Source organism: Drosophila virilis, unplaced genomic scaffold, assembly GCF_030788295.1.
Source record: "Drosophila virilis strain 15010-1051.87 unplaced genomic scaffold, Dvir_AGI_RSII-ME tig00001317, whole genome shotgun sequence".
Taxonomy (NCBI): Eukaryota; Metazoa; Arthropoda; class Insecta; order Diptera; family Drosophilidae; genus Drosophila; species Drosophila virilis.
The window spans coordinates 189133-445000 of record NW_027212833.1 but is presented as its reverse complement, the minus strand read 5'-3'; the positions used below and the strand labels follow the sequence as shown (position 1 = coordinate 445000).

At 41.7% G+C, this 255868-nt stretch overlaps 2 protein-coding genes across 7 annotated transcripts; both read right to left on the bottom strand.

The window, feature by feature from the left end:
- Positions 1–12503: 12503 nt before the first annotated feature.
- LOC138911529 (lachesin-like) lies at positions 12504–215415 on the bottom strand. 6 transcript variants are annotated; one of them, XM_070210854.1, is made up of 8 exons: positions 215315–215415; positions 213078–213235; positions 136789–136918; positions 127347–127555; positions 56290–56400; positions 35978–36184; positions 23933–24084; positions 12504–13290 (listed from the first exon to the last, which is right to left on the bottom strand). In XM_070210854.1, the coding sequence occupies exons 2-8, from the start codon at positions 213142–213144 to the stop codon at positions 13138–13140; spliced, it is 1029 nt and encodes a 342-aa protein (XP_070066955.1). In that variant the 5' UTR covers positions 213145–213235; positions 215315–215415; the 3' UTR covers positions 12504–13137. The 6 variants fall into 6 exon arrangements, with proteins under 6 accessions (XP_070066955.1, XP_070066956.1, XP_070066958.1 ...); XM_070210855.1 differs by having other exon boundaries at positions 213078–213307; positions 215315–215400; XM_070210857.1 differs by having other exon boundaries at positions 215328–215374.
- Positions 215416–215795: 380 nt separating this feature from the next.
- On the bottom strand, positions 215796–222678 carry LOC138911530 (uncharacterized). The gene is made up of 2 exons (XM_070210859.1): positions 217111–222678; positions 215796–215816 (listed from the first exon to the last, which is right to left on the bottom strand). Exons 1-2 carry the CDS (start codon positions 222676–222678, stop codon positions 215796–215798), a joined length of 5589 nt encoding a protein of 1862 aa, XP_070066960.1.
- Positions 222679–255868: the final 33190 nt, after the last annotated feature.

Here is a 255868-nt window from a genome sequence, read left to right as displayed (position 1 = left end):
AACATGGAGACAAACTCTGAAAACATTACTATTGCTTTCTTGTATCTTCCACCTAAGAAAGTATGTGCCAGGGAGGACTTTGAATATATATTGAACAGCAATTCAGTGAAGGTGGAGAGTTCAACGCTAGACACGCTTACAGGAAGCCATAGGGCAGCCGCTGAAATCAAGTCCTGGCCACCAGCAAACCAACATTTTGTTCGTACAACACCCACCTCACCCCTTCTGAGCTCGACTTTTTCGTAACCAATCACAATATGAACTCTTCTCGGATAACTTGCCCATATTGGTAACAATACATCACACATCTTAATTCAAGTATCTTAAGCAACGACTGCTCCCACCTGGATCCTCTGTTGAAACGTTTTTAGCGAAAGAAGAAACCTCAACATGGATTGAAGTGTTCCGGAAACATTGATGTTGCAATCTTCGTGTTCATGGAAAACAAAAGGCAAGCAGCAATTTGCGCTTCGCTTAAGACGCTGCGACAACCGAATCAACGATGGGAAGTGCAGCTGCCGACAACAGTTAGTGCTCTGCCCTGCCTAAAAAGAAGAGTAAGAGGGAAATATGATGAGCTATGAACGGGTTCATCAAATCCGTCTACAAAAGGGTGCTAAATAGGTACAAGCAGTTCCAAATGTATGGGCGTCGCAGGAACAGATGCATCCGCAAATTATTCAGTATGAGAACTGATAAGCCACTCTAGGAGACAATTAGTCCCGAATTCTCTAATCGAGGATCTCTCAATTGGCTGGTACTATAGTAGTCAGCAGAATTCTGCAACCTTCGCAAATAGTAGTCTGGAGAGCCGATTTTAGTCATTTAACTTCTCATCCGAACGCAGACGATTAAGATCATCAAATAGATCAAGAAATCGCCGGAAACTCAATTCCAAATGTCTCTGCACTCTAACCCAATTACTAAGTCAGAGGTTTTCATGCAGATGAGAAACTTAAAGGTTAAAAAACCTTACGCCATGACCTGTTGGATAAAAGGACTATAAAACAAACGTGACACAGGCGATTCAAAAGTGGTAGTTTGGCTTTGAAAACCGTCACGGAACCCCGGAACAACTTAACCGTCTGGTCAATTTTGCACTGGAGGCCATGACAGACCAAAAATATGTTGTGGCAGTGTTCGTGGGTATACAACAAGCCATTAATAGGGTATAGCAGCCTGGACTTCTCAGCAAATTTAAGAGCCAGTTAGTGCGCAGCTTCTTAAATGATAGAACATTTTGTGTACTTTTCGATGGTGAAAAGTCGACAAATCGATCCATATGCGCTGGAATCCTATAAGGCAGCGTCCTTGGTCCCATTCTCTACACAATTTACGCAGCTGACATGCAACCAGTTCAGTTACATTAGTGAACAGGGAGGATGTTCAGGCCAGGAGTTCTCCAATAGGAACTGTCACAGAGGTGTTAGAGGAATACCTGGGTAGCTCCGAATCATGGGTCTTAGAATGGAACATAAGCATCAATATTAAGAAATGTGCAAATCCCACATATTCTAGTATGAGTGACCCAGCCCAGGGGTAATGTTGCTCGGCTCCACTTAAAAATATGAACCCGCACACAAATACATCGAATTCATTTAGGACATGAAGCCCACGTTTAGTAAATATTAAACCATTGAGACGGTTTAAAAAACAGTCTTTTCTGAAGCTAAAAGATGGCATGGCTGCGTTCTTCTAAAAACAAGATTTCTCTTACAAGCAAAGTGGAGTTATATAAATCAATACTGACTCCCATGACAGCTGTGGTATGGTTTTAGAGTAGACGCGATGCCAAGTGGTCCGGTCGGTACTGGTTCTATTCCTTTTAGAGGAACTTTTTTTTTTTTTCTATGTAAAGTATTTCAAGAATATTGGGTTGACACGTTCAGGGTATCCGCAAGTCGGGAACTCCCGACGAGAGCCTTCTACTTCTTTTGTTGGCCAATATTGTCCAGTCTATTTTTTTCGAATTATAAAAGCACTTATACACTCATAAAAAACACTTATAATAGTCATTTTTATGAAGGAATGGAAAGTGTAATTGTATTCGAATATGAATCTATCTGTGAGTTCTTCAAAAGTTCTATGAATTTTGACCTGTTTAATAAATCTAATTATTTCAGAAAATGTGGAAAATTTCTGTACTCTTATAGGGGGCGCTGAGAAAATCTCCATTTTGACTTGATCTATCAGCATACATTTTATTGAAGCTGAGTTTGACGATTGTTCTTTATCCATAATATATAAAATAAGAACTCTTAATGGGGCTCTGGTGACTTCATTTGATTTTATAGCTTTCCTTAAACAAGTTTAGAGGACTGATCGATGGCTGTTAGCACTAACTTTCCCCTTGTTGACCATATATCTTTATGGATTATTTGACCGGAATATTCTGTATATTCTGGTTTGGTGTTGGGTTTTGTGTTTTAAGGCATTACGGTGGGCGTTTTACAAATGTCTTCTTCCTGTTTTATTTCGTCATTCGTGTTCTATTCTCTGTGTTAATGTGACTGTGTAGTTACTGCAAATTGTGGAAATTGACTGAATCTTTCCCATGCCCCCATGTCTTCTGTTGTATAGATTCCGTAAATAGAGTTCTTTAAATTCTTCGTTAGTTCGTCGGCGTCATATATTTATCTGTGTATGTAGTGTCTGTAGAATGTCGGAATAAGTATTCTAAATTTGTATTCAAAGCAGTCAGACATGTAGATAAATATTTGGTTGTTAAAGACGCTAACTGGGACATCCATTGATCGTGGCTAGAGCTTTTGACATAATACTTGAGTGCTAACTGAATTTAGCTCGCTTGGATTTACCATTCGGGACAGGGCATCTGATACAATATTTTGCTTTCCTCGTTTATATTACAATGCTTAATCAGCTTACCATTCCAGTCACGCAGTGAATGATTGAGAGGCTGCTCGCCGCTGAAGATTTAGAAAGTGTCCAGATATGAAAGATATTGGCTGGTAATTATGTGATAAAACAGCATATATTGCTAAGTTAGACGCGTTTTTGATGAGGCGAAGTTCATTACTGTAATGAGGGCATTTAAGGATTATAATGACCTCTCAAAATTGTTTTTGTCACAGTAGTTTTATATTATCAACATGTCCGTCTACGAATTTTAATATAGACGTTAAGGGTTTGACAAGTTTTGAATTATCATAAACAAATCGTCTTTGATAACTTAGAGACCTCGGAAAGCTCTCTATGTAGTGGCAAGCATTTTCGCAACTGAATTAATCCCATATAAAACTATCAACGATATGTAAAGCGAAAGAAATGTTACAACGAAAACCGGTTGCCGATCAGCGAGTGAGCGTTGGGAAGCAAGGGCTTTTAACATCATCCTTTTTAGGCAGCAAACACAGCCTTCTTAAAGATCTGCGTTTAACTCCAGTCGGAGGTGAAAGCACAGTGACTCTGCATACCCAATCAGATCCCGCCATCAGTTCTACTTTAGAAGGACGACATCATTAATGGCCGAGGATGAAGAATACTTGTTTGAGATGTTTGATGGGCTGAGAATAGTATATTAAAGTTTAGCTGACTAAGATCAGGCTCAATGCATGACGAAGATGACTCTGACCCAGAAAGACGTTGAGATCACCTGGATTGACATTAATGGTCTAGAATTAATAATTGACGTCATGTGGTAGACGATAAGGGTAGACGATATTGGCTGCGTGCGCAGCCAATCGAAATCCAAAATGGAAGGTGGGTTCCCATAGTCCGCCAAAGTGCAGAGAGCAAGTCGGATAGGCATAGCTCGAAGGCATTTAAGCATCGTTTATATAACTTAATTATGATTGTTTGCGTCACAGGACTCTGACGGGGCAGTATAATCGGCTGTCACGATGACAAGTCCAACGACGAGTTTTGCAGCCGTCCACCAACGCGTTAAGGCATGCCGCAAGAGATGCATTGAGCTAGCCGATTGACATACCTTCCTTCCCTCCCTGCAGAAGCTATTTGAACTGACCGCAACAACAAATATGATCCATGGTGTCCGTGGTCCAGCCAGTTGTTCGTACATATAAGCAAAAACTGGGTGCATTTTGGAGAACGAGTGGATGAACTTGCACCCAATCGGGAGATCAAGTTGCGCTGCAGTTCTGAATAGTAGCTTATGTCGAAGCTCTGGCAACGTATCGACGGGCACACAGGAGGCAGGCCACACTTCCTTTCCCTTGCTGAGAATACTTGGGCTATTGGTCTACAATGCAGACTGGAAGAGCTGACAAGGCAGCGTCCTCGTGAAATGGTATCCGCCGGGCTTAATTTATTGGAAACTTGACCCGATTGGCAACGAAAACATTTTGAAGCATCGTTGCGAATTCAAGCCAAAACCACGGCAAAGTTTGATCAACTGTAATACCGACAGACCAACACTTCCATTTGGTATATTACGCTGAATAGTTGACCCAATAATGCAGCCCCGCAGAGTTCCAACCTTAGTAGAGTGATGGTTTTCACGGGCAGAGGTACGCTGGTGTTGCCATGGTAAAACTGTATAGACGCATGCTCAATAAGCGCTCAGGCTGGCATCCCAAAAATCCGCCCCACTGCCTGATGAAAATGCACGACAGGGATACTAGAACTGCAGAGTATGTTCAAAATCAGTTTACCAGGCTGTACTTAAATATACAGGTAGGCTTCAGTCCAGTTTTTGTCTCCAGGGATGCAATTGTGCATGAAAATTTTAGATTTTGTTATTATAGCACCAATAAGAGTAAGGGTATAAAAAACGAATAATTTTATTTAGCCTGAGGGCAGCTTCAGAAGAGAGAAGGAAAATAAGAAACAGTCCCACAAATGAAGACTAACGTTCTCGTGATGCCGGTACCATCGTCAAGTTTAAGCAACGATTCTCTATCCTCTACTTCTTTGCACTAAAATTGTGTGTCGCTAGAACACCATTTTCACGCCACAGGGTGCATTGAAAGTAGTTTGTAGGTGCAAATCGTACGCAACAATACATTTAGAAGATGCCGCCCGTATGGACGACTGCGTATGTTCGAAACCACATTAATATCGAAAAAAGCTGCGTTTGGATGGTAGGACTTGTCATTAGGGCATCATTCAACCAGTGTCTAGAGATAGTAGCTGCCGAGCTATCAAACACGACCCTTAGCTTAGTTTTGGTGCTGTGGCAGATAGAACTTACACTGGCCCAGTGCAGCCAAGCCAACAAGTAAAATATGATCCAAGTCAAGACGTTCCTTAATAAATGCTGTATTCTGAGTCCTCAACATTCCATTGTGGTCTAGTTTTCTAGTTGTCTTAAGAAATCGACGAAGCGCCATTTGATAGAAATCGTCTAGCTGATCTTTGCCTTGTTGGAGCGGTAAATGAACCTAATACTCGCCAGTGGAAAGACGCTTAAAATTAGCCAGAAAATGAACCTAGCAATTGCGCTCTTCCTAGTTTAGGATTAAGGGTCGGTGAAGCATTCCAGTTCCCAAAAACGACGGATTAATTCATCAATCTGTACATTCGGCTGCAGATGTTAGTCCACTATCAGATTTGGATTACGAATGAGCTATGACCCAAGCTACGATTTGGGATGAGCAAGAAGTTTGTATGGTGCCACCTGGGAACCAGCCGCTAACGGTCACATGATGGTTGCATTGTGTGTACTATGATTCAACTGCTATCTGTATCACACTGTCTATCGATTTTACCGCATGTAGATGAGAGTTGCCCTTATCTAAGAATTCGCGCACATTTGTTAAACCCTCAAACTCAAGGACGTGTTCCTGAAAAATAACACGGTTGTATTCAAACGCTTATCAAGCAGTTTTAAAGCGGCAACATAATTAGCATTCGAAATTTCAAATGCGCAATATATCCAATGCTGTTCCTCTGAGGCATGATCGTAGATGTTGGAATTTTTCAATGTTGGTGAAATACCGATCCTTGTCTATGACCGTGGTAAACATGTGCGAAAAGTCGGCCCATCTGTGTAGCCTCCACTTAGCCCCGGCAATTTATGTTGGGGCAATCGAGAGTGAATGCAATACAAAAGTAGAACGCGAATCAATGACTACGGTTGAATGAAAGAGCAACAATGCGGAATCTGCTGAGCTTTCATTCGATTTTCGAACTTGCGTTGAAGGAATGCCCAAAGCTGCCTATTAATTGATTTAAAACGTGACTTGAGGTCCTCTTTAATGCTGGCATGACTCACATCTAACAATTTTTCAAATTTCACCTCCAAGTCAGATGTCATGACATGTAATCTTGAAGTTCGTTGTTAGAGGAAGTCTATCCCTTACATTTTCAATATTTATTTTAAGGACAGCAGCCTAAGTTCCAACCGCCACTTGATTAGCTTATGTTGCCTCACCATTTCCATTTGCACTTGCACTTTCAAAAAAAATATTATGGATGTTGCGCACAACTCGGTTCACACAGTCAAACAACAACACATACTTGCGCGCACAAGAGCACTATAAAGAATAAATAAGCTCATAATTAATACTTGGCAGCCAGTTTGGACTATTTAAGGCAGGATTGCGATCAAACAAAAAAGCAATGATCCATATGGAAAACGAACGGTTTTAGTCGTGAACTCCCGACTAGGTGATACCCTGAGATTCGTATTTCAACACCAAGTGCAGCTCTAAAGAGAGAAAAAAGTCACCTTCACAGGGTTCGAACTTGCAACTATTATTGCATTACTTGCTGCCGCCTCTACTCAACAGTCACATTAGCCAAAGCAAATAATAATAGTTTCCTCGGTAGGGTTCGAACTCGCAATAGACCGCACTACTTGTCGCCGGCCATACCCAAAAGCCACACCAATTATTAATTCTTATACAGAATAAAAAACAGAAATTAAATAGCATCACAGAAAACTATACAATCACATTTGCAATACTGTTGGTAGAGTTGGACGCATATGAATGGAATTTACGCTAGCTGCCGCAAACACGTGGGCCGATTTTGGTGTATTCGTGTATTATCAAAAAGACAATTGCATTTTAAGTGTGGTTTATACCGGATATGCTGAGTAGAGGGGAGGTAGTGATAGCAATAAAATTAAAGATACTTGATATACATATATATACTATTCAAGATGCTACATGTCAAGTTTAGTGACTCTAGCTTTTATTATTTACCAAAATTGCTAAAAAAAACAGGATTGCGATATCGATTTTCATCAATTACTTGGAAACAGGGTAAGTTACTGAATATCGTAAACAAACTTGATTTGCGTGGGCACTAGGAGGACCTACAGATTTACTTTAAAGTCTCTAGCTCTTATAGGTTCTAAGATCCTTGTGTTCATACATATAAACACACACAGACGAACAGACGGACGAACAGACGGACAAGGCTAGATCGAATCGGCTATTGGTGCTGATCAAGAATATATATTCTTTATGGGGTCTGAGATGCTTCCTTCTGCCTGTTACATAGATGTAGGTGCTCCTAGTGCCTGCGCAGATCGAGTTTGTTTCCGATAATCAATAACTTACTCCGTTTCCAAGCAATCGATAAGAATCGATATCGATAGCCTGTTTCTTGGGCAATTTTGGTAAATAATAAGAGCTAGAGTCACCAAGCTTGACATATAGCTTATTAAATAGAATATATATATGCATTTGATGTTGAAAGAATAGGGTTCAGGGTATCCCCTAGTCGGGAGCTCCCGACTAGAACCTCTTACTTGTTCAGTAATAAAAATAAGAAACTAATTTCGTCTTCTTATTCCAACACCAAATAAATTTTAAAAAAAGATTCCTTGGTAGGGCTCACTGTACAAACATTATTTGCTTTTCGGCTGTAATTGTGATTGTCATATTCTGCTGTTGGATACTGTACGCTTCCGACGATTTCGTTTTTTGTTGGTTTCTTAACCAAACATATACTATATCAGGTCGAAGATGACTCTATTTATGACTTATTTACATTAAAGAGAAAAATATTATTATATATTCTATAAAGGTATAAATAAATAATAACTTTGACTTAGTAGCATTTCTACAAGTCAGTCTCTGTCATCTGTCAATTAAGACCAGCTCACTTGAATTTACTTCATTGGTAAAATGCAAGCTAATGTAACATATCGACTTTAGAAAGGTAATAAGCTCTGTTCATCTAAATATTTTACTTTTTAAACTTAGCTGCTTAGTTTTCAGTCCCTCTTTTTTTCTTTGGATCCCAACCAAATTAAATGGAACTGACCAAAGGGACTTGTTTGATTTGACAAGGTAGTCATCTTACCCATTTACCGTTTACTTTTATATAAATAATGTGAAATGTATTTTCATTTCCTAGTTGCTTAAATTACTTTCGTCTACACAAGAAATAAAATTCTTTGCACCCCTTTTCTGGGATATATCCCACCCGCAACACTTGAGGAGCAGCTATTGTTAGTTACCAATACCCCACAAGTATATAGGCAAACTGATATTTTTCCCTTCTTTACAAAATTTGGACCAATTTAATTAATCGTATGACAACAAAGGCGGCAACAACCTTGTCATTGCCTCATTGCAATTGGAATCATATTTGAGCGCAATTTAGCGTTATGATGCTAAAGAGGCTGTCAACTTTTCTAACAATCGTTCGTTGCCCACCGCATAAGTGAGCTTCGAGTCGTCCAAGGCAAACAGCTGATATAATCAGAATACCCACTGACCATCGTTAAAATATGCAATCACAAAAACTTTAAGCCAGAAAACATTGACAAGTTCTTTAAGACGCACGCCCATTTTCGGCTTTGTTACTAACAAAAATGCCTAGCAGTCCGAAAAGGTACTTAAGCGGTTAAATGGCAACACTGTCGGAAATCTGGAAATTAAAATGAAATCATTCCATCTTTTCATTATTCTGGTCTTAAGTTTTAAGCTTAAAAAGTACACATAGCACAATGCAAAAACAAACAGTGCATTGATTTCACTTTTAAAAGCTGTAAATATGTGTCTGCGCCTGTTTAAGAATTGCATATGCATATGTTAATATAAAAACCTGAGTATAACTAACTCTTAACATTTGTTGGCAAGCACGCTATTACTTAACTTGACTTGTTGCAGTTTCTTTCAGCTGCTTATTTTATGCAAAATCACTTGGGAATAAATATTGAATGTCTTTTTATAATTACCGTGTTAATGGTCGATAGATTTAAATCAATAAAAATTATTAATTGTCGGTTAAATCTATATCTAGTATATATTAACTGTGGCAGACATTTGTTTTATCTTATCGTTGAAAAAACTATTCCAACTAATTAAAAAAAAAATGTAAGTAAGTAAAGTATCTTTGTGGTTCGAATCTTTTGACAGCTTTGATTCTTCAGGTTATTCCTATTATTACGAACTTTTTATAATGAAAGTCTCTTTAATATAAAAAAATATGAAAATGTTTATATATTCTCATTTAAACTTTATCCTTCAAAATAATTAAGTTCTAGTTATACCAGTTACACCCATTATAATGAACTTATTCTTCTGTGGATTCAATATAAAATATATACAAATTTGTTCCCAGCTTTCCATCTATGCTACTTAATTTATTTATTTATTTATTAATGGTCGAAAAAACGACTGTCTTCCTCATTATTCAAAAGATTGTACAATAGAATTATATGCTAAAAGCCTAGTTAAAGGATACAATTTTCCAAATAGCATCACCGACCGATGGAGGTGTTTTATTTGCCTGTCCGGCCAGCTGTGCCCCTTTTCACAGCTAATTTTGTCAGTGACGCTATTAGAGCCTACATCTAAGCAGAAGGTTGTAAGTAGGAAAAAAGTGATCTCAAGTGAAATTAAAATAATCTTAATTTGCTATATTAATAAAGAAAATACAATAAATAGGAAAAAAGAAAGTAAGAAAATTGTTAATAAAGTAAAGCAATGTAATTTAGATAAAGAGTGTTAAGTGGATAGGACAAAGAGAAAAGTAATGGGAAATCACCGACACGGTGGGGGAAAATTTTTCAGCCTGTCTGGCAAGCTATTCCCCTGCTCATAGCTGGGAATGGTCAGCAACTTCCTGAAGGTATCCTAAAAGCAAAGATTTTATTAGGGGTAGGGACAGTTCGGTAGAGAAAACGTGATGCAAACTATTATAATATTTACATAGCACGCGAAAAGAATTGTGCATAGCGTAATCTGTTGTGCACGTAGATAGTAATAAGGGGCGATAATTTCTGGTTGGTCTAGCCGGAACAGAGAATTGAAGACGCCCTAGCAGAAAAGGAGAATCTATGTCGCCAATAATCAACTTATGTAGAAGGACAACACCGAGAATTGTCCTACGGTTGGTTAACGACGGAAGGTTGAGAAGAAGCAGTCTGCTGGAGTAGGACGGCAACCGCTGATTAAGGTCCCAATTTAAACCTCGTAAGGCAAAAAGCAGAAATTGCTTCTGAACAGATTCAATACGATCCTGGCTGTTGTTATACTGTGGAGACCAGATGCAAGATCAGTATTCAGGGATAGGGCGAACAAGAGAGATGTACAGAAGTTTTGTTATAAAAGGATCGTTAAACTCTTGAGACCATCGTTTAATGAATCCAAGTACACCTTTTGCCTCATTAACAATGGTATCTATGTGAAGATTGAAACAGAGTTTAGAATCAAAAATAACGCATAGATCCTTAACTGTTAGTACACGTTGCAAAGGGATAAGGTAAGGTGTAGTACGATTAAAAGTCATAAACATACACTTTGAGCAATTTAGATGCAATTGATTGGCTGAACATCAAAGTTGTATAGCTTCAAATCGTCTTGTAGACGAGAATGATGTAGGGGGTTAGTGTATGATAGAAAAAGTTTGACATCGTCCGCAAACATGAGTACACGGGCAGGTGATATAACAGAGGGAAGATCATTTATAAAAAGAGTAAAGAGTAAAGGTCCAAGATGAGGAACACCAGAAGTAACGTGAACCCTTTTAGAGGTAGTCAACCTCAGTATTACTATTTGGGTCCTACCTTTTAAATAAGAATTAATCCAAAGTAAAAGGGACAGAGGGAAACCAATTCGGTCAAGTTTAAAAAGTAAAATGTCATGGTGCACTGAGTCAAACGCCTTACTGAAGTCAGTGTAAATGACATCAGTTTTCATTTTCGAAAGGAAAGCATCATTTACCAAGGAAGTAAACACAAGCAGATTGCTCGTAGTTGACCGATTCTTTACGAATCCATGCCGAACAAGGGAAACAACTGATTTGCAGAAAAGCTGCAAATTCGAAGTGATTATTTTTTCAAATAATTTAGGAATAGCGGACAGTTTTGCAATGCCCCTGTAATTTTGTATATCAGGCTTCCCACCTTTCTTGTGAAGAGGAATGATATAAGATTCTTTCCAAAGAGATGGAAAGACAGAAGTTTCAAGGGATAGATTAAAAAGCTTTAGCAATGGATAAAAAAGGAAAGAACTACACTCCTTGAGTAGACAACTAGAAATATTGTCCGGCCCAGGAGAGTAAGAAGATTTTAGAGAGTTTATAGCTAATAGGAGAGAGGAGTGTGAAATAATTAGCAAAGAGGTTAGCAGAATCAGTGTCATTGCTAGCTTTATCCAACCCAAAGAAAAAAAGAAGATTGTAAACTTGAAGATTTACGCTTCAAGTTTACAAAATTATAAAACTGTCTCGGATTTCGGGCGAATTGCCTTTTACAACGAATTAGATAATTCTCATAGCATTGAGAATTAAGAAGAAAGAAGTTCGACTTGGCTATGGAATATTTAGCCAAGTCTGTACACGAACCAGACTTTTTAAACTTTTTAAAATATTTGGATTTTACATTTTTTAGATGTGATAATCTGGGAGTAAGCCAGGGTGGTTTTGAAAAAGTAGTCGAAGGAATTGACTTAGGAATACACACATTTAAGAGGAAGTTTAGGGTGATATAAAAAAAATTAATGGCTGTATTCATATCAACTGAGTCATATAAGAAAGACCAGTCGGTTGAATAAATAAGCTCATTCAGCAAAGAATAATTTCCTTTGCGAAAGCAATAGCGGGGCTTATTGGCTGATGAGCACGAAATGAAAGGATTATAATTTAGCATTGTAATCTCTAAAGTTGGATGATAGACATCCTCAGGAAGAGATAAAGGAGGGGACCTAGACACATTAGAAATAAGTTAGTCGTTAACAAATAAAAGGCCAAGTGTTCTATTCATATGATTAGAAATTGAATTGATTTGAAACAACGAAAGATCAAGCATGCAGTCTATAAAATCGTGCTGTGCTGAGGGCACTAGAAAATTGTCAGCAGTGAATAATGACCAAGAGATGTTCGGCAAATTAAAATCACCCAACACCATTAATAGGTCATTATCCCGCACGTGTGAAGAAACTTCTTTAATACAAGTAATATGATTCATATAAACTTGAATATCAGAAGAAGGTGGGATACATTAAAGTTAAACTAAAAGTCTTTAAAATGTTATGTCGGGGACTAAAGATTGTTTCATATACTATAGAAATGTACAAAAAAAAAGTATAATAATTATAGTTGAAATTAAAAATTTGTTTGAGTCTGATAAGATGGTAACCAAAAAGTTTGGTACAACTGTTATTAGATTATTCCAAGCCTTCGGATGGTATTTCCTACAAGTTCATTTTAAAGTTAACATAAATGCTGTTCCATCTTCTCATATTTAGAACTCTCTCATAAAACTCACTACCTTGGAGAATGTACGCATGATGTTCCGAATTGTTTCGAATCCTTAATCTGCTTTTCACCCGCTTTTTACATGCTCTTAACAGATGAAGGCTGATTGTCGTCTCAAATAATTAAATTACACTTAAAATGCCTTTAACAAAATGGAGTGTGAAATACAAATTGCTCCTTTTTGAGTTGCTCCAGTATCTCCCACACCTAACATCGCGTATTTGCTGATTTAGTTGCGTTAAATAAAATGTGCTGTTCGGCAGAAAATTGGTTTTTTGGTAAAGCAATAACTTGAATTTGCTAACGGAAAGTAGTTTCATCCTTTGCGGTGAACGAATGTAATTGTATGAAATTGAAATTAATGATAAGCTTCAGCAACAACAACGTCAAAGATAGTTTATAAATAGTATATCTGTCTATAAATTCGCGATAATTTCGATCTCCTAGTCAAGTGAAAGAAGCCGAATCTGCCTGCAAATATCGCCGACAACAATAAATTTACTTACATTGAATATCCAATTTCCAACCATCTTCTAGAGGATCAGAATTAATAGCATGATTGTATGCCTTACATGATAAAAACGTTCCAGCATCGGCTTTGCTTAAGTTTATTGAGAGTGTGCTGGTAGTTTGATTTCCATCACTCGAAGTCTGAAATTAGTAATGACAACAATAATTATACTGTGTGATTAAAATAATAATTTGTGTGTAACATTGACTTTGTGTGTAATTTTGACATTCTGATAAATTCATTCTTGCTGCAAAGACGGGAACTTCCGACTAGGTGGAGCTTACGCTTCAGCAGCTTGCGCTTCAGCATTAATAACAAGAAAGAGACGCTAGTGGGAAGTTTCCGACTGAGGGAAACCCTGAGCCCTCTTCTACCAACACCAAATACAGCTTGCGTTACGTACGCGTTTAATGTAATAAAGTAATAAAGATAAATAAAAACAAGAGGTCTAGTCGGGAGCTCCCGACTAGGGAATACCCTGAACCCTCTTATTCCAACATCAAATAAATTAAAAAAAAAAAAGTTCACTTGACAGGGTTCGAACTCGCAACTGACAGCAGTACTTGCTGTCGACTCTACTCAACAGCCACACCAAGAAAAACCAAAAAATTCTTTCCCCGGTGGGGCTCACACTCGCGACAGACTGCACCACTTGCTATGCCTCTACTCAGAAGCCACACCAGTAATTAAGAACTTATGATAAAAAAGGAATAAAAAAGGAAAAAGTCGCAATTACCATGCTGTTAGCATGCGAAGCAGACGCGCATGAATGTGTGTGTGTACATGTATACAGAAATTCTTAAAGCTGCTGCCCATTCAATTGCGCAGTTGCATATAACTTTGGTTTTTTCTTAACCGATCTTTATGAAATTTTCTACAGTATATCTTATTGTACCATAGAATATTTGTGTATTTTGAAAAGGTCAATTGCGTTTAAATTATGACTTAAATTGGTTGGCAATAAAAGTTGGGTTATTAACATGATTTATAGTTGTTGAGCGGTAGCGGGGAGGTGGCAATAGGTACAAAATGAAAAATACTTGATATATATTTAATATTTTAGAAGCAACATATCATGTTTGGTGGCTCTAGCTCTTATTATTTACCCAATTTGCTCAAGAAGCAAGATTTCCAGTTCAGTTTTTACCGATTGCTTGGAAACGGAGTAGGTTATCGATTATCGGAAACAAACTCGATCTGCTAGGAGCATTTACATCTAAAATTTCAAGTCTCTAGTTCTTATAGGTTTTGAGATCCTTGCATTCATACATACGGACGGACGGATGGACGGACGGACGGACGGACGGGCGGATGGACAGACAGACGGACATGGCTAGATCGACCCGGCTATTGATGCTGATCAAGAATATATACTTTATGGGGTCGCAGATGCTTCCTTCTGCCTGTTACATACATTTAGATTTCGCACAAATACAATATACCCTTATACCCATTTTTAATGGGTTCAGGATATAAAAATTGGCAAGAGTCATTGTATAGGAAAATGGGGGTAAACAATTAAAGGCAGATGATGACACTGGCAATGTAGTTAATGTGGTAGAATTTGTAGACACCACTCCCTATGTGCAGTTAACAAGCTCCCGTCAACATCCTTCTGTAGATTTATCTTCTCCATAAAAAATCTCTGAAAAATCGTTATGAGTCGAGCCAACAACTTAGACAAGTTCTAAGCCGCTGCTTCAATTGCAAAAATCAATAATTAATAAACACCCAATATTAGGCAGAACATTAGATTTTGTAGCATTCCAAAATAAACAAAACAATAAGAACAATCAATTTGAGGACCCACTGACATCATTATTGTGTTTTGTACAGATAAATTAAAAATGTCTACAAATGGAATGGACGCAAATCGTTACCATTCTTAGGGAAAAACGTGAGAAGTTTAATTGCCTCTGTCCACTAAACACTTTTCTCACACATTGCTGAAAATGTCACATTTTTGCAAAATGTGTGAATTGCGCCCTGTGCGTTTCCCCATAAGAAAGCACATTTCACACATTTTTCATAAAAGGCAAATTTTTGAAAAATGTGTAAATTCGGCCCGGATATTTCGGGTTTTGTGCAATGATTAATCGAGATTTTTATCAATGTTTTGAAATATAGTAAAGTATCATAACCATAAACAGCTGATATATCAACGAAGGCAACCGGCAACTTAAGACAAGAAATTTAATAATAACATAATCCTACAGTTGTTAGAAATTAAACATGGCGAAAAGAGTACCTAAAATGGAGCCCTTACTTCGAGAGCGCAATTTTTGAGTTTTGGAATAAAAACTTTACGGTGCTTATGTAAATTAAAGAAACTCGGTCGGCTGTTTATTTAAAAAAGCGATAATTTTGCCACTCACATATTTACGTAAACTCCTAAGCCTACAGCAAAAGAGCAAAGCTGCCAACACGTAATCACAAGAAGTTGTACAACTGGCAAAAGCTCTAATATGTGATTGTATTAATGATTGGCTAAATTCAGATTTAGCCACACAATATACGACAGTCCACGCTGTAAAGGCCATGACCAAGAACTGCGCTATAGATAAGGTAAAACTTATCATGCAGCCAGGCACATTCCATAATATGAATCATGTCATATCCAAATTTGTCGATAATTGCACAGAACAGCCACCAGACAATCTAATTCTGTCCTTAATACCAAAATTACTCTCCTCGTAGTGGAAACATACAACAGAGGCGACTACAATAATAACAATACTGGAGCAGGTCAAAATAGCGGTAATTATAGAGGCCGTGGCAACTCAAATCAAGGCCACAACAATAACAAAAACAATATAAGGGTAGCCCAAAGTAACTCGGAAACCGGGATGCATATTCTTTATCTCAGCAAAAATACAGGCAGCAAGCCCACCTTTTTAATCACTACAGGTGCAGATATTTCCATTTTAAAATCAAGTTCAGATACTTATAATAACATAGACCAATACCGCAGCACACAAATAACAGGACTTGGTAAAGGTACCATAAATTCTATTGGACTTGCTTATGTCGAAATTAGGTCAGACAACTACATTATACGTCATAATTTTCATAGCGTGGATGATAAATTTCCTATATTATGGGATGGTGGTATCGACATGGATTGCCTCACGAAATCCAAATGTCTGTTAGAACAAATATTAAAGCGTACATCCATATACCAATCACGCATATATGCGAAACCAATTCCACTCTATTACCAGCCCGATATGAAGTATTTGGACGAATTAAAAGAAAGTCAATTGACCAACAAGTTATCATACCAAATCAAGAAATAAAATGGTATATTTATTGGAGCGTGTATTACAGATTCAACAACCACTTACGTTCGACTATTAAACACCTAATATACCGATGAAATAGTAGACTTTGAAAATAATTCCTATCAACCTATTCAGCTATGAGCAGGGGCATAGCTAGCCGGACAGGCTGAAAAATTTTCCCCCACCGTGTCGGTGATTTCCCATTACTTTTCTCTTTGTCCTATTCACTTAACACTCTTTATCTAACTTACATTGCTTTACTTTATTAACAATTTTCTTACTTTCTTCTTTCCTATTTATTGTATTTTCTTTATTAATATAGCAAATTAAGATTATTTTTAATTTCACTTGAGATCACTTTTTTCCTACTTACAACCTTCTGCTTAGATGTAGGCTCTAATAGCGTCACTGACAAAATTAGCTGTGAAAAGGGGCACAGCTGGCCGGAATGGCAAATAAAACACCTCCATCGGTCGGTGATGCTATTTAGAAAATTGTATCCTTTAACTAGGCTTTTAGCATATAATTCTATTGTACAATCTTTAGAATAATGAGGAAGACACTCGTTCTGTCGACCATTAATAAATAAATAAACAAATAAATAAATAAATCAGTAGATACAAGATTCTACACCCACCTACTGTGGAAATTTGCTAAGCTATTAAATCAACTTTGCACTGAATACAGTGACATTTTCGGACTGGAAATAATCTCTACAAATAACTTTAAAAAAAGTTGAGATTAAAAGACAAGGAGCCTGTATACATAAAAAATTATAGAATTGAACATACAGATAAAGAAGAAATTAAATCTCAAGTAGATAAATTAATCCGCGAAAAATTCGTTGAACCATCTGTATAACAGCCCACTCTTACTGATACCTAATTGGTTGTTCCGAAAAACACATGATTAAAAACCTAACAAATGTGTTTGAGGTTTGTCGGAAATACAACCTTAAGCTACATCCAGAGAAATGCTCATTTTTCATGCACGAAGTAACTTTTCTGGGTGACAAGTGCACTTACATGGGTATCCTACAAGATGACAAAAAATACGATGTCGTTGATAAATATCCAGTACCAACGGACGCAGATAGCGCTAGAAGGTTTGTTGCATTTTGCAATTATTATAGACGTTTCATTAAAAACTTCTCGTATTATTCTCCCCACATAGCATGTTTATGCAAAAAGAATGTAAAATTTGAATGGTCAGCTTTTTAATATCTAAAATCAGAAATAATTAGACCATCCTTGCTACAATACCCCGATTACAGCAAAGAACTTGCATTACTACCAACGCAAGTAAACAAGCGTGCGCTGCAGTTCTTACACAAGAACACAATGGTACACATCTACCAGTAGCATACGCCTCAAGAACCTTCACAAAAGGTGAGAGCGCAAAATCGATAACAGAGCACGGGTTAGCAGCAATCCACTGGCAAATTAAACATTAAGCATAGTAAAAACAGATCATAGAACGTTAACTTATTTAGTCTCAATGGTAAGCCCAAGCTCAAAACTAACACGAATGAGATTATAACTAGAGGAATATGAAGTATTTTGATATTATATGATATTTAATCATGTAGCGGATGCGTTATCAAGAATAACCATGCAAGAACTCAAAGTCTTACCAGTTAATGTCCTGAAAGTCACTACCAGGCACCAAAGTAAACAGAAAAACTCCTGCGCAGGAAAAGATCAAGTAGATTTGCCTAAGCACGTACGTAGGTGCTTCTAGTGCCCGCGAAGATCGAGTTTGTTTCCGATAATCGATAACTTACTCCGTTCCAAAGCAATCGATAAAAATCGATATGGATATCCTGTTTTTTGGCCAATTTCGGTAAATAATAAAAGGAAGAGTCACCAAACTTGACATAAGGCTTCCTTATCGATTGCTTGGAAACGGAGTAAGTTATCGATTATCGGAAATAAACTCGATCTGCGCGGGAACTGGGAGCATATACATCTAAAATTTCAAGTCTCTAGCTCTTATACGTACTGAGATCCTTGCGTTCATACATACGGACGGACGGAGAGACAGACGGACATGGCTAGATCGGTTAGATCGGCCCATTTTCAATGGGTTCAGGGTATAAAAAGTAACTAAAATAGCATTACAGAAAAAAGTCGCAATTACCATGCTGTTAGAATGCGAAGCAGACGCGCATGAATGTGTATGTGTACAGTTGCGCAGTTGCACATAACTTTGGTTTCTTCTTAACCGATCTTTATTAAATTTTCTACAGTAGATATTATTGTACCATAGAATATTTGTGTATACTGAAAAATTCAATTACATTCAAATTGTGGCTTAAATTGGTTGCCAATACAAGTTCGGTTATTAACTTGATTTATAGCTCTTTGGTGAGAGCGAGGAGGTGGCCAAAGATATAAAATGAAAGATACTTGACATATATAAAATATTGTAGAAGCAACATATCATGTTTGATGACTTCTTTTAATTATAATAATGCCTTGCCTATGTATAATATGATAATTTCTTATAATTTACCCAATTTGCTCAAAAAACAGGATGTCGATATCGATTTTTATCGATTGCTTGCAAACGGAGTAAGTTATCAATTATCAGAAACAAACCCGATCTGCGCAGGCACTAAGAGCACCTACGTCTAATATTTCAAGTCTATAGCTCTTAAAGGCTCTGAGATCCTTGCGTTTATACATACGGACGGATGGACACGGCCAGATCGACTCGGCTATTGATGCTGATCAAGAATATATATACTTTATGGGGTCGGAGATGCTTCCTTCTGCCTGTTACACACATTTGCATTTTGCACAAATACAATAAAGTCTATTAACACAGTTTTAATTGGTTGAGGGTATAAAAAGAATAATAATAATAAAAATAATTATAAAGCCTAAGAAAATCTTCCGATCAAATGTGATATAATTGGCCACTTGTCGTTTGCCCATTATCGATGCCCTATATACATAAAGTATATCGTTGCACGCGCAACATATTTGTACATACTCATTTATGTCCATAAGTACGCTCCACTTCTGAATACAAGCTGTCCCTAAACACAATTCAGTTAAGCAAGAAAATTAAGCTTCTAAACTGGGAATAAATCAATCCTAAGCCGACCGCTCATAAGGAGGGACAGCTACCATCACGTCTACATAACTAGCGAATGATTAATGCAATAAAATTATTCAAGTGCAAACTCATTTACATGCGGTCGCACCACAACATACCATACATGAGGTACTATAGCTAAAAGTAAATACCATATAACGAGAAAGAAAGGCTTTCTTCGGCACGACGAAGATCTAATAACCTTGTAAACCCAACCTTTTCATAATGCTTATAGTGCTTTGTAAGTTTCTAAGAAACACAGAGAAAATAGTATATGGCGAGTTTAATCAAGATATCTTGATATACAAAAAAAGTTTTTAATCAAAAAACCGACCGATCGTTTTTATGGCAGATATATGATATAGTAGTCCGATGTAAATAAGATTTTGCAAAAATGAAGCGAGCATAGTGAAATCTTTAAATGCCGTGCTTAATCAAAATATCTAGAAGATATCTTGATCAACAAAATTTGTTTTCATACAACTTAATCTTCGACCGATCGTTCCTATGGCAGCTATAAGATATACTGTTCTGATGTTAATAGGATTTTGCATTTTTATGAGGAGTATAGTAAACGTAATAAATGCCGAGTTTGGTCAAGATATCTTGATAAAGAAAAATGTTTTTCATACAACAACTTAATTTTCGACCGATCGTTCCTATGGCAGCTACAAGATATAGTGATCTGATCTATATAGGATTTTGCATATATATGAGAGGCAAAGTAAATCTAATAAATGCCGAGTTTGGTCAAGATATCTTGATAAACAAATTGTCATATATTTCATATAACTTAATTTCGATCGATCGTTTCTATGGCAGCTATATGATATAATGGTCCGATATGTGCTGCGTGCAACAGAAAAATGTACTTCTGCAAAGATTCATAAAGATAGCTTTAAAACTGAGAGACTAGTTCGCATAGAAACAGACAGACGGTCATGGCTATATCGACTCGGCTGTTGATGCTGATCAAGAATGTATATACTTTATGGGGTCGGAGATGTCTCCTTCTATCTTTACAAGTGAGCGCAATTTTCTGTGTCTTTCTGATAGTTTAATCGTTTTTTGGTGGGTGTGTTAATAATAATATGTAGCATTTCCAATATGTGTGGTTTGTTGTAGTGTTGTTCTTATTGTAAGATTGTTGTTTTATCAAATTTTCGTGTCTGATTGCCTTATATACAGCGGGTGAATAGTGCTGTTTTCTGTATATTATTTTGATGTCTTAATTTGAAGTCTGACTTATGTTGTACTTGTACTTGTACTTTTTTTTAATTTCTATTTTGTTGGACCTAAGTATGTTAACACTATTGCACTTATTGTTGTTTCCCCGCCAAATTAAACATACATACATGCTTTAATACAGCATGCACCTAAGCACAGCTCTTGCAATCATAAACATTCCCATAGACAAACGGAAATAATTTAAACATAAGCGCAAGTCAGTAATACCATCAAATATAATATGATAGGCCATTTGAGGACTAACTTCTTACGCCGTCTTACGGTATAAGCGCTGACCACTCATCCCATAGGCAAATGCGCGGAAGCGCTATGTACGGGAAGTTCACAGCTGCACGCGCACTAATTCTCTAATGAAACCATTTAACATAATTATGCAAAGTTTGAATTATAAACTGCCAAAAGCTATTTGAACTAAGTACAAATAAATATATAAACTGACGCCATAACGTCGTGTACTCTACATGGCGACCCGAGTAAAATGATGAACAAGCGGCCTGAAAAATCGCAATAATTAGATTGACTTAGAGCTAGAATTTTTTAGGAATTGGTCAAGAGATGATCAGCCCTGATGCAACCAAACTAAATAATAATATAAACAAATAAGAGGCCCTAGTCGGGAGTTCTCGACTAGGGGATACCCTGAACCCTCTTCTATCAATACCAAACGCTCGTTTGCTTAGCAGCAATAAAAATAAATTAAAGTATAATATAGTTTCCTCGGTAGGGTTCGAACTCGTAACAACCCAAACCATTTGCAACTGCCTCTACAAAGCAGCCACACCAAACATAGACTCCTAATGAGAAAAAAAAAGATTAAATAGCAGCACAATATAATTGAAATGCCAATGCTGTTGATAGAACTCAAAGAAGATGCGCATGAATATATGTGTGCGCTTGCTGCCAGTGGCCAGACAAAACAAGCTTTCTTTTATAGCTTCTTTGTTTTTAACCAATGTTGATGAAATTTTCAACAGTAGTTCTTATTTCTTATACAAGTTGATTTACAATCTTCATTTCTAGCTATGTGCGGATATCGGGGAGGTGGCGATAAAATGAAAGATACATTATATATACACTGTTTCTAGCTATAAAAACCTAAGGGATTTTCTCAAAAAGCAGGATTTCGATATCTATTTGTATCAATTACTTCGAAACGGGGTAAGCTATCAGCTTTCGGAAACAAATTTGTAATGCGCGGGCACTAGGAGAGCCTGTGTTCAAAATTTTAAAATTGCTATCATTTGAACAGACGATTGAACGGTCAGACAGTTTTAACCTCCACGTCAAAGAGTGTAAACATGTAAAATTATGTTTGTCTTAAAATGGTTTAATTCGATTTACTTTAATCTTTAGAAATATAGGTATATGGTGTTTACTTTATATATATTTCTACAAAAGGAGTATGACCAAGCCTAGCGCATGGCACGTATAAAATTAATTATTCAAGACCTGGTCGGACGCTAAACAAACACAAACCACTTGCAAATCTTTTCCGCCAATTTACCACTGTTGCGGGTAGAAATTCCCAAATCGCTAAAACAGGTAATCCTAAAGTTCCTATTCAGAGCTTTGAAAGCAAGTTTAAAGCAGCGTGAAAACTTTGATTTTAACAAAACTGTGAAACACGTCTTAAACGATTTTTATACCCTGAACCCATTGAAAATGGGTATAAGGGTATATTGTAGTTTTGCAAAATAAAATGTATGTAACAGGCAGAAGGAAGCATCTCCGACCCCATAAAGTATATATATTCTTGACCAGCATCAATAGCCGAGTCGATCTAGCCATGCCCGTCTATCTCTCAGAGTCTATAAGAGCTAGAGACTCGAAATTGATTGAGGTTGTTTCCGATAATCGACACCTTACTCTGTTTTTAAGCAATCGATAAAAATCGATATATATCCTGGATTTTGAGCAAATTGGGTAAATATTAAGAGCTAAAGTCACCAAACATAATATATTGCTTCTAGAATATTATATATATGATAAGTATCTTTAATTTTTATCTTTTGCCACCTCCCCGCTACCACCACAGAGCTATAAATCAAGTTAATAACCCAACTTGTATTGGCAACCAATTTAAGCCACAATATAAATGCAATTGAATTTTTTAGAATACACAAATATTCTATGGGTACAATTAGATATACTGTAGAAAATTTCATAAAGATCGATTAAAAAAAAACCAAAGCTATATGTTACAACGCAATTGGATGGGGCAGCTAGCTAATGTAAGGATTTCTGTATACATGTACACACACACATTCATGCGCGTCTGCTTCGCATTCTAACAGCATGATAATTGCGATTTTTTTCTGTATTGTTCTTTTAGTTCCATTTTTATCATAAGTCCTTAATTATTGATGTGGCTGCTGAGAAGAGGCATAGCAAGTGGTGCGGTCTGTCGCGAGTTCGAGACCTACCCAGGAAAGTATTTTTTTGCTGATGTGGCTGTTAAGTAGTGTCGATAGCAAGTAATTCGGTCAGTTCTTTTATAATGGTCTATATAAAAAATCATTTGAGACGCATTTCACACTTTTCGCAGAATCCATGATTCCTCGATAGAAAAGCGATTAAAAGATTTTTTGGGGTCAGTTCTAAGAAAGATTCTTCCTTGCCATTTAAACTCATTTGTTCAAATTATTTTAAGGGGCGTTTCACACTTTTTGTGAAACACGTTCCGCTTTGGTAGAATTGGTGTTCAAAGATTTTGACTTTTCGTGTTCAATTTGATTTCCAAAGATCTATACGAAAAATCATTTGAAATGTGCTACACACGTTTCGCAGAATCCAAGCTTTCTTCGTGGAAAATCCGATTCTTAAACTTTATTGGAGAAGTTACAAGTTTTGTCCAAATGTCACCCGCAACAAACTCATTTTTAATGATATTTGAGAGAATTCATTTAATACGGGCCACGGACGAGGTTGGGCAATACCCACCTGCTTTATATATAATCTATTGATTATTTGGCACTTTTCGAGCTAGTATATAAATATTTAAATTCTTAAAATTTTTTTTTTTAATTTACAAGACAATAAAATAAATAAATATAGTATTTCGGTTTCTCTAGATAAAGAAGTTACAGCCTAGTGATACTTATCTGTGTCTAGGCTGTAACTAATTTAAAAATAACGAATAAATATGACTTACTGTTTCGGTGGTTTTTTCCAATCTAACACCATTTTGCCACCATGTTATAACAGCAGGAGGCCTGGATCCAGCACTTTGGCATAAAAGATCATATCTGCGTCCAGCTGACAACGGTTGATATGCGCCAAGCAATCTTATATTCAATGGGGCAACTGAAATATATTTAATACCAACAAAAACACGTCAACTCTACTTTTATTTAGATTTTTTTCTGCCACCTTATATAGCAATATATCCCTAGTCAGGAGCTCCCGACTAGTGGATACCCTCTTCTCCCAACACCAAATGCAGCTCGAGCTAAGCGCTCGCTTGTTATGAAGTAATATAAATAAATTTAAAAACAGAATAGTTGCCTCATTAGGGTTCGAGGTCGCAGCAGAACGCACTGTTTGCTGCTACCTCTTCTCAACAGCCATACAAATAATTGATTCTTAATCAGAAAAAAAAGAATTAAAATAGCAGGACAGAATACAATACAATCGCAATTGCAATGCTGTTGATAAAACTAAAGAAGTCTCGCATGAATGTATGTGTATATACAGAAATTTTTGCAGTTTGCGCCAGCTGACGAACAGGAGACTAGCCAAAACACATTTTCTTAAATAACGTTTGTGTTTCCTAACCGATCTTGATCAAATTTTTAGCAGTACATCTTAATGTACTACAAAATATTGACGTATTATAAAAATGACAATTGCATTTAAATTGTGGCTTATATTGTTGGGCAGTATAAATTGGTTTATTTATTTGATGTACATCTATGAGGTAGTACCGTGGAGGTTTGATAGCTGTTAAATGTATTATACTTACTTGATATACGTATACTATTCTAGAAGCTACATTTCAAGTTTGGTGACTCTAGCTCTTATTATCTAGCAAATTTGTTCAAAAGAAGTACGACATCGATTTGTATCGAAATCGGAAACAAACTCGTTCTTCGCGGGCACTAAAAGGACCTACAGCTAAATTTCGAGTCTCTCGCTTTTATAGGTTCAGAGATCCAGGTAATTTTTTGAATTACATTATAAAAATCGAAATCAGTGCTCAGTGCAGCCAGCACCACATGCCTATTTAGGGTTTTTTATTTTGCATGACCGGGCGGGTATAGAGAAAAGCTCTTTAACAGCTTATAGCCTCTGTCCACTGGCTTAAGAAATGTCACATTTTCAAATGTCACATATTGGTGTTCCACCGGTTGGCAGTAACATGTGAGTGGCGACAGTTTCGCTTCTCTAAATAAGCAGCTGATCGAGTTTCTTAAATTTACATAAGCGCCGTAAAGTTTTTCTTCCAAAACTCAAAAATTGCGCTCTCGAAGTAAGGGCTCCATTTTAGGTACTCTTTTCGACATTTCGCCATGTTTAATTTCTAAAAACTGTAGGATTATGTTATTATTAAATTTCTTGTTTTAAGTTTCCGCTTGCCTTCGTTGATATATCAGCTGTTTATGGTTATGATACTTTAACATATTTCACATGTGCCTTTTTGAAAGATGTGTGAAATCTATTTTCTTATGGGGAAACGCACAGGGCGCATTTCACACATTTTGCTAAAATATGACATTTTCAGAAATGTGTGAAAAATGTGTTCAGTGGACAAAGGCTATCAGTTCTTCTTCAACTTCTGAATTACAAGTTCATTTTATATTTGGGCTAATATATTCCTGTCCCGTTCTCTATTTAAACTTTATTTAGTAACGACTGTTTCAGGAAGAGGACAACAATACATCCGCTTGCCCTGCGCTAGGCCGGACCCCTTTTTAGACAGAATGTGCTCTGTAAAGCTTACTTGTGTTCGTTACATAACAAATGGCTCCCAATGTAGGCACGAATAGTCATATTTGCCTATTCATTTATAGCCCTAAGAATAATGATAGAACTGGGTAAAACAGAAAAGCTGTATATAAGCGAATTTCACGGTTTTATGTATGCTGTCGCGAGAAGCTCTTAATCTTACCTTTCAAACCATCGTCTATCCATTATAATTTTGATAAGCCTCTGATCATATAATCTATGGCCCTAGGAATTCCTGGATTTCAGATGTAGGTTGGATTGTATGCAAACGTTGTCTGTGAATACTCTCGTTGAACGCTCAACGCAGTCATCAGTATAGTACTGCTAAGACATCGGTGCTATACCAGATAATGACTTTAAAAGTCTTACTACATCGGCTTATGAAAATCGAGACTGTGCATGCACACCCCAATTAAATATTGATTCCTTATGTAATTTCAATTTAGAAATTTGTGAATTACAGTATCTTTCAAACATGCTTTGTGTGTTATGCTAAAAGGATAAAACCCCTATTAATAATAATTGTTGCAACTGCCATATTAATGACCGATTGATTTCCGTTATAATTATTGAAAATGCTTATCAACTGGGTGTTAGACGTAGCGTTGAAGACTGAGTCGAGACCATAGATACGGTGCGATCTATTTGCAATGACACGAGGGTTGAAACGGAGTTCACGAAAACAACATGCAAGCACAAATTTCATAGGTGATGTTTAACTTGGACTGATAATAACGAAACCTGTCGAAATAAGAGAGAATATTCTTGAAATACACCAAATGTATTAAATGTTCGTTGGAACCAAAATACTCAACAAATGGTCGCTTCAGAGGCTCCTCCGATTCTATTGGTTTGTCAGAAGAAAAAATGTATCCGAATTTTTCAAAATCCCTAAAAAGTTTCAAATCTTCAATCAATGAGACTGTGACAGATAATATTAGCGCGAGTTTAGGAAATTTGAGTTTATTCTGTCGAGAAGTCCGAGATCCTCAACTTGAATGGGAAAATGATATACCCAATATGCATCCGCACTCAAATAATGTGCGCGATAGTTTTCCGAGAAAAAGAAACTCTGTTGATAAAGCCAATGTAAGTGACTTCACAGTCAATCGATCCGATAGAATCTTAAGTGTGATTTCGAACTGCTACCTAAAATCTGGCGGCTCAGTGAAGGATATAAATATTGTAGATTTTATTTATAGGGTGAACAGTTTAACTTCGCAGTATATCAATGCGCAAATCTTTTATTTCGGGTTCTGCTTTAGGCTTCTATTGGCAAGTCAATCGGGGCTCAGTGAATATGGTGCACCCTATGTAATCGTTTTAAGGAAAGATATCAAGACCAGCGCACTCATCGCGTTATCAAGAATGCTTTGCGACATTGTAAGCAAGTTTGCAATGCATCCTTTCACAATTTTTTTAGCCGCAATGCTAAACATAGCTGATACATTAAGAGAGCCTATGTCTGAGAGCGATATGGTAATAGAAAAATATCACATAAAGTCTGTATATACTCCAACCCCATCAATTCTATAAAGCGAATGTCAAACCAAAATGCTGGAATTGCAGCGAGCTAGGTAATAAATATGATGATTGCCCAATGGCTCGTCGGGGGTAATTTTATAGGTGTGGTGCTCGGAAAACTCGGCAGCGGATGTCCGTCGGCCTCGAGAGGGGATGTCCATCATTAATCTCGGAATCAAAATTAAATAACCCCATTATATCTAATATTCAACTATATATGCTCTCCCTTTTCAGACTATGCTAGCTTTAGCTTATTTGAATTTAATAAGGAATACTCATAAAACTACAACCGTGACCGTGACAGGACAATGGAAAGAAACCCGCAAGCCGATGCTTAAAAAAATGAACATAAGCCAAGCAGAAAGGCGCAGCCACAGTACAAATTAACATGTAAGCCACTGATAAGCTCTTACATGCGCTGCGTGTGGATGTAAATAACAATAGCAGAATCAAAAGGACACTGGAATGAAACTGAGAAATATGAGTTAGTTGGGAGTTGTTCAATTTGGAGTGTACAATTTTTTGAAATGAGTTTCGAGGAAAGCAGTTTAGGGACCCAAAATCGGCCAACGGCAGTAAGCAAGGGCACTGCCGAAGCCGTGGCATACAGCGTCGAATCAAAAGCCGCCAGGCTAAATTAAAAGCACTGTCGCGCGACAAACCCAAGTCCCCCAATTGGAACGCAAACGTGGCAATTATCTCTGATATTGAGCTCAGACACTCATTCAATTCCCAAAGTGTGCGCAAGACTAATATATTCTCAAATCCAAAAGCAGACACCCAGAGCCATGAAAACAAACAAAAAATATTTATTTAAACTGATAGAAATATTGTAAGGGCGGAGCGCTTCTGGTGCTTGCTTGTTTGCGCTACATTTTTAGTTTCTGTGCCAAAAAAGAAAATAACAACATGTAAGGTAATTTTCGTCATCAATTTAAATTTACTTAAGTTAACTTCAAATAGAAAGTTATGTATATATAAAACAAGGAAGAAACAATTAGAATGCGTTTTAAGTACAGTAAAAACACAAATAACAAAAGTTAAGAGGGCGAGGTGAAATTTGTGGAACTGCACGTCTGACAGCTTCTGTTAATTCTACTGCCAGGTGGTCAACGTAGCTCTCCAGTTCGCATGCCGTGTTTATTGCGTCATTGAGCTCTAAGGTGTCCTCGAGGCAGGTCCGGTAGACGTCCAAGTTTGAGCACGGCGGGAGCACTCTATAATGGCTTTTATCTTCGATTTCAATGGCAGAGAATAGTTTCCCCACCAGCGATGTTGGGGGTTCCAGTTACCCCTACCAGGAATTTTGGGCCGAGCTGGTCGAAAAGCGTTTGAAAGTGTGCATTAGTCACTCTCAAAGCGGGAGGGCAGTATACAGAAGGGAGATTGAAGTCGCCTTTGCCGGATCCGAATCCGATAACAGCGGCTTGCATATGACAGTGGCAGGACGACTCAAGTGGATGGTGGGACAAGGACGATCCGATCAGCATTGCTCCTGGATGGTTGAAGTAGGGTCTTTACGAGAGATGTAATTTTATCAAATCTCGCGAACTGTTGCTCCAACCTGATTACGAGGACTGAGTTGGGATTGCTGTCAGCTACTGGATGGAATTGACTGGGAATGCTGTCTGTGTTTCTTCTGCGAGACGATGGGCAAGCTCTGTGCTCGGCTGGCCTTGTGCTGCCTTGTGCTGATTTTTTTTTGCTGAAAGGAGTATTGCAGGTACGTCTTGCAGCCCCTGAAGTTTGCTGCGTGTGATTCGCCACAATTTTAGCAACTCATCCTTGCCAAGTGTATTGAGTGTCTCGGTATGACTATGCTACGCAGGGTGTATATGCGGGAAACGTGATTATTTATCAATAGAAGCAACAACAAGTTAGCTAGTAAACCACAGCAGTGCGCATGAAACCCCTTTTTTTCTCATCGTCTGTTTTGATCGCTGAAAAGTTAAAACAGATTTTGAAGAAATAAAAAACTCAGTGCAAACAAAGGCGAAGGCGACTCTTATAACTTAATGCCATTATATGGAAGTGGAAGAAATCGCAATTTCCGTGACGCTTGCTCGGTTGGCTCATGCTGATAGCAGATTGCAGGCTTTGACCTTTAATTCCAATGTGCGCACCAGAAGCGGATTGCAGACGGAGCTAAAGGCATTCACATTCAACAAAAGAAAGAATGCCCTACACGGATAAACAGATACATCGGACATAATACGTCAGAGGCTTTCAACAATGAGATGTCATTCTTGTGGAAAATTGGGCCACAAGATGGCCGAATGCAGAGCTAATCAGCAACAAAATCCTTCTGCTCATGGTATAGAACGTAACGGCAGGATCACAAACAGGCAATATCAAGGATCATCTAATGTAACCTACTTAATATGTGGAGAGCTTGGACATATTTCAACACGTTGCGCGAATCCCAAAATGAACAATGGCAAGGTTTCGCATCAGATGAAAAGAGTAGAGCTCTGCAATGTAATGGAACCTAAAGGAAAGATGGCACATCACAACTTCTTTCGACTCTGGAGCGAAATGTTCATTACTAAAAGAATAGATGTCATAAATTAGTTGGTAAAAGAATTAATATTGTAGTGATGATTATTGGCAATTAAAAGCGTTTGTAGTACATTGTAAATACGCAATAACGTTTAATAAACATTTTTTGTATCGAAATATTTTTTCATGTTTAAGACAACAAAGATTTGAGAAACGATATCGTTATTGGTCGAGAATTACTATCCAACGGGATTTTTTAAATCTATGAGCAATTTAATGATCTGAACACTGATCTTGTTGGGGAAGAGAAAGAAGAGAAAGAAAGAGAAAGATAAATTGAGCAGTCTAGTAAAAACATATTCAAAATCTTTTATAAAGGGGATTCCGCATTCTAAAGTTAGTGTGGGTGAAATGAAAATAAAATTAATATACCCAAGATCGATTGTTCGATGATGAGCATAAAGACTTAGCCCAAATGAAAGAGAATTGATACGAGACAAGATTACTGAACGAACAGAATGTTATGTCATAAAACCTAGTTGCTCACCTTATGCTGCCTAATAAAAAAGATGGTTCCCATCGCCTGTGTGTTGACTATCGCGAACTAAATTCAAACACAGTTTCTGATAGATACCCATTGTACATGACATCGGATCAAATAGCAAGACTGGACGGAGCAATGTATTTTTTTTTCATGTTTAGACATGGCGAGCTGGTATTATCCAATTCCTCTGCATGAAGATTCGATAGAGTGTACAGCTTTTGTCATCCCAGATGGCCAGTATGAATTTTGATGCCTGCCGTTTGGGCTCCAAAACACGTCTTCAGTTTTCCAACGTACAGCGATGTAAGGCCTCGGAGATCTTGCAAATAAATTTGTGGTTGTGTATATGGATAACGTACTGATAGTAGCTCCAACGAAGGGTGAGGCCTTGGAAAGGTTAAAGATTACTCTTGACGTTCTCACAAAGCTGGATTTTCATTTAATCTAAGTATCTATCAGTAAGGCTGTTTCACCTGTTGAGTCACGATACCATTTATATGAATTGGAGACTCTTGCTGTTGCCATGGCAATTAAACATTTTCCCCACTATTTGTTGGGCAGCGAATTAATTTGGCAATAATTTTCTAGCAATTAGCGTGTGGCTAAACAATGTAATTATTCTGATATTTTTAATATTATGTATAAATTAAAAGGAAATTTTCTTGCCGATGACTTCGGCTGTATCTTTTTTTTGCATACCAATAATAATAGTGGATCAGGGAAGGTGTACAGTAAAAATGTTTCAACTACGGTAGCATATAATTAAACGAGGATTGATAAAACAAGGAGAACTTGTATTATTACAAAAAATGAATGAAGAATGAAATTGTAGTAGACTTGAGAGATTGTGAGTGTGACAATGTTGAAGACATTTGTCATGACACTGTGGTTGCGGTTGGGCTCATACATGATGTCTAAGACCGCACCACAATAGCCACGCCATGCATAAGTGCTCGATCATGGCGTGCTGAAGCGGGTGATATTGTGGCACGGGTCATAGCTTGAAAGACCTGTATGGATCCGCCCCATGTTATCGTTGCTGGGCAGCAAAAGCATATAGAAACAAAAAAAAGTAAGATAAAAAGATAAAAAAATCTACAATGACCGATGATACTGTTGTATGAGACAGTTAAGAGAACACCAGAGAGGGTGAAGCTGTCGAAAGAGACAGCTCTGCTGCCTTAGGGGCTGATAAAGAAACCATTTTGATTGACTTAAAAAGGAAGGCTATCTTCGGCACGCTGAAGATCTAATACTCTTGCATAACCAACCTTTTCAGAATAAGTAGTTAATGCCGAGTTCGGTCAAGATATACATATCTTGATAAACAAAAAAGGTTTTTAATCAACTACCTAGTTTTCGACCGATCGTTCCTAAGTCCAATGTTCATAAAATGTTGCAAAAATGAAGGGATATCTTGATAAACAAAATTTTTTTTCATACAATAATTTAATTTAACACCGATCATTCCTACGGCAGCTATATGTTATAGTGGTCCGATCCAGTTGGTTTTGACATATGTGTTGCGTGCAACAGAAAAAGGTACTTCTGCAAAAAGATAGTTTTAAAACTGAGGGACTAGTTCGCATAGAAACAGACAGACGGACAGACGGACATGGCTATATCGACTTGGCTGTTGATGCTGATCAAGAATATATATACTTTTTGGGGTCGGAGATGTCTCCTACTATGCGTTACACATCTCACGACAAAAATATTATACCCTCTGCAAAATTATAAAAAAAATAATCTAAACAGAAAGGTGAAGATTATGTTAAAGTATGATTTGAGGATTGTAAAATTGTTAAAATGATAAGTCTTTATGAATTATGGTCCTTTGTACAAGAGGTCGTTTTAGAGTTATAATGGCCGTGTCAGCGCATGAGGAATGTCTGTCTGGTTGCACGTCATGTCAGTATATTTGGTAGTTCACAATGATTGGAAATGGCAAAAGAGGTTGTAGGTTGCGACTTTTCTAAAAGCATAATTGTCGCTTTGCTTGAAACTGTCAGTGCGAAGCGACAATGTCGCCGAGTGTGGTTCGATGGGATACAAAGGGAAAAGGAAAAACTTTTAGTTCTGTTGGAGACGCCTAGCGTACCCATCGAAACACGCTGCGCTCTGAAGCCTTATAGAATGGAGAATAATTCGCAGACTTCGACATATTTACATATGCACTAAGTTATTGTACGCAACGATCGCACACATTAATCTTTCAACAGAACGTTGCACTCTTGTTAAATTCATATATGTACTTCCCTTGAATGGGAGACACACATACATGCAGATTTTCACCAAAATGTGTGAGTTGAGACACACAACCAACAACTATTTGGCGCGTCGCGGCATTCAAGCCCTTATAGTAATAGGATAAGATCATCATTGGTAGCCCTAGCTATGTTATCAAAGTGTCGCAAAGTATAAGTATGAGGAAATCAGTGTTATATCGATAAAAAGCTAAGCTGCTTAGAGATTGTGAGGCAGTCTGTCTACAGTGCTATAAGAAAGAAGACGTTTTAATAAAATATAGACAAACCAGCAATAAGTTCAATAAATAATTAAATACTTCTACAATGTCAGAAGTGGGATAAACTCAAGAAATGGAAAAATAAATATATATGGGACGTGTCAATAACAGCATTAAAAAATTGGTTGGCATTATTAAATTTGCCTGCAGAGTGTAGCTGATGAAGTAGGGTCTGATAGCGAGACTAAATCAAGTACCAGTGGATTTGTGAGACGTTGCTGCAAAGGAACTTGGAATACAAATAAATCAGGAGTAGACAATTGAGGCCCAAAATGCGCTGAAAATCACAATGCAACAGCAGCAGAAATCGATGCGTCTCGAAAATTCAAGTAACGATGAACAACAACCGTTAAATCTACGGGAGCGACGGGGGGAGCAGGAAAGTAAAGTTGGCGATTTTTTGCAGCTTGAAGATAAAGAACGCTATCGGAGACGCCCTAAATGCCTGTATTCAAACTGGAGCGATGAATTTAGCCAAGGAAATCATGTTAGCATTTACTGAAGAGAGTGAGGTGCGTAAATACCCATTTACCAATGCAACTCTGCAATGTAGCCAAAACCTGCTGGCTAAATAAGTAGCAATAGTACTTGTGTTGTATTAGCCAATTAAAGGGTGGTACTTTGAAGTGGTTGCATGCACACTATGCGCATCATTGCTCCGATTGACCAGATGCTAAATCAATTAGTTTTGGCGTTCGGTGGAGGGTTTTCGAAGTCGGAACTACACAGTTTGGGGGTCGGTATTGGAAACCAGGTGAAGTTATCGCCACATACTTTAGCGAGAAAAACATGTTGGCACAGGACATCAATATTGAAATAGCGGAGCTAATGGAGGCATTAGTCGATGCATACCTTGCGAAAACTGGCGAATTCAAGCTGGTATGCATCGTTTTATCAATCCGGTTAAAATTTTACGTTCGTTTGCAATTATAAATCTGCCAATTAAAAGAGCACGAAGCAATGCACAGGAAGCACAGGCGGACAAGAAACAACGTTGCTCCAATTGCAATGTCAAGGGCCACTGGGCCATAGACTGTTTAAAGTTTAAACGAGAGCCATGATCTTTTTATGCGTGCGGATCAGAGGATCATCTAAAATCAGGATGTCCAAATAAAATGTCTGCTATGGAAAACAAATATATAAGATTCTTAAGAATTTATTTTAGTAACTCATTTAACAAATCAATAAATGCAGAATGCAGAATGGCAGCCCTATTTCAATTTTGCATTAAGTGTATGGCAGATGCAAATTCGTATTTATATGAAAAAAGTTAATAAATATTTTTTATACCCTGTGCAAAATGCAATTGTATATAACAGGTAAAAGGAAGCATCGGGTACGAGATCCGATCACTATATATATATATATTCGGTATATATATTCTTAATCAGCATAAATAGCCGAGTCGATCTAGCCATATCCGTCTGACTGTCTGTCTGTCTGTCCGTCTGTCCGTATGTATGAACGCAACGATCTCAGAACCTCTAAGAGCTAGAGACTTCTAGTGCCTGCGCAGATCGAGATTGTTTCCGATAATCGATAACTTACTCCGTTTCCAAGCAATCGATAAAAATCGATATCGATATCCTGTTTTTGAGCAATTTTGGTAAATAATAAGAGCTAAAGCCATCAAACTAGACATATAGCTTCTAAAATAGAATATATATATGTATTTGATGTTGGAAGAAGAGGGTTCATGGTATCCCCTAGTTGAGAGCTCTCGACTAGAATCAACTGCATTTTTTATACCCTGAGCCCTATAAAAATGGGTATAAGGGTATATTGTATTTGTGCAAAATCCAAATGTATGTAACAGGCAGAAGGAAGCATCTCCGACCCCATAAAGTATATATATTCTTGATCAGCACCAATAGCCGCGTCAATCTAGCCATGTCCGTCTGTCTGTCCGTCCGTCCGTCAGTTCGTATGTATGAACGCAAGGATCTCAGAACCTATAAAAGCCAGACTTGAAATTTTAGATGTAGGTGCTCCTAGTTCCCGCGTAGATCGAGTTTGTTTCCGATAATCGATAACTTACTCCGTTTCCAAGCACACGATAAAAATTGATATCGATATCCTGTTTTTTGGGCAATTTTGGTAAATAATAACGTTTTTTTATTAATTTATTTGGTACTGGAATAAGAGGGTTCAGGGTATCCCCTAGTCGGGTGCTCCCGACTAGAACCTCTTACTTGTTTTTAGGTTTCTTAGTGGTAATAATTTTATTGTGAGCCTGCGTCACAACCTTTTTCTTCTGGCAGCTAAAAATTCTTTATTGAGTCGAACTTTTAAACTTAAGTTGAGGCTGATAATCGATATCACAACTTATACATACTTTTAATTAGGCAGTTGCAGTAAATAACAGTGACAACTATGTCCTCTTAAATGCTCATTTCTTAGCAGCGAATCATAGGTGTTCACCTTCCGGAACTTCCGGAACTTAATTTTTCATTAGGCTCGTAATTTCTCTTAACAAATTTTTGAGACCTACATTCGTGCTTCGCACGCTCTTCAGTCCTCTTCTACTCCCATTTACTGCACAAATGAATGTGTCTGTGTTAGTGCACAGAGAAATTCTTGCATTCGTATTAGATGCCACAAACACGAAGCCAGCCAAAACACGTTTTCTCTAATAATTTGTGTTTCTTAAAATATATTGATGAAAGTTATTAAAATTGTTGTTTAAATTTGTGCGAAATATAAACTGAAACATACTTGATATATATACTATCTTACAAACTACATTGATGGTAATCAAGATTATATATACTTTATGGGGCAGAGATGCTTTCTTCTGCCTATTACATACATTTGCACAATTGCATTATTCCACTTTTACCCATTTTTAATGGGTTCAGGGTAATAAAAGTAAAAGTACTCAATTTTATAGCGTTCAACTAAGAAATACCATATGTTTCTTATTCGATATTCGCTGATTTGTAACAAAATTATTAAGGTCAGCCATCCGACATCTAGATGAACTACACTTTTAACGCACTGTTCTAGGCAATTTGAATTTATTTCAACAAAAACGGTGTGCAAAGTAGCAAACACTGCGGTTGTGCACCTAAGCCAGTTGAATAATGTAATTAAACATATATAATTTAATGTGATAACCCAAATTAATTACGTCACGCGACAATATGTTATCAACTTACAATTCATGTCAACCTGAACTACAGCCTCTACTACAGAAGCTCGGGGATGGTTCACTGCCCTGCAAACAAGTTTGGAATTGAGGTCACTCCGTCTAAGAGGTCCAAGTTCAATTTCATTTTGAAGAATTTTTCCTCCTGATAAACTGGTAGTGCCGCTCAGTATTTCAACTTCATCCCGATACCATGTAATCGTTGGTGTTGGATAACCTAGGTATATAAAGAAATTACTATAATATATAAGAAGCTTACGCTCAGTAATTTATTTGCGAGGTGTAAGTTATATCTAGTTTAATAAATTTATGCATGCACATTGAAATATTCTATTGCAATTATACATATTTTCATTGTGGACAATTGATATATTAACAAGTAAGAGGTTCTAATCGGGAGCTCCCAACAAGGGAATACATTGAACCCTCTTATGCCAACACCAAATAAATTACGAAAAAAAAAAGTTCCCTTGGTAGGGTTCGAACTCGCAACTGACCGTATTACTTGCTTACTAAGCCGACCGCCCATAAGGAGGGACAGCTACCATCACGACTACATAACTAATGATAAACGAATGATTAATGCAATAAAATTATTCAAGTGCAAACTCATTTACATGCGGTCGCACCACAACATACCATACATGAGATACTATAGCAAAGAGGTAATACCATATAACGAAAAAGTAGGGTTATCTTGGGCACGCCGAAGATTTAATACAATTGTAGACCCAGTATCATAATACTCATAATGCTGTGCTTGTATCTGAGAAACACATGGGAAATAGCTAATGTCGAGTTTGCTCAATATATCTTGATAAACAAAAAAGTTTTTTATACAAGAACCTAGTTTTCGACCGATCGTTCCTATGGCAGCTATGATATAGTGGTCCGACGATAATAGGATAATATATATATATGAGAAGCATGATAATAGCCTAAGTCCACTAATTTAAGAAATGTCACATATTCAAATTTCACATATTGGTGTTTCACCGGTTGGCAGTAACTTTTGTGTGGCAAAAGTACCGCTTTTTAAAACAAACAGCTGATCGAGTTTTTTTAATTTACATAAGCGCCGTGAGGGTTTTCTTCCAAAACTCAGAAATTGCGCTCGCGAAGTAAGGGCTCCATTTTAGGGATGTGGGATTAATTTAATACTAAATTTCTTGTTTTAAGTTGCCGCTTGCCTTCGTTGATATATCAGCTGTTTATGGTTATGATACTTTACCATTTTTCACAACATCGATAGAAATATCGATTAATCAACGCAAAAAAAAACACGAAATGCGATGCGAATTTACACATTTTTCAAAATGTGCCTTTTTTGAAAAATATGTGAAATGTGTTTTCTTATGGAGAAACGCACAGGGCGCCTTTCACACATTTTTCAAAATGTAACATTTTCAGATATGTGTGAGACAGTTGACTGAGCTAAATAAAAAATATGTTTATAAGTTAACAACTAAACATATAAGATAAACTCTCACGGTCATACATTGCTATTTCTAAGTACGCAATACACAATCATAAGTATTTGGTTGCCCTCAGCAACAGAGTAGTATTCTTGTAAACAATGCTGACCCGCTGCCAAGAGTTCTGCGCACAGCAACTGAAAACGGACACCCGTGCTGCTTGCGCAAGAATGCTGAGTCGGCATGCCGATTCTAGCGTATGGCGTGATGCATTGGCTTCACAGGGCAAACTTAAGCTTGAACATTTCTGTAGTCTTTAGTCTCAATCTAGATCGCAACATTATAAGACGAGTGATTGATTAAACTCCGGCATTGCCGTCAATAAACATTATTTGTGTTATCAATCATAGTTGACCACGTCCAAGACGGGCAACCTAATCACATCGTTCTAATAGTTACCTGTTGGACTCATCACCACCTCACAAGGATGAGAATCACCTGTTGGATTCATCACCACCTCACAAGGAGAAGAATCACCTGTTGAATTCATCACCACCTCACAAAGAGAAGAAGTCACTACCGTCCGACCAACCACACTTCGTCGCCAGACAACGAAGTTACGACGGAAGACTTAATTGGCGCCCAACCAATAAATAGGAACCCATACCATGTAAGTTCATAAGTGATTTCAGTTTTGAAGAAATTATTCACGAACGCCACGTACCGATACGTGTGATTTATATAAAAAAAAAAAAAAAAAAAAAAAAAGTGTAAAGTAAAGTAAATATTGCTGATTTCTTTTGCCAGCACTTCATTCCTTTAAATCATTGCATACTTTTATAAAATTGTTGCATACTTTTACTAAAAATTGTTGCACACTTTTACCAGCGTTCCTTGTCAATAAAGCACTGCATACCTTAAACGGAATTATAGGGAGGTAAAAGTTGAATATAATAGTGACGATAGCTGGGAGGGGGAAATCAATTGCTCAGTAGATCCTACTCCTGCAGATACCGTTGTAACTGAAGAAATGGAGCCGGCTCAAGTTCAGACTCTCATTGAGGGTGCCATCAGGCAAGCTTTAGCGCAACAACAAAATCAGTTTCATTGTAACCAAAAACGGAGCAACTTCCGATCCCAAAAATCTTAAAGCCATTCAGGAATTCCCTGAACCAAAGAGTGTCTACAGCGTTAGGTCCTTCTTGGGGTTAGCCAACTACTATAGGGTCTTTATTAAGGACTCTGCCGCTATAGCGCGTCCGATATCGGACATATTCAAAGGGGAAAATGGTTCAGTTAGTAGGCACGTATCAAAGAAAATCCCTGTTGAATTTAATGAAGTTCAACGCGATGTATTTCACCGTCTGCGGAGTATTTTGGCATCAGAAGATGTCATGTTAATGTATCCAGACTTCCAGACACCGTTCGATTTAACCACTGATGCTTCGGCCAGTGGAGTTAGCGCGGTTCTTTCCCAAGGCAATAGGCCAATAACAATGATTTCTCGCGCCTTAAAACAGGCCGAACAAAACTATGCCACTAACAAAAGAGAATTGCTGGCCATTGTGTGGGCTTTAGGCAGACTGCAGAACTTTCTGTACGGTTCTAGGGAAATTAACATTTTCACGGACCACTAGCCGCTCACGTTCGCTGTGACGGACAAGAACACGAATTCCAAGATTAAAAGATGGAAATCTTACATTGACCAGCACAATGCCAAAATGTTTTATAAACCGGGCAAAGAGAATCTGGTGGCGGACGCCCTTTCAAGGCAAGACATTAATGCTTTGCAAGATAGGCCCCGTTCGGACGCTGCAACCGTTCACAGCGAACTTTCCCTGACCTACACGGTCGAGACAACAGACAAACCTGTGAATTGCTTTAGGAACCAGATTGTCCTAGAGGAATCGCGTTTTCCGCTAAAGCGAAACTTGTTGCTGTTTCGCAGCAAAGCACGCCACTTGATCAGTTACACTGACAAGAACACAATTCTCAAAACTCTCAAAGAAGTTGTGAATTCTGGAGTCGTTAATGCAACACATTGCGATCTTCCCACGTTGGCAAGTTTCCAACACGACCTGATCTTGCATTTTTCTGCCACCCAATTCTGGCATTGCAAAAATCTTGTGCAAGATATAACGGACAAAAACGAGCAGTTAGAAATCATCACTGCCGAGCACAATCGAGCGCACAGAGCAGCTCAGGAAAACATTAAACAAGTACTTCGTGACTATTATTTTCCCAATATGGCCAGTTTGGCCAAAGAAGTGGTTGCAAACTGCAGGGTCTGCACTAAAGCCAAGTACGATAGGCACCCGAAGAAACAAGAACTCGGGGAAACGCCTATACCAAGTTATACTGGCGAAATGTTGCATATTGACATTTTCTCGACAAACAAGAAACAGTTCTTGACCTGCATAGACAAATTCTCCAAATTTGCAGTCGTCCAACCGATACTATCCAGAACGATAATCGATGTCACAAGCCCTCTACTGCAAATTGTTAACCTTTTCCCCGCAACCAAGACAATTTATTGCGATAACGAGGCGGCCTTCAATTCCGAGACCATCACTTCGATGCTCCGAAACGCCTACGGCATTTGCATTGTGATTGCGGCTCCGCTTCACAGCACCTCAAACGGCCAGGTGGAGCGCTTTCATAGCACCCTGACCGAAATTGCGAGATGCCTTAAGTTAGACAAGAAAATCAGCGACACTACAGAATTAATCTTAAAGGCTACGATAGAGTACAACAAAAGTTTGCACTCAGTAACCCGCGAGAAACCAATGGAGGTCGTCCATGCCGCAGCTTATGATCGTAGCGAGAACGTCAAAGACAGGCTAATTAAGGCACAGCAAGACAATATCAAAAGGTACAATGGTAGGTAGGAGAAAAGGTGTTCCAGAAGAACAACAAGAGGCTAGGGAACAAGTTAACTCCCTTATGCTCAGAACAAAAGGTCGAAGCAGACCTGGGAACGTCTGTCCTCATTAAGGGGAGGGTGGTCCATAAGGACAGCCTGAAATAAGTTTCCCTCCACAATTAGCTAGTAAGCCAACTTAGAGTTAGAACATCGTCTTATATTGTTCGCCCATTTCAGGTTTGCATTCACTTTGCTTGTGGCACTAGCAGCGGTAAATGCTCGGATCACCGACTTCTCGCATGCCAACTACATTCCGGTCTTAGACGGGGAAGTACTGGTGTTCGATCAACGTAGCTACTTGAGGCACTCAAGTACCATTTCCGAATTTGTTAGTATGATAGACGAGACGGAAAGACTGTCCGATTCCTTTCCACAGTCGCATATGCGCAAACTACTAGACGTAGATACAGATCACCTTAGAACATTGTTGTCCGTTCTTCAAGTGCATCACAGATTTGCACGAAGCCTCGATTTCTTAGGCACTGCCTTGAAGGTTGTTGCTGGCACCCCTGATGCTTCAGATTTTTTAAGGATCCGCGTTACAGAGACGCAGTTGGTGGAGGCTAACTCCAAACAGATACTAATAAACTCCGAAACTCAAAAACAAATAAACAGACTAACGGACACTATCAATAAAATTATCAGTTCCCGCAAAGGCGATTTGGTTGACACTACTCATTTATTCGAGACACTGTTGGCAAGAAATAGAATACTGAACACAGAAATTCAAAATTTAATACTCACCATAACGTTGGCAAAAGCAAACATAGTAAATCCTACAATCCTTGATCATACCGATCTGAAATCACTTATCGAACAAGATACCCCAATAGTGAGCTTAATAGAAGCTTCTAAGATCAAGGTCCTTCAGTCCGAGAATATTATCCACATATTAATAGCCTACCCTAAAGTTGAGTTTAGGTGCCAAAGGTCTCCGTCTACCCCGTTTCACACCAACAAACCATACCTTTGCAGTTACAGGATGCACCGTAACTACGCATAACACCTTCTGCGAACGAGCACGGCGCGAAACCTGTGCTAGCTCCCTTCACGCGGGAAACATCGCCAACTGCCACACTCAACCTAGCCACCTGAAAGCGATAACGCCTGTGGATGACGGCGTCGTGGTTATCAACGAAGCGACAGCGCGCGTCCGAACAGATGATGACGCAGAGGTAACCGTCTCAGGAACCTTCCTGATAACTTTCGAACGGTCTGCAACTATCAATGGCACAGAATTTGCAAACCTGCGCAAATCACTAAGCAAGCAGCCTGGCATCGTGAGGTCACCGCTCCTAAGCATCATCGGACATGACCCGGCACTAAGCATACCACTCCTGCATCGTATGAACATCAACAACTTGCTATCAATTCGAGATTTCAAGGAGGAGGTAGTTGCGGCTGGCTCGCCTAAATTCTGGTTCGCGATTGGTGCGGTCCTGAATGTCGGACTAATTGGCTCATTCTTCCTTTTTCTGGTGCTAAGGAAAAGACGAGCCTCCATGCAGATGCAGAAGGCGATTGACAAATACGACATGCCCGAGGACGGCCATCATCCTGAGGGGGGGTAGTTAACAACTTAGCATAAATATATTGCCCTAGCAACTAAGTAGCTTCGTATTAACAATGCTGACGCGCCAGAACTGAGTTCAGCGCTCTGCGCTAAGAACGGCCAGCAGCGGTAAGCTGACACTGCATGGAATGCTGAGTCGGCTTGCCGACCATGCTTTGATGGCGTGATGCATTGAGGCTTAGGGTATTGTTGGATTCATCACAGCCTCACAAGGAGAAGAATCACCTGTTGAATTCATCACCACCTCACAAAGAGAAGAAGTCACTACCGTCCGACCAACCACACATCGTCGCCAGACAACGAAGTTACGACGGAAGACTTAATTTATACAATAACATATTTTTTGACCGATCATTCTAAATATCGATTGATATGAAAAAGGTTTAACATAAATGTAGGGAGTATAGTAGTTTTCCAAATGCCGAGTTTGGTAAAAATATATAGGGAAAAACAAAACGTTTTTCATTCAACAACTTAATTTTCGATCGATGGAAGCTATATGATATAGCGGTCCAATGTTGATGCGCTTTTTCATATACGTATATCAGACTCATAGTCAAAGCAAAGACAATATATCCAATATCGAAATTTAGCTCGTACTGGGTCGGGACTAGAAGGAACTACATTCCAAATTTCTTTCTGGCTCTTATAGGTACTGAGATCCTTGCCTTTATACATACTGAAGGACAAATCGACTAGGGGATACCCTGAACCCTCTTAGTCCAACACCAAATGCTGCTCGAGCTACACGCTCAATTGTATTAATAAAGATAAATTTGAAAGAAACGTCCATTGGCAGGGTTCGAGCTCACAACTAACCGCATTACAGCTTCAACAGCCACGTCATTCGCGGCTGACCGTAGCATCACAGAAAACAATAAAATCGAAATTGCAATGATGCTGATAGAATTCGAAGTAGGCACGCATTAATTTTTGTGTGTACATGTATACAGAAATTCTTGGAATTCGCGCTAGCTTCCGCAAACTCGAGGCCAGTAAAAACATGTTTTATTTAATAACTTCTGTGTCTTAAGCGATCATGGTGAAATTTTCTACATCTTCTTGCACTCTAAACTATTCTTTCATTATCAAAAAGTCAATTGCATTTAAATTGTGGCTTACATCAATATGTAGCAATTATTGGTTTATTTGCCTCATTTATACCGTATACATACGGACAGACGTACAATATACCTTTTTACATATTTTCAATGGATGCAGGGTATAAAAAAGAAAGGTTCCCTTGGCAGGGTTTTAACCCGTAATTGACCACATTACTTGCTGCTGACTTTACGGCAAAAAAAGTAGTTGTTTTTTCCCTAGGGCCCGAACTCGCAACAGACCGCTCCACAACCCGCCGCCGCTGCTTATCAACAGCCACGCCAATAATTAAATCTTATTGAGAAAACAACGAGTTAAAATAGCAGCAGAGAAACAGTTTAATCGCAATTGCAATGCAGTTGATAGTGTGATATGCGCACATATAGAGAGTCACACTGAAACACTTTAACGCAGTCTTTACATAAAGAATTATGAAGCACACTTCGAGTGCATATGTAATATGTCTGCGTAACATCGCACCGTCAGCGTTTCCTACGCAAGCCGTCTGCGAAATTCTCTTTCTCTCTTTCTAAGTGCAGCTTTTAACGCTGCGTACACATGAAAAAGTGTAGTAGTAATCGCTCCGTTGCTGGCGTTTCTGGCAACGCAGTTCGCTGGGTAATAGCTAAATAGTCGCTTGAAGATGGCCAAGGCCAACAGGCTGATAAGCCCCAACAGCCTATTGCCACTTCGCTGCAAACGGGCAATTTGCAACGTCGTGCTGGCGCCAACTTGGAAATACTATATCCAGGTTTTGTGCTTTGCATCTCGGACAAATCGAAAACGGATTCAAAAACTCCAATACTCGGCCTTGCGTCGAATGATCGGTGCCGACTGGTTCTTAAGAAATTCTACCTTGCACTGAGACCCTTTAAAATTGACTGTATAGACAGCCAAGACGAAGCATTCGCCAACCGATACAACGAACGCTTGCAGCGTTGGGTAGTGTGTAGTCAGGATGCTCAAGAGAATATTCTTTAAGGACCTCCTCCAAACTGGACGCATGACGCCCCAGAGCCTACCGACTAAAAGAAGTCGCCTTTGACGTTTGTCCACGATAAAGCCTGATTACCCAACCAGTCTTGACGAAATATCACCTAGGCTAACTATGTTGCAATAAAAATGTTTGCTACTTTTGATTTAATACAATTAACAACAAAAAATAAAAATTAAATTAAATAAATAAAATCAACGTTGCAATAAACAATAGTTTCGAGCAGCAGAATGGAATTGACCTGTGCGAAACCGCACAGCCTGAGCCCATAGGCGCTGGAAAACTGCAGCAGAAAAAAAAGAACAACTTTAAACCAACAAAGTGGATGTCGTCAACCTCGAGATAATGCTCCTGTTGAGTAAAGACATAGGCTTTAGAGGTGTATCCAAACAATAGACCCCGCCCCTCACACTAGCTGAGTAAAAGGCAAGGCAACAGAAGAGACTACCCAAAAGGAAAAAGCGTGGTGGATGCATAAGGAAACTTTTCAAGCAAAGAAACCCACACCAATGAGGAAGACCGACAACGCTGCCAAAAGCGTATCAAGGATTTAAGAAAACCATTCTAGTGCGAAGTGACGTAAAAGGTCTGCAGAAAAGCGAATTAATTTAAATTTTCACCCTTAAGTTGTAGCATCTTTAGACTGTATGCTAAAACCATACGATTTACATAGATTTATACAACGAACACCTTGTAAGTCAATCGTATGTAAAACTAACAAAACTTTTCCTTTGTGCCGCACGAATATAGCATTGCATGTAGGTAGCACATAAATTTCCAGTTCCAAGAATAGATGATGTTCTTGATCAATAAGGCTGAGCAAAATATTTATCGCGTCTAGATCTAATGTCTGGATTCCATCAGATAGAACTTGAAGACAATTCAAGAAATATAACTTATTCTTCTAAGAGTAATGGCTCTTATCGTTTTACACGATAGTCATCTCAAGCATTCCCTCACATGCCTGACTTAATTGTTATTGCATATTCTAAAAAGCAAATGACCAAAAATCTTATAAATGTTTTCGAACTATGCAGAAAAAATAATATCAAATTGCTTTCAGATAAGTGCTCATTCTTCATGAAGGAAGTCACTCTCCTCGACGACACCATATATGATGTTTTTAGGAAATACCCAGTCCCTAAGGACGGAGACAGTGCTCATAGATTTGTTGAACTTCATAACTATTAAAGACGTTTCATTACGAATTTTGCCGATTATTTTCGTCACAATAAAACACAGCTGATTGCCAGCATGCCAATGAGCATCTTAACACGGCATTAATGAATCCAACTTTACTACAATTCCCTTATTTAATCAAAGAATTTTGCGTAATCTCAGATGCTAGCAAAGAGGCAGTTTTAACTCAAAAATGCAATGGTCTTCAATTACCTGCAGCATGTGCATCTCGCAGTTTCATTAATGGTGAAACTAATAAGTCAACCACAGACCAAGAGCTATCAGCAATTCATTGAAGAAGAAGAAGGAGAAGAGACATAAATAAAAGTCCTGAAAGTGACTTTCAGTGATAGTAACATCAGGCACCAACGTAAACAGAAAAACTCCTTCGCTATGAAAGATCAAGTAGATTTGCCTATGCAAACTCTTGAGAAAGCTTCTATGCCCAACGTATATGAAGTCATTTGTAATGATGAAATACGAAAAGTAGAGGCCACGCTGATATTGAAAAATAAATATATAAAAATGATAGCAAGAATTGATGTTAGCGTTGAATCCACTTGCGACGAAAGAGGCCATACACTGCCGGATCCCCGAGCAGAAAGTCCAGCCCGAGCCTGACCCCGTTAAATAGGATTGGCGGTCAAAATCCGAATCGGATTCCGTCCCACGTCTGAGCCCTCCTCGTCTACTCGAATTCCCAGTGAAGCCGAGCTGTAAGGCTCGTGATGCGGGCGATCATCAACACCAACTCGCCTACCATTCGAGTTAAGGGAACACTGCATCGTACCCGAACAAGTCAGTAAGTGGGGTATAAGAATCGATGGACAGACTGATCCATTGTCCTTCGTGGAGGATCAGGCCTTGTCCTATGACATCGACCCAGATAGCTTACCTAGGGTCATGATCGGCGAAGTCGCTCGCTGGTTCATGACGAGTGGGCTAATAGATGTGTTATAGAATGAATTCAAGGAGAAATGTTTAGATTTCTTTTTACTCCCGCGGTACTTTGAATTGTTAGAAGACAAAATCCGTATTCGTCGTCAACAAGATGGCGAAGGATTCAAACTACCACGCTCGATACAGCCCTGAGAGAGAACTTAGTAGGATATATGACAACGCACCCCTAGAGTATAAATTGTACGTGCGCAGACAAGGTTTCTCGTCGCTGTGGAAACTCATACAGTTAGCCGTCGAGTACGAAGGAATAAGGCACCATCTAGTTTAGGGAATAGTATGGGCACGTATCTAGTCGAGCGGTAAGCGCAGACAACAATCGGCATAAATAACCTTTCCAGGTTACCTTCACCACCAGTCGGCGGAGTGGCTCTCAGCAAGGCTGTTCCAGGGGCAGAACCCATACCGAGAGAAGAGGCTGCCAACAGGATGATTGGCCAAGAATCGGGGTAAACGACCAGACGACCATTCCCGCCGATTAGTGGAGCCCCGGTCGGAAAGCAATGTGTCCAGAGTGCCATTAGATGCGCGGTCAGATAACGCAAATTTGTTTAAAGGACCAATAAAGGAGTGGAAACGGGGCCTGAAGGATAACTCGATAAGGTTTTGGTGAAAGGGCAGGCGACGACGGAGGTTAGCAAAGGCGGGGATTCGGGGGCTAAGCATGGATAAACACCTAAAACCACGAAGCTGGGAAGGGTGGCTGGATCCAATGGGCAAGCGTCTGGAGAGGGGCATCCTAACAGTGCAACGAGCCTATCAAGCAGAGGAACTACCCGGGGAACCCGGTGAAGCAGCAAGTCATCGACGATTAGGTGGAGGAATTGCTCCGGACGGGAGCCAACGAGCCGTCCTGAAGCCCGTACAGGGCGCCGATTGTGTTTGTGAAATAGAAGCCCGGAGAATGGCGAATATGCATCGAATTACGGCAGCTAAGTGGTAATTCGATTCCGGACGCATATCCAGTACCCCAGATAAATTATATTTTATAGCTCCTTCGGCACGCGCGCACCGTCTCGACGCTGGATTTGAAGCAAGGATTTTGGAAGATTCCCTTCGAAGATGGGAGCACGCAGTATACCGCGGTCACGGTCCAGGGGGAAGCGATGGCATTAGGTCTGCACTCGGCATGCAACACGTTCCAAAGGGCATTGGATTCAGTGATAGGGCCGGGAATGGAGCCCCACTCTTTCGTCTATCTGGACGACATCATCGTCAAAGGTGCGACAAAGGACTCAAAGCACTCAAAGGGCTCAACTCAATAGAGAGTCCATCTGGAAGGATCGCTCGGCGGGCCTTAGAGTTACAGCAATACCAGTTTGATGCGCAATACCGGCAAGGGAAATTTAACCCATTAGCTGAAGCGCTATCCCGATAGCCATTAGAGGCATGCCCTCAGGCCGTGGAAGAACAGCATCCCTTCGGATAAGCCGCCTGCATGCTTTAAAAACTCACTTAGAAGCCAGAGAAGTACCTGTACTACGCTGTCGAGATCGGCTAAATTTACCGCCACCTATCGCCGGCAATTAGAGGCAGAGAATCCTGCAGGAGTGTCACAACGCCCCGACGGCGGGTCATCAAGGAGTGAGGAATACGATAGTTCGAGATACTATTAGCTAAGCCAGCACCAGCTGTGAAAAGCTGCTGACGGGATCTCGGCAAAGTAAGTGCCGAAGTTTGACGGCCCCTACCGGGTTGTCAGGTACATGTCGCCCAATATGGTGCGTTTGGCGCACAATGGCGAACAGGAGAAGCGGGTAGGTAACGTTGCCCAACTAAAGATCTACCACGGACCACAAGAAGAAGACCCCAATTAGAAAGAAGGGTGAGGATAGGTTAAGAAAGTTGTAACAACTAGTAGGATAAATAGTTATAATGATGGTCGTTTGAAAGCTGCACCTTAGGAGGTGGGGGATGAATCCAGTGGGAATCCAGCGGGATGAATCCAGTGGCTCTAAGTGCAGCAATGGAAGGAAATGCGTTTCAGTGGTCGTCACAGTTATGTTACCCTGACATAATTTAGGCTGAATAAAAGGAACTTTTTGTTCAGCGTTTTTTCAGTACGAAAACACCAGCGGCTATGTTTTTGGCAACGCTAGCAAGTCCTTCGACCGACGGTGAAGGTCTTTCTAATTATGCTAGTCACATGGTGGCGACTCTTATAACTTAATGCCATAATATGGAAGTGGAAGTAATCGCAGTTTCTGTGCCGCTTGCTCAGTTGGCTCATGCTGATTGCAGATTGCAGCGTTTGACCTTTACTTCCAATGTGCGCACCAGAAGCGAATTGCAGACCAAGCTTAGGGTATTCACATTCAACAAAAGAAACAAAAAGCTTTTTCTGAGATAAAAGGTCAGAGGGTTTCAACAATGAGATGCCCTTTTTGTAGCAAATTAGGCCACAAGATGGCCGTCTGCGCATGGTATAGAACGTAACGGCAGGATCACAAACAGGCAAGGATCATTCAATATAATTTGCTTAAATTGTGAAGAGCTTGGACTTGTTTTACACATGCGCGATGATGAAAGGTATTGGCAATGATAGCGTTGGTAGTACTTTGCAAAAATAGTTTCGATACAATTAACAATTTTTGTATCGAAATATAGTTTCATGTCAGAGAAAACAAACATTTGAGAAACGATATCGTTATTGGTCGGTAAGTACTATCCAACTGATAGAATGTAAAATCATAAAAGCTATTTGCTAACCTTATGCAAGTTTAAATTTCAAAGCAGTTTCTGATAAATACTCATTGCCCCTTTTATCGGATCAAATAGCTAGACTTGATGGAGTATTTTTCATGCTTAGACATGGCAAGCAGGTATTTTCAAATTCCTCTGCATGAAGATTCGATAGAGTGAACAGGCTTTGTCACTCCAGATGGCCAGTATGAATTTTTATGCATGTCGTTTGGGCTTAAAAACATTCCAACGTAGAGTGACGCAAGCCCTCAGAGATCTTGCAAATAAATTTGAGGTTCTTTATATGGATGACGTACTGATAGTAGTTTCAACGAAAATTGAGGCCTGGGAAAGGTTAAGCGCCTGGGAAAGGTTAGCGTCTTATTTCCAGCATTTTATGAAACCAATATATCTTTTAGCATCAGAAAAGAATGAATTTAGTTGGAAGCCAGAATATGAAGAAATACGGAAAAAAATGGTTTCTTTTCTTAATAATTTTTGATCCGCAGAATCCGATCAAGTTGCATACCGATGCAAGCGCTCGTGGATATAGTGCCATTTCATAACATAAAATTCAAAACGAGCTCCATGTGGTTGAATATCATAGTAAGGCTGCTTCACCCGCTGAGTCACGATACCATTCGTATGAGTTTGAGACCCTTGCTGTTGTCATGGCAATAAAACATTTTCGCCATTATTTGTTAGGCAGAAATTTTGTTGTTTTTACTGATTGCAACTCACTTAAGCCATCAAAGACTACTTCCAAGTGCACAAAGGTGGTGGGCCTATTTTCAGTCGTTCACATTTGATATTCAATGTAAGGAAGGCAAACGTATGGCTCACTTTGATTTTTTCTCAAGAAATCTTCCTCCGGCCGATTAGACTATTGTAACTTGTAAAATTTTTGAAAAACGAATTAATTTGGTAGAAATTTCTAGCAATTGGCTTATGGCTGAACAACTTTAAGATTCTGATATTATTAATATTGTGAATAAATTAAAAGAAAATTCTCTGGCCCATGACATCACAAAAACCTATGAGTTGAGAGCACGAATAGCTTGTCAAAAAATACAGCCAAATGGCGGAACTCGGTCCTATCAACTATTCATCGAGCTTTAAGATGGCAATAAATCAAATCCATGAGTCAATTATGCACCTAGGATTGAGAAATTTTAAATATTGGTCAAAATGGGTGTACTAGTGCAAAACATAAGTTTTGATCATGGTGGCGCAAAATAAATATTTACGAGTTTGGTAAGAATGAAACAGGCATTTGAATATTAAATATATTAAATGAATTTATGCACAAGAAAGTTAAGCGAAAAAATATTAAATTATATTGATTTAAATTTTATATTTCTTAATACAATGATCTGTATAGCAAAACGCTTTAGTAATGTTGACGAGGTCGTGTTATGGTCAGGATAGCCGTATCGGCGCATACGGTACGTGATTGCACGTGAAAGGTCACAATAATGATTGGGAATGTCAAAATATTTGGTAGTTCATAATGATTGGGAATGTCAAATTAAGCTGCATGCTGCGACTGTTATAGAAGCATTATTGTCGCATTGCTTGGAACTGCCACGCCGAGGCGACTACACTTTTACAAAAATGTATTCCTCCTTGGTAAAAATGGGGGTCAAAGATTTGGTTGATGACGTTTCGCCCTCAAATTCATTTTGGAAAATCATTTAGACGTGTTTCACATTTTTTGCATAATGAGAGAATCTTCGGTAAAAAGTGCATTTCAAGGAGTTTTTGGTGACGTTTAAATTTTTTCCGATTTGCTAAGCTATACATAAAAACTTAATAAATACGTGTTTTACCGATTTTGCAAATTCGACCCGTAGTTATAAATTGGCGGAAAACGTTTGTATGAAAGTTGTTTATTTACCGTCCGATCAGTTTCAAAATCAGTTTTAAATCATTTAAGAACATTTAATTTATATAATATTCTAGAAGCAACCAATTAAGTTAGGTGACTCTAGCTCTTAATACTTACACAATTTGGTCGAAAAGCAGGTTAACGATATCGATTTTAATTTATTGCTTGGAAATGGGGTAAGTTGTCGATCATCGGAAACCAATTCGATATGCACTGGCACTAGGAATTCCTACAGCTAAATTGCAAGTCTCTAGTTCTTATAGGTTCTGATATCCTAGCGTTCATACATTATAAAACGCGGCGTCAGTTCCGTGTTTGTTGTTATTGCCTGTTTTGATTCTTTTGCCTTGGTGCTCCCCTGTGCATACTCTTGTTTGTGCGTGTGTTCGCTGCATACTTTCTGCTTGTGCATCGCGCTCTCGCAAAATTTTTTTCTATTGCTTTTCGCAACAACCAATTTGTTTGTGTACGAATAATTGTTTTTTGAGTGTTTACTTGCTCTATCTTGTGCACCGTTTTCGTTTTGCTCTGCGCTCTCGCAAGTTGCTTACGCATTTAATAATTATGTCGTGCTGTAAGAAAGCGTGCACGTTCAAGCAGGCTGACGATTCTGCACTACCGCAATTTGTTAATTGCTGGCTGTGTGGGAATATGATGCATGCTAAATGTGCAGGTCTCACTGGGGGTGATTGCGACAAGATCGCTGCTATTGCCAAGTAGGGCTGCGGTGGCTTGCGTTGGTCGTGCCCAGAATGCATCGACAAGCAAATTGATTTCTCCAGAATGTATAATTCTGTGAGAAGTCAATTCTTAAAATTAAATAATGTGGCTAAGCAGCTCTCGAGTAATTTTGACTCGAGTTTCGAGTTGCTTGGCAAATATAAATTTGAGTCCCCAACTAATCGCCGGTTGGAGCCTCAACTTTTGCAATTGCCCTCTACGTCTGTTCAGACACCAACGACTTTCTTGTCCCTTCCTAGCAACTTGGAGGTATCTCCAATGTTGTCTTTGTCGCCTTCTCCAAGCGACTGTCCAATTACCCCTGTTTCAACCCCTGTACTAGTCCCAGTAGAGCCCGTACCTGATCCCGTCCCAATTAATCACACTGCCTCAGCCCCGTCAGCTCCTAGCCGCAAAGGTAGACCTGCGCGCAATCTTGCCCAGATTGTTAAAAACAATCATTGTGCCTCGATAGCTTCTCCAACTCCTGTATTACCTACAGCCCCATCAGCGCCTACTTTAACGGTAATTGCCCCTCGTAGGCAAGTTTTTGTGTCTCGACTTCCGTCGGACACCACTTCTGAGTCATTGGCAGCCTATATTGCTAGCAAATCTTCTGCTAGCGTGTCTATAACCAAATTTAATTACTCCACCCCTCGTGAAATATCATCATTCAAAATAAATGTTTCACATGATATGTTCCCAATCATTTGTGATACCAAATTTTGGCCACCACACATGATTGTTCATGAGTTCAAGCCTAAAAAGCGTAACCAGCCTGTCACCCTTCCAGTCCCTTCAATACAGGGTACCATTTCTGCCCCAAAAAACTAGCTTCATCTTCACCAAAGCTTTATTCATTATCAGAATGTCAGAGGTCTCATTTCAAAGCTTAAAAATCTATTCATGGCCAGCACTTCCTTTGATTCGGATATAATAGCATTTTCAGAAATATGGATAAACTCAACCATATCTGATTTTGAGATTTTACCGAATAACTTTATTTTGTTTAGAAATGATCGGCCGACTCGAGGTGGTGGGGTGTTAATTGCCGTTAAAGCCACTCTCCAGTCTGAACTATTCTGTTTTAGTACGCCTACTGACGCTGAGATTGTCTCAGTTAAGGTGTCTTTTCCTACACGGAATATCTATGTAACATGCTCTTATGTCCCACCTTCTTCTGATATTCAAGTTTATATGAATCATATTACTTGTATTAAAGAGGTTTCTTCACACGTGCGTGATAATGACCTATTAATGGTGTTGGGTGATTTTAACTTGCCGAACATCTCTTGGTCATTACTCACTGGTGAAAATTATCTAGTGCCCTCAGCACAGCACGATTTTATAGACTGCATGCTTGATCTTTCGTTGTTTCAAATCAATTCAATTTCTAATCATATGAATAGAACACTTGACCTTGTATTTGTTAACGACTACCTTATTTCTAATGTGTCTAGGTCCCCTCCTTTATCTCTTCCTGAGGATGTCTATCATCCAACTTTAGAGATTACAATGCTTAATTATAATCCTTTCATTTCGTGCTCATCAGCCAATAAGCCCCGCTATTGCTTTCGCAAAGGTAATTATTCTTTGCTGAATGAGCTTATTTATTCAACCGATTGGTCTTTTTTATATGACTCAGTTGATATGAATACATCCATTAATTTTTTTTATATCACCCTAAGCTCCCTCTTAGATGTGTGTATTCCTAAGTCAATTCCTTCGACTACTTTTTCAAAACCACCCTGGCTTACTCCCAGATTATCACATCTAAAAAATGTAAAATCCAAATATTTTAAAAAGTTTAAAAAGTCTGGTTCGTGTACAGACTTGGCTAAATATTCCATAGCCAAGTCGAACTTCTTTCTTCTTAATTCTCAATGCTATGAGAATTATCTAATTCGTTGTAAAAGGCAATTCGCCCGAAATCCGAGACAGTTTTATAATTTTGTAAACTTGAAGCGTAAATCTTCAAGTTTACAATCTTCTTTTTTTCTTTGGGTTGGATAAAGCTAGCAATGACACTGATTCTGCTAACCTCTTTGCTAATTATTTCACACTCCTCTCTCCTATTAGCTATAAACTCTTTAAAATCTTCTTACTCTCCTGGGCCGGACAATATTCCTAGTTGTCTACTCAAGCAGTGTAGTTCTTCCCTTTTTTATCCATTGCTAAAGCTTTTTAATCTATCCCTTGAAACTTCTGTCTTTCCATCTCTTTGGAAAGAATCTTATATCATTCCTCTTCACAAGAAAGGTAGGAAGTCTGATATACAAAATTACAGGGGCTTTGCAAAACTGTCCGCTATTCCTAAATTATTTGAAAAAATAATCACTTCGAATTTGCATCATTTCTGCAAATCAGTTGTTTCATCTGTTCAACATGGATTCGTAAAGAATCGGTCAACCACGACCAACCTGCTTGAGTTTAGTTCCTTGGTAAATGATGCTTTCCTTTCGAAAATGCAAACTGATGTCATTTACACTGACTTCAGTAAGGCTTTGCTAAGACTCAGTGCACCATGACATTTTACTTTTTAAACTTGACCGAATAGGTTCCCCTCTGTCCCTTTTACGTTGGATTAATTCTTATTTAAAAGGTAGGACCCAAAGAGTAATACTGAGGTTGACTACCTCTAAAAGGGTTCACGTTACTTCTGGTGTTCCTCAAGGTAGTCTTCTTGGACCTTTACTCTTTACTCTTTTTATAAATGATCTTCCCTCTGTTATATCACATGCCCGTGTACTCATGTATGCGGACGATGTCAAACTTTTTCTATCATACACTAACCCCCTACATCATTCTCGTCTACAAGACGATTTGAAGCTATGCAACTTTGATGTTCGGCCAATCAATTGCATCTAAATTGTTCATGTTTATGACTTTTAATCGTACTACACCTTATCTTGTCAGTTATACAATCGACAATATCCCTTTTCAACGTATACTAACAATTAAGGATCTAGGCGTTATTTTTGATTCTAAACTCTGTTTCAATCTTCACATAGATACCATTGTTAATGAGGCAAAAGGTGTACTTGGATTCATTAAACGATGGTCTAAAGAGTTTAACGATCCTTTTATAACAAAACTTCTGTACATCTCTTTTGTTCGCCCTATCCTTGAATACTGCTCTTGCATCTGGTCTCCACAGTATAACAACAGCCAGGATCGTATTGAATCTGTTCAGAAGCAATTTCTGCTTTTTGCCTTACGAGGTTTTAATTGGGACCCTAATCTTCGGTTGCCATCCTACTCCAGCAGACTGCTTCTTCTCAACCTTCCGTCGTTAACCAACCGTAGGACAATTCTCGGTGTTGTCCTTCTACATAAGTTGATTATTGGCGACATAGATTCTCCTTTTCTGCTAGGGCGTTTTCAATTCTCTGTTCCGGCTAGACCAACCAGAAATTATCGCCCCTTATAGCTATCTACGTGCACAACAGATTACGCTATGCACAATTCTTTTCGCGTGCTATGTAAATATTATAATAGTTTGCATCACGTTTTCTCTACCGAACTGTCTCTACCCCTAATAAAATCTTTGCTTTTAGGATACCTTCGGGAAGTCGCTGACCATTCCCAGCTATGAGCAGGGGCATAGCTTGCCGGACAGGCTGAAAAATTTTCCCCCACCGGGTCGGTGATTTCCCATTACTTTCTTCTTTGTCCTATCTACTTAACACTCTTTATCTAACTTACACTGCTTTACTTTATTAACAATCTTCTGACTTTCTTTTTTCCTATTTATTGTATTTTCTTTATTAATATAGCAAATTAAGATTATTTTTAATTTTACTTGAGATTACTTTTTTCCTACTTACAACCTTCTGCTTAGATGTAGACTCTAATAGCGTCACTGACAAAATTAGCTGTGAAAAGAGGCACAGCTGGCCGGAGTGGCAAATAAAACACCTCCATCGGTCGGTGATGCTATTTAGAAAATTGTATCCTTTAACTAGACTTTTAGCATATAATTCTATTGTACAATCTTTTGAATAATGAGGAAGACACTCGTTTTGTCGACCATTAATAAATAAAATAAATAAATAATCTTAGCTTCTGCAGCATTCCAACTCATTGTTGTGTCTTCTAAGCACTGCTATGCCTATCATAAGCAAAGTCATGTCTTCGTCTTCTTCACTCGCTTTCAACTTTCATTTTTTGACCAGCCTTTTCAAAATAAGGTATTTTACCTATATGAAGTGGTGTAACAAAATACCACTTACCTTCATATATACACACTTTTATCCAATGTTTATGAACAATATAATTTCGTAGTTATGTTTGGTAGAATTATTAATAATTGTTTTCTTGAACCATTTTAACCCATTTCTATAAATAAAGATATCAATGTTGCGACGCTCCAAATAGTTGTTGTATGTGTGTAAGGGTATCTAATAAACTTCTTTCTCTCTTGCTTCTGCCGAATCTGTTACGTTTTGCCAGCGTAGTTTGGATAGACAATGATAAAAAACTTGAAAAAGATAGAATCGTTGACGTTTGCTATTCAGGAACGAATTTATATTTATTTTTGCATCAATAAAATTGTATTTGCAGACCGGAAAACTCTTCGGTTGAATATATAATTGCAATTTTAACCACAAGCGTGTAGTATTCAAGGAATGACTTGAAATATTTATCGTTGCCCTTCCAAAGAAAATTTGGTTTTTGATACATTGGACAAGCTACATATGTATGTTTAACATAACCTTTGGAAATTTAGCTAACTTCGTGTTCTTGCTTTCCTAGCAGCTCTATTATTCACTATAAATATTTAATGCTATCGAGTTTTTAAATATAAATCTGCGGTAAATTCATCATGCATTTAATTCATGCGATCTTAAATTTTATACAACAACATAACTTATGAGATAAAGAACTTACCACCAAAAACTTGACACTTCAATGCCACAACGTCACCTTCGCTGTAGGGGCCAACAACTGTTGAACGTTCAACATTAGCACTGTCACGAATGACAACTTGCTTGGGAGGTGCTATAATTAAAATGTTCAAGAGTTAATTTTGATAGATGTTTCAAATAGATATTATGTTGCAGTCGCAAACTGCCAAATGTTAATTCCCTGAACCCATTAAAGATGGGTAAAAGGATCTCAGAACCTATAAGAGCTAAAAATTTTTGACATTTTTTCTGATAGTGCCCGCAAAGTATGAGCTTGGCCGATAATCATAGCTTGCCACACCAGCAAAAAAAAAATACTCTCTCCGGTAGGGCTCGAACTCGCGACAGACCGCACCACCTGCTATGCCTCTACTCAACAGCCACACCAATAAATAAGTATTATTAGATTAGCAGCACAGAAAAGATTCGAAAATGCAATGCTGTTGATAGAATTCGAAGCAATTTCGCTTGAATGTGTATGTTTACATGTGTACAGAAATTATTGGAATATGCACTAGCTGCCCTATCCAATTGCGCAGTTACATATAACTATCTTTATAACTTATCTTTTTTCTTAACTGACATTAATGAAATTTTCTACAGTATATCTTATTGTCAAGTCTGTAGCTCTTATAGCTTCTAAGATCCTTTCATACATACGGACAGACGGACGGACATGGCTAGATAGACTTGGCTATTGATGCTGATCAAGAATTTATATACTTTATGAGGTCGGAAATACAATATGCCCTTTTAACCATTTTCAATGGGATCAGGGTATAAAAAGGATCTCCTTCTAATCGGAGTTGAATCCGTTCCGACTACACTCGCTGAATAAGTTCACACGTTCATTTTCTGGTTGAGCGCTACCAGACCCTCGTTACTACTTCTGGATGGTCACTCAGCGCGCGCATGTGTGACCGGCAGTAATGCCAAGTCAACGATTATTAGCGCTATTCTGTCTCTTGGCGGGGTCGGCAGACGTTGGTTTGGTTAGTCTGTTTTTGCAATCAAATTTTTTCCAATATTGCTTTAAGTAAATGAGCGCTATTACTCTTTCTAGTCCCAGAAGATGTAATTGTGTTTAAGTGTTAATTTCTATCTGTATATTTAATGAATTTATAAGTTGGCGCTGTTTACACTTGATTTGCTACCAGTAGAAAAGTATAACATAATATTAATTGAAAAACTGTCTTTGATTCCTCCCAATATGATTTGTTAGATCTGTTCTTGTTTTCATGTTCCATTGCCTTTTGCTGGGCTTCTTAAATACTGCAAGGACAGACGGGGTGGACGGACGGACAGACAGGCAGACTTGGCTAGTTCACCTTGGCTATTGATGCTGATCATATATATACGTTATTAGGTCGGAGATGCTTTTTGCTGCCTGCTACATACATTTGTACATATACATAATACACTTTTTAACCATTTTCAACGGGTTCGGGCTATAAAAACAATGCACACTTCTCAATTCCAAGGTTGTTTGTTCTGTAAATGAATGCCAAGAAGTCAATTATAATAATTTTTTTTTTTTTAATTTATCTCTATTACTTCAAACGGGCATTTGGTGTTCGAAGAAGAGGGTTCGAGGTATTCCCTATTCGACTAGTGCATCTTACTTGTTAAAATAATTATAATTTTTTTTAGAAAACTATGAGTATTATTTACACTGCTGGTGAATAGCAAAAAATAAATCGCTAGCGTCTTTGCTGTAATTTAAGTCTACTAACAAAAACGTCAACCATTTTGCACCGGGTAAATCGCTAGGTCAGCGTTATGCAACGTCGTACCGCTCGGCACGCGGAAATGACATCCCCATTTTAAATTCGTCTAACAAATCGGTGTTTCCACGATTCAGAGAGAGAGAGTACCCATCCGTAAGAAACAGCAAAACTACCAAACTACTGGCAGCTAGCGCGAGTTGACAGAATTTCTATATACATGTACACACATATTTATGCGCGACAATGCGCGAATACTACCAACAGCATTGATGCTGTTTTAATTTTTTTTTTTAATTATGAATATTCGGAAACTCCCGACTAGGTCATTTTACTCATTATAATGATATAAATCAAGAGGTCATCTTTGAATGTTAAAAACTGGGATTATTCCAATTTCAAATAATAATTTAAATTTGCCGCTTGTTTTTCTTGCTATTTCAGCAGTTTATAGTAATAATACTTTCACATCTTTTACAACATCGATAAAAAAAACTTGATAAGCTACCGCAAAAAACACGATCTGTTTATGGTGAATTTACACATGAAAATGTGTATTACTATGGGAAAACGTACAGACGGCATTTAACATATTTTGCAAACATGTGAAATTCAAATATGTCTAAGAAATGTGGTTAGTAAACAAAGGCTATCAGATGACTGGCATTTGTGGTAAAGCTTGAATTTGGTTAGTTCGAGAAATAAATGTCTGTTGAATTAGAGCCAATGGTTAAGTAATTAGGTATTTGGTCTAGGGGAATTTGTTGTAAGCTAATTTCACAATTATTCCGGCTGCATATAAATTTTAACAATGTGAGGCGGCTACTAGAATTAGCCTTCCCACAGTTTTAAACTCACGGCAAGGAGCCGGCGTTTGCATCGCCAAGGTTATGGCAAGGAGCCATTGGCAGTATTATTTGATAGTTCCTATGGTTTATAAGCATCAAGTGTATTATTATCATAATTAAGTTAAAGTCGATATTATAATTAAGTTAAAGTAGCATTATAAGGGAGAGGAGCCGTTAATCGCATAGCCTGTGTATTATTGGGATGAGTGCGTATATATGGGCAAGTAGCCTTTCATAATTTGAATTTAACCGCCGGCTGCCGCTGCGCCCGTACGTTGCTGATCGGTTGCCCAACACTGCCTTCGAGAGCGCAGCTTCAATTCGGCGGCGAAGAGCGAAAGCTCCGAAGCCAGGCTGTGAAAGCTCGCGGCGAAGTTGAGTGGCTGAGGCTAGCGCTAGCGAGCGAGCCGGCACTTTTGGACAACGATCAGGGTGAGTGGACGTGTCGAGCAAGGAGCGCGAGTGATAACGAAGAAGTGTACAGCGGAGCGCTAGGGCTCCGAAGCAGTGTGGCAGGGTCCCAGTTTATCAAACTCAGTAGGTTAGATGTGAATAACATTAATGAATAAAGTGAATGTAATTAAAGTAACGAAGAGAAAATGCTGACTTTCATATCCTCGGGCGGTCACAGTGTAGTTGGTGCGAGGCCAAGGTCCGATAGTGTAGCTAGTGTGTGGCTACTGCCCGCTAAAATAGGTAGTACGGGGATGTGACCTAGTGGAGTAATTAATGTAGACATAGAGAGAGAGGTAGGATTTGGTCGGTACGTTCAGGCGACCAGAATGTGAGCAGAATCGAGTACACAGAGTAAACATCGAGAAAATAACGGCGATCGAAAAAGTACAGCGCGCGCGTGGCAGGCGGGAGACAGCGAGACCACGCTTGCACACGTGTGCACAGACGCGCGCCGCAGTCGACGTCGGTGTCGAAGGGCCGTTAAGGCGTCGCGACAGAGGCTGTACAGTAGGAGAACAGTACAGCCAACGCAAGCAATGAGAACGAGAGTGTTTAAAACTGAACAAAAACGAAGTGAATTATAAAATAATGAAGTATGAGACAAGTTAAAGGAGCGATAAGTCAGCGTTAAGGAAACCAAAAGTGACTGATTTTGTTTTATTTTATTTTTGGTGGCGTGACCAAAGGGTGAAAAAAAATTAATAATATCATTAATAAGATATATATTAATATATATACATCGGGGAAAATAAAATCTATGAAGAAACAGAACTCTAAAATAATAACGATTGTCAATAATTGGTGGAGCTTAAAAAAAAAAAAAAAAACAAAATTGATAATAAGTATTATTGACAATAATCAGTGAACTATTTGGTTTTATTTTTTTGGTGGAGTGACCAACGGCGTAGGCGGTTATCCACCTACTTGCAGGAGGGTGGCTATTCGCCTGAGATCTGGGCTCATCTTGCCGAGATGAAGTCTCAGTTCGCGAAAACGTTAGAACCGCTAACCTGGGGTGTTCCATCTGACGTGACGTGACCGCGCCAAAAGTCAGAGCCTGACCTTAGGAGCTCGCACCTTTCCCTGGTGTGGCCGTCACGGGGTTGGAAGAGGCTTACGATCCCAGGAAAAACAGGGATCGCTGCCACCACGACCAACGGGGGTATGGGGCAGAACCCGACCGACAATAATAACGTTCCCTACGCTCCCTAACCATATTCTCGGCCGGAGGTTAAGCCTTTCTCAAACGTTCCGGAACAAGTTCGGAAGTGGGGCATAAGATACGATGGCCGCTCCGACCCCTTCAGGTTCTTGGAGGACCTAGAGGAACAAGCCATTACGTATGGTATCGCCCTCGACAGATTGCACCGGGTAATGAGCGAGGTGTTCTGCGACAGAGCCACTAGGTGGTTCCTGAGCAGCGGGCTTAAAGATGTGCTATGGTCGATGTTCAGGAGGGGCTTCTTGCAGTTCTTCCTGCCCCACGCTATTTCGAAAGGCTTGAGGAGGAAGGGAAGGAGTTCAAGGCGTACCTTATAGAGCTGAGAGATCTGATGCATCACGCCATGTATGGACCGGCACAGGAGTTGTACCGGATTTACGAAAACGCCGCTCCCTAATACAAGCTCTACGTGCGTCGGCAAGATTTCTCCACGCTGGCACAGCTTACCCAGCTGGCAGTGGAGTACGAAACGGTGATGAGACAGCGAACGGAATACTCCGGAAGCACGGCAGAGAGTCAGGTGGTTGCGAGCTCAAGTAGCGCGGAGTGAGAAAGGAAGGTACAGCCCCCGAGGCGACACCTTAACCCATCCCGGTCTACTCCTATCGATGCCGAAGCGATCGTTGTGGATAGACAAGCCTCCACCCCGCAGGCAACAGCCCGTGCGGAAGTGGCCCACCGAATGAAGAACCAAGAGGAAGGAGCCGGGTATGATCGGCGACGAGCATGTCGCAGGTACGCACAGGAGGGGCACTTTGCCAGGGAATGTCCCAATGCGCCCGTTTTGTTTTCTTGGGAATGTGCGCACCGGGGCAGAAGTAACCAGGATTGTTGTCGCCGCATGGAGGCGGGAAACGGGCAATGGCGTCGCCCATGTCAGGGTCGGGTCGACGCCAACACACACAGGACTCGGTAGTAGCACACCCGCTTAAGCTGGAGAGTGGCCGAATCGGCGCCACGGTGGAGATTGGCGGGCGGCCTGCTACCATCGACACAGGGGCCACTTGCAGCTTTATGAGTGAAGACTGCGTAAGAAAGTGGGCGATTCGGGGGAGGGAGAACGAACAGGCGCGCATTCGTCTGGCAGATGGTTCCACGCTCGAAGTAGGGAAGGCCTTGAGGATAGACGTCGGCCTAGCGGGGAAGACAGTCAGCATGTTAATTCTTACCATGCCCGCATCCTGGGGATGGACTTTTTGGGTGCGATAAGCACTACGATACGCTGCGGCAAGGCGAAGCTGGTCATAGAGGCTAAGACGTCTCCGGCCGCAGGGCCTGGAATCAAGGAAGAGCCGAAAGAAAGCCTCTCGCAAGAACCAAGAACCACGAATGCCTGCTCGGCAACCGACGACAGAAGAGACGAAGAAGGAACCGAAGGAAGGCCTCCCAGGTCAGGGAAAGGGACCACCTGCTCTGCACTGACGCAGGATTGGACCAAACGCTTAAAGTGTCCAAAAGGTGGCGGGTAGACTTTCAGAGACAGGTCTACGCTGGTCATGGAGGCGGCACGGAAAGGTGCCAGACAACGGAGGGACTTGGAGCAATGGCTAGAATCCATGCGGAACTAGGTGATCAGGAGCGACTGCCAGAGGTGTGAGTGGTGCCTGGAGGAGGCGAGACGTGTAGCAAGCCCAGCACCGAAGAGGCTGAGTGGCCAGCGAATCTGGATCCGGAACTTAGGGAGTTCCTGGAGTCGGAACTGGCACTCTTCGAGGGGCTGCAGAGGCTGCGTCTCGCATATCGCGGAACACAGGATAGGGATTAAGGACGACATGCCATAAAAACAGCGATATTATCCGAAGAATCCGGGCATGCAGAGGGTGATTGACGAACAGATAGATGAGCTGATCAGGGCAGGTGCCATCGAGCCGTCGCGTAGTCCGCACAGCGGCCCAATCATCTTAGTCCAAAAGGAGACTGGCGAATGGCGCATGTGCATCGACTACCGGCAATTCAACGCGTATTCAATCCCAGATACTTATCCTGTTCCCAGGATTAATCACATCCTTGACCGGTTGCGTCACGCTCGGTTCATTTCCACTCTGGATTTGAAGCACGGATACTGGCATATACCGATGGCAGCCGATAGTCGGGAGTGTGCGGCTTTCACGGTCCCAGGAAGAGGTCTTTTCCAATGGCGGGTGAGGCCATTCGGTTTACACTCGGCGTGTGCGACCTTCTTGAACTTGAAGGAGGTGTTCCGCCGTTTAAGGGCGGCTAATCTCAGGCTAAATAGGAAGAAGTGCAGTTTCTTCCGGGAGAGGTTGGTCTACCTAGGACACGTAATTTGCGGGGAAGGAATATGTACCGATCCAGAGAAGGTGGAGGCGATACGTAACCTGAGGGCCCCGACAAATTGTAAGAAGTTACGGCAGTGCCTCGGGATGGCGTCATGGTACAGGCGCTTCGTTCCCAACTTCGCAACTCAGGTACAGCGGCTAACAGCGCCCTTAAAGAAGGGGTGGAAATGGGTATGGGATCAAGAACAGGAGAAGGCACTGCGCCAATTGAAGGACAGCTTGACGACTGCCCCTGTGTTGGCTTGTCCAGACTTTTCCGCCTGATTCGTCCTACAGACTGACGCGAGCGAGACGATAGAAGGGCAGGAGCGGGTTATAGCGTACGTGCGTAGAAAGTTGCTGAAGGCCGAAGTGAACTATTCCGCCCCCGAGAAAGAGCCTGGCAATCGCTTGGTCGAAGCTGCGTTGCCACCTAGAAGGGTACCGTTTCGACGTGGTATCGGATCACTTAGCACTTAAGTGGCTCAACTCGATCAAGAGCCCTTCAGGCAGGATCGCGCGATGGGCGAGGGAAGCTCAACGTCGTGGCCGAAACACTATCAAGACATCCTCTAGGGACCTGTCAACAAGCAGTGGTAGCCGAGTCGCCTTCAAGTGGGTCGCGAGTATGCGTGCAAGAATCGCCGAGGAGCCGGCCAAGTTCCCGAACTACAAAGAAGAGAATGGGCAGCTATATAGGCAATGGGCCACCGGACGGATGACGAAGACTACATTCCCTGGAAGCTATGTGTGACCAGTGGTCAACGCCAGAGGGTATTGGCGGAATGCCATGATGCTCCCACGGCCGGTCATCGAAGCTTGACGAAAACAGTGTCGAGGCTAGCTCAAAGGTACTGTTGGCCGGGTATGATCCGTGACGCCGCCAAGTACGTGAAGTGTTGCGAAACCTGCCAAAAGTTCAAGAGCGAGCAACTCAAACCGACTGGACATATGCTGATGAGGCAAGTGGCAGAACCGATGGCAGTACTTTGCGCGGATTTCGTCGGGCCCCTTCCACGGTCGGAACATGGCAACACCATGTTATTGGTGTTCCATGACGCTTTCTCGAAATGGGTGGAGCTGGTCCCTCTCAGGAGAGCCGCGGCGGCGCACTTGCAAACCTCGTTCCGAGAGAGGATTTTGAGCCAATTCGAAATGCCCAAAAAGTTCGTGTGTGACAATGGGGTACAATTTACAAACCGGAGTTTCAAGGCTTTTCTGGAATCCCTAGGTGTAGAGGTCCTATATACTGCCCCGTACTGTCCGCAAGAGAATCCTACTGAGAGGACAAGCCGGACTGTGAAGACCATGACAGCACAATTCATCGAAGACCATCAGAGCTCGTGCGACAAGCTCTTGGCGGAGATATCGCTAGCGGTCAACACAAGCGTGGCGGACTCAACAGGATTCAGTCCCTCTTTCCTGATACAGAGGAGGGAGCCATGGCTGCCCGCCGCTCTGTACGATCAGGTGACTCCGGGGTCCACAACTAGTGCGTTTGACCCTAGGATGAAGGCGGATAGGTTAAAAGAAATCTTTTATATCGTCCACAGCAATCTCCATCGCACAGCGGGTGGCCAAGATCTTCCATCTGAAGCTACTCCACCGAGAGACGACGGAGGACGAAGGGGAAGACCCAGGGCACGGGGATGCCCACGAGCAGGCGCCGGGTGAGAACGACACCCGTCGCCAACGTAACTAACATACTAACGTAGATTAGTTTAATCCTAATAGCGTAACCAGAATAGGCATAGTAGGATGTGAACCGCACTGTGAGGATAGGGCATTACAAAAACAAAATATATATATATATATATACATGACCAATAAATTACCAAACAAGTAGAATTTACAGATGGAACACGAAATAATAACGATCTCGTTGGATGCGGACGCCAGCAGCGGAGATACCGAACCCTTCCCTGGGCCTGGTGCCGGAGGTCGTCCGCGTGACCCCCGTCAGGGTCGCGAGTTCTACAGGAGAGGAAGGCAAGAGGAAAGTCTTCGCCAGTTCCGTCACACCCTCTACTCGCGGCGTACCCCTCCCTTTGCCACTCGTCAGAAGGATATAGGTGAAGCATGGTGTAGGAACGAGGACACAACGACAACGCCCCCACTACCCGAGCCGAGTAGTGCGACTGAGGGTCCTTCCCCAAGTGTCCCGTAGACCCCAACCGGGGTCAGGGTATAAAAAGCGTTACCAGCCTGTCACCCTTCCAGTCCCTTCAATACAGGATATCATTTCTGCCCCAAAAAAACTAACTTCGTCTTCTTATCAAGTCTCTTAAAAACCTTTTCATGGCCAGCATTTCCTTCGATTCGGATATAATCGCACTTTCAGAAACATGGAAAAATTCAACCATATCTGATTTTAAGGTTTTTTCGAACAGTTTTATTTTGTATAGAAATGATCGGCAGCGTTGAGGCGGTCGAACTTTTCTGATTTAGTACGCTAACTAACGCTGAGATTGTCTCAGTTAAGGTATCTTTTCCTACACGGAATATGTATATAACATACTATTATGTTCCTCCTTCTTTTGATATTAAAGTTTATGTGAAAAATACTACTTATTGGGTGATTTAAATTTGCCGAACATCACTTGGTCACTATTCCCTGCCGAAAATTATCTAGTGCCTTTAGCACAGTATAGATTGCGTGCTAGATCTTAAGTTGATTCAAATCAACTTAATTTCTAAGTTGTAGGAACAGTCAGTAAAATGTTGCCATTATCGAAAATAAACTCGATCTGTGCAGGCACTAGGAGGACCTACAGCTAAACTGTTAAGTCTGTGGCTCTTATGTACATACGAAGAAAATTATTCACTGCTGAATAAACATCCTATACTCCCTCTTCTACAAAGTCTTATTAAGAAATGTTAAGGACTGAGAGATTAGTTCTCATAGAAACAGACAGACGGACAAGCAGACAGACGGACAGACGGAAATGGCTATATCTACTCGGCTGTTGACGCTGATCAAGAATATATATACTTTATGGGGTCGGAGATGTTTCCTTCTATGCGTTACACATTCCACGCCAAAATTGGAATAAACTCTGCAAGGGTATAAAAACACATACACATACACATACACATACACATACACATACACATACACATACACATACACATACACATACACATACACATACACATACACATACACATACACATACACATACACATACACATACACATACACATACACATACACATACACATACACATACACATACACATACACATACACATACATACACATACACATACACATACACATACACATACACATACACATACACATACACATACACATACACATACACATACACATACACATACACATACACATACACATACACATACACATACACATACACATACACATACACATACACATACACATACACATACACATACACATACACATACACATACACATACACATACACATACACATACACATACACATACACATACACATACACATACACATACACATACACATACACATACACCTACACCTACACATACACATACACATACACATACACATACACATACACATACACATACACATACACATACACATACACATACACATACACATACACATACACATACACATACACATACACATACACATACACATACACATACACATACACATACACATACACATACACATACACATACACATACACATACACATACACATACACATACACATACACATACACATACACATACACATACACATACACATACACATACACATACACATACACATATACAGCCGTGTGACAAGCGGCCCAAAGAATACTACCACAGCTTGTCATTGCTTGTCGTACGACTGAAATGATACGGGGATGTAATTGCTCGGAGAGGTCCCTCTAGTAGGCGAAAAGATTCTGACAACCATTAGCCTGGCAATGACCAGATCGATTCCGTTCCTGGGCAATTAAAGCAACTCGTGACCTCCGGCAGTGGCCATGAATCCCCTGGGTAGGCGCTGCACACCCGTGACGCGCCTAGCTAATACGAGAAGGCGACTAAGACTGAGACCAGTAACGTCTTAGGTTGCAAACTCTGGACAACCCTACACGACAAGATGACCTCTGGGCTGACGGCTGACAGTATTCTAGCATCTCAGTAAGTGGAGTGAAATCTGACTTAACTGACTGCTAGGTTAATGCTGTTAACGCCCCCGTCCCGTTAAAATATGGCAAATCTCCTAGCACGCTCCTCGAATCGTCGCCATTTAATTGGCAGTATAGGTTCAGATGTGATATTCCTGATTAACGCCGATCTGGCTCTGAACACCCGACCCCATGAAGGCGGTTGTCAACCCTCGCATGGCCTCACTGCTTGCAAAGACAACCATGAGATCTAAACGCGACTGTACAATGACCAAGGACAGCGGCCAAGGAGTTGGGACCCAATAAAATGAGTACCAATGAAATCCCACAAATGAAGGAGAGCTGTGATGCTTTTGCAAAGAGCAGCAGAATGGCGAGATCACCACTAGGTGTTCCAACAGCCGCCCCGATAGAGACGAACTCAGGACGGGAGCCAACGACGGTAAACCAGAGCAGCTCATCACTACGAGAACTCGGGCAGGAGATCTCACAGCTGGTAGTCATGCTCAAAGATGGCAAGCGACGTTCCATCCACCAGCCAATGCGAGACTCGATAGAGAGCTTCAGAGTGCTCTACGAGCTGGCGGCAATCTAGCTGCACGACGAAGGAGCCAAGGAGATCATCAGGACACACCAGTCATCCCAAACATCGCCATTGTTCAGGACGACGATAGACGTCAAGCGGAAGCAAGCCACAGCACAGACACTACAAGCAAAACGAATCCGAGGACCAGCCGGTAGCCAGGCTACCGTATTAACGGCGCAGGAGACACTGAGCCCCAAGCGGATGGCGACAAGTGGAAAGAGGTCACATACAAGAAAAGGATGGAGGTCATCAGGAAAAACAGCAAGGGATTGCTCAAGGAAAAGGCGCGACGGGATGCTATAGTCATCTCGGCAAAAGGCGAAGCGAACTACTCAGAGATACTGAGAAAAGTTAAAGCGGACGAAAAGCTGGGCGAGCTCGGAAATGCGGTGACAAGGATAAAAAAAAGGATAAAAGGCCCTTTCAGTAGGTTTCCTTAGAGTAGGCGTGGCCAACTCGAGAATCCGCGAACGGATTAACAGCAAGACACTGTAAAAGTGATGTAGGCAGATCGAATCTGGCTAAGAACTGCAAACAAGAGCCACAATGCATGCTCTGTAAGGAAAGGAATGCCGACATCAAACACATTGTCGGCAGCGGCAGATGCCCCGTGTTTAGGAGCGCCCTGGCCAACAGAAAATGAAGTGGACACAGCTGAACCTCAACCACCGCGAGGCTGCTCAGGGCCAGAAATACGGACGTCGCAATAATCTGCGAGCCATGCAAGCCTATCGCTGGAAGTGGCTGGGTGGCAAGTAAATATGGAAAAGCGGCCATTTGGTATCTCAAATTCCGGGTCCACGAGGTCAGAGCAGCAAACGACGGATTCGTGAGAGAAAAAATTAATGGAATCACCGTTTACAGTTGCTACGCACCCCCAAGCTTGGAACTGCGGCAATTTCAGACCATGCTGGAAGAAATATTAGAAGACGGAGACTTTAACGCCTGGGCCGTGGAATGGGGAAGCAAGGAAACTAACCCGAGAGGGACCACCCTGCTAGAAGAGTTCGCGGCCCTCGACTTGGGGCTTGCAAACGACGGGCAGGAGCTCACGTACTGCAAGGCCGGTAGAGGCTCTATTATACATATTACCCTGCTCAGCAGCTCACTTTATAGGCTAACTAAATGGAAAGTCAGTAACGAGGTGCTCAGAGTGCAATTGCTCCAATGATGCAGAATCATAGGATTCGCAGATGACCTAGCTCTAGTAGTGGTGGGCAAAGAAATAGAAGACGTGGAAGCGGCTGCGAATGCAGCCATTGGATCGTGGCCAGCTAGATGCGTGGTGCTAGCTTGGAGCTGACAGGGCATAAAACAGAGGACATAAAACAAGCCGCAAAATAGTCGAGTTTGCTAGATTTCAGGTAGACAGCGTTAGTATTGAGTCAAAGGCTTCCATTAAGTATCTGGGGGTCATGTTAGACAACAGGCTTAGCTTTAGCCAGAAAGCAGCCAAAATGCAGGCGGCCCTTTCGAGGATGTTACACAACATAGGAGGACCTAAAGCAGGTAGGCGTCTCGCCCCTCGCGAGAGTTGTAGCCTCCGTGCTGCTCTATGCTGCACCGATATGGGCTTCAGCGGTTGCAAGCCAGATAGGCCTCCGAAGGAAGATGTCTATCCCGCTCAATGCTCTGCGCACCACTTCTGGATTTCGGACGGTGTCGGACGAGGTAGCCACAATATTGGCAGGAATGCTGCCAGTAGTTATACTGGCCCAGGAAATGGAGAAAATTTACATGGCCCGAAGAGACACGGGAGTCGCCGTCTCAATGGAGGTCATCCGGTCGGAGAGAGTAACATCAATGGCAACGTGGCTGGAGAGATGGAACACGGCGAACAAGGGGAGATGGACACATAAACTGATCAACAATCTGGAGCAATGGATTAGGAGACGGAATGGCGAAATGAACTTCCACTTAACACAGTTTTTCACTGGACACGGCGGGTATAGGTATATAGTATCTCCATAGGTTCAGGCATGAGGATTCTTCAGAGTGCCCGAACTGCCCAAATCTGGACGAAGACCCGGAACACGTGCTGTACCAATGCTCGAGGTACAGAGAGGTAGTGGGCTCTGCGCCTCCACCGGAGGGACTGGTAGCGTTCATGCTGGAAGGAGAGGACAAGTGGAGAAATATAAGCCAGCTCATAATAAGCATTCAGAGGGATCTGAGACGATACGAAAAGTAGCGACGACTAATGGATACTGCCTAAAATAGGCAACCCATCCCCGCGAAGTAATACTTTGCGGTGATCCCGCGGGGAATGTGGTGTGTGAGTGGGGTGTGAGTTTAGTACGTAGGTGCTGACGGAGTCAGCAAATCGTGCATACGGTTGGCCCGGGCCTTCAGTATCTTACGATGATTTTCACCTCCGTGCTGTAAGCAAAAAAAATAAAAATAAAAACACATACAAATTAACATCCTTCAGTCCTGTAGTGGCTGAAGATTAGGTTGAGAGGCGAATGTGCCTCTTATTGCTGGCCTCGGGCTCAGACCATAAAACAAATTATTTAACGGCTAAGTGCCGGAGTGAATATTTATTTAAGCGACTTATTGGAAGAGCGCTGAATTCAAAACTAAAGAAAATTAATGCACAGAAAGTTTTACTTAAGCTAAGCCAAAACTCGCATCACGCCACAATGTCATGGTCGGCAAGCCGACTCAGCAAATTCTTAGGCAATAACGGAAACTCTTGCAGCAAAACAAAAGTGTCCGGTTACCGCCGCTGACCATTGCAGCTATTGCGCGCTGATACAAAGTATGCAATGTCGCAATTGCGGGGGCTGTTCTTTAACTTATGAAGCACACGATAGCGAGGGTTGATTATAACTTATGATAAGTGTTATGTGTTAACTACTCCCCCTTCAATTATAAGGCCGTCCTCGGCCGACCCAATCCCAGCGACGACTTCTCGTAACTGCTTCGCAGACTTCTTTGCGTTGATGATTCGCCAAAGAGTGAGGCCAATGCAGATTAAAGCACAGCATATGGCTCCAATGATGAATGCCACACGATAAGCTTGATCAGTTCCGGCGTCTTTCTTGAATTGCTGTACCACCTTCAAATTACGTTCACTCAAACGATGAAGGTAAGGGAGGCTGAGGACATCTTGGCTGGCAGTGATGTTCAGCAAGGGAGAGTTGGCAATACCCGGGACTCTATTGCGTACGTTATTGTGATTATAAAACAGAGTCCCGTTAATTGCGACTCGGTCTCAGAACGTGATGAGATGCGTGTCTTGTACCTGGATCTCAGTGCCGTTGTCCACCTGAATCCTTGCGGACCCGTCGTTGAGGATGATGATTCCGTCATCTACATGGGTGATTATTTCCAGGTTGCTCGACTGGATCTCGCAGTGTGCCGTGCCACCTGCATGGAGCTCTTTGGCACATGAACTCTCTAATGCCAGACGACAAAATGTGGCTCCAGGTGAAGCGGCGCGACTCTGCAGTGTGTGGGTTTCTCCATCGCATTCGGCTATGACGTTGTCAAACAATCGCAATATGAAGTTCTTGTGGACGACAGGATAAATCGTAATTTTTCTGCAAGCTTTTTTAATCTTTTGGAATTTAATTATAAAATGTATAGTGTTAATGGATTGAAGAACTTTTACGGACGCAACGGACATAAGATCTCCTTTGGGAGTGTTGGTGGGTTCCTCTAGCCAAATTGATTTCAAATCTGAATGGTCCAAAATGTTTGGGCTAACAATGTTAGCCTTCGCAAGAGTAATAGCAAGCATTAAATTTTGTAACTCCATCATCAGCATTCTGTTTCTAGTCAGTAGTGTTTCAAATAAATGGCTAGTGTCAACTGTGAGTTTTTGGTTATCTTGAGAATTTTATTGACAGTGATTGTTAACTTGTTGTTGTTGTTAAGCTGGTCTTGAACTCTAGTGTTTATTTCTATTTGTCTATTGTTGGCATTTATTAGTTACCTTTCAGTGAAAAAACTATGCCAACTGGCTAAAAAAAAATTGTGAGAAAACAAAGGAGTCACCATAGGTTGTCCTTGTGGACCACCCTCCCTCTAATGAGGACCTCGGTCCCCAGGTCTGCTTCCACGGCCTTCTTATCACATAAAGAAGTGAGTTTGTTTCCGAGCCTTCGGTTGGACTTGACAAAAACTTTGTCACCAACGTCGAAGACCCTATTCTGCCGATTTGCGTTCTCCCTAGCTCTGAGCGTCGTCTGAGCGTTTCTGATCTTTTCTTATGGCTCATCAGGGTGCGCCTGAACCACATCGACTGGTCTCTGGTCGATGACCGAATGGATTGACTTATTGTACTCAGCTGTAGCCAGTAAAATGACTTCTACGGTGTCACTTATGCCTTTATCGATCTTTAGGCAACTGGCTAGTTCTAACAGAGTGCTGTGAAAGCGCTCAACCTGTCCATTCGAGATGCTATGCAATGGTGGTGCATTTGAAATGCTGACCCCATAGCTGTTTGCGAGCAAAGTCACGATGGTCTCTGAATTCAATGACGGTTCATTGTCCGAGTAAATGGATCTGGCTTTTGGAAAAAAATTCATTAGTTGCATTAAAGCTGGCTTCAGATCCACAATGGTTCTTGAAGGGACCGGTTGGACAATAGCAAACTTAGAGAACTTGTCGATGCAAGTGAGAAAGTATTTCCTGTCAGTGGAGAAAATGTCTATGTGTAACATCTCTCCTACATGTGAGGGGATCGGTGTCTCCCCAAGCTCTTGTTTTTTGGGGTGTCTATCATATTAAGCCGTAGCACATGTTTTGCAATTTTGTACTATTTCATTGGCTATTTTTGCCATCTTTGGAAATTAGTACTCTGAGAGTACCTGCTTAAAATTTTCCTGTGCAGACCTATGGGCCCTATTATGCTCGGCTGTGAGGATTTCCCTTCTTTCTCCAACCGCAAATACGTCCACTACGCGATTTTTGCAGTGCCAGAATTTTGTGGCCGGGTATCTTCGAACTAATGCATCTTGTATCATTGCATGCGTGTGTAAATTACAGTGGAGAGCACTTACGCATTTGGGTGAAACTACATTTTCGAGCTCTTCTAGCAGCGATTCGACGCAAGTATAGCTGATCAAGTAGCGTTTCTTATTTCCAAAAAGAATAAAACTTCGTTTTAAGGGGAAACGCGCCTCTTCTAGCACTATTTGGTTTTGAAAACAATTCAAGGGTTTGTCTGTTGTCTCAATGGTGTTGGTGAGAGATACCTCACTATGGATCGTTGCTGCGCAGGACTCAGCTTCTTGTTCATTTACAGCGTTGAGCTGCTGACAAGGCATCTTGACAAGGCATCCTCAACCAGATTGTCCTTGCCAGGCTTATAGAAGATACGTGCAATAGACTCGTCAATGCGCGCTTTCCAGCTTTTAATCTTCGCATTTGGATTGTATTCCGAAACTGCGAAGGTCAAGGGTTGATGGTCAGTGAAGATATAAATGTCTTTCACCCCATACAAATAGTGCCTTAACTTGGCAAGTGACCATACGATGGCCAATAACTCTCTCTCATTTGTTGCATATTTAACCTCGCTGTCCTTCAATGTTCTTGAAATCATTGTTATAGGACGACCCTCTTGAGACAAAACTGCACCTATGCCGTGAGCCGAAGCATCGGTTGTTAGATCGAATGGCTTCTTAAAATCGGGGTACCTGAGCATTACATTCTCGGATGACAAAATATCGCGCAACTTCTGAAACGCCCTTTGCTGCACTTCAGAGAATTGAACCCTTATATTTCTGGACCTATGCTTACTGACTGTTCCGTTTTCACCCTTCAAGATATTCGAGATGGGTCTTGCTATTGCGGCGAAGTCCCTAATGAAACATCTGTAATAACTTGCGAGGCCTAGAAATGATCTGACCTCGAACAGTGTTTTAGGTTCTGGATACTCCTGTATAGCCCTAACCTTTTTAGGATCCGTCGTGGCGCCAGTGCTGGTGACTATGAGACCAAGAAAGTTCACGCTTTTCTTAAAAAAACGTGACTTTTCGACGGAGACCCTCATGTTTGCTTCGTGTAAGCTTTTTAGGACCCAATCCACGAGTTTAATGTGGGATTCCTCATCTTCTGAAAAGATGATTACGTCATCGACATAAACATAGCAAGATTTGCCAATCTGCTCTCGCAGTATGTCGTCGATGGTTCTTTGTAAGGTGCTTGCTGCATTCTTTAATCAAAAGGGGAGTCTTTTGAACTCGTATTTCCCCCCGTTCACAGAGAAAGAGGTTTTTCACGGTCGCGTTCAGCGAGTATGATCTGGTGATAACCAGACTTGAGGTCTAATGTTGAAAAGAATTTGGCTCTCCCCAAATTCCCCAATATCATTGATATATTTGGCATAGGGTATTTGTCAGGCACGGTTCTTTCGTTCAGTTTGCGAAAGTCCATTACCAACCTCATTTTCCTACTGCCTGCTTCATCAGTGCCCTTCTTGTCTACTACCCATATTGGGCTATTGTAGGGAGAGACGGACTTTTGAATTATATCATTTTTTAGCAGATCCTTGATTTCTTTGTTAACGAAATCAGCTGCTCCCATTGGATATGGGTAAAGCTTGGCATAGATCGGTTGCTCATCTGTGGTCCTAATGGTAGCCACGACTGATGTGTTATATGACAACGCCTCGTCTGGGTCTGCAAAGGCCCTTTGTCTGGTCTTTAGCATTTTCAAAAAAGAACTTCTAGCTAATGGGGATGCGTCTGCACAGTCTACATTTGTAAAATTTACATTTTTGCACGTGTGGAAGGTGATTTGTTCGACCTTCGTACCCCACTTAAGTTGTCCTGAAGCTAGACAAAGCGAAGCAGCTGCATGCTTTAGCAGGTCAAGGCCTACAATCCCATCAAAAGTTGACAAGTCCGGTAGAATAAAAAAGGTTGCCTTTAACCCAAACATTGAAACAAAGCATTTATGTGTAGTTTGTGTCTCGTCGTGAATGGAATGCATTTTGAAGGGGGACTCTACCGAGCGGACGGTCAACCCTTCATGTGGCCGAATGAAATTCTTGGCCGCGCCCGTGTCTATGAGGAATCGCATGTGAGTCCCTACTACTCTTCGTCTGATGACGGGTAGCAGGGATTTGCTCCTAAAAAATTGAGGGCATCAGAGTCTTAACATCGTCATTGCTTTGTGCCGCTGCGCTGGAGGCGGCATCAGCATACGCCTCTGCCCCCTGTCCCACGTCTTGCGTGACGTGATTCAACCTCTGCTGATTTCTCTGACCGCCTGTGCGGTCAGATGCGGGGTGCTTCCTATTCGCGTAGGCAGGGGCCTGAGTGGGCTGCAAGACCCTTGAGAAGGAAAGATCGACCTCTATGGGCACCGGTGCGCCATTATTATTGTGCTGCCTGCTGCTTCGTTGGTCAGTCTGCACTGGGGCCTTGCTTTGCTTTCTAAAGAGCGGATTCTTTGTACCGCTAGCTTGTGCTTCGGCTTGTTGCGAATGCCTCTCCTGTTGGTGACCCTGCGCTTTTGCATGCGACCTGCGCTCTTTGTCTGCTAGACTTCTTGCGAAATTAGCCGCGAATGCGTACCTTTCATGATTTGACTCGACTTCTTGCGCGAGAGCTAGCGCTGAAAGAGCACATCTGTAAGACTGCGCTTGAGACCCGATATGAACACACGCAACGCATTGTCGCGGAATTTTTCACATAGGCCCTTTGCTAAAGCCGGCTCGTATGACATGTTAACTTTGTTAGTGAGAAGAGTGAGTTTCTTCTCTACCTCATCGTAATATTGAAGCAGGGACAGGCCACCTTGCCTCAAGGTACCTAATTGCTGTTCAATGACATGAATTGGTCTCTTGTCACTGTATGTGAAATATACGCATTTTATTATCGCATCAAAATTCAATACAGTACCAATTGAGGCCAGTACCGCGTCTGCGGGGCCCCTAATCTTGCTTCTTATGATGATAACAGCCTGATAATGACGAGAACTGCCATTATGTGGTCTGAAGATCTCGTAAGCGGCTAATGCTGCCTGCCTCCAAGATACATAAGATTCCTGAACTCCTGCAAACTTGACGGCATCTAGCGGCTCGTCACAGCGAATGTCGTTTCTAATTCCTATAGCAGCATATGCTACTACTTGTGGGGCGGCAACGTTTGCTGCTGCTATTTGTTCAGCTAACTCATTAATTCTTTGAGTCAACGCTTGCTCCCTCTGCTGGTTTGCAGCGGCCTGTTTGGCTAAAGCATTGCTGATAGCCGTCCTTACTATTTCCCTAAGCTGATCTGGATCCATTTTACCTGATGGTGGGGGAACTGGAGGGAGAAGTCTTGTAGCCGGGACTCTGATGCGAATGTCACAGTCGGAATCTGAGTCGCTAGACTGCTTGCGAGGGTTTCTATATTGGCTGAACCGTGACATGCACAGGCCAGTGACCGCGGAAAATAAAACGGGCCGTCAAAAGATGGGTCGAATTACGTCGCAGCTCTGTACCACGAGAACTGTATGTATTGTTATAGCACAATTTTAGACACATAGAAAGTAACACAAAGTAATTTTATTAACGATCTGGATGATAAATTGTTTCAACTAAAATTCTCAAAGCAGTCAGTCTCACGTGATTCAGAAACTTGGTTCTGATTATTATTATTTAAAAAAAATTTTTGATTGATCTGTTGCAATATAAAATACTCACTAGTACTAACTAAAATAAAAAAATTTTTGTGTTTGAAGAAAAGTTTTGGCTAGAGTATCCACTTACATGATTCAATTAACACAAAAAAAAATTTCCTTTATAAAATTGGTCACTCGCAGCTCCCGCGCTGCTGTCTTAATTGTTGTTGGTTGTTGCAGCTCCCGCGCTGCTGTCTTAATTGTTGTTAGTTGTTGCAGCTCCTGTGCTGCTGTTTTACTTGTTTTGGTTGTGGAGTCTGACCACTAGTTGGGCGCCAATTAACATCCTTCAGTCCTGTAGTGGTTGAAGATTAGGTTGAGAGGCGAATGTGCCTCTTATTGCTGGCCTCGGGCTCAGACAATAAAACAAATTATTTAACGGCTAAGTGCCGGAGTGAATATTTATTTAAGCGACTTATTGGAAGAGCGCTGAATTCAAAACTAAAGAAACTTAATGCACAGAAAGTTTTACTTAAGCTAAGCCAAAACTCGCATCACGCCACAATGTCATGGTCGGCAAAGCCGACTCAGCAAATTCTTAGGCAATAGCGGAAACTCTTGCAGCAAAACAAAAGTGTCCGGTTACCGCCGCTGACCATTTCAGCTATTGCGCGCTGAGACAAAGTATGCAATGTCGCAATTGCGGGGGCTGTTCTTTAACTTATGAAGCACGCGATAGCGAGGGTTGATTATAACTTATGATAAGTGTTATGTGTTAACTTACACATGCACATACACATACACATACACATACACATACACATACACATACACATACACATACACATACAAATACGAATACACATACACATACACATACACATACACATACACATACACATACACATACACATACACATACACATACACATACACATACACATACACATACACATACACATACACATACACATACACATACACATACACATACACATACACATACACATACACATACACATACACATACACATACACATACACATACACATACACATACACATACACATACACATACACATACACATACACATACACATACACATACACATACACATACACATACACATACACATACACATACACATACACATACACATACACATACACATACACATACACATACACATACACATACACATACAGGGTGGGACGAGATTGTTTTCATAGAGTGCGGACGCGATTTGTAACTGCTCCGTGAAAATAAACAAATAAACCTGTGAAATTAAAGTGAAGTTAGTGCACGTGTGCAGGGAACCGAGACAGGCCTAAGACACCAAAAGGTGCGTGGTGGTACTCACTGCGGAGCCCGTGCAGATCATTCCTGGGGTGGCGTCTACAGTTCCACGATCCAGGCGAGGGGAGTGGAGGCGTCTACTTGACGTGTTTGTGCGCTTTGTGAGTTTTACCACTCAATAGTATTAGACGTCTCGCAAAGCTATTTGTGCAGTTGGTTGCATTCATTCTAACAGCTGTTATTAGTGTTGGCTAGCGCAGTTCACAACCAGCTGATCTGCACTATAGAGGCAGCTGCCAAACTGCGTAGCGGAGATACCAACCAGGCGATAAGCGGTAACTGGCAGAAAGTACAGCATACTTTCGGGCTTACGCTGTTCTTGCTAAGCATTTAAGCTTTGGAGAAAGAACAGGCAAAGAAGCCGATATCGGTGCTCAACACAGGCTCCAGGGCAAAAAAGGAGCAAAAGGTCGCGGAACAGACCAATTTCCAACCCCCCCGCCGCGGCGGTGCCCATAAAAACGGGGCTCTGGTGACCGAGTCGGAGCGGTATAACTCCCAGCGGTTAATAGCCAGAGGGAAACCGTTGGCCACCGAGGGACTTTCCTGTAGAGCCCTGATAGTTAGAGCAGGTGCCCACAGTAAAAATGGAGGATGAGCTGCATGCCATTGCGCGCCGCTCTGCACTACAGCGATCACCGTCACACCAGGCGGTCACGCCAGTGCAGCAAAGAGTGGCTGCGTCGTCGCCGGCAAAAGCGAGTGAGGAGCTGCCAAGAACGCTAAGAGGCACGATCGAGAAGATGGGCTTAGTCCTAAACGGCTTAACGGCGCTGTTCAACGGACAACGCCACATTAGCGGGCTGATGCGAGAGGAACTCGCGAGAGTAGAAAGCCTGCAGAAGGTGGCGCTCAAGCTCTGTGCGCCGGAAACGAAGTGCGACGAGGCGCAAACGACGCCGTCATTAGTCAGACGTATGGAGCCGAACGTGCTAAAGACGCGGCCAACGAAGCTCGGGGGCCAAAAAGAGGCAAGCACGCCCAAACGGCCGAGGGATGGCGTGCCAGAGCAGCGCAGAACCCCCTCCAAGAAGGCTAAACGCCAAGGTCAAAACCCAGCGAAGCAGGCGCTGCTCACGCATCAAAAGACAGCCCCTGCAAACTCCATAAACCTTAACCACTGCATAGCTGCTCAAGCCATCTTGGAGCAGACTGTTAGGGAGATGCGCATTGATATTGCCATTATCAGCGAACCCCACCACCGAGAAACCAACTGCCCGAGAATATGGACCGAGGATCAGGATGGAAAAGCTGCGCTCTGGGTATGTGGCGACCCATCGACATCGCTGACAAAAACAAAGTCCTTCACTGGGTTTGTACGCGCACAATACGGCAGCCTGTGGATATACAGCTGCTAACTGGCCCCAAGCATGCAGCTCTGCGAATTTACATCTGCATTAGATGCATTAGTAGATGACGCAAGGGGCGGAAGGTCATTATTGCTGGTGACTTCAACGCCTGGGCAGTGGAATGGGGCAGCCAAGCAAGAGGTCGTGCCCTGTTGGAAAGCTTCGCAGCCCTAGATATAGCCCTGCTAAACTTCGTCTCGGAAAATACCTTCACTCGAGGTGGTATCGGATCCATAGTCGATCTCACCTTCGCAAGCTCGTCACTTTTTAGCGCAACAAAATGGCAACTAAGCGACTTATACACCGCAAGCGACCACTCCGCAATAATATGCACGATTGGTGAAGGAACTGCAGCCAGCACTAGAAGCCTAAGTCGGAAAGCTTACCGCCTGGATACTTTCGACCCCGTGGCCTTTTCGAATGCAGTCCACTCGCTTGTCACTGCCGGCAACGCAGAGAGAAGAGCCTCCCAAATGGCATGCCAGCTATCGCGTGCCTGTGACGAGAGCATGCAAACCCGGAAAACGTTTCGGCGCCACCATGTACCCACGTACTGGTGGAACGAAAATATTGCAAAAGCACGGCGGAACTGCATCCAAGCCAGGAGGAGATACCAGCGAGCCCGAGGTAGACCCAACTATGCCGAACAGCAGCTAAGGTATCAGAGTGCCAGAAAAATGCTAAAAAAGTCCATAAGAGATAGCAAACGAGAATGTTTCCTGGAGCTATGCGACTTAGCCGAATATGATCCTTGGGGCAAGGCGTACAAAACTGTCGTTAAAACACTCTACGCCGGCAAACAAGCGCAGCCTTCTGACCAGTAAGGCACCGGGTCCGGACGGAATCCCCAACCGAGCACTGAAACTAGCCATGTCCTTGCGGCCCGCGCAGTTCGTGCAGCTTTTTAACATGTGCCTAATGGAGAGAACTTTCCCCACAATATGGAAACTCCAAACCCTAGTTTTATTACCGAAGCCTGGTAAGCCGCCTGACGACCCATCGTCATACAGGCCGATTTGCCTCCTGGACACGTTAGGCAAAGTGCTGGAGAAGCTAATCTGCAACAGGCTTCAGGTAGCTGTCGACAACAATGGTGAGCTGTCCCAAAGCCAATTTGGTTTCACCAAGGCAAAGTCTACAATAGACGCTCTGGAGAAAGTGGTCGGCATAGCAACAAACGCCATCCAAGGATCGAGATGGAAAAGCGGCACAAAAAAGTACTGCCTCATCGTCACGCTGGATGTTAAAAACGCCTTTAACACAGCCAGGTGGGACAAAATATTGGATGCATTGTCAACGTTCCGCGTCCCATATTATCTTCAGGAGACGATACGCAGCTACTTCACTGGAAGACTGCTGCAATACGACACCGCAGACGGCCCCACTACACATCAAGTGTCCGCTGGAGTGCCCCAAGGCTCAGTTCTAGGACCCCTCCTCTGGAACATCATGTACGATGGCATCCTCCGACTGGAACTCCCGATCGATACAAGTATCATCGGCTTCGCGGACGACGTGGCCCTAGTAGTCGTCGGCAAGGAATTGAAGGACGTAGAGGAATCGTGCAACCACAGTATTGACCGTGTGCACCAATGGCTGGCAGCAGCTGGACTCGAGCTGGCTGCTCACAAAACAGAAGCGGTGTTAGTCAGCAGTCGAAAAAGAGTGGAAACAGCGCACATAAGAGTCGGCAGTGCGACAATAGAATCAGCAGGGCGGTAAAGTACCTGGGTGTCATGCTAGACACAAGAATGTCGTTCAAAGAGCACTTGGAGTACGTGCACAAGAAAGCAGCAGAGTCCTGTCGAGCGCTATCCAGGATTATGCTGAACACACGGGGACCGAAACAGCAGAGACGCCGTCTCCCTATGACCGTAAACCGAGCGGTAATAATGTACGCGTCCCCCATCTGAAGCAGAGCTATGGCTGTTCCCAGCTACAGCCGGGGCGTGCACTCTATATATCGCCTAAGCGCTCTACGGGTCAGCTGCGCATTCCGGACGGTATCGGTAGAAGCGGCGCTGGTTATCGCAGGAATGGTCCCGCTAAGCGAACTGGCAACAGAAGCTGTAGTTTGCTATAGAGCCCACGATGGAAGCAACACAGCAAACTCGACTCGCACTGAGGCAAGGATGCAGAGCGTAGCACGATGGCAAGCACGTTGGGATCGCGCATCTAAAGGACGCTGGACGCATAGGCTTATCCCAAACTTGGAAGCCTGGACAAATCGCAAGTATGGCAATACTAATTTTTATTTAACGCAGCTCCTTTCAGGCCACGGATGCTTCAGGAGCTACTTAAAGCGATTCGGCCACGACAACACAGACGAGTGTTCTTGGTGCGGCAGAGGAATCATAGAGGACGCCAATCACGTCATATTCGTGTGTGGACGTTTCGCAGCGAACAGACAGGAACTGAAGGATATCATGGGCAGACCTATCACGGTGGAAAACCTGGTCACGAGCATGATAGAGACCGCACAAAAGTGGGACGCTGCCAGCACCTTCGCAGCAGAAGTAATGCGAGAACTCAGGAGAGTTGAGCGCAGCAGACGGAGAACCGCGGATATTTAGGTAGCAAGAACATGCCTGTGAAGCAATGCTTCGCGGCCGTTCCGCAGGCAATCCACGCTACCTAAACAATACCCCACCTATAACCTAAGATAAATAACTAAGGATAAATTAATAAACTGAATACAAAAAAAAACACATACTCATACACATACACATACACATACACATACACATACACATACACATACACATACACATACACATACACATACACATACACATACACATACACATACACATACACATACACATACACATACACATACACATACACATACACATACACATACACATACACATACACATACACATACACATACACATACACATACACATACACATACACAGCCGTGTGGCAAGCGGTCCACAGAATACTACCACAGCTTGTCATTGCTTGTCGTACGAGGCGACTGAAATGATACAGGGATGTAATTGCTCAGAGGGGTCCCTCTAGTAGGCGAAAAGATTCTGACTACCATTAACCTGGCAATGACCAGATCGATTCCGTTCCTGGGCAATTAAAGCAACTCGTGACCTCCGGCAGTGGCCAGGAATCCCCTGGGTAGGCGCTGCACACCCGTGACGCGCCTAGCTAATACGAGAAGGCGACTAAGACTGAGACCAGTAAGATCTTAGGTTGCAAACTCTGGACAACCCTACACGACAAGACGACCTCTGGGCTGACGGCTGACAGTATTCTAGCATCTCAGCAAGTGGAGTGAAATCTGACCTAAATGACTGCTAGGTTAATGCTGTTACCGCCCCCGTCCCGTTAAAATATGGCAAATCTCCTAGCACGCTCCTCGAATCGTCGCCATTTAGTTGGCAGTATAGGTTCAGATGTGATATTCCTGATTAACGCGGATCTGGCTCTGAACACCCGACCCCATGAAGGCGGGTGTCAATCCTCGCATGGCCTCACTGCTTGCAAAGACAACCATGAGATCTAAACGCGACTGTACGACCAACGACCAACGTACAAAGACAACGGCCAAGGAGTTGGGACCCAATAAAATGAGTACCAATGCAACTCCACGAATGAAGGAGAGCTGTGATGCTTTTGCAAGAGCAGCAGAATGGCGAGATCACCACTAGGTGTTCCAACAGCCGCCCCGATAGAGACGAACTCAGGACGGGAGCCAACGACGGTAAACCAGAGCAGATCAGCACTACGAGAACTCGGGCAGGAGATCTCACTGCTGGTAGTCATGCTCGAAGATGGCAAGCGACGCTCCATCCACCAGCCAATGCAAGACTCGATAGAGAGCTTCAGAGTGCTCTACGAGCTGGCGGCAATCCAGCTGCACGACGAAGGAGCCAAGGAGATCATCAGGACGCACCAGTCATCCCAAACATCGCCATTGTTCAGGACGATGATAGACGTCAAGCGGAAGCAAGCCACAGCACGGACACCGCAAACAAAACGAATCCGAGGACCAACCGGTAGCCAGGCTACCGTATTAACGGCGCAGGAGACACCGACCCCAAAGCGGATGGCGACAAGTGGAAGGAGGTCACATACAAGAAAAGGAAGGAAGTCATCAGGAAAAACAGCAAGGGATTGCTCAAGGAAAAGGCGCGACCGGATGCTATAGTCATCTCAGCAAAAGGCGAAGCGAGCTACTCAGAGATACTGAGAAAAGTTAAAGCGGACGAAAAGCTGGGCGAGCTCGGAAAAGCGGTGACAAGGATAAGGAGGACACAAAAAGGAGACCTACTTCTCCAGCTTAACCAATCGGGAGAGAATACCATAGCGTTTGGAAACTTAGTAGGCGAAACGTTAGGCGAAAAGGCAGAGGGCCGGACGTTGTCCCACCGAGTGACCGTTGAGTGCAAGGACCTGGACGAGATCACGCCCAGAGAGGATATCTGAGAAGCGCTGAGGGGTCAAATCCAAATACTGGACATAGCCCCTGAGAATATCAGCCTCCAGAAGGCATACGGCCAAAAACAGACGGCGACGATAAGACTGTCAGCGGGAAGTGCGAAAAAGGCCCTCTCAGTAGGGTTCCTGAAAGTAGGCTTGGTTAACTCGAGAATCCGCGAACGGATTAACATGTTACAGATGCCTCGAGTTTGGACATTTGGCAAGACAGTGCAAAAGTGATCTAGACAGATTGAATCTGTGCTGACGATGCGGAGGAAAGCACCATCTGGCTAAGGACTCCAAACAAGAGCCACAGTGCATGCTCTGTAAGGAAAGGAATGCCGACTGCAAACACATTGCCGGCAGTGGCAGATGCCCCGTGCTTAGGAGCACCCTGGCCAACAGAAAATGAAGTGGACACAGCTGAACCTCAACCACTGCGAGGCTGCTCAGGCCCTGCTGACACAATCAATACGGGAGAAAAACACGGAGGTCGTACTAATCTGCGAGCCATACAAGCGTATCACTGGGTGGCAAGTAAATGTGGAAAAGCGGCCATTTGGTCTCTCAAACCCCCGGTCCAGGAGGTCAGAACCGCAAACGACGGATTCGTGAGAGCAAAAATTAATGGAATCATCGTTTACAGTTGCTACGCACCCCCAAGGGGACCACCCTGCTAGAAGAGTTCGCGGCGCTCGACTTGGGCCTTGCAAACGACGGGCTTGAGCTCACGTACTGCAAGGCCGGTAGAGGCTCTATTATACACCTTACCTTGCTCAGCAGCTCACTTAATAGGCTAACTACATGGAAAATCAGTAATGAATTCACATTCAGCGACCACCGAGGAGTGCATTTCGAGACCCACGGGAGAGGACGGAGAAAACAGCAGCCCAAAACAACAGGCCCCAAATAGAAGGACAACAGCCCAGACGAGGAAACCTACACGAAGAAGATCCGCAGCCAGGGAACAACCCAGGTGAACTGCCCTACCGCACTTGCCACTATAGTTGAGACACATTTCCCCCAACACCCACGACTGGAACTAGCCAACCGCTCACTGAGCACGGAGCTAGTACAGCAGGTGTCGGCAGACGACGTGTTAGCGGCAAAACAAAAAACTAGGCGACAAAAAGGCGCCAGGACCAGATGGGGTGCCAAACAAGGCGCTAAAGTTAGCAATGCTAACAAAACCAGACGCCTTCTCCGAGACATATACTAGATGTCTACAGGACGGTGTATTCCCTAAGAGATGGAAGCGACAGAAACTAATCCTTCTACCGAAAGGGGACAAGCCAATAGAAGAACCCTCGGGATACAGGCCAATCTGCTGGACACGGCGGGAAAGGTACTGGAAAAGATTGTGTATGACCGACTACTTAGTGTCATCGAAGTGAAAGAGTCCCTGTCAAAACAGCAATATGGATTTCACAAGGCAAGGTGCAATTAAGGCGGTAGGTAAGGTGGTAGATATTGTCTTTAAAGCAGTAGAGGGAACCAGATGGAGGTGGGAGACATGGAGGCATTGCGCGGTGATTACGTTGGCCATCCGCAATGTCTTTAACTCAGCAAGCTGGTCTCGTATACTGGAAGTCTTATACCGAATAGGGATACCGTCCTCCATTTTCCGTATAATATCCAACTACCTGTCCGATCGGGTATTGAGTTATGATACGGATGACGGTGCTAGGAGTTACACGGTCTCAGCAGGGGTCCCACAGGGTTCGGTCCTGGGACCACTCCTGTGGAACATAATGTACATAATGCATCTCCAGGGATGCAGAATCATAGGATTCGCGGATGACCTAGCTCTAATAGTGGTGTGGAAAGAAATAGAAGAAATTTCTAGATTTCGGTCGGTGTCGGACGAGGCAACCACAGTATTGGCAGGAATGCTGCCAGTAGATATACTGGCCAAGGAAATAGAGAAATTTACACGACCCGAATAGCCACGGGAGACGCCGTCTCAATGGACGTCATCCGGTCGGAGAGAGCAACATCAATGGCAACTTGGCAGGAGAGATGGAACACGGCGAACAAGGGGAGATGGACACATAAACTGATCCCCAACCTGGAGCAATGGATTAGGAGACGGAATGGCGAAATGAACTAACACAGTTTTTCACTGGACACGGTGGGTATAGGAAGTATCTCCATAGGTTCAGGCATGAGGACTCTCCAGAGTGCCTGAACTGCCCAAATCTGGACGACCCAGAACACGTGCTGTACCAATGCTCGAGGTACAGAGAGGTAGTGGGCTCTGAACCTCCACCGGAGGGATTGGTAGCGGTCATACTGGAAGAAGACGACAAGTGGAGAAATATAAGCCATCCAGAGGGATCTGAGACGATGCGAAAAGTAGCCACGACTAATGGATACTGCCTAAAATAGGCAACCCATCCCCGCGAAGTAATACTTTGCGGTGATCCCGCGGGGAATGTGGTGTGTGAGTGGGGGGTGAGTTTAGTACGTAGGTGCTGACGGAGTCAGCAAATCGTGCATACGGTTGGCCCGGGCCATCAGTATCTTATGAAGATTTTCACCTCCGTGCCGCAAGCAGAAAAAAAAGAAAAAAAAAACACATACACATAGGTGCCACAGATTTTTTATCCTAGAGTGCGGACGCGTTTTTAACTGATCCGTATGTCAATAAGCAAACCAGTGGTTTTCGTGCAAAAATTGTTGTTGAAATTGTTTTTAGTGCACGTGCGCAGTGAACTGCGGCATAGGCCAAATTCACCAAAAGGTGCGCGGCGGCAACCACTGCGAAGCCCGTGCAGAACGTTTTTCGCAGAGGCGGCGTCTATAGCTCCACGATCCCGGCGAGGGGAACGGAGGCGTCTCCTTGGTGTGTTTTGCGGTTGGTCGGCAAGGCAACTGCCAGGGCTGGACGGCAGTCAATAGACGCAACAGAGCGCTAAGGCTTACCAAAACTGACTCCGTCAGCAAATCGTGCATACGGTTGGCCCGGGTCATCAGTATCTTACGAAGATTTTCACCTCCGTGCCGTAAGCAAAAAAAAAAAAAAAAAAAAAACACATACACATAGGTGCCACAGATTTGTTATCCTAGAGTGCGGACGCGTTTTTAATTGATCCGTATGTAAATAAGCACGCCAGTGGTTTTCGTGCAAAAATTGTTGTTTTAATTGTTGTTAGTGCACGTGCACAGTGAACTGTGGCATAAGACAAATTCACCAAAAGGTGCGCGGCGGTACTCACTGCGAGGCCCGGGCAGAACGTTTTTCTCATGAGCGGCGTCTATAGCTCCACGATCCCGGCGAGGGGAGTGGAAGCGTCTCCTTGGTGTGTTTTGCGGCTGGTCGGCAAGGCAACTGCCAGGGTGGACAGCAGTCAATAGACTCAATAGAGCGCTTAGGCTTACCAGAGCCGACGCCATTCTAGTGCACGGAGTGGGTGACTGTACGTATGCGGATATGCTCAGGTTCGTGAAGGGCGACCCGACCCTCAAGCACCTAAGTGGTGATGTGCAGGCAATTCGCAAGACCCCGAAGGACAATCTTTTGCTGCGCCTCAATAGAATGCCAGAGAACTTCACAAATGAGGTAGGAGAAGCTGTTGGAAAGGCCTTGGGTGACCGGGCAATGGTGAGAACGCTGACTGAGACGTAGGTTGAAATCAGCGACCTGGATGAGCTGGCGACTAAGGAAGAAGTGCTCGAAGCAGTTAAAGATGCCCTAAAGGTCGAATCCCTGTCGATTGAAGCGACCAAATAGTTGCGACCAGCATTTGGCGGCCAGCAAAATGCCACAATTACGGTGACGATCGTGTGGATGGGCTGCGGAATACGTGCCAGGAGACGATCTAAAAGGCGCATGCTTCAGATGCGGGGACACAGACCACGAAGCAAAGAGCTGCAGTACGAAGAATGAAATGCTGCTCAAGCCGTCTTAGAGCAGACTATTGGAGAAATGCGCATCGGCATTGCCATTATAAGCGAACCCCACCATAGAGAGACCAACTGTCCGAGATTATGGACCGCAAATAAAGACGGAAAAGCTACGCTCTGGATATGTGGCGAGCTTTCGGCGTCACAAAGCGCTTAACTGGGTTTGTACGCGCACAATATGGTAGCCTTTAGCATATAAATCTGCTATCTAGCCCCGAGCATGCAGCTTAGCGAGACGACGCAAGGGGCGGAAGTTCATTATTGCTGGTGTCTTTAAGGTCTGGGTTGTGGAATGGGGCAGCCAAGCAACTAACGCATGAGGTCGTGCCCTGTTGGAAAGCTTAGCAGCTCGGGATATTGCCTTGTTAAACTCCGTGTCGGAAAACACCTTAGTCGGGGTGGTATCGGATAATCGATCTCACCATCACAAGCTCGTCACTTTTCGTGACGACGAAATATGAATTAAGCGACGTATATACGACAAGCGACCACTCCGCTATAATATGCACGTTTGGTGAAAGAACAGCAGAGAACAATGGAGGTTTGTCACAAAGCCAAATTGGCTTCAACAAGGCAAAGTCGACAGTAGACGCTTTGGAAAAAGTCGTCATCATAGCAACAACGCCATCCAAGGATCGAGATGGAAAAACGGCTCATAGAAATACTGCCTCATTGTCACTCTAGATGTGAAAAACGCTTTGAACACAGCCAGGTGGGACAATATATTGGATGCGCTGTCAACCTTCCGCGTCCAATATTACCTTCAGAAGACGATACGCAGCTATTTTAGAGGATGACTGCTGCAATACGACACCGCAGATGGCCCCGCTGCGCACCAAGTGTCAATGCTCAGTTCTAGGACCCCTCCTCTGGAATATCATGTACGATGGCATCCTCTGACTGGAACTTCCGATCAATACAAGTATCGTCGCCTTCGCGATTGAAGTGACCCTTGTAGTCATCGGCAAAGAATTGAAGGACGCAGAGGGTTCATGCAACCACAGCATTGGCCGTGTACACCAATGGCTGGCAGCAGCTGGACTTGAGCTGGCTGCCCATAAAACAGAAGCGGTGTTAGTGAGCAGCCGGAAGAAGGTGGAAACAGCGTACATTAGAGTCGGCAGTGCTGTAATAAATTCAGCGAGGGCGCTAAAGTACCTGGGCGTAATGCTAAGCACAAGGCTGTCGTCAAGAAATCATTTGCAGTATTTGCACAAAAAAGCAGCGGCATCCTGTCGAGCGCTATCCAGGTGATCTTTTGATGACCGTAAACAGATCGGTAATAATGTACGCGTCCCCCATCTGGAGCAGAGCTATGGCTGTTCCTAGCTACAGACGGGGCGTAAATTCTATATATCGCCTAAGAGCTCTACGGGTCAGATGCGTATTTCGGACGGTGTCAGATGGAGTAGCGCTGGTTATCGCAGGGTTGGACCCGCTTAGCGATCCGGCAACAGAAGCGGTAGTTTGCTACAGAGCTCTTAATGGAAACAGCACAGAAAACTCCGTTCGCACTGCAGCAAGGATGCAAAGCATGGAACGATACCAAGAACGATGGGATCACTCACCTTAAGGACGCTGGACACATAGGCTTATCCCAAACTTGGAAGCCTGGGTAGACCGCACGTAATGAAGCACTAATTTATATGTAACGCAGCTCCTATCACAGAAGTGTGTTCAGGGTGCGGCAAGGAAATCGCGAGAGGACGCGAACCACATCATCCCTGAGTGTAGACGGTTATCAGCGAACAGACAGGAGCTGGAGGACAGCATGGGCAGACCTATCACGGTGGAAAACCTTGTCAGAAACATGCTGGAGACCGCAAAAATGTTGGACGGAGCCAGCACCTACGCAGCAGAAGTAATGCTGGAGCTCAGGAGAGTTGAGCTCAACAGACGGAGAGTGGAGTAGGTTTAGACTGAGCAACTATAAGCTCTGCACAAAGCATTCAGCACTCAGCACGCGGAGCTCTATGCCAGCTCCTACAAGGAAGCCGACGCCAGCAGCTAAGAGCAAACCACACCGGCTAAATGCGGAAAAACGCGAGATCGCAGAAAATATGAGCCCACAGAAAACAACAGAGGACCCGGAAAGTGAGTCCAAAGAGGAAGAAAATGACCATCAAGACAAGCAGACCCGATGCCCTACAAGAACCCGGAAAAATACCCAAACGTGCTCAAAACTGTGCAAACAATAATGATCTACAGCAGTATAGAGAATGTGTTAGCGGCATCATCCACAGCAATGCAACAGAAGGCCGTCAAGGAAGCCGTAGGAAATTCTGCAGATGTTAAAACGAGATCGGATAGAGAACTCATTGAGATACGGGTCATACGCTAGTGGTGGAGTGGTTGGAGTGGTCTTCGCAAAAATGGAAGAGGAAGTAAGCTCGTCGCGTCGAAACTGTGCTTCAACTGTGAAGAAACCAACCACTCGGCGAAGGAGTGCACACTCAAGCCAAAATGCATAATCTGTACAAGGCACGAGACCGTGAACACGGCACACAAAACCCTTAGCAGGGCCCACCCGTGGATCCATATTGCGTCGCAGCTAAAAAATCAAGTTAATCTACTGCAGAGCGGCCCAGGAGCTACTCTACCAAACACTACGGAAGGAGATGGCTGATCTCGCCATTGTCAGTGAGCCATAACAGTCCAAATACGATGACATTTGGACCCAGTGCAATGACGGTGGTGCAGCAATTTGGAGCTGAGGTAGCCCACCAGCACAAATTACCTGCAGGAAAGCAGCAACCGGATACACTAGAGCCAAGTGTAGAGGAGTTTATGTGTATAGCTGCTATATTTCTCCAAGTGTAGAAATCAGCAAGTTCGCCAATATACTGGATATTATCACGCACAATGCAAGAACCTGCTCACCCGTAATCATAGCGGGCGACTTTAATGAGTGGGTAGTTAAATAGGGAAACAGCAAGACAAGTCAACGTGAGCGTTTTCTGCTAGTCGCGTGTGCAGCCCTCAAATTAACACTTCTCAACTTTGGCAATAGGCAAACATTCAACAAAGCAGGCAGAGGATCTATTATCAACTTGACCTTTGCAAGCCTATGCCTGTGAGACCACCAGACGATAATAAGCCACTTCGCCGTCCAGCCCAAAGAACAATACCGACAGCTCGGAACATGGAGCCATGACGGTCTGCCCAGAAGCGCTGTTGATAATGGTCGAGAACATGCAACTCCCGTCTAGTGGAGATAACGACCACTGTACAAACCGTATAGGTAAAACAGTAGAGGAGGCATACAACGCAGCCATGCTTAAAAAGAGAAGGCGGATAAACGGGCGCAGACCCGTTCACTGGTAGAACCAGGAATTAGAGAGGGCCAGAAGATAATGAAAGAACAGACAATTAAACTAATAAGCAGCTTCGGGAGCAGCAACAACAAAACATAATGAGAAGATATTCAACGCGATCGCACAACAGCTAAAAAAAAGGTTGTTCTGGTAACAGGGCCGCGAGCCTAATCGGAGCTGGCGGATTTATTTCCTTTTATAGTTTTCAATGCGGTCATTGGCAATTAGTTCGTTCGGTTGATGGGGGCGTGATCGCAAACAATGGAATTAATTTTTCATATATTTTTAATGCGTTCTATCATATTAGCCACTTTTCGAAACCCGGGTCGTCAATTTGACAAAAAAAGGATCGCACTTCCTAGTTTCAAGAAACTCAGTAGAACATTAATCTCGGCTCTGGTATTGATACTGATCAAGAATATAAATATTTTATGAGGTCGGAGATGCTGCCTTCTACCTGTTACATATGGGTTCAGGGTATAAAAAGGGTTACCAGCCGGTCACCCTTCCAGTCCCTTCAATACAGGGTACCATTTCTGCCCCAAAAAACTAACTTCGTCTTCTTATCAAGTCTCTAAAAAACCTTTTCATGGCCAACATTTCCCTTGATTCGGATATAATCGCACTTTCAGAAACTTCCATAAATTCAACCATATCTGATTTTGGTGTTTTTTAGAACAGTTTTATTTTGCATAGAAATAATCGTCCGCGTTAAGGCGGTCGAACTCTTCTGTTTTAGTACGCTAACTGACGCTGAGATTGTCTCAGTAAAAGTATCTTTTCCTACACGGAATATGTATATTACATGTTCTTATGTTCCGCCATCTTCTTATATTTAAGTTTATATGAAAAATATTACTTGTATTAATGTTTCTGCACACGTGCGTGATAATTGCCTATTTATGGCTGTTGGGCTAACAAGCATTTTTGTTTGCACTTAAAAGCGTGAAGTTAAGGATGTTATAAAAACTCCACTTTTTCTTATAAGTTCATGCAAACTTGTTGATTTATTTAAGTGCTTGCAGCAAGCGCATTAACAATATGCGAAAATGTACAACTTTTAGCCAAGCGATCGATAAGAGGTCCGATATAGCGAACATACGAGATAAGAATGTATTGCGGCGTCCCTAGCATTGATGCGCTAGCCGTTTAAGACAAATTGCAAAAGGTAAAAAAGCGCGATAAAAGAAACTACGATGAGCGCAAAGCGATAAGCGCTAGATACTTAACAGCAAATAATATTGAGCTATTTTATGACTTGCGAGAAGCGCCAAAGAAAACAAAATAGTGACATTGCTTGCCTCGCATGGCAATATGTAACTGAAATGTTATGCTAACATAATACAAGTTTAATTTTTTGCTGCTGAGCCGAACATACTCCCCCCGTTGAACGATTGAGCTTCAAAAGGATCGTTAAGGGGAAGCAGGCACAGCTTTTTAGTTCCTCGCTTTATGATTCCATTAGCAGTCTTGAGAACTGCAACGCGTGTGATGTCATCAGTTCCTTTGACCAATTCAACCACTCTAGCTAGTGGCCATTTCAAAAGAGGTAAGTTCTCATCTTTGAATAGAACCATGTCATTGAGAGCCACACCTGGCTTGGGAGTCCGCCATTTTGAACGCTGTTGCAGAAGATTTAAATATTCTTCTCGGCAGCGAGACCAAAAGATTTGGTGCATGTAGGACACTCTCTGCCAGCGATCTAGACGATTGAAATTGAGCCGTGTCACATCTCGTTCTGTAAGCGTGGCTTGTGGGCCACCAATCAAAAAAAAACTGGAGCACAGCCTCTTGATGACAGCTACCGAGGAAGAGATTTTTTAGCTCCAACAGCTCGTTTTTGGCGCCGACAAAGTTGGTGGCATTGTCAGACCAAATCTGACCTGGCTTGCCACGAGTGGATATAAAGCGCTTTAGAGCATTGGGAAATGCACACGTAGATAGATCCTTGACCAACTCCAAATGAATGGCTTTTGTGGCGGTGCAAATAAATACACTGATGTAGCATTTTATAGGAGCTTTGTTTCGATTTTCAGGCTTGTAGAAAAATGGTCCGCAAAAGTCTACACCAGTTATATCAAACGCTCGAGTTTCAACAAATCGCTCCTTTGGAAGATTAGCCAAGATCCACCAAGCGGGGCTTGTTCCAGAAACATCTGATGCATTTGTTTACAATGCTGGAAACTGTTTTGCGGCCACCAATCGGCCAATATTGCAGACGAATTGCTCACAACAAGGCTCGTGGTCCAGCATGGAGATTCCGCTCATGAAAGTGAGTGACAATGGCGATGGTAACCGGATGTTGTCTGGGCAGTATAATAGGATGACGGGCATCATAAGGAAGGGTTGACTTTTCGAGGCGCCCACCAACTCGAAGGATACCAAAATCATCCTGAAAGGGCAATAATGATGAGAGTATACTAGAACGAGCGACTACGCACTTTGATTGCACGTTCTTCCTAAAGGGAACCCTTTTAAACGTTACGTAAAGGTATGAATGATCCAAAACGTATGTCGGAGATCAACAGTACGGGGCGCCGAATTCGATGGATAAACTTGTACACATAGGCAAATACTTGTTGAATAGCAGAAAAGGAATTCACATATTTGCGCCTTAATATGGCATCATCTGCAGGGTCTGTGATGAGCAACACTCTTTTGCGTAACTCCAGTATTGGTTTTTCAAGCAGACAAGTCGCAGGCCAGCACCTTTGTGGACCAGTCAAAAATTCAGGACCACATGACCAAAGTTTTGACTGTATAAGCTCGTCAGGAGTGGCCCCTCTGGAGAGAATGTCAGCTGGATTACTGGCTGTTGAAACATAATGTCACTGGAAGCCCGCTGTCAGTTCCTGGATGGTGGCTATCCGATTTGCAACGAATACAATGAACTTCGACGATTCATCTCGGATCTATGATAGACATATTGATGAATCTGACCAACAATGGAATGTACCGGTAAATAATTTCATTTCAGCCACTTCCTGCATCAATTGCGCTAACAAAAGTGCGCCACAAAGCTCGAGTTTTGGTACCGTAAGAGTTTTAAGTGGAGCCACTCGTGATTTAGAACAGAATAGGCGTGAGCTCGAATGATGTCCCTTTGAAACCAGATCACAGCAAGCTCCGTACGCGGTAATGCTAGCGTCACAGAAACCGTGAACCTCTACACCGCACATTGTATTGCAAACCAACCGGGGAAAGATGGATAATTGGACATTCCTCAAAGTTTGGCAAGGTTCCTGCCAGGAAGTATTTAGAGAAGTTGGAAGACTCTCATCCCAATCCAAGTTTACGTTCCAAAGAAGCTGCATAAAGATTTTGGCCTTAACGATGACTGGTCCAATTTATACTAGTGGATCGTAAAATCGAGCTATGGTGGGCAGAACAGATCTCTTGCAAGGTCTGATTGGCAGTAGTGAGAGATAATAATAATTTATAAGTTGAAGGATCCCACGCAAGGCCCAAGGTTTTGGTAATGTCGTTTCCATCGCTAAATTTTAAAAACGAGTCCTTATCCTTGTTAGGAATGCCTTTAAGCACTGCAGAGTGACTCGAGCACCATTTTCTGAGTTCAAACAAACCTTTAGATAGGATGCCCTTTGTTTGATTAAATACATCGATCGCCTCTTGGACCGAGCCACCGCCAGATATAAGGTCATCTACATAGAAATCGCGTCGAAGAATTTTCGCACTAATTGGAAATGAATGATGCTCGTCGACTGCCAATTGCTGCATTGGTCGAACGGCACGAAAGGAAGCTGGTTTTGTGCCATACGTAACCAAATTGTCCAAATTGAAGACAATTATTTCAGAATCAGTAGAGTTTCGACACAAGATGCATTGTAGGTAGTTATCTGGGACCGCAACTCTGACACAGCGATACATCTTGTCATGTTGAACGTGCGAAATCGCATCAAAATGTTAAACAGCTTCGGTTGTATGACGGGCCCAGCCATCAACACTTCATTCAGCGAACATCCAGTGCTGGTGATAGCTGAACCACCAAACATGAAACGAAGTTTGGTGCTCGTGCTTTGTTCCTTCAGCACGCAATGATGAGGGAGAAAATATTTGCATAAACGTAACGACTCTGGACGGACAAAAGTCATATGTCCGATCTCCATATACTCTTGAATGAACGCGCAATACTGGAATTTAAGGTTGGGATGACGATGCAACTTTTTCTCAAGCCATATAAATCTGCAAAATGCCTGTTAATAAGATTCACCTAATCATCCAGCGTGAGTTTGAGAGGGAGTCGCACGGAATATGCTCCTGTTGGCAACCTTTGGATATTCTTAACAAAATGCTTCTCGCAGTCAAGCTGTTCCTTTGTTGCTTTAGCAACAGGGTCTGGAAAACTTTCTACTTCCCAAGATCGTTGAATTAATTCATCGGTTCGATACAGGATTGGCGAAAAGAGAGGTACCGCCTTGCTGGGAGCCGCCACCTGCAACTATCCATCCAAAGCGTGTCTTCTGCACAAGACGCAATCACGGTAGCAGTTTTATTTGGCCGACACACATAAGCTCGTAGAAAAGACCAGCTTCGATTAATAAGTCAACTCGCTGCGGCTTGTAAAAGCAAGAATCAGCGAGGCGAATATTTCCAGGCACATTCCAATTAGCTGTATTAAGGCCGATGCTTGGCTGGAGATCTGCTATAGTGGAAGCTACGATGGCTGTGATGATTGCAGAGTACTCTGACGTTTGAGATTGTAGATTGACGGTCACAGTGCATCCATCAGTAGCGAAAGGGGCGTTTCCCAGGCCAGCAACTAAGGATGAAGATGGACTTTTCTTTAACTGATGCAGAGCGAATCGGGATGTAATTTAATGTAGCCGTGACCCACTATCCAATACAGCACGACACGGAACTAGAGTTCCAGACCGATTTTTAACTAGTACAATAGCAGTGGCCAGGAACACAACATCGCTGCTGAGGTTGTGGGCAACAAGAGAGGTAGAGACGGGGGCTGAACAAGCTGTAGTAGGAGTGACAGAATGATGAACCGAATGCAAAACGTCGAAGTGCAGAAGTGTGTGGTGTTTGGAGCCAAATCTTGGAAATGGCCATATAATATGCTCTTCACCATTACAAAATACGCAATCAGCAGCCATTAAGTTAGTAGCAATGAGTGACGTCGTACTGGGGTTAGTCTGTTTGTTCTTGCCCACCTGAGAGCTCGGCGTATAGCTTGCCATAGCATAATCCACACTCTCTAGGGTTCTGCAACGTTGCTCCGAAAATGTAGAAATTTGTGCCCATAATGGAATAAAATTTGCAAAGGCGGGATCCTCCAGCTTCTCTGCCCACTTCGCCTGCGAAGCAGGATCCAGTTTTTGCAGTAGCACCTGAACAAGGATGCAATCAGCAATTTGTCCCTTGCTAACCAAACTGGTAAGAGCACGAATATGGGCATTAAACTTATCTGACAATTCACCCTGACCACCCTGTATAACCTCCAGAAAACGTTGGCTATTTGATTGGCGGTAAGGTCGGTAACGCTCTGGATCTAGTCATTGACGCAGTAGCAATAGGCTCATTTACAAATGTGGAGCTGGACGGCTATGCTCTGCTGCGCTTAGAAATTTCAAGCCGCACCGAAGTCTCCAAAGTTACTGAAAGCTCATCAAAAGCCTCGCGTAACTTATTGCCGATTTCGTCAAAATCTAGTTCTTCCAATTTGTTTTGAGCGTCTTCGAATGCAGATTCAATTTTTTCAATCCGCTTGAGCAGCATCGACAATCCAATTTTATCATTATTGGCAAGGGGCGTTTGGTTGAGGCTAGATTGAAGCACCTGCAACCGCTCATACGAGGACGCCACCTTGCGCTTTAAAAATTACACCCTATTTGCAGACTGAGCTAGCGATTCAGCACTAGAACTTTCCATGGCCACCGAAGCAAACGAAAAAAGGTCAAAGAAATCCGAATTAAAACTGCACACGAAATATCGTTGACCGTTGACTTATTGTCAGCACTGTACTCTTAAGCGCGCGCAACAGTTGGTCGAATAAAAACACAAGTAAAATGCAGATAGCGAGAGCCTACGCGTCTGTATGTAGCTGTATATATGCTTATGTGTACAGACTCCTCTCTACTGCAATTTACCGCATAAAACTTGCTCGTACATATGTATGAATCAATGAGCGGTTTTTAATTGCTGCCGAAACAAGTAACAACTAGCTCAATTTTAATTTAAATTATTTTATGCAACACTATAATGGTCAATAAAAGAAATCACGTCGGGGTTACCAAAATGTTTGGCTAACAAGCTTTTTTGTTAGCACTTTATAGCGAGAAGTTAAGGATGTTATAAAAACTCCACTTTTTCTTATAAGTTCATGCAAACTTGTTGATTTATTTATATGCTTATAGCAAACGTATTGACAATATGCGAAAATGTACCATTTTTAGAGAAGCGATCGATAAAAGGTCCGATATAGCGAACATACGAGACAAGAATGCATTGCGGCGTCCCTAGCATTGATGCGCTTGCCGTTTAAGACAAAGTGCAAAAGGTAAAAAAGCGCGATAAAAGAAACTACGATGAGCGCAAAGCGATAAGCGCTAGAAAGTTAACAGCAAATAATATTGAGCTATTTTATGACTTGCGAGAAGCGCCAAAGAAAACAAAATAGTGACATTGCTTGCCTCGCATGGCAATATGTAACTGAAATGTTATGCTAACATAATACAAGTTTTATTATTTGCTGATGAGCCGAACAATGGTGTTGGGTGACTTTAGTTTGCTGAACATCTTTTGGTCATTATTCACTGCCGAACATTATCTAGTGCCCTTAGAACAGTATAGATTGCATTCTAGATCTTTTGTTGTTTCAAATCAACCTTATTTCTGATCATTTAAATAGAACAATTCGCTTTGTATTCATTAACGAATAACTGAATTCTAATGTGTCAAGGTCCTCTCCTTTATCTCTTCCTGAGGATGCCTATCATCCTACTTTAGAGGTTGCAATGTTCAATTGTTATCCTCTCTTTGTGCACAGTTTAATTAAGAAAGCTTCAATACTCAGAGACTAGTTCGCATAGAAACAGACAGACGGACAGGCGGACGGACGGACATGGATACATACACATACACATACACATACACATACACATACACATACACATACACATACACATACACATACACATACTCATACACATACACATACACATACACATACACATACACATACACATACACATACACATACACATACACATACACATACACATACACATACACATACACATACACATACACATACACATACACATACACATACACATACACATACACATACACATACACATACACATACACATACACATACACATACACATATACATACACATACACATACACATACACATACACATACACATACACATACACATACACATACACATACACATACACATACACATACACATACACATACACATACACATACACATACACATACACATACACATACACATACACATACACATACACATACACATACACATACACATACACATACACATACACATACACATACACATAAACATACAGATACACATACACATACACATACACATATACATACACATACATACACATACACATACACATACACATACACATACACATACACATACACATACACATACACATACACATACACATACACATACACATACACATACACATACACATACACATACACATACACATACACATACACATACACATACACATACACATACACATACACATACACATACACATACACATACACATACACATACACATACACATACACATACACATACACATACACATACACATACACATACACATACACATACACATACACATACACATACACATACACATACACATACACATACACATACACATACACATACACATACACATACACATACATACACATACACATACACATACACATACACATACACATACACATACACATACACATACACATACACATACACATACACATACACATACACATACACATACACATACACATACACATACACATACACATACACATACACATACACATACACATACACATACACATACACATACCATACATACACATACACATACACATACACATACACATACACATACACATACACATACACATACACATACACATACACATACACATACACATACACATACACATACACATACACATACACATACACATACACATACACATACACATACACATACACATACACATACACATACACATACACATACACATACACATACACATACACTACACATACACATACACATACACAAACACAAACACAAACACATACACATACACATACACATACACATACACATACACATACACATACACATACACATACACATACATACACATACACATACACATACACATACACATACACATACACACATACACATACACATACACATACACATACACATACACATACACATACACATACACATACTCATACACATACAAATACACATACACATACACATACACATACACATACACATACACATACACATACACATACACATACACATACACATACACATACACATACACATACACATACACATACACATACACATACACATACACATACACATACACATACACATACACAGACACATACACATACACATACTCATACACATACACATACACATACACATACAGTAAACCACCGACAGCGGCGCAAAAACCGACGAACGAGGTTACAGGAAAAAATCAGATCTTGGCCCCAAGCAACTCCAAGCCGGCACCAACTCGCAAGCAGCAACGTTCACAGCCGGCAGAGGGCAAGGTACCGACCCAAGCGCGAGAGGCAAAAACACCGGTCAAAAATACCCGAGAGGTAAAAAATAAATGGATTGAGGTGAAGGGCAAGCTCACCAGGCGGAAACAGCCCAACCGACCGGATGCGATCCTGATCACGTGTACAGAGAGCATGCCATACGCAGATGTGCTCAAAATGGTGAAAACAGCTCCTGCACTGCAGGCGCTCAAAAATAATGTACAGGGCATCCGCAAATCAGCAGCAGGAGAACTGATCCTCAGGCTCCAGAAGCCATCGGACCCAGCTACCGACCAGTTGCGTGTGGCAATCAGCAGCGCACTGGCTGGAAAAGCTGCCGTTAGAACCTTGCAGGAAACGGTGCAAATGGAGGTTCTAGATATCGATGAGTCCACGACAGCAGATGAGGTCCTCACAGCTCTCTCTGCCTCGGTGGAAGGAGACATACCAGTAGAAGCGACGCCCACTATGAGGGCGGCCTACGGAGGAACACAGATCGCATCGCTGGCCCTGCAACCGAGGCTAGCCACGAAACTGCTCGAAACCGGCAAGGTCCGCATAGGGTGGGTTATATGCCGAATACGCCAAAAGATCGAGCCAAAGAGATGCTTCAGATGCATGGGATTCGGCCATACATCCACCAGGTGCAAGAGCCAGCATCCGGTTGGAAAGGAGACATGCTTTAAATGCGCAGGTACTGGGCACAAGTCTGGACAGTGCACGCATGAGGCAAAGTGCATCCTCTGCACAAGAATGGGCACGGGCACTAACCAAGCCGCGCACTCAACTCTGAGCAGGAACTGCCCGGAGTATAAGAAGGCCTACAAAGCGCTTAGAAATGGTTAAGTTCCTGCAACTTAACCTAAACCACTGCAGAGCAGCCCAGGATCTGCTCGCACAAACGACCCGGGAGACGAGAATTGATGTAGCCATCATTAGTGAACCGTATACACCCAAACATATCGGAGTGTGGCACGAAAGCCTAGACGCTGGAGCAGCACTATGGAGCTGCGGACAGGCACCATACCAGCTCACTCAACGGATGGCTCGCAAAGGGTTTGCTAGGGCAAAATGTGGTCGCATATACGTTTATAGCTGCTACATACCACCAAGCATACCCCTGGCAGAGTACACAGCCATTATTGAAGACATCGCACAGGACGCGCACGGAAAATCTCCAGTGATAATCGCCGGAGACTTCAACGCGTGGGCCACAGAATGGGGCAGCAGCAGAACGACACCAAGGGGAACCATCCTGCTGGACATATTTGCTTCGCTAAATGTCTGTCTGCTGAACATCGGCACAAGAAGCACTTACAGCAAAGCGGGTCGCGAGTCGATCATAGACCTGACGTTTGCCAGCCCAGACGTTGCCCGAGACGCCAAATGGCATGTATCGGATGTATACACCCACAGCGACCACTTTGCGGTGATAACGGACACCTATCAACTTGGAAGCAGAGGCGCCAGTAGAAGGCTCCAACACACGGGATACAAGATGAACACTATGGACCTGGAAAGACTCCTCCCTATGGTAGAAGGACTTGGCATAAGAGGCGACGCCAACAGCTCTGCTGACGCGATAGCAGAGACTATCACCAACGCATGTGACGCTATACTGACAAAAGTTCGTAAGGGTGGTAACGCACATAGACCGGTAGCCTGGTGGAACGAGGACATAGCCAAAGCGCGCAAAGAGTGCCTCGCAGCTAGGCGGAAGAGCCAACGGTCAAGACCGTCCCCCAATTTTGAGCACCATCTGCAGAACTTCAGAGCCAAGCGGAAAGTACTCAAGGAAGCTATCAGACGCAGCAAATCCCGATACTTTCAGAAGCTCTGCGACGCTGCGGACGCGGAGCCCTTTGGACTGGCTTACAAGCTAGTCATGGGAAGGCTATGCAGGCAACCAATGCCAACAAACCCGGAACAGCTCAAACAAATAGTCCTAACGCTCTTTCCTCGACAGACACCTGGAATTGCACCGCAACTACCAGCAAACGGAATAAACGACTGTGCACCCACCGACGACAATGAGGTACTGAGCATTGCTGCGAAGCTAAAGGCGGACAAATCTCCTGGACCAGACGGAATACCGAACGGGGTAATAAAAGCTGTCATTACTGCACAGCCCAGAAGTTTCGTGGAGTTGTACAATCAATGTATAGCGGAATGCACAGTACCACGAAGATGGAAACTCCAGCGACTTGTGCTCATCCCGAAGCCCGGCAAGGAACTAGATGATCCCTCCTCATACCGCCCCCTGTGTATGCTGGACACGATGGGAAAAATATTTGAGCGGATAATATGCAATCGCCTAGAATGCAAGCTTGCTGAAGTGCGCGGTCTGTCTGAACGACAATTCGGCTTCAGGAAACACAGGAGCACCACGGATGCCATCAGGGCCGTGGCTGAACTAGCAGAAGACGCTATCCAAGGCACAAGATGGACAGGTGGCACCAAACAGTACTGCCTAGTCTGTACGTTGGATGTCAGGAACGCGTTCAACTCAGCCAATTGGACAAAAATACTAGAAGCGCTAACGGCCAGACACATCCCGAGCCAACTAATAAAGTTAGTGACCAGCTACTTCCAGGACAGAGTGCTAAATTATGACACAGAAGACGGCCAACGACAGTACAGGGTAACTGGAGGCTTTCCTCAGGGCTCTGTTCTCGGGCCGCTACTGTGGAACGTCATGTACGACGGAGTACTGCGCCTTTGCCTACCAGAGGGCAACACAATCATTGGTTTCGCCGATGACATCGCTGTTGTTACTGTGGCGAAGAAACTCGATGAGGTCACTCTTAGGAGCAGTGCGGCCATCGACAGGATAATTGACTGGCTATCCCAGAACGGACTCACGCTAGCGGAGCAGAAGTCGGAGGCAGTCTTAATAAGCAGCAGAAAGATAGTTGAGACGACATCGTTGCGCGTTGGCAGTGCTATCATTAAGTCCAAGCCCGCCATCAAATACCTGGGCGTCATGATAGACCACAGACTGTCGTATAAACAGCACCTGGAGTATATTAGCCACAAAGCGGCCAGTGTTACAACAGCCATTAGCCGAATGTTGGCGAACACCAAAGGACCAAGGCAGAGGAGCAGAAGGCTAATCGCTGGAGTGGTGACGTCCACAATCCTCTACGGATCCAACATATGGGCCCCCGCAATGGAGGTTGCATCTTACAGCCGAGGATGCAATGCTGCATACCGACGATGTGCATTGCGTGTAGCCACCTGCTTCCGCACTGTATCGGAAGACGCGGCCTTAGTACTGGCAGGCATGATCCCACTCGGCCTGATGGCTGCCGAAAGGCAAAGTGGGGCAACCACCAACAGGCAACTGAGGGATAACACCATCGATCAATGGCAAAGCAAATGGGATGCGAGCTCAAGTGGCAGATGGACCCACAGACTAATCCCAAACCTGAAGCTTTGGCTACAGCGGCGACACGGCGATGTAGACCACTACCTGGCACAAATATTTACTGGGCATGGCTGCTTTAAAGCGTACCTGCACAGGTTTAATCATGAGGACAACCCCTTTTGCGAGCACTGTGGGTACGGTGTGATTGAGGACGCGGAGCACGCATTGTTCTACTGCCCACTCTATAGTCGCGAGCGAGACAAAGCGACGGCGGGCAGAAATGATTTGTCTCCGGAGAATCTCGTGACGCGAATGGTGGCCACTGAAAATGGATGGACAGCCGTTGCTAACATGGCATCGGCTATAATGAAGGAGCTGCGACGACAGGAGAGGATCCGACGCGGCATCGACTGATGAGCGGCTGATATACAGCCGTACCCCGCCCTGCGAAGTAGTACTTTGCGGTTGTCCCGCAGGAGCGGGTTACAACTTTCTACTCCCCACAAAATACCCTTTCCTTCTTTGTTTGTCTTAGTTCCCCCTTGTAAAATGTTAAGCCGTTATTTTCTTTTCTTCCAAAATAAAAAAAAAAAAAAAAAAAAAAAACACATACACATACACATACACATACACATACACATACACATACACATACACATACACATACACATACACATACACATACACATACACATACACATACACATACACATACACATACACATACACATACACATACACATACACATACACATACACATACACATACACATACACATACACATACACATACACATACACATACACATACACATACACATACACATACACAATACATACACATACACATACACATACACATACACATACACATACACATACACATACACATACCATACACATACACATACACATACACATACACATACACATACACATACACATACACATACACATACACATACACATACACATACACATACACATACACATACACATACACATACACATACACATACACATACACATACACATACACATACACATACACATACACATACCATACACATACACATACACATACACATACACATACACATACACATACACATACACATACACATACACATACACATACACATACACATACACATACACATACACATACACATACACATACACATACACATACACATACACATACACATACACATACACATACACATACACATACACATACACATACACATACACATACACATACACATACACATACACATACACATACACATACACATACACATACACATACACATACACATACACATACACATACACATACACATACACATACACATACACATACACATACACATACACATACACATACACATACACATACACATACACATACACATACACATACACATACACATACACATACACATACACATACACATACACATACACATACACATACACATACACATACACATACACATACACATACACATACACATACACATACACATACACATACACATACACATACACATACACATACACATACACATACACATACACATACACATACACATACACATACACATACACATCACATACACATACACATACACATACACATACACATACACATACACATACACATACACATACACATACAGGGTGGGACGAGATTGTTTTCATAGAGTGCGGACGCGATTTGTAACTGCTCCGTGAAAATAAACAAATAAACCTGTGAAATTAAAGTGAAGTTAGTGCACGTGTGCAGGGAACCGAGACAGGCCTAAAACACCAAAAGGTGCGTGGTGGTAGTCACTGCGAAGCCCGTGCAGACCATTCCTGGGGTGGCGTCTACAGTTCCACGATCCAGGCGAGGGGAGTGGAGGCGTCTACTTGGCGTGTTTGTGCGCTTTGTGAGTTTTACCACTCAATAGTATTAGCCGTCTCGCAAAGCTATTTGTGCAGCTGGTTGCATTCACTCTAACAGCTGTTAGTAGTGTTGGCTAGCGCAGTTCACAACCAGCTGATCTGCACTATAGAGCCAGCTGCCAAACTGCGTAGCGGAGATACCAACCAGGCGATAAGCGGTAACTGGCAGAAAGTACAGCATACTTTCGGGCTTACTTGCTAAGCATTTAAGCTTTGGAAAAAGAACAGGCAAAGAAGCCGATATCGGTGCTCACTACAGGCTCCAGGGCAAAAAAGGAGCAAAAGGTCGCGGAACAGACCAATTTCCAACCCCCCCGCCGCGGCGGTGCCCATAAAAACGGGGCTCTGGTGACCGAGTCGGAGCGGTATAACTCCCAGCGGTTAATAGCCAGAGGGAAACCGTTGGCCACCGAGGGACTTTCCTGTAGAGCCCTGATAGTTAGAGCAGGTGCCCACAGTAAAAATGGAGGATGAGCTGCATGCCATTGCGCGCCGCTCTGCACTACAGCGATCACCGTCACACCAGACGGTCACGCCAGTGCAGCAAAGAGTGGCTGCGTCGTCGCCGGCAAAAGCGAGTGAGGAGCTGCCAAGAACGCTAAGAGGCACGATCGAGAAGATGGGCTTAGTCCTAAACGGCTTAACGGCGCTGTTCAACGGACAACGCCACACTAGCTGGCTGATGCGAGAGGAACTCGCGAGAGTAGAAAGCCTGCAGAAGGTGGCGCTCAAGCTCTGTGCGCCGGAAACGAAGTGCGACGAGGCGCAAACGTGCTAAAGACGCGCCCAACGAAGCTCGGGGGCCAAAAAGAGGCAAGCACGCCCAAACGGCCGAGGGATGGCGTGCCAGAGCAGCGCAGAACCCCCTCCAAGAAGGCTATCACCAAGGTCAAAACCCAGCGAAGCAGGCGCTGCTCACGCATCAAAAGACAGCCCCTGCAAACTCCAACTTAGCTGGTCATAATGGCAACCCAGAGAGCTGGACAGCAGTGAACGGACGTAAGCGAACGCAGAAGCGTCCCAGAGCCGAGGCCATTACAGTCCACGGAGTGGGTGACTGCACATATGCCGATATGCTCAGGCTCGTGAACAGCGACCCGGCCCTCAAGCCAAAAAGCCAGGACGCTTGTCGAGAAGGCCAAGATGAGGATCGGATGGGTTGTCTGCCGTATTCGTGCAATAGAGCAACCAAAGCGATGCTTTAAATGCCAGGGTTTTGGGCACATTGCAGCGAACTGCACCAGCGGAGACGATATGAAAGGCGCATGCTTCAGATGCGGGGACACAGGTCACGAAGCAAAGAGCTGCTCCAAGCCACCAAAATGTAGCCTTTGCATACGGAAAGGAGAAAAATCAACGGACCACGCTACAGGAAGCTTTAAATGTCCGGCGTATCGCGAGGCAGTACGCAAAATGAAATGTTAAGGTTACTCCAAATAAACCTTAACCACTGCATAGCTGCTCAAGCCATCTTGGAGCAGACTGTTAGGGAGATGCGCATTGATATTGCTATTATCAGCGAACCCCACCACCGAGAAACCAACTGCCCGAGAATATGGACCGAGGATCAGGATTGGAAAGCTGCGCTCTGGGTATGTGGCGACCCATCGACATGGCTGACAAAAACAAAGTCCTTCACTGGGTTTGTACGCGCACAATACGGCAGCCTGTGGAACGGACGTAAGCGAACGCAGAAGCGTCCCAGAGCCGACGCCATTACAGTCCACGGAGTGGGTGACTGCACATATGCCGATATGCTCAGGCTCGTGAACAGCGACCCGGCCCTCAAGCCAAAAAGCCAGGACGCTTGTCGAGAAGGCCAAGATGAGGATCGGATGGGTTGTCTGCCGTATTCGTACAATAGAGCAACCAAAGCGATGCTTTAAATGCCAGGGTTTTGGGCACATTGCAGCGAACTGCACCAGCGGAGACGATATGAAAGGCGCATGCTTCAGATGCGGGGACACAGGTCACGAAGCAAAGAGCTGCTCCAAGCCACCAAAATGTAGCCTTTGCATACGGAAAGGAGAAAAATCAACGGACCACGCTACAGGAAGCTTTAAATGTCCGGCGTATCGCGAGGCAGTACGCAAAATGAAATGTTAAGGTTACTCCAAATAAACCTTTACCACTGCATAGCTGCTCAAGCCATCTTGGAGCAGACTGTTAGGGAGATGCGCATTGATATTGCTATTATCAGCGAACCCCACCACCGAGAAACCAATTGCCCGAGAATATGGACCGAGGATCAGGATTGGAAAGCTGCGCTCTGGGTATGTGGCGACCCATCGACATCGCTGACAAAAACAAAGTCCTTCACTGGGTTTGTACGCGCACAATACGGCAGCCTGTGGATATACAACTGCTACCAAGCATGCAGCTCTGCGAATTTACATCTGCATTAGATGCATTAGTAGATGACGCAAGGGGGCGGAAGGTCATTATTGCTGGTGACTTCAACGCCTGGGCAGTGGAATGGGGCAGCCAAGCAAGAGGTCGTGCCCTGTTGGAAAGCTTCGCAGCCCTAGATATAGCCCTGCTAAACTTCGGCTCGGAAAATACCTTCACTCGAGGTGGTATCGGATCCATAATCGATATTACCTTCACAAGCTCGTCACTTTTTAGCGCAACAAAATGGCAACTAAGCGACTTATACACCGCAAGCGACCACTCCGCAATAATATGCACGATTGGTGAAGGAACTGCAGCCAGCTCTAGAAGCCTAAGTCGGGAAGCTTACCGCCTGGGTACTTTCGACCCCGTGGCCTTTTCGATTGCAGTCCACTCGCTTGTCACTGCCGGCAACGCAGAGAGAAGAGCCTCCCAAATGGCATGCCAGCTATCGCGTGCCTGTGACGAGAGCATGCAAACCCGGAAAACGTTTCGGCGCCACCATGTACCCACGTACTGGTGGAACGAAAATATTGCCGAAGCACGGCGGAACTACATCCAAGCCAGGAGGAGATACCAGCGAGCCCGAGGTAGACCCAACTATGCCGAAGAGCAGCTAAGGTATCAGAGTGCCAGAGAAATGCTAAAAAAGTCCATAAGAGATAGCAAACGAGAATGTTTCCTGGAGCTATGCGACTCAGCCGAATATGATCCTTGGGGCAAGGCGTACAAAACTGTCGTTAAAACACTCTACGCCGGCAAACAAGCGCAGCCTTCTGACCCAAGTGAGCTGAAGTTGATTGTGGAAACGCTATTCACAATCAGACCCGACGTATTACACACGCAAGCCATACCATCGAGCCACGTAGCAGCCATGCCGTCTCTCATCGACGAAGTCTCAGTCGAAGAGGTGCTGACGATCGCCAGAAGCCTAAAGCCCAGTAAGGCACCGGGTCCGGACGGAATCCCCAACCGAGCACTGAAACTAGCCATGTCCTTGCGGCCCGCGCAGTTCGTGTAGCTTTTTAACATGTGCCTAATGGAGAGAACTTTCCCCACAATATGGAAACTCCAAACGCTAGTTTTATTACCGAAGCCTGGTAAGCCGCCCGACGACCCATCGTCATACAGGCCGATTTGCCTCCTGGACACGTTAGGCAAAGTGCTGGAAAAGTCAATCTGCAACAGGCTTCAGGTAGCTGTCGACAACAATGGTGGCCTGTCACAAAACCAATTTGGTTTCACCAAGGCAAAGTCTTCAATAGACGCTCTGTAGAAAGTGGTCGGGATAGCAACAAACGCCATCCAAGGATCAAGATGGAAAAGCGGCACAAAAAAGTACTGCCTCATCGTCACGCTGGATGTTAAAAACGCCTTTAACACAGCCAGGTGGGACAAAATATTGGATGCATTGTCAACGTTCCGCGTCCCATATTATCTTCAGGAGACGATACGCAGCTACTTCACTGGAAGACTGCTGCAATACGACACCGCAGACGGCCCCACTACACATCAAGTGTCCGCTGGAGTGCCGCAAGGCTCAGTTCTAGGACCCCTCCTCTGGAACATCATGTACGATGGCATCCTCCGACTGGAACTCCCATATCAAGTATCATCGGCTTCGCGGACGACGTGGCCCTTGTAGTCGTCGGCAAGGAATTGAAGGACGTAGAGGAATCGTGCAACCACAGTATTGACCGTGTGCACCAATGGCTGGCAGCAGCTGGACTCGAGCTGGCTGCTCACAAAACAGAAGCGGTGTTAGTCAGCAGTCGAAAAAGAGTGGAAACAGCGCACATAAGAGTCGGCAGAATCGGCAAGGGCGCTAAAGTACCTGGGTGTCATGCTAGACACAAGAATGTCGTTCAAAGAGCACTTGGAGTACGTGCACAAGAAAGCAGCAGAGTCCTGTCGATTGCTATCCAGGATTATGCTGAACACACGGGGACCGAAACAGCAGAGACGCCGTCTCCTTATGACCGTAAACCGAGCGGTAATAATGTACGCGTCCCCCATCTGGAGCAGAGCTATGGCTGTTCCCAGCTACAGCCGGGGCGTACACTCTATATATCGCCTAAGCGCTCTACGGGTCAGCTGTGCATTCCGGACGGTATCGGACGAAGCGGCGCTGGTTATCGCAGGAATGGTCCCGCTAAGCGAACTGGCAACATAAGCTGTAGTTTGCTATAGAGCCCACGATGGAAGCAACACACCAAACTCGACTCGCACTGAGGCAAGGATGCAGAGCGTAGCACGATGGCAAGCACGCTGGGATCGCGCATCTAAAGGACGCTGGACGCATAGGCTTATCCCAAACTTGGAAGCCTGGACAAATCGCAAGTATGGCAATACTAATTTTTATTTAACGCAGCTCCTATCAGGCCACGGATGCTTCAGGAGCTACTTAAAGCGATTCGGCCACGACAACACAGACGAGTGTTCTTGGTGCGGCAGAGGGATCATAGAGGACGCCAATCACGTCATATTCGAGTGTGGACGTTTCGCAGCGAACAGACAGGAACTGGAGGACATCATGGACAGACCTATCACGGTGGACAACCTGGTCACGAGCATGATAGAGACCGCACAATAGTGGGACGCTGCCAGCACCTTCGCAGCAGAAGTAATGCGAGAACTCAGGAGAGTTGAGCGCAGCAGACGGAGAACCGCGGATATTTAGGTAGAAAGAACATGCCTGTGAAGCAATGCTTCGCGGCCGTTCCGCAGGCAATCCACGCTACCTAAACAATACCCCAACTATAACCTAAGCTAAATAACTAAGCAAAATAAACTGAATACAAAAAAAAAAAATACACATACACATACACATACACACACACATACACATACACATACACATACACATACACATACACATACACATACACATACACATACACATACACATACACATACACATACACATACACATACACATACACATACACATACACATACACATACACATACACATACACATACACATACACATACACATACACATACACATACACATACACATACACATACACATACACATACACATACACATACACATACACATACACATACACATACACATACACATACACATACACATACACATACACTTACACTTACTCATACAATTACACTTACACTTACACATACACATACACATACACATACACATACACATACACATACACATACACATACACATACACATACACATACACATACACATACACATACACAAACACATACACATACAGGGTGGGACGAGATTGTTTTCATAGAGTGCGGACGCGATTTGTTACTGCTCCGTGAAACTAAACAAATAAACCTGTGAAATTAAAGTGAAGTTAGTGCACGTGTGCAGGGAACCGAGACAGGCCTAAAACACCAAAAGGTGCGTGGTGGTAGTCACTGTGAAGCCCGTGCAGATCATTCCTGGGGTGGCGTCTACAGTTCCACGATCCAGGCGAGGGGAGTGTAGGCGTCTACTTGGCGTGTTTGTGCGCTTTTGTGAGTTTTACCACTCAATTGTATTAGCCATCTCGCAAAGGTATTTGTGCAGTTGGTTGCATTCACTCTAACAGCTGTTAGTAGTGTTGGCTAGCGCAGTTCACAACCAGCTGATCTGCACTATAGAGCCAGCTGCCAAACTGCGTAGCGGAGATACCAACAAGGTGATAAGCTGTAACTGGGAGAAAGTACAGCATACTTTCGGGCTTACGCTGTTCTCGCTAAGCATTTAAGCTTTGGAGAATGAACAGGCAAAGAACCCGATATCGGTGCTCACTACAGGCCCAGTGCAAAAAGGAGCAAAAGGTCGCGGAACAGAGCAAGGGCGATCTTCTGCTGCGCCCCAATAGGAAGCCGGAGCACTCCGCGGATGAGCTTCAAGAAGCTGTGGGAAAGGCGTTGGGTGACCGTGACCGATGACGTCCCAGGTTGAGATCACGGACCTGGATAAGCTGGCGACTAAGGAATTGATATTGCCATTATCAGCGAACCCCACCACCGAGAAACCAACTGCCCGAGAATATGGACCGAGGATCGGGATGGAGCTGCTCCAAGTCACCAAAATGAAGCCTTTGCATACGGAAAGGAGAAAAATCAACGGACCACGCTACCGGAAGCTTTAAATGTCCGGCGTATCGCGAGGCAGTACGCAAAATGAAATGTTAAGGTTACTTCAAATAAACCTTAACCACTGCATAGCTGCTCAAGCCATCTTGGAGCAGACTGTTAGGGAGATGCGCATTGATATTGTCATTATCAGCGAACCCCACCACTGAGATACCAACTGCCCGAGAATATGGACCGAGGATCAGGATGGAAAAGCTGCGCTCTGGGTATGTGGCGATCCATCGACATCGCTAACAAAAACAAAGTCCTTTACTGGGTTTGCTCGCGCACAATACGGCAGCCTGTGGATATACAACTGCTACCAAGCATGCAGCTCTGCGAATTTACAGCTGCATTAAATGCATTAGTATATGACGCAAGGGGGCGGAGGGTCATTATTGCTGGTGACTTCAACGCTTGGGCAGTGGAATGGGGCAGCCAAGCAACTAACGCAAGAGGTCGTGCCCTGTTGGAAAGCTTCGGAGCCCTAGATATAGCCCTGCTAAACTTCGTCTCGGAAAATACCTTCACTCGAGGTGGTGTCGGATCCATAATCGATCTTACTTTCGTAAGCTCGTCACTTTTTAGCGCAACAAAATGGCAACTAAGCGACTTATACACCGCAAGCGACCATCCGCAATAATATGCACGATTGGTGAAGGAACTGCAGCCACCACTAGAAGCCTAAGTCGGAAAGCTTACCGCCTGGGTACTTTCGACCCCGTGGCCTTTTCGAATTCAGTCCACTCACTTGTCACTGCCGGCAACGCAGAGAGAAGAGCCTCCCAAATGGCATGCCAGCTATCGCGTGCCTGTGACGAGAGCATGCAAACCCGGAAAACGTTTCGGAGCCACCATGTACCCACGTACTGGTGGAACGAAAATATTGTCGAAGCACGGCGGAACTGCATCCAAGCCAGGAGGAGATACCAGCGAGCCCGAGGTAGACCCAACTATCCCGAAGAGCAGCTAAGGTATCAGAGTGCCAGAAAAATGCTAAAAATGTCCATAAGAGATAGCAAACGAGAATGTTTCCTGGAGCTATGCGACTTAGCCGAATATGATCCTTGGGGCAAGGCGTACAAAACTGTCGTTAAAACACTCTACGCCGGCAAACAAGCGCAGCCTTCTGACCAGTAAGGCACCGGGTCCGGACGGAATCCCCAACCGAGCACTGAAACTAGCCATGTCCTTGCAGCCCGCGCAGTTCGTGCAGCTTTTTAACATGTGCCTAATGGAGAGAACTTTCCCCACAATATGGAAACTTCAAACGCTAGTTTTATTACCGAAGCCTGGTAAGCCGCCCGACGACCCATCGTCATACAGGCCGATTTGCCTCCTGGACACGTTAGGCAAAGTGCTGGAGAAGCTAATCTGCAACAGGCTTCAGGTAGCTGTCGACAACAATGGTGGCCTGTCCCAAAGCCAAGTTGGTTTCACCAAGGCAAAGTCTACAATAGACGCTCTGGAGAAAGTGGTCGGCATAGCAACAAACGCCATCCAAGGATCGAGATGGAAAAGCGGCACAAAAAAGTACTGTCTCATCGTCACGCTGGATGTTAAAAACGCCTTTAACACAGCCAGGTGGGACAAAATATTGGATGCATTGTCAACGTTCCGCGTCCCATATTATCTTCAAGAGACGATACGCAGCTACTTCACTGGAAGACTGCTGCAATACGACACCGCAGACGGCCCCACTACACATCAAGTGTCCGCTGGAGTGCCCCAAGGCTCAGTTCTAGGACCCCTCCTCTGGAACATCATGTACGATGGCATCCTCCGACTGGAACTCCCGATCGATACAAGTATCATCGGCTTCGCGGACGACGTGGCCCTTGTAGTCGTCGGCAAGGAATTGAAGGACGTAGAGGAATCGTGCAACCACAGTATTGACCGTGTGCACCAATGGCTGGCAGCAGCTGGACTCAAGCTGGCTGCTCACAAAAGAAGAAGCGGTGTTAGTCAGCAGTCGAAAAAGAGTGGAAAAAGCGCACATAAGAGTCGGCAGTGGACCATAGAACCTTATGACCGTAAACCGAGCGGTAATAATGTGCGCGTCCCCCATCTGGAGCAGAGCTATGGCTGCTCCCAGCTACAACCGGGGCGTACACTCTATATATCGCCTAAGCGCTCTACGGGTCAGCTTTGCATTCCGGACGGTATCGGATGAAGCGGCGCTGGTTATCGCAGGAATGGTCCCGCTAAGCGAACTGGCAACAGAAGCTGTAGTTTGCTATAGAGCCCACGATGGAAGCAACACACCAAACTCGACTCGCACTGAGGCAAGGATGCAGAGCGTAGCACGATGGCAAGCACGCTGGGATCGCGCATCTAAAGGACGCTGGACGCATAGGCTTATCCCAAACTTGGAAGCCTGGACAAATCGCAAGTATGGCAATACTAATTTTTATTTAACGCAGCTCCTATCAGGCCACGGATGCTTCAGGAGCTACTTAAAGCGATTCGGCCACGACAACACAGACGAGTGTTCTTGGTGCGGCAGAGGGATCATAGAGGACGCCAATCACGTCATATTCGAGTGTGGACGTTTCGCAGCGAACAGACAGGAACTGGAGGATATCATGGGCAGACCTATCACGGTGGACAACCTGGTCACGAGCATGATAGCGACCGCACATAAGTGGGACGCTGCCACCACCTTCGCAGCAGAAGTAATGCGAGAACTCAGGAGAGTTGAGCGCAGCAGACGGAGAACCGCGGATATTTAGGTAGCAAGAACATGCCTGTGAAGCAATGCTTCGCGGCCGTTCCGCAGGCAATCCACGCTACCTAAACAATACCCCAACTATAACCTAAGCTAAATAACTAAGCAAAATAAACTGAATACAAAAAAAAAAATACACATACACATACACATACACATACACATACACATACACATACACATACACATACACATACACATACACATACACATACACATACACATACACATACACATACACATACACATACACATACACATACACATACACATACACATACACATACACATACAGTGACAAAGGTTTTCATAGAGTGCGGACGCGATTTGTTACTGCTCCGTGAAACTAAACAAATAAACCTGTGAAATTAAAGTGAAGTTAGTGCACGTGTGCAGGGAACCGAGACAGGCCTAAAACACCAAAAGGTGCGTGGTGGTAGTCACTGCGAAGCCCGTGCAGACCATTCCTGGGGTGGCGTCTACAGTTCCACGATCCAGGCGAGGGGAGTGGAGGCGTCTACTTGGGGTGTTTGTGCGCTTTTGTGAGTTTTACCACTCAATTGTATTAGCCATCTCGCAAAGGTATTTGTGCAGTTGGTTGCATTCACTCTAACAGCTGTTAGTAGTGTTGGCTAGCGCAGTTCACAACCATCTGATCTGCACTATAGAGCCAGCTGTAGATATAGTAGTGTTGGATAGCGCAGTTCACAACCAGCTGATCTGCACTATAGAGCCAGCTGCCAAACTGCGTAGCGGAGATACCAACAAGGTGATAAGCTGTAACTGGGAGAAAGTACAGCATACTTTCGGGCTTACGCTGTTCTCGCTAAGCATTTAAGCTTTGGAGAATGAACAGGCAAAGAACCCGATATCGGTGCTCACTACAGGCCCAGTGCAAAAAGGAGCAAAAGGTCGCGGAACAGAGCAAGGGCGATCTTCTGCTGCGCCCCAATAGGAAGCCGGAGCACTCCGCGGATGAGCTTCAAGAAGCTGTGGGAAAGGCGTTGGGTGACCGTGACCGATGACGTCCCAGGTTGAGATCACGGACCTGGATAAGCTGGCGACTAAGGAATTGATATTGCCATTATCAGCGAACCCCACCACCGAGAAACCAACTGCCCGAGAATATGGACCGAGGATCAGGATGGAAAAGCTGCGCTCTGGGTATGTGGCGATCCATCGACATCGCTAACAAAAACAAAGTCCTTTACTGGGTTTGCTCGCGCACAATACGGCAGCCTGTGGATATACAACTGCTACCAAGCATGCAGCTCTGCGAATTTACAGCTGCATTAGATGCATTAGTATATGACGCAAGGGGGCGGAAGGTCATTATTGCTGGTGACTTCAACGCCTCGGCAGTGGAATGGGGCAGCCAAGCAGGAGGTCGTGCCCTGTTGGAAAGCTTCGCAGCCCTAGATATAGCCCTGCTAAACTTCGTCTCGGAAAATACCTTCACTCGAGGTGGTATCGGATCCATAATCGATCTTACTTTCGTAAACTCGTCACTTTTTAGCGCAACAAAATGGCAACTAAGCGACTTATACACCGCAAGCGACCATCCGCAATAATATGCACGATTGGTGAAGGAACTGCAGCCACCACTAGAAGCCTAAGTCGGAAAGCTTACCGCCTGGGTACTTTCGACCCCGTGGCCTTTTCGAATGCAGTCCACTCGCTTGTCACTGCCGGCAACGCAGAGAGAAGAGCCTCCCAAATGGCATGCCAGCTATCGCGTGCCTGTGACGAGAGCATGCAAACCCGGAAAACGTTTCGGCGCCACCATGTACCCACGTACTGGTGGAACGAAAATATTGCCGAAGCACGGCGGAACTGCATCCAAGCCAGGAGGAGATACCAGCGAGCCCGAGGTAGACCCAACTATGCCGAAGAGCAGCTAAGGTATCAGAGTGCCAGAAAAATGCTAAAAAAGTCCATAAGAGATAGCAAACGAGAATGTTTCCTGGAGCTATGCGACTTAGCCGAATATGATCCTTGGGGCAAGGCGTACAAAACTGTCGTTAAAACACTCTACGCCGGCAAACAAGCGCAGCCTTCTGACCCAAGTGAGCTGAAGTTGATTGTGGAAACGCTATTCACAATCAGACCCGACGTATTACACACGCAAGCCATACCATCGAGCCACGTAGCAGCCATGCCGTCTCTCATCGACGAAGTCTCAGTCGAAGAGGTGCTGACGATCGCCAGAAGCCTAAAGCCCAGTAAGGCACCGGGTCCGGACGGAATCCCCAACCTAGCACTGAAACTAGCCATGTCCTTGCAGCCCGCGCAGCTCGTGCAGCTTTTTAACATGTGCCTAATGGAGAGAACTTTCCCCACAATATGGAAACTCCAAATGCTAGTTTTATTACCGAAGCCTGGTAAGCCGCCCGACGACCCATCGTCATACAGGCCGATTTGCCTCCTGGACACGTTAGGCAAAGTGCTGGAAAAGTCAATCTGCAACAGGCTTCAGGTAGCTGTCGACAACAATGGTGGCCTGTCCCAAAACCAATTTGGTTTCACCAAGGCAAAGTCTTCAATAGACGCTCTGGAGAAAGTGGTCGGGATAGCAACAAACGCCATCCAAGGATCGAGATGGAAAAGCGGCACAAAAAAGTACTGCCTCATCGTCACGCTGGATGTTAAAAACGCCTTTAACAAGGCCAGGTGGGACAGAATGTTGGATGCATTGTCAACGTTCCGCGTCCCATATTATCTTCAGGAGACGATACGCAGCTACTTCACTGGAAGACTGCTGCAATACGACACCGCAGACGGCCCCACTACACATCAAGTTTCCGCTAGAGTGCCCCAAGGCTCAGTTCTAGGACCCCTCCTCTGGAACATCATGTACGATGGCATCCTCCGACTGGAACTCCCGATCGATACAAGTATCATCGGCTTCGCGGACGACGTGGCCCTTGTAGTCGTCGGCAAGGAATTGAAGGACGTAGAGGAATCGTGCAACCACAGTATTGACCGTGTGCACCAATGGCTGGCAGCAGCTGGACTCAAGCTGGCTGCTCACAAAAGAAGAAGCGGTGTTAGTCAGCAGTCGAAAAAGAGTGGAAAAAGCGCACATAAGAGTCGGCAGTGCGACCATAGAATCAGCAAGGGCGCTAAAGTACCTGGGTGTCATGCTAGACACAAGAATGTCGTTCAAAGAGCAATTGGAGCACGTGCACAAGAAAGCAGCAGAGTCCTGTCGAGCGCTATCCAGGATTATGCTGAACACACGGGGACCGAAACAGCAGAGGCGCCGTCTCCTTATGACCGTAAACCGAGCGGTAATAATGTACGCGTCCCCCATCTGGAGCAGAGCTATGGCTGCTCCCAGCTACAACCGGGGCGTACACTCTATATATCGCCTAAGCACTCTACGGGTCAGCTGCGCATTCCGGACGGTATCGGACGAAGCGGCGCTGGTTATCGCAGCAATGGTCCCGCTAAACGATCTGGCAACAGAAGCTATAGTTTGCTATAGAGCCCACGATGGAAGCAACACAGCAAACTCGATTCGCACTGAGGCAAGGATGCAGAGCGTAGCACGATGGCAAGCACGCTGGGATCGCGCATCTAAAGGACGCTGGACGCATAGGCTTATCCCAAACTTGGAAGCCTGGACAAATCGCAAGTATGGCAATACTAATTTATATTTAACGCAGCTCCTATCAGGCCACGGATGCTTCAGGAGCTACTTAAAGCGATTCGGCCACGACAACACAGACGAGTGTTCTTGGTGCGGCAGAGGGATCATAGAGGACGCCAATCACGTCATATTCGAGTGTGGACGTTTCGCAGCGAACAGACAGGAACTGGAGGACATCATGGACAGACCTATCACGGTGGACAACCTGGTCACGAGCATGATAGAGACCGCACAATAGTGGGACGCTGCCAGCACCTTCGCAGCAGAAGTAATGCGAAAACTAAGGAGAGTTGAACGCAGCAGACGGAGAACCACGGATATTTAGGTAGCAAGAACATGCCTGTGAAGCAATGCTTCGCGGCTGTTCCGCAGGCAATCCACGCTACCTAAACAATACCCCAACTATAACCTAATATAAATAACCAAGCATAAATAAGCTGAATACAAAAAAAAATACACATACACATACACATACACATACACATACACATACACATACACATACACATACACATACACAGGCAACCAATGCCAACAAACCCGGAACAGCTCAAACAAATAGTCCTAACGCTCTTTCCTCGACAGACACCTGGAATTGCACCGCAACTACCAGCAAACGGAATAAACGACTGTGCACCCACCGACCAATGAGGTACTGAGCATTGCTGCGAAGCTAAAGGCGGACAAATCTCCTGGACCAGACGGAATACCGAACGGGGTAATAAAAGCTGTCATTACTGCACAGCCCAGAAGCTTCGTGGAGTTGTACAATCAATGTATAGCGGAATGCACAGTACCACGAAGATGGAAACTCCAGCGACTTGTGCTCATCCCGAAGCCCGGCAAGGAACTAGATGATCCCTCCTCATACCACCCCCTGTGTATGCTGGACACGATGGGAAAAATATTTGAGCGGATAATATGCAATCGCCTAGAATGCAAGCTTGCTGAAGTGCGCGGTCTGTCTGAACGACAATTCGGCTTCAGGAAACACAGGAGCACCACGGATGCCATCAGGGCCGTGGCTGAACTAGCAGAAGACGCTATCCAAGGCACAAGATGGACAGGTGGCACCAAACAGTACTGCCTAGTCTGTACGTTGGATGTCAGGAACGCGTTCAACTCAGCCAATTGGACAAAAATACTAGAAGCGCTAACGGCCAGACACATCCCGAGCCAACTAATAAAGTTAGTGACCAGCTACTTCCAGGACAGAGTGCTAAATTACGACACAGAAGACGGCCAACGACAGTACAGGGTAACTGGAGGCGTTCCTCAGGGCTCTGTTCTCGGGCCGCTACTGTGGAACGTCATGTACGACGGAGTACTGCGCCTTTGCCTACCAGAGGGCAACACAATCATTGGTTTCGCCGATGACATCGCTGTTGTTACTGTGGCGAAGAAACTCGATGAGGTCACTCTTAGGAGCAGTGCAGCCATCGACAGGATAATTGACTGGCTATCCCAGAACGGACTCACGCTAGCGGAGCAGAAGTCGGAGGCAGTCTTAATAAGCAGCAGAAAGATAGTTGAGACGACATCGTTGCGCGTTGGCAGTGCTATCATTAAGTCCAAGCCCGCCATCAAATACCTGGGCGTCATGATAGACCACAGACTGTCGTATAAACAGCACCTGGAGTATATTAGCCACAAAGCGGCCAGTGTTACAACAGCCATTAGCCGAATGTTGGCGAACACCAAAGGACCAAGGCAGAGGAGCAGAAGGCTAATCGCTGGAGTGGTGACGTCCACACTCCTCTACGGATCCAACATATGGGCCCCCGCAATGGAGGTTGCATCTTACAGCCGAGGATGCAATGCTGCATACCGACGATGTGCATTGCGTGTAGCCACCTGCTTCCGCACTGTATCGGAAGACGCGGCCTTAGTACTGGCAGGCATGATCCCACTCGGCCTGATGGCTGCCGAAAGGCAAAGTGGGGCAACCACCAACAGGCAACTGAGGGATAACACCATCGATCAATGGCAAAGCAAATGGGATGCGAGCTCAAGTGGCAGATGGACCCACAGACTAATCCCAAACCTGAAGCTTTGGCTACAGCGGCGACACGGCGACGTAGACCACTACCTGGCACAAATATTTACTGGGCATGGCTGCTTTAAAGCGTACCTGCACAGGTTTAATCATGAGGACGACCCCTTTTGCGAGCACTGTGGGTACGGTGTGATTGAGGACGCGGAGCACGCATTGTTCTACTGCCCACTCTATAGTCGCGAGCGAGACAAAGCGACGGCGGGCAGAAATGATTTGTCTCCGGAGAATCTCGTGACGCGAATGGTGGCCACTGAAAATGGATGGACAGCCGTTGCTAACATGGCATCGGCTATAATGAAGGAGCTGCGACGACAGGAGAGGATCCGACGCGGCATCGACTGATGAGCGGCTGATATACAGCCGTACCCCGCCCTGCGAAGTAGTACTTTGCGGTTGTCCCGCAGGAGCGGGTTACAACTTTCTACTCCCCACAAAATACCCTTTCCTTCTTTGTTAGTCTTAGTTCCCCCTTGTAAAATGTTAAGCCGTTATTTTCTTTTCTTCCAAAATAAAAAAAAAAAAAAAAAAACAAAAAAAACAAAAAAAAAAAAACACATACACATACACATACACATACACATACACATACACATTCACATACACATACACATACACATACACATACACATGCACATACACATACACATACACATACACATACACATACACATACACATACACATACACATACACATACACATACACATACACATACACATACACATACACATACACATACACATACACATACACATACACATACACATACACATACACATACACATACACATACACATACACATACACATACACATACACATACACATACACATACACATACACATACACATACACATACACACACATATACACATACACATACCCAGGCGGCTAAGACTGGAACCAGTAACGTCTTACGTTGCAAACTCTGGACAACCCTACACGACAAAACGACCCCTGGGCTGACGGCTGACAGTATTGTAGCATCTTATTAAGCGGAGTGAAATCTGGCCAAAATGACTGGTAAATTAATGATGTTACCGCCCCCGTCCCGTGATAACATATCAAATCTTCTAGCACGTACCTCGAATCGTCGCCATTTGGTTGGTAGTAAACGTTGAGATGTAATATTCCTGATTAACGCGGATGTGGCGGGTGTCAACCCTCGTATGGCGACTGTACAACTTCCAAGGGCAACGGCTTAGGAGTTGGGACCCAAAAAAAAATGAGTACAACAAAACCTCCACAAACAAAGGAGAGCTGGGATGCTTTTGCAAAGAGCAGCAGAATTGCGAGATCACCACTAGGTACTATAACAGCCGTACCTGCAGAGACGAACACTGAGCGGGACCAAACGACGGCAACTCAGAGCAGCTCAGCACTTCGAGAACTCGGGCAAGAGATATCAAAGCTAGTAGACATGCTCGAAGACGGCAAGCGGAAGCAGGCCACAACACGGACGCCACAAACAGCCGATTCCGAGGACCATTCGGTAGCCAGGCTACCGTATCAACGGCGCAGGAGACACCGAGCTCCACAGCTGATGGCGGTAAGTGGAAGGAGCAGAAAAGGAAGAAGGTGACCAGGAAAAAATGCAAGGGATTGCTCAAGGAAAAGGCGCGACCGGATGCTATAGTCATCTCGGCAAAGGCGAAGCGAGCTACTAAGAGATACTGAGGAAAGTTAAAGCGGACGAAAAACTGGGCGAGCTCGGCAGCGGTGACAAGAATAAGGACGACACAAAAAGGAGACCCACTACTTCAGCTTTGCAACTCGGGAGAGTACCATAGCATTTGGAAACCTGGTAGGCAAAATGTTAGGCGAAAATGCAGAGGTCCAGACGCTGTCCCACCGAGTGACCGTTGAGTGCAAAGACCTGGACGAAGTCACGACTAGGGAGGATATCTGTGAGGCGCTGAGGGGTCAAATCCAAATACTGGACATAGCCTCTGAGAATATCAGCCTCCGAAAGGCGTACGGCCAAACACAGACGGCGACGAGAAGACTGCCAGCGGGAAGTGCGAAAAAGGTCCTCTCAGTAGGTTTTCTGAAAGTGGGCTGGGTCAACTGAAGAATCCGTGAACGGATCAATATCACCAGATGTTTCAGATGCCTCGAGTTCGGACACCTTGCAAGATACTGCAAAAGTGAACTAGACAGATCGAATCGGTGCCGACAGAAAATGAAGTGGCCACATCCGAACTTCAACCACTGCGAGGCTGCTCAGGGCCTGACGCAATCAATACAGGAGAGAAATACGGACGTCGCAATAATCTGCGAGCCATACAAGCCTATTACGAGATGTGGCAAGTTAATGCGGAAAAGCGGCCATTTGGTCCCTCAAATCACCGCTCCAGGAAGTCAGAGCAGAGCAGGATGGATTCGTGAGAGCGAAAATAAATGGAATCACCGTTTACAGTTGCTACGCACTCCCAAGCTGGGAACTGCTGCGGAACAGGAACAGGAGCTCACGTATTTTAAGGCCGGTAGAGGCTCTATTATAGACCTCAAACAAAGCAAATCCATCTGCTTCTAGCAAATGTGCGATGAGGCCGATGTAAACCCGTGGGGCACGGCATACAAGGTCGTTATGAAAAAGATCCGCAGCCCATGTTATAGTTGAGACACTGCTCTCCCTACGGAGCTGGTGCAGTAGGTGTCGGTAGACGAAGTGTAGTCCGTAGACGTTGAGTGTAGTCCGTAGGTGCTGACGGAGTCAGCAATTCGTGCATACTCCGTGCCGTAAACAAACAAATAAAACTCATACACATACACATGCACATACACATAGGTGCCACAGATTTGTTATCCTAGAGTGCGGACGCGTTTTTAACTGATCCGTATGTAAATAAGCAAACCAGTGGTTTTCGTGCAAAAATTGTTGTTTTAATTGTTGTTAGTGCACGAGCACAGTGAACTGTGGCATAGGCCCAAATCACCAAAAAGTGCGCGGCGGTCCTCACTGCGAAGCCCGTACAGAACGTTTTTCTCAGGGGCGGCGTCTATAGCTCCACAATCCCGGCGAGGGGAGCGGAGGCGTCTCCTTGGTGTGTTTTGCGCATTTTTTTGTGAGTTTACCACTCAAATTCAGTATCCGTCCCGCGAAGCTATTTGAGCAATTGGTTGCATTCACTCTAACAGCTGTTAGTAGTGTTGACTAATGCAGTTTACAAACAGCTGATCTGTACTATAGGACCAACTGCAAAACTGCGTAGCGAAGACAAGAACCAGATGAACCACAAGAACCACATCATCCCTGAGTGTGGACGGCTCTCAGCGAACAGACAGGACAGCATGGGCAGACCTATCACGGTGGGCAACCTGGTCAGGAACATGCTAGAGACCGCAAAAATGTGGGACGGAGCCAGCACCTACGCAGCAGAAGTAATGCTGGAACTCAGGAGAGTTGAGCGCAACAGACGGAGAGCGGAGTAAGTTTAGACTGAGCAGTTATACGCTCTACACAAAGCATCCATCAACTAAAGTGAGATTGCAGTGCAAAGATCCCCTGAATCAGTCCTGCCGAAAGGGGACCGCGATGCCAGCTCTTACTAGAACGCTGACGCTAACAGCTAAGAGCAAGCCACACCAGCTAAATGCGAATAAACGCGGGATCACAAAAAACAACAGAGCGACTCAGGAGCTACTCTACCAAACAACACGGGAAGAGATTGCTGATCTAGCCATTGTCAGAGAGCCATACCAGCCCAAGCACGATGGCATCTGGACCCAGAGCAATGACGGTGGCGCAGCAATTTGGAGCTGAGCACCAGCACAAATTACATACAGGAAAGCAGCAACCGGATATACTAGTGACAAATGTAGAAGAGTTCATGTGTATAGCTGCTATATCACGCACGATGGAAGAACCCGTTCACCTGTAATCATAGCGGGCGATTTTGATGCGTGGGCAGTTAAATGGGGAAACAGCAAGACAAGTCAATGTGAGCGTTTTCTGCTAGTCGCGTGTGCAGCCCTCAAATTAACACTTCTCAACTTTGGCAACAGGCAAATATTCAACAAAGCAGGCAGGAAATCTATTATAAACTTGACCTTTGCAAGCCTATGCCTGGCGCGACTCGCGTCTTGGATGATGTGAGATCACCAGACGATAATAAGCCACTTCGCCGTCCAGCCCAATGATCAATACCGCCAGCTCTGAACATGGAGCCACGACGGTCTGCCCAGAAGCGCTGTTGATAATGGTCGACAACATGCAACTCCCGGCCAGTGGAGATGACAACCACTGTACAAACCGTATAGGTAAAACATTAGAGGAGGCATACAACGCAGCCATGCTTAAAGAAAGAAGGCGGATAAACGGGCGTAGACCTGTTCACTGGTGGAACCAGGAATTAGAGAGGGCCAGGAGAAAATGCCACAGAGCCATTAGAAGCTACCAACGAGCACACAGGAGAAGCAATTGCCGCACTTAAGAAGGCCATCAATCGCAGCAAGGACACGTCGTAGAAGAGCTTATGCGCCGAAGCCGACGCGCAACCCTTTGGAGCAGCCTACAAATCGGTCATGGGAAGAATGAGCAGGACGCCAATGCCCACAAGCGAGGTCCAGCTAGGAGCAATCGTCAACAGGCTTTTCCCCTTCGCAACCAACGCTGCACTGCAATGTCGACTGTAAAATGGACGGACGCGGAGGAGGTCATACAGGCTCGGCTCGGATACAACCAAACAGAGCCACAATACCCGACGAACCTCCAACAAAAGCGCTGAAGCTAATAGTGGCTAAGCGTGGTTGGCAACTGTTCCAGGCGATCATTTGTAACAGACAGCGTCGTGCTGTATTTGTAGAACGGCAAGCGCTATCTGATCATCAGTTTGGATTCCGGAAAAAACGTAGCACTGCCCAAGCTATCAGCCATGTGGTTGGCCACACAAGCACACATAATTTTCAATGCGGTCATTGGCAATAAGTTCGTTCGGTTCGTTGCGTGATCGCAAACAGTGGAATTACTTTTTCATATCTTTTTAATGCGTTCTATCATGTAAGCCGTTTTTCGAGTCTATGAAACCGTTGCCTGGTCGTCGATTTGACGAAAAAAAGGCCCGCATTTCCCAGTTTCCTAGAAACTCAGTAGAACAAAAATCTCGGCTGTCGCTCAGACGCGGCTTAAAGTCCGTCTTAGTTGTAGGAACAGCCAGTTAAATGTTGCCGTTATCGAAAACCAACTCGATCTGTACAGCCACTAGGAAGACCTAGAGTTTAAATTTCAAGTCTCTAGCTCTTATACGGACAGACGGACGGACGGACAGACGGACGGACATGGCTAGATCGACTTTGCTATTAATGCTGATCAAGAATATAAATACTTAATGGAGTCAGAGATGTTTCCTTCTGCCTGTAACATACATTTAAATTTGAACAAAGACATTATACCCGTTTTAACCACTTTTAATGGGTTCAGGGTATAAAAAGTGTTACCAGCCTGTCACCCTTCCAGTCCCTTCAATACAGGGTACCATTTCTGTTTCAAAAAACTAACTTCGTTTCTTATCAAGTCTGTAAAAAACCTTTTCATGGCCAGCATTTTCTTCGATTCGCATATAATCGCACTTGCAAAAACATGGATAAATTCAACCATATCTGATTTTGAGGTTTTTTCCAACAGTTTTATTTTGCATAGAAATGATCGGCCGCGTTGAGGCGGTCGAACTTTTCTGTTTTAGTACGCTTACTGACGCTGTCAGATTGTCACAGTTAAGGTATCTTTTTATACACGAAATTTCTATATTACAGGCTCTTATGTTCCACCTTCTTCTGATATTCAAGTTTATATGAAAAATATTTCTTGTATTATAGAAGTTTCTTCACTTGTGCGTGATAATGACCTATTTATGGTGTTGGGTGCTTTTAATTTCAGCACTGCATAGATTGCATGCTAGATATTCGGTTGTTTCAAATCAACTAAATTTCTAATCGTTTGAATAGCACACTTGGCTTTGTATTCATTTACGACTAACTAATTTCTAATGTGTCTAGGTCCTCTCCCTTATCTCTTCCTGAGGATGTATATGATCCTACTTTAGAGGTTCAATATTCAATTGTTATTCTCTCATTTCCTGGTCATCACCCAAACTGTCTCGCCGTTGCATTCACACAGGAATTTATTCATTGCTGAATCAACATCCCAGACTCCCTCTTAGATATGGGTATTCCCAAGTCAATTCCTTCGACTACTACTTCAAAGCTACTACTACTTACTCCCAGATTGTCAAATCAAAAAAATTTAAAATCTAAATATTTTAAAAAGTTTAAAAAGTCTGGTTCGTGTACAGACTTGGATAAATATTCCGTATCCAAGTCGGATTTTTTCTTCTGAATTCTCAATGCATTGAGAATTGTCTAATTCGTTTCAAAAAGCAAAATCCGAGACAGTTTTAAGCGTAAGTCTTCAAGTTTGCCATCTTCTTTTTCTATCGGGATGGACAAAGCTAGCAATGACTCTGATTCTGCTAACCTCTTTGCTAATTTTTTCCAATCAACTTACTCTTCAGTCTGTCCTAATAATAATAATTCGTACCCTAATACATTACTTCCTCTATTACTATACCTCCTCCTATTATTTCAAATTCCTTTATCCTTTTAGCAATATATTCTTTAACATCTTCGACTCTTCTGAACCTGACAATATTCCAAGTTTTCTACTCAAGGAGTGTAGCTCTTCCCTGCTTTATCTATTGCTAAAGCATTTAATTCTATACCTTGAATCTTTTGTCTTTCCATTTCGTTGGAAAGAATCCTATATCATTCCTCTCCACAAGAACGATGGAAGTCTGATATACAAAATTGCAGGGGCATTGCAAAATTGTTCCGCTATTCATATATTATTTAAAAAAAATATCACTTTCAATTTGCAGCATTTCTTCAAATCAGCTGTTTCCCCTGTTCAACATGGATTCCAAAAAAATCACTCAACTACGACCAATCTGCTTGAGTTTACTCCTTGGTAAATGATGCTTTCCTTTCGAAAATGCAAATTGATGTCATTTACACTGACTTCAGTAAGGAATTTGACTCTGATCACATTGATGTTTTACTTTTTTAACTTGCTTAGTATTAATTCTTTTTTAAAAGGTTGGACCCAAAGAGTAATGGTGAAGCTGACTACCTCTAAACAGCTTCACGTTAGTTTTGGTGTTCCTCAATGTAGTCATCTTCGACCTTTACTCTTTAATCTTGTTATAAATGATCTCCCCTCTGTTATATCACATCATGTTATATCACATTTATAACTGTTTTGAGCAATGTTTGCTAATGGAAGTTTTGAGCTCAAATTTTTTTTTTTTTATAAAAGTATGTGATTATAAACTTCAAACAATTTCACATATTGGTGTCTCTCGGTGACATGTAAGTGGGAAAAGTACCGTTTGTCTAAATAAACAGCTGATCAGGTTACTTTAATTTCCATAAGCGCCGCAAAGTTTTTCTTCCAAAACTCAAAAAATGGGATCTCGAAGTAAGTCTCGATTAATCACCGCAAAAAATACAACATGTTTGGGGCAAATTTACACATTTTTAAAAATGTGACATTTTTGAAAAATGTGTGAAATGTGTTTTCTTAAGGGAAAACGCACAGGCCGCATTTTACTCATTTTGCAATAATGTGACATTTTCAAAATTGTGTAAGAATTCTGTTCAGTGGACACAGGCTTTAAAAGAATAATATTACATTTGAAAGATTAAGAACTTTATTTCAAAAGAAAATATTGTTGCACTTACTAATCACATTAAGCATTATTCGGGTGTTATACGTTTGTGCCCTTAAGAAATCCACTCGACACCTATATATTCCAGAGTCATTTGCATGGACGCTTTCAATGGAAAGTTTTCCAGGCTCATTTTCGAAAGAAAAAAATGCTCTTTCACCAAAGACCACATCGTCGGACCATCGTCTTGGAGCTTTTGACATTCCAGCACGCATATCCACACTATTTAAAAAAAGAAGAACAAAATTATATTCTGTGAAATACTTAACAAGTAAAATGTATTAGTCGGGAGCTCCCGACTAGGGGATTCCCTGAGCCCTTTTATGCCAACACCAAACACTTAAAACGCCAATTGCCTTTAAATAGTAGCTTATATTGGTGGGCAATACAAGATGGGTTATTAACTTGACTTATAGCCTTTTGTCGGTATCGGGGAGGTGACGATGGGCATACAATAAGAGATACTTAATATATATACCACACATCACACATTCATGCGCGTCTATTTTGAATTCTATCAACAGCATTGCAATATCGATTTTATTTTTTTCTGTCCTGGCATTTTAATTCGGTTTTTTTTTTCATTAAGACTCAGTTAGAGTAGAGGCGGTGGCAAGTAGAGCGTTCTGTTGCGAGTTTGAATCATACCAAAGAAATAATGTTTTTTTTTGGCTGGTATGGTGTGGCTGTTAAAGAGTGGCGGTAGCAAGGAGACATCTCCTACCCCATGATGTATATATATTCTTGATCGGTATCGACAGCCGACTGTCTGTTTCCATGCGTGGTTTAATGGACCGATGTAGAAGGATATGTTGCGAATTTCGTAAATCATTAGTCAAGTGGACTCGAAGACACATTTTGCCCCACATATAATTATTAGTGGCCTCTTCGTGGTGACCCTGGGTGATTGTCCGAGGTTGATTCAGACAACCAGCTAATTCAAACGGCGAAAACGTTAGGACGACTTAGACATAGGCCGACTTAGACATAGGCCGGTGGGTACTAAACTGGGTAGTATACATCTACGGCAGTCGAACAAACTATATGTAAATTTGGTACCACGGGTAGCAAGGAGCCTTGGGAACTTGTCCCATCCTGACTTTTTTGTTGTAGTTTATACTCTTTGCTTTATGATCTTTGCTCGACGTGGAGTTGCGTTTCAACCAGCTCATAGCTTTTTATGAGGTTTTAGACCGGCCTCAACTCCCACCAATGAGGGAATGTATTGCTTCCGCCTGGCATTCATTCAAGTGGTACCGAAGGGTCAATTCTTGCAACAATCTTTTTGCCAAGCCCCAAAAGGCATAATATATTTGTTAAGTGGTCACTATTTTTCGTACATTGTTGATGACGTCATATAAGTTGGACTGAGAAGCAGTATTCTTTTTTCTTTCCTTTTCTTTTTTTTATTTTTTAGTTTTTTCATCGCTGTTTCTTAGCGTTCTTTGCTAAATTCATGGACTCACTTAGTTTTTCTATTTTAATGTCAATAAGGTTTATTATTTTTAATGAAATTGTGGAGTCTAATATTCGGACAAAAGTATGGTGATTATTGGAAATTGTATTTCCGATGTGGATTCCTTTATCAATTTCTTGATTTGGAATGAAAATATTCTATTCTGGTGAATGAATTTTAATTTGGCGTAGTCCGCTCAGAACGACCTGGAAGTATCGTGGCCTTATTATTACAAGTGTGAATTATTGGTAAATTGCATGTGGAATGTTATACTTTCCGGTAGATAATTCTACGAATGCTTAACCTTTACCAAAAACTGAACCTTCACCAATTCCAGATATTTGGGCTGATATGTTTGCATTAACATTTTCAAATATATCAATATTTTGTTTTCATAGGGATTTGTGTTCCTCAGTAATAGCGCAATAGAGTAAATGCTTTGCCTGTTTTTTTCATTATTTATTTAAATAAAGATACTGAAGTTTAGATTGATAGTGTGTACAGTTTTATTTATTTCTTATTGTGATTATCTAAAACGACTTGCTGGTTTTCCGAACTATCTTGAGTAATTCGAACATTGTTATTTCGGTTGTTCTTGGCGTGGTTGTTGCCTTGGCTGGTATTATTTCTTCCTCGTTTGTAACCACTGGCATTTTCTCTAAACTGTCCTATGCCATTGTTATTGTTATTGTTAGTGTAATTTGTGTTATAAATACCGAGATTCCAGTGCTGCAATGAATATAAGTATTTTCCCATTGCATCATTAAATGTGTTGAAGTTTCTAGTATTATGTGAAGCGTTTCAATATGAAAAGCAATATGATTAACAATTTTGGGTTATTGCAGATATCGACTTTGGTCGAGAATTTCTCTGCATTATCCTGGCCTAGGCCATCGTCAGTATAAGCTGCTTCGAATTGTTTACGCAAGTTATCAATTTCAGCATTATATTGAGCTGCAGTTTTGTCCTTTTTGTATGGCGTTTGACAGTTTTACCTTAATCACGTCAGTGGATTCACCTTAGACGCAACCTTTTAATTTATTAATAATGCCGGAGAACGTTGTGTCGTATTTGCATTTGAATAGTAGGCTGCTAATTAGTTTTGACTTTATGACTTTAACCGTCAAATTCAGACGAAACTTATCTTACAATTTCCCTATCTACGGCTACCTGGTCTGGCATGCTGGATTCTATATGTTCTCACTTATGTGACTTGCCAAGGTGATCTTTGAAGTCATTAATATTTTTCATTCGTATAGTGCATTCCATGACCTTTAAATTTTATTTTAATATATTTCAACAGTGTCTGATCTACTAATTTAGCGTTTCTTAGTTTTTATTGTATGCATTGCATACACCTTCAATGCTAGCGATATACAATTGGCCTGAACCATTCTTTGCTTTTATACTGGTGTGTGGGGCTCTGTCCTGTTTAAACACCTGTACGCGGGGCATTTCGTATTTTGCAATGGGTAGCATAACTGTCTCCATGATATTCACATAGAGGTGCTGATGCATGTTGGTTTTATCCAATTTATTGGACTTAATCCATAGAGGCAAAAGCAGGCCCACTACACTACACCCTCCATGCCTAATGGGTTTTGGGTTGTACTGGAGCTTGTATTCTGTGTTCCTTGGACGTCTGACTATGATCGAAAACCCTTTCCACCAAACAACCACTTTGGACTGATCTGACCATAGAATATTTCTCCATTGTTGGGATATCCAATTCGCATGCTACCTGGCAAACTTCATGCGCTTAGTAATAGGGTTCGCCTTTCTAAGTGGAACCTTTCTTGGTTTGCAGTCTTTTAGAATATGATGCCTAAGATATTAGCGAACTGTTTGTGCCGTCACTTTTGATTAAGGTATTTTTTAAGCTCGGTAGCAGGATAGAAGGGATCCTTCGTGTTCTGACAAATGAGTCTTTTGACATGAAGGGGTCTTAGATCGTCATCGTCCGCGTCTTAAAATTATTTTTATTTGTGTAAGTCGTTTTTAATAATTTTATTAGAGCATCCTTCCACTTCTCTATAAGTTTTTCCGTTCAATATCAGTTTTTTGAAAATATCACGCTTCTCTTTAGTGCAGTGCTTTCCACGTTCCTTTGTAATGATGATTCTTAAATTTTTTAACGAAATTTCATTAAGAAAAGGGCTAATGGTGCTATTTTTTCGGGATTTTCGGGTTCGTTTTTCTTAAAATACCCAAAAAGAAATATAGACAGAAATTTGAAGAACGCTTACACTGTTTTTGTTTATCAAATCAATTTTCAAAAAAATGGGAACAGTATTCGCATGTTTTTATCAAGAACAAAATGTATTGTTGTGGTGCAAATATTTTTTTCACAGCTGTAAGAGATACGGCAGATAAAAATTTGAAATATTATCTAAATTTTTTAATGATCGATTACTTTTATTATTTATTACTCCAAATTACTTTTGCGAATGATTCTTCAACCTTTGACCCGTTTGAGCCCATTTTAATTTAAATTTTTAAAATTGTTGCAAATTGTGAATGAATTTTATAATTTCATTATATTTTATATAATTTATCTTTGATTTTGTAATATAATATTATAATACTTAGTAGTTTGCATTTTGAATAAAAATTTTGTTTTTGTGTATTTCATTTTTTAATATTATATTCAGGCAGAAGGCCTTTGTATTTGATTTATTGATATTTGCCTACTTCGGTCAGCGCAGTGATCTCCTCTCTAATGACCATACAACTTTTTAGGTTGTACTCTGCCTTGAAGCACACAACATAGTGGGCGTCATTACAATGCTACACACAATTTCAATTTAATTAATTTAATTAATTTAATTAATGCTGCTTCTTCTGCTGCTGCTGGTGTCGTGTTGTTCCTCTTTAACTTATTTGGCTGCCTTGGAGCGGTCAGCGTTGCCGGTGCAGGTCATCGCACAGGCCGTGGTGTACAGTGGTCCAGCACAGTCTTCAGGGCATTTAAACGTCATCATTGTTATAAGCTTTTAATAAATTTCTTGTTGGATGAGGAGCAGGTGTATCGGCTTGTGTTTTGTACTTGCGCTCTTCCGCCTCGTAGAAGTCAGCTAGTTTCTTGACGTTCTCCCAAGTCGGAGGCCTTGTCTTATTATATAATACTTTGCAAATTTCGGCTTTGCGCTTCTTTATGCGCAGCCGATCTCTTGGTTTCTTTTTTTTTTTTCTCAACTGCTTTGTTAGCCGTTTCTCTGGCTAGAAGTTGGCGCGCCCTGTACTCATCAAAAGTGACGCGTGAGGACATAATATGCACTTAGGCCACACCATACTCACTCAGAAATGTATGCTTGTATTATTTTTTGCCGTTGTTTTAGTTGTTACTTGTTACTTGTCACGGTCGCCATGTAATGTTTATCACGTTGTCGTTGTCAATATATGTCATTATAATACATGCAAAGTTATTAAGTTACCGTTGTAGTATTATGCTGTTATTGGTTAACAGCTACAAAGAGAGAGAGAGAGAGAGAGAGAGAAAGAGAGAGAGTGAGACAGAGAGAGAGCGGGTGTTCTCATTCATAAGTGCCCTCAGCTAAAAGCAGCTAAAATGCAAAATCACCGGCTATCCGTGGTCAACGGTCTCACGCTGTCTTGGCCTGCCCACACGGCATCTGTGTATGTATGTGCGCAGCTCTGTATGTGTAAGCATGTGTATGTGCATACGTATATACGATTATATTTATGCTATGCGCTTGATATATTTATTTGTACTTGCGCCAAAGTGTTACAAGTTGAGTTATGTATTATATGTATGAATACACCACAAACTCCTCCCCTCGCCCTTGACGAGCTCTTTTAATCAATGACAATGGGCCGAGTCCAGCAATGGGATACTCCACCAGAATGTATCTGTGCCGCGCAATTGTCTACAGGCGTCTACCGCCTTCGGTTCGTTGTTGCGTTCTGCCATAATATCGCTGTCCAAATCGATGTTAGCCCCGACGTGTGAAACAAGGAATATCTGTACTCTGTACTGTAGATTGATTCTATTTATTGTTAGTAAGGTTTCGTATTAATGAGCGTTATCACAAAATTCTTTTTTGGTGGCACCCAAAATTCGATTAACTGTGCTTATTAATTTGATCTATGGTTGATATCTACCTGCCTATTATTCGCTTTAATGAGTGGTTTTTCTGTTAACTTAGACCTTACCATATCATCAAGGTCAGGAGTGCGGCTATAACCTTTAAGGTTATAGCATTTGCATATGCTACTGTGCGGAATAATCAGATAGTTTTCTGGAACTTAATTATGTCATAATTTAAGGATAGATTTATAGTTGAATGAGAGTAATTAGTCAGGTCACGTCGTATTGGGCTTTAAGCAATATTTAATGTTAATGATATATCTTTATCATATATATTTTGAGTTGTCCTTGTAGACCACCCTCCCTTTAATAAAAACCGATATTCTTAGGTGTTCCTATACTTTCCCTTCTATGCACAAGGATGTTAACTTGTTTTATAGCCTTTAATTGCTTTCGGCAAAAAACTTTTATATAATATCGTTAAACAATATACAAAAGAATGCAATAACATTATCTAGTTGTCGAAAGATTGCAATTCTGAACATCTCGTTTTACACTCCTACACCCACACTCCTTTAGTGAGCCGAGGACATTCTTTTTATCGGTTTAGCATATTTTGTGGCGCGCTTTTTGGCCAAGCAGAGTGAAGATAAGTTTTAACGGACATCATGTCTCTTTCTAAAATAACTTCGGGGTTTTTCCTAAGTCTCAATGGTATACGAGAGAGACATTTCGATATGAATGGTGGCCCCGGCAGACCTAAAAACGTATGCCTTACATTTATTAATTGTTTTTTCGTCCAATTTGTATACTATCTCGATATTCTATTTATTGTACCTCACAGGGTCCTAAGTCCTTAAATCTTATATATGCCCATTTCATTTTTGTGAAAAACTAAATATCCTATTTCTTGTTTAGAATTAGATTTAGTGCCGTTGAATATCTGCTTTTACTTTTCTTTTTCTCGAAAAACTAAACATAACTGTTGTTGAGTAATCATTTAGATCATATATGGGGACTATTTTACTGGAATCAATGAATTGCCTCTGTGGCCTATCAAAGACAAGCTTATATAGCTAGTAAGTACTGCTGCAAACCTTCTCGGCTTATTTTTCTTTTATCACGAGTGCATGCTTATGACTTATGTGCATTTTTGTTTGTGAGCTTTCGTAGCTAGCTTTGTGGGTAAGCTTCTTGTTGTTGCTTATTTCTAAGTGCATATCGTCTCCCTTGGTGTGAAAGTAATCTGTTAATAGACCACTAGCTCGCGCGCAGGCGCCTCTTTTCAACTTGTGCTTTGATCTATTTATATTTTCCGTCGCTTGTTAGTGTTGTGTAAGTTCCTAATAATTTCAAACAAACCCTCTTTAATTATTTGGCTGCGTTGTTACAGTAGAAACCCATAATAAAGGTTCATAAAATTGTGTGCTTTAGAAAAGGTTTTCAAAAGCAAATTATGGCAAGTCAATCGAAAACACTTTTTGGCTATGTGGAAATATCATGCATTCTAAATGTGCGGATTGCACTGTAGCCTAGTAGTCAATAGTAGTGCTATAGCCCAATAGTTTGCACTGCGGGGGTTACCATAGCTTATAGTGTTCCCACCGTCCAACCTGTGATGCCGAAGCCTCTAGTGGGCGTTCCACCAAAGAAACATTTTTTTATTTCCATTTTTGCCCCTCACCTCTCATCGGATGGTGTAAAAGCTTTTATAAGGGCAAAAATGCAAGGCCCAGACATAACGGCGAAAAAATCCATGTTTACTTATGAGAGGGACATTTCATCCTTCTAAATAAATTTACCGCCAGATATATTTACAAGCAACTGATAGGGACCTTTTAGCTGTTCTTGGGGACTTAAATATCCCAGATGTTGGTCATCGCCATTGAATTGAAACTATCTGTGTCCCTCATTGCCTAATGAATTTATTGATGGTTTTCATAAAATGTCACGGCAGGTTAATCAGGTGCATAATTCATTAAATAGGTCTCTTGATTTGATCTTCATGTTTGAGGATTGACCCACTTACACTTCCTGAAGACCCTTTTCATCCAACTCTGGGTATGGTCATTGATCTACCAGATCGAGTGCCTGTCAAGGAATCGGAGTTAGGATCGTGCCGGTTGTTTTAGTAAGGCTTATTTTCATAAACTAAATGAGATCATTCTGCATGTCAACTAGTCCCTACAGTACAATTGTGCAGACATTGAGGTTGCTATTAAGCTATTTAATCATACCTTGTACTCGATCTTCGATATATTCGTCCCTCTTGATCGCCAAACGAGGGCTTTCTGGTTATCAAGGGAACTAATGAGATCAAGTTTAAGAATCTGGGAAACCATTCGATCGAACCGATCAAACCATTCGAAAATCCATATACTATGTAGATTACCTTCGCCGTTGTCGCCTTCAGCTTGCACATAATCCTAAGACATTTTTTAACTTCGACAATTCTAAGCTTAAGACATCTATTTTGCCATCTTCAGTTAAGTTTGCTGATGAGGGCGCGAAAATTTTCAACCTTTAATAATTTAATTGCTGAAAGTTTTTTCTCAGCGACCTTAATATAATCAAGCCTGTGCTTCAGCATTATGTAAATCTATATTAGAACTTTTTGAATTGTTTGTAAGCACTTCATCTTTTCCGACCATTTAGGAAGAATCGCTTATAATCTGCAACTGCAACGTCTATGTATCTCTTTTATTTCACCTTTCCAGCATTGCTTCGTGAAGCGAATATCTACCACCACTAACCTTCATTAGTTTAGTTTGCTAGCTTAAGAAAAGAAAGTAAACTGATGTCATCTATAATGATTTCAGTAAGCCTCTCGACTCCGTTAATCACTCCTTAATGATTCATTAATTATGCCTTCTCGGCTTCCCAGTTAATTGTTTGAACTCGATCCCAGAGTATTTACGTTACAGAATCCAAAAAAGTATATTCAGAAATTGTTTTCTTCTTCTTGTATTTAGGTGACTTTCGGTGTTTCTAAAGGTAATCATCTTTGTCCGCTACTCTTTACTCACTTCATTAATTACCTTCCCTCGATACTGTCTCACAGTCGAGTATTAAAGTATGATGATGACGCATCATGTTATCTTTCACAAACTGATATTGATGGCTTTCAATCTTGGTGTCAAGTCAAACTGTTAAATTTAAAATTTGTTTAGAAACCCTCCTCAAATTGTTTCTAACATCCTCAATTGCTTACCGCTCGAGCGTTAAGCGTGTTCGCCACAATATTCTATTCATCAAAGCATTCACAATCAATTTATGTTGCTTGCTCTTCGTGGCTTAAAACTTAGATAACGCATTTTTCTACCTAAGCCCATCTAACTCCTGACAGTAATGAGCTTAATCCATACTTTTCAAAATACACTTTAAACTAAATTGTCGGTAGGATTAATTGCCGTTAGTATATAAATATATATATATATATATATCAAAATCATTTTTTTTTATCTGTTACCAATCCAAATCATTCAGATACACTTAAGGCACCATAGAAGTAACAAATATTTGACTGTGGTGAGCATTCTTTTAATATTTATATTATATTGTGTTTTATATATAATATATAATATATATAATATATAATATATATAATATATAATATATATAATATGAACAATAAGTATGGCACAGCCAAGCTGGTCTACAAGTAATGCTAATACAGAAGTTATTGAGTTTTAAAAAATGCGTCCTGCTGGCCATAGTGGTTACACTTTTAATGTATGGAGCTACCGGAAGCTTTAGTTTAGTGCTATGCAAAAGATTTTTTTTTCAGCAAAAGGAAACATTTAAGAAAAGTGCGTATCCGCATAAGATCTTTCTTAACTTATATATTTAAATATCAAAGCTTTACTGATCAAATATAGCATAGTTTTTTATCCGACGTTTAGAATCGATTTTTTTTTCAGACTTACATGACTACATCAACCATATATTCACCTGTATATTGGAGTAGCTTTGTCATCTCGGTACCATAGAACTAATATAGCTTCATCACCGTCGTTAGTTGTTACATTACATGGAAGGTAAACATTTTCACCAATCAAGGAATCTATCGTCTGTATGAATGCTATAATTTGTAAAATATTAAAATTTAATTAAATTTATAAAATCATTCATGCAGCATTTTTAGTTTAGTTAAATTAATAAATTAATAAAACGAGTATATTCTATTTATACCCTGAACCCATTAAATATGGGTAAAAAGGGTATAATGTTTTTGTGCAAATGTCTGTAAATCTGTCCGTATGTATGAGCGCAAGATTCTCAAAACTTATTAGAGCTAAAGACTTGAAATTTTGAAATTAGGTCAATATTAGGTGGGTAGGTCCTTCTAGTGCCTTCGAAGTACTAGATTGTTTTGAAAGTCGACAACTTGCCACAATTTGCAAGTAATCAGTATCAAAATCATGTTTTTAAGCTAACTTCTTAGGTTTTTATAGTTTTATAGTTCTTACAGTCACCAAAAGTGACATGTAGTTTACATAATATAAATATATGTAGCAATTAGTGCTAACTTGTATTGCCCAATAATTTAATTCAAAATTTAATTACAATTGGCTTTTTGAGACTACTCAAATATTCTATGGTACAATAAGATATACTGTGGAAAATGACATTAAGATCGGTTAAGAAACACACCGAAATTACGTGGCTTGACCGTCCATGTGTTCTCGGCAGCTAGCGCAAATTCCAAGAATATCCGTATATATGTACACACACATTTATGAGCGTCTGCTTAAAATTCTATTGACAGTATTGTAATGGCGACTGTTTTCTGTGGGAAAGTATTTATTTTTTTTCTGGTCTGGCTGTTGATTAGTGTCTACAGCAAGGAATGCGGTCAGTTGCGAGTTCGAACCCTGCAAAGCGAACTTTTTTTAATTAACTTTTATTACCACAAGCAAGAGCGTTGAGCGAACTGCATTTGGTGTTGATATAAGGGGGTTCAGGGTATTCCCTAGTCGGGAGCTCCCGACTGGAACCGTATTGTTATTTACAATGTATTAAAAACGATAGAAAATGTTACACATCCAGTTTTGGTGTATACATGAGATTATAGATTTGGGCTATGTCTACTTGTTTTGAAGCTAATAACTTCGCGATTATTCAAAAGCAAATACTTTCGTTTTTTTTTTTTAATATCGATTACCAAATCGTTTTTGAGTTAAAATTAACAAATGGTTGGATCCACTTTACGCATTCGTACCTGTTCGCGAAAATCGCTTTTAGAAAACCCGATGATGGTCGCTTACAAGCAATACTTAGCCACAGTATAATCTGGTGATATATCACATTTTAAGCCGTGTTCTTCCTCCTTTTAAAAAAGTTCCCACTTTTACAGGTTACTAAAATAAAAAGCTTAGCAGGCAGAATGGTAAAATAGCTTTTTCAAAAACATATGGCTGAACGGTTATTTTGCTAAAATAGCACCCAGAAATAGATGATGCCCATATGGATGTCATCGAAAACGAATCCGCAAAAGTGTTGAAACATACTGTTCCATGCAAACAAACAGCCAAGTCCCGCCGATCAGTCTTCCTGGATTCACCAACATTGAGGCCAAGAAATAAACATTGAACCCAGCAGTACCAAAGGGTTAATATGTTACTTGGTGCAGATCATCCACTTCTGTCTTAAGGAGAACCACCCAGTGTGCGAAAGATAATGCATGCTATAGTGCAGATCAGCCTTGGGATTCAGAGGCGAAGCTACAATGCCTGGTCAAGCAGAAGGTTGTCCGAAACGTGGCTCCTCCATGAACGGCTATTGGCGATTTCCTTGATTGTATGGCTTACTGGCTCAGCTAGCTGTTGGAGTCCTACTAAAGCAACTTTGCCAAAAATAAATAGGTGTATTTAATTTTAGAGGCTGCGATCTGTGCGAGGCAACAATAAGTAGATCCGCCCAGGTGTCTTCCACAGGACCATCATAATACTCATTAAGCATGATAAGCGTCCTTTCATGCATTGACTTCTAGATATATAAAGGTATCTCCACAAGCCACCTATCGAAGTATGTGATCTTACTCGGGCCAGCATTGCAGCATATCGCTAACGCCTCAGAGAACTAATAGAAGGACTAGGCAAGTCCCCCTGGAATATCCCCTGATTTTAAAGGATAACAACCATATGCATTTCCCTTTACCAAATACACTACATTAAATTTCCCAAGTACCACAACTTAATTCGTTTGTTTTATTGATACCCAAATTGTTGTTGGGCATCTGTCACTTTGTCGCATGCCCCAAATTGGGGATGACCCAAAAGGAATGCAATGAAATCTGTTAAGCAACTTCGAAGTATTGTTTTTGGTTGGTATCAATAAAGTAAAACGTTCTAAACTCATTGAGGAACATTGAGCTACAATAAGATTGAAGCTGTCACGAGCACAAGCCACCGCACTAATCTTAAGTATTTTCGATGGATGAGTAAATTAAAGCCTTTTGTCCAACGTGAAAATAATGAGAGTGTAATTGACGGGTAACATCTTAAGGAAATGCGATTTGCTAGGCAGCAACAATGGATGCTATCATAAAAACAATTCGAAGCATGTAAAAATGTGTTTTGTGATGCTGAGTATTGACGAAATTGGTAATAAGAGTATAATAGTTTTGTGGACATATACATACAGCATGTAGAAGGAAGCATATACGTCATCATAACGTATATCTTGGAAAAGGATTTAGATGCAACGATGTTGCTTCTGCTTATGTCGTCTATTAACTCGGAGCCAGATGGGCTGTTATAGTTTATATTGCGCCTTCTTGGCTTCTAAGTGTGTGTGCCAGGAGGGACGCCCAGGCAAATATGTATAACCGCACACCGTAGGAGATAATGAATTTCGGAGATACCCAATTAGACCAGGTTATTTTCCGAGGGAAGTCGGATGACCATTTAAATTTCGCACAGGCGGAATTCGATTGCTGCTACTATATCTTCAAGTGATGAAGTCGGGAGCATAAGATAATTGAAGGAGGGTTCGGCTGGAACGCATTTTTCAAGTGGACAGCAACACGCTCGCTTTTTCTTCGTCACAGCGAAGCAAGTTTCAGTCAGTAAATCAGTAAATTAATTACTCTATGGCTTGTGCTGCTGGTTGAAAAACTCAATATAAAAGTGGCAATAAGGGAAGCCTGCTACTTTAAGTCAGTACTGTGTAGTTGGTTAAATGTTGGACTGCTACATAGTAGATGTATACTACGGTGAAATGTGCGGTAGCTCTGTTGGAATTTTAATTAATTGGAAAAATTTTGACTTAGCAATTGAGTTGTCGTTGGACTTTAAATCAATCTTTAAATATGAACATGCATGCTGAACGGCGATGATAGCCTGGCAAAGGCAGTTGACCTATTTAAGCAAGAAATAGTTCAAATGGAAGCTTATATATAAGGTGCACTTTATGTCCCTCTCAAATTTTTACCACTGGTTCAAGTACAACCTTAAAAAAAAGGTTGCGGCTCTTCGAATATATAGCCTGAACACATTGAAAATAGATAATAAGGGTATATTGTTTTTTTGCAAGTATACGTAACACGCAGAAGAAAGCATCTGAGACCCAATAAACTATATATATTATAAGTAAATTCCCGGTATGTTTAATAATCAAGATCTTTCTTGGAATACGTTTAGTTGATTTCCGTGATGTAAAATAAACAATATATATTTTGAGGAAACTCTTTCTGTTTTATTCAAAACTAATTTTGAAAATGAAATTTCAATTAAATCCCTTCATGAAACCTAACACTGGTAACGGCAGCAGTGTAACTTCTACGGGTGGTGTGGGCGCTTTATTCTATGACATTTTTAGCTTGGTTTCAGCGACCGAAATGTTGTCAGTAATTATGACCATGTTGCAACTGCTCATCTTATATAAAGTATTCAAATTGATTGTTAATAGCTAAGATTATCGAGACATGTTCGTATGTCTATCGTACCGTATGTAACATATGAGCACTTTGGAAACGACAAGTGGTAAGATTTAAAATTTTTAACGTCTGTTCTTCTAGTCACCGTGCAAAAAGAAGTTTACTATAAATTCAATAATCAATAAAAATCTATCAATATCGATCTGAGTTAAGTTTTTGGAGCTAACCTCAAATTTGATATGCTTATTTGGAATTTTGATATCGAATTAATCTAGCCAGGTCCGTCTGTCCGTCCGTATCTTAAGACACGTCGATCTCTGAATCTATTAGTGCTAGCGACTTAAACGTAGGTCCTTCTAGTACCAGCACAGTACGATATTGATTCCCATATCCGATAGCATTTCTCGTTTCCATGCTATCGATAAGAATTATTCTTGATATATTGTTTTTTTTTTAGCAAATCTCTTAGATCTTGAGGACTAAAGTCATTAAACTTGACTCGTAGCTTCTAGAATAGTGTATAGAGGTCTAGTGTCTTTGACGTTATACGAATTATGATTGAATCCTGCGCTGTGCTTATGTGCTGCTATTTTAATAGGTTTTTATTTTCTTTGAAAATAAATTGTTGGTATAACGGTCGAGTAGAACGCGTAGCATGTAGCGCAGTCGATTATGGGGCCCAGTCCAATTGAGGGAATATCACCTAGTTGGGAGCTCTCTCATACTTGTTTACCTTTAATTTAAATAGTATATAATAATATTTAACTTATAATTTGGGATAGGTTATGATTGGAGCAAGGAAATTACCAAAACTCTTTTTAGGCAGCTAATGTATGCGGCAACAAAATAGTATAATAAGAAAAACGATATTCGGCAATTCGAAGATTAATAACCTTAGCAGAAAAACACCTTGGAAGTTTTCTGAATTTTGTATACCCTGAACCCATTGAAAATGGGATAAAAGGGTATAATATTTTTGTGAAAATGTATGTAACAGGCAGTAGGAAGCATCTCCAACCTCATAAATCATATATATTATTGATCAGCATTAATAGCCGAGTCGATATAACCATCCAAATTTAGCTCGCGCTACGTACTTTCTTGTGTTTATTTATGTATTGCCAAGAAGTCAATTGAGGCCTAAGTTGGTGGGCAATATAAATTGGGTTATTAACTTGATTTATAGCTCTGCGGTGGTAGCGGGGAGGTTATATATATATATAAGATTCCAAAAGCAACATATCAAGTTTGATGATTCTAGCTCCTAATATTTACCCCATAGGCTCAAAAAACAGGATATCGATATCGATTTTTATCGATTGCTTGGAAACGGAACAAGTTATCGATTATCGGGCGCTTTATTCTATGACATTTTTAGCTTGGTTTCAGCGACCGAAATGTTGTCAGTAGTTATGACCATGTTGCAACTGTTCAACTTATATAAAGTATTCAAATTGATTGTTAATAGCTAAGATTATCGAGACATGTTCGTATGTCTATCGTACCGTATGTAACATATGAGCACTTTGGAAACGACAAGTGGTAAGATTTAAAATTTTTAACGTCTGTTCTTCTAGTCACCGTGCAAAAAGAAGTTTACTATAAATTCAATAATCAATAAAAATCTATCAATATCGATCTGAGTTAAGTTTTTGGAGCTAACCTCAAATTTGATATGCTTATTTGGAATTTTGATATCGAATTAATCTAGCCAGGTCCGTCTGTCCGTCCGTATCTTAAGACACGTCGATCTCTGAATCTATTAGTGCTAGCGACTTAAACGTAGGTCCTTCTAGTACCAGCACAGTACGATATTGATTCCCATATCCGATAGCATTTCTCGTTTCCATGCTATCGATAAGAATTATTCTTGATATATTGTTTTTTTTTTAGCAAATCTCTTAGATCTTGAGGACTAAAGTCATTAAACTTGACTCGTAGCTTCTAGAATAGTGTATAGAGGTCTAGTGTCTTTGACGTTATACGAATTATGATTGAATCCTGCGCTGTGCTTATGTGCTGCTATTTTAATAGGTTTTTATTTTCTTTGAAAATAAATTGTTGGTATAACGGTCGAGTAGAACGCGTAGCATGTAGCGCAGTCGATTATGGGACCCAGTCCAATTGAGGGAATATCACCTAGTTGGGAGCTCTCTCATACTTGTTTACCTTTAATTTAAATAGTATATAATAATATTTAACTTATAATTTGGGATAGGTTATGATTGGAGCAAGGAAATTACCAAAACTCTTTTTAGGCAGCTAATGTATGCGGCAACAAAATAGTATAATAAGAAAAACGATATTCGGCAATTCGAAGATTAATAACCTTAGCAGAAAAACACCTTGGAAGTTTTCTGAATTTTGTATACCCTGAACCCATTGAAAATGGGATAAAAGGGTATAATATTTTTGTGAAAATGTATGTAACAGGCAGTAGGAAGCATCTCCAACCTCATAAATCATATATATTATTGATCAGCATTAATAGCCGAGTCGATATAACCATCCAAATTTAGCTCGCGCTACGTACTTTCTTGTGTTTATTTATGTATTGCCAAGAAGTCAATTGAGGCCTAAGTTGGTGGGCAATATAAATTGGGTTATTAACTTGATTTATAGCTCTGCGGTGGTAGCGGGGAGGTTATATATATATATAAGATTCCAAAAGCAACATATCAAGTTTGATGATTCTAGCTCCTAATATTTACCCCATAGGCTCAAAAAACAGGATATCGATATCGATTTTTATCGATTGCTTGGAAACGGAACAAGTTATCGATTATCGAAAATAAGCTCGATCTGCGCTGACACTAGAAGGACATACAGCTAAAATAATATCAAGTCTTTAGCTACGGACAGACAGACGGAGACGGCTAGATCGACTCGGCCATTGAATATATATACTTAATGGGGTCGGAGACGCTTCCGTTTGCCTGTTGCATTTGCACAATTACATTATACCTTTTAAACCTATTTTTATTGGATTCAGGGTATACAAATTATAAGCTCCACAAGATAATACATATGGATAATATTGAAACATGATGCAATACAGATGCACGAATTATAACGACTGTCAGGCAAGTCATTGTCCACTGCAACTTAATTCCTTAGAAGAGCATTTTAATAAATTTAATCATAGCTGTTTGGAATCAGCTATTTTTTTAAATTGCTCCTGCGTTATGGTAGACTCCGAATATGTATGCTAACCTCGAAGAAGCCGATTGTACGAACTAGTTCGGTTCAGATGTAGATTTCCGTTTATCCGCATCGATAATGTCCTTGTCCAAATTATTGACACATTTAAGGCAGGGCCATTGAGTTTCGGCATCACTATGTCAGCAGATTCGGAATTTTTCGGAACATGTTTACACATTCCATCTGCTGTTTGATCTTGAGTATGGACACTCTGTTTCTAAAATATGTCTACAGGGTAATAGAGTGCTTTTGCAGCCAGTGAAAGACAATCTGCCATCAGATCAGAAATGCTGTGCGACTTGCCGATGAATATGTTCTTGACCATTGTCTACAACATATTCAGTAGTTGAGCTCTGTTCTGGCTGGGCCACCCAAGACTTAGCAGTCGGCAGCCGAACCTGGACATTATCATAAGATTCTGTAGAAAGCACATACACACCCGTAACCACGTGTTTAGGCATTACAGAATGCATGCAGCAGCGTGTCCAGCATGTCAACTCAGTTTGCCAACAAAAAAGGAGTCCTGCAATCCACATTTTGTCTATGCTTGATAGAGTGATTGCGGATCAGATTCACCCTAAGCGTGATTTAGCAACCACAGTTCCTGTCTAAAGATTTTCGAGACGATGATGATGGGTTCCAGCAATCCTAACGGACCGAAAATTGAAGACGCATTCGAACGGATAATCCACTTTGTATTTTTTGTTATGTTTACATTTAAGTGGATTAGTGGGTAGTCATTGGGAAGGGTGCGGGGGGTCTTAAGTTCCCATTTCAGCTAAAATAATATCAAGTCTTTAGCTACGGGTCTTAAGTTCCCATTTCTGTGTGGAAAGCAAGATCATATTGGGCAGGGGGAGTGCGTAAGTGACGCGTGCGCAGGACGGGAATGACAGAAGTAGGGGAATTGGGTAAATATTAGGAAGGGGTGAAGTGTTTTGTGTTTCCATTTGTGTGTGGGGAGCAATAAAACAATTGATTACGATGGGTGTAATTGGATGGAAAGGTGAGAAGGGACAGGGAGTTTGTTGATAACGCATGCGCAAGATCATGAATATTTTTGTTTAAATTGACATTTGTGTGTGTGTGTCTGTTTTTTTTTTTTTGTTTCCTACGGCACGGATGTATGGTATCATCGTAAAATACTGATGGCTCAGGCCAGAAATAGTGCGGGGTGCACTGAGCCTATAGGGAACTGACATATTCCTCCTGAAGTCTTTCTTGTAACCGCTGATGCCCATATCGGTACAGCATAGAGCAGCACGGATGCTACAACTCGCGCGAGGAGTAGGCGTCTACCTGATCTAGGTCCTCCTATGTTGGGTGGCATCCTCCTCCTGCATTTTGGCGAAGGCTGTTGTCTAACATGACCCCAAAATACTTAATTTCGCGGTGGACAGCAACACGCTCGCTTTTTCTTCGTCACAGCGAAGCAAGTTTCAGTCAGTAAATCAGTAAATTAATTACTCTATGGCTTGTGCTGCTGGTTGAAAAACTCAATATAAAAGTGGCAATAAGGGAAGCCTGCTACTTTAAGTCATAGTAGATGTATACTACGGTGAAATGTGCGGTAGCTCTGTTGGAATTTCAATTAATTGGAAAAATTTTGACTTAGCAATTGAGTTGTCGTTGGACTTTAAATCAATCTTTAAATATGAACATGCATGCTGAACGGCGATGATAGCCTGGCAAAGGCAGTTGACCTATTTAAGCAAGAAATAGTTCAAATGGAAGCTTATATATAAGGTGCACTTTATGTCCCTCTCAAATTTTTACCACTGGTTCAAGTACAACCTTAAAAAAAAGGTTGCGGCTCTTCGAATATATAGCCTGAACACATTGAAAATAGATAATAAGGGTATATTGTTTTTTTGCAAGTATACGTAACACGCAGAAGAAAGCATCTGAGACCCAATAAACTATATATATTATAAGTAAATTCCCGGTATGTTTAATAATCAAGATCTTTCTTGGAATACGTTTAGTTGATTTCCGTGATGTAAAATAAACAATATATATTTTGAGGAAACTCTTTCTGTTTTATTCAAAACTAATTTTGAAAATGAAATTTCAATTAAATCCCTTCATGAAACCTAACACTGGTAACGGCAGCAGTGTAACTTCTACGGGTGGTGTGGGCGCTTTATTCTATGACATTTTTAGCTTGGTTTCAGCGACCGAAATGTTGTCAGTAATTATGACCATGTTGCAACTGCTCATCTTATATAAAGTATTCAAATTGATTGTTAATAGCTAAGATTATCGAGACATGTTCGTATGTCTATCGTACCGTATGTAACATATGAGCACTTTGGAAACGACAAGTGGTAAGATTTAAAATTTTTAACGTCTGTTCTTCTAGTCACCGTGCAAAAAGAAGTTTACTATAAATTCAATAATCAATTAAAATCTATCAATATCGATCTGAGTTAAGTTTTTGGAGCTAACCTCAAATTTGATATGCTTATTTGGAATTTTGATATCGAATTAATCTAGCCAGGTCCGTCTGTCCGTCCGTATCTTAAGACACGTCGATCTCTGAATCTATTAGTGCTAGCGACTTAAACGTAGGTCCTTCTAGTACCAGCACAGTACGATATTGATTCCCATATCCGATAGCATTTCTCGTTTCCATGCTATCGATAAGAATTATTCTTGATATATTGTTTTTTTTTTAGCAAATCTCTTAGATCTTGAGGACTAAAGTCATTAAACTTGACTCGTAGCTTCTAGAATAGTGTATAGAGGTCTAGTGTCTTTGACGTTATACGAATTATGATTGAATCCTGCGCTGTGCTTATGTGCTGCTATTTTAATAGGTTTTTATTTTCTTTGAAAATAAATTGTTGGTATAACGGTCGAGTAGAACGCGTAGCATGTAGCGCAGTCGATTATGGGACCCAGTCCAATTGAGGGAATATCACCTAGTTGGGAGCTCTCTCATACTTGTTTACCTTTAATTTAAATAGTATATAATAATATTTAACTTATAATTTGGGATAGGTTATGATTGGAGCAAGGAAATTACCAAAACTCTTTTTAGGCAGCTAATGTATGCGGCAACAAAATAGTATAATAAGAAAAACGATATTCGGCAATTCGAAGATTAATAACCTTAGCAGAAAAACACCTTGGAAGTTTTCTGAATTTTGTATACCCTGAACCCATTGAAAATGGGATAAAAGGGTATAATATTTTTGTGAAAATGTATGTAACAGGCAGTAGGAAGCATCTCCAACCTCATAAATCATATATATTATTGATCAGCATTAATAGCCGAGTCGATATAACCATCCAAATTTAGCTCGCGCTACGTACTTTCTTGTGTTTATTTATGTATTGCCAAGAAGTCAATTGAGGCCTAAGTTGGTGGGCAATATAAATTGGGTTATTAACTTGATTTATAGCTCTGCGGTGGTAGCGGGGAGGTTATATATATATATAAGATTCCAAAAGCAACATATCAAGTTTGATGATTCTAGCTCCTAATATTTACCCCATAGGCTCAAAAAACAGGATATCGATATCGATTTTTATCGATTGCTTGGAAACGGAACAAGTTATCGATTATCGAAAATAAGCTCGATCTGCGCTGACACTAGAAGGACATACAGCTAAAATAATATCAAGTCTTTAGCTACGGACAGACAGACGGAGACGGCTAGATCGACTCGGCCATTGAATATATATACTTAATGGGGTCGGAGACGCTTCCGTTTGCCTGTTGCATTTGCACAATTACATTATACCTTTTAAACCTATTTTTATTGGATTCAGGGTATACAAATTATAAGCTCCACAAGATAATACATATGGATAATATTGAAACATGATGCAATACAGATGCACGAATTATAACGACTGTCAGGCAAGTCATTGTCCACTGCAACTTAATTCCTTAGAAGAGCATTTTAATAAATTTAATCATAGCTGTTTGGAATCAGCTATTTTTTTAAATTGCTCCTGCGTTATGGTAGACTCCGAATATGTATGCTAACCTCGAAGAAGCCGATTGTACGAACTAGTTCGGTTCAGATGTAGATTTCCGTTTATCCGCATCGATAATGTCCTTGTCCAAATTATTGACACATTTAAGGCAGGGCCATTGAGTTTCGGCATCACTATGTCAGCAGATTCGGAATTTTTCGGAACATGTTTACACATTCCATCTGCTGTTTGATCTTGAGTATGGACACTCTGTTTCTAAAATATGTCTACAGGGTAATAGAGTGCTTTTGCAGCCAGTGAAAGACAATCTGCCATCAGATCAGAAATGCTGTGCGACTTGCCGATGAATATGTTCTTGACCATTGTCTACAACATATTCAGTAGTTGAGCTCTGTTCTGGCTGGGCCACCCAAGACTTAGCAGTCGGCAGCCGAACCTGGACATTATCATAAGATTCTGTAGAAAGCACATACACACCCGTAACCACGTGTTTAGGCATTACAGAATGCATGCAGCAGCGTGTCCAGCATGTCAACTCAGTTTGCCAACAAAAAAGGAGTCCTGCAATCCACATTTTGTCTATGCTTGATAGAGTGATTGCGGATCAGATTCACCCTAAGCGTGATTTAGCAACCACAGTTCCTGTCTAAAGATTTTCGAGACGATGATGATGGGTTCCAGCAATCCTAACGGACCGAAAATTGAAGACGCATTCGAACGGATAATCCACTTTGTATTTTTTGTTATGTTTACATTTAAGTGGATTAGTGGGTAGTCATTGGGAAGGGTGCGGGGGGTCTTAAGTTCCCATTTCAGCTAAAATAATATCAAGTCTTTAGCTACGGGTCTTAAGTTCCCATTTCTGTGTGGAAAGCAAGATCATATTGGGCAGGGGGAGTGCGTAAGTGACGCGTGCGCAGGACGGGAATGACAGAAGTAGGGGAATTGGGTAAATATTAGGAAGGGGTGAAGTGTTTTGTGTTTCCATTTGTGTGTGGGGAGCAATAAAACAATTGATTACGATGGGTGTAATTGGATGGAAAGGTGAGAAGGGACAGGGAGTTTGTTGATAACGCATGCGCAAGATCATGAATATTTTTGTTTAAATTGACATTTGTGTGTGTGTGTCTGTTTTTTTTTTTTTGTTTCCTACGGCACGGATGTATGGTATCATCGTAAAATACTGATGGCTCAGGCCAGAAATAGTGCGGGGTGCACTGAGCCTATAGGGAACTGACATATTCCTCCTGAAGTCTTTCTTGTAACCGCTGATGCCCATATCGGTACAGCATAGAGCAGCACGGATGCTACAACTCGCGCGAGGAGTAGGCGTCTACCTGATCTAGGTCCTCCTATGTTGGGTGGCATCCTCCTCCTGCATTTTGGCGAAGGCTGTTGTCTAACATGACCCCAAAATACTTAATTTCGCGGTGGACAGCAACACGCTCGCTTTTTCTTCGTCACAGCGAAGCAAGTTTCAGTCAGTAAATCAGTAAATTAATTACTCTATGGCTTGTGCTGCTGGTTGAAAAACTCAATATAAAAGTGGCAATAAGGGAAGCCTGCTACTTTAAGTCATAGTAGATGTATACTACGGTGAAATGTGCGGTAGCTCTGTTGGAATTTCAATTAATTGGAAAAATTTTGACTTAGCAATTGAGTTGTCGTTGGACTTTAAATCAATCTTTAAATATGAACATGCATGCTGAACGGCGATGATAGCCTGGCAAAGGCAGTTGACCTATTTAAGCAAGAAATAGTTCAAATGGAAGCTTATATATAAGGTGCACTTTATGTCCCTCTCAAATTTTTACCACTGGTTCAAGTACAACCTTAAAAAAAAGGTTGCGGCTCTTCGAATATATAGCCTGAACACATTGAAAATAGATAATAAGGGTATATTGTTTTTTTGCAAGTATACGTAACACGCAGAAGAAAGCATCTGAGACCCAATAAACTATATATATTATAAGTAAATTCCCGGTATGTTTAATAATCAAGATCTTTCTTGGAATACGTTTAGTTGATTTCCGTGATGTAAAATAAACAATATATATTTTGAGGAAACTCTTTCTGTTTTATTCAAAACTAATTTTGAAAATGAAATTTCAATTAAATCCCTTCATGAAACCTAACACTGGTAACGGCAGCAGTGTAACTTCTACGGGTGGTGTGGGCGCTTTATTCTATGACATTTTTAGCTTGGTTTCAGCGACCGAAATGTTGTCAGTAATTATGACCATGTTGCAACTGCTCATCTTATATAAAGTATTCAAATTGATTGTTAATAGCTAAGATTATCGAGACATGTTCGTATGTCTATCGTACCGTATGTAACATATGAGCACTTTGGAAACGACAAGTGGTAAGATTTAAAATTTTTAACGTCTGTTCTTCTAGTCACCGTGCAAAAAGAAGTTTACTATAAATTCAATAATCAATTAAAATCTATCAATATCGATCTGAGTTAAGTTTTTGGAGCTAACCTCAAATTTGATATGCTTATTTGGAATTTTGATATCGAATTAATCTAGCCAGGTCCGTCTGTCCGTCCGTATCTTAAGACACGTCGATCTCTGAATCTATTAGTGCTAGCGACTTAAACGTAGGTCCTTCTAGTACCAGCACAGTACGATATTGATTCCCATATCCGATAGCATTTCTCGTTTCCATGCTATCGATAAGAATTATTCTTGATATATTGTTTTTTTTTTAGCAAATCTCTTAGATCTTGAGGACTAAAGTCATTAAACTTGACTCGTAGCTTCTAGAATAGTGTATAGAGGTCTAGTGTCTTTGACGTTATACGAATTATGATTGAATCCTGCGCTGTGCTTATGTGCTGCTATTTTAATAGGTTTTTATTTTCTTTGAAAATAAATTGTTGGTATAACGGTCGAGTAGAACGCGTAGCATGTAGCGCAGTCGATTATGGGACCCAGTCCAATTGAGGGAATATCACCTAGTTGGGAGCTCTCTCATACTTGTTTACCTTTAATTTAAATAGTATATAATAATATTTAACTTATAATTTGGGATAGGTTATGATTGGAGCAAGGAAATTACCAAAACTCTTTTTAGGCAGCTAATGTATGCGGCAACAAAATAGTATAATAAGAAAAACGATATTCGGCAATTCGAAGATTAATAACCTTAGCAGAAAAACACCTTGGAAGTTTTCTGAATTTTGTATACCCTGAACCCATTGAAAATGGGATAAAAGGGTATAATATTTTTGTGAAAATGTATGTAACAGGCAGTAGGAAGCATCTCCAACCTCATAAATCATATATATTATTGATCAGCATTAATAGCCGAGTCGATATAACCATCCAAATTTAGCTCGCGCTACGTACTTTCTTGTGTTTATTTATGTATTGCCAAGAAGTCAATTGAGGCCTAAGTTGGTGGGCAATATAAATTGGGTTATTAACTTGATTTATAGCTCTGCGGTGGTAGCGGGGAGGTTATATATATATATAAGATTCCAAAAGCAACATATCAAGTTTGATGATTCTAGCTCCTAATATTTACCCCATAGGCTCAAAAAACAGGATATCGATATCGATTTTTATCGATTGCTTGGAAACGGAACAAGTTATCGATTATCGAAAATAAGCTCGATCTGCGCTGACACTAGAAGGACATACAGCTAAAATAATATCAAGTCTTTAGCTACGGACAGACAGACGGAGACGGCTAGATCGACTCGGCCATTGAATATATATACTTAATGGGGTCGGAGACGCTTCCGTTTGCCTGTTGCATTTGCACAATTACATTATACCTTTTAAACCTATTTTTATTGGATTCAGGGTATACAAATTATAAGCTCCACAAGATAATACATATGGATAATATTGAAACATGATGCAATACAGATGCACGAATTATAACGACTGTCAGGCAAGTCATTGTCCACTGCAACTTAATTCCTTAGAAGAGCATTTTAATAAATTTAATCATAGCTGTTTGGAATCAGCTATTTTTTTAAATTGCTCCTGCGTTATGGTAGACTCCGAATATGTATGCTAACCTCGAAGAAGCCGATTGTACGAACTAGTTCGGTTCAGATGTAGATTTCCGTTTATCCGCATCGATAATGTCCTTGTCCAAATTATTGACACATTTAAGGCAGGGCCATTGAGTTTCGGCATCACTATGTCAGCAGATTCGGAATTTTTCGGAACATGTTTACACATTCCATCTGCTGTTTGATCTTGAGTATGGACACTCTGTTTCTAAAATATGTCTACAGGGTAATAGAGTGCTTTTGCAGCCAGTGAAAGACAATCTGCCATCAGATCAGAAATGCTGTGCGACTTGCCGATGAATATGTTCTTGACCATTGTCTACAACATATTCAGTAGTTGAGCTCTGTTCTGGCTGGGCCACCCAAGACTTAGCAGTCGGCAGCCGAACCTGGACATTATCATAAGATTCTGTAGAAAGCACATACACACCCGTAACCACGTGTTTAGGCATTACAGAATGCATGCAGCAGCGTGTCCAGCATGTCAACTCAGTTTGCCAACAAAAAAGGAGTCCTGCAATCCACATTTTGTCTATGCTTGATAGAGTGATTGCGGATCAGATTCACCCTAAGCGTGATTTAGCAACCACAGTTCCTGTCTAAAGATTTTCGAGACGATGATGATGGGTTCCAGCAATCCTAACGGACCGAAAATTGAAGACGCATTCGAACGGATAATCCACTTTGTATTTTTTGTTATGTTTACATTTAAGTGGATTAGTGGGTAGTCATTGGGAAGGGTGCGGGGGGTCTTAAGTTCCCATTTCAGCTAAAATAATATCAAGTCTTTAGCTACGGGTCTTAAGTTCCCATTTCTGTGTGGAAAGCAAGATCATATTGGGCAGGGGGAGTGCGTAAGTGACGCGTGCGCAGGACGGGAATGACAGAAGTAGGGGAATTGGGTAAATATTAGGAAGGGGTGAAGTGTTTTGTGTTTCCATTTGTGTGTGGGGAGCAATAAAACAATTGATTACGATGGGTGTAATTGGATGGAAAGGTGAGAAGGGACAGGGAGTTTGTTGATAACGCATGCGCAAGATCATGAATATTTTTGTTTAAATTGACATTTGTGTGTGTGTGTCTGTTTTTTTTTTTTTGTTTCCTACGGCACGGATGTATGGTATCATCGTAAAATACTGATGGCTCAGGCCAGAAATAGTGCGGGGTGCACTGAGCCTATAGGGAACTGACATATTCCTCCTGAAGTCTTTCTTGTAACCGCTGATGCCCATATCGGTACAGCATAGAGCAGCACGGATGCTACAACTCGCGCGAGGAGTAGGCGTCTACCTGATCTAGGTCCTCCTATGTTGGGTGGCATCCTCCTCCTGCATTTTGGCGAAGGCTGTTGTCTAACATGACCCCAAAATACTTAATTTCGCGGTGGACAGCAACACGCTCGCTTTTTCTTCGTCACAGCGAAGCAAGTTTCAGTCAGTAAATCAGTAAATTAATTACTCTATGGCTTGTGCTGCTGGTTGAAAAACTCAATATAAAAGTGGCAATAAGGGAAGCCTGCTACTTTAAGTCATAGTAGATGTATACTACGGTGAAATGTGCGGTAGCTCTGTTGGAATTTCAATTAATTGGAAAAATTTTGACTTAGCAATTGAGTTGTCGTTGGACTTTAAATCAATCTTTAAATATGAACATGCATGCTGAACGGCGATGATAGCCTGGCAAAGGCAGTTGACCTATTTAAGCAAGAAATAGTTCAAATGGAAGCTTATATATAAGGTGCACTTTATGTCCCTCTCAAATTTTTACCACTGGTTCAAGTACAACCTTAAAAAAAAGGTTGCGGCTCTTCGAATATATAGCCTGAACACATTGAAAATAGATAATAAGGGTATATTGTTTTTTTGCAAGTATACGTAACACGCAGAAGAAAGCATCTGAGACCCAATAAACTATATATATTATAAGTAAATTCCCGGTATGTTTAATAATCAAGATCTTTCTTGGAATACGTTTAGTTGATTTCCGTGATGTAAAATAAACAATATATATTTTGAGGAAACTCTTTCTGTTTTATTCAAAACTAATTTTGAAAATGAAATTTCAATTAAATCCCTTCATGAAACCTAACACTGGTAACGGCAGCAGTGTAACTTCTACGGGTGGTGTGGGCGCTTTATTCTATGACATTTTTAGCTTGGTTTCAGCGACCGAAATGTTGTCAGTAATTATGACCATGTTGCAACTGCTCATCTTATATAAAGTATTCAAATTGATTGTTAATAGCTAAGATTATCGAGACATGTTCGTATGTCTATCGTACTGTATGTAACATATGAGCACTTTGGAAACGACAAGTGGTAAGATTTAAAATTTTTAACGTCTGTTCTTCTAGTCACCGTGCAAAAAGAAGTTTACTATAAATTCAATAATCAATTAAAATCTATCAATATCGATCTGAGTTAAGTTTTTGGAGCTAACCTCAAATTTGATATGCTTATTTGGAATTTTGATATCGAATTAATCTAGCCAGGTCCGTCTGTCCGTCCGTATATTAAGACACGTCGATCTCTGAATTTATTAGTGCTAGCGACTTAAACGTAGGTCCTTCTAGTACCAGCACAGTACGATATTGATTCCCATATCCGATAGCATTTCTCGTTTCCATGCTATCGATAAGAATTATTCTTGATATATTGTTTTTTTTTTTAGCAAATCTCTTAGATTTTGAGGACTAAAGTCATTAAACTTGACTCGTAGCTTCTAGAATAGTGTATAGAGGTCTAGTGTCTTTGACGTTATACGAATTATGATTGAATCCTGCGCTGTGCTTATGTGCTGCTATTTTAATAGGTTTTTATTTTCTTTGAAAATGAATTGTTGGTATAACTGTCGAGTAGAACGCGTAGCATGTAGCGCAGTCGATTATGGGGCCCAGTCCAATTGAGGGAATATCACCTAGTTGGGAGCTCTCTCATACTTGTTTACCTTTAATTTAAATAGTATATAATAATATTTAACTTATAATTTGGGATAGGTTATGATTGGAGCAAGGAAATAACCAAAACTCTTTTTAGGCAGCTAATGTATGCGGCAACAAAATAGTATAATAAGAAAAACGATATTCGGCAATTCGAAGATTAATAACCTTAGCAGAAAAACACCTTGGAAGTTTTCTGAATTTTGTATACCCTGAACCCATTGAAAATGGGATAAAAGGGTATAATATTTTTGTGAAAATGTATGTAACAGGCAGTAGGAAGCATCTCCAACCCCATAAATCATATATATTCTTGATCAGCATTAATAGCCGAGTCGATATAGCCATCCAAATTTAGCTCGCGCTACGTACTTTCTTGTGTTTATTTTTGTATTGCCAAGAAGTCAATTGTGGCCTAAGTTGATGGGCAATATAAATTGGGTTATTAACTTGATTTATAGCTCTGCGGTGGTAGCGGGGAGGTAATATATATATATAAGATTCCAAAAGCAACATATCAAGTTTGATGATTCTAGCTCCTAATATTTACCCCATAGGCTCAAAAAACAGGATATCGATATCGATTTTTATCGATTGCTTGGAAACGGAACAAGTTATCGATTATCGAAAATAAGCTCGATCTGCGCTGACACTAGAAGGACATACAGCTAAAATAATATCAAGTCTTTAGCTACGGACAGACAGACGGAGACGGCTAGATCGACTCGGCCATTGAATATATATACTTAATGGGGTCGGAGACGCTTCCGTTTGCCTGTTGCATTTGCACAATTACATTATACCTTTTAAACCTATTTTTATTGGATTCAGGGTATACAAATTATAAGCTCCAGAAGATAATACATATGGATAATATTGAAACATGATGCAATACAGATGCACGAATTATAACGACTGTCAGGCAAGTCATTGTCCACTGCAACTTAATTCCTTAAAAGAGCATTTTAATTAATTTAATCATAGCTGTTTGGAATCAGCTATTTTTTTAAATTGCTCCTGCGTTATGGTAGACTCCGAATATGTATGCTAACCTCGAAGAAGCCGATTGTACGAACTAGTTCGGTTCAGATGTAGATTTCCGTTTATCCGCATCGATAATGTCCTTGTCCAAATTATTGACACATTTAAGGCAGGGCCATTGAGTTTCGGCATCACTATGTCAGCAGATTCGGAATTTTTCGGAACATGTTTACACATTCCATCTGCTGTTTGATCTTGAGTATGGACACTCTGTTTCTAAAATATGTCTACAGGGTAATAGAGTGCTTTTGCAGCCAGTGAAAGACAATCTGCCATCAGATCAGAAATGCTGTGCGACTTGCCGATGAATATGTTCTTGACCATTGTCTACAACATATTCAGTAGTTGAGCTCTGTTCTGGCTGGGCCACCCAAGACTTAGCAGTCGGCAGCCGAACCTGGACATTATCATAAGATTCTGTAGAAAGCACATACACACCCGTAACCACGTGTTTAGGCATTACAGAATGCATGCAGCAGCGTATCCAGCATGTCAACTCAGTTTGCCAACAAAAAAGGAGTCCTGCAATCCACATTTTGTCTATGCTTGATAGAGTGATTGCGGATCAGATTCACCCTAAGCGTGATTTAGCAACCACAGTTCCTGTCTAAAGATTTTCGAGACGATGATGATGGGTTCCAGCAATCCTAACGGACCGAAAATTGAAGACGCATTCGAACGGATAATCCACTTTGTATTTTTTGTTATGTTTACATTTAAGTGGATTAGTGGGTAGTCATTGGGAAGGGTGCGGGGGGTCTTAAGTTCCCATTTCTGTGTGGAAAGCAAGATCATATTGGGCAGGGGGAGAGCGTAAGTGACGCGTGCGCAGGACGGGAATGACAGAAGTAGGGGAATTGGGTAAATATTAGGAAGGGGTGAAGTGTTTTGTGTTTCCATTTGTGTGTGGGGAGCAATATAACAATTGATTACGATGGGTGTGATTGGATGGAAAGGTGAGAAGGGACAGGGAGTTTGTTGATAACGCATGCGCAAGATCATGAATATTTTTGTTTAAATTGACATTTGTGTGTGTGTGTCTGTTTTTTTTTTGTTTCCTACGGCACGGTAGTATGGTATCATCGTAAAATACTGATGGCTCAGGCCAGAAATAATGCGGGGTGCACTGAGCCTATAGGGAACTGACATATCCCTTCTGAAGTCTTTCTTGTAACCGCTGATGCCCATATCGGTACAGCATAGAGCAGCACGGATGCTACAACTCGCGCGAGGAGTAGGCGTCTACCTGATCTAGGTCCTCCTAAGGCTGTTGTCTAACATGACCCCAAAATACTTAATTTTGCGGCTTGTGATAAGCACAGCCTTTGTTTTATGGCCTGTCAGCTCCAAGCTAGCGGCACTCATCGAGCTGGCCACGATCCTTATGGCTGCATTCGCTGCAGCTTCTACTTCTTCTATTTATTTGCCCTTCCCTGGGATTTTTTCACTCTTCGTCGTACATTATGTTCCTAAGACCGACTCCTGTCGGACCCCTGCTGAGACCATGTAAATCTTAACACCGTCATCCGTATCATAACTCAATATCAGATCGGATAAGTAGTTGTATATTATTCGGAAAAGGGAGGATGGTATCCCTATTCGGTCTAAGGCTTCCAGTATAAGAGACCAGCTTGCTGAGTTAAAAGCATTGCGGATGTCCAACGTAATTGCCGCGCAATACTCCTCATCTCCCCACCTTCGTCTGGTTCCCTCTATTGTTTTAGTGGCAATATCTACCACCGCCTTAATTGCGTCGACCGTAGACCTTGCCTCGCGAAATCCATACTGGTGCTTGGACCTGCCTCTTACTCCACATCGGCATTTTGAAGTCGCTTATATACATCCTCTCCATGATCTTTCCGGCGTGTCCAGTAGGCAGATTGGTCTGTATCCCGAGGGTTTCTCTATTGGCTTGTCCCCTTTTGGTAGAAGGATTAGTTTCTGTCGCTTCTATCTCTTAGGGAATACACCGTCCTGTAGACATCTAGTATATGTCTCGGCGAAGGCGTCTGGTTTTGTTAGCATTGCTAACTTTAGCGCCTTGTTGGTACCCCATCTGGTCCTGGAGCCTTTTTGTCGCTTAGGCTTTTGCTTGCCGCTAACACGTCGTCTGCCGACACCTGCTGCACTAGCTCCGTGCTCAGTGAGCGGTTGGCTACTTCCAGTCGTGAGTGTTGGGGGAACAGTGGCAAGTGCGGTATTGCAGGTCACCTGGGTTGTTCCCTGGCTGCGGATCTTCTTCGTGTAGGTTTCCTCGTCTAGGCTGTTGTCCTTCCATTTGGGGCCTGTTGTTTTGGGCTGCTTTTTTCTCCGTCCTCTCCCGTGGATCTCGAAATGCACTGCTCGGTGGTCGCTGAATGTGAATTCATTACTGATTTTCCATGTAGTTAGCCTGCTGAGCAGGGTAAGGTCTATAATAGAGCCTCTACCGGCCTTGCAGTACGTGAGCTCCTGCCCGTCGCTTGCAAGGCCCAAGTCGAGCGCCGCGAACTCTTCTAGCAGGGTGGTCCCTCTCGCGTAAGATTCCTTGCTTCCCCATTTCACGGCCCAGGCGGTAAAGTCTCCGGCTATGACGAGAGGAGCTCTATTGCGAGCGTCTTCTGAAATTTCTTCCAGCATGGTCTGAAATTGCCGCAGTTCCCAGATTGGGGGTGCGTAGCAACTGTAAACGGTGATTCCATTAATTTTTGCTCTCACGAATCCGTCGTTTGCTGCTCTGACCTCCTAGTCCGGGGGTTTGAGAGACCAAATGGCCGCTTCTCCGCATTTACTTGCCGATGGCTCGCCGATTAGAGCGATGTCGGTCTTTCTCTCCCATGCTGATTGCTTTAGTAGGGTCTGAGCCGCCTTGCAGTGGTTAAGGTTTAGCTACCTCATTTTCTGTTGGTCAGGGCACTCCTAAACACGGCGTTCCTGTCCATGAAGAGCACTGTGTGTCTTATTTGCATTCCTTAGCCAGGCACAGATTCGATCTGTCCAATTCACTCTTGCGAGTTGTCCGCATTCTAGGCATCTAAAATATCTGGAGATGCTTATCCGCTTGCGGATTCTAGAGTATCCCAGCCTACTTTCAGAAAACCTGCTTAAAGGACTTATTTCATCGCATCCTTATCGTCGCCGTCTGTGCTGGGTCATACGCCTTTCGAAGGTAAATATTCTCTTGGGCTATATCCAATTTTTGAATTATTTCTTAGATGTCCTCCCTGCTCGTGATCTCGTCCAAGACCTTGCACTCAATAGACACTCGGTGGGACAGCGTCCGGACCTCTGCATTTCCCAAATGCTGTGGTATTCTTTCCCGAATTGGTAGGCTGGAGTAGCAGTTCTCTCTTTTGTGTTCCCATATTTTGGTCACCGCTTTTCCGAGCTCACTCAGCCTCTCGTCCGTTTTGACTTTTCTCAGTATCTGATTAGCTCGCTTCACCTTTTGTTGAGATGACTATAGGGCCGGTCGCGTCTTGTCCTTAAGCAGTCCCTTGTTCCTTTTTCGGGTGACATGCTTCCTCTTTTTTATAGGTGACCTCCTTCCTTCCTTCCACTTGTCGTCATCGCCTCCTTCCACTCCTGCACTGTTGTTACGATAGCCTGGTTACCGACTGGTCATCGGATTCGCTTTTTTTAGGGCGTCCGTGGCTGTTGCCTGCTTCCGCTCAACGTCTACTGTCGTCCTTAATAGAAGCGAGGTTTAAGTGCTGGTGCGTCGTAATGACCTCCTTGGCTCCTTCGTCGTGCAGCTACGTGGCTACCAGCTCGTAGAGTACTCGAATGCTCTTTATTGAGTCTCGACTGGTGGATGGAGCGCTGCTTGCCATAATCTATCATGTCTACCAACTTTGAGATCTCTTGTCCAAGTAATCAAAGTGCTAAGCTGTAGTGTATTCATACATATATTACATAATTCAACTTGTAACACATTGTTGCAAGTATAAACACATATAAAAAACTCAAGCGCATAGCATAAATATAATCAAATGCCATACATACACATGCACATACATACCTACAGAGCTGCGCATACATAAGTAACACGATGCCGCTTGGGCAGGCCAAGACAGCGGGAGACCGTTGACCATGGATAGCCGCTGATCTTGTATTTCAGGCGCTCCGTGAGCAAGCGCCCATATGTATGAGTACACCCACTCTCTCTCTCCCTCTTTCTCTCTCTCTCTTTCTCTCTCCCTCTCTCTCTCTCTCTCTCCCTATTTCTCTCTCTCTCTCTCTCTCTCTCCCTCTCTCTCTCTCTCTCTCTACCTCTTTCTCTATCTATCTCTCTCTCTTTCTCTCTCACTCTCTCTCTATATATATGTGTCCATAGGCCAAGAAAATGCCCTTAACTTTGAATAAAATCATTCTAATGAAATGACAACCAGCACAGACGTGCTTATTGAACTTTAATGATATAATGAACATATGACATGGTGACATATGTCACATAACTAGGGAACCAAATAATCTACAACATGCATGCTAACCGCATGCATTAATAAAACTACATCAAAATACGTCGAGGGAAAATAACCTCGCGGTAGAAAACTTAGTGAGTAAGGTGTTTTTATAAAGGTGTGTCGCAACTCTCCATACGCATCATATAAGATAACTATAGGGTAAGAAAATTAACAGCCAGTACACCGGCTGTCAATCAAGAAAGCGTTGTAATTAAAAAACCAAGAAATCGACGTGGCATAGAGCTAGATTTCCTTACAGAAGAGGCAAAGCGACTAAAAACACACAATAAACTTTCTCCGCAAAATATAAAAACAATTAATAATCATACAAAACTTCCACCGCCAGAGAAAAAACAAGTGCCCAAACCGATAAAGAGATATCCTGACGACTGCGCTGGACCACTGGAAACCCCGGCCTGTGCGATGACCTGCACCGGCAACGCTGACCGTTTCCAAGGCAGCGAAATAATCTAAAGAAGAAATAGCACCACACCAATAGCAGCAGCAGAAGAAGCAGCACTATCTTAAATTATATTAAAATTTTGTGAACATGTACGACACATTAGAGAGGAGATCACTGCTTTGATCGAAGTAGGCAAATATCAGTAAATCAAAAACAAAGGCCTCTGCCTAAATATATTTTAAAACCAAATACAAAAAAAAAAACTAAATAATTTTAATACGAAAATAAAATATTAAAATTATACTACATTCAAATACCATAAGAAGAGAAAATTAATTTATAACAGTTTACAATAATTCCAATACAATCAATATTCAAATTTAAATGGGCTCAAACGAATCAAAGGTTGAAAATCAGCCGAAAATGCTATAAATAACGTTAAATTAATCCATCATAGAGAAAATTTAGAGGATATAACAATTTTGTTAATAATAATCACTGTTGTATCTATTATATCACTAGAATTAAGGGTGTATGCAATGCATACAAAGAAAATTAAGAAACGATATATTAGTATGAATATATATTAGTATGAATATGTAAAAACAAAATAAATACAAATTTGAATATGTCAGATATAGATACACTCATTAGGCTGACGTATTGAAATGAGCCAGACTCTCGTATTCGCGTACTAAACGTACTGCGATTACATAAAGATTTCATCAAAGTGTGTGATTTCGAATACGAATACACTGACATGTTCAATAATCATATGGGTCCATTGATACATTGTTCAACAATTAAAAAGGGAATCATACTAAGTATCTTGCCATGTCTCAGTAAAATTAGTTTATGAAGAACACCCATTTTTGAGACCAGCAACGATACTAATGGTGCGACTGCATCGATAGGCATCTATTATATTATAATTATAATGTGGAATGGAGTATTTTAGTGCAAAATATCTATGACTTCAAAGATCAGTTTAACAAGTCACATATATGCATTAATACAGGCATACCTATAAAAGTATAAATACAATACAATATATATATAAATATAATAATATAAATACTGATAGCGACTTTGAGATACTGGAAGAACATACAGAATCCAGCATGCCAGACTAGGTAGCCGTAGATAGGGAATATGTAAGAGAAGTTTCGTCTACAAACCCTGAATTTGACGGTTAAAAAACTGTCATTGAATCGTTTTTTACCAGCCTTAAGGCTGAACGAACTAAAGGCAACTAAGAGGATTTGGCTGTAGAAGTCATAAGGTCAAAACTAATTGGCAGCCTGCTATTCAAATGCTAATACGACACAACGATCTCCGGCATTATTATTAAATTGAAAGGTTTAGTCAAAGGTGAATCCACTGACGTGACAAAACTGTTAGGCGCCCACCAAAAAGGAAAAGCAGCAGCTCAATATACTGCTGAAATTGATAACTTGCGTAAGTAACTCGAGGCAGCTTATATTGACGATGGCCTAGACCCGGATAATGCAGACTAAAAATTGTGAATATGAAAAACTTTACATAATACTAGAAGCTGGAAACATCAACACATTAATTGATGCAATGGGTAAATATATTCATTGCATCACTAAAACGCAAGTTACACTTACAATAACAATGGCCGAGGACATTTCAGAGGAAATGCCCGTGGTTACAAACGAGGAAGAAATAATTCCAACCCAGGAAACAACCAACCAACAACAGCCGAAATAACAATATTCGAATTACTTAAGATAATTCGGATAATCAGCAAGTCCCTTTTGATATTCAAAATAAGAACTAAATAAAACTTTGTGTACATGTACACAGAAATTCTTAAAGCTGTCCCATTCAATTGGGCAGTTGCATATAACTGTGGTTTTTTCTTTATCTTTATGATATTGTCTACACTACTGAAAAAGCCAGTTAGGTTATTAACTTGATTTATAGCTCTGCGGTGGTAGCAGGGTGGTTGCGATAGGTATAAAATGTAAGATGCTTGACAAATATATAATATTCTAGAAGTAACATATCATGTTTGGTGACTCTAGCTCTTATTATTTACCTAATTTGCTCAAAAAATAGGATGTCGATATCGATTTTTATCTATTACTTGGAAACGGAGTAAGTTATCGATTATCGGAAATAAACTCGATCTGCGCAGGCACTAGGAGGACCCACATCTAAAATTTCTCTACCTCTTCTAGGTTCTGGTCTGGGAACCTTGCGTTCATACGGACGGACGGACATGGTTAGATCGACTCGGCTATTGTTGCTGATTAAGAATATATATACTTTATAGGGTCGGAGATGCTTCCTTCTGCCTGTTACATACACTTGCATTTTGCACACACAAAATATATTCTTTTTTCCCATTTTCAATGGGTTCGGGGTATAAAAAGGGAAGGAAAGGCTATCTTGGGTACGCCGAAGATCTAATACCCTTGCAGACCCAACCTTTTCATAATGCTTATAGTGCCTTGCTCGTATCTAAGAAGCACAGGGAAAATAGCTAATGCAGAGCTTGGTCAAGATATCTTGATAAACAAAAAATTTTGTTTGATCAAAAACCTAGTTTTTGACCGATCGTTCCTATGGCTATATGATATAGTGGTCCGATCTCAATAGGATTTTGCATTTATGGAAGGAGGACTATAGTAAAACTAGTAAATGCCGAGTTTGGTCATGATATCTTGAAAAACAAAATGTTTTTTCATACAACTTAATTTTCGACCGATCATTTTTATGGCAGCTGTATGATATAGCGGTCCGATCCAGCTGGTTTTTGACATATGTGCTGCGTACAATAGAAAAAGGGACTTCTGCAAAGTTTTATTAAGATAGCTTGAAAGCTGAGACTATGTTCGCAAAGAAACAGACAGACGGACGGACGGACATGGCTATATCAATTCGGCGGATGATGCTGATCAAGAATATATATGCTTTATTGCGTCGGAGATGTCCCCTTCTATGCGTTACACAATTCACGACAAAAATATAATACCCTCTGCAAGGGTATAAAAAGAAACTATAGTGCCTACATACCATGACGATGCAATTCAAGGAGCTCACACATGCATGACTAAATCGCTTGCGAAAATCAAAAGACACTACTATTGGAAAAATATTACGCGTCAAATAAAAGAGTCTATACGCAGATATCCTAAATTCTAAAAGTCAAAAACAAGAACACACACAAAAACACCTTTGACCACTCCAGAAACGCCGATAACTGCGTTCGACAGAGTAATAGTGAATAATATAGATCTACTATCAAAATCTGAAAATGGTAATGAATATACAATTACATTGATATGAGATTTAACAAAATATCTTGTAGCTACTCCAGTACCAAACAAATCCGCTAATACAGTTGCAAAAGCAATATTTGAATCTTTTATACTGAAGTGCAATGAAGACGTTCATTTCGGAAGTGGGAACTGAATATGAATATGAAAATTTTGTTATTACGGAGCTTTGCAAATACTTAAAGATAGACAATTAAACACACCACCACCAGACAGTTGAAAGAGTAAAGAGAAGTCATAGAGCTTTCAATTAATACATATATTATTATCTAACAGTTGATAAAAGTGATTGGGATGTATGGCATCAATATTTTGTATATTGTTTCAACACGACCCCTCTATGACACATAACTATTGTCCATATGAATTATTTTTCGGCAAACAGAGCAATTCGTCAAATTACTTTAATAAATTAAATAATATTGACTATATATATATATATATATATATATTAATATATCAATATTATTATATGAATCGCATTTCTACCGAAAGAGTTAAGATTTTGCGAAAAATGTGAAACACGTCTCAAATGATTTTTCATATAGAGCTTTGAAACTGAATTTGAGCGAGAAACGTCACCCACCAAATCTTTTACCCCCATTTTCACCGAGGAGGAATACATTTTTGGAAAAGTGTGAAACACCCCTCAAATAAATTTAAACAAAGATCTTTGAAATTGAGTTTGAGGCCAATTGGATGGTAAACAAAAAAGTTTCATACAAACGTTTTTTCGAGATTTTTCCATACTTGCGGGTGGAATTTCCCGAAACCCCATGCACCTTCATCACATAAGGTAAATGCAGCAGTCAGTCATTCAGTCAGTCATGACAAACAGTTTTATGTAGAGAGATATAAACGACCATGCTAAAGAAGCAAAGTTTAGATTAGATTTACATAAAAACTTAAGGCTAAGAATAAAGAATATTATGATAATAAGGTTACAAGGCTAAGAATAAAGAATATTATGATAATAAGGTTACAAATTTGAAATTAGAAATAGGAAACAAAGTTTTTTTAAGAAACGATGCTGGCCACAAAATAGAACTAGTTTATTTAAGATATAAAAGGTAAAAAACAAAAAGTACATAAGGATTGGTAAAAAATGTTCAATGAATAATGCATATACATTTTCTTTATGTATTCGAATTCAAAACAAAAGAAAAAAAAAACAAATTCTAAGGAAAAACAAATTATTAAAGTGAATAATAAAATATTTACATTGTTATACTTAAAATTTTGTATTTTCGTACACCTTAATTCATGAATATAATACATAATTCAACTTGTAACACTTTGTTGCAATCATAAACAAATATAGACGACTCAAGCGCATAATATAAATATAATCGTAGATGTGTATGCACATATTATTTAAGGGATTGGGATTCATCTGCAAAATTGACATTTTCCATGCTTGTTGTTAGGGTAAGGGTACCTGAACGTGGGCATGTGTGCATGATAACTTTTTGGGCCGACCAATGACTGACTGCCTGCGTGTCCGATGAAAATTTGACCAAATTTGTAAATCGATCAACGGTTTGTCGTGAGACAGATATATTTTTTCAATGGGTGCGTACATTTTGGGCGACGGGCACGGTCTTTGTTTGTTTGGCATGCCTGCGGCGGGCTTGCGTCCGGAAAATGCACAAAAGTGTGAACAGGTAATGAAAATTGTATGGACGCATGCTAGACATTATGATCGTTAATTGCCAGTCATAAAACCCTTAAGCATAAAATTTTTACAATGTCAATAAATTGCATTTTTTTGAATATGAAAGTGAAAACGAGCGACAATTGAGAATCACCTGTTGCATTCAAGCTCACCAGAGGCATGCCAAACAAATTAATTGTTTATTTAATAAATAAAGATCAAATTCTTCTCATTATGCCTGACTGGACGAAAAAATACATGATTAAGTATTTGAATGTGTGTGCCTTTTACTACCAAAGGCACACAATTGAAACAAACGCCGTGATCTACTTGTGCGCACATCCACAGACAACAGAAATATATTTATATATATTTGTATACTTGTAGAAATCGGGGTTTTGTGGGAAGTTATGCAGGGAGAAAGAAATGTACACAAATTCGCAAAGCAATGTGAAAGAGCGAGGCATATACATACATAAAACTAGCATACATATATTTAAAACAAGTAAGAGGTGCTACTCGGGAGCTCTCGACTAGGGAATACCCTGAACCCTCTTATTCCAACATCAAATAAATTTAAAAAAAAAAGTGCGCTTGGCAGGGTTCGAGCTTGCAACTGACAGCAGTGCTTGCTGTCGACTCTACTCAACAGGCACACCAGGAAAAAAAATTCTTTCCCTAGCAGGGCTCGAACTCGCGACAGACCGCACCACTTGCTATGCCTCTACTCAGCAGCCTCACCAATAATTAAGTACTTATGACAAACAAGTAAGAGTTTCTAGTCGGAAGCTCCTTCTTTCAACATCAAATGCATATATATATTCTATTTTAGAAGCAATATGTCAAGTTCGGTGACTCTAGCTCTTATTATTTTCCAAAATTACCCAAAAAACAGGATATCGATATCGGTTTTTATCGATTGCTTGGAAAAGTTATCGATTATCGGAAACAAACTGGATCTGCGCGGGCACTGGGAGCACCTACATCTAGTCAAGTCTCTAGCTTTTGTAGGTTCTGAGATTCTTGCGTTTATACATACGGACAGACGGACAGACAGACAGACGGACATGGCTAGTTCGACTATTGACTATTGACTATTGATTGTGATCAAGAATATATATACTTTATGGGGTCAGAGATGCTTCCTTCTGTCTGTTACATACATTTGGATTCTGCACAAATACAATATACCCTTATACCCATTTTTAATGGTTTCAGGGTATAAAAAAAGCATCAACCGCAGCGATGCTGCGACTTAATTGCCACAAAAACAAAATTAGTCTTCTGAAATAGTCTCTATTCTGAAAGGACTTATTTACCAGCATAATCAGAATGGTGAAATTTAACCATATCTAATGCTGAAGTTTTTTCCAAGATTTTTATGTGTCATATAATGTGCAGTTCTCGAATCAAAACAAATTTTCAGTTGACTAATGTCGAATTCGAATTCGCATTACTTTTATTTGTTTGTTTACATCATTTTCAAGAAGTCATTTCGACGTGCACTGTGCACAGATTCTTTCATTGTGCGTCAATGACATGACCGCTTCGAAGAGCTGTTAGCAACTTGTGTCTTTTGCCCCTTTCAGAGTCTTTTCAAAAGTCAGAGTGTGTTGAATTCTGCAGAGGTCGCACCGCATTAGCATAAGCAAACATTCAAGGAAAAATAAAAAGAGGTCGAGTGAAGCAGCTATTCGGTGTAAACAAGGTTGGAAAGCCTCTCTTGAACTGGCCGCATCTGCTATAAAATGCAATTTCTTCTTTATCTCCCCCACTTATTCGATTTTTGTTGCTTTAGGCGAGCAAAGAAAGACCCACAGCCAAATTACTTTAAACTAAAATAATTTCATTAATAAACGCAATTAATTCTTGGCTATAGTAACAATTTCAATTGGGGTTGTTAGGTTTTCTGTGCTGTGTCATCTTGTTAAGACTGGGAATGATTTTCTGTTTGGCTCCTTAAGTACCTCAGTATATTAAGAGCTAATAAGAAAGACGGGATACTTACGATCTAAGCCTTTTATATGAAAAAATCAGGAAATGAAGAAGTTTAGCGCCCACTTACGGAGTAGCAAACAGTGAAAGTGATAAGGACGTCACGTTTTGATCTGCTCTACCGGTTTGTCGTGTCATTAGTGTCTTTTGTAAGGCGGTCAAATAAGCATCATCTGAGAGGGTGGGGTCATCAACTCTACCCGCTAGTTTTCTCGAGGTGTAAGTCATGCGTAAGATTTTTTCACCAGGCATTCTGCAAAAATCTGGACTATATTCTATATTCTGCTATTTATCACGAAGTGTGCTACCAATCTGTAATAGCTGATTAACATTGTGAGCAATATTATGATAGTGCTGAGTATTAAAGACTATCGAATGGGCCAACATCGTTTTCTCTAAAAAACTTGTCTGATCTTATCTACTAATTTAGTGCCGGCAATTGGGATTGCCCGATGGCTATCGCGGCATACTTAAAATTTGTCACTAGGCATACAATTATTTCCTTCGAGGAACCTATCTTATCGTATTTCCTCTTTAGTTAACTCTTTAGTTGCCAATGTTGTTGCTAGGTTCTAAAGAGTCTCCCATTTATTATGTAAGCACCGCTCGCTTTCATAGTGAAAGAAAACATAATTGCTTGTGAAGCACGAATGCAAGTTTCATAAAATTGTACAATATAGGTTGTTAAATAAAATAAAGTTAATAACGATTTCATCGTGTATCGTTCAGAATACAGGCAATCGAACCGTTTCGTATTGTATCGTATAATAGCTAATCATACCATCGTTTGCGCGCCGGCACGAGTCTCTATGCCAACATTCTGAAATATTCTCTGCAGCAAGGACTGTCTGACATTTTTCCTACGACGATGGAGAACTCCCAAACTGAGTTGCCAATAGAGAGACTGCTGGTTCAAAAATTAGACCCGAATACCTAATTACACATAGCTGCCATAACCTTTAAGCAAGTGCGAGAAAGTCGACAAGTGGTATTTAAGCCGTGGACCTGTAACGCTTGTAACGGCATGGTCAGCGGGACAGGCTAACAGATCGCTTGTTTCTGCTGAAGTAACAGATAAACTCGCCGATGTATAAAGAGGTAGCGGAGCAGCAAACACAGAAATGTATAGCGGCTGTCCGTCTTCGTCGTTTGCAGCTACTGGCCCACGGGAAAGTTCAACACCGCTGCAGCAAAGAACCGATAACCTATAGGATACAGGTCCGTGAACTGCAGGCAGAAACAGGTTGCGGCAATTGAAGTGTGCACTCAGTTTGCAATATCATTGTAATAATGCGACGCCGTGGATTGCATCGCTGACATCTGCGCAAATCAGTGTGCGATATGTTATCAGCAAAAACGTACCAACTACCAACAGGCGAACCAGAGCGAGGAATGGTCGATTTTTATCTGCAAATGAGCAGTCTACAGAGAGATGCGGATTCAGCAAGAAGGAAAACCATTGGTATGCACGAATATCTTTACGACAGGTGACATGCCCAGGAACGAGCCCGAGTCTATGTCTGCGACTGTAAGCATTTCAGCTCCAGAAGAAAATGAACTGTAACGATCGCAGAAGCCAGCTGTTCAAGTGCTCCCTTTATATAGATGACTCGGGCATTCTACATATTTAGGGATGGATAGACAATATAGAACAAGTTTAAGTCTGCATAAGAAGCCCGATAATTCTGCCAAGATGACATCGATTGACGTATCTGGTGGTTCAGTTATATCACCGCAGTAATCTTCACCTGCACAACGAAATCGTCGCAAATAACTTACGAGTACAAAAATAGATAATATTGACTATATTATCTATTTTTATATATATATTATATATATATATATAAGTTAACACTTAAGAATTGCACCAAAATAACGCTGTATAAGAAACTTGCACAATACTTATATTTATCCATTTACAATCAAGCACATTCCGCTGACAAATGAGTTCAGCGGCCTGACCGCAACTGTCAGCAGCGAAAACCTGACACTTGACTATGCGGCAAGTATCCGCGTTGTCACTTATGCTGAGTCGGCTTGCCGACTGTAGCTTTGTAGTTTATAGATCCAAGTTTTAGGTATAATTCCAATTCAATTTTATACCACAATTCAGTTCTGTACATAACGTTTGACAATAAACATACATTGCTCCGGCTTTGCCGTTATAAAATACTTTCTTATTATTGATACAATCACTGAGCCACAAGGCCAGTGATACGAGACTGAAACTCCGAAAGTGATCATCGTAAGAAGATATCGTTTACATCGGCCGACTGTGCTTCCCTTAATAGCGCAAGACGGCAACATGACATTTGGCGCCCAACTCTTGGTAATAACGAAAGAAAATTACCCACGCGAGCGTTTGTTAATAACTGAAACACGCTAACAAATACATTACGTGATTGCTGACCTGCGTCAATACAGGCAGCAACAGTGCAACAGCTTCGCCCTCGTAAAGACACATTGGCAGAAGTGCACCGAGGCCACTGAAGCTATCTGGACAACGCAGACTGCGGCTTTGGAGCTATCTGGACAGCGAAGTCTGCAGCGTTGGAGCTTAATTTCCCTTAGTAGTTGTCTTAGAATCATGTAAGTGGGCTTTTCCTTAACTCTTTTCAAGTCAATTCAAAAGAAAATAAAAAAAAAAACACAATATATTTTGCATTACCTATTACTCGATTATAAATCTATAAAGAAAAATATTAATAATAAGTTATACGGCATTGAGAGCTTTGATTGATAGAGAAGCTAGATATTTGTCACTTGTATTTAAAGCTCTATTCGTTAGTTGTCTTTACGTAACTTTGTAGTTAAACACTCTGGCGTAACATGACACGCCAGCGTTAGGGAACTCACGCTTAATCATCAAAATATTGAATTGTTTATCTGTAGCGAAGGCATATGAGCTCTTCATTCTCACAATACAGAACGCCCGGCCACTGTTCAAGTTACTCAGAATCTGACTGTGACACTCAGGCCCTTATTCGCAGACCAAAACTGGAACCCGTTGTTCCCCCAGCGCCTAGCAACATAAACGCTGAACAACTCAGGGCAAAAATGCAGACGTCCATCTCCAGCGCCTTAGCTGAGCAAGCTGCTGCAAACCAACAGAGAGAACAAGAGTTAATTCAAAGAATTAACCAAATGTCTGAACAGATAGCGCCTGTGCGCATAACTACACCTGAAGTGCAAACGTATGTGGCCGTTGAAATAAACAATGAGATACGCTGCGACGAGCCACTTGTCGCCGTCAAATGCTTGCCCGACTTTACCGGAGCACAAGAATCTTATGTGTCGTGGCGGCAAGCAGCGCTGGCAGCCTATCAAATTTTCAAACCATATAATGGCAGTTCACGCCACTATCAGGCGGTTATCATTATCAGAAGCAAGGTCAGGGGCCCTGCTGATGCAGTACTAGCTTCGTTTGGCACAGTATTCAACTTTGATGCGATTATAAATCGCCTCGATTTCACGTATAGTGACAAACGACCCATCCATGTAATAGAACAGGAGTTAGGCACCTTGAGGCAGGGGGGCCTATCGCTACTTCAGTATTACGACGAAGTAGAAAAAAAACTGACTTTACTGACCAACAAGGTTACTATGTCATATGAGCCAATTATGGCTAAAGGCTTATGCGAAAAATTCCGTGATTACGCATTGTGTGTTATTATATCAGGTCTCAAACGCAACCTCACAGACGTGCTATTCGCGGCTAAGCCAAAGGACTTACCCTCGGCACTCGCCCTTGCACAGGAGTTTGAATCTAACCATGAGAGATATGCCTTTGCGGCTAACTACGCTAGAAGCCCGGAGAAAAAAGAGCGTAGACCAAGCATTAAAGTGCAGAATATCCAGCAGGGGGAGCCACAGTCAAATGGCCAGAAAAACCCACACTACAATAAGCAGGCCAGGACGCAAAGCCAAGCCGATCAAAAGAGCGGCAGACAACAGAATAACAATACGGCACCAGTGCCCATGGAAGTTGACCCTTCCATATCGAGGATGCTACAGCCCTCACAAGCCCTAGCTTATGTAAACAAGAGATCAGCCCAATCTGATCGCACAAGTGCTCAGAGAAAGCAGCAAAGAGTAAACCACATTGCGCAGGGCGCACCAGGGGGGTCAGAGTCATATGCCACAGCCGCTGATAGCGCGGTGTCGCAAATTGACGACGATGACAACAGCGATGCTGGCTCTGATGTGCTCAATTTTTTAGAAGCAAGTTCCTGCTACCTTTCATCCGAATAAGTGTAGCGGGGACTGATATGAAATTCCTCATCGATACGGGCGCGTCGAAAAATTTCATTCGACCATATGACGGATTAAAAGGCGTTTGCCCGGTTGACAAAAATTTCACAATTCATTCAACCCATGGCACGACAAGCATCATACAAAAATGCCTTGTGTCGATGTTCAATACAAAAGCTACATTCTTTATTTTACCAGATTTGTCAACATTTGATGGCATCATAGGCCTTGACCTGTTAACACAGGTAGGAGCCTCACTTTGCTTAGCTTCAAGACAACTCAAGTGGGGTACGGAAGTCGAAAAAATCACCTTCCACATTTGTGCCAACGTAAATTTCACAAAAGTAGATTGTGCAGAGGCACCCTCATTAGTTAAAAGTTCTTTCTTAAAAATGCTAAAGACCAGACAAAAGGCTTTTGCAGACCCAGATGAAGCGTTGCCGTATAACACATCAGTTGTGGCTACCATTAGGACCACTGATGAGCAACCCATCTATGCCAAGCTTTACCCATATCCAATGGGAGCAGCTGATTTCGTTAATAAACAAATCAAAGATCTGCTAAAATATGATATAATTCAAAAGTCCGTCTCTCCCTACAATAACCCAATATGGGTAGTAGACAAGAAGGGCACTGATGAAGCAGGCAATAGGAAAATGAGGTTGGTAATGGACTTTCGTAAACTTAACGAAAGAACCGTGCCTGACAAATACCCTATGCCAAATATATCAATGATATTGGGGAATTTGGGGAGATTCTTTTCAACATTAGACCTCAAGTCTGGTTATTACCAGATCATACTCGCTGAACGCGACCGTGAAAAAACCTCTTTCTCTGTGAACGGGGGGAAATACGAGTTCAAAAGACTCCCCTTTTGATTAAAGAATGCAGCAAGCATCTTCCAAAGAACCATCGACGACATACTGCGAGAGCAGATTGGCAAATCTTGCTATGTTTATGTCGATGACGTAATCATCTTTTCAGAAGATGAGGAATCCCACATTAAACTCGTGGATTGGGTCCTAAAAAGCTTACACGAAGCAAACATGAGGGTCTCCGTCGAAAAGTCACGTTATTTTAAGAAAAGCGTGAACTTTCTTGGTCTCATAGTCACCAGCACTGGCGCCACGACGGATCCTAAAAAGGTTAGGGCTATACAGGAGTATCCAGAACCTAAAACACTGTTCGAGGTCAGATCATTTCTAGGCCTCGCAAGTTATTACAGATGTTTCATTAGGGACTTCGCCGCAATAGCAAGACCCATCTCGAATATCTTGAAGGGTGAAAACGGAACAGTCAGTAAGCATAGGTCCAGAAATATAAGGGTTCAATTCTCTGAAGTGCAGCAAAGGGCGTTTCAGAAGTTGCGCGATATTTTGTCATCCGAGAATGTAATGCTCAGGTACCCCGATTTTAAGAAGCCATTCGATCTAACAACCGATGCTTCGGCTCACGGCATAGGTGCAGTTTTGTCTCAAGAGGGTCGTTCTATAACAATGATTTCAAGAACATTGAAGGACAGCGAGGTTAACTATGCAACAAATGAGAGAGAGTTATTGGCCATCGTATGGTCACTTGCCAAGTTAAGGCACTATTTGTATGGGGTGAAAGACATTAATATCTTCACTGACCATCAACCCTTGACCTTCGCAGTTTCGGAATCCAATCCAAATGCGAAGATTAAAAGCTGGAAAGCGCGCATTGACATGTCTATTGCACGTATCTTCTATAAGCCTGGCAAGGACAATCTGGTTGAGGATGCCTTGTCAAGATAGCAGCTCAACGCTGTAAATGAACAAGAAGTTGAGTCCTGCGCAGCAACGATCCACAGTGAGGTATCTCTCACCAACACCATTGAGACAACAGACAAACCCTTGAATTGTTTTCAAAACCAAATAGTGCTAGAAGAGGCGCGTTTCCCCTTTAAACGAAGTTTTATTCTTTTTGGAAATAAGAAACGCTACTTGATCAGCTATACTTGCATCGAATCACTGCTAGAAGAGCTCGAAGATGTAGTTTCACCCAAATGCGTAAATGCTCTCCACTGTAATTTACACACGTTTGCAATGATACAAGATGCATTAGTTCGAAGATACCCGGCCACAAAATTCTGGCACTGCAAAAATCGCGTAGTGGACGTATTTGCGGTTGGAAAACGAAGGGAAACCCTCACAGCCGAGCATAATAGAGCCCATAGGTATGCACAGGAAAATATTAAGCAGGTACTCTCGGAGTACTATTTTCCAAAGATGGCAAAAATTGCCAAGGAAATAGTACAAAATTGCAAAACATGTGCTAGGGCTAAATATGATAGACACCCCAAAAAACAAGAGCTTGGGGAGACACCGATCCCCTCACATGTAGGAGAGATGTTACACATAGACATTTTCTCCACTGACGGGAAATACTTTCTCACTTGCATCAACAAGTTCTCTAAGTTTGCTATTGTCCAACCGGTCCCTTCAAGAACCATTGTGGATCTGAAGCCAGCTTTAATGCAACCAATGAATTTCTTTCCAAAGCCAGATCCATTTACTGTGACAATGAACCGTCATTGAATTCAGAGACCATCGTGACTATGCTCGCAAACAACTATGGGGTCAGCATTTCAAATGCACCACCATTGCATAGCATCTCGAATGGACAGGTTAAGCGCTTTCACAGCACTCTATTAGAGCTAGCCAGATGCCTAAAGATCGATAAAGGTATAAGTGACACCGTAGAAATTATTTTACTGGCTACAAGTGAATACAATAAGTCGATCCATTCGGTCATCGACAAAAGACCAGTTGACGTGGTTCAGCCGCACCCAGACGAGCCACAAGAGAGCATACAAAACAGAATCAGAGACGCCCAAACGGCGCTCAGAGCTAGGGAGAACGCCAAACGGCTGAATAGGGTCTTCGACGTTGGTGACAAAGTTTTGGTCAAGTCCAACCGAAGCTCGGGAACAAACTCACACCTTTATGTGATGAGAAGGCCGTTGAAGCAGACCTAGGGACCGAGGTCCTCATTAAAGGAAGGGTGGTCCACAAGGACAACTTGAGGTAATCACCACGAGAATAAGGCCCTTTAAGTTTTTTCTTATAATACCAATCTGTTTAGCCGCTTGGATCGCTTCTTCCAATTAATTATAAGACTTAGATATTAGCGTGTACCCTCAGTTTAAGTTCTGGTGGTGGTGGGTTAAACAATATTAAAAAACAAAAATAGCTATAATTCCCATTCCACAGGTTTGAACTAATTCTCATCTTGTCCCTGTCCCTGGTTTCGGCGCGTGTCACCGATTATTCAAACACTACGTACATCCCGATAGTGGATGGACGAATCCTGGTGTGGGAGGATTTCGCCTACATTGAACACTCGGCGAGTCTTTCAGAATATGCACGTGTGGTGGAGGAAACGGTCAGTTCGCTTGACATGTTCCCACAATCTCACATGAAGAAGCTCCTAAAGGTGGACACAACTCACCTTCAGGACCTGTTGGAAGCGTTGGGCGTACACCATAGGGTGGCTAGAAGTTTGGACTTCCTAGGGTCCATGCTGAAAGTAGTAGCAGGCACTCCGGATGTCAACGATTTAGAAAGAATAAGATTTACAGAACAACAACTAATACATGAAAACAATAGACAAATAAAGATTAATTCAAATGTACAAGACCAAGTTAATAAGCTTACAATTACTGTCAATCAGATTCTCAAGGCCGCGAAAAACACACAAGTAAACACTGAACACTTGAATGAAACGATATTGGCAAGAAATAGGATGCTGATGATGGAATTGCAAAATTCAATGCTTGCAATATCATTAGCAAAAGCAAACATTGTTAGCCCGAACATTTTAGACCATATTGACTTGAAAACAGTTTGGCTTAAGGAGCCCACCGACACCCCCATAGCAGAACTTTTACCCGTTTCGTCCGATAAGATACTACAATCGAACAACGCTTTATACTTCATTATTAGGTGCCCAAAAGTTAAGCTAGCTTGTAAGAAAATCACAATTTATCCCGTCATTCAGAAAGGCGTAATACTACGGATAACACACAACACTGTGGCAGAGTGTGATGGAAACGTTCACGCTCTCGAAAACTGCACCGCATCCCCTGGAGCGACGTTCTGCAGACTCTCAAAGGAAAGCTCATGCGCCAGAGAGCTACACGCCAGGGGGGTGGCTAACTGCGAAACCCAGCCTAGCAACCTGGAGCCAATTACTCAGGTGGATGAAGGGATGCTAATTATCAACGACAAGCTAGCAGAAGTGCAAGTTGATAACGGCCCTAAGACCTGGCTCCAAGGCACACACCTCATTACGATCGCTGATCGGGCTAACGTAAATGGAACTCTTTTCAGTTTCGCGAGTTTCGTGCATAGCAGGAGCTATCTGTTGCGCAACCGTTTGTATCGGGTTGACACTTTGGCGAATCACCAAGAAGAGGAAGACTGCAAGGCGGCTGAGAGAGGTGATTGCCGGCATAGGGTCGACCGAGGACGGTCATAAACTCGAGGGCGGAATAGTTAACACTTAAGAATTGCACCAAAATAACGCTGTATAAGACTCTTGCACAATACTTATATTGATCCATTTACAATCAAGCACATTCCGCTGACACATGAGTTCAGCGGCCTGACCGCAACTGTCAGCAGCGGTAACCTGACACTTGACTATGCGGCAAGTATCCGCGTTGCCGTTTATGCTGAGTCGGCTTGCCGACTGTAGCTTTGTAGTTTATAGATCCAAGTTTTAGGTATAATTCCAATTCAATTTTATACCACAATTCAGCTCTGTACATAACGTTTGACAATAAACATACATTGCTCCGGCTTTGCCGTTATAAAATACTTTCTTATTATTGATACAATCACTGAGCCACAAGGCCAGTGATACGAGAGTGAAACTCCTAAAGTGATCATGATCACTTTGATACTAGCGGGTATAGCCCGGCCTTGCCCGTGGCATTTATGTTATAAAATCAATCCTCTCGAATAGCTTTGAAAGTGATTTTAAAACAGAGCGGACAGTAAACAAACTACTCTCATACAAACGTTTTCCGTCGATTTAGCACTGTTTCGAGTGGGATTTCCCAAATCGCTGAAACACATCTTCATTATATTTATATATGGAACTTTGAAAATAAGTTTGATGCGAATCGGATACAAATAATCACTTTAAAATGCACTTTCCACCGAAGGAGCTTAGATTTTGCAAAAAATGTGAAAACGTCTCAAATGATTTTTTGTGTAGATCCATGCAAATGAATTTTAAGGCATATAAAGACCATGCTAAAGAAGCAAAGTTTAGTTTAGATTTAGATAAAAACTTAAGGCTAAGAATAAAGAATATTATGATAATAAGGTTACAAGGCTAAGAATAAAGAATATTATGATAATAAGGTTACAAATTTGAAATAAGAAATAGGAAACAAAGTTTTTTTAAGAAACGATGCTGGCCACAAAATAGAACTAGTTTATTTAGTCCCCTATGAAGTAATAGGAATAGAAGATATTGATAATATTAAAATAAAAGATACAAAAGGTAAAAAATAAAAAGTACATAAGGATTGGTAAAAAATGTTCAATGAATAATGCATATACATTTTCTTTATGTATTCGAATTCAAAACAAAAGAAAAAAAACAAATTCTAAAGAAAAACAAATTATTAAAGTGAATAATAAAATATTTACATTGTTCTACTTAAAATTTTGTATTTTCGTACACCTTAATTCATGAATATAATACATAATTCAACTTGTAACACTTTGTTGCAATCATAAACAAACGACTCAAGCGCATAATATAAATATAATCGTATATGTGTATGAACATATTATTTAAGGGATTGGCCTGTTCATCTGCAAAATTGACATTTGCATTCAAGCTCACCAGAGGCATGCCAAACAAATTAATTGTTTATTTAATAAATAAAGATCAAATTCTTCTCATTATGCCTGACTGGACGAAAAAATACATGATTAAGTATTTGAATGTGTGTGCCTTTTACTACCAAGTGCACACAATTGAAACAAACGCCGTGATCTACTTGTGCGCACATCCACAGACAACAGAAATATATTTATATATATTTGTATACTTGTAGAAATCGGGGTTTTGTGGGAAGTTATGCAGGGAGAAAGAAATGTACACAAATTCGCAAAGCAATGTGAAAGAGCGAGGCATATACATACATAAAACTAGCATACATATATTTAAAACAAGTAAGAGGTGCTACTCGGGAGCTCTCGACTAGGGAATACCCTGAACCCTCTTATTCCAACATCAAATAAATTTAAAAAAAAAAGTGCGCTTGGCAGGGTTCGAGCTTGCAACTGACAGCAGTGCTTGCTGTCGACTCTACTTAACAGGCACACCAGGAAAAAAAATTCTTTCCCTAGCAGGGCTCGAACTCGCGACAGACCGCACCACTTGCTATGCCTCTACTCAGCAGCCTCACCAATAATTAAGTACTTATGACAAACAAGTAAGAGTTTCTAGTCGGAAGCTCCCGACTAGGGGATACCTTTAACCCTTTTCTTTCAACATCAAATGCATATATATATTCTATTTTAGAAGCAATATGTCAAGTTCGGTGACTCTAGCTCTTATTATTTTCCAAAATTACCCAAAAAACAGAATATCGATATCGGTTTTTATCGATTGCTTGGAAAAGTTATCGATTATCGGAAACTGGATCTGCGCGGGCACTGGGAGCACCTACATCTAGTCAAGTCTCTAGCTCTTGTAGGTTCTGAGATCCTTGCGTTTATACATACGGACAGACGGACAGACAGACAGACGGACATGGCTTGTTCGACTATTGACTATTGATTGTGATCAAGAATATATATACTTTATGGGGTCAGAGATGCTTCCTTCTGTCTGTTACATACATTTGGATTCTGCACAAATACAATATACCCTGATACCATTATAAATGGGTATCCCATTTACCCATTTATAATGGTATCAGGGTATAAAAAAAGCATCAACCGCAAGCAAACATTCAAGGAAAAATAAAAGGAGGTCGAGTGAAGCAGCTATTCGGTGTAAACAAGGTTGGAAAGCCTCTCTTGAACTGGCCGCATCTGCTATAAAATGCAATTTCTTCTTTATCTCCCCCACTTATTCGATTTTTGTTGCTTTAGGCGAGCAAAGAAAGACCCACAGCCAAATTACTTTAAACTAAAATAATTTCATTAATAAACGCAATTAATTCTTGGCTATAGTAACAATTTCAATTGGGGTTGTTAGGTTTTCTGTGCTGTGTCATCTTGTTAAGACTGGGAATGATTTTCTGTTTGGCTCCTTAAGTACCTCAGTATATTAAGAGCTAATAAGAAAGACGGGATACTTACGATCTAAGCCTTTTATATGAAAAAATCAGGAAATGAAGAAGTTTAGCGCCCACTTACGGAGTAGCAAACAGTGAAAGTGATAAGGACGTCACGTTTTGATCTGCTCTACCGGTTTGTCGTGTCATTAGTGTCTTTTGTAAGGCGGTCAAATAAGCATCATCTGAGAGGGTGGGGTCATCAACTCTACCCGCTAGTTTTCTCGAGGTGTAAGTCATGCGTAAGATTTTTTCACCAGGCATTCTGCAAAAATCTGGACTATATTCTATATTCTGCTATTTATCACGAAGTGTGCTACCAATCTGTAATAGCTGATTAACATTGTGAGCAATATTATGATAGTGCTGAGTATCAAAGACTATCGAATGGGCCAACATCGTTTTCTCTAAAAAACTTGTCTGATCTTATCTACTAATTTAGTGCCGGCAATTGGGATTGCCCGATGGCTATCGCGGCATACTTAAAATTTGTCACTAGGCATACAATTATTTCCTTCGAGGAACCTATCTTATCGTATTTCCTCTTTAGTTAACTCTTTAGTTGCCAATGTTGTTGCTAGGTTCTAAAGAGTCTCCCATTTATTATGTAAGCACCGCTCGCTTTCATAGTGAAAGAAAACATAATTGCTTGTGAAGCACGAATGCAAGTTTCATAACATTGTACAATATAGGTTGTTCAATAATATAAAGTTAATAACGATTTCATCGTGTATCGTTCAGAATACAGGCAATCGAACCGTTTCGTATTGCATCGTATAATAGCTAATCATACCATCGTTTGCGCGCCGGCACGAGTCTCTATGCCAACATTCTGAAATATTCTCTGCAGCAAAGACTGTCTGAGATTTTTCCTACGACAATGGAGAACTCCCAAACTGAGTTGCCAATAGAGAGACTGCGGGTTCAAAAATTAGACTCGAATACTTAATTACACATAGCTGCCATAACCTTTAAGCAAGTGCGAGAAAGTCGACAAGTGGTATTTAAGCCGTGGACCTGTAACGCTTGTAACGGCATGGTCAACGGCACAGCCTAACAGATCGCCTGTTCCTGCTGAAGTAACAGATAAACTCGCCGGTGTATAAAGAGGTAGCGGAGCAGCAAACACAGCAATGTATAGCGGCTGTCCGTCTTCGTCGTTTGCAGCTACTGGCCCACGGGAAAGTTCAACACCGCTGCAGCAAAGAACCGATAACTATTAGGATACAGGTCCGTGATCTGCAGGCAGAAACAGGTTGCGGCAATTGAAGTGTGCACTCAGTTTGCAATATCATTGTAATAATGCGACGCCGTGGATTGCATCGCTGAAATTTTGTTTTATTTTATTTTATTTTATTTTATTTATTAATAGTCGACTAAACGAGTGCATTCCTCATTATTCAAAAGATTGTACAATAGAATTATATGCTAAAAGCCTAGTTAAAGGATACAATTTTCTAAATAGCATCACCGACCGATGGAGGTGTTTTATTTGCCTGTCCGGCCAGCTGTGCCCCTTTTCACAGCTAATTTTGTCAGTGACGCTATTAGAGCCTAAATTTAAGCAGAAGGTTGTAAGTAGGAAAAAAGTGATCTCAAGTAAAATTAAAAATAATCTTAATTTGCTATATTAATAAAGAAAATACAATAAATAAGAAAAAAGAAAGTAAGAAGATTGTTAATAAAGTAAAGCAGTGTAAGTTAGATAAAGAGTGTTAAGTAGATAGGACAAAGAGAAAAGTTATGGGAAATCACCGACCCGGTGGGGGAAAATTTTTCAGCCTGTCCGGCAAGCTATGCCCCTGCTCATAGCTGAGAATGGTCAGCGACTTCCCGAAGGTATCCTGAAAGCAACGATTTTATTAGGGGTAGAGACAGTTCGGTAGAGAAAACGTGATGCAAACTAATATAATATTTACTTACCACGCGAAAAGGATTGTGCATAACGTAGTCGTAGATAGTAATAAGGGGCGATAATTTCTGGTTGGTCTAGCCGGAACAGAGAATTGAAGACGCCCTACGGAAAAGGAGAATCTATGTCGCCAATAATCAACTTATGTAGAAGGAGAACACCGAGAATTGTCCTACGGTTGGTTAACGACGGAAGGTTGAGAAGAAGCAGTCTGCTGGAGTAGGACGGCAACCGAAGAGTAGGGTCCCAATTTAAACCTCGCAAGGCAAATAGCAGAGATTGCTTCTGAACAGATTCAATACGATACTGGCTGTTTTTATACTGTGGAGACCAAGTGCAAGAGCAATATTCAAGGATAGGGCGAACAAGAGAGATGTACAGAAGTTTTGTTATAAAAGGATCGTTAAGCTCTTTAGACCATCCAAGTACACCTTTTGCCTCATTAACAATGGTATCTATGTGAAGATTGAAACGGAGCTTAGAATCAAAAATAACGCCTAGATCCTTAACTGTTAGTATACGTTGCAAAGGGATGTTATGGATTGTATAACTGACAAGATAAGGTGTAGTACGATTAAATGTCATAAACATACACTTTGAACAATTTAGATGCAATTGACTGGCCGAACACCAAAGTTGCATAGCGTTCAAATCGTCTTGTAGACGAGAATGATGTAGGGGGTTAGTGTATGATAGCAAAAGTTTGACATCGTCCGCATACATGAGTACACGGGCATGTGATATAACAGAGGGAAGATCAATTATAAAAAGAGTAAAGAGTAAAGGTCCAAGATGACTACCTTGAGCAACACCAGAAGTAACGTGAACCCTTTTAGAGGTAGTCAATCTGCGCAAATCATTGTGCGATATGTTATCAGCAAAAACGTACCAACTACCAACAGGCGAACCAGAGCGAGGAATGGTCGATTTTTATCTGCAAATGAGCAGTCTACAGAGAGATGCGGATTCAGCAAGAAGGAAATTCTTATCAGGCTCCAGAAGTGCCTCAGATGCCCTGTGGTGCTTGGAAAATTTATGATCCCAGCTGCAGTGTCGTATACAAAAGGCACATTGCGAATGTTTTATATCCGCTCTGAAATAGTACATACAGCGCTGCACCAAAAGCTACGAGAGGAGCCAGCAATAAAATCGGACAATTTGAACACTGTTATTCGACTGGCCTTAACTGTCCAAAATTATTGCGCAACGATAGCGGCCATTGGTATACACGAATATCTTTACGATCCCGCGCTGCTGAACGAGCTTGTTGCTAAGATGCCCAGCCATATGAAATTGGACTGGGGCCGGCATCGACTGTCAAATGATGGTAGTGGATATGTGCGCCACTATGGTCACGCCCTACGAGATACCACGGACTGATAATAAAAAGAAGAGCTCCACGAAAACCCCTAGAGAGCGAAGTTTTGTGCAAAACACTTGTCTACAGTGGTGAAGGTTCACATTAATATCGCTATCAACAGGGACAGGAGAGAGTTTCATGTGCGAAATGCGCCGGTAACCACCGTCTTTCAGATTGCGACGACTTTAGAGCCATGGGTACAAATAGCGGTGGAAACTTGTCATGGGTAAGCTGCTCTGATTTTGTTGGTTTATGCGACATCGTGCACAACAGTTTAAAACAAAGAAGAAATGTCACGTGGATGGCTGCGAGCCAAAGCACCATGTACTGCTTTATACGCCTAACACGAGCGGTACTAAAGATGAGCACACCAGCCAAGGTAGCAACAATCGGACTAAGTCAATGGAGTCTGCCGTTATGTTTAATGCAGGTCCGCAAGTAAGATACTGTTTCGATATGTTCCAATCACGCTCCATAGTAAATCAAAAAGCGTACGCACATATGCATTAGTGGATGAAGGAGCTGAGTGAACGCTATTAGAAAGGGCGCTTGTAGACGAGTTGCAACTAGATGGTCCTGCGACCCAGCTGTGTCTCAAATGGACAGGTGACATGCCCAAGAACGAGCCCGAGTCTATGTCTGCGACTGTAAGCATTTCAGCTCCAGAAAAAAATGAACTGTAACGAACTTGGACTCGACTGATCTGCAGAAAACGCTGCTCTTTAAACGCAGCAAAGAAGTGGATGTGATTTTTATCCGGATTTGCCAATAATAGCAGTTTTATAGTGGGATTACCTGCTTTAAGTCGGGATGCCGCTTAACCGATCGCAGAAGCCTGCTGTTCAAGTGCTCCCCTTATATAGATGACTCGGGCACTCTACGTATTTAGGGACGGATAGACAATATAGAACAAGTTTAAGTCTGCATAAGAAGCCCGATAATTCTGCCAAGATGACATCGATTGACGTATCTGGTGGTTCAGTTATATCACCGCAGTAATCTTCACCTGCACAACGAAATCGTCGTAAATAACTTGCGAGTCGTGGAGAGAGAAGTTTCCAATACTTGTTCAGTGTGCCGCATACGACGCGCCCGCCCAAAACCGACAGCGATGCGTAACCTGCCAATCGAACGGCTCTCGCATTACACTCTATCGTAACATAGTATGTAGTTGACTACATTGGACCCTACGACATTGTCTTTGGACGGGGTTGCGATAAACGCTGGGGCATGCTATTTACAAGCATCACGGAGCGCCGTTCTAGATATAGCTACGGCGCTCTCAGCTGACTCATACTTATGGGTTCTGAAGGCAATCCTGGCCAGACGCAGTTGCCCCCGGCGCATGCTGTTGGACAATGGCACACATTTCAGAGGTGCTAGCAGAATACTAAAAGATGATATTGAACGTACATCATCTGCGCTGATCGAGCGACAGTATCCGGAAGCCCATCTTTATTCTGCCAGGATCTCCCCACATGGGAGGATCGTAGGAACGAATGGTGCGCTCTACAAGCCAATCTTGTCGGGGATTCTTCCGCACTCTGGGCTACGAGAGGAGATGCTACGATTCGTTGAATGATGTAGATCTCTACTACTCAACACCAAGACGTACCTCAGTTCTTCTTCCTCAATATCTTCTTTATCTCCCCCACTTATTCGATTTTTGTTGCTTTAGGCGAGCAAAGAAAGACCCACAGCCGAGTTATTTTAAACTAATATAATTTCATTTTCTGTGCTGTGTCATCTTGCTTAGACTGAGAATAATTTTCTGTTTGGCTCCTCAGTATACCTCAGTATATTAAGAGCTAATAAGAAAGACGGGATATTTACGATCTAAGTTTAGCGCCCAATTACGGAGTAGCAAACAGTGAAAGTGATAAGGACGTCACGTTTTGATCTGCTCTACCGTTATGTCGTGTCATTAGTGTCTTTTGTAAGGCGGTCAAATAAGCATCATCTGCGAGAGTGGGGTCATTAACTTCACCCGCTAGTTTTCTCAAGGTGTAAGTCATGCGTAAGATTTTTTCACCAGGCATTCTGCAAAAATCTGGACTGTATTCTTTGCTATTTATCACGAAGTCTGCTACCAATCTGTGATAGCTGATTAACATTGTGAGCAATATTATGATAGTGCTGAGTATCAAAGGCTATCTACTAACTTAGTGCTGGCAATTGGGATTGCCCAATGGCTATCGCGGCATACTTAAAATTTGTCACTAGGCATACAATTATTTCCTTCGAGAAACCTATCTTATCGCATTTCCTCTTTAGTTAACTCTTTAGTTGCCAATGTTGTTGCTAAGTTCTAAAGGGTCTCGCATTTATTATGTAAGCACCGCTCGCTTTCATGGTGAAAGAAAACATAAGTGCTTGTGAAGCACGAATGTAAGTTTCATAAAATTGTACAATATAGGTTGTTCAATAATATAAAGTTAATAAAGATTTCATCGTATATCGTTCAGAATACAGGCAATCGAACCGTTTCGTATTGTATCGTATAATAGCTAATCATACCATCGTTTGCGCGCCGGCACGAGTCTCTGTGCCAACATTCTGAAATATTCTCTGCAGCAAAGACTGTCTGAGATTTTTCCTACGACGATGGAGAACTCCCAAACTGAGTTGCCAATAGAGAGACTGCTGGTTCAAAAATTAGACTCGAATACTTAATTACACATAGCTGCCATAACCTTTAAGCAAGTGCGAGAAAGTCGACAAGTGGTATTTAAGCCGTGGACCTGTAACGCTTGTAACGGCATGGTCAACGGCACAGGCTAACAGATCGCCTGTTCCTGCTGAAGTAACAGATAAACTCGCCGGTGTATAAAGAGGTAGCGGATCAGCGAACACAGAAATGTATAGCGGCTGTCCGTCTTCGTCGTTTGCAGCTACTGGCCCACGGGAAAGTTCAACACCGCTGCAGCAAAGAACCGAAAACCTTTAGGATACAGGTCCGTGATCTGCAGGCAGAAACAGGTTGCGGCAATTGGAGTGTGCACTCAGTTTGCAATATCATTGTAACAATGCGACGCCGTGGATTGCATCGCTGAAATCTGCGCAAATCAGTGTGCGATATGTTATCAGCAAAAACGTACCAACTACCAACAGGCGAACCAGAGCGAGGAATGGTCGATCTTTATCTGCAAATGAGCAGTCTACAGAGAGATGCGGATTCAGCAAGAAGGAAATTCTTATCAGGCTCCAGAAGTGCCTCAGAGGCCCTGTGGTGCTTGGAACATTTATGATCCCAGCTGCCGTGCCGTATGCAAAAGGCACATTGCGAATGTTGTGTGTCCGCTCTGAAATAGTACATAGTGCGCTGCACCAAAAGCTAAGAGAGGAGCCAGCAATAAAAATCGGACAATTTGAACACTGTTATTCAACTGGCCTTAACTGTTCAAAATTATTGCGCAACGATAGCGGCCATTGGTATGCACGAATATCTTTACGATCCCGCGCTGCTGAACGAGCTTGTTGCTAAGATGCCCAGCAATATGAAATTGGACTGGGGCCGGCATCGACTGTCAAATGATGGTAGTGGATAAGTGCGCCAGTGTGAACCTTCAACATCAATAGCGCTATCAACAGGGACAGGAAACAGTTTCATGTGCGAAATGCGCCGGTAACCACCGTCTTTCAGATTGCGACGACGTTAGAGCCATGGGTACAAATAGCGGTGGAAACTTGTCATGGGTAAGCTGCTCTGATTTTGTTGGTTTATGCGACATCGTGCACAACAGTGTAAAACAAAGAAGAAATGTCACGTGGATGGCTGCGAGCCAACGCACCATGTACTGCTTTATACGCCTACCACAAGTGGTACTAAAGATGAGTACACGAGCCGAGGTAGCAACAATCGGACTAAGTCAATGGAGTCTGCCGTTATGTTTCATGGCAGGTCCGCAAGTAAGATACTGTTTCGATATGTTCCAATCACGCTCTATAGTAAATCAAAAAGCGTACGCACATATGCATTAGTGGATGAAGGAGCTGAGTGAACGCTATTAGAAAGGGCGCTTGCCGACGAGTTGCAACTAGATGGTCCTGCGACCCAGCTGTGTCTCAAATGAACAGGTGACATGCCCAAGAACGAGCCCAGTATGCGTTAAGAAAATTGTGAACTGTAACGAACTTGGACTCGACTGATCTGCAGAAAACGCTGCTCTTTAAATGCAGCAAAGAAGTGGATGTGATTTTTATCCGGATTTGCCAACAATAGCAGCTTTATAGTGGGATTACCTGCTTTAAGTCGGGATGCCGCTTAACCGATCGCAGCAGCCTGCTATTCAAGTGCCCGATAGACAATATAGAACAAGTCTGCATAAGAAGCCCGATAATTCTGCCAAGATGACATCGATTGACGTATCTGGTGGTTCAGTTATATCACCGCAGTAATCTTCACCTGCACAACGAAATCGTCGCAAATAACTTACGAGTCGTGGAGAGAGAAGTTTCCAATGTTTGTTCAGTGTGCCGCATACGACGCGCCCGCCCAAAGCCAACAGCGATGCGTGACCTGCCAATCGAACGGCTCTCGCATTATACTCTATCGTTACATAGTATGTAGTTTTTCATTGGACCCTACGACATTGTCTTTGGACGGGGTTGCGATAAACGCTGGGGCATGCTATTTACAAGCATCACGGAGCGCCGTTCTAGACATAGCTACGGCGCTCTCAGCTGACTCATACTTATGGGTTCTGAAGGCATTCCTGGCCAGACGCGGTTGCCCCCGGCGCATGCTGTTGGACAATGGCACACATTTCAGAGGTGCTAGCAGAATACTAAAAGATGATATTGAACGTACATCATCTGCGCTGATCGAGCGACAGTATCCGGAAGCCCATCTTTATTCTGCCAGGATCACCCCACATGGGAGGATCGTAGGAATTAATGGTGCGCTCTACAAGCCAATCTTGTCGGAGATTCTTCCGCACTCTGGGCTACGAGAGGAGATGCTACGAGATTCGTTGAATGATGTAGATCTCTGCTACTGAGCACCAAGACGTACCTCAGTTCTTCTTCCTCAATATCTTCTTTATCTCCCCCACTTATTCGATTTTTGTTGCTTTAGACGAGCAAAGAAAGACCCACAGCCGAGTTTTTTTAAACTAATATATTTTCATTTTCTGTGCTGTGTCATCTTGCTTAGACTGAGAATGATTTTCTGTTTGGCTCCTTAAGTACCTCAGTATATTAAGAGCTAATAAGAAACACGGGATTATTTTATTTACGATCTAAGCCTTTTATATGAAAAAATCAGGAAATGAAGAAGTTTAGCGCCCAATTACGGAGTAGCAAACAGTGAAAGTGATAAGGACGTCACGTTTTGATCTGCTCTACCATTATGTCGTGTCATTAGTGTCTTTTGTAAGGCGGTCAAATAAGCATCATCTGCGAGGGTGGGGTCATCAACTCTACCCGCTAGTTTTCTCAAGGTGTAAGTCATGCGTAAGATTTTTTCACCAGGCATTCTGCAAAAATCTGGACTGTATGCTTTGCTATTTATCACGAAGTGTGCTACCAATCTGTAATAGCTGATTAACATTGCGAGCAATATTATGATAGTGCTGAGTATCAAAGGCTATCTACTAATTTAGTGCTGGCAATTGGGATTGCCCAATGGCTATCGCGGCATACTTAAAATTTGTCACTAGGCATACAATTATTTCCTTCGAGAAACCTATCTTATCGCATTTCCTCTTTAGTTAACTCTTTAGTTGCCAATGTTGTTGCTAAGTTCTAAAGAAAACATAAGTGCTTGTGAATCACGAATGTCAGTTTCATAAAATTGTACAATATAGGTTGTTAAATAATATAAAGTTAATAAAGATTTCATCGTATATCATTCAGAATACAGGCAATCGAACCGTTTCGTATTGTATCGTATAATAGCTAATCATACCATCGTTTGCGCGCCGGCACGAGTCTCTATGCCAACATTCTGAAATATTCTCTGCAGCAAAGACTGTCTGAGATTTTTCCTACGACGATGGAGAAACTCCCAAACTGAGTTGCCAATAGAGAGACTGCTGGTTCAAAAATTAGACTCGAATACTTAATTACACATAGCTGCCATAACCTTTAAGCAAGTGCGAGAAAGTCGACAAGTGGTATTTAAGCCGTGGACCTGTAACGCTTGTAACGGCATGGTCAACGGCACAGCCTAACAGATCGCCTGTTCCTGCTGAAGTAACAGATAAACTCGCCGGTGTATAAAGAGGTAACGGAGCAGCAAACACAGCAATGTATAGCGGCTGTCCGTCTTCGTCGTTTGCAGCTACTGGCCCACAGGAAAGTTCAACACCGCTGCAGCAAAGAACCGATAACCTTTAGGATACAGGTCCGTGATCTGCAGGCAGAAACAGGTTGCGGCAATTGGAGTGTGCACTCAGTTTGCAATATCACTGTAACAATGTGACGCCGTGGATTGCATCGCTGAAATCTGCGCAAATCAGTGTGCGATATGTTATCAGCAAAAACGTACCAACTACCAACAGGCGAACCAGAGCGAGGAATGGTCGATCTTTATCTGCAAATGAGCAGTCTACAGAGAGATGCGGATTCAGCAAGAAGGAAATTCTTATCAGGCTCCAGAAGTGCCTCAGAGGCCCTGTGGTGCTTGGAACATTTATGATCCCAGCTGCCGTGCCGTATGCAAAAGGCATCATAGGAATGTTGTCCGCTCTGAAATAGTACACAATAGTACGCTGCACCAAAAGCTAAAATCGGCCTTAACTGTTCAAAATTATTGCGCAACGATAGCGGCCATTGGTATGCATGAATATCTTTACGATCCCGCGCTGCTGAACGAGCTTGTTGCTAAGATGCCCAGCAATATGAAATTGGACTGGGGCCGGCATCGACTGTCAAATGATGGTAGTGGATATGTGCGCCACTATGGTCACGCCCTACGAGATACCACGGACTGATAATAAAAAGAAGAGCTCCACGAAAACCCCTAGAGAGCGAAGTTTTGTGCAAAACACTTGTCTACAGTGGTAATGGTTCACATTAATAGCGCTATCAACAGGGACAGGAGAGAGTTTCATGTGCGAAATGCGCCGGTAACCACCGTCTTTCAGATTGCGACGACTTTAGAGCCATGGGTACAAATAGCGGTGGAAACTTGTCATGGGTAAGCTGCTCTGATTTTGTTGGTTTATGCGACATCGTGCACAACAGTTTAAAACAAAGAAGAAATGTCACGTGGATGGCTGCGAGCCAAAGCACCATGTACTGCTTTATACGCCTAACACGAGCGGTACTAAAGATGAGCACACGAGCCAAGGTAGCAACAATCGGACTAAGTCAATGGAGTCTGCCGTTATGTTTCATGGCAGGTCCACAAGTAAGATACTGTTTCGATATGTTCCAATCACGCTCCATAGTAAATCAAAAAGCGTACGCACATATGCATTAGTGGATGAAGGAGCTGAGTGAACGCTATTAGAAAGGGCGCTTGCAGACGAGTTGCAACTAGATGGTCCTGCGACCCAGCTGTGTCTCAAATGGACAGGTGACATGCCCAAGAACGAGCCCGAGTCTATGTCTGCGACTGTAAGCATTTCAGCTCCAGAAAAAAATGAACTGTAACGAACTTGGACTCGACTGATCTGCAGAAAACGCTGCTCTTTAAACGCAGCAAAGAAGTGGATGTGATTTTTATCCGGATTTGCCAATAATAGCAGTTTTATAGTGGGATTACCTGCTTTAAGTCGGGATGCCGCTTAACCGATCGCAGAAGCCTGCTGTTCAAGTGCTCCCCTTATATAGATGACTCGGACACTCTACGTATTTAGGGACGGATAGACAATATAGAACAAGTTTAAGCCTGGATAAGAAGCCCGATAATTCTGCCAAGATGACATCGATTGACGTACCTGGTGGTTCAGTTATATCACCGCAGTAATCTTCACCTGCACAACGAAATCGTCGTAAATAACTCGCGAGTCGTGGAGAGAGAAGTTTCCAATGCTTGTTCAGTGTGCCGCATACGACGCGCCCGCCCAAAACCGACAGCGATGCGTGACCTGCCAATCGAACGGCTCTAGCATTATACTCTATCGTAACATAGTATGTAGTTGATTACATTGGACCCTACGACATTGTCTTTGGACGGGGTTGCGATAAACGCTGGGGCATGCTATTTACAAGCATCACGGAGCGCCGTTCTAGATATAGCTACAGCGCTTTCAGCTGACTCCTACTTATGGGTTCTGAAGGCAATCCTGGCCAGACGCGGTTGCCCCCGGCGCATGCTGTTGGACAATGGCACACATTTCAGAGGTGCTAGCAGAATACTAAAAGATGATATTGAACGTACATCATCTGCGCTGATCGAGCGACAGTATCCGGAAGCCCATCTTTATTCTGCCAGGATCACCCCACATGGGAGGATCGTAGGAACGAATGGTGCGCTCTACAAGCCAATCTTGTCGGGGATTCTTCCGCACTCTGGGCTACGAGAGGAGATGCTACGAGATTCGTTGAATGATGTAGATCTCTACTACTCAACACCAAGACGTACCTCAGTTCTTCTTCCTCAATATCTTCTTTATCTCCCCCACTTATTCGATTTTTGTTGCTTTAGGCGAGCAAAGAAAGATCCACAGCCGAGTTTTTTTAAACTAATATATTTTCATTTTCTGTGCTGTGTCATCTTGCTTAGACTGAGAATGATTTTCTGTTTGGCTCCTTAAGTACCTCAGTATATTAAGAGCTAATAAGAAACACGGGATATTTACGATCTAAGCCTTTTATATGAAAAAATCAGGAAATGAAGAAGTTTAGCGCCCAATTACAGAGTAGCAAACAGTGAAAGTGATAAGGACGTCACGTTTTGATCTGCTCTACCGTTATGTCGTGTCATTAGTGTCTTTTGTAAGGCGGTCAAATAAGCATCATCTGCGAAGGTGGGGTCATCAACTCTACCCGCTAGTTTCCTCAAGGTGTAAGTCATGCGTAAGATTTTTTCACCAGGCATTCTGCAAAAATCTGGACTGTATTCTTTGTTATTTATCACGAAGTGTGCTACCAATCTGTGATAGCTGATTAACATTGTGAGCAATATTATGATAGTGCTGAGTATCAAAGGCTATCTACTAATTTAGTGCTGGCAATTGGGATTGCCCAATGGCTATCGCGGCATACTTAAAATTTGTCACTAGGCATACAATTATTTCCTTCGAGAAACCTATCTTATCGCATTTCCTCTTTAGTTAACTCTTTAGTTGCCAATGTTGTTGCTAAGTTCTAAAGGGTCTCGCATTTATTATGTAAGCACCGCTCGCTTTCATGGTGAAAGAAAACATAAGTGCTTGTGAATCACGAATGTCAGTTTCATAAAATTGTACAATATAGGTTGTTAAATAATATAAAGTTAATAAAGATTTCATCGTATATCATTCAGAATACAGGCAATCGAACCGTTTCGTATTGTATCGTATAATAGCTAATCATACCATCGTTTGCGCGGCGGCACGAGTCTCTGTGCCAACATTCTGAAATATTCTCTGCAGCAAAGACTGTCTGAGATTTTTCCTACGACGATGGAGAACTCCCAAACTGAGTTGCCAATAGAGAGACTGCTGGTTCAAAAATTAGACTCGAATACTTAATTACACATAGCTGCCATAACCTTTAAGCAAGTGCGAGAAAGTCGACAAGTGGTATTTAAGCCGTGGACCTGTAACGCTTGTAACGGCATGGTCAACGGCACAGCCTAACAGATCGCCTGTTCCTGCTGAAGTAACAGATAAACTCGCCGGTGTATAAAGAGGTAGCGGAGCAGCAAACACAGCAATGTATAGCGGCTGTCCGTCTTCGTCGTTTGCAGCTACTGGCCCACGGGAAAGTTCAACACCGCTGCAGCAAAGAACCGATAACCTTTAGGATACAGGTCCGTGATCTGCAGGCAGAAACAGGTTGCGGCAATTGGAGTGTGCACTCAGTTTGCAATATCACTGTAACAATGCGACGCCGTGGATTGCATCGCTGAAATCTGCGCAAATCAGTGTGCGATATGTTATCAGCAAAAACGTACCAACTACCAACAGGCGAACCAGAGCGAGGAATGGTCGATCTTTATCTGCAAATGAGCAGTCTACAGAGAGATGCGGATTCAGCAAGAAGGAAATTCTTATCAGGCTCCAGAAGTGCCTCAGAGGCCCTGTGGTGCTTGGAACATTTATGATCCCAGCTGCCGTGCCGTATGCAAAAGGCATCATAGGAATGTTGTCCGCTCTGAAATAGTACACAATAGTACGCTGCACCAAAAGCTAAAATCGGCCTTAACTGTTCAAAATTATTGCGCAACGATAGCGGCCATTGGTATGCACGAATATCTTTACGATCCCGCGCTGCTGAACGAGCTTGTTGCTAAGATGCCCAGCAATATGAAATTGGACTGGGGCCGGCATCGACTGTCAAATGATGGTAGTGGATATGTGCGCCACTATGGTCACGCCCTACGAGATACCACGGACTGATAATAAAAAGAAGAGCTCCACGAAAACCCCTAGAGAGCGAAGTTTTGTGCAAAACACTTGTCTACAGTGGTAATGGTTCACATTAATAGCGCTATCAACAGGGACAGGAGAGAGTTTCATGTGCGAAATGCGCCGGTAACCACCGTCTTTCAGATTGCGACGACTTTAGAGCCATGGGTACAAATAGCGGTGGAAACTTGTCATGGGTAAGCTGCTCTGATTTTGTTGGTTTATGCGACATCGTGCACAACAGTTTAAAACAAAGAAGAAATGTCACGTGGATGGCTGCGAGCCAAAGCACCATGTACTGCTTTATACGCCTAACACGAGCGGTACTAAAGATGAGCACACGAGCCAAGGTAGCAACAATCGGACTAAGTCAATGGAGTCTGCCGTTATGTTTCATGGCAGGTCCACAAGTAAGATACTGTTTCGATATGTTCCAATCACGCTCCATAGTAAATCAAAAAGCGTACGCACATATGCATTAGTGGATGAAGGAGCTGAGTGAACGCTATTAGAAAGGGCGCTTGCAGACGAGTTGCAACTAGATGGTCCTGCGACCCAGCTGTGTCTCAAATGGACAGGTGACATGCCCAAGAACGAGCCCGAGTCTATGTCTGCGACTGTAAGCATTTCAGCTCCAGAAAAAAATGAACTGTAACGAACTTGGACTCGACTGATCTGCAGAAAACGCTGCTCTTTAAACGCAGCAAAGAAGTGGATGTGATTTTTATCCGGATTTGCCAATAATAGCAGTTTTATAGTGGGATTACCTGCTTTAAGTCGGGATGCCGCTTAACCGATCGCAGAAGCCTGCTGTTCAAGTGCTCCCCTTATATAGATGACTCGGACACTCTACGTATTTAGGGACGGATAGACAATATAGAACAAGTTTAAGCCTGGATAAGAAGCCCGATAATTCTGCCAAGATGACATCGATTGACGTATCTGGTGGTTCAGTTATATCACCGCAGTAATCTTCACCTGCACAACGAAATCGTCGTAAATAACTCGCGAGTCGTGGAGAGAGAAGTTTCCAATGCTTGTTCAGTGTGCCGCATACGACGCGCCCGCCCAAAACCGACAGCGATGCGTGACCTGCCAATCGAACGGCTCTAGCATTATACTCTATCGTAACATAGTATGTAGTTGATTACATTGGACCCTACGACATTGTCTTTGGACGGGGTTGCGATAAACGCTGGGGCATGCTATTTACAAGCATCACGGAGCGCCGTTCTAGATATAGCTACAGCGCTTTCAGCTGACTCCTACTTATGGGTTCTGAAGGCAATCCTGGCCAGACGCGGTTGCCCCCGGCGCATGCTGTTGGACAATGGCACACATTTCAGAGGTGCTAGCAGAATACTAAAAGATGATATTGAACGTACATCATCTGCGCTGATCGAGCGACAGTATCCGGAAGCCCATCTTTATTCTGCCAGGATCACCCCACATGGGAGGATCGTAGGAACGAATGGTGCGCTCTACAAGCCAATCTTGTCGGGGATTCTTCCGCACTCTGGGCTACGAGAGGAGATGCTACGAGATTCGTTGAATGATGTAGATCTCTACTACTCAACACCAAGACGTACCTCAGTTCTTCTTCCTCAATATCTTCTTTATCTCCCCCACTTATTCGATTTTTGTTGCTTTAGGCGAGCAAAGAAAGATCCACAGCCGAGTTTTTTTAAACTAATATATTTTCATTTTCTGTGCTGTGTCATCTTGCTTAGACTGAGAATGATTTTCTGTTTGGTACCTCAGTATATTAAGAGCTAATAAGAAACACGGGATATTTACGATCTAAGCCTTTTATATGAAAAAATCAGGAAATGAAGAAGTTTAGCGCCCAATTACAGAGTAGCAAACAGTGAAAGTGATAAGGACGTCACGTTTTGATCTGCTCTACCGTTATGTCGTGTCATTAATGTCTTTTGTAAGGCGGTCAAATAAGCATCATCTGCGAGGGTGGGGTCATCAACTCTACCCGCTAGTTTTCTCAAGGTGTAAGTCATGCGTAAGATTTTTTCACCAGGCATTCTGCAAAAATCTGGACTGTATTCTTTGTTATTTATCACGAAGTGTGCTACCAATCTGTGATTGCTGATTAACATTGTGAGCAATATTATGATAGTGCTGAGTATCAAAGGCTATCTACTAATTTAGTGCTGGCAATTGGGATTGCCCAATGGCTATCGCGGCATACTTAAAACTAGGCATACAATTATTTCCTTCGAGAAACCTATCTTATCGCATTTCCTCTTTAGTTAACTCTTTAGTTGCCAATGTTGTTGCTAAGTTCTAAAGGGTCTCGCATTTATTATGTAAGCACCGCTCGCTTTCATGGTGAAAGAAAACATAAGTGCTTGTGAATCACGAATGTCAGTTTCATAAAATTGTACAATATAGGTTGTTAAATAATATAAAGTTAATAAAGATTTCATCGTATATCATTCAGAATACAGGCAATCGAACCGTTTCGTATTGTATCGTATAATAGCTAATCATACCATCGTTTGCGCGGCGGCACGAGTCTCTGTGCCAACATTCTGAAATATTCTCTGCAGCAAAGACTGTCTGAGATTTTTCCTACGACGATGGAGAACTCCCAAACTGAGTTGCCAATAGAGAGACTGCTGGTTCAAAAATTAGACTCGAATACTTAATTACACATAGCTGCCATAACCTTTAAGCAAGTGCGAGAAAGTCGACAAGTGGTATTTAAGCCGTGGACCTGTAACGCTTGTAACGGCATGGTCAACGGCACAGCCTAACAGATCGCCTGTTCCTGCTGAAGTAACAGATAAACTCGCCGGTGTATAAAGAGGTAGCGGAGCAGCAAACACAGCAATGTATAGCGGCTGTCCGTCTTCGTCGTTTGCAGCTACTGGCCCACGGGAAAGTTCAACACCGCTGCAGCAAAGAACCGATAACCTTTAGGATACAGGTCCGTGATCTGCAGGCAGAAACAGGTTGCGGCAATTGGAGTGTGCACTCAGTTTGCAATATCACTGTAACAATGCGACGCCGTGGATTGCATCGCTGAAATCTGCGCAAATCAGTGTGCGATATGTTATCAGCAAAAACGTACCAACTACCAACAGGCGAACCAGAGCGAGGAATGGTCGATCTTTATCTGCAAATGAGCAGTCTACAGAGAGATGCGGATTCAGCAAGAAGGAAATTCTTATCAGGCTCCAGAAGTGCCTCAGAGGCCCTGTGGTGCTTGGAACATTTATGATCCCAGCTGCTGTGCCGTATGCAAAAGGCATCATAGGAATGTTGTCCGCTCTGAAATAGTACATACAGCGCTGCACCAAAAGCTAAAATCGGCCTTAACTTTTCAAAATTATTGCGCAACGATAGCGGCCATTGGTATGCACGAATATCTTTACGATCCCGCGCTGCTGAACGAGCTTGTTGCTAAGATGCCCAGCAATATGAAATTGGACTGGGGCCGGCATCGACTGTCAAATGATGGTAGTGGATAAGTGCGCCAGTGTGAACCTTCAACATCAATAGCGCTATCAACAGGGACAGGAGAGAGTTTCATGTGCGAAATGCGCCGGTAACCACCGTCTTTCAGATTGCGACGACGTTAGAGGTACAAATAGCGGTGGAAACTTGTCATGGGTAAGCTGCTCTGATTTTGTTGGTTTATGCGACATCGTGCACAACAGTGTAAAACAAAGAAGAAATGTCACGTGGATGGCTGCGAGCCAACGCACCATGTACTGCTTTATACGCCTACCACAAGTGGTACTAAAGATGAGTACACGAGCCGAGGTAGCAACAATCGGACTAAGTCAATGGAGTCTGCCGTTATGTTTCATGGCAGGTCCGCAAGTAAGATACTGTTTCGATATGTTCCAATCACGCTCTATAGTAAATCAAAAAGCGTACGCACATATGCATTAGTGGATGAAGGAGCTGAGTGAACGCTATTAGAAAGGGCGCTTGCCGACGAGTTGCAACTAGATGGTCCTGCGACCCAGCTGTGTCTCAAATGAACAGGTGACATGCCCAAGAACGAGCCCAGTATGCGTTAAGAAAATTGTGAACTGTAACGAACTTGGACTCGACTGATCTGCAGAAAACGCTGCTCTTTAAATGCAGCAAAGAAGTGAATGTGATTTTTATCCGGATTTGCCAATAGCAGCTTTATAGTGGGATTACCTGCTTTAAGTCGGGATGCCGCTTAACCGATCGCAGCAGCCTGCTATTCAAGTGCTCGATAGACAATATAGAACAAGTCTGCATAAGAAGCCCGATAATTCTGCCAAGATGACATCGATTGACGTATCTGGTAATTCAGTTATATCACCGCAGTAATCTTCACCTGCACAACGAAATCGTCGCAAATAACTTACGAGTCGTGGAGAGAGAAGTTTCCAATGCTTGTTCAGTGTGCCGCATACGACGCGCCCGCCCAAAGCCAACAGCGATGCGTGACCTGCCAATCGAACGGCTCTCGCATTATACTCTATCGTTACATAGTATGTAGTTGATTACATTGGACCCTACGACATTGTCTTTGGACGGGGTTGCGATAAACGCTGGGGCATGCTATTTACAAGCATCACGGAGCGCCGTTCTAGACATAGCTACGGCGCTCTCAGCTGACTCATACTTATGGGTTCTGAAGGCATTCCTGGCCAGACGCGGTTGCCCACGGCGCATGCTGTTGGACAATGGCACACATTTCAGAGGTGCTAGCAGAATACTAAAAGATGATATTGAACGTACATCATCTGCGCTGATCGAGCGACAGTATCCGGAAGCCCATCTTTATTCTGCCAGGATCACCCCACATGGGAGGATCGTAGGAACGAATGGTGCGCTCTACAAGCCAATCTTGTCGGAGATTCTTCCGCACTCTGGGCTACGAGAGGAGATGCTACGAGATTCGTTGAATGATGTAGATCTCTGCTACTGAGCACCAAGACGTACCTCAGTTCTTCTTCCTCAATATCTTCTTTATCTCCCCCACTTATTCGATTTTTGTTGCTTTAGGCGAGCAAAGAAAGACCCACAGCCGAGTTATTTTAAACTAATATAATTTCATTTTCTGTGCTGTGTCATCTTGCTTAGACTGAGAATAATTTTCTGTTTGGCTCCTCAGTATACCTCAGTATATTAAGAGCTAATAAGAAAGACGGGATATTTACGATCTAAGTTTAGCGCCCAATTACGGAGTAGCAAACAGTGAAAGTGATAAGGACGTCACGTTTTGATCTGCTCTACCGTTATGTCGTGTCATTAGTGTCTTTTGTAAGGCGGTCAAATAAGCATCATCTGCGAGGGTGGGGTCATCAACTCTACCCGCTAGTTTTCTCAAGGTGTAAGTCATGCGTAAGATTTTTTCACCAGGCATTCTGCAAAAATCTGGACTGTATTCTTTGTTATTTATCACGAAGTGTGCTACCAATCTGTGATAGCTGATTAACATTGTGAGCAATATTATGATAGTGCTGAGTATCAAAGGCTATCTACTAACTTAGTGCTGGCAATTGGGATTGCCCAATGGCTATCGCGGCATACTTAAAATTTGTCACTAGGCATACAATTATTTCCTTCGAGAAACCTATCTTATCGCATTTCCTCTTTAGTTAACTCTTTAGTTGCCAATGTTGTTGCTAAGTTCTAAAGGGTCTCGCATTTATTATGTAAGCACCGCTCGCTTTCATGGTGAAAGAAAACATAAGTGCTTGTGAAGCACGAATGTAAGTTTCATAAAATTGTACAATATAGGTTGTTCAATAATATAAAGTTAATAAAGATTTCATCGTATATCGTTCAGAATACAGGCAATCGAACCGTTTCGTATTGTATCGTATAATAGCTAATCATACCATCGTTTGCGCGCCGGCACGAGTCTCTGTGCCAACATTCTGAAATATTCTCTGCAGCAAAGACTGTCTGAGATTTTTCCTACGACGATGGAGAACTCCCAAACTGAGTTGCCAATAGAGAGACTGCTGGTTCAAAAATTAGACTCGAATACTTAATTACACATAGCTGCCATAACCTTTAAGCAAGTGCGAGAAAGTCGACAAGTGGTATTTAAGCCGTGGACCTGTAACGCTTGTAACGGCATGGTCAACGGCACAGGCTAACAGATCGCCTGTTCCTGCTGAAGTAACAGATAAACTCGCCGGTGTATAAAGAGGTAGCGGATCAGCGAACACAGAAATGTATAGCGGCTGTCCGTCTTCGTCGTTTGCAGCTACTGGCCCACGGGAAAGTTCAACACCGCTGCAGCAAAGAACCGAAAACCTTTAGGATACAGGTCCGTGATCTGCAGGCAGAAACAGGTTGCGGCAATTGGAGTGTGCACTCAGTTTGCAATATCATTGTAACAATGCGACGCCGTGGATTGCATCGCTGACATCTGCGCAAATCAGTGTGCGATATGTTATCAGCAAAAACGTACCAACTACCAACAGGCGAACCAGAGCGAGGAATGGTCGATCTTTATCTGCAAATGAGCAGTCTACAGAGAGATGCGGATTCAGCAAGAAGGAAATTCTTATCAGGCTCCAGAAGTGCCTCAGAGGCCCTGTGGTGCTTGGAACATTTATGATCCCAGCTGCCGTGCCGTATGCAAAAGGCACATTGCGAATGTTGTGTGTCCGCTCTGAAATAGTACATACTGCGCTGCACCAAAAGCTAAGAGAGGAGCCAGCAATAAAAATCGGACAATTTGAACACTGTTATTCAACTGGCCTTAACTGTCCAAAATTATTGCGCAACGATAGCGGCCATTGGTATGCACGAATATCTTTACGATCCCGCGCTGCTGAACGAGCTTGTTGCTAAGATGCCCAGCAATATGAAATTGGACTGGGCCGGCATCGACTGTCAAATGATGGTAGTGGATAAGTGCGCCAGTGTGAACCTTCAACATCAATAGCGCTATCAACAGGGACAGGAAACAGTTTCATGTGCGAAATGCGCCGGTAACCACCGTCTTTCAGATTGCGACGACGTTAGAGCCATGGGTACAAATAGCGGTGGAAACTTGTCATGGATAAGTGGCTCTGATTTTGTTGGTTTGTGCGTTATCGTGCACAACAGTGTAAAACAAAGAAGAAATGTCACGTGGATGGCTGCGAGCCAACGCACCATGTACTGCTTCATACGCCTACCACGAGCGGTACTAAAGATGAGCACACGAGCCGAGGTAGCAACAATCGGACTTAGTCAATGGAGTCTGCCGTTATGTTTCATGGCAGGTCCGCAAGTAAGATACTGTTTCGATATGTTCCAATCACGCTCCATAGTAAATCAAAAAGCGTACGCACAAATGCATTAGTGGATGAAGGAGCTGAGTGAACGCTATTAGAAAGGGCGCTTGCAGACGAGTTGCAACTAGATGGTCCTGCGACCCAGTTGTGTCTCAAATAGACAGGTGACATGCCCAAGAACGAGCCCGAGTCTATGTCTGCGACTGTAAGCATTTCAGCTCCAGAAAAAAATGCGGTCCAGTATGCGTTAAGAAAATTGTGAACTGTAACGAACTTGGACTCGACTGATCTGCAGAAAACGCTGCTCTTTAAACGCCAACAATAGCAGTTTTATAGTGGGATTACCTGATTTAAGTCGGGATGCCGCTTAACCGATCGCAGAAGACTGCTGTTCAAGTGCTCCCCTTATATAGATGACTCAGGCATTCTACGTATTTAGGGACGGATAGACAATATAGAACAAGTTTAAGTCTGCATAAGAAGCCCGATAATTCTGCCAAGATGACATTGATTAACGTATCTTGTGGTTGAGTTTGCGATTGTATTGTTTTCTTTGCTGCTATTTTTATCCGTTTTCTTTCAAATTAAGAGAAAATGACTGTTGAGTGGAAGCGTTTGCAAACAGTGTGGTTTGCAGCGAGTCCGAGACCTAACAGTTAAGTTAACTGTTGACAGTTTTTTTATACCCTGACTGAAGGAAGCATCTCCGACCCCATAAAGTATATATATTCTTGATCAGCATCAATAGCCGAGTCGATCTAGCCATCTCCGTCTGTATGTCCGTCCGTCCGTACGTATGAACGCAAGGATCTCAGAACCTATAAGAGCTAGGGACTTGAAATTCTAGATGTAGATGCTCCTAGTGACTGCGCAGATCGAGTTTGTTTCCGATAATCGATAACTTACTGCGTTTCCAAGCAATCGATAAAAATCGATATCGACTTCCTGTTTCTTGGGCAATTTCTGTAAATAATTAGAGTTAGAGCCACCAAACATGATATGCTGCTTCTAGAATATTAAATATATATCAAGTATCTTTCATTTTATACCTATCGCCACCTCTTCGCTACCGCCCAACAGCTATAAATCAAATTAATAACCCAACTTTTATTGCCAACCAATTTAGTCACAATGCAATTGAGTTTTGCAGTATACACAAATATTCTATGGTATAATAAAATATACTGTAGAAAATTTCATAAAGATCGATTAAGAAAAAAACAAAGTTATATGCAACTGCGCAATTGAATAGGGCAGCAGCTTTAAGAATTTCCGTATATGTGTACACACACACATTCATGCGCGTCTGCTTCGCATTTTAACAGCATGGTTATTGCGACTTTTTTCTGTAATGCTATTTAAGTTCATTTTTTATCATAAGTACTTAATTATTGGTGTGGCTGCTGAGTAGAGGCATAGCAAGTGGTGCGGTCTGTCGCGAGTTCGAGCTCTACCGGGGAAAGTATTTTTTTTTTGCTGGTGTGGCTGTTGAGCAGAGTTGACAACAAGTAATGCGGTCATTTGCCATTTTAAACTCTGCCAAGGGAACTTTTTATTTAAATTTATTTGGTGTTGAAATAAGAGGGTTCAGAGTATTTCCTAGTCGGGAGCTCCCGACTTTTCTATTGCCAGTGTCAACAAAACCGTGGGGAAACGAACCCAACTAACAAAAACGTATGTATGGCCTGTAAAACCTTATTGAGTCTTTGCCTTATCGTCTGCGGTATGTAAGGGATGCTAATGGCCAATATACCGAATATTCTTCCCTCCATAGTAATAAAATGAGAGTAATAAAAATAAAAATCTTGCAAAAAGTAAGTGACACCGTAATGTACGCCGAATTTCAGTTTTGATTTTACTCTAATTATTTTGTGTCTTATATATTTGGAGAATACTTAGAATAATAATTATATAAGAAAAAAAGTTAATAAAAAATAATTTAAGACGGTAAAATATAAGTTTAAAAATAAATTAGTGTCATGTGTTTCATTATGAATACAATAAGTTGGCATACTTTATATGAAAATTTTTAGCAATATTAAATAGCTAAACTTTACAAATGATACAAAAAGCCACAGGAGACAAAAGAAAGTTAGTACTTGAATGGCAAAATAGTCCGTTTTTCAGATATTCAGCTTTTATTGATAGCTTGCAAACGGAGTAATTTTTCGATTGTCGGAAACACACTCGATCTGCGCAAGCACTAGGAGCACCTACATCTAAAATTTCAAGTCTCTAGCTCTTATAGGTTCTGAGATCCTTGCGTTCACACATACGGACGGACGGACGAACGGACGGACAGACAGACGGACATGGCTAGATCGACTCGGCTATTGATGCTGATCAAGAATATATATAGTTTATGGGGTCGGAGATGCTTCCTTCTGCCTGTTACATACATTTGGATTTTGCACAAATACAATATACCCTTATACCCATTTTTAATGGGTTCAGGATATAAAAATGTACTGTCTATTAAGATCGCTCTAGTTCTCATAAGGGAGCTAGTGTGAAAGTTGAGATTTACATTTCTAAACTTCGAATCTTATTGTCAAGTTATAAGCGAAATAAAATAGACGTCTTATCTCTTTTGCAATCTCTAATTAAATGTTTTAATGTCATCGGACAATAATAATAATAATAAAATAAATGATGGAAAAAATTCGATTCCATATAACTTTACATTTACCGTATAACAGAGTGCATGCAAAATAACAACTCTAACTGCGGAAATGTGCTGCGTGCTGTTGTTCCTGCTGCCGATGTCAGCGGACCTCTAACCCGCTGCAGTGTAACTAACACTGATAACAGCATCATGGCACAGCTCCAAGCAAAAACAACTTGAAGAATGATCCCGACGTTGGGGTTATCCAGATCCAGTCAAAGAGACCGAAAGCAAAAATTAAGCTGTAGTCCTTTCAGTCAGCCCTAAACGCAAAGCCAATTAGGGCAAGAAGAACAATTACATTAATGCTCGAAAACCTCTTACTCTTTTCGAAAACGAAAATGACATTGGTATGAAAATCAACCTGCCTGACTCGACGACGCATCTGACGCATCCAATGAAAAAACTTTAAATAGACCAGCTTGCCGGAAAACCGATATTAATGTCAGCAATAACAATCTAAGAAACCCAGCAAAAATTTCAAAACCACCACCCATATCTGTCCCCAAAAGCTTGCCGCATCTCTCAGAAGTACTTGAAAAAGTCAACGATCTTAAAAAAGTTGAAATCAGAACATTAGTTGGTGGTGTAAGTCGTCTAAATGTAATCGACAGCGAAATTGTACCACCGAAGAACCTATGAAACTGTTCTTTCTAAACCTCTCCCCAGCAAAAAACAAAGCCGAACTTAAAGAAATAAAAAACCTAATTGAACAACAAGTTCATATTAAGGAAGCATGGAAAAGGCAAGACATTATCAAGTGCTGGCGATGCCAGCAATTTGGTCACACAGCTAACTTCTGTCGCCAAACACAGCTTTGCAGTACCTGTGGTGACGGACACCGATGCGAGGACTGCATTAGACCATCTGCGGCTTAAGCCACATGTGCAAACTGCGGGCTAGACCACCCGGCTAACTACTGTAGCGTGTGCGTACTGAGAAGATACATTTTATCTCGCCTACTTGTGCATAGCGGAATCAGAAGTCGTGCACTTCTAGCCTTCTTCTATAAACTTAGCTCGTCGGATGGGGTATAGGTAAGAACCTGAAAGATCATCATCCTACTATGCTACACACTAGCACAATGATAAGTGTACTTTCACAAAGACGAAATACAAATCCAACAATGTTGTAAAGGGGAACGGTAATGGTATTACATCAGTCGTGGACGGCTTAAAAATTTTATTTGGTTGTAGAGTAACGATTTTGTAAGCTTACCCTACGATCTGTAACCACTCTACCTTGGTAGCACGGAAGAAATCACGGCCACCCCTTATCCGGACATCTTGTCGGTTAATTGATTGCTTTGCAAATTTCTTTGTTTCTTAAGATACTGGCGACGAAACAAGAATATTTTTCAGTTAAACATATTAATTTCGATTTTCATATTTTGTATTGCCTATTTGCTTCGTATAGGACATGTTACAAATAATGCATAAGAGGATGAAAGCTTAAGTAGAAAACACTTAAGACCAGTCCAAACTGTATCATGGCTACGACATATACTATATAAACTTATTATAACCATGTTGCCTGACAACTGATAATGGGCTTTGGACGGTATATTCAAATTACATAAGGTTTCTATATCGGGTAGTGCTGAAGGCTCGATGATTTACAATTATCATTTAATATTTCATATTCTTTTGCTGGCTACAAGCTGAAACAAATAAATCCATCGATGCGTACGTTGCGCCCATCGTTAGGATGATGGTAATATCTGTGGAGCAATTTAAGTTAGTTTATCTAGTAAAAAATAATTAAGTTTTCATTCTAACGTTACCAAGTTATTTTCGAATTTTCTATTTCAATTGACTCGCCAATGAAATGAAGTTTCTAAAGCATTCTAATTCCATTTAGGCAAAGCGAAAGTGGTTTTCAAAAAAAAGAATGCATGAGCATTTAATTACAATTCCATTCACAATTCCAACCAAGCACGCTTATGCGTACACGAAATGCGAACTCCTTGCGGCTATTCCCCTTGCAATGTATATCCGATATTGGGATGCGGTCACCTAAAAGATCAAATTCCTTGCCAGAGACACTCCGTTGATCGGGCTCGAGCTGCAAGTCTGATCAGAAGGAAGCTAAGTCACAAATGGATAAGCACGGGGTCGCGGTGTGCAAACTTAGCTGACATGTATCGGTGTGGCCGCAGTGTTTCCTTGTAGCGATCCCAATAAAATCTGTTGCCCTTTTGACCTTCCCCACTCCCGTGGGATTATCGCTTCCTTGGCGGATGTATGTTGTTAAACCTTCCGAGTTTGCTACGACCGACCAGCCACGCTGAATTCATATGTGTATACATATATAAAATTACACGAAAGCGTGGTTGCGCATTGGCTGGCCGGTAACTAAACAAGATTGTACCCAGTGCTGGCAGAAAATTGCTGAACGCGGAATATATGAACACTGGAGATTCTTAAAAATGATTGGGCTCAATATACTCTGAATAAGAAGAGCTTCCGCACTTTTAATTGATAAATCTTAAACGCTGTCGATTAAAAAAAAATCAGCGTGGCAAACGAACCTGCCTTCCCTTAATTACAACATTAAACACATATACCAATACAATTATATTTCACCACATCTAAATTATAGCAGTGATATGGCCTGATCTATCGGGCATACCTTTTTTCTCGCGTGAGTGCGAGCGAGGCAACTCACCATCGCTGAGACCGAACATTATGCAGCATCCTGCGAAAGGAAATTGCAATGGGATAAATGCATACAATTTTGGTGATTTTTCTGACTCTGCTGCTATACTAATTGGTACGAAATGATGAATTTTGTGCCAGCTGGCCCCTACACTTCAAAGGTTGCGCAGATTAACAAAATCGCTTGAAAAGAACTAACAGCAGGATAATGAAGCAAAACTCTGCAAATCAACTAAAGACGACGTTACATAGACAGGGTTGATTCCCAAATATCGCCTTGTCCTCCCACTAGAGGTATGCAGATGTCACTAGAGGTTATCAAAGATAATCCGAGAACAAGCACTTCTTGCCTCCGGCAACAGGTACAGCACTAATATTCACAAACGCATGATGCATATCAACGTCAGCATCTCTACAATCAATTAACTTACTCTATGCGCTTCTATTAGTGCCACTCATTGACCATCAAAGGATTAATCGAAATGAAAAAACAAATGCTAGCCAAAATTTGAGATTTGCTCATCGCGCGTAATCAACAATAAACTCTCTTCAGATAAAAGTTTGAGCGAAGTGGAAATGTGGTGCTGCTATCCTTATTGATTTACAAATGGCCTTACCTTTCGTCACTACGAGCCTCGGCAAAATCGAGGTATGCTCTATTTTTTGCCCTACAACCTTCATTTGGCTAAGTGGCGACATTGCAGATCTGTTAAGACATCTAGACCGTATGTTCCTTGTCGTCGGTGATTGGAACGCCAAGCAGAGGCTTTGGGGAGACCACCAATTCAACCAAAGAGGTAAGGAACCCTGCGACATTGGTTCTATCCTCAAATTTGGATGTGTTAGCTATTTGCTGTCCCACAAGATACCCATGCAGAGCTAATAACAACACAAGCTGTTTGGAATTCACTATCTACAAAAACATCCCTCAGTGGAAGCTCCACATAGACAAGCGTTTTAATATGAGCTTGGATCATCTCGGTCACTACACAAATTTACAACAGCTGAAAGATGCTTGACTGACTCGATTTACCCCGATATGGAGCTGAATTCTTGTACAGATATAGACGATGCCTTGAACATATTCACAAGCAAATTTCGAAGAGCCACTCTTGAAGCTCGCCACACCCTCTCCCGAGCTCCTTAACACCCGCTTACCCTGAACCGAACACTGAAGGCTCATCCTGAAAACGGGCGTCTCTTCCTTGCGATGGTTTTCAAAGAGATTTTAAGAGTGCAATATTTCGCGTCTGTCGTCAGAATCTTGTTTCGACGTCAGTGGATCTAAGACAGCTGAACAAGAATAGCAAGCTTTCTATGCACATTATTGCCCCCATATTTTGATTGCTGCAAAGTTTCAACGTAAGAGAGTGCAAGTCATTCAAAATAAAACACTACGCCTAATCACAGATTGTCCATGGTATGTCAGGAACTCAAATTTGCATTGGAACTTGAATCTGGTGGTGGTCGAGGAGCAGATCGCCTTCCACCCAAGCCGATGCAAGGTTCGACTGTTTGTTCATAGCAATCGCTTGGTTTTCTCCCACGAGGGAGTTCACGGCGCAGAATGCGTCCTGGAGGTCCCCTAAGGTCGTAATTTATTACGAATTTAATTAAGTTGTAATAAAACTCCTTATTTTTAATAATGTTTTTTTATACAAGCCTAGCGACACCTAAGTTGATTCTAAGCGCATTATAGAACACTCTTTATATCTGATTGGCACTTGTTTAAATAAAGCTATACAAAAAAAACATATATATTAAACGTAATTGTCAAATTTTACAACTTTTAAACGAAATTATAATAAAAAACTCTTTATTTTTATTTGCGGTTACGCAGGTAGAGGAGCCGTTGCGTAAGGAAACACAACCATCACGATCGGAAGTGGAAAAAAGTGCTTCGAGGGAGTGTTGAACAACGATCAAAATCGTACGGTAAGCTGCAATTATACTGTAAGATAAAACAAGCAAAAGACTCTAGATTGGAGTTTCCGAATAGGTCATACCCTGAACCCTCTTCTATAACTTACACCAAACGCAGCTTGCGCTATGCGCTCGTTTGCATCAGCAGTAATAAAAATTGATTCAAGAAGTTTTTTCTCGATAGGACTCGAGCTCGTTACAGGCCACACTATTAGCAACCGTCTCTACCCAACAGTCACACCAACAAATATATAAACAAATTAAATTAATAAATAAAAATGGATTAAGATATCAGCACAGAAAACGATACAACCGCAATTGAAATTTTGTTGATAGAATTCAAATACGTCAATGAATGTGTGTGTGTACATGAATTCAGAAATTATTGCACTTTGCGCTTGCTGCCCCAAAGTCGTGGCCAGCTAAAACACATTTTCTTCAATAACTTTTATGTTTCTTAGTCGATCTTGATGTAATTTTTGACTGTACATCTTATTGAGCTATAGATATTTTCATTTGTATTAAAATTGGGTATTACATTGATGGAAAATATAAATTGATTTATTTACTTGATTAATAGCTATGTGGTGGTATCGGGAGCTACTTGATATAAATATACTATTCTTGAAGCTACATATCAAGTTTGTGTGATTTTCTCAAAAATTAGTTTTCGATATCGATTTTTATCGATGACTCGGAAGTGAGGCAAGTTATCAGACAGATATGCGGACATGGGTAGATCGACTCGGCTGATGATGCTGATCAATATCAAGTCGGATATGCATCCTTCTTCCTGTTACACACATTTGCACAAAGACACTATAGCCTTTTTACCTATTTTAATGGGTTCAGAGTATAATAAATTAATATTTGTGCTGAGCTTAGCAAAAGGTGCGTCTTGCGCAGAAATCTTATATTAATAAATAAGAAAAGTGTAGTCACAGACGGATATATAACACACGGAAAAAAAATTAAAATTATTGGTTGGGAAAATCGACACTATTCATAGGTTAACATAGGTTTTAATTTTTTCATAAAAATTCAAAATAAAATTATAAAATAAACGGTTTTTGGTGCTGTTGAATATAAGAAAAGATAGCGTCCGTCGGCGCTGTTAAAAAACAGACAAAACAGAAGCCGTTCGTGCTGAAAGCGTACATCTCTATATATAAAACTGTTTGTCCTGACCGACTGTCACACAGCCCACACTGTAAGAGCTAGATAGCTAAAATTTTCACTGTAGTTACTCTATGTGATGACGGTTTCGGGAAATTCCCCCCGCAACTATGGAAAAATCGCGAAAAAAATTTGTATGAAACTTTTTTGATCACCATCTAATTGGCCTCAAACTCTTTTTCCAAAATCCCTGTTCAAAGTCATTTGAGGGGGGTTCCACACATTTTCATAAATGCATTCCTCCTTGGTGGAAATAGGTGTCAAAGATTTGGTGGGTGACGGTTCGTTTTAGAAGTGTTTCACACTTTTCGCAGAATAAAACATCTTCGGTAAAATATGGATAGTACGATTTTTTTGATAAAGTTTTTAATATTGTCCGATTTGCATTAAATTTATTTTCTGATCTCAAAATAAGAACTTAATAAATACGTGTTTCAGCGATTTGGGAATTCCACCCACAACAGGGACTAATTAGCGAAAGACAGTTTTTTTTGCTTATCCTCCGGGCATTGTGAGAATTTATTTGTTACGTTCTTGGGTGGCAAATGAAGGTCAGATGTTTAATTAACGAAAAATGTTTGTATGAAACTTTTATGTTTAGCATCTGACCGGTCTCAAAAAAATTGTTCGAATTCATTTCACGGGTGTCTCTCACTTTTTTAGTATCCATTCCTCCTTGGTGGAAATTTGGGTTAAAGATTTGGTGGGTGACGTTTCGCGCTCAAATTCATTTTCAAAGATCTATTTGAAAAATTTTCAAGGCTTTCTTACAAAATTTATTTTGTACGTGCCACGGGATATTCAAAATATATATGATATCTAAAAATATTAAAGAAGAATTATTTGAAAATTTAAAATTGAAATTACCTGTAAAACCTTTGTAAGATAGCGAAAAACTAGAATTTATGTCTTCGTGTCATGTCAAGCAGTTACTTGAGGATGTTGCTAAATACTTTATAAGTAGCCAGCGGGGTATTAATAACCAGGGGACAATGGGAAGTCTGCGTCTGACTCTGCCGTTTACTCAGGCGAGCAGTCACGAAATGGAACAGACTCACTCGGATGATATGGGCGTGGTCCCGCCCGTGGCCGCTTCTTCGTCGTATGAGTCCCGTCTGTGATGGCTCGTCTCTCCGTCGTGTGGTTTACGCCGATACTTGGCCGCGCTTTGAAAATCTGGCCCGTGAATACCTGGGTTGATCTGGCCAGCGTCCTCCGGCGGGGGATTCAAGCGTGGTGTGACACTCCTCATATGCTCTTTAAGAGCGAACCGGGCGGCCTATAGCAATCGTCGCTTTTGGCGCCGTGGACCCCAAGTCTGGCGTTGCCACCCTTCAAAAATTTGGGCTCCGCCGTGGGCCCAGCTTCACCCCAATACTCTGACCATATGACAAAAGGATATCGGCGTGGCCGATATCGCACGCAACCAACTAAGTAAGCCCTGGTCAAGTCTAACGAATGCATAAGACAGTCGTGCCAATGCTTTCAAAGTTAAATTATGAGAATCCTTGCAGTTGGAATAAGGACTTGGGAAGAGTTCAGCATGTAATTTATCACAATTTACCATTGTGTTTAATAAACTAGTTAATGAAAGTTTATTTGATGAGTTTGAATACGAACAAAGGATAGTGCATGAACATGCGCGTGGAACTATCCAAAAATTTGCCAGATGAAACAAAAGAAGATTTAATTTAAAAAGAAGATGCTTAAAACCGCACCCAGTATAGACTGCATATGAAGAGTGTGGCTCGCTCGGACTCATTGATTTGTGCATTTGTGCGTATTTCGTTCTCACAGCACAAATGTCCAAAAAAAAAACCATAGCTCGTAGCTTTTAGGTAGACCCTTCTGAGCTGCGGTAGCACATAAATCTATCTATTCTTCATCCAGTCAGCGATAATGGGAAGAGTCTGATTTTTGTTTAAATTAAACCTTAATCTTTTCTGTTTCCCTAGCAGATTTATTTTTCTTAAAATAAAAAACTTTTTATAGCACAATTCCACTGTCCACATTTCAAATATATGACCATTTAAAAAAATGTGACATCTTTAAAAAATGTGACATTTTCAAAAAATGTGTGCATTTGCCATGAACAATTCTTGTTTTTGCGATGATTTATCAAATTTCATATCGATGTTATGAAAAATATGAAAATATCATTACCATAAGCAAGCGGTAATTTTAAATTATAATTTTTTTTTTACTAATCCCACAGTTTTTAACATTTAATGTTGGCCAGATACCTCAAGGAGTCAATCACATGGAGCCCCTACTTCTGGGCCGTATTATTTCAGTTTTGAAAGGAATATTTTGCAACGCTTAGGTAAATCAAATAAAACCGATCAGCAACTAATATGTTACCGACTTTTGCCAATGGAACACCAAACTGTGAAGTTTGAAAATGTGACATTTTTTGAGCATAGTGGAATTAAAATATTAAACCTTAGGCTTCTTGACGGAAGTCAGATGTTTTTCCTTATTTTACTTTTTTTACCAGTTTACCGAAAATTAGTTTTGCACAATAAATTTCTTCTTATTCAAAAAAATAAACGAAGGAGAAAACATACTCTCAGAGCTCTCATTGGTACAATAGCGCCAAAGTAAATGTTTACTTATGTGTGTGCACAAAAAGCAGAACGCAAGAATTGAAAACTTTAAATTTGTGTGTTTTTTTTTCAGAATTCTTTAACAAGCCTACTACTAGTTGAGAATTTAGTTCTTTTAGAAAGTTGTGTCTCTTAAGAAAACCGTTACTTTAAATACAAAGACACAATATTTATACAATTGATGGGAATTCCATTGGGATCACCGGCCTCCTCAATTATCAAAGATTTTAATGGAAGAACTATTGGACAAAATTACTGATAATGTTATATTTGGCTACCTTTCCATTTTAAAATTGAGGTGCGGACCTCAAGCTAGCCAAACTAACAATAATTTCTAATAAATTGATAATTAAACTAAGACATTTGACGAAATATAAAGATGACCCTTTTTGTCGTAACAGAGGAAAGTATTTAAAATTCTAAAAGAACTGACTTGAAATATTCGGGAAGTTTGAAAGTGTTATAAGCCTCTGGACGAGTACTTAACTGTAACTTATACCACCCAAAAGTATGATAATAAATACAACACTAAGCTGTAAGAGGATTTTCAACGTATCGGAAACAATATATCACAAAGAGATTGAGCTCGAATTAAAAAAACTCTTGACGAAAACTAGACCTAACAAGTCGGAGACTCTCGTCGGGAGCTCACGACTAAGGAGTACATGAACCCTCTTATTTAAACACCAAATGCAGTTCGAGTTACGCGCTTGTTTGTAGTAATAAAGATAAATTTTAAAAAATTTTCCGTCGACAGGGTTCGATCCTGCAACTGACGGACCTACACTACTTGCCGCCGTCTCTACTCAACAGCCACAGCAGCCAAAAAAAAAATGCTTCCTCAACAAAGGTCGGACGCGTGACTGACCGCAACACTTGCTATTCATCTACTCAACAGCCACACCAATAATTACGTAAACAAAAAAAACTAATTAAAATAGCAGGAAAAAAAATAATCGCAATTGCAATGATGTTGGTATATGTAATTCGAAGCAGACGCGCATGAATGTGTGTGTGTACATGTATATAGATATTGTTGGAATGAAAGCATAACTTTGGTTTTTTGTAACCGATATTAATGAAATTTTCTACAGTATATCTTATTGTATGCTAGAATATTTGTGTATTCTCAAAAAGCTATATGCATTAAAATTGTGGATTAAATTTGTTGGCAATATAAGTTGGGTTATTAACTTGCTTTATAGCTCTGTGGTGGTAGCGGGAAGGTGGCGATAGGTATAATATGAAAGATACTTATTATATATTTATAAGGTTGTAGAAGCAACATATCAAGTTTGATGACTCCAGCTCTTAATATTTACCCAATAGGCTCAAAAAACAGGATGTCAATATTGATTTTATTGATAACTTGCAAACGGAGTAAGTTTTCGATTGTCGGAAACACACTCGATCTGCGCAAGCACTAGGAGTACCTACATCTAAAATTCATCAAGTTTTAAGCTCTTATAGGTTCTGAGATCCTTGCGTTCATACATACGGACAGACACACAGATGGACTTGGCTTTTGATGCTGATCAAAAATATATAAACTTTATGGGATCGGAGATGCTTCCTTCTGCCTGTTACGTACATTTTTACATTTTGCACAATGAGTTCAGGGTATAAAAACAAAATTGTTTTTCAATTTTGTGTTTAATAAGCCAGACCTCGACCCAGGTAAATTATGATTTATTAAATGGTAAGGTCGACAAAATCACCATTGTGTTATAAATGTAAGAATATTTAAAATGTAAATATATTCGTTGACTTACCTTCTTTCATTCCAACAATCGATTTTATGAAACAAATGAATAGTATGCACTGGAAAGGTTTTTCCATTGTTTTTTTATTTTTTTTTTATTTTAAATATATATGTGTTAGTATGCACATTCACCGACGGTTGAAAATGTTGAACTACGTTTTTGGTTATCTGTTAGTGGTTCACATATGCATATTATATTTTATATTATCAGAATTTAATTTAAGAAAAAGTTAACGATTTCTATTTTTACATAGGCAAATCAGAAGCATGACATGAAACCGGCGGTCTGATAGTGAGATTTTCTTCATAATTTTAATTTACCTAAGTAGGTGGAATGGAAAATTCTAAAAGCTTCACTGCTAACGATTGTTTAATAGCTTTGTAAAAGTAAAGACTTCATGTGCGAAAATTCATTATTGAAATTTAGAAATTCACAAGTACTTCTAAATTGTAATAAAAATAAACATTTTATTAATAATAATATAATATTTAATTAATAAGAAATAAATAATGATTATAATTTCAAAAATAATTCGTAAGAAAAGATTAATTTATAAAAAATTACACAAGTTTTCTAACTTCTTTTATTATTTTTTATTTAAACTTGGACGATTTCAAAAACCAATCACGCCATTTGTAAGGATTTAGGCCACAGCCGATTTGGCTATGTGTCTATCCTTCTAGTTGGCTTCTGGGATTGTTTTTTTTTTTTGTGTGTGGTCCAGCTTACTAGGAGTATTAAGTTGTTTAATCATTTGTGATCGAAATTTACCTTAACTACTCACTATTTAATTAAATTAAATAATTAAGAAATAAAGTCAATTAATTATAATGAATACTTGTAGAATTTGAAATCGAATTGCTGTACTAAAGGCAACACCAAGCAAGTAAGAGGTTCTAGTCGGGAGATCCCGATGAGGGAATACCCTGCAGCCTCCTTTTCCAACACCAAATGCAATTCGCAAAACGCGCTCGTTTGAAGAAATAAGGATAAATAACAAGAAAAAAGTTCCATAGCACCACTTGCTATGCCTCTAATCAACTGTCACACCAATAATTAAGTATTGTTGAGAAGAAATTCGAATTAAATTAGCAGCTCAAAACACAGGATGTTGATATCAATTTTATCGCTTGCTTGCAAACGGAGTAAGTTTCCGATTGTCGGTTCGATTACTTGGAATCGGAGTAAGTTATCGATTATCGAAAGAAACTCGATCTGCGCAAGCACTAGGAAGACCTACAACATTTCAAATCTCTAGCTCTTATAGGTTCTGAGATCCTTGCGTTCATACATCCCGACAGACGGACAGATGGACATGACTAGATCGACTCTGCTATTGATGCTGACCAGGAATATGTATATACACTCTATGCGGTCGGAGAAGCTTCCTTCTGCCTGTTACATACATTTACATTTTGCAAAAATACATTATACCTTTTTTAATAGTTTTTAATGGGTTCAGGGTATAAAAATAAAAAGCAGAGGAACAGGCGCACATTTTCACTATAGATATATACTTTGTGTACACTTTGCGTTTTGCTGTTTAATAGCCAACAGATGACTTTAGCAGGTATAGTTTCATGAATTGTCCATTCCACTTCTGTTTGTTTTTGTCTTTTTGGCTCGCACTTATTTGGCCGAAGTTAATGACATGAAAATACCTGATATAGCGGCAACGGTTGCATGTCTTTATTCTGCTTTGCCTCCCAAAATGGTAAAAATGGCATGTGTTTATTTTTTCAAGTTATAACTTACAACTTTATCCTATTAAAATTCCGAATACATAAATAAGTGCATGAGAAAATGTAGTACCATATAGACTTTGTTATTCGACCAGTAATATATTATAGTTGTAATCAAATAATATTGCTTTCATATTTAAGTCAATTATATGAATTTGGAACACTTATTATACCGGTAAATACGTACACATGACTTGGCACAGCATCTCAAAGTACAATTAAATGTACTAATCAAAATAAAAATAATTATAAAATATTATAATGTTAGAAATATTTAGTTTATATATAAATAATGTATTATATGGATTACACTTTGATTAAATGGAAAATCACATTAACTTTTCTGTTATTATTTATACATATAGATTTTTGCTGAATTTAAATACATAAATTTGTTGCTTCGAAATTGCGATGATTAACTTTTCTAGTAATAGATAAGTCACTTATAGTTAACAATAGATGTAATTATGAAGATGGGACGTATTTTAATGCTGCTGTAGAAACCTTTTAATAATACTTTTAACAGCCTCTAAGCAGCTCAAACAAATTCCTCGAACATCAGACAAATTTTGTGAAAATACTGTTAAACTGGCGCATGCGCTGTTGCGGACTGATGGAAACATCAGAAAACATGACCTCTGTGTATATACGAGTACAAATGTACACATGTTCACATATATTTGCATACCTTTTTCGTTTATTCATTTTAGATCTCAGGTTATTATTTCCAGATCACATTTAACGTTTAAGTTAAAACATTTAAATTATTGAAATCGCATATGCTGTGGTAATGTATAAGTTTGTTTTATTTAATAAATAAGAAAGGAAAGTTGTCTTTGAGCTGGCAAAGAAGACAGAACTATATTTATTGAGGTCAACAATTATTCAAATATCGTCCTCACTTATATATATGCACATATAGCTATTGCGTACCCATATCCGCAATTCGGCATCCATTTACAGTTGAATACCAGTTTATCAAGTTCTAACACAGGTACACCTTTTTCTGTTTTTACACGGTAGATAGGTTTCAGAAAAACCTGTTAAAAAAAGACATTGATCGTATGCCAAAATATGTGATTGGTTCCTTATCATAAAACTTATTCAAATTAGTGACAAAGAAAGGATTTTTTAAGAAAAGGTATTCATGTTTCTATTATTAAATCACAAATGTAATGCGTACTTACACAAGTATAGTTATTAAATATATGTACCTTAAGCTTAAAAGTAAAAATAAATAAAGAAAATATAAATACCTTAATGAATATAAAATAATTTTTGGATGACCTGTTATATAATACGTTAAAATAAGATGTAATGTAAAAATTTCATTACCAACACATTAACACATTTCAATTACTCTGACAAATAAATTTTTTTGTATGCACGAAAAGAGAATTCAACTATGTAAGCCCAAAAGAATTTCTTTCGCGCCAAATGGCTTAAACTCATGTAAAATTAAAATAACTTGGCAGGGTTCGAACTCGCAACTAACCGTATAACTTGCTGACGACTCTACTCAACAGACAAACCAGTAAAAAAGAAAAAAAAAATAGTTTCCCAGATCCTTGCTATGCCTCTACTCAACAGCCACACTAAAAATTAAGTATTATTGAGAAAAGCACGAACTAAATAGCATAACAGAATAAAGTCGAAAATACAATGCTGTAGAATGCGATAGAAAACGGAGCAGACGCGCATGTGTGTGTACACAAACTCTTGATGTTTTCGGTAGCTGTGCCTATAACTTTGGCTCTCCTTTACCCGATCTTAATGAAATTTTCTACACTATATCTTATTGTTACATAAAATATGTGTGTATTCTCAAAAAGTTAATTGCATTAAAATTGTGGCTTAGATTGGTTGGCAATATAAGTTGGGTTTTTTACTTGATTATAGTTAGCTTATAGGTGGCTGTCGCGTGCCAAATGAAGGTGGAGTTGCAATTTGAACACTGCAAGTTTACGCCTGGCCCCCGGCCATGTTACTCCGATGTTACTAGAGACAGCGTAATGCAAAACGTGCTAGTGCAAGTGTTTTATTCTAAACGGATTACATAGGTTAGAACTTAGATATATATTCCCTCGGAATCTTACCGCAGTCTTTCCTCCTACGGCCTTCGAACTCACGACAATAATGAGCTTTACATTTAAGTAATGGCGGCAACAAGCCAAATACAGTGTGCCCGTACATTCGGAGGGCAAATATACATACTTTCAGAATATACTTAATACTAAACAATCGATAAATTAATTCGTCCCGCAACATCCCCGCCCCCGTGAAGGCCCTGCTTCACTCACATCCAGTATGGCTAGTTTAGCCACGGGACGAGTCATCAGTCGCACTCGGTTGTTGTCCGCCACGCGGATGCTGGCGCGTCGAGGCACTCCATCTGGTCCAGGGTAGAGCTCCTCCACTATGCCTCTTCGCCACTCTCTGCGTGGCACGGCCGGGTCGCATATAAACACCATATCACCATGGCGTATCGGCTCAACGCGCGCACACCATTTCACGCGTCGCACAAGTGTAGGCAGGTACTCTAAGACCCACCGCTTCCAAAAACGGTCTCGTAACAGCCGCGCCATGCGCCACTGCTTCCTCGTGACGCATCTCTCGTTCGGCTGCCCGTGGATAGCGGGCGTGTCAGGCAGATTGGCCACTCCTTTGAGTAGATCGTTCGGTGTTAGGGGGGCTTCTTGGTCCACAGACACCGGCAAGTGGGTAAGCGGGCGAGAATTCACAACGTTCTCGGCCTCAATCAGGAAACTCTCCAGTACGTGTTGCTTTGGTGCCACTTCCTTTACTGTGTGGCGTAGCACTCTCTTGACACACTGCACCATCCTTTCCCAGGCTCCCCCTTCAGCTGGGTTCGCTGGGCAGTTGAAGATCCATTCAATGCCTCTAGAAGATAACTCACCCTGAATCTTCTCCGGCTCGAATACATCTATTAGCCTTTTGGCTTCTCTGTTGGCCCCAACAAAGTTCTTTCCGTTGTCACTGCGCAACCTCAGTACAGGTCCGCGACGGCAAAGAAAGTTCCTGATTACGATTATACAGGAATCAGTTGACAGGTCATGTGCCAGCTCCAAATGTATGGCCCTTGTCGTCAGACACGTAAACAAGGCGACCCATCTCTTTTCCTTTCGACGTCCGATCGTCACAAGGAGTGGTCCAAAATAGTCCAGACCCGTAAACTTAAATGGCCATCCATTGGCCTCCAGTCTGTCCTCTGGCAAAGGACCCATTATAGGTGGCGCTGGCTGCGCTCTATGTAGTTTGCACACACTACATCCAGATATTACTGTACGCAACAGTCGACGCAGCTTTGTTATCCAAAATCTGGTCCTGATGTCGCCTATCGTTGCATCCACGTTTTGATGCTTCATTTTCACATGGTAGTGATACACAATCAGTTCCGTCAGTGCGTGCCGGTGTGACAATATTATTGGCCTTCTCGCACTATGCGATATACACAGTGCGGCATCGATCCTGCCATACGCACGCAAGACTCCATTGTCATCCAAGTATGGCGCCAGCCCTCTTATGTCGCTTCGATGACCGACTGATTCTTCATTGTATGAGGCTCGAACCTCGTCAGGGAACGCTTCGCATTGCGCTCGCCGTATCAGTAAGTTCTCAGCGTTCTCACACTCCGTCGCGGTGAGGCCGAATCTCTCAAGCTCAGTCCTCTGTCCACGGCTCCAGCGCGTAAACCTTAAAACCCAAGCCGTCGTCCTCACCAGCCGACTGTAGCTAGAGAATCTCTGAAATGAAATGAAAAAGCTATTTGCTGCAACTAAGGCAAATTCACTCGGCATCTCTTCTTCATCTTCGTAGGATGAGTGTTCCGTGCCCGGTTCGGACTGCGGCCAGCTGCTTTCTGGCTGCCGCAAAAATGTTGGCCCGTCTAACCATCGTGACCGTTGGCTGAGGTCTACGTGGCAATGCGGCCTCGTTGCGTCGTCTGCTGCATTTTCAGCAGTAGGTACCCATCTCCATTGGGAAACCTTTGTTGACTCAAAAATTTCTCCCACTCGATTTCCGACGAACTGCTTATATCGACGGTGGGTGCTGCCTATCCAACGCAGCACAGTTTTGGAGTCAGTCCATAGTATAGCGTCGTTGATCGCTATACTGTGCTCCTTTTTGACAGTGTCCATCAGCCTCGTTCCTAACACGGCTGCTTGCAATTCCAGTCGTGGAATTGACATCGTCTTCATTGGGGCACACTTCGTCCTGGCACATACGAAGCATACTCGCACGTCGTTGTTGTCGTAGGTGACCCTCAAGTAAGTCACGGCTGCGAATGCTGACTGGCTAGCATCGACAAAAACGTGCAGCTGTATTGCCCGCACAGGTGTTGGGCCGAAGTAATGGCGCGAGCTCCGAAATCCTTCCACGTTGTTCATATCCTGAAACCATTTGCTAAAGGCCCGGGCGATCTCATCTGGTAATGGTTCATCCCATTGCACATTTCGTCGCCAAATCTCACGCATTAGTAACTTTCCAGTTATCATGAGGCAGCTAAGAAATCCCAGAGGATCGAATGTTGACATGATCAAGCTCAAGAATTCCCTCTTCGTAGGAATTCGCTCCAAATTTAGCACACATCGGGGTACTTTGTGGTACTTCATGTTAAATTTGAAATCGTCCGTGGCTGGTTGCCAACACATGCCTAGAATCTTTTCTTCAGCTTCGCCCCATCCGATGCTCCTCGCAGTCCCATGTTGGCCCAGCGCGTCAGCTACAGTTGGCGAACTAGAAGTAAACTGGCACAATTCGAATCCAGCATTTGCATGTATTTCTCTTATTCTTGTCGATATGGTGATGGCTTCGCCTTCACTATCAAAACTATCCACATAGTCGTCCACATAGTGGCATTCAAGAATAGCTTTAACCGCGCGAGGGTCTGAATCCTGAAACTGCAGGGCATTCAAGGTCTTCACATAGTGTGCGGCGCTTGGCGAACATGCTGCTCCAAACGTCATTACCCTCATCTCATAAACATCAGGCTCCCGGCGATCATCGCCGTTTCGCCACAGGAATCGCTGGGCGCATCTGTCCTGCGGTCGAATCAACACTTGATGGAACATCTCTCGGATGTCTCCACAAACGCCAACGGCACCTTCCCGAAAATGGAAGAGAACAGTCGGCAGCGACTTATAGTGCTGCGGCCCCTTGGATAATGCCGAATTCAATGAAATATCACCAACCTTTGCTGCCGCGTCGAACACCAGTCTTATCTTACCGGGCTTATTTGGATTTTCAACTCCAAAGTGCGGAAGATACCAAAGTTTGTCGCTGTTGGCTAAAGCGACCTCATGTTGCTTCAATCGTCGAGCATATCCTTTGTGAACATAATCGTCCATAATTTTCATATAGGCTTGTTTAAACTGATCGTTACGCTTCATCTTTCTCTCAATGTTGACCAATCTTTTGTATGCCATATCATAGCTTCGTGGCAATTCAACATTATCACGGTTCCATAATAAACCCGTCTGGTAACGTTCTCCTATTTTCACCGTGGTGTCTTCGAGTATCTTCTGTGCTCGTGCATCGTCGCTGGCTGCGACTGGTGGCGTAAGCTTCACCCCGAAGTTTTCGATATCAAAATAGTCGTTTACCATCTTTTGGATTGCATCCTCCTGCGACACTGCTAGGAGGCATGACTTTGATGACGTTGCCGTCGGTTGATCTCTTGCCGGCCCAAAAACCACCCATCCAAGTTCGGTGGCTGCGGCATATGGTCCCTGTGGTGCAAACCTTTTTGTTTGCATTGGCAGTCCAAGATGCGCATGGTCAAGTCCAATCAGAAGTTTTGGTACCGCCCCGCGATACGGTTTCATTGGAAGACGTGCACCGTTGCCCCACATTTGGACGTCACGTTGATGCAGGCTTTGCATTGGTAAGCTGAGGTTGGACACGGCGTACACATTTCGCAACACATGCCGTTTGCGCTTGTCCGCTCCACTAACTTCCATGCTTACCACTGTGGTCGGCTCTCTGGTTGCTCTTCCACCAAACCACTGTATATTTAGTTGCCTGCGTTCCCCTTTGATATCTAGATCGCGCAGTAGTTCGTCGTCGATCATCGTTACAGACGAGCCCTCGTCGAGGAGCGCGTACGTATCGACCCGCTTATTGGCCCCGTGCAATGTCACTGGCAATATGCGGAATAGTAGGCGTTCTCCATCCGAATCGACACAACTTAAGTTCCTTTGTTGCGTCGATTGAGCATCCGCTGGCTGCGGTGCCCTTGTGTGAGGATCCGCTGGCTGCGGCATCCGTCCAGTATTCATCACTCTATCACCTGCTGGTTGCGGTGCATTGTGACTCATAGCATCATGATAATGTAAGAGTCGATGATGTCTCTTCCGGCATCCATTAACTTGGCATTCGTTGGCCCTATTGCAGACTCTTGCCATGTGGCCAACTCGTAAACACGAAAAACAAAGCCGGTGCCTTTTTACGACTGTCCACCTCTTTAGCGGAGAGGCTAAGTTAAACTCGTTGCAGTCCCTGACTGCGTGTTGTCCATTACAGATTGGACACTGTTTGGTGCGACCTCGGTGACGCCCTTCATTATTCTGGTCAATGCTGGCATGCAGCACTCTACGTCTTTGCTCCTTACTATCGACGTCCACAATCGTACATACCACATTGGCGTAGTCCGTTAACCACGCGCTAAAATGTACGACCGTCGGGAAAGGCCTAATCGTAGCTGCATGTCTGGCCCATTCCACCCTCTTGCTTGGTGGTAATTTAGCGACCAAATCCTCCATCAGTGTAGGATTCGCTAAATGCTGTTCCCCGTTAGCCGATTGTAGAAAGGCGGCAAGGTTACTTACGCGTGTAGCATATGGCACGATTTTAGCTATGCTGTGCTCCTGAATTGGCTGCACCTCTCGAATACTAATTAGCTGGCTGCGTATTAGCTGTTCTGGGCGGCCGTATCTAAAACGTAATTGTTCAATTACGTTGTTCACATTCCTGGGATGTATGAGCAACGACTTCACAGTGTCACGTGCTTCGCCTTTGAGTGCCTTCAACAATCGCTGGTTATTCTCCAGATTTGTACAGTTGTACGCCAAAGTTGTTTCCGTAAACGCGCAGAAGAATATAGGCCAATCCTCAGGTTGATCTCCAAACTCGGGTAGATCTGGTAATTTGCGTGGCAGGCATACATCGTTCCTGGGACTCGTCCATGCGAAGTTCCCAGTTGCCTGCGTTGGCTCCAAAATTATCGTTTGTTGGTTCTCCTGTGCCGGAGTGTAGCTGAGCGTTGGCTGTGCAATGCCTGCAAAGCAATATGGCGTCGAGCGGCTTGACGTTGTAGAGCAGTTATCCATAACTGTAGCCCGTTCTACCGTTTGCAACTGTGTTCCCAAATTTCCACTCAATGACGTAGGCAGTGCCTCACTCAAAGATGGCGATCTGCTCAAAATGGTAGTTCCACTCAAAATTGCAGTTTCACTCAAACTTACTTTTGAATTTGGGACTACACTCATAGTTGCAGTTTCACTCAAACTTCCACTCGACGATGGCTCTCCGCTCTCCGCTCCGATCAAAGATGGCGGCAGGTTAGCTGTACCACTCATGCCAGCACTACTCAACTTAACGGGATCAGTAACTGTACTCACATGTGCTTGACCAGTTTTTGACCTCTGCAACTCGTGCTCTAGCACAGCGACTCTCTTTATCAAATCCATGACTTGCGTACTTGAGAGTTGCGTGCTTGGGCTTGGCGCTCCTGTCAATGTGCTGGCTCGTGCACTCACTCCCGCGGCCACAGTGCCGGCAGGTTGTACACTTGTGCCCGCATCCACGGTGCTGGGGCTTTGTGGTGCGCTAACAGCGGGAACTTGCATTTGTGATACAGTGCTTACCATTCTACTTGTCCGCTTTGTCTGCGTCTCACTCGCCGTGGTAGCTATCTCCTGGCCATCGTTTAAGCGTGGGCTTTTCCTAGGTGACCGTTGTGTCATCCTACTCAGCTCGGAGATGGTTTCTGCTATATTTTACGCTGGCTGCGTACTAATGGTGACTCTATAACTGGGTGGAGGCCCTGCCTGTGCTGTGTCTATGTACACACACTGTAACACCAATGTTACACCACGTCTTGTCTTCAGCGCAAGTCGCCCTTGCAGTTTCTTACAATAAGAACTGCGAATAAAAGATCATGTCGCGTGCCAAATGAAGGTGGAGTTGCAATTTGAACACTGCAAGTTTACGCCTGGCCCCCGGCCATGTTACTCCGATGTTACTAGAGACAGCGTAATGCAAAACGTGCTAGTGCAAGTGTTTTATTCTAAACGGATTACATAGGTTAGAACTTAGATATATATTCCCTCGGAATCTTACCGCAGTCTTTCCTCCTACGGCCTTCGAACTCACGACAATAATGAGCTTTACATTTAAGTAATGGCGGCAACAAGCCAAATACAGTGTGCCCGTACATTCGGAGGGCAAATATACATACTTTCAGAATATACTTAATACTAAACAATCGATAAATTAATTCGTCCCGCAACAGTGGCAAAAGGTATGAAATGAAAAGTACTTAATATATATATAATAATCTAGAAGCAACATATCAAGTTTGGTGATTCTAGTTACTAATATTTACCAAAATTGTTAGAAAATACAGAATGTCGATATCAATTTAAATCGATAGCTTGGAAACGGAGTAAGTTATTGATGATCGGAAACAAACTCGATATGCGCTGGCACTAGGAGGACCTACTTCTAAAATTTCAGGTTTCTAGCTCTTATAGGACGGACGTTCAGACGGACAGACGTAACCAATAACGTACCAAACGTACCAATAATTCAGTTTTATTGAAAAAATAAGAAACGGTTTAATAAAGAAGCACAGAAAACAATCCCATTTGGAATGCTGTTGATAGAATTCGTACATAAAATTCAAACAGAAATTATTGGAATGTGCGCTAGCTGCTGCTAACACGTGCGCAATCAAAACACGTAACTTTTCCTTATTAACCGATCTTAATAGAATTTTGTGCAACGATCCCTAAACATAGAGAGAGCATTGAGAGGTGAGAGTAAGTGCGAGCGAGATAAAAGTTAACAGCGTTGCCGTTCTATAGCACAAATCATATGGAAGAAAGTGCGGCAAGCACTTTCCTGTATAGTAAGCGGTTCAAAAATAAATCATAAGTATTTCTTACTCCCTTACTCGCGATTTTGGACCAGATGCCTCCGATACTTTTTGTGACAACGTTGTTTGTATGTGATGTCCAGTCTATATGTTGTTCGGTTAGAGCTGGAACGTACATATTTACAGAAATTCTTGAAGTTTTTGCTAGCTGCCCCATCCAATTGCGCAGTTACATATAACTTTGGTTTTTCTTAACCGATCTTATTAAAATTATCTACAGTATATCTTATTGTACCATAGAATATTTGTGTACTCACAAAAAATCGATTGCATTGTAATTGTGGCTTAAATTGGTTGGGAATACAAGTTAGGTTATTAACTTGATTTATAGCTCTTTGGTGGTAGCGGGGAGGTGGCGATAGGTATAAAATGAAAGATACTTGAAATATATATACTATTCTAGAGTAAAAATATCAAGTTTGGTGATTAAAGCTATAGCTAAATAATATACCTAATTTGCTAAAAAAAAATAAACATAATTTCGATAAATATTTTTATTGATAGCTTGGAAACAGAGTAAGTTATATGTTATTGGAAACAAACTCGATCTGCGCATGGACTAGGAGGACCTACAGCTAATTTTGTAACTATTTAGCTCCTTCAGATTCTGATATCCTTGCGTTCAAACATACGAACAGACGGACGGATAGACGGGCATGATATATCGACTTCGCTATTAATGCTGATCAAGAATATATTTACTTTATGGGGTCCGAGATGCTTTTTTCCGGCTGTTACATACATCTGCACAAATACATAATACCCTTTTTACATATTTTCAGTGAAACGACCAAATGTAATATGATCGGCAACTTATCGGTTTCCCGGCGTGCGGCATAAGTGCTGCACATGCATCGCAGAGGCGAATGTAGGAGTAGTACATAGCTGCATGTGCATTAATACTTTTATGTTACCATATGTATATGCATAAGAACGCTCTCCCTCTCAAAACAATAACATAACTATGCTAACTTAGAATTCTTACCTACGATAAGCTCTGTCAGAATTTAATGAAACGATTCTAATAACCGACAACAAACAAGCACGTAATTTTTTATCTAAGATGGCTACTGTTTCAAGACCAATTCCTACTAATACTTCCAAATTATTTTAAAAGATATTCAACACACTACCAACTACATATTGAACGTGACCGTAAGTAAGTAAATTGGTTATATACATATATGTATGTATTGGACATATAATCATGTGTATGGATATGTACGCACAGGTTGTTTCCGCAAAGGATAAACGGCAATGCTGTTACTTTTGTTCTTTTAGGTTGTTATCCGGACGCACTACAATAGCATTATCCTATGGTTGTAGAGTATCTAGAATAACCCTTTTGAAACAACCTAACGATTTTATACTTATAAGTTTTTGATAGCATTCACGTCGCTATCGTAAACGCAACTGTCAGCTCTGGTGAAAGTGTATCAATCTAAGATCTAAAAGCCCAGTTAAAGCTTAAATTCCTTAACCTTGTGCAGGTGTAATTAAATCTGTCTATATAGGTAGCCATACGAGCGAAAAAATACACTTTTAAAAAAATAGAAAAGTACTACTTAGAATTGGTTTTCCCAAACGCCAAGCAAAAAGATTTTCATGTAAGCTGTCTAGCAAGCGTTTATTTTTTTGCTAAATGCCGCCATAAGAATAGCGACAAGCGAAAAGAAAATAGAGCACTTGATAGTATGCAGGTTATTTACGTTTAATTTATTTTATTTAAGCCGTTTAATTTGAAATCTACTGTACTAGACAACGAAATCTTGAAATACTTACTGGCTCTCTGGCACTGGCACTCGAAGTTAGGGATCCCGTGGCTGCCTCCCATTTTAATTTCGCCGCACACGGAGGTAACCTTAATTAAAATAAAATAAATGAACTTAATGCGATGTTTAACGCAAAAAATATGAATATAGTTACCTAGTGCCTACTTAAATAATTGAAAATTGAATAAATTATAACGTAAAATAATAATTTATAAAAACTGAAAATTCTTTAATCCACTTGAATCCTTCATAAAATAATAAACGAAAAAAAAAGAATAATCAGCAAAACACATAGTATTAAACATAACCTTGAGCAAAACTTGTCATAGTTAAAATGAAACAACAAATATGCATTAGCAAGAGTAACCCCTCCAAATAACATACAAAAACGACAAAACATACTATCTAAATTAATGTTTACCTATTATGACCACAAATATTTGACCTGACCCTTAAAGTACGTATTCTGATTTCTCCCAAATTTGCTTTTCTCTTAATTGTAAAGAAATTGCGAAAGTGACGCTGCATTTCTTGTGTTTGTTTTGGTTACGAATTCGAAAGCTCCGATATGGAACAAAGTTTTATGAAACCAAATTTTATCTTATCTTAATACGTCCTTATATGCACACATTGGGTTATGTAGTAGTAGTAGTGTAGAGAATAATAGTAGTTATACTATTTACTCTTAAATACCTTACTTTAATATATTGCTCACAGTGAAATATCGATATTTTCTTGTGCCACTTGACTGCACCCCTCTCAACGAGGTCTCTTTCTACCCGGTTGCAGTGTCGCTGCAAGCGCTCGCTGTAACGGTTGGCGAATGCTCCGACTTGGCTGTCTATGGTCGCCATTTGAGGTCTCTGTGCAAGGTAGAATTACTGACGTACCAGTCAGAACCAGTCATTCGGCGCATGGCCAAATTTAGCAGTGTCAGTAACTCCAAGTTGGCGCAACCACGACGTTGTAATCTGTCCGTTTACAGCGAAAGTGCAAGGTGCTGTTTGGGTTTAGTAGCCAGTTGGTCTTGGCCAACACGGCACTGCTTAAGAAGGCGTCGATGTGCGCCCGATAGTTACTTAGGTACTTAGCGCTACTGCCAGGATGACGGCCGCTGATATCTATCCAAACCGCTGGATCCTTGCCACGCTTGTGGCACTTCGAGGCATTGAGCTCGATGTATCCCAGGGCCCAGATAGACTCCATCTCAGTAGTCCTTGTCTTCAAAGGACTTAATAATCTGGTAATTCACTCTGTGAAACTGTTCAACAGTGCCATGCCCTCCCCTGGATCCAATCAGTCTTTCCCAGACTTTTGACGAGGAAGGCAGGAGACTGATCGGCCAATATTACTCAGGGTCATTTCCCGGCTTGCCCGACCTATGGATCATATAACCCCCTAACTAACTTCTTTTGGGCAGGAAAGTGTTGCGTCCTTAAAATGGCCTTGAACACCAACATTATAAAAAGGAGCTCACGCATTGGCAGGGCCTTCAGAGCGGTGTGGCATATTCCATCATGGCCCGGTACTTTAGCCCTAAGAAGGACGTTGGCGAAGTTGTGGCCGATAGGTGGTGACATCTGAAGCGGAGTTTCCAACGCTCGGGTAGTCTTATCGAAATCTTCTGGGGAGGCCAAATCAAAAGGTGTGAACCGTTCCTTCATGTGGCTGGTGCTTGCTCTTCGTCTGTAGCAAAAAAGGGGACTGCTCTCCAGGCATCTCTTGCCACTCCCCTCTTTGCCACTCCGCCTTATCGCCAGTATGCTGAATCGTCGGGAACCTGCGTCTCCCCTTCCTCTTTATCCTGAACAGGTTAGCTTTGTCTGCGGGAAGTCCGTTGTCAGCAGTTTCCTTTCGCCTAGCCACTAGTGGAGCAGCCGCCTCGGCTGCTACTGCGCGGGTCTTTATGTTAAGCAGCTCAATTGCGTCCTCTACATCCGGTCCAGTCTAGATTGATCGGTGTTGAGGTGAATTCTTTCATTTATCACTCTCTAGAAGATACCGAGATCAGTGCACGCGTTGATCAACCTCGGTATAAATGCAACTGTATATGCAAGCTGTTCGGTTCAGCAGCAAATAAATCAACCCGTTGCTTAAAAATAAAGCAGTTTTATACATCGTTAACTTCTCGCTATAAAACGCTAATAAAAAGCTTGTTAGTTCCACATTTTGGTGACCCCGACATGATTTCTTTTTATTTAACATTATTTTGTTGCATAAAATTATTTAAATTAAAATTGAGCTAGTTGTTACTTGTTTCGGCAGCAATTAAAAACCGCTTTTATATAAATACATATGTACGAGCAAGTATCATGCGGTAAATTGTAGTAAAGCGGAGTTCGTGTACATACGTTAATATACACCTACATGGAGACGCGTTGGTTTTTGCTATCTGCATTTTACTTGTGTTTTGATTCGACTAACTGTTGCGCGCTTAAGAGTACAGTGCTGACAATAAGTCAACGGTCAACGAACTTTCGTGTGTAGTCTTAATTCGGTTTATTTTTGCCTATTTTCGTTTTGTCAGATTTCTTTTCAATGTTCACAACATTAATATTTTTGATCCTGAACTCACAAACATTGAAAAAATGCAGCATTTGCGGCTCTGGGTTGGATACCATTCGGTCATTGGAAATATCAGAGGCCAATTATTCCATAGCATTAAATTTATTACAAAAAAGAATTGATAACCGTCGATTAGTATTTCAAGCAAACATCGTTGAACTGCTGGGGCTCAAGAAGGTAGACAAAGGCTCCGCTGGCATGCTGCGTGAATTGTCGGATAAGTTTGATGCCCATATTCGTGCTCTCACCAGTTTGAGTAGCTGCCACTGTAAAAGCTGGACCCTGCAACGCAGTCGAAGTGGGAAGAGAAGCTGGAGGATCCCGCCATTGCAAATTTAATTCCATTATGGGCATAAATCGCCAGATTTTTGGAGCAACGCTGCAGAGCCCTAGAGAGTGTGGAATATGCTATGGCAACCTATACGCCGAGCTCTCAGGTGGCCAAGAACATAACAACTAACCCCATTAGGTTGCTAATAACTCAATGGCCGCTGATTGCGTATTTTGTAATAGTGAAGTGCATAATATATGGCAATGCCCAATATTTGGAAATTTGTCTCCAGAGATGCGTCTCAAGGAAGTAAAACGATTATCTTTATGCCTTAACTGCCTTAAAAGGGGACATCTTGTATGAACATGCAATTCCGCAACTTGTCGCACATATTGCTCTAAACACCACAAACTTCTGCATTTAGACATTTTGAATTCGATTCCTCCCTCTGTCGCTCCTACTGCAGCTCCTTCAGCCCCCGCCTCTACCTCTCTTGTTGCCCACAATCTCAGCAGCAATGTTGTGTTCCTGGCCACTGCTATTAGAAGTCTAGTTCCGTGTCGTGCTGTATTAGTGATGGGTCACAGCTTCATTTAATTACATCCCGATTCGCTAAGCAACTTTAGTTGAAGAAAAGTCCATCTTCATCAACGCCCCTTTTGCTACAGATGGATGCACTGTGACCGTCAATCTACCATCTCAAACCAGAGTACTCTGCAATCATCCCAGCCATCGTAGCTTCCACTATAGCAGATCGCTAGCCAAGCATCACCCTCAATTGGAATGTGCCTGTAAATATTCCCCTCGCTGATAATTGCTTTTACAAGCCTTAGCGAGTTGACTTATTAATCGGAGCTTGTCTTTTCTACGAGCTAATGTGTGTCGGGCAATAAAATGGCCGAAACGATGAGTTAATTCAACGATTTTGGGAAGTAGAAAGTTTTCCAGAGCCTGTTGCTAAAGCAGCAGATAAAGAGCTTGCCTGCGAGAACATTTTGTTGAGAATTTTCAAAGGTTGCCAAATTGCTTATTCCCTCATCATTGCGTACGAAAGGAACTAAGCACTAACACTAAGCACTCACTAAACTTTGTGTGGACTTTGATTGTTGAGCTATCACCAGCACTGGTTATTCGCTGAATGAAGTGTTGTTGGCTGTGCCGGTCATATAACCGAAGCTATTTAACATTTTGATGCGATTTCGCGTATTCCCTGTTGCCCTTACTGGAGACATTGGCAAGCTGTATCGCTGTGTCAGAGTTATCGTCCCAGATAACTTTCTACAATGCATATTGTGTCGAAATTCTACTGTTTCTTAAATTAGTGTCTAAAAGTTGGACACAGTTACGTATGGCACAAAACCAGCTTCCTTTTTTGCTGTTCGAGCAATGCAGCAATTGGCAGTCGACGAGCAACATTCATTTCCCATTAGTGTCGATATTCTTCGACGAGTTGTCTATGTACATGATGTTATATCTGGCGGTGCCTCGGTCCAAGAGGCGATCGACATATTAAATCAAACAAGCGGCATCCTCTTTAAAGATTGCTTTCAACTCAGAAAATGGTGCTCGGGTCACTCTGCAGTGCTTAAAGGCGTTCCTGACAAGGGTAGGGACTCGTTTCTAAAATTAAGCGATGGTAGGAACAATAACAAAACCGTGGGCCTTGCGTGGGATCCTTTAACTGACAAATTAATGTTTTCTCTCACGCCTGCCAATGAAAGGAATTTTTGGACTGGGATGAGAGTCTTCCTACTTCTCTAAATACTGCCTGGTAGAAACTTATCCAAACTTTCAACAATGCCCAATTATCAACCTTTCCCCGGTTGGTTTGCAATACAATGTGCGATGTAGAGGTTCACGGTTTCTGTCACGCCAGCATTACCGCGTCTATCATAGATCCGAGATGAATCGTCGAAGTTCTTCATATTCGTTGCAAATCGGATCGCCACCATCCAGGAGCTCACAACGGGCTTCCATTGACATTACGTTTCAACAGCCAGTAATCCAGCTGACATTCGCTCCATAGTGGCCACTCCGGACGAGCTTATACAGTCAAAACTTTGGTCATGTGGTCTTGAATTTTTGACTGGTCCACAAAGGTGCTGGCCTGCGACTGCAGGCTGCTTGAAAAACCAATACTGGAGTTACGCAAAAGAGTGTTGCTCATTACAGACCCTGCAGATGATGCCATATTAAGGTGCAAATATGTGAACTCCTTTTCTGTTATTCAACGAGTATTTGCCTATGTGTACAAGTTTATCCATCGAATTCGGCGCCCCGTACTGTTGATCTCCGACATACGTTTTGGATCATTCATACTTTTACGTAACGTTCAAAAGGGCTCCCTTTGGGAAGAACGTGCAATCAAAGTGCGTAGTCGCTCGTTCTAGTATACTCTCATCATTATTGCCCTTTCAGGATGAATTTGGTATCCTTCGAGTTGGTGGGCGCCTCGAAAAGTCAACCCTGCCTTATGATGCCCGTCATCCTATTATACTGCCCAGACAACATCCGGTTACCATCGCCATTGTCACTCACTTTCATGAGCGGAATCTCCATGCTGGACCACGAGCCTTGTTGGGAGCAATTCGTCTGCAATATTGGCCGATTGGTGGCCGCAAAACAGTTTCCAGCATTGTAAACAAATGCATCAGATGTTTCTGGAACAAGCCCCGCTTATTGGATCTTGGCTAATCTTCCAAAGGAGCGATTTGTTGAAACTCGAGCGTTTGATATTACTGGTGTGGACTTTTGTGGACCATTCTTCTACAACCCTTACACTCGAAACAAAGCTCCTATAAAATGTTACATCAGCGTATTCATTTGCTCCACCACGAAAGCTATTCATTTGGAGTTGATCAAAAATCTATCTACGTGTGCATTTCTCAATGCTCTAAAGCGCTTTATATGCTCTCGTGGCAAGCCAGGTCAGATTTGGTCTGACAATGCCACCAACTGTGTCGGCGCCAAAAAAGTGCAATTGGAGCTTAAAAATCTCTTCCTCAGTAGCTGTCATCAAGACGCTGTGCTCCAGTTTCATTTGGCGGACACAATTGACTGGCGCTACATTTCACCGCGCTCCCCTCACTACAAAACAGCACTTCTATCGGGCTGTGGGATTCGAAGAGCTTCGTACCCTTGTGTGCCACATAACGGCAGTCATTATTTCTAGACCACTGCTTCCGATTTCAGAAGATCCAGAAGACCTTGATGTTCTTACCCCAGCTCATTTTTTGGTTTATGGCTGAACATTCCACGTTCACAGAACCAGATGTGACACGGCTCAATTTAAATCGTCTGGATAGCTGGCAGCGAGTGTCATACATTCACCAAGTCTTTTGGTCTCGCTGCCGAGAAGAATATTTAAATCTTCTGCAATAGCGTTCAAAATGGCGGACTCCCAAGCCAGGTGTGGCTCTCAATGACATCGTTCTAGTCAAAGATGAGAAATTACCTCCTTTGAAATGGCCACTAGCTAGAGTGGTTGGATTGGTCAAAGGAACTGATGACATCACACGCGTTGCAGTTCTCAAGACGGCTAATGGAATCATAAAGCGAGCAACTAATAAGCTGTGCCTGCTTCCCCTTAACGATCCTTTTGAAGCTCAATCGTTCAACGGGGGGAGTATGTTCGGCTCAGCAGCAAAAAATTAAACTTGTATTATGTTAGCATAACATTTCAGTTACATATTGCCCTGCGAGGCAAGCAATGTCACTATTTTGGTTGTTTGGCGCTTCTCGCATGTCATAAAATAGGTCAATTTTATTTGCTGTTAATTATCTAGCGCTTATCGCTTTACGCTCATCGTAGTTTCTGTTATCGGGCTCCTTTACCTTTTGCATATTGTCTTAAGCGGCTAACGCATCAATGCTAGCGACGCCGCAAAGCACTCTTATCTCCTACGTTCGCTATATTGAATCTCTTATCGATCGCTTGGCTAAATTTGTGCATTTTCGCATATTGTTAATGCGCTTGCTGTAAGCACATAAATAAATTAACCCGTTGCATGAACTTATAAATAAAATAGGCAGTATTATAACACCCTTAACTTATCGCTATAAAATGCTAATAAAAAGCTTTTTAGCCCAACACAAGCTTTAACATAATATAGCTATATGTTAAGTTCGAATTTTAATATACCATGATCTCTTTTCAACTTGATAAAACTCAATATTTAAACTGACATCAAGACGACTACCACAGGACAATGTGACTTTGGTCAAGCGTCAAGGGTTGATCATATTCTCCGACAAATTGTGGACAAAATGGATACACAAGTACCCGGTAAATAATGATGTTTAGTATTAAAATTGCCTTATAATATTGAAATGGAAGATACCACGCAATGATTTCGATGACACTCCAATACACCACTTATAGATGTGTTCGAGTCGTTTCGGAGGAGAAGTACTCATAGCTGTGAAATCAGCTCCTTCGTCGGAACGCATTGAACTTACTATCTTTGAGATTGAGTTGATGGCCGTAATAGTTGTATATGGAAGTTTCTTAATTTTTATTTCATGTTCCTATATAAATATACCAGCGGGTATAGCCCGGCCTTGCCCGTGGCACTTATGTTCTAAAATCAATGTTCTCGAATAGCTTTGAAAATGATTTTGAAACTAAGTGGACAGTAAACATCACATAAGTTAACTACAGTGATAATTTCAGCTTCCCAGCTCTTACGGCTTGAGCTGTGCGTTGATCACCAATCAGTCAGTCAGTTAGCCAGGACAAACAGTTTTAAACATAGAAATAAAAAAAATATAAAAATCTGTCTCCTCCTTACTCCCTGATCATCGCCATTGGATTCAAACTTTCTATTGCCCCCTTTTTCAAATGAATTTATTGATGGTCATAATGAAATGCCTCTACGGTAGGATAATCGGGTGCGTAATTCAAGACATAGATCTCTGGATCTAATCTTGGATTCATTCGATTTGTGCACAGGATTGATGGGCGGTTAACCAAGTCGGATTAGGTGCTGGCGGCGGCTGTGACTTGTCGGCATGCGGGTGGATTTACTAAGTCCGCTGGTTTATTTGCTCCCAAAAGATTAAATGTATTCCATTAAAATTTGCGATTGAGAAGAATATGGGTTAGGGAGTACAATAAGACTAGGAAAAAAAAGATGATAGGTAAGTTATACCAGGCACTAGATATGATCGGACCACACAGGTGCAGTGCTGTTGAGGTGCATATGCCCACCCGTCCCTTATCCTACTGGCATGGCCAATTGGCGGATTCCCTAAAAATAATCCTACTTTGACCGAGTCACGTCCCGTAGGCGATGCATGGTTCCATAAAAGAAACAAATGTTTACTAAGTATAATAACTTATTCTAGGCTGACATATAAACGTATATTATTCCTATATATATTACGCGAAGCTGCAAATACATAAAGACTGAGACCTTACATATTTTTGGCAAGTGTGAATTGTGGCTGTAATAGATATTAATATTATACAATAGGTAAGTGGTTTTAATCGGGAGTTCCTGACTAGGGAGTACCCTTAACCCTCTTATTCCAACACCAAATAAATTAAAAAAAATGTTCCCTTGGCATGGTTCGAACTCGCAGCTGACCGCATTACTTACTGTCCACTCTACTCAACAGCCACACCAGCAAAAAAAAATAAATACTTGCTCCGGTAAGGCTCGAACTCGCGACAGACCGCGCCACCTGCTATGCCTCTACTCAGCAGCCACACCAATAATTAAGTACTTATGATAAAAAGGAATTATGAATAAAACTAAAATAGCATTACAGAAAAATGTCGCAATTACCATGCTGTTAGAATGCGAAGCAGACGCGAATGAATGTATGTGTGTACATGTATACAAAAATTCTTCAAGTTGCTGCCCCATCCAATTCACGTTACTTCTGGTGTTCCTCAAGGTAGTCATCTTGGACCTTTACTCTTTACACTTTTTATAAATGATCTTCCCTCTGTTATATCACATGCCCGTGTACTCATGTATGCGGACGATGTCAAACTTTTTCTATCATACACTAACCCCCTACATCATTCTCGTCTACAAGACGATTTGAACGCTATGCAACTTTGGTGTTCGGCCAATCAATTGCATCTAAATTGTTCAAAGTGTATGTTTATGACTTTTAATCGTACTACACCTTATCTTGTCAGTTATACAATCGACAATATCCCTTTGCAACGTATACTAACAGTTAAGGATCTAGGCGTTATTTTTGATTCTAAACTCTGTTTCAATCTTCATATAGATACCATTGTTAATGAGGCAAAAGGTGTACTTGAATTCATTGAACGATGGTCTAAAGAGTTTAACGATCCTTTTATAACAAAACTTCTGTACATCTCTCTTGTTCGCCCTATCCTTGAATACTGCTCTTGCATCTGGTCTCCACAGTATATCAACAGCCAGGATCGTATTGAATCTGTTCAGAAGCAATTTCTGCTATTTGCCTTACGAGGTTTAAATTGGGACCCTAATCTTCGGTTGCCGTCCTACTCCAGCAGACTGCTTCTTCTCAACCTTCCGTCGTTAATCAACCGTAGGACAATTCTCGGTGTTGTCCTTCTACATAAGTTGATTATTGGCGACATAGATTCTCCTTTTCTGCTAGGGCGTCTTCAATTCTCTGTTCCGACTAGACCAACCAGAAATTATCGCCCCTTATTACTGTCTACGTGCATAACAGATTACGCTATGCACAATTCTTTTCGCGTGCTATGAAAAATTATAATAGTTTGCATCACGTTTTCTCTACCGAACTGTCTCTACCCCTAATAAAATCGTTGCTTTCAGGATACCTTCGGGAAGTCGCTGACCATTCCCAGCTATGAGCAGGGGCATAGCTAGCCGGACAGGCTGAAAAATTTTCCCCCACCGTGTCGGTGATTTCCCATTACTTTTCTCTTTGTCCTATCCACTTAACACTCTTTATCTAACTTACATTGCTTTACTTTATTAACAATTTTCTTACTTTCTTTTTTCCTATTTATTGTATTTTCTTTATTAATATAGCAAATTAAGATTATTTTTAATTTCACTTGAGATCACTTTTTTCCTACTTACAACCTTCTGCTTAGATGTAGGCTCTAATAGCGTCACTGACAAAATTAGCTGTGAAAAGGGGCACAGCTGGCCGGACTGGCAAATAAAACACCTCCATCGGTCGGTGATGCTATTTAGAAAATTGTATCCTTTAACTAGGCTTTTAGCATATACTTATATTGTACAATCTTTTGAATAATGAGGAAGACACTCGTTTTGTCGACCATTAATAAATAAATAAATAAATAAATAAATAAATTGCGCAGTTGCATATAACTTTGGTTTTTCTTAACCGATCTTTATGAAAATTTCTACAGTATATCTTAATATCAGGTTTCGTAATTATAACTCTTATTATTTAGTTTGCTAAGACAAAATAAAAACAGAATTTCGAAATCGATTCTTGTCGATAGCTTGGAAACGGAATAAGTTATAGGTTATCGGAAACAAGCTCGATCTGCGCATGGACTAGGAAGACCTACTGCTAAAATTTCAGATTCTTACTTATGTAGGTTCTGGTATCCTTGCTTTCATACATACGGACAAACGGACGGACGGACAGTCAGACGGACATGGTTAGTTCGACTTTGCTATTGATGCTGATAAAGAATATATATATTTTATGGGGTCAGAGATGCTTCCTTCCGCCTGTTACATACATTTACACAAATACATCGTACCCTTTTAATCCATTTTTAATGGGTTCAGGGTATAAAAAATATTTTAATTATTATAAATATAAATATATTAGCATTCATATGGTATCTTATATCAATTAATTAAATAAAAAAATTTAATAAAAAAATTGACAGATAATATGTTTAGTTTAAATTATATATTTATAACGTAAATACTCAATATTATCTATTCTGCAAGCTGTATAAGTACTCCGGCTGTTATATGCACGACAAATATAAAGTGCTTGTTGTAAACGGTACTAATAGATAGAGCAAAAGGGAAGCTTTTACTGGATTTTATTAGCTTTGGATTTTAGTAGCTCAGCTTAGTTTACGGGTAAGAGGGAAGCTTTTACCCGCTTATATTGGTTGATAAGTTAACAGAGGTCAACGACACCAGCTCCAGATGCTGATATAGCTCTGGGCCGGATGTTCTTACGAGATAACAGGGGTCAGCAAAATGCAATATAATACCAGCCGGAGATGCTGACATAGCTCTGTTTTAGACGTAGAGCATACTACCCTTGTAGAATCAAATAAAATGTAAGTGGGCCATCATTTGGCACAAACTTTTTTCAATTTGCGTGATTTATTTAAAATAAACCCCAAAAATAAATAAGTGAGATATATGAAAATTGCAGTAATTGTGTCCCCAACTTACTTTGAGTTACACAATTTGCATTCATTAGCAATTTTCAATAAACTCTCCTTTGTCAGCATTCATTTAATTTACTGTTGTTGATTTGCCCTTGAAATTGTGTTGTTATTATTGTTGACAGTATAGTCCATGACCAGCTCGTTTCTCAGGTTCTCAGTAACCGCTCTGCGAGGGGGTCTGAGTCAGACGACTCCACCACCTTAGATAGGGAACTCGTCCCGCAAAAAATCGCTTACAACAGGTGTAAAATAGGAATGGAGCCTGAGCAGCTTAGGGCTTTGGTGCAGGCCGCAGTGGCCTCCGCCTTAGAAGCACAGAGCGCACTATTGAAGAAAAGAGATTCAGAACTGAGGGCTTCCTTAAACGCTCGGATACAAGAATTGGTAGGCAGAATATCTGCCAGTAGTATAGAAATACCGCCGGTCCAGGCATTTGAGCCGGTGGAAATCAGAAACGACGTCTAATTTAATGAACCATTGGACGCCGTTAAATGTTTACCAAAATTTACGGTAGTCCTCTTGGAGACAAGCTGCGATAGCGGTAGACAATTTTACAAGCCATACGACAGCAGCTCGCGCCACTCCCAGATGGTCATTATTATTAAGAGCAAAATTTAAGGGGCAGCTGACGGCGCTTTGGGTCAGTTTGGCACGGTATTGAATTTTGATGCCAAAGTAAACCGTCTTGATTTCACATACAGGGATAAGAGAGGCATCCACGTCATAGAGCAAGAGATGAGCACCCTAAGACAGGGCTCATTAACAATTTTGCAATACTATGATGAGGTTAAGAAAAAGCTTACTCTTCTCATCAATAAGGTCAACATGTCCTATGAACCAAGAATGACATAAGGGCTCTGTACGAAGTTCAGAGATGCAGCGTTGCGTGTTTTTGTCTCAGGCTTAAAGCGTAGCGGATGCCATGTGCGCGGCAAAGCTTAAGGTCTTACCGTCGACCCTAGCACTAGCGCAAGACGAAAAAGCAAACCATAAAAAGTACGCCTTTGCCGCAAGCTTCGCTAAAGGGCAAGAAGATAGGGAACGAATAGTGACCCCGAGGATGCAGGTCCGTTAGCAAGATAGGGGTCAACAGCAGGGGGATCGGCAACCCAGCTGTTCCAAAAACCCTCACTTCACTAAACACCAGATACAGCAAGAAAGTCAATTTGAGCAACAGAGTGGCAGGTGGAACAAAGGTGGCGGGTCACAGGAACCAATGGACGTCGATCCATTTGTGTCAAAAAGTCAACAACCATCGCAGGCACCAGCCTACGTTAACTCTAGCGCTCCTCAAGCCTACAAAAGAACGGCCATGTCTGGGCGTTTAAGCGGACAGAGGAGGCAGAGAGTCAATCACACAGCTCACGAGCCTGATCAAGATTCAGGTTCGTATGCTTGCTCTGCAGCAACGGAACAGCAAATTGCCGACGACAATGGTATAGGGTATGACTTAGACTTTCTCAATTTTTAAGGGGAAGCTCCCTGCTGCCCTTCATTAGTAGGAGAGTAGCAGAGATCCAGATAAGATTTCTCATCGACCCGGGCGCTTCTAAGAATTATATCAGGCCACATAAATATCTAAAAGGTGTGTGCCCAGTAAATTCTTCCTTCTCTACCCATTCTATACACGGCACCACGAAGATCACTCATAAGTGCCTTATATCTCTGTTCGGCAAAACTGCCACATTTTCTTACTCCCAGACCTGTCCACATTTGATGGAATTGTGGGGCTCGACTTGCTCACGCAAGCAGGAGTGTCACTTTGTCTTTCTTCTGGCCTCAAATGTGGCGCAGAAATTGAACAAATCGAATTACACATGTGTGCGCATGTTAACTTTACTAGTGTTGACTGCGCCGACGCGCCCGATACTGCAAAAGATGCATTCCTGAAGATGCTAAAAAGCAAACATAATGCCTTCGCAGATCCGAAAAAAACACTTCACTATAACACATCAGTGGTGGGCACTATCAGGACCACTGATGAACAACCAGTTTATGTCCGACTGTACCCCTATCCGATGGGAGCAGCGGAATTCGCTAATAAAGAAATTCAATAATATATTCGAGATCAGATCATTTTTAGGACTGGCCAGTTATGCATTGAGGAAACAAATGCGCGAATATTTTATAAGCCAGGCAAGGAGAATTTAGTTGCTGATGATGAATCTTTTCGTGGACAAGAGACGTCATGAGCTTCACTGATCGCACCTCGCCCCTCTAGATGAACTCCTTGACTTGATTAATCCAAATGGAGTTTATGCCCTCTATTGCAACCCGCACAGACTAGCACAGGTGCAGGATGGCTTAGTTCGCATGTTTCCAGACACAAAGTTCTAGCACTGCAAAAACCGAGTTACAGATGTCTCCAACGTTGACGAGAAGAGAGAAATTTTCGTTGCCGAACTTAATAGACCGCACGGAACAGCTCAAGAAGTAGGTATCCGATAAGCATCCGAAAAGACAGGAGCTGGGAGAAACTCGGATCCCTGAGACTCCTGAGAAATGTCTACACATTAATTTTTTTTCCACGGACAACGAGCCTTCCAGGCTAAACGACCAACGATAGATTAGTCTTTGAAGTAGGCGAAAAAGTCCTAGTAAAAAGAAACCGCAGGCTTGGCAATAAACTCACGCTGTTGTGTCAAGAACGGATCATAGAGGCAGACCTTGGCACGACCGTTTTCATTAGAGGGAGGATGGTCCACAAGGACAACCTTAAGTAGGGCGAGATCTCAAATGAAACATCGATTCCATACGACCGTTTTCATTGGAGGGAGGATGGTCCACAAGGACAACCTTAAGTAGGGCGAGATCTCAAATGAAACATCGATTCCATGAACCTATAAGTTTCAATATGTGAGCCACTAGGCTTCACCTTTAAGTTTTAATATTTACGCGCGTAGATGCGACCCACCTCAGAGATCTGTAAGAAGCTTTTGGCGTGCACCACAGGGCGGCAAGAAGCTTAGATTTCCTGGGCACAGGCCTCAAAGTAGTTGCGGGAACAACTGACGCCAGTGACTTCGAGAAGATCAAATTCAATGAGTTACAGTTGGTAAACTCTAACAACAGACAAGTAGCTATCAAAACAAAAGTTCAGGAACAAATTAAACTCACTGGAACTGCGTTTTCGCAGGATTGAGGGGTGATTGATATGCCACGACAATATGCCAACAACCATCATATACCACTACAATAGGAGGATTGTTAATGCCCTTATTTTATCATTAAGTTCCCGAATCAAAATAGCTTGCAGAAAGGTGACGCTGTATCCAGTTCCACATGCTGTATTACAAATTGACGACAACATTATAGCTGAGTGCGGAGAATAAGTGCTTGCCCTCAAGAATTGCGCTTCCACGCCGGGAGGAACGTTTTGTCAACTTTCACCGACCATCTCCTGTGCCAGAGAGCAGCATGCTGTAGTTTGGCAAGCTACAGCCGTATCACAAAGACCCGATCACATGGATCGATGACAGAATTCTGATAATCTATTACCGGCCTGCTAAAGTTTGCACTGACAACGGTACTGAGACTTGGGTTCAAGGAAGATATCTAAGTTCCCTGGCGTCTCCTCTTCTGAACGTCATCGGCCACCAAGACCTCCCTTACCTTCATCTCTTGAATGAACGTAACCTGGAGTTACCTTGTTGGGTGCTGTGTGTTGCACCATAACTTGCATCGGAGTTACCTAACGTCGATTCACCAAAAATGTGGCATCGCCAAGGAAATTAGGAAGGTGAGATAGGAGCGGCTGAGGGCGGCTTTAACATAAAAGAGGAGCGAGGCCAACGACACCAGCTCCAGATGCTGATATAGCTCTGGGCCGGATGTTCTTACGAGTTAACTGGGGTCAGCAAAATGCAATATAACACCAGCCACAGATGCTAACATAGCTCTGGGTCGGATGTTCTTGCACGACGTCAGCGCACGAGGCGCAAGCTTAGGTAACTTTGATTTATCTTTTGCAAATATAGTTTTTATCCGGCTTTCACTGAGGCATATCGGCCCAGCGAATTCGCGCATAAATTACCTCACGCTACGGCGTATCGGCCTAGTGTTTTATAAGACATATAACATTAATCAATTTTGTGTTACCCAAATAATAAAAAAATCAAAATAAAGTCTTATAACGAGGACTTCTTAATTAAATCTTAATTTATATGTATTAATGTATTGTGCCGGACTAACATCAACATCGTTCGGTGTGTATGGGCTTATGTGTGTGGTCGCTTACCTGTGAGAAACTTAAACGTTTGCGCAGGATTGAGAGCTGATTAATATGCCACGACAATATGCCAACAACCATCGTATACAACTACAATAGAAGGATTTTAGAATAACTAATTTGAATATTTGTGTAACAATGTCATGGTCGGCAAGCCGACTCAGCAAAATCTTAGGCAATAACGGAAACTCTTGCAGCAAAACAAAAGTGTCCGGTTACCGCCGCTGACCATTGCAGCTATAGCGCGCTGATACGAAGTATGCAGTGTCGCAATTGCGAGGACTGTTCCTTAACTTATGAAGCACGCGATAGCGAGGGTTGATTATAAACTTATGAAATATCCTATATTAAGTGTTATATGTTAACTTATACAGTCAAGCGCATAGCATAAATATGATCGCACATATGATTGTGCATGTAAATGTACATACAGTGTGCAATTAAGTAACATGATACCACTAGAGCAGGCCAAGACAGCGGGAGACCGTTGACCAACGGCTAACCGCTGGTCATGCACTTTAGGCGCTCCAAGAGTGAGCGCACTTATGTATGAGAACACTCTCACTCCCTCTCTATTTAGCTATCAACCGATGACAGCAAAAGCATATACATATACATTACATTGAATTTTAATAAATTCATTCATTAGAACCAAGTATACCAGCAGACGTGGTTTCGTTGGATTACAAATATAAATTTACATGGCGACTGTGACTTAGTCACGAATCCCTGCCAGAAGGCAGTAAATCAAGTTAAAGGATGGAGGCAAACGACGGCGGCTTTATGATCAACAAGCTGCCATCTATGATATCTGCCGTCGTGACTTGGACTTGGAGCTCCTTAGTGTGTAGAAAGTATGTGTTATGGTAAAAAAACGCGGTGGCTTACAAAATAAATTAAAAAAAAAAGAACATCACACTTAAGATGGCTGCTATTCACGCTATTCATGCTAAAACGCCAACACCCGCATGGTCGACAGATCAGAAACTACAAACTGAGCTCGACACCTGTAAAACCTGTATAAGCAAAGTAAACCAAACACCGCTAATAAAGCTAAACCGCTGGTAAGCCCCTTCTGCGAATACACGTGCAGACATTGCACATCCATGGGCAACACCAACAACCAATAACCGCGTGAGCCCATAGGCCCAGGACACAGGTAGCGGAGAATCAACAAGCCCGAATAGCTCACTGCCACTTGCGTCATCGCGGGATCATCAGCGTGCCACATCCGGCAATGCCCAGCTGATGCAGATGATGAGCAGCAGATGCAGTAAATCCTTAAATACATTTACTATATATGTATGTAAATAATTTTTGTAAAATTAAGCGAAATCAATTTTGCCCGCTTAGAAGTGTAGCCCATAAAACTATGCAAAAACGTAGGTAGGCAAATGAACCCCTAAAATAGAAACATTCCAAATGCTAATAAAAATTGTTTTGATGATTTCTGGGTGTTCGAAGTGAACCGATGTACTCGCGGAATAAAATAAAAAGTCTAAATTCGAGTGCACACCCAAACGGCCAAACGCGGCTTTTGTAATCCCGCACAAAGATTGCAACGCATCAATAATTATGACCCAATAACAAACAGAAAAGAAAAAAAAACAATAAAGTCAAAAATTAAAACAAAACTACTTGCTGACAAAGTAATTTTTTTTAATGAGCAAGTAGTCTTCGCTGTCTCGCTGACACCCAGCCAGTGGCAATGTGTCAATAGAGTCACCATACCAGAGAGTGCTGAAATCAGGAACGCACCCACAATGAGCAATAATGGGTCGTCTCGAACTAACGTGGTAGACTAACTATATGCTGACGCCGCTACGCCGCCGGGCACCTTAATGCTTAACAGCCGCTTAGCCACAGCTGCCAATAAAGTACTCCAGTTTCACCTTCCTACCCTTTAATGGTCTCCGACGACCCCAGCAGCATTCCACATATTGGCGCTAATGTTACACCGTTGACACCCTAGTGCATTTAATAGACATCCTTAAACCCAATTTACCCGCCTCAGCTGCGGCTTGCCTGATTCAATCACAGGCGAAAAAAACGATAAGCGCAAAGTCTTAGACAGCAGGTCCTTACTGGCGTGCGGCGAAAACAGAACAAGACTGACATTAATCCAGTTCAAATACATACATTCAATAGATATGCTATCTTGGCGTTTCCCGAAAACGGCGAAGACATAAAGACTGATAAATCTGAGGCCGAGCAGAGAAGCTCAGCTCAAGAAGAACCACCTACCGCAGCTGCGGCACGCCTGATTCAATCACAGGCGATAAAATCGATAAGCGCAAAGTCTTAGACAGCAGGTCCCCACCTGCCGCGCGCTGAAAACAGAACAAGACTGACACGAGTCCAGTTCAAATAAATACATCCAATAGATATGCCCTTTTAGCGCTACCCGAAAACGACAAGGTCATAAAGACTGATGAATCTGAGGCCGAGCAGATAAGCTCAGCCCAAGAAGACAACTTGCCTGCTCCAGCGACTCCTCAGGCTGAGGGCGTCAGCCAGCCCAAAGCCATCGCCCAAGACAGCACCGAATTCTCCCTGCCCGAAGAAAGGCCCAACAACAATGCCACCACTGGAAGAAAGAAGCACCCTCCATCGTCCTAAATGATATTGATTGATCAACCACTATCTGAAGTAGTGGACTTAGACAAGCTGAACATCGAGTTCAACATAGGTCGAACTATGCGACTCCTAGCCAATGATATGCCCACATACAGGGCCATCATAAAGAAACTGCAAGAACAAAAAATCCAATCTATGCATATCAGCTGTAGTAAGAGAAGAAAGAAAGGCCTTCACCACTCCACACTCAACCGAAAGCTCATCGACGACCTGCAGAGCCAGGGCCATAACGCTCTCCATGTGCACAAACAGCAAAGCCACCAAGGAGCCCATGAACATCCACTTCATCAACTTAAAGCCGGCGGTCATTAATAAGAATGATAATGAGATGATGAGAGAGTTCTCAGTTGAGAGTGATTGACAGTTTTTACTTGTGCCCCAAGATTTTTATATATTTTTGCGCTTTAATCTTGCTTTTTATTTCAAAGTTTTGTATTTTTCGGTGCCTTATTTAAAAAGCTTTTATAAATTGTGTAAAGTGTTATTAGTTGTGGTAGCCAATAAGCGCCGCTGTTAATTTCGCAAAGGCAATTATTCTTTGCGGAATTTGCTTATTTATGCAACCGATTGGTCTTCCTTATATGACCAGGAATAGGTTTCCCTGCGTCTCTTTTGCATTGGATTAATTCTTAATTCATAATTAATTTATTCCGACTACATCTTAACGGGTTCACGTTACTCCTGGTGTTCCTCAAGGTAGTCTTCTTGGACCCTTACTCCTTACTATTTTTATAAATGACCTCCACTCTGTTATCTCACATGGCCGTGTACTCATGTATGCGGACGATGTCAAACTTTTTCTATTGTACACTAATCCCCAACTTCATTCTCGTCTACAAGACGATTTGAACGCTACGCAATTTTGATGTTCGGTTAATCAATTGCATCTGAATTGTTCAAGGTGTGTGATTATGACATTTAATCGTACTACACTCTCTCTTGTCAGCTATACAATCGACAATATCCCTTTGCAACGTATACTAACAGTTAAGGATCTGGCCGTTATTTTTGATTCTAAACTCTGTTTTAATCTTCACATACCATCGTAATGGTCTAAAGAGTTTAACGATCCTTTTATAACAAAAGTTCTGTACATCTCTCTTGTTTGCCCTATCCTTGAATACTGCTCTTGCATCTGGTCTCCACAGTATAACAACAGCCAGGATCGTATTGAATCTGTTCAGAAGCAATTTCTGCTTTTTGCCTTACGAGTTTCAAATTGGGACCCTAATCTTCGGTTGCCATCCTACTCCAGCCGGCTGCTTCTTCTTAATCTTCCGTCGTTAACCAACCGTAGAACAATTCTCGGTGTTGTCCTTCTACATAAGTTGATTATTGGCGTTATAGATTTTCCTTTTCTGCTAGGTCATCTTCAATTCTCTGTTCCCGCTAGACCAACCAGAAATTATCGCCCCTTATTACTATCTACGACTACGCTATGCACAATCCTTTTCGCGTGCTATGTAAATATTATAATAGTTTGCATCACGTTTTCTCTACCGAACTGTCTCTACCCCTAATATAATCGTTGCTTTCAGGATACCTTCGGGAAGTCGCTGACCATTCCCAGCTATGAGCAGGGGCATAGCTTGCCGGACAGGCTGAAAAGATTTTCCCCCACCGGGTGGGTGATTTCCCATTACTTTACTTTTCTCTTTGTCCTATCTACTTAGCACTCTTTATCAAACTTACATTTCTTTACTTTATTAACAATCTTCTTACTTTCTTTTTTCCTATTTATTGTACTTTCTTTATTAAAATAGCAAATTAGGATTATTTTTAATTTTACTTAAGAACAATTTTTTCCTACTTACAACCTTCTGCTTAGATTTATGCTCTAATAGCGTCACTGGCAAAATTAGCTGTGAAAAGGGGCACAGCTGGCCGGACTGGCAAATAAAACACCTCAATCGGTCGGTGATGCTATTTAACAAATTGTATTCTATAACTAGAATTTTAGCATATAATTCTATAATCTTTTATATAATCTTCTGAATAATGAGGAAGAAACTCGAATTGTCGACCATTAATAAATAAATAAATAAAATAAAAAATAAAATAAAAGGAGGCTTTTAGGAAAGAAGCTGTGCAAGCAGGTGGTCAAGATGGAGACTGCACGAATAAACCAGGATGTGGTGCAATACCGTAGATGCTGTGAGGCACACTACCACATTCAACAATACAATCCGTAAAATACAAATGGGTAAAATGCGGGTTCAATCATCGCACTGCCAATTGCATACGGCCCGGCTCAGTTCCGGGTACTAGCGCCCACTGCGGTGCTAACCGCCCCGCCAATTATAAAGTCTGCGAGTAGTTCACCGAATATACCGGGAGCCAAAACGAAAAATTTCCCACTTAAGCGAACCAAAGCAGCAACCATAAAGCTCATGGGCCTACACCTGTTGACTTCACCCGTTCAGCGCACACTGAACAAATAAAAGGGATTTCCTACGCCGCTGCTACCAGAAGAGACCTAGATGCATTAAGCAAAGAAAACAATGTACCCAGCGCTAGCTATCGAGAAAGAACAGCACAAGATATGCTACATAGATTGCTGAGGGAACAGTAACAGGAGAGGTTAACTGCGCACGAACAGCAACAGCAGATATCTGGAAACGAGGAAGGATTTTCCTTTCCCATCAAGGACATGAGCCGAGCTAATGAGAGGAGAGCAGTAATGCAACAGCAGGCTTTGGATATGCTACAGCAAATCTTAAACCTTTTGACCGCGTTGCTATCCAAATGAACACACCACTGAAGGTATTAATCTGGAATGTCAATGGTATTTCAGCAAAGTATAAGATCTGGAGGGTCTAGTACAATAAACACGCTATCGGAATCATTCTGCAGTCAGAATCTAGAACCAACGGTCTTATTTTCCCCAGAATATTTGGCTTCGGGGAACTGTTTACTGGACATCAAATCGCTCAACAGTGATGGCTGCGCTGTCCCCGTTCTGAGAAACTTGGTTCACTTCCCGCAAATCGTACTTACCATTATTCGAATGTGAAAGTCTCCACTGATGCTGATAGCGTGGACTATGGCCAAATGAGCAGACGTCGACTGAATGCACATCACTGGCTTTGAGGCGCAAAAAGCAGCAATGCGTGCGGCCTTGAACCAGCTAATAGAGTAGCGCATCGTCAAGCGACGGTACTGGTCACAAGCTACCCGTATGGCAGCAGAGGCAGCGCTAAAGCATCGGGCCATGATGAAATATGCCACGCCACTCTAAAGGCCCTGCCAATGCGCGCGCTCCTTTTTATAACTTTGATCTTAAACGCCATATTAAGTTTGCAACACTTCCCTGCCAAAGGGAAGTTAGCAAGGATCCATATGCCGGAATATGACTAGAGACATATCAGCCGATCAGTTTCCTGCCTTCCTAGTCGAAAGTCCGGGAAAGACTGATTGTTCCCCAACCGAGACTAGAAAGCTGAATTGCTCCATTGATCCATGGATTGCTTTTATTTAATGGAGCACTTGTTCGAATTAAAGGTCAGGACAGCAATCTCTTCGGTTCGTTATATGAAGGCGGGTGACCCTCAAGGTAGCGTACTGGGCCCCTTCCTCTATAATTTGTACACGGCAGAAATCCCTACCCTGGGTGACCTACATGAGTTAGCCACCCCACGCAAACACTTGATGGCCCCATTTGCTGTGAGTAAGAAGCCACTAATAGGGCCCAGGAATACATTCACTTGCTTGAGAGCTGGGCTCGAGATGGAACATCAAGCTCAATGCCTCGAAGCTCCAGACGGTCAACTACACACTGAGGCGTGACAAGGCTCCATCAGTCTGGATAGATAGTAGCCGCTTTCAGGTAGCCTCACCAGACCGGTGCTGACTGGTATGTCAGAAAGTCTAAGCAAGTCTAAGCATTCGCCAACCGAAACAAACACGCTTGCAGCGACACTTTAACCGGGTAGTCAGGTGGCTTAAGAGAAGATCCTCCTCCAACCACGACACAGGACACGCTTTAGAGCCCCCGATTACCTACGTGACGATGCGGCCTTACTCAAAGATGCCATTTTTGATTCAACACAAGAAACATACATTAAAAAAAAAGTTCTCGTTTAATGTCAATTTCTCTACAACTATTAAGAAACGGACAGTGCTATCAGAACAAGCTTAAATGTTCGATCCCTTGGGATACTTGAGTCCTATACTGATTCTAGGTAAAATATTCATGCAAGAGATGTGATTACTGTAGCAGATTCTGAGGGAGCGATTTATGCTCGCGGGCGTAATTAAGGCGGAGCGGTTTCAGTGCGCCTAGTGACTGGCGAGTCCAAGGTCGCTCCAGTCAGAGTGGCTTCCTTGCCCCGCTTAGAGCCGCAAGGAGTACTTTTAATGGCGTGACTTACTGCAAAGGTTATAACTTATATTCATTTGTAGGTTACGCTGGCACGATATTTTACAGACTCCATAATTGTGCTCTGCTAGTTGCCATCGCATGCATGCCGATGGACGACTTTCGTAGCCAACCTGGTGGCAATACAAATGTTAAGCATTATTTAGGATTTAGATATTGTATTCCACAGACTTGAGCAATGCAACCTTATGGTGGGAGGTCCCAGATTTATTGGGGAATGTAAATTTACCAATGACTCTTCGAAACTTCAGCTCGTTTTTAGCTACGTTTATAAGAGGTGTAGAGCTAGAAAGCGCCAGACAAGATGAATGGATGCCTTCACTATATAATTTATTATGTTCATTATGTTCATAATGTTAAAAATAAAAGACCTATTAAGTCCACAAAAATTAAATGCTTAAGTCCCTTCATTCAAGAAGAAGGAATTTCGACTGTACGCGAAAATCGACAATTGCTAAAGGCCAATCAACCAACTGACACAAGGCATCCTATTTTATCTAATCTATTTACATGCCGGGGCATGCGCCATTCTGCGCCTTCTTGTGGCAGAAATATTCGATCATCAATTGCAGAAAATTGGCTCGCAGTGCGGTACGAACTTGCTTTCGACTTCGACCTGTCTTGGGCAATCAGGTCATGGGACCACTGTCAGAAAACCGAGTGCAAGGCAGCCGCCCTTTAAACGAGCGGGACTAGACTTCGCAACGGACCCAAATGACTTAGTAATTAAACTGTAATCAGTTTGTCTGTCGAGCAAAAGAGTTGAAGCGGAACTGATGGGCATTTTGCTGGGAATGGAATTTTCCATATTATTATTCATTTTAACGTTCGTAGATAACTCTAGCTCGAGCAATGAAAACTTTCCAAGACTAAAAGTAAGAATGTGTACAAAAAAATTGTCAGAATATTAAGGATTCAAGAACAAATTCATGATACATCCAACAAATAAATAGAAGACAAAAGTGCTTTTAAAATGGAAGGAATATATAAAAAAAATTTATGTTTGCCTTGTCAACTTAATGATTATTGCTTTAACAACGAAAAGGAAATTTTAGATTGTTTAGTAAAAAAAATCCATTTCAATAGTACTTCATTGTTATATAAATCATTTTTATATGTTAATTATTAATCAAAAAAGACAAAAAAATTGTTGACCCCTTTGGTAATTCTTAAAGACGTGTATTTAAAAATTATTATATAAAAATGTTGAAACGATTAAAGCCAAATGTAAATTGTTCAGTGGATGCTTGCAATTAATTAATTTATTTATTAATGGTCGACAAAACGAGTGTCTTCCGCATTATTCAATAGATTAGACATAATGGAAATTAAATGCTAAAAGCCTAGAGAACACAGTTTTCTAATAGCATCACCGACCGATGGAGGTGTTTTATTTGCCAGTCCGGCCAGCTGTGCCCCTTTTCACAGCTAATTTTGCCAGTCACGCTATTAGAGCCTACTGCTAAGAAGAAGGGTGTTAGTAGAGAAAAAAGAGTTCTTAAGTAAAATTAAAAAAATCGTCAGTTACTTAATTATTTAAAAAATATTATAAATAGGAAAAAAGAAAGTAAGAAGATAATATGTTCATAAAGTTAAGAAATGTATGCTAGATATATAGATTGTTAGGTAGATAGGAAAAAGAGATAATATTGGGAAAGTAATGGCAAATCAGCAACCCGGTGGGGGAAATTTACAGCCTGACCAGCAATCTATGCACCTGCTCATAGCTGGGAATTGTCAGCGACTTTCCGAATGTATTCTAAAAGCAACGATTTTATTAGGGTAGAGAAAGTTTGCTAGAGGAAACGTGATGCAAACTATTATAATTTTTACATAGCACGCGAAATGGATTCTGCATAGCCTCGTCTGTTCTGCACGTAGATGGGAATAAGGGGCGATCATTTCTGGTTGGTCTAGCCAGACGAAAAAATTAGAGACGCCCTAGCAGAAATGAGAATCTATATGGCCAACAATCAACTTATGTAAAAAGAAAACACCGAGAAAATGGAAAATTAAGAAGAATCAGCCTGCTGGAGTATGATAACAATCGAAGAGTAGGGTCGTTATTTAAGCCTCGTAAGGCAAAAAGCAGTAATTGCTTCTAAACAGATTCAATCCGATCCTGGGTAATGTTTTATGCGGATACCAGATGCAAGAACAGTATTCAAGGATAGGGCGAACAAGAAAGATGAACAGGTGTTTCGTTATAAAAGATCGTTAAACTCATTAGCCCATCGTTTAAGGGATCCAAGTACACCTGTGAAGAATAAAACAGAGTCAGAATCAAAAAGATCGCTAAGATCGTTAACTGTTAGAAAACGTTGCAAAGGGCTATTGTCGATTTTATAATTAAGAAGATAAGGTGTAGTACGATTAAATGTCATAAACATACACTTTGAACAATTCAGATGAAATTGATTGGCCGAACACCAAAGTTGCAAAGCGTTCAAATCGTCCTGTAGAAAAACACCAAAAGTAACGCGAACCTGTTTAGAGGTAGTCAATAAAAAATAATCCAAAGCATAAAAGCCGAAGGGAAACCTATTCGGTCAAGTTTAAAAAGTAAAATGTCATGGTAGAGTCAATCGCCTTGGAGAACTCAAGCATATTCTTGTTGAACAGGGGAAACAAACAGAAATTCTGCGAATTCGAAGTGACTATTTTTTCAAATAATTCAGTAATAGCGGACAGCTTTGCAATGACTATGTAATTTTTTATATCACATTTTCCACCTTTCTTGTGGAGAGGAATAATATAAGATTCTTTCCATGGAGATGGAAAGACAGAAGATTCATGGGATATAATATAAAGCTTTAGCAATGGATAAGAAGGGAAGAACTACACAGGAGAGTAAGAAGATTTTAAAGAATTTATAGCTTAAAGGAGAGAGGAGTGTGCATAGCATAGGAGTGTAATAGCAGGTGGTATAGAACAAGAGGAAGAAATAATATAAGGGTAAGAACTATTATTGGTACAGACTGAAGAGTAAGTTGATTGGAAAAAAATAGCAAACTGGTTACCAGAATCAGAGTCATTGCTAGCTTTATCCATCCCGAGATAAAAGGAAGATGGCAAACATGAAGTTTTTTGCTTCAAGTTTACAAAATTGTGAAACTGTCTCGGAATTTGGGCAAATTGCCTTTTGCAACGAGTTAGATAATTCGCATAGCATTGAGAATTCAGAAGAAAGAAGTTCGGCTTGGCTATGGAATATTTAGCCAAGTCTGTAGAAGAACCAGACTTTTTAAACTTTTTAAAATATTTGGATTGTAAATTTTTTAGATGTGACAATGTGGGAGTAAGCCAGGGTGGTTTTGATGAGGTAGTCGAAGGAATTGACTTGGAAATAGATATATAATAAAGGTAGTTTATGAAATTGATTAGATTGGATTGAATTATTGATGTCATTAATAAAATAATAGCAGTATATTTATATCATAATCGATTGCATAAATAAGCTGATTCAGCAATTAATAATTTCCTTTGCGAAATCAACGTCTGCGCTTATTGTCTGATTAGCACGAAATAAGAGGATTAAAATTGAACAATGCAACCTCTAAAGGAGGATGATATACATCCTGAGGAAGGGACAAAGGAGGAGACCTAGACACATTAGAAATAAGGTAGTCGGCAAATACAAGGTCAAGTGTTCTATTCAAATGATAAGAAACTGGATTGGATTTGAAACAACGAAAGATCAAGCATGCAGTCTATAGAATCGTGCTGTGCTTAGAGCTTTAGATAATTTTCGACAATGAATGATATCCAAGCGAAATTCTGCAAATTAAAATCACCCAACAAGTAATACTTTTAATATAAACTTGAATATCTGAAGAAGGAGGAACATAAGAGCACGTAATGTAGATATTTTGTGTAGGAAACGTCACCTTAACTGAGACAATCTCAGCGTCAGTAGGCGTACTAAAACAGAGAAGTACCAACTAGAGTCGGCCGACCATTTCTATGCAAAATAAAATAATTCGAAAAACCCTCAAAATCAGATATGGTTGATTTTGACCATGTTTCTGAAAATGCTATTATATCAGAATCGAAGGAAGTGTTGGTTTCATGACTTGTAATCTTGGAAATGAGAACTCTGACATTCTGATAATGAATAAGGATTTGATCAGAAGATAAAGTTAGTTTTTGGGACAGAAATGGTAGCCTGTATTGAAGGGATTGGATGGGTGTCTGGTTACGCTTTTTTGGCTTGAACTGGGAAACAATCATGTGTGAAGGCCACAATTTAATCACAAATGATTGGAAGTATATCACGTGAAACATTTAATTTGAACGATGATATTTCAGGAAGGGTGGAGAAATTAAATTTGCTTATTGACACGATAGCAGACGATTTGCTAGCAATATAGGCTGCCAATGACTCAGAAGTGGTGTCCGACGAAAGTCGAGACACAAAAACTAAAGACTCACCATGATTTTTTTTAACAATCTGGGAAAGATTGCGGTCAGAAGCTGACGGGGCTGAAACAGTTTGGATAACTGGGACAGGATCAGGTACGGGTTCTACTGGGAACGCTACAGGGGATGAAACAGCGTTAACTGGGCAGTTGCTCAGAGAAGGCGATATTGACGACATTGAAGATAAAACCAAGTTGCTAGGCAGTGGCAAAAGAGGCGTAGGCGATTGGTTGGAGATTCGAATTGGTATTTGCCAAAAAACTCAAAACTCGAGTCAAGATTTCTTGAGAGCTGCTTAGCCACATTATGAATTTTAAGAATTGGTTTCTCACAGAATTATACATTCTGGAGAAATCAATTTGCATGACAATTCATTCTAGGCACGACCAACGCAAGCTGCCGCAGACCTTCTTGGCAACACTAGTGCATTTAGCATGCATCATATTCTTACACAGCCAGCAAATAACAAACTGCGGCAGGGCAGAATCATCAACCTGCTTGAACGGGCAAGGTTTCTTACAGCACGACAAAATTACTTAAAGCGTATGCAAGTTACGAGAGCGCAGAGCAAAACGAAAACGGTGCACAAAAACGCTCAAAAAATTACTATTCGTACACAAACAAATGGTTTGGAGTGAATAGCAAATAGACTAGCAAAAATATGCACTAGCGAGCACACACACAAGCAAGTGAATGCAAAACAATCAAAACAGCCAGTAACAACAACACGGAACTGACGCCGCGTTTAATAAATTAAATAATTAACAGACTTACGCTGGACAACAAATAACACTTTTCACAATTTATAACCGTTTTTTAAATAAAGCACCAAAAATTTTAAATTTAGAAGTAAACAAGTAAGAGGTTCTAGTCGGGAGCTCTCGACTAGTGGATACTCGGAACCCTCTTCTTCCAACATCAAACATCTACATCTAAAATTTCAAGTCTCTAGCTCTTATACGTTCTGAGATCCTTGCGTTCCGTGCGTATGTATGCACGGACGGACGGACGGACAGACAGCCGGACATGGCTAGATCGACTCGGCTATTGGTGCTGATCAAGAATATATATACTTTATGGGGTCGGAGATGCTTCCTTCTGCCTGTTACATACATTTGGATTTTGCACAAATACAATATACCCTTATACCCATTTTTAATGGGTTCAGGATATAAAAACACGATTAAAGCCCAAAATGTATAAGTCTTGGAGCACAAGTAATACACGTCAATCACTCTTAACTAAGAGCTCTCTCTCTCTCTCTCTCTCTCTCTCTCTCTCTCTCTCTCTCTCTCTCTCTCTCTCCCTCTCTCCCTTCTCTCTCTTGTGGCATTTTCATTCTACAATTTGTAGAAAGACATGTGTCAAACTTTACACTTACAAATTTTAAAGTCTAATGACCTATTTAGAAATGAAACGTTTTCTTTTTTTTATACTTGCAAAGTGTTTTTGACAATAAGTGAGACCACACTCAAGAGGTCGAACTTCTCGTCATTCTTCGGTGTTTCTATTTTGACTCGCAATAAGTATTAACAAATATCATAAAATATCTGCATGCAAATTTACGAAATATTTTGTCCATCCTTAAATAAATTGATGAAAAATATACGCTTAAAGTATTTAAACATGCCAATGGTATATGTAATAACACTATGTTATGTAATATCAATTCAAATTCTTTTGTATTAATCTAAATTTGTGCTATTAATTTAAAATATAGTCGTAGTAGTAGTTAATAATAGTTGATAAACACATCAATATAAATTCATTTATACTTTTGAACATAATGTTTGTTAAATTAAATAATATAATATAATAGCCGAAAAGGCGCAATCAGTTATACTTCAATTTGCTAACACTTTTTCTGTTATTGCTGTGGTATTTAGTCCAAGATAGATAGATTATTTTTAATAATAGATTACCGAATACCCTATTTTATGAGCAGATAGCACCGTCAGCGTGGATTCAAAAGGTAACAAAACCAATTGCATCATCCATCGGCGCCATGCAGATCCATCCCCTAATGTAAATGCAAGTGCATGTATTTGCACCCAAAGTGTATATTCTGTGTGAGTGCAACGAGTGGCAAATACTTATCTTATTTAAATGTTCTTAATAAGGTTTTTATATTGATATCTCGCGTGTGATACTTGTGCAAAGTTTAAAATCAGTATCCAAATACCATGTGCAAATATTATCTCAATTGCACAAAGGCTCGTTTTACTAGGCCTTATCCGCGCTTTCTCTAATTCTTTAGAAATCCTTTGTTATGTTTGTTAAATTCTACAAGCATAATTTTAATTTTTCTTTATATCAGTTATAGAAGCGCTTGACACTTGAATTTCACCTATTCCTAAAAGTAGGTTATGACTTTCGTAAACTCTTCATTGTAGTTTTAGTAGTAGATCGACCCTTTTAGCAGTAGAATTCACCCCATTGAATAAGGAAGAATTATGTATTATTTTATTTCTTATTTAACATAATAACATAAAAACAAAAAACAAATAATAATAAAACACACAAGAAAAAGACCTTGATAAAACGAACATAAAAGCTTATGTTTGTATTAATTTCAATCGTATATCGTTGCCCTCTAGCGTTCAAATTCGATCCAATAAGAAATGCAAGCCTTACTGCCACGTACCTCAGGTTAAATAGCTTCAATAACTAACCACGTTATTTACTAATGTCACCTTCTAGTCGAACAGCTAAAGAAGATAAAAGTTATTTGGTCATCAAAATCATAAAAAAGAATTGCGCGCGTCAGACGCGTGCCAATAATGATATTTTCTTTTGCGCCCATGATCAGCTCGTTCACAGACATTTGTATGTGTCTGACTGTGTGTAGAGGTCGTAAAAAGAAATCCCAAAATCTTGTTGAGATTGCATCGGGGACAGGCAAGCACCAGGCACACAAGCGCTTAAATGCTTCTATTCATACACAAAATATGCAAGTATGCGTGAATGGCGAGTCCAAAATATTTTAAATGCACACATGGCAACGCTTGAGTACCCTGACCAACGATAGCAAGATACAATGCAAGAATTTCGCATCGACGTGGCAAACCCTTTCTCTATTTCATATTACTCGTGCCTTCAAAAGGGTGAAAATGCCTCAGCATTTGGGAAAAATTGAATTTTTGCGCAATTTTGCTTGTCGGACACATACACACACACCTACACACACATTTAAACGATCCTAAACATAATAAGAGAGAATTGAGAGCTGAGAGTAA

Excerpts from the sequence above, each read along its gene's own strand:
- LOC138911529 (XM_070210854.1), bottom strand. The coding sequence starts at position 213,144 with ATGGAAAAACCTTTCCAGTGCATACTATTCATTTGTTTCATAAAATCG. Across the intron at positions 136,919-213,077 it reads GATTGTTGGAATGAAAGAAG|CATTCATACAGACGATAGAT; the intron begins GTAAGTCAACGA and ends TACAAATTATAG. Across the intron at positions 13,291-23,932 it reads TGGAAAAAACCACCGAAACA|ACTTCGAGTGATGGAAATCA; the intron begins GTAAGTCATATT and ends TACTAATTTCAG.
- LOC138911530 (XM_070210859.1), bottom strand. The coding sequence starts at position 222,678 with ATGCAAGTTCCCGCTGTTAGCGCACCACAAAGCCCCAGCACCGTGGAT. Across the intron at positions 215,817-217,110 it reads CTAAACTAGCCATACTGGAT|AAAAAGGTGTACCTGTGTTA; the intron begins GTGAGTGAAGCA and ends GTGTAAAAACAG.